Below are 217,468 nucleotides of genomic sequence, written 5' to 3' on the forward strand. Positions count from 1 at the left end.
CATTTCTAAATAAAAAGAAAATAATACTGAGCTGTTTTAATTTTGTTCACAAATCTACTGTGAACCAGCAGCAAAGTGATCTACAACACTGGTTCTCAACCTTTTTGGCTGAAAGCAATGCCTCCTTGTAAACAAACTTAACTTTGATCCCCAAGGGATGATTTATGTTTTTACTATTTGTCGGTTTTACTTTAAGGGATGGTTTGGATTATTTCAAGTGGGGTTGTGTGAGGTACTTCTTGATAGTCACCCACAGTCGATGCCTTTTGGCACGCCGCCTGTTTGGAGAAGCAGAGGGGGGGCACCAGCATGGAAGCTCTGTTGTCAGCAACAAAATATATTTTTGTCACTTGAGATCACCACTCTACCTCGCCATCAGAGAGCCTTTTCTGGCAGGAAACTGCTGTTACATAAACTAAAATCCGCTTTCTCCAAACCAGCCAAGCTGCGAAATCAGCAATTTTACCTCACAGGGCACCGGAGTTGCTGGTCTACTGCAGTCTCATACTAGTAGTTTGTTTATTTTACACTGAAGTCATACAATAACACAAACACATTCATTCACTGAGGCAGCGGTGGACCAGCAACCCCTGTGCTCTGTGAGGTAAAATGATGATTGATTGATTGATATGATGATTTCGCCTATGGAGTTTGGGTTAGGGTTTTTTTTTTTAGATGGGTCATTTTTAAGTGGGTAAATTACTTCCTTCCTGCTGACCCTGTCCACTGCAGTATATCCTTTAATACACTATCAATTAGTACCACATACAACCCTGCATCAATTAATCCAAACTGCCCCTTTAATTACTTGAATACATATTGAGGTTACTGGTTCTGTACATCACAAGAAAAAGGAATTTCACACAACAATTACAAACATGACAGCATATTTGTATGTTAGAAATATATTTTTTTCACACATCATTTATTGCAGCTCAGATTGTCTGCAGGTGTCCTGACCCACAGGTTGAGAACCAGTGATCTAGAATAACGTCCTGCATCCTTTTAAAATCACTTTCTCGAGAAGGGTTCTGAAAAAGCTGAAACCGCTTGGCTTTGTTGAGCTGAACACACATGTACTGTGTGGCTGACGCTAGCTGTATGCAATTAGTTTTTTGGCCCTTTGTAGTTTTACGTACCTTAATATACAAACTGTTTCACCTACAGACATGAAGAAAAAAAGTTGTTCTTCCAAATACAAAAAAACCCCCGTCTGTACACGCTGTTTTACAATCGCCTCATTGCACTCACACGCTAAAACAAAAACGCGCATAAGGCCACACATCAACAGGATAATGCAAACACAAATCAATCTGTACATGAATTAAAAACATTCAGTGCTTCAGTGTACCCAATAAAATGTCCTAGCATTCATACTGTCTCTTTTTTTTGACGTTTGGCACATAGGAAACAAAAACAACACGCACACACATGCCTTCGAAAACTGACTCCAACATGACAATCTCTAAAAACACAGAAAGCATTTACATCATTCTTTAACAGTGGCATACATTCCAGTTGTTCATAATATTTGAGTCCTATCATGTCCAGTCCAGAGTAAGTAGGAAAAGCAAGGACAGGAATGCAATGAGAGGAAAAAAACAAACAAACATATAAAAAAAAAGACAAATATGCATTCAATCTAACTGGCATTGCAGGTGCTTGAATCTTCATGGATTTGTACAGTGAAGTGCAAATTGAAATGGTTCCATTTGAAGGGGAGATGGTGAAGTTTAGAGGGGTGTTGAGTTCCATTAGGACTGGGCAGGCACTACTTTTTTAGGGGTGGCTGGCTTCTTGGTTTGCCACAGGTGGTTGTGGATCGTCACTGCGTCCACGTTGGCCGACATTGTCTTGGCTGGTATCCGACTGAACTGCTTCTTGTCCGAGTTGTACTTGTAGAGGCCGTCGATCATCTTGCGCGTGATACTCTTGGGGCCGATGCCTGCCAGCTTGTTGATCTCCTCCGTCTCGGGGCAGTAGGTGTAAAGAGAGCGGAACTGGCAGCCGGCGTCTCGGAACAAAACCAAGAAGTTGTTGGCCTCTGATTTTTCCATTTCCTGTGATGATCAGGGGAGAAAAGCTCATTAGGTTTGAATACTTAAAATGTTTTTTCTTCCTTTTCTTCCCTTCTTATTTATAGTTTATATTATTACAATTTTCATTTTAATTTATACATAATTTATTATTCTTTGATTAGCTATTCTTATGAAAAAACAAACCTTTATTTGGACACAGTTCCATTGGTGGAACAAATTATTAGAAATTAAATTGTACAGCCCTCAAACTGAAATTCTAAAATACTTTACTTCATTTACCTCAATGACAGATAATGTGGCCTGGCCACTTTATAATGACATTAATAATGATTACCAGATGCTTTGTAAATGTTTAAGAAATCACATAGAAAGTTGGACCATTAAGTTTGTTGATGATTAATAATCAGTTTGGAAACCATCTATAAACATTACTTGCATGGCCGTTTTAGAGTTGCAGCTGCGATCCATTTTTACCTGTTGTCTTGATAAATTCAGTATGATTTCTAAATCACTAATTTCATCAGTATAATAACAAAAAGTCCTATCATACTCACCACTCTGCAGTGTTTTTACATTTAATTTGAATACTGTTTCCATTCACAAATTAATTCCGGCCATTCTTTGCTGTTTTTCACAATTAATGCTCACGGTAAATGCTACAGTAAATGTTATTTCCTGCACAAGTTTTACATTGAATGTCCCGTAGTCTTCACTTCACTGGTGGGCTTTTATTCCGAAATAATGTCACTATTACTTGAATACCAGCTGTATGCTTTTTGGAACGCATCTGCCTTTATTTTATATCAGTAAAAACATAAAGTATAAAGGAGAAAGGACACAGTTCCTGTGTCAGAATTTAACCCACAATGTTTAAGGTACATGGTGTGCATCATCATTAGAGCCACCAGGACACTCTGGACCTGTGCATGTATATAAAACAGTATGTTAAAAGCTCTGTGCTGTTACCTCCAGGATCTTGTTCTTCTGCCCCTCATTAACCTTCCCTGCGAGGCAGCAGTGGGCCAGAGCGTTCTGTATGATGTGCTTGTTAGATTTGGCGCTGGGCTCCTTGTATAGCTTTGGTCCTGAATGAGAACAGAGGGGAGAACGTCAGGATGAGACTGTTGTCATGGCAACTCCTCCAGTTATGTCAAAGAAAAGACTTCCCTCCCTATTTTTACTCTCTTGTGATAAATCTTGTATGAAGATTTCTACTGGTAGCATATTCATGTGTTAGTGGCTGGACTGACAAAGGAATCTGAACTGTGTATGCAGCATTTAGATTACAACTTAATTTAGGACAATTACGATATCAAACACCCTATTTACACCTGGCATTAAAATTTGCATCTGTATTCAAACATGTTATCCAGAAAGTGAGCAAGCAAAAGGCTGGAAAAGACACACTTCTAATTACTGATTAGCTGTCTGTTCTGAATCATGAAAGGACCAAAAGGAAAGATTGGATCATTGATTATCTAGATAACTTATTCAGATACAGATCCCATTTTAATACAGGCGTAAATGGGGTGAGAAAGATTAAAAAACACAGTCCTTCCGTATCGGAGAACAAGCTGCACTAGATACAAAAATTACTAATGTTTTTCCATAAAATTAGCTCCTGTTACCATTATGATAGTAAACCGTAAAGTTAGTTTATTCTCCAAACTATTTAGGCTAAATTTAAACTGAAGAAATTGACAGTTTAAGTACCGGTGTACTCTGTGTTAGACGTAACAGAGGAGGTTGTTGATCCGTTTTCCCAGTCCTTCTCTCCATTCCTGCTGCTGGAGCGGCTCGGGGACAGGAAGCCATCTGCAGAGTCTGGCCTAGAACACACACACACACACACACACACACACACGAATATTGGATCACCTTTCTGCATGGGTGCTGATCCTGAACACTCAGCAGATTACACTGTAGGCAGGGCAGGAAAACTAATGTAGAACTGTGCAAGCCAACAAGATATTCTGAAATAAATGCCACCTCAAAAAACCGAATCCTTCCATCCTAACGAAGCAGCAGTTGTTAGACCGGTGTCATTTTCCCACCCAGTCTACATCACATTTGTACAGATTAATCTTTCACCGTGGAGGAAACTGTGCACTATTTCAGCACACAGTTTGAGTGTCTGTTGTACATCCTGACATGAACTGGTGAGGCAGCAAAGCTTGCAGGCACAGGCAGTGAGCGCAGTGAGGTGAAGCAGTCTGGCGCATTTAAGGTCAATAAAAGAGGTCAATCAATTACAGTGCAGCACTTGGTTTTTACTTGCTCTTTTTCTGGACTGCAGCTGCATTATGTGTCCGCTCTGTACAAGTCATTTCTATCTATATTCCACTGGGATTATAATGCATTTATAAAATACACTATTCTGCTGCTTCTTCTATGAGGTAATCAGTAAGCACAGTAAAAGCAACTAAAGCCAAACTTGCTTGCAGTGCTTTTTCTGTGAACTTCCACATTAACAAGTCATTTTGGCAACGGGATAATGAACTTTGGATGAAATATATCTTCACATTTTTCAAGAATACCGGGTATTAAATGACTATCTTGTGTTTCAAAATCACAATATAGGGTTAAATGACTTGATAAGATGGGTGTTTTATGCAGGGTGTGCTCTGATAACAAACAGTTTACTTTTTTCAGGTGCGAAAAAGCCAGAGCAGGAGTGCAAATTGGTGAGGAAGGGAAGCGGAGAGAGAGAAGTGATTGTTTTGTGGTGGCGGAGCTACTAGAAGCATAGCGTCAGGCTACTGCTTTGAAGTTAATCATAAGGATTACTTTAAGTGCTCGATCGATTGCTAATAAAACCCAGTGTGGGAACAGGGTTTCAGTGCAGGATGGGGCGCAGGACATTGCGAAGCACCTTAACTAACCTTCTCCTTCTCAGTTTAGGAGATCCCAGAAAGTAGAAGAGACTGCCAGAGGCTAGACTAGCACTTCTGACATGTGTGAAACAGCAGGAAAGAAAAGTATAAGAAGGAAGATAGATAAATGCAGGAGAAATGTTAGACCTGAAGACTGGGGTTAGTCTGGAGAAATTGGCTTAAAAAAAAAAACAAAAACAAAGAAAGGTCAGAAACTGAAAATCAGAATTACTGCACAGGAAGATTTAAGAAGTTCAGAATAGATATTACAATATAAGTATTACAATAGTTTCTTTTCAGTTTTAATTTAGTTTTAGTTTACTATAATAACCTTGGATGGCACTACCGGTTCTCAAAGTGCCCCAAAAATGCAGTGTCTCTTTTGAGAAATCAAACTTGGTAACTCAAGATAATCCAGAGACCTGCACAATTATTTGAAACATTATTGAAACCATAATATGGCCAATATATGATAAAGGAAAATCTAAGAAAGGATTTAAGATCTAAGAAAACGTATTTATTTGGTGCAGACTACAACAAATCATCGTCCTGATTTTAATAGTTTTTTAAAGTGATAAAGCACAACATCTGTCAAAACAATCACAATATCATTTTTCATGCAGCCATAATCAAAGCTGTCAGATATTTTCAGGTTTCACAAGAAATGTTTTGACATTGTTATAACAGTACATGTCAGATCAATTCAAGTCTGGTAACACCCAGAGCAGTTATGTCACAGACGGTGCTTGTCATTAGCTGCTTAGGCAAAACACCTGCGTTTACATCTCTGTGATCTGTGTTTTTCCAGAATTCAACCTTAAGAGTATCGCAGCACTAATTTTCTGCCCCGGTATGCATTTGCTCTATATATTATGCATGGACTTAATGCTCATTTACAGTGGCTTAGCAACTGAAAGTCTTGAAGGAAGTGAATCACATTAAAATTATGAATTATTCCTAATGTCAGCAGGGTGCTAAGACTGTAGGGTTTTTTTAGGACACAATTTTCAGATTTTTTGACTCCTATCTTTGATCATACAGCTAACACCAAATTGGCACAAATGCACAAGTTTTCACCCTTATCATGTTTTACTAAAACTATCACTGCCATACTCCTGGATAATTCAGTGTTTTGTACCTGAAAGTATTAAATCTTTTGAAAAATCTGCTTAAAACATTAAAATATCACCTTTTTATGTTATTTTACATGTAAAACAGGCAGTTATAAATAGACTTGTAAAAGCGTCTCACCTTGGCGACCTCTTCTCGGAGTGAACACTGTCACTGTCTCCCAGGTTGAGGGAAGCGAGGGACAAGCTGGAGACTGAAAAGACACGTTGGCGTGAACCTGGATGTGAGATGAGATGTGGCACAGCACGACACAGTTACACCAACACGATGAATAACAACACCACCAGGCTGCCCACTGTGTTTTGTGCCAACTCTGTCACAGAGCAATGCAGCCTAAAATTAACTCTCGCATGCAGAAGTAAAATCCATATGGACACACCCTATAATACATGCACAAATATCTATAAACACATATAATATAATGCTTAATTTAACTGACATATAAAAACATACACTAATAAACATGAGTACTGTATTGCTCCTTCAGTTCTACATTAGCTCTGCTATTACTTTGGGATTGCTAGACATTAGATGCAAGACAAATATGCTTCTTATTTCCAGATATAATATAGATGAGAGTATGAATATATAAACTTAAATGACTTAATATCAATGTCACTAATAATACAAACATCACAATTTACCAAGCTGGCACAAAATAAAGTGGCAGCAGCACACAGATTCGACAGATGGGATGACCTTGACCTCTCTGAGTGAGGGTCGTCTCCATGGTTACCTGTGGCAGCTCTGACAGGGGTTTTTGGGGAGTCCATGCTGTCGCGGTGGATGGACTTGGGCCGGCCCCGCCTCTGTTTGGCCCCGCCTGCTGGGCGAGGTTTAATGACAGTGTCCATGTCCTCCATCAGTTTCAGCTGCTTCCTCCTAAGATACTCCTGCTTGATGAACTCCCTCCTCGCCTTGTCTTCCTCCTTCCTGATGCGCTCCTCCTCTGCTTTCAGTCTGAACAGATGCAACAGTGGGATGAGGTTTCTGTGTATGTGATTATACACTGCTACAGCTGTGCTGAAAAGTTTGAAGCTTCACTCATAATGTTGACATTCAAATGCTGTGCAGCTATTTTTTGCATGTCTGTTCATTCTGTTTAAACACAGTGATATTATTAGTATTATACGGTTGGAGGATTAGATTCCAGTGGTGGGTGCCTAACATTTTGTCTCTTTTCTGTGATGCAAACATTTCAAATAACATTGGCATTTCACTGAGGTCAAAAAACTGTTTGCTCTCCCACGTGCTGTACACAAACGGAGGCAGGCACCTGTATTAACACGGCGATTGTAGCAGCAATCTAACTGCACCATAAATAATATTTATGTTGACAAGACTACTGCAAGGAACTTTCATATTTTGTACATTTTGGAGGCCCCTGTGGTAGTGCTTTCACCATAATAACCACAAAATTTCAAAACTAAAACTATCTAAATGAAAGTCTCATAACCTGTTAAAAGCTCCTTGTAGTAGTGTTAAAAAGAACCAACTCATTTAATCAGATGAATACATTCAATGAAAATGAGCATTCTGTTTGAGGATTTTAATTTGTTTTCCTTAGAATGACGACATAAAATATGACGACACATTTAAGCAGCTTCAAATGTAAAGAAATGCAAAAAATAAATAAATAAACCGTGACACTGTGGTCACACTATTTACTTTCTGATGCAAATTAATATGCTAATGATTTTCTGGATATGTCTTATTACAGAATTTGAAACAACAAAAAGAAAGAAAGAAAGAATGAAAGAAAACACAACAAAGACAGACAACAAAACATGGACACATGGAGCTCCATAAACTACTACTAAAAATAACAGCCAGCTTAAATAAATTAACTTTGGCCAGACATAAGAAAAGAGCACAATGGGGAATGTATGACAACTTATTTTCCAGATGTGTCAACATACCGAGCTTCCTCCTTCTTCTGCTCCAACTCAGCCTCCAGCTGCATCTTCTTCTGCTGACTCTCCTTCTCCCTCCTCATCCTCTTCTCCAACAGTGCAGCCCTCTTCTGAGCCATGTTCTCCTCGGCCGCCCCCTCCGCCTGAAGCACAGAGGAAACAAAGTCAGTCACCTCACACTGTTCGCAGTTAAGTGTGCTCAAAGCAGGATGGAAATCCACTAACATTTAGTGAATATTATTTATTAGTGATTTGTAGCTGCTGTTCATTGAAGAAAGCTGACCTTCAGAGTCAAATGTTGTTGTGTGAATCTCCTTAAATCTTTCTATTCATCTAATCTGATATAATGAATGAGATCATTCAAAACCTGGGCTGTTATTCTGAAAGGTCAACTCTGGTTTGTGTAATTAAGTGAAAGTAAAATGGCTCATATACAGAACAATGTAGAGCATTTTTTACTGGAACAGAAAATTAACATTCTTAGGTCTTCTTTCTGGATAAACTTTAATATGCAATTTTATGTTACTATTTTGTTTTTATCCATATTCTTTGTATTATGGGACTACAAGGAACCTCACAAAATCATAATTTCATGTATATTTGGCCACATCTCACTGAAATGTTGACAAGAGCAAGACAGTCACAGCTTATGCACACTCTGAATGTATTGTCAATATAAAGTCATGCATTTACAACACCACAACAGTAACAATTTTAATTCAAAGTGAAGTTATTTCTATCATAGGAGGCTACTAATTTCAGTACAAATTGGCTTCATTTTATTTCATGTGAACATCCTTTGCTCTTCTGTCAGCACCCACCCTCACAATCCACTCAACCCTTCTCCAACCCCACATTTTCACAGCTGTGCCTGAATTATTCACAACAGTCCCAGTTTTATGACCTACATCGAAGCCCAGACTGCAGCTAGCAACGCTATCTTACAAGCCATAAATGGGAAGATGATGCTGTTCTCAGCCGGCATGCTTCCTGTACCATTCATCATCTCATGTTAGGAACAAACATGGCTGCCCCAGGTTCAAACGTAACTGCCCTTTTTTTCAAGAACAATTTGAGGCTTCCAGTGGTGCTACGTGGCTGACTCTGCATTGTATGTGCTTTATGATTTATGATGCTGTTTTTTTTGGCTCTGATGCTTTCTTATGATCGATGATGTTATTGCCTGTGTTGTTTAGTTGTTGACTCCACACTTCAGTTCCAGTGGAGAGTCCGAAACAAATTTGCCAGTGGGGACAAAAAAACTACAATATCTTATCAGAGCTACACAGTTATGGCTATGATGTGATAATCACAATTATTTTGATCACAATAGAGATTATTAATTGATTTTCGGGACAAAATATTTTTTTTGCACTTTCACATTTTAAAAAACGCAGCACCGCTTTCACTTCCATGTTGTGTTACATCCCTGCTAATGTGCAAATCTATGCATCAAAATCACACCGGTCCTTACAAAAACGTTTTTTACAGATAACAAACTCACATAGCACTGAGCTACTTTTTCTTTGCTGTTGTGCTGCATTGATACAATGACATGCTGTACAGTGTCCCCATTTGGATGTGTTGATGCTGGACAAGAACAGGGATTCAGTGGGGTAAAATTAGCAACGCTATTCTTTTTGGCCTTCAAGTATTCATTGTACTGCAGTTTTTGGTGTTTACTCAGGTGGTTGAACAAATTACATGTGTTGCTTTGCAGCACAGCCACAAGTGCCATGCATTCTTTGCATATGATTTGTTCTTGTTTAACATCACTTGCTCTAAATCCAAAATACTTCCAAACGATGGAGTTTATCTATTTTAAGGGAGTGGCTCCATCTGCTCAAGACATGTGATTTTCATTTGGCCCGTCTGCTCTCTGTTATACCTCATCTACTCTGAATTACAGCTGCAATATCCAGGAAATTTTGCGCAGGCTGCCACCACAGGGTGGCTGGCTGTTTGTTTAGGAAGTGCTTGATTTGATATGATATGCAGCAGTGTTTTCTATGAGTGGAGCACGCATTTTAAATATCACCATTGATCATTTTCTTCTGACTGTGGGAAGCAAAAATCCTGATTGAGATGAATACTTGATTAATTGTGCATCTTTAATCTACATTTTCTTATCTAAAGAAACATGGACTGAAACATTTTCATTAAATTCTCTTGATTATGACAAGACAAAGTGCTCAAAAGTACACACAATAAGTTCTAGTTCAACTTAGTTCAAGTTCTTGGAATCAACAACCTACCTTGAAGAAGAAACCACGACAAATCTTCTGTTCATAATCCGATCCCTCCACAGCCGTAGCTTGCTCCACCTCCACATCATCATCAAGCGTCAGATTTTCCAGCGGCTTCACAACTGACAGAGGAACCTCAATCAAGCTGCTCTTACTTTGACCTGGGGCTTCTGGCTGAGGAGGAATCTCTGTTGGTGTCACTGTAAAGGTTTCGACCACAGGGTGGGCCAGAACCTCAGGAAATGATGACTCTATGGTTGGTTTGAGATCCGAAACTGACTTGTGATCTTTCTGCTCATCTGTTTCCATATCAGTGATCTTGGATTGGCTGTGAGTGTCTGTTTCCTGGGTTTGGGATTCAGATTTTTGCTGCCTTTTGTCCTGCAGGTTGGGGGAGGAGGGGGGTGAGTTGGCTACACATATACTGGCAAGCTCCTTTTCTGGGGAAAGGAGTGACTCCATCTCCTTGGTTTTATCTCCATCTGAGGCTACTGTCGTTGGATTGGCGGGTGCTGGGTTCTCTCCCATGTAAACAAAGGAACTTTCCAAGGGCTGGCAGGGAGAAAATCTCCGTAGCCTGGGGATGCTATCGACAGATTGTGGAGCAGTTAGCACTCGATTGTAAGGAGCCAGCTTTAGCTCGCTGGGGCGAGCGGTGCGAGGATTACGTGAGTGGAAGGAGGCAGATTTGCGTTTGATGCTGGTTGGAGAGCGGTGGGTGGAGCGAGGAGAGTCGGCAGGAGAAGAGGGTCCTGAGGATCGAGCAACAGCTCCGGCTCGACTGTGTTTTTGTGGTGATGGGTTTGTATGTGGGGGAGGAATGACCCATGCCTGCTGATGCTGCTGCTCCCTCATGGCCATGATCACTTCCTGCTGCTGAGCCAGTCGCTGCATCTCCGTCTGGAGGAAGGCTAACGAGTGGTTCAGTTTCTCAATCGAACGTGTATACTCAGTGAGATCTACCTCAGTTAGCTGAGCGTGACTTTGTCCACCTTCCTCTCCTGCAGCAGGTGACTTTGTCCAGCAGGAGCCTGTGCTGCTTTGCTCCGCCCCATCAGGTGTGTCTGCCTTGCTCCTCCCAAATTTAAAGGTAGGACTTGTGCTTGCTGCCTTGCCTTCTCCCTCAGTTTTTCCTCCTTCTTCTCCACTCGCAGCACCGTCTCCTTTCCTCTTCACCACATTGAGAAACGCTGAGTGACCCATCTTCTGTCGATGCCTTGTAAAAGCAGCCTCCACTTTCTTCTTCTGTGCTTCAATGGCTTTACGTTTCTCCTCCAGCCTCATCCTCAGCTGCACCATTTCCGTAGCCATGACCTGAGCAGGGTCATTGGGTGGAAGCTGTACAGGTGTGGGCGATGCTTGAGCAGTGAGGGTCGGTGTGGTTTGCTGATGGATGGGGCTGTGTTCAGGGGTCGGGGCCCATGAGACAGATAATGGGAGGCCGAACTCAGAGCCCTCAGGAGTGGTCTTGAGGGAGCTGCTGCTGCACCTCCCTGAGTCTGGCGCTGGTGGGTTGTGCTTCCTCATCTTCTGTTCGGCAAAGCTGGTCATCTTCACTCCTGACGGGGATTTGCTCTGGTTGCTTGGGCAGGGGCTTGGTGTGTCCATATCCAGGTCCATGTTCACAGAGCAGTCTTTCAGAGAGGAGTCCTCATCCAGCATGTCTTCTGTTCGCAGATGGATGCCAGTGTCTACCTCAGTGGTGTCCGTGGTGCTCAGAGGCCCTTTGGAGTCCAATTCTGACACTGGCTCCAAGCCACCAACACCAGCCCCGTGGCCCTGACTGTGCAGAAAGAAGCCGTTGTTGATCCCCTCCAGTGGGGGCCTACTCGGGCTGTGGATAATCTGGAGGGCTTCCTCCATGGATGGAGTTGTTGCCATGACACCTCCATGTCCGTTGGGGTATGCTCGCCTGTCAGGGTCCGTGCCAGCCAGGCTGTCGGGGCAGCCCTCCTCCTCAATGCCAACACTCTGGCCGTTCACTGGCTGGAAGGACAGGTTACGTTTCATTCCTCGAGGCATGTGTTGGACCTTAAAGCCAGAACCGTCATCAGTGCTGACAGACCTCACCATGCCTCGTGTGGAGGAGAGAGGGCCGGGAGCAGAGTCCTCTTTGTCAAAGGGGATGTCAAAAGACACGCCATAAGGCCCAGACCTTCACAGAAAAACAAAGAGACTACAATTAAATCTTCAGATACTTTTTTATATTTCTAAGTTATTTGAGGAAAGAGTCTGGTTTGGCAAGATCACAATATGCCTTTCTTAATCCCCATGGAATAATTCATTCTCTTGGGGATTGGATAGTTTATCCTTTAACATGTGTTGGCCTTCTGGGTAGTTTTTATTGTTTACTGTTGTTTTGTTGCTTTTATTATTATCTGCCCTGCAATGTTTGCACTGTACAGCACCTTGTAAGTGTAGTTTTGAAAGGTGCTTTACTAATAAAAAGTACTTACTTACTTATGTACCTCAAATGAGCAGCACATGAACAGTACAGCAATCACACTAACCTTTTCTCTTTGGGCCAAGTGCCGAGGTTGCCGTCGACAAAGGACATTGAGGTTGACCTCTTGATCTCCCCTTGATGACACAAGTTAGAAAAGTAAGAATCAAAACAGAAGTTGTTGTCAACAACTTTGGTACAACTCTGATTTCAACAAAGTTGCAGCTCTGTGTAAAGTGTAAATAAAAACAGAATGCATCATATTCAGAATGAGTGTTTTTACAAGTCTTGTCTTTGCACTGTATATAATTAAATATAGGTTTAAAAGGATTTGCAAATTATTGCATTCTGTTTATATTTATGGTTTACACAGGGTCCCAACCCTTTTTAAATCAGCGTTGCAATAAATAAATAAAGTAATAAAAAAAATTACCTGAGTTTCGAGGTTGTGGTCGGAGGGGCAAACTAGGGAATGAGGGAGAGAAAAAATGACATGTTAAATATTTTCATTGTCAAAGAGCTCCTCCATTCAACTGGAAGTGAAATGCCTTACTCTTGCACTTTTAGAAGTACATGTATCACATGACACTCACATTTCATATTGAACACCATCTTTTAGCTCACCTGGGTCTTTCAGGACTAGGGGGTCTTTCCATGAAGCTCCTCTTGGTTGCCTTGGAGATGGGAATGGCTGGCATACTCTTCAACAAGGATGAGGTTTCTGAGGTGACACGAAAGAGACAAATTATCTGCTTTTACGATGGTTAGCAACATGATGCTGTACTTCAATTTCCCCATAATTATTTTGTGTATGTTTCAATTAAAATCTACTTATAGATACCTCTACAACTGTCATTACTTCTAGCACTTACCACCACTTACACTTTCTATACATGATACTGCAGTTGCTTTTCCTACTATGACTTGCCTGTGGATTGGTTGTCCAGCAATCTTGGTTTCACAAAGGACGGCTTGACCACCTCAAACCACCAAAAGAGCTCTGCCATAAACACCAGGTAGTTGTTCTGTGGAAAAACAAACAAACAAGAAGATTGAAAACACAGGATTGGGTAACATACTAATTCATTAAAGTTATACTTCAAAGAGACAAAAGTCTGTTACAGTGAGCACATTCTGTCTGTGTCCTGTTGTCACCTCATCCACAATACCACTTGCCATTCACTTGCATTGCATGTATTTCTCCAGCAGGTGTCTCTGTCCCTCACACAGAACCTGGGGTGAGGAGTGTTACTCCTATCTTCCAGTCTGCACATAAATAATTCACCAATCTTGCTCCATTTCAGATCATCCTCTCAAGAGAAAGCTCCTTCGTAGTTCAACCTACGAGCAAGTAATTTACAAGGGGATCTACATTCATCATCCTTTTCAGATGGGAATTTTCCATAAGTGAGTGACATTTCATTAAAATAAAAAAGATGGCTTTCCTGACTTTTTAAGAGTCAGACTTTTCACACTGTAAGAACTTATGTTAGTTAAGCTAATGTAACCAACATCATGGCCTTTCACATGCTGGATAAGCTAATCTTCCACTTACATAATGATGTCAACAGTACCTGTGTGTAAAGAGAAGCGATTAAGGAATTAACCTAATTTGCAAAATAGAGGGCAGCTATTTTTTTTTCCGTTCCCAATCACCAACATGCAATCCACCACTCAACTCAGATTGGGTGAGAAATGTTGGAGGGATCTTTGTTAGCCACTGCTGTGCCCGGCCACGTCCACGTCTAAATCAGGTCAGCATACAGTGGGAGGTCAAACTGCTTGAGGACACTGCACTGCAATATCCAAAAATAAAAATATCCATTGTACGATTTCATTTTCCTCTGCATGGAATTTTCCAAGATCCACTGTTGTTTCTTTCCATCTAAGAAAAGAAAAATATACACTAAAAAAGACTATTACGCTTTCCCTTAGAGAGCAAATGCATCTGTTAGAGCTCCTCTATATAACAACAAGTAAAACGTGTAGCTTTCCACAGACATTACTCAAAATACCACCAACCAGATTCAACCAGTATGTCTGACACTGTATAAAAATCCATGCAGGCTCACGTTCAGTCCAAACGCTGCATTTTAATCAGTCAACACTTGTGCCATCATGACTGAAAAAAAAACTTTTTAAAAGACATTTTAAATTAGTATGATGAAGCAAAGAATAAGTCCTCCAATCAAAAACATGTTATTTTTCATTTAGAGCTGCAATGATTAGTTGATTAATTCATTAGATATCAACTAGCAAAATTAATCACCAATTACTTTGATAATGAATGAATTGTTCTGAATAATTTTTCAAGAAAGAAAAATCTAAATCCTTTGATTTCTACTTCTCAAATGTGAATAATTTCTGCTTTCTGTAGTCCTCTATGACAGTAAACTGAATATCTTCATGTTGTGGACAAAACAAGACATTTGAGGACGTCACCTTGGTCCTTGGGAAAGGCTGATCAATATTTTTCACCTTTTTCTGACATTTTGTAGACCAAACAACTTATCGATTAATTGAAAAAACAATCAACAAACTAAGTGATAATGAAATCAATCATTAGGTGCAGCCCTTGTTCCTGAAATCCATTCAGTCTCATATTCAGCTCAAAGACTGCACTTTTAATGAGTCAAGATTTGTGCCATCATGAGTGAAAAAAATTAAATAAAGAAATAAAGAATTAAAGAAAAGAAAAGAATAAGTCAAATTCCTCCAATCAAAAACAAGTTATTTTGCACTATAAACTGAATCAGGCTTTGGTAGATTTTTTCCACTTTCACATACTTCAAGAATTAATATTTAATCAGTTATCGTGCCCAATTGGCTGGTTTTTTTGTAGTGGACATACCAGCATGCACTTAAAAATGCATATGTGCACATACACACATATGCAAAATGAGTGCAGTGAAGCAGGGACGACCTTGAGGAAACACGCCCCCTCCCCGCCCTCAGTCCGTGGTCTCCAGACAAAGACAATGCTGCATGGCTCAGCTCTAAAGATACCTGATTCACCTCATCAGCAAAATTGTGCTCTGCCAAGCACACACCACCAAACACACGCACATCATACACACACCCTTAAGCTCCCCCCAACTACAGCCTAAAAGCACACCAGGAGGGGCAGAGGCAATTAACACCAGTAGCAGTGGTTTCTCCTGGGTGTTACTGCAGCATTTTACTTTTTTTTTTTTTTTTTTGGACTCCTTTTTGTTTTACCTCACATGGTAGCACGCAGAGCTGCAAATGTGTGAAAAGGTGTGCACATGGTTACCAAAGTCATTAAAGTAAAGCAGACAAATATTGGATTATCATCTTCACAACTGCTTATTACAGCTAGAGGTTTTCATCAGTCATTTAATTATAAAATAATCTTTTTCTGCCTATATTTTGAGTTACATTTGCCCTTCCTGCAACTCTGGGATTAAATAGCTCTTTACTTATAAATAGCTAGTTAAATACTAAAGTGCTAGTTACCTTTAGGTGCGTTCAGCATTCCTCAATGGGTAAAGGCGACCAGAGGAAGAAGAAAGAGCCAAAAGGAAAAAAAAAGAAGGAAACAGAAAGAGACAATGATCTCCTAACGTCCGCCCAGCCGAGATTGGTGGCAGAAAGCCCAACCTGACTTCTCTCGTCCCATCTGTCCTTCTGACTACTACTGACACACCAGGTGTGAGTGTTATCGCTTAATACCACCAGTCAGCAGTCACACACACTCACACAGATCCCCAAATAACCAGCCGCTGCACCACCACCATTCTGCCTCTCTCCCCTCTGACTGGTACTACTCCCTCTGCCAGCAGGTCTGCAGGGCTGCCAGATCGGTTTGTTTGGAGATTTGAGTGTCAGAGTGTGTGTCACTCTCAGGATGAAAACAGGGACCTGATTGGTGATTACTAAGAAGAGAGCTCAGGGTTGAAGGAGGGGGGGTGGTCAGAGCTAATCCATTCCACAGGGATGGGCACAAATAGCCCACCCTGCATCTACTATACATGCACACACGAACAAGAGAAAATTTAAATGCAATGGCAATGTGTCAGATTTGCAAGCATGAAAATGCACAGAGCAGGTTACACAAAAACACCCCACACATTACATTATCCAACTCAGCAAGACTCTACGCCCAGACATGCACTGAGCATTCACTGAGCATTGATGTCAACAATCATCGGGCCAAAGGCTTGATTAAAGGATCTAGGTCCTGCAGCCAGACAGACTGACAGACTCACTCCAATCAGGAAAACCCACTCTCTTGATTTGCTGCCAAGTTTATCGGGCTGCCCTGAGTTACCCACAGAAAACCCTGGGCTTGCATCACAAAGCCTAAAGAAGAATTAACTTCCATGCTCAGATCATGTGGCCACACACACTTCAGATGAAGAACGTCAGTGCAAAATTCTTCCTGAAAGGATATTATGACACTGAAAAGAACAATCATTACTTGACCCTCACATTATCTTTGCACACAGGGCTGCATGATAAATGATCTTACAATATCATTAGCACCTTTCATATGAACTCCTCTCTCGAACATGGTTAAGACGATGAATTGTTTACATTCAGTATCTCCGAAATGGCCAAGCTCCACATTGATGATGCATCATCAAACACTCCATATTTTGATTAATTCACCAGGTTGAACCATAATTCCTAGACCACCAATTAGACACCCACTGCAAGTCACCCAATTTATTGACTCAAATGAAATGTAATTCAGTATACCTAAATCAAACAGAGAACCTAGTCTGTGTTTAATATAATCTAGTTTAAAAACATATATCCTTCATTGCTGATATAAAATGATGAAACATGATCAACAGTTTTAAAGCTGAGCTGGAGAGGCAGCTTATGACTTAAGTGTGTTAATTGCCTTCCTCAGGGTAAACTCAGCTTCTCTGCTACAAACCTCCCGGTAAAAAACAGAAGCAAACGCTGGCTAAAGCCCAAAGCTGGTGAATTTCATTTCTCCTTCTTTGGATCCACAGATGGTAATTTAGATGTGTGCTGTAAATTAATTAAATGAAGAGCCGGTAAATGGGAGTGGGTTGACGTGATTTACTAGCCTGGTGTCCATTAGGAATGAATGGCCGTAAGTAATGTGTGTATTCTATGGCTTTGGGGGTTGGGTAGTGAAGGCTGGTCTATTGTCTCTTATAGAGATCTACTGAACATAATGTGGACTGATTCTGTCGTCACCAAACATACTAAATGTTGTGTTTTATGTCGACTTTCTCCCTGAGTCTTCTGGCACCTTTAGAAGGAAGGAAACAGACCCTTAACTCTGGTGGTTTTATGTGCAGTGCTCTACATATTCTGCCACATGGAATCTGACATGGGGATGTCACACAGACTAGTGTGTGTGTGTGTGTGTGTGTGTGTGTGTGTGTGTGTGTGAGCATGAAGACACTCATTTAGCTGTCAAATGTTCAGGCTGCGAGGCTTCATGCTCAATTTCAATTTTCTGCACATATTGACCGATTTCTTTGGATGACTGATAACAGCAGCTACACTCTACAGTCCCTCCAAAACCAAAAAACTTACTTACCATATCTGAGAGGCTAAAAACAGCATTTTTGTATGAAAAAAACAACTTCTTGATTATGTGATTATCAAAATAGCTGTGAATATTTTTCTGTCCATCAACTCATTGATTAGTCAACTACGTAGTTGTTGCAGCTCTAGTCTTTGTGTCCTCCATGTTAATGATGCTGAGCCAAACAGTCAAATTTAATTCCTTTATCTCACATTTACTTTAACAGCTTATCTATTAACATTGGAGTTGAAACAGTCTGTTTTTTATTGACTGATCAACACAAATTGATTAATTGATCAACTTCTGTTTGTCGGTCCAAAACCAAAAGCTATTCAGTTCAATATAATATAAAACAGAGAAATTTATCTGTTTCTGTTATCTGAAATCTGTTGCTTTTCCTTGTTTTATGTGTGTTTTAGACTCTTAGATGGACAAAACAAGACATTTGAATGTTATCTTCAGCTCTGAGAAATCAGCAGATTAATCAATAATGATATTAATCATTAGGTGCAGCCGTAATCAACATTCAAGAGTACATTTTGGTTGATTATTGTGCATTCACTCTGGAAATCCTCTTTATATTTTCTGCTGCTTTGTTGTAAATGGAAAATCTACATCACACCTGATGGAGGGATTAGAACAGGAACACGTTCAGATAACTGTGATATTTATCATGCTGTGTGTGCCTCTGTGTTTGCTTCAGTGTTGGGCATGTTTAAAAACATCAAGGTCCAAAAGATGCTGTCCCTCTATCTTTCTCTTTCCCCCCTCAGTCTCCTCCATCCCCCCATAACCGTTTCAGACTCTCTTGGTGGAAGTGTTATCGCTCCTCCTCCTTTTCTCTCCTCTCCTCTTTCCATTTTCTTCCATATCAACACCTCTCTCGCTTCCCGTCCCTGTTAAATGTCTCAGCTCAATCTCTATAATAAGGTCTCCATTAGTATGGCAGGCCACAACGTACAGCTACTGAGGGTGTGACTGCCTGTAAACTGGGTCAAGGTTACTGAATCTAACTGGTTCTGTGTGTAGTTCTGGCTGCACTGCTGCTCTCAGGCAATAAGTCTACCCGCCTGGGATTTTATTTTGTTTTATCCCTCATGAAATTAGCGTCAGCAAAATATTACTGGCTGGTTCACATGACTCAATTATTTCTTTTTTGATGGCGTCTGTTTAGTGGATGTGTGTGTGAGCTCTGGGGCTGCTTGGAGTGTGAGAGGAATAATGTGAAAACAAGCGCTTCGCTCCTGATGTTTTATAGCTATCACTATACGATTAGTACAATCTCAATACTGAACACCAGCATTGCTCTATTTTCGCATCTAGGCTTCATAACTCCAGAGGGCATATTACAGAAATGTACTATCCTAAGCTAAAAGAGGAAGAGTCTGAGAAAGGATTTTTCACATTTTAGCATTGCAGAAGCAAATCCTAGCTAATTTTTTAGGAATCTTATTTCATAATATGCTATCTCAGATTAGGAATTCTTAAATACTCAATCTAACCTCGCTTATCAGCTTTTATGACTGTTATCTAGCAACCAAGGCAATTTTACACATCTCACCAAGCTAACCTGCTAAATATCTTTGAAATCATTGTTTTTTTTTATCATTGAATCATGTTGAAAGATGGCTTGTAACTTCAAGACAGATAAGTTAGACGTCTTGATAACATCTGCAGATAAATCAAAAGATGTTCTTTAGGTAAATTTCCAACAATGCAAACTTGGGAGATAAAAGATATAGCAGACACAGTCTCTGTCATATCCAGCATCCATTGTGTTGAAGCAATAAAAGAGCAGCCATATGGATTAAACAAGTTAGCTAACATTACGTACTGTTAGCTAAAAAAAACAATCGGCTACTGTTGGCAAACACTACAGTTAGCTACTGTTAGCTAACAGTACCATTAGCTACCCTTCGCTAGATAGTAAGTTAGTTACAGGTGGAGAAGTGAAAATTAGGACATCTCAACAACTAAAATTAAAGGTAGGGTGTGTTATTATAATCCAAAACACACTGCACAGGACAATGAGAGGGGGAGGGGGAGCAAAATGGATGGAAAATCTTCCAGCACTGAAGGAGGATTTGTTTGGTCCCTGAGTTCAAATACACACAAACTTTCTCCAGAATTGGACACTCCATCTTTAAGAGCATTTATTAATGATTTTGAGAATTTCAGATACTTGTGTTATGCAGTTTTCAGGTCCTGAGTTGAGGTAGGATCTGCAAGTTAGGAGGTTTCTGTAATATGGCCCCCTGGTCTCAGTTTAATAACTGAATGAAGTCAAATTCTTCTATTTTTTCATCCATCTTTTACTTTCAGATGGAAGCATGAAATATGATTTGTGATAGCAAATACACTGAAAGATTATTTCCAAGTCTTTTATCAGAGTTTACTCTAGAAAGTCCATGTAATCAATTTAACTTGGCCGAGGTTGGTGTGAGTAAAATGCTCTCTACAGCAGGATGGAAACGCTGCAGCTGCACTGTAAACTGCATGTTTTTTTTTTTTAGTTTAAGGTGGTTTGAAAGCTTGTTCAGTCCGTTTAGAGACAGTCTACTGATGTTTGTCCTTTCAGCGACCTCAGTTCAGTCTCTGCTGAGGACAACAGTTCTCCGTCAGAGGACATGCTGAGGCAGAGTCAATGTCAATGAGAAACATCAATCATTCATTTTTTTTTTTTTACTGCTTATGCAGCTCTCAGGCAAAACAAACTGAGATGGACACATCAGGGACAAACACCAAACACACAGTGAGGACGGAAAGTTACACAAAACCACAAGACAAATAGTAGTATGCTTTTCTTTTTGGTAGACGTTTAGCCGTGCCTTTTGTGTGGCAGAATAGTGGGAGCTGCTATTTTGGGATGTTGTGGGAAGTGTGGACTCCAGTAGCCATAGTGGATATTTAATGAAAAGGTTTTCTGCACAGACAAAAATACACAACTAGAAAGCACAACTAGAACAAAATGTGTTTATACCGAAATAAAATATTAGTCATGCCCTCCCTCGAAACGCCTAAATGTAGCATGTGTTTCTCAAACTTTCCCAAAAATCCGGTTGCATTTTTACCAAGAAGGGGAATAAAAGGATAAGGACAAGAATAAGAGCTGTTACAAACCCACAGTAGCCTTGACCTAAATGAATAAATAAATAAAATGAAGCAGAAACAACAAAGAAGTAGTATACAGGAAACAGAGGAGATATGATTGAGGTCTACAAGCTTGTTCACAGAATATATGGCATCACAGCTGAGCCTGTCATTCATTCGGTTTGATATTATTTATGTTTGTCTTATGTCTGCAACTGTGTTATCTGTGCCAGGACATTCTTGAAAAAGAGATTCTTGATCTTTTAATCCTGGTTAAACAAAGATTAAATAAATTAATACAATTTTAAATGAGTATATCATGATATTTTTTTGTCATATGTTTTGCTGGTATGCTTTCTTTTGAGTTGTAGAGTCTGGTGAGGGGGGTTTATATCCTGTACTGGAAAACTCTCAATAAATATTAATAAATAAACAACATGAAGAGTAGAACTGGAAAAAAGTCGTAACAACACTCCCTTCCTGTTTTGAGCCACATAGCATTCCAGCACTGTGTCATCTCTGCCTGTTATACTGAAATATTTGGTTGATCTCAGGTGACCTTTACTCCAGACCTGTGCACCTGTATGTGTTTTTATTGAGGGAGAAAGAAAAGTAGGGTAAGGAGTGAGTTTACTTTTTCCAAGCTGACTCTCTGACAGATGCACTCAACAGCATCACACATTCAAAAACCAAGAAATTACAATCAGTAATCTCACATCAGACACAGCTGACAACCTTGATATTGCTCACACACACACACGGGACTGGAAGAAATATAAACTGAGCTGTGAGCATGAGAGAAAAGGAGTGAGTTAAATGACTGAATGAGAAATTTCAGCAAACAGATAAAATGAGAATAATAACAACACAAAAAGGAATTAAGAGAAAGAAAGACAGGAAGAGCAAGTGAGAGAAGGGAAGGATTAACAAAGACAAACAAAGAAAGAGTGTATGAGGACAGAAAGAAGGAAAAAAAACATCTGCAGACATGTTGGGAGAGCAGGGTGAGTGCAGCTCTCCAGGCTTGTGGTTGATGAAGACAGATAGTTTGGACTGAATGGTTTTTCCACAGCATGACTCACCACACTGGCTTACACAGCCACTCGTTTCTCCTGTTTCATCTAGCCTTTCTCACTGGACACCACACCATATGGCTTTCTAATCTGTTTTGTCCAAAAACTCATGAATGGATTAACAGGATTTGTATCCATTTATGGAAACGATCATTAAATTGCGTGTAACTCAACATTTTGATTTGTCATTACTCCTAGGTTTTTTTTTGAAAAAGCAGAACGATTTCCTTGGAGTTTTACGTTAACAGCCATTTCGTAAAAAGAAACATTTTTTCAGATGGCGCCTTTTCTACTGTTGGCATTTATTCTTTTTTGCTGGCACAAATTGGGTACATTTTTGACAAGTCAGTATTTCAGCAGTTTATATTCTGACAGATGTTTCTCCAAGACTGCAATGACTATTACACACCAACTGCAAAAGCAATTTCAGAGTGGAGAATCGATTTGCAAAGAGAAGCTGTGGACACCAACCAGACGGGCTCGGTATCACAATACAAGCATCAAGTAACTCCAGAGATTTCTGTTCTGTGACGCGCAGCATGTTTCAGACTAGAAAGAGCTGAAAATTTACAGCAAGCAGTTCAAATAGCGAGTTGGAGCCGTAGACGGTACATTACATAGGTTGAAATCCTATTTATTATACAATCCAGACTCGAGGAAGCTCAGGCAGGCTGCAGGAACTGACAGGAGAGCTAATGAGCTGTAAACTGATCACCTATTTCTTACTGTTCAGCAGTTTATATTCTGAAAGATATTTCTCCAAGACTATAACAACAATTACACACCAACTGTGAAAGTCATTTCAGAGCGGACAATCGATTTGCAGAGAGAAGCCGTGGACACCAACCAAACAGGCTCAATATCACAACACAGTCACTCCAGAGGTTTCTATTGTGTGACATGTGGCATATTTTAGAGTGGAAATTACTATGACTAGTACTAGACCAATTCATAAAAACCACCCGGCTTCGCAAAACACAAACTCGCAGTCTGACTGAGAAGGCAGTCAAAGATTCGTACACACAAACAGGCAACATCATCTGATTGGAGGTATAGATCAGAACCAAACAAGCAAAAAAACTCTTTGATTACCATGGCAATAACTAAATCAAGAAAGATGCAGTGGCCATGGTGAGTTTGGGGAAATGCATAGCGGACGGGTTACACACAATTGTTGGTAAACAGCTGTTGACATACACTTTAATGCCTGCCTGGACTGTGATGCCATTTATGATGGCTGCTACTATTAGACCATTGCAGCTTTTGTCTGATGTGCTTTCAGTGTGTCTTTATGTTTTGTGCTGTACCGCAAATTGCCTCTCGGAGGACAGTGAAGTGTTTTTTTAAAGTCTCTGTCTAAAGCTTTTTACTGGGCAGTTTTTATGGGCTCAGTTTCAGCAAGTCAGTAGTTCAGCAGTTTGTGTTCTGACATGATATTTCTCCAAGACTGTAACAACTTTTACACTAACTGCATATACAATTTCAGAGTTTCAGAGAGGAGCATGAGAGAGAGAGAAGCGCTGGACACCAACCAAACAGGATCAGTATCACAACAACAACAGCAACAACAACAATTCCACCATGTAGCATATTTTAGACTAGATAGAACTGATAATTTAACTGAAACTTTAAAATGATCATTGAGATCAATTTACTAAAGCATTTTATAAAAAAATCAACTAGCTTCTCAAAACATTGCAAACTTGCAAACATACACTTACAAAACTAAGAACCTCCAGTCTGTACAGCTTGTATCATTTTGTTAGTCATAGACTTAAAGTTACTGACAAAACTTTACAAGCACCATATAGATACAGAAGTGAGGGTCAAATTATTTCACTTGTAAAAGCAAATGTCTCATTTTGTGTTTGAATGCAGCCAGGTCGGAGCAGTACCTTGATGGTGGAGGAGGCGTAGAGCATGTCCTCCAGGCTGAAGTGGCAGCAGCTGTTCAGGTTGTCTTTGCAGAAGTCCTGTATGAGCTGCAGGTTGTAGAGACGATCAGCCAGCGTCATGTTCTCCTTCAGACACACATCTGGGAGGGAAGAGGGAGCCATGAGGATCAGAGTGACGTCAGTATGAAGCTGGTGATTGAAGAGGCTCTGGTTAAAGCACACAATTCAGTGGTTTTCAGTGTGCTGATGGTTTTCGATTGTGTGTTGAGGATCTTTTAGGGAGGAAGTGCTGAGGTGTTTATAAAGCACAGTGGTTTGTGAATGACTGACCAATCATTACAGTGGGTTACAGCCACCAAGCTGTGGGTGGGGCTGTGTGTTAATACATTTAAGGAGCAAACAGTGTCAAGTGATTGATCTTTTGTCCCTGTGATGTTTTCAGTTTAACTGAATGCCTGTGTGTATGGATATGTATTACACAATGTGTGTGTGTGTGTGTGTGTGTGTGTGTGTGTTAGATGAGCCCATTATCAGCAGTGTGATGTCATTATGTTACATCTTTTGTTGGTGGCTGATCTTTGATTGATTTAGTGAATGAGCCATTTAGGAACAGGACAAAAAGACACATCTATCAACAAACTCTGTAACTAAATGTTTTTAGAAATAAAATTTTTCACTTTTATTTCCTGTGCTGAGGAATAAAAACACACCATTTATGTTAAAAAAAAGAAAATCACTGTCCTCAGAGCTCAGTTATTTGCTTTGTTATATGAAAAATATTTTTTTTAGCATGTGAGCTGTTTGAAATGTGCTCTGAAAACAGATGTTTACCATTGCAGTTCCATTAGAGTTTAGAAACAGTTTAAGCCAGAAATATTTTAAAAGTTTGAAAAATTCAACATGTTAAGCATATTTTTGGCCTATTTGTTTTGTTACTGGAGCTCTTAAACTGTTGAAGAATCTTGGCTACTTTGTGCATGGTGCAAGACCTGCAGAAGTTTTGTTTTAGGCTTTCAGGCTTTTATTTCCTCAGTCCAAGGTAGGCAGTGAGGAGTGAGAGGGAGGGGACAACATGCAGCAAAGGGCCGTAGGGGCAGAATGAAACCAGGGTCACTGTAGAGGACTCAGCTTCAGCTGCAATCCTAACCAAAACATACAACTCTTACTTCAACCCACGCTCACTCTAAACTGCTTACCATCCAACTGTAGCAGCTGAGGGCAGTAGAAGTGCAGCAGAGCACCCAGCGCAGAGCCGTCCGTGCTGTCTTTCAGTAGGTTGTCCACTGGGGGGATCCAGGGAACCGGCTGGGTCGAAGCCTGCTCCTTCCTGTAGCGAGCCTGTCGAACATAAAATACACACCTATAAAACAGAGTGCATTGTGCAACATTACCCTTCCAACATCTGCAGTACCTATCGGACCAGACCTGTCCTATTGTTTCTTTTTTAAATAATTAATTTCAGCTGCATAATTAGTCATGTGTAATGGCGCAGGCACCACAACAGCCGTGTCTTTATTGTCTCTTTAAAGAACACATCAAGGCTTCATTAGTTTTACTCTTGTATGAAGGTAATTGAATGTTTCTGGAGCCTTACAGCGTTTGTAGTAAAATGTTTTAGCTGCTGAAAGGAAACAGTCACAGTACCACTGAGAGGCAACAAAGCCCATTATAGTAAATATTGATCTTGTACAAATACAACTGAAGCAACTTGCATATTATTTTTCCAGATGTTGTATTCTTTGTTAGTCCTAGTGGCATAATACACAGCATTTCCAATTCAACTTGAATAGTGAGTATTTATAAACAGCATAATACATGATAAACTGTCACGCTTGCCATTGTTTTATCTACAGTAACTGTGAGTGCAGCCCAGTGGCATGAATATATAAATGACTTTCTGTTAAAACACATCTGAGGTGAAATGAGTCAATATTACAGGAGGGACTACTGGCTCTTGGACTTCGAAACAATTTCATGCCAAATGCTCCCAGACGTCCCATCTCGGAAATGAAATTCTAATAAAATTAATGTTGTTTTCCTTTTTTTTTTTTTGGCTAATCCCTTAGGACCTCTTCAGTGATTCCCCAAGGATGTCTCGTTCCAATGACAAGGGCTTTCATATTAGCAAATAGAATGAAGCACGTTTGAGAGTATGGATTTCAATAAATGTAACCTCCATGTAACTAAATAGAGACAGTAGAGAATAAAAGAAAACAAATTTATAATGCAGTTCATGCTCTACTGTTTCATTTTAAGGGAAAATAATTTCATACATTTTCATACTTTCTTGTCATGTTTTTGCTGTACAGTAAATCACATGGACACAGCACAAGGAAACACTTAATCAGAACAGAGGAGGAGAGGAAACAAAAGCTGTGTTTATGTAACAGTGAAGTCACAGGTTGATGCACACGTGTGATAAAATGATGGCAATCAGCGGTGGGTGGGAGAGGAGGCGGTCACTATGGATACATAGATGAAAGAGCGTAGCAGTGATTAGTTGACTTACAGGCACAAGCTTCATGTACCACTTGGTTGGAGACTGCAGCAGCACAGCAATAGAAAAAAGACAACAACAACAACAACAAAGACATACCTGTTAGTGAGATTAGTTAGTAATGCGATTAGTAATAAAAGGAAAGACATGACAGCTGTGAGATCAAACGAGGAGAACCTGTTTGTTATTGAGAAAGCAAGAAAAGCAGCCCACACGACCCAAATAACCCTGAAATTGTGTGTAGTGTAATGTGGCGTTCAGCTCTGACTGTGTATTTTGTTGCTCAGACGTCTACAGAATAAGAGTTTAGTTATGGACAGACCAAATATAAGCTACTTTGGCGAGGGCGGTGGTAAAATTCAGCACTTTTCAATCTCTTTTCAGGCACCTAAACCAAAAGTCTGAGATTCTTGAAGCCTTTATCCTCACATCTAGCTTAAATTATTACTGCAAAATTCAATAGCAAATCCGTTTATACCTTCAGCAGACAATGTATATTATTACTTTGCTTATTTTACCAGCTGATTATAGGTTATTAACTTTTACTGTGTGTTTTGATCATGATTATTTAAAGTCCCTTCTAGAGCAGAGGTTTTGCTCCAAAAGAAATAGATCTGATCTCAGCAAGGAAAACAAGAACGCACTAAAAATACCAGGTGTAAATGCAAAGGCAAGATCAGATTTTTTATTATCTGGATACAGATCCCATTTTAATACTACCGTCACAGTAAATGGAGTGTTCTGTGTTCAAAGGGTTCCTCAATCCCCAAAGTTCACTGCTGATATGTTGAAACATCTGTTTGAATTGTGCTGAGTTTATGTTAATTAGATGAGATGAATCTTAGAATTAAGGGACATTTTATGGCACCAAAAAAAAAAAAACAAAAAAATCAGGATGGATCTTATTGTTGCTAAAGGAGGATCTGCTAAATTCCCACAGTAGCTAAAAGAAACCAAATATCAATCCCACTGCATAAATGTAACCGAACTGTCAGCTATCCAGTGACAATGTAAGCTGATTCCAAAAGAGGGGAGGCTTGCCTCAGTTAATAGCTAATTCCCACACCACCTAAAGGCATCAAAGCACCAAGTGTGAGTGCCACTCATTGTGGCTGGCAAGTGCTCAACTTCAAAGGCGAGCCACGACTCGGGAGAAAATACAGCCGCTTTGTACTGAAGCCCCCCAAAAAAATAAATAAGAAAGACAGCAAAAGGATGAGAAGATGAGTTGTAGCTTTCTTGGGTTTTCCTGATTTGATTAACGTCACAGCTCTCTGAATGGTAATTTGAGTCACGAGTAAGAGTTTAATGCGATTGGAGAATCACACCTGATGTAATCTAACAAACAACATATTAGTTAATCAGTTCTATCAATTTGCCAGTGGATATATTGTCTTTGAAACTGATGCCAGAGCATGAATGTGACTCTCTTGATGTGCTACATGAAAGAAAAATACCAAAAAATCATCTTAATGAAATAAAATGAGCATCAGATAGTGGACTGCATAAATGGCTTAGGACCAAAAACACTCCGTAATTTGTCTATTCCTCTCAGTACAGCATTTGGATAGTGAATGATAAAAACTGTAATGTATATTTTGAGTGATCCTGTGCATAAAATCTAATATCCACCCTATGTTATGCATTGTATATGCAAACTCCTTTCATTGTAGTGCCATGTATTTTTTGTCACATACATACATAAATTTATCAAACACAAGAAGGCAGGATCCTGGGCATTTGTTGAGTCTTATACTCAAATAGATCTTTTAAAACAAACGAATAAAAATATTCCTAACTTGAATAGGCCATCAGCTGCTGTGCGCTGAAATTCAGTGCTATTATAAAGGTATTTCTAAGCAGACAGGGAGACAGAGAGGGAGACTGCTGTCACGTCACCTCTCCAGGCCAAGTGGCTGAAAAGCTGCTCTCCCCAGTACATGACCACACACGGACTTACAGGCCAAATTGAACATTTGGTTGGCAGGAGGAGAGGATGGCACAAGACCGAGCAGGGGTAGATCAAGCTGTGGGTTATGATCATTTCTCTGGCTGTCATTGAAATTCTGTGTTTATAGATCCAGGATAATCATAAACATACATACCAAAAAAAAGTAGATTTAAACGTTACTACAACAATTACATACACAGCAACAGCATGGTATTTCATTTTCTTTTATGATTTTCTCCTTATCTGTCTCTAGTTACATGACTTGAACTTGAGTCAGAGTCAAGTCACAAATTTGATGACTCTAGACTCGATTTGCCTCAGACATGCTTTAATGAAAGGCAGAGGTGAACAGGAAAGTCTTCAGCCTTGATTTGAAGGAGCTGAGAGCTGCAGCAGACCCGCAGTTTTCTGCGAAATTGTTCAAGATATATGGTGCATAAAAACTGAATGCTGCATTTACCTGTTTGACTTACAATACATTATGTATCCTGTTTTTACCTGTATACAGTGACATAAAATATACTAATGGATACCAATGCAGGACTGACAAAAAGCAAAAAAGTTTCAGTAAAAGAAAAACATTTAGGATTCAAGCTTGACACATACCTATAGAACACTTTGTTGCCATCCTGTTATTTTCCAAATAGGGATGCACGATACTGGATTTTGATTATTATATGCTGATATTTTCTAACTCATTTTGGCTGATTGGCGATGCTGATGCAGATAAAAATACAGATACCAACATGAACATATTCTTTTCCACCTACTTGCAGAGAACATTGAGCCTGTTCTATTGTAGGAGTAAGATTATCATCATTATGCCTCTTGTTGTGATTGGCCACTTGCAGATGCAGAAAAAAAATTAAATGCTTTTCAAAATGTGCACACCCACTTGGCAAAATAGGAAAACTGTTGCTTGCTTTTTGGGTTTTTTTTTTCTCTCTGGTACCTGTTTGTTCATCACAAATTCATCTTCATAATCAGAATGATGACTCTTAAGAAGGGCAGTTAAGTGTTGAAGGATCCTCATGTTGCCTGTGAATAATAAAAGCATCTTCTTATCAGCCTGCCATATTGGAAGAAATGTTTCATTTTGGGGCCAATACAGTGTTTCATTTTATAGCTCTTATCCACCGATACCAATGACGTGCTGATATTATCATGCATCCCTGTTTCCAAACTGTATATTTATTACAGCTGTTTCTGCTTATTAATGATCTTCGAACATTGTCTGTTTATTATCAGAGATGGTAACAATGAGTGAGCAGGAAGTGAGTTTGGGGTTTTGATAAAAGCTGTTTGGACGATTCAAAGTGCCCACAAATTACCCATAAATCCCCTATTAAGGGGTTAAACTGACCTTTTAATGACAGGTCATTCAGAATACACAACTCAAGCCCCCGCTGTCCCAGTTTGAGAATGAGACAGAGGAGATGAAAACTGTCTGCAGTGATGATCTCGGACTAGAGGCTAAGCAGGGTCAAACAGAGTCTAAAATCACCAATCAAACCCCTGGGGAGAGGTAAGGCCCTCATCCATCATCTCCTCAAAGAGCAGCACACACACGCACATGCACCCCACCCATGTCCACTTCAATCACCCTGCGACTCTCTCTCTCTTCCCATCAAAGTTCATCCTCTGAAGCCAGACATGTCCGGTTGAGCTGCAGCTCAGCTTTTGCAACTTAAAAGGATTAGTCCTCTCTTCTATGTCCTGACGTTGCCTTTGCAGCGCCCCCTCCGCCTCCTCCTACCCTCACCCTGGGGTACAGCACAGCAGGTGAAAATAAAAACACACAGTTGCCCTGGTGAGCTCTCCAGTGTTGTCCTAGGAGGGTATGTGTCTCTCTGAGACACAGGCTGCCTGCGTGACTCACACTGCAGTCATACCGCAAAGACAGAAAGGGGGAGGTCTGGGAGAGTGGGGAGTGATGGAGGGATAAAAGGAGGAAAGATGGAGCTGCTAGACATCAGCAAAAAAAAGTAGTGCACTATTTTTTGCATATTAATGTAGTTTGACTTAGTTTTCTTCTGTTCTTTTTTTCACTGTGTAAAAATGTTGCCCCCCGCTAATGCAAGTGCTAATTACTGACAAATTCCTCATCTTGTTCAGACTGATTGTTGTGACTGAGACCCCCATTTCTTCGCCTCTTTTAGGGCCAGTCAGCGTTATCGTGAGGATGGTGCTAATGAAGTGTTTTAAAGCAGACAAAGGCACAATTTGGACAATAAAGCTGAGGCTTTGTTTGGTCTGAATGGAAAAAGGAAATAACTGTGATTTTCTCTGACACAGAGGAATCATAAGGAATACAGAACACCAACATTTGTTTCTCAGAAAATACTGACGCTATTTGCAGGGGCAGAAGAGGAACAGTCATAGAACAATCTAGTGGTTTTATGACATCCTGGTAGAAATGACGCATTTAATAGCCATTTTATAAGTGATACATGTGTAGAAATTACATGAACTGAAGCACTGGAAGGCAGAAGACAAAAAAACAAAACAAAAAAACATTAGAATTAAGGCAAAGGGCAAGCCAACAGGCTATTAAATTCAAATAACCAATATGCTGACTCTGCCTTCGTCTGCCAACACAGCAAGCAGTTGTTATGCAATGTCTCTTGTCTGAGGCAGCAAGACCTTGAAGTCAGACACAAACAAAAGTTCAAAAACTGTCCTGACTAAACAACAAGAAATACAAGTTAAGAAATCTGCACAAAATTTGCAGCCCTAGTTCTTTCTAATATCTGTAATATTTAAACTTCAAGGTGAGAAAAACACAGACAGAAGCAGATCTATTACCAGCAGCTGCAGGCAGACATATAGACAGATTGAAATGTACTTTAATTAATTTCATAAAACTGCATCATGTAATGACTGGAACAATGTCAGCCATAAGCAAGAGAGAGATGGTCACCATTTGGGACACGCAAACACTCCCACACAACGCACACACACCAATCCACGTGAGCTGCTCTGAGCGAAAGGATGATGTTTCTGAAGGGCCAACTCTCAGGCTCGGAGGCCAAACAAGCGGATGTATTAACACTCACATCATGAGCAAGCGTGGCTCCACATGTGACAGACACTCAGTCAGTGACAGGTAGACTACAGTCAAAAAGACTCTGTTGTGTCTCAAGAGTTTTCCTTGTTCAACAAGCATCACAATTGAATGATGAAATTATGAAATGATGTGATGTCATTTATGTTTGATGCGGTTAAAAGTGTGTGTTCATGAGAGATAGCTGAGGCATGCAGTGCTGTGTCTGCACACTGACTGGTCAGATCAGCTTCAAACAGTCAGTGGAAGTCTGCACAGCCCTGGGACCTGGATGACACACACACACACACACACACACACACACACACACACACACACACACTGCAGTGCTCCATTTCAAGTCTCCGCGGGCTAAAACACATGGGGCAGGGTTGCAATATTTTCCCTGAGGTAAACTGTCCAACTCTTTAAACATTTCTACAAAGCAGCATCGCTGACGGTGTTGAGTCATAATGTGTCGCCTGATGTAACCTGTGACAGAAAAGAGCCAGAGAGGAGTCACGACCCAGGAGGAAGGATGAGGACAGGTCCAGATGGATGGAGAGTCTACACTCTTAAAAATAAGAGTTCAAAAAGGTTTCTTCTACCCAGAACTATTTGCTTCTGAAAACCTTTTTGACAAAAGGGTTTGTCAAGGGTTCTTTTAAAAACTCTGTGTTCCAGAAAGAACGGTTTTCATTTTCTTTCTGTAAGAAAAAGTTCTTCAGTGATTGTTGAAACCCTTGAAGAACACTTCCGCTGAGGGTTCTTTGAACCTTAATATAAAAAGGATCTTGGTTCTAGTTAAAACTATCTGAATATAAAAGGGTTCTCAGATGAGCCTCCTTTGTGAGTTCAAGATAAAACGCTTAGAATATAAAAACGTTCTCAGTAAAATCCCATGGGTGCATTCTAGATAAAACTCTTGAAATATAAAAAGGTTCTCTGTTGAACTCCCAGTGGGTTCTATACAAAACCCTTGGAATATAAAAACACTCTTGGTAGAAGCCCGTGAGTGTGTTCTGGATAAAAATCTTGGAATACAAGAAGGTTCTGTGTAGACCTCCTTAAATGTGTTCTTGATAGAACCCTTGGAATGTAAAAAAGTTTTCAGTAGGACCCCCTGAGTAGGTTCTATATGAAACTTTGTACTTGATAGAACACCCTGGGTGGGTAATAGACGAAAGTCTTGGACTATAAAAAGGTTCCTGGTAGAACCCACTTGGTGGATTCTTGGTGGAACCATTACACCATAAAAGGGTTCTCAGTAGAACCTCTCATAGGCAGTTCTAAGTGAAAACTTTCACAGATGGTTCTAGGTATAACGTATATGGTTCTACGTAGAAATCTCTGAAAGGGTTCCAGGTGCTTCTACCAAGAACCAAAAAGGATTCTCCTATGGGGACAAACTGAAGAACCATTCATGGTTCCAGTTAGCACCTTAATTTCCATGAGTGTAGAGAGGAGGAGTGGAGTAGAGGATGAGGGGCAGGACAACATTAAAATGCAGAAAAAAGAAATTAATGAGAGGAAAGAGCGAGGAGGCTGAACCGCTGCTGATGAATGTGAGCTGAATGTCTCATGGTTATCTAACATGTGTTGGGGGGATTCATGACTTTCAGGGTCGCTGAAACTTGTTAAAGACCCGCTGCATTGTTCAAAAACCACACAGAGGTCACTTTCCTTCCCGATAAACGGCTGGTGGTGAATAATAAACGATACGGAGATGAGGAATCAGAGCATGACGGATGAGGGTGGAGGTGGAGACATGAGCCTGACATCATCCACCTGCTCCCCTGACATCATCACTCAGCTGTGTCAGGGAGATGAGTAGTGGTTGCCATGCCAACTCTGACCCTCACTGCCAGATTGTAATACCAAATGTAGCTTGACTGGTGGCTCACAATAGAGTCATACAGACACTCAAACACGCCACGATGGCAAAATGCATTACATTTTTTATCACTATTGTAAGACGTAAGCGTCTCCTGTCCCCTCTTCTGTACTCTCTTTACAACACAATACTTAATACACAGTACAAGGGTCCATGTATGATGTTTCATACTGATTCTTTGACAAACAAACTAAAGCTTCAACTAAAACTGACAGCTTTAGATTTAGACAAATCTTTATCAAGCAGAAAGCTGGTATTTCAACATGTGCATGAGTTGTATGTGCAGCTGATTCACAGTGAAAACCATCCAGCCACTACAAAGCTAATAAATGCATCAGAATTGTTTGAATTAGCCTGGAATGCTAACATGAAGCTTGATAAAAAAAAAAAGCTGGTCTAAATCATTTAGACCTTATTTTTTTTATCTTTTTATGTAAATAACAGCACAAGAAAACAGCATCATTGCCAGACACCATGATATTTATTGTGACCAGCAAATCTTCATGCAGCTCTGCATCATTTTCGTATTATTATCCATTATGGGTAAATTTTACAACAAAAAGTTGAAAGTGGCAACCTCCGGGGCTTCCTTGAATGGCCACTTGAGACTGTCTCAAAAAGTGAGTCAGTTCCCATAGATCAAATAATGACATTAAACTGGCCAACTTTACAGCAGAAATAAACACGTTTACAGCCTGGTACGAAAAACGTTTTAGGTCTCCTATTGCTTATTTCCCTGTTTATGACAACTGAATGTGGGAATTTTTGTGTAACTCACCTCTGCAACTTATATTAAGGCTTAAGGTTATGCATATTTAAGGGCATGCCCACTTTGAGTGACAGGTGGGTACCGTCTCAGGTGAAGCCACCTCACTATGAACTTCAGAATGGCTCTTCAGAAACCCATGGGAATTATTATAACGTCTATGAATTGTTATACTGTCTATACTGTTTATTATTCTAACAAATATATTATCCAGTTCCTACATCTTGAGATGTGTAAATCCTTTTTCAGTCTTAGTGGTAAAGTCACCTTTTCCATGTCTAAATCTGCATTTATAACTACATTGGTGTCAAAATGAAATATTTCTGAATGCATTTTGAATGTAGCCTGAAATGAAAGAAAATAGATGTGCTTGACTAGTTTATTCCATGTAGCTATACATTTATTTTAATTATGCTCAGTTATTTGTAGCCATTAATTGAAAAAATATTCTGTGTGTGAAAATGAACAGAAAAAGACAGTCTATCTGCATGGTCTGTATCAGCAGGATTTTATGTCATATTACTATTAAAATATCCATAACATGTATCACAGTGGAAGATTTTTGCTCAGTATTGCACTATGCACAGACACACAAATGTGGATCTGAGCGTGAAATTCATAAGTGGCGATAAATAGCTTTAAAGTGGTATTTTGTGAGATTTAAATTGATTTATTTCCACCACAGAGTGAATACATTATTCAGTGGATCAGCAAACGATTTATTGCAAACGCAGCATCAAACTACAGAATCCAACCACAGATTACTCCAGTTACTCAAATACATAATGCATACACAGATAAACAGACAGACAGACACACACACACACCATTAGTGTGTCTTGTGGCATTAGAAACGACTGCTGATACTAGAGTCTGTTATATAACAGATCTGGATCGCAGGCAGCACCCTAAACATGGGTGACCTCACACTAAATGACTGCTGCTCTAATTAGACCGGAGAGTACTGATCTGCTGCTAGTTATGGCGCAAATGAAGTGAGTGAAGCTTGTTACAGTCGTCAGGGTAGATCGACTCGTTATGATGTTAATGATGCAGCCTGGCATTCTCATTCTCTCTCATTTCATAAATACAGACTAAAGCTCAGACACATGTGAGTGAGATTTTCTTCTATGACAGTTCGGGTTTTAAGGGCTTAAGATCTGTCGAGGAAACCGGACACGGATATTAAAATGACACCAGAAGTCTCAGACAAATATCTGTCCATCAAAAGGAGATTGTTGTGGTAAATCCATTAAATGGAGCCAAGGATTTACACTTAGCTTGTTCGAAACTGTCCGTCACACTGGTGACATGTTTGTGTGCAGTTAGTGAAGTGTCAGAGCTGGGAGAGGAAAGGAATGAAAAAAAAAAAACACCCACCCGAGGACTCCCAGCAGGGTCGCTGCTCTGCGTCTCCCTCTTCCTCTGCTCCTGAGTCACAACGTCTTTCAGATACTCATTTACCTGAACGAGAGAGGGAGAGAGGACAAACTGGATTAAAATTCACTCAGCCGCCAGCAGCATCAATGAGATGAAATTCAATATAAGGAACAGATTATGACTAATACTTCATCTTCAGCTCATATTGCTCTCATATAAAGATTAACAGCCTCACATTTACAATCAGATTTGTTTAGTTGCTTAAAGTAAGGCTCCACAGTTCATTGCGTAAAAGCTAATATTGGGAGTTTCACAGAGGAACGTTATGGACAATAAAGTAACATATAATTTAATTTGGTTATAAATTATATATTAATTATCACTGTATTGTGACCACACAATCCTTTATTATCATTACGTTAACATGGTTTGTTGTGGTTTAAAGAATAAAACTATTTTATAGTGCTTTTGTCTCTTCCGTAAAAGACCATGATAGATAGTCTGTGTTTAAAGCAGAGGTTCTCAATTTTTTCTCAGCCCCTTACAAAATAGAAAATAAACCAGGATCCTGCTCATTTATGTCCCTTAGAATACTTAGTTATGTAAAAGAACAATGCAAGAGTATGCATTATTAGAAGTGTATTAAAAATATTTTTATCATGTGAATTAGGGGTGTCACAAATTTCAATATTAAACCAAAAAATGGTTGAAATGAGCTTTAAATTTCAATAATCAAAAGAATAGGCAGAATCAGCAACTCTACCAGTATTTATGTTACATCGCACTTGATAGCATATAAACTTGTTAAAGAATCGTTTGAAAATGTAAATGACCGTTATCAGCACATAAAACCATTGATCTGCCGTTCTTTACAAATCAAGACTCAATAATCAAACAATGGCAGAGCCATCAGTGCAAAAACAAAAAGATGTTTAAATAGAAAAATTAAATCGAATTGAATTGAATTTAATTTAGGATTTGGGGAATCGTGACCTTAAAAACATAAGTCAAATCAAAGCATGGATTTGGAGAATGTGACAACCCCAATGTCAACACAAAATTCCCAAGAGAGTGTGTATCAGTGTTAGTGAATACATAAAATAAAATAAAGATTCTGATGGTTATAAAAAAGAAAAAACAATAAAAGTAATATAAAATATATATAAAATCTAAATAATAGAAAATATAAAATGCATCAAAGGACAATGGTAGGCCTATCTTAGGACTTGAATATGAAAGAAAGCAGGTTTCGGCCATTCATGGGTGACATGTGGATGATTCATTCTTGAATCGCAGGAGGAAGATCTATATGTATACATATATAAATATAGCCTATTTATTAAAAGTCATAGATTAGATATAGATAGACCGGAATTTATGAACTATTTTAGATTTAAAAATGAAAATATTTTTCATTAAACTATTAGGCCTTATCAATTTACATTAATAATCTGAAAACTTTTCACGGACCCCCCTGGCAGAGTGCCATGGACCCCCGGGGGCCTCGGAGTCCTATTTGAGAGCCAGTGGTTTAAAGGAGCTTACGGATTTTATGAATCATTTGAAATTTGAATTTAATCGTCCTGAATTTGAGGGGAAGTTGAACTGAATTTAGTCAAATCTAATCTCACTCAATCCTGCACTTTGGACGACTTACAGTGAGTAAGTCCCCTCAGGTCCATATGGATCAACTTAAAGCAGGATTCAGCGGGTAAGCGCGTGAATTTTAGACCTTTGGAACACAAAGGGACTCCAACAGAGGGCCATATGTCGGACCAGTAGGACTCCATGACCACACCTGTTAGCTATTGTAAGTGTGTGTGTGTGTGTGTCTTTGTGTGAAGCTCAGAGCTGGCAGCAGCCCAGTGTTCCTAGAAGAAGAATGTAAACAGACTGGGTCCTGTAGCACTGTATGGAAGAGCCAGAGCCATCTGTACATGGAGGCCATGCAACAAACCACTTATACTTGGTAATGTCAAAAGGCTGTTTTACACAGTGCATGAAGGTTAAATGGATGCTAGGCCACATTTTCTGATGTGTAATATTAAGTATAGTAATGTGCTCTCATTTGTTTCTTTGTAGCTCCTACTTGGATTAAATCCAAATATTAAAGATCCACTGTGTAGTGACGGCGAGGATCCTGCTCCATGGAGGCCGCCATGTTGTCATTTTTCTACTGTAGCCCAGAAACTAAACACTGGCTCTACATATTTACGTATTTTGTGGTTTTTGCAAGTTTTGCAGCCACTGTAGATTCTCCTACACACTTAGAAGGAGAGTGTGAGACAAGGTGATTGCAGTCTGCAAGACTGAAGCTAGATGCCAATATATTCTGCACACTGGCCTTTTAAATATTAATTTGTGTACACAAGAAAGTGCTTGAAAGACCACCCAAATAATGTTCACCACCTGTAGGCTTGAAGAATGGCTGTAAAACTTTGTTTAATTTTGTCAGCATATGGCTGCATTCACTGGTGCACACTTTCTTTGGATCGCACAATTGAGCTCTGATGACAAGCTGATAAAAGCTTCAGACGCTTCAGTGAAAACATGACAAATAATATAGTGAGCATGCAGATATGACAGTTGACAGGTTGATTGGGATGCAAGATTGTTTTGAAAAGCTTTTATGGACATTTCTGAAATGTTTTCAACTTTGGAATCTATTTAGGCCGACTGATTTAAAGCTGACCACAGCTAGAATAGTTTGATTAGTCTGTTTCACTGAACATTTTTCTTTTGTTTGCCTTTGGCCTTATACATAATAATTCTCTAACTAGTTAAAATAACTCTAACTGCTATGAAAATGTATAAAATAGAATAAACACAAAATACTGCTTAAATACACAGATTGAAACAGTACCCAAAGACATAGTTTGTTGACATTGTGAATTACAGTGGAATCATGGGGGTTGTTGTCTTCACTGTGAAGCAACCACCATTGCCCATGAAAATCTGATGTGAGAAATCATATTTGCAGACACTGTAACATATTAAACTTTTATTCACGTTAGTGACAGATATGTGATGTCAATGATTGACTGACTGTCCAGACTTACTGACGTATCCCCTGTTTCTTTGGAAGTTAACGCAACATGTGACTAACTAAAATGCACCTTAAATAAAATTAGGGATTTGTCTGTGTTTGAGGATGTCTGGACACATTTGGGATACACATTACAATTCAATATCTACGGATCTGGTTGTTCTGAGACATTTTAATGTGGAAAAGTTACATATAATATGCACAAGAGTACTAGCATTTAATGCCCTTGTTGGGTGAAACATAAATGTGTGTTTAACTGCAGAATTCAGAGGGGAGGGCCAGAAGCCATGAGGAGCTGACATTTAATGCCTTGTGTCATAGCTAATGAGAACAGCCACCTCTTGTGATGTGAAACTCCGCTGCATGTAAGATGTGGATAATATTAAATTCTGTCAACATGAAAAGAAAGAAGCACATTTGACCTCACCTTGATCTCATCTTTCTTGTTTGCTGCATTTCTCTTGCACATACAGTGCTCTGTTAACAGGTTTGAAAAGCAGCGAAAGCAAAAAAAAAAAAAAAAAAAAAAAAAAAAGGAAAATCCCACCTTTATTACACCCGGGAGGATGTTTTCTCGTGTGCTGTGAGTTCACCTGTGCACGTCATATGGTACAACCTCAGGGCATGAGGACAAAGTGGTGTAATTCGATGGTATTTAGGTCAGTGTTTTCGAGTGGAATATCTTGTAACCCCACTGTGTACTGTGGAATTTCAGAGTGTAAGCTCCATGAGCCCAGCATTGGTGAAGTGCCCCTGAGCCAGGGTATCTGCAGTAACTTGTGTACAGTATGAGCACCAGCTTGCTTCTTGGCCAGATACTGAACAAGGTGACCTACTTCATGTTTATCATATGGTACAAACCCAATGACCAGCAGTGTACAATCTGTCCTTGTAGTCAGAATCATTTATCTGCATCTGTATTTACATCTGTCAATTTAAAAGATATTTGGAGATATACGTAAATAATAATAAATACTGTACAGAACTGCATATATTGTACCAGGATACAAAGGCTAGTAGAACACAGCCTCATTGAAACTGGGACAGGACATCAGCAGTCAATAGCGTTTTGTGAAAAAAAACAATGTCCCCTGACACACATGTTCACATATCCCATTACACACCTTGTTGATCCAGGTGGTCACTGCGTCCTCTGTGTCGTAAGGTGTTTCCACCTCAGGGTCGCAGGATGCATACTGACGAACGCAGGCCATCACCTTCTCCGCACTCACAGTCTCCACTGTGTACGCCATCATCAGAGTGTCGATCATCGCCAGGTGGGCGCTCTGCGAAAGGAAACAAGACAGAGAAAGATTTAGAAGGTGAAAAGCTTTGAGGTAGATGGGAAAAGTATACATAATCTTTACTCAAGCAGAAGTACAGTCACCTTCTTTACTTGGATGAAAGTCAAAAGGTACAGGCTCTGAAATGTACTCAAAGTATAAAAGGAAAAAGTCGTCCTCTGACTTAAATTTCTACCAGCTGGTTCTGAGCTAAACTACCTGAACCTCACCTTTTCTTCACCCTCAAGTCTCCCTCGCTATCTGTTTCATTGCACATTGTGATGTGCTGTGATGGACCCATCAATGAATCATCTTGTCTATGTGTTTGTGTCCCATCCATTTAGGTTGAAATCAGTCTTGATGTGGGAAGGCGGCACACAATGAAGCAAAATAAAAATAATCAATATATGAGTAATAAGTTATAAGCCTGTTTTGAAAATGTAAGGACTAGAAAGTACAGATATTTGTCTAGAAATGTAAAATGAAAAAGACAGTATTATAATTAATTACTTCCTATCTCTGGTCGTTTCCTGCAGACTGAATATTTGAAGGATTTTAGCCAGCATTCTCAGTCATTGCTGCTTAAGAGCCCACAGCCCTCTATCACCAGCTTCAAAGGTCAAACCCAACAGCAATGGTCAACACCTTGGCCAAGTGTAAAATGGTGCATGATAAGAGACTGATAGATGAGAAAATAAACTCAGGTTGTTTCCTTGGCACTGCATCTACAGAGAAAGATCTGACCACTTTTCTCTGAGTAGAACTGGACCATGACAGCGTTTTAATCTCAGTAATGGATTGAGATGTCAGACTACAAGAGAATCTGATACTCTAATAGAATTAAGATAAGACATACGCATAAAAAACAGCATTTTCTGCATGTTATTGATTGCACACTAGGCCAAAGATCTGTTAGGGCCAGTGAGACAGAACGAGACATGAAGCCAATAAGAAGAGTGTGAGCTGGGCTGAAAAATATGCATCTGAAAAATGCCAGTGGAGTTGTACCAGTTTGTACCAATTCGTACAAAAACTAAACTGAAAGTTAAATGTGAAGTAAAGAAGAGCCACTGCATTAGCATGATACTGTAGGTGAATGGAGAGCGAGGCGTTCAAAGGGCAGTGATTTATAGGATTGGACCAGGACTCCAGATCCTCCACTGTGCTGTACATCTGAAACTCTGTCTTCAGTTGAACGCTCCCTTGTGGCTGTTGCCCTGGAAACAAGTGAATTCATCCCTGGTTACAAGACCCAGTTTGCTCACAGCGACTGCTAGCCTTTAAGAAGCCAGAATAAGACATCTTCCTGACAACAGTCCAATTAATAGAATTGGCATCCTTTATAAGCTGCTCTGCTCATTATTATCACTGACTGGAGGGTTTTATTTTGAAAAACTATAAATATAAAGGACACATAATCATGAACATGAACAACAGTGTGTAGCTGTGAACATTTTTAACCAACTTACGTGTCCTACTTTTCATTGGGTAAGACAGTGGTTGGTTCAGTTCTATGTCATCAATCAGTTAGAGGAAGTTTATCAGTTAATCTAAGACTCGGACTCAGACAGTTATATTTGCTGTTTGTTGAATGACTACTCCTGGACTTTGGCTCTGCTCCCAAAAGGAAATATTTACAAATATTATGTTTCAGTTTCTTGTCTGACATTTTCCATGGAAGGGAACAAGTAAAGGTGTGGTTACCAGTTTTATGCTGCAATATGCAAACATCTTTATGCAACCAGTTTCACTATTTAGTATGCAAAGCTGATATAGCAGAAAATGTATGAGGACTTGTGCTATACCTCTCTTTCAAATGGTGGATACCTGTTTTGGGGTTGGAAGTCACTCACATATTCCTTAATCCTTATCCACAATGTTGTTGTGTTTCTCGTCATGACAACACATTCTCTCCAATCATTACAAGTCATGTCATTGGTTTGGTTTCCAACAAAAATAAGGACTACTTCTAATCATTTCAAGACTACTCATTTATTAACTATGTTGTCTTCACAGGCCAACAAGTGAGACAAAGCTAATTCTGATTTGAAAACATTTTTTCTCCATATCCTTACATAGAAAAATATTACATTTTTGTAATGATGCAAACTATACATAAATAAAAAGAATGAGATGCAAAGGAAAGATGCACAGATAGTATATTAATTGTCAGCTAATATTTACACAGTATCAACAATGTAAAGCTACTTGAATGAATTATGAGTGTTACAGGTAATGAGAAAAGTCAGACGTGTTAGTGTGTTTGCCTCAGAGTGTAATAATAATGTATGTGGAGTCACGATTTACTTCCACGGCATCACTCTGTTTACATGGAGTTAATAATGAGGCACAGAGGTAAACTGTGAAACAAATAAGTTAAACAAAAATACATGCAAGACATTTACAAACAATTAAAATATGAGCATAATTATGTCTGCCAGACGTAAGCCTCGAGGGGATCATGCGCATGTCCATGTGTGGAACTGTCCGCAGAGCATCTTGCATTCTACTGAGTCCATCAACCTAATGTATTTTTTTAGCACATTTATGACTGAATAGTTAAGAACATCTCATGGTTGCAGTAATTTACAGTTCAAAAAAAAATCCATTTATTGACTGCTCTGTTTTACCACCATCAACTGCTGACTCCTCGCTCCTCTTAATTGGCAAGTAGGGTCTGCAAGTGATCAAAAACTGCATCAGTCTGGAATCTTGTTTCCGCTACGGACAACATACATGGTGGTCACGTAAGTGGATTCTTTTGTTGGCATTTTCAAGATAATGTAATCTGCATATTGTCTTTCCTTCATTCCACTACTCATGCATACACACTGGACACTGCAGTCCACTGCATGCTACACCTGGTGGAGATCTGTATTTTAAGTTTATTCTTGGTTACACTGAAGAATAAACCCATATAGTGTTTGTGGATCAGTTTGTATATTTATTCCAGGATCTCAGAGCCAATTAGTTTTAATAGAAAGTTCCACTCTAAATTTAGAGATTTGTGTATTATTACCAATAACTGCAGACTATCCTCAAGAAGAAGCATTGGTGGCTTTGCTGAAAACAACTGATGTGTAAATTCAATGCAAAAGTAAGAAAAGTTGCCAAGTTCTTATACTGAAGCAAAAGGAGGAGGTTGCTGTTTTGGATGAGTGTACAAAGTATGACTCTGACACGTGACACAGATGTTCACTCCTAGTCCTCCTTTGCTTTCTTTCACTATGGCCGATCTTTTGTGATCTTCCCTCAAACTTAACTTCCCCATTCACCACCACAGTCTGTGTTCTACAACCATAATTAGACTTTCTCAGTAGTTGGACAGGTCCCCATTCTACCAGTGTCAAATACAACTGATGAGCCTTTGCTTTGTCCCCTTCTGTTGCTTGCAGATATTAATTTATATATTTAGTTTGCAAGTTTATTTTTGAAGACTGATGCCCAATTAGCCCATGCTAACTAGCTATGTTGCATCATGAAACAGATGCTGTGTTATGAAAGGCAAGTTCAAAGCAGCACAGAATAGAATTTGCATAAAAAACATTATTTCTCTACATCATAACAGACCAGCACAGAAGTACAGAGCCTCTAAATTTAAATCTTACTCATACATATTTACATACTGAGCGTATGTGAGACAAGACACAGTACTAACATGTAACTGATCATTTAGGTAGTGATGTAAGCTACTAAATGTGGAAAATCCAACAATATAACATTGTCTTTGCTGCAGCGTGGTGATATGATTAAGGCCTGTGCACTCTTAGAAATAAGGGTTCCAACAGGGTTCCTCTGAAATGGTTTGCCAAGCGTTCTCTGTAAGACATGGGTTCCATTAAGAACCCTTTTCAACTAAAGAACCCCTTCTAGAAGAAAAAGTTCTTCAAGAATTTCAACAATTCTTTGGCCTAGAGTTTGTCAAGGGTTCTTTGTAACATAATAAAAAAGGGTTCTCGTTTCAACCCCCTGAGTGGGTTCCAGATAAAACCCTTGGAATACAAAAAAGTTCTCCGTAGAAGCCCTGAGTGGATTCTAGATTAACTTGGAATATAAAAGGGTTGGCAGTAGAACCCCCTGGGTGGGTTCTAGATAAAACTCTAGGAATGTAAAAAGCTTCTTGGTAGAACATCTGGTTGCATTCTAGATAAAATCGGGATACAAAAAAGGTTCTCGGTAGAAATCCAGGATGGGTTCTTGCTAGCACCTTTAGGCGGAAAAAGGGTGTGGCTACAAACCCCAGAGAAGGTTCTAGGTGGAACCATTACACCATATAGGGGTTTACTGTAGAAAGTCTCGCAGGGGCTTCTAGGTGAAACCTTTTACAGATACTTCAAGGTATAATCCTTTTCATTCGGTTCTAGGTAGAATCCTCTGAAAGGGTTCCAGATGTGATGTGATGAAATTTCTACCAGGAACCAAAAAGGGTTCTCCTGTGGGGAGAAGTAGAAGAACTTGAATGTTTCTATGTGGCACCTTCATTGCTAAGAGTGTGCAAACCCAGAGATCTGTGTGTTTTAGCTCTTGGCTGTGACCTTTGTAAGTCTATACTGTCTTTGTGTATTCACCGCACACTACCCAAGAATCAAACCACCAAATATTTATACTTGGGCGGCAGCTTTTCCATGAGCTAACCCAATTAATCAAAGTTAAAGTGGCCTCTTGAAGATCTACAGTGATGCAGTGCATCAGACTCAGAGAACAAAGCATTACAAACATCACTTGAAGGTTTTATGATGAAAGTGAAGAGCTATGTTGTTCACTCACTCAAATTGCTCATTTTAAGTGTTTTTACAGTTCTGAAATGAATTTGCTGCGTGACACTACATTAGCTTAATGCTTAATTTCCACTATCTCTGATGTGGCAACCCAGCAACAAACCAATCCCATTTAATAATATGCTGCCAAGATGTTTCCTATTGGCCTTCATTTAGCCTGTCCAAACATTGTAAAACATTATCTCAGAGGCGCACAAACAACCAAATTTGCAGGGCACAGTTACAAATCTGCTGTGTATCCTCATAACAAACGATCAACTCAAGGCAAGACAAATTTTCAAAAGGCCAAAGGACCAGCGTCATTCCTCAAAGGCCTCTTTTCCCTCCAGTTTCCTTCCTCTCTGCTCAGCAATTTGAGGATATTGATTTGGTTCTGCTGTGGTCTGATGAGATACAATGACAACAAGGAGAAGTAATCTTGTTTACTTGACCACAGGCCCACAGTATCTAATCATATTGAATGACACCAGGCTATTGTGTGGGAGGAAGGGGCTGGCGTACGATCACTGCTCATTCTAAGGTTGTGGTGTTTTTGTCACTACGGTCATGGATGTTTTATAAAGTGAGAAAGTAACTTCTTTCAGCACGTTAAAGTCAGGGACGTAAGCAGTTAGTGATAGTTTGAATAAATTGTTTAACCTTTTTTGACATAATACTTAAAATGCGAAACCTACAGTTTCATTCCCTCTGTGTAAAGTCAGCCAGGTTAAAAATGAAATTAAATGGATAAGAAGAGCAGAAGAGAAGAAGCAAACATGATGAATGGTGATGCAGATGATATGGTGTCATACCATTGTTCTGATGGCCCATTATTCCGAAACTTCAATAGTCTGAAAAAAATGTCCCATTGGACCGAAAGTCTATTTGTCTAGCAGCCCATTGTCCTGAAAAACAAACGCCCCCTGTACCGATGACCCCGACTTACTTACCTACATAACTTAACTGATGTAACCAGAAACTTATTGTAATTCAAACCATATTCTTTTCGTAAACGTAACCAAGTAGTTTTGTTGCCCGAACCTAATCAAACTGTGATAGTTTCTCAACATGAACCACGTGTTTATTATTGTTACCTTGACAAAGAAGGTCACCTGGCCATGATGGTGACCTGACATTTGTATGTCAAAATACACTAAGACATTATGGGTAAAAATACTCAAGGGAGAGTGTGTATTTTTGGGACAGTGGACAGTGAATTCAAAGCAGTGGGCCTTTGTTTTATTGATTACAGGCTGTTGAACAAATGGGCTGCAGGAACAATAGGGTGCTGACAAACAGAGGCAGTTTACAGTGTAATGTCTAATTATGTTTAATTACATGTAATTGCTCGAAATTCTGAAACAAAGAACAATTAAAGCATCATGTATGACAGCAACGTAAGTATTGCTAGTGTTCTTTGGAATTTCTTTTGAGCTTTTTCAGAGTTTAAAGCTTTTACTACCGGGAACTGTTTGAAATAATAGGGAAAAGAATTTGACACAACATTTTCCTCATGCAGATTTCAAAAACATTAAAACATTGATTGAGACAAAAACTCAACATTTCAGTTGTGATATTTAAACACCAATTCAGCTGTTTGCAGTCACACAGAAGCCTAATGATTTTGAACAACTAAAAAGACATCTATGGATCACACTAAAGGGCCTGAGATCAGAAAGGTGAAGTGTTGACTTTTACTTCAAAGTGACGACTTGTTGCAACACAACAGTTTCTGAAGGCCATGATTTATGCATGTCATGTTTTATATGCCAAATTTACAAAACCTGATTCTGCATTTCAACCTCAGATTTTATGGCAGGAGAGAAATAACAGTGTAGGATAACAGTGGTGCTATAAATCTATCATATCACTATCAGCACTAATTGGCTGATAACAAAAAATAAGCTAACCCTATAATAGAGCTTCTATGTTTCCTTGTTGCGTCAAAATAGATTTAACTGTCTCATTATACTTGGATAGATGTGGAAAATGCCTCTTTAAATGTCCTCTACACTAAAAAAAACATATAAAAAGCAGATAATATGCTGCATTAGTTGTGAGTAAGAACTGCTGTACTGTGTAACGCTCACAGAAATGAACAGTGAGTGAAGGGTCAGCTGACCATGTGTAAATGCCAGATGAAAGCTAGAAGGAAGAACTCAGTAACTGGATGGATGCAGAGTAGTCATTAGATGGAGAAAAGAAGTGGAGGAAGCAGGGAGGGAGGAATAATGGGAAGCAGGAAAGATGTAGATCCTTCACTGCCCAAAGAAAGGTTTAGCCTTTCTCATTATTAGAGCAGACCTGCCTGTCGTTGGTTTGTTCGTTTCCTCTGTGATATCTCATGACGTCATGTTTTCTAACCTTTAGGTTCGGCTGAGCACATATGCCTTGCTTCAACATTGCTTTACTTCAAATTTATATAGCCACACATCCATACCTTGGAGCCGCCCAGTGCAACCTCAGTCTTCCATCGTTGGCCAGTGAGCAGCTCCACTGGAGCGTTCAGGGATCAAATGCCTTGCTTGGGGCTATCTAGATGGCTGTAAGAAGGAAAAATGTTGCTAATTCACTCCATCTGATTACTTTCCCTGGACGCAAAATGGTGACCCTCTGATTATAACACTCATACTCTAACCTTTTATTCCTGCTTCCCCCAAGATGCTGCCTTTATCATATGCTGACTATGAAAACTATACTGTTAGCTATTTTAATCACACTTTGATGAATGAATTTCACACAGTCATCCACTCATGAAGCATTCTGTACACTTTTAAAAACAAAGGTGCTAACTAGATCTATAAAGGGTTATTTGGCTTGTCCCCAGAGGAGAACCCTGTTTGGTTCCAGGTAGAATGCAACATAAAGAGTTATACCTAGAACCATCTGTGAAGGCTTCTATCCAGAAACTTTTCGTATTCTAAAGGTTAATTCGTGGTTAATGTGGTCACGGCAGGGTCATTCTCCAGTCCATGTATGACAGTCATCAGCTGTCAGTTTGTCACTTTGTGCAAGCAGAATACTTCTATAGTAACCAACTAACATACCAACCACTAGCCAATCATAGACTTGGAACTGACGGCATCATTTATGGAGGCCTCTGCAGAGTTTTGTATTTTGACCGGAGTGTGGTGCTCTGAGTCGACCGTCTGCAGACCCTCAGCAGAACTCTGCACTCGCTGCACAGCCCGTCCAAACCATGAACACTGGAAACACTGTAGGATCCATAAACTACACTTTAGGGTGCCAAAAAGAACCCAACCAAGGGGTTCTACCGAGAACCTTTTTATATACCAAGAATTTAATCTAAAATTTATCCAGTGGGTTAAACTTTTTATTCCAAGGATAAAATCTAGAATCCATCCGGGGGGTTCTAAAAAGAACCTTTTTATATTCCAAAAGTTCTTCCAAAGCAAATGGTTCTGGCTAGAACCTCAGCCCTTCATGAAGAACCCTTTTGGAACCTTTATTTCTAAGTGTGAAAAGACAATCATACACACACACACACACACACACACACACACAAGCTTTTTTTGTGCTCTCTCATCTAAGCTGATTACATCAATAAATCTTGTTTTGATTTCTCATGAGGTAACAAGATGCTCCTTCACGGCCAATATCCTCTTTTTATTATGCCGCTACATTGCTGGGTCTCTGTATTTCCACCCGGGGAGATAGTAGGCCAACGCTGTTCATTTTTAATACAGCTTCTTGTTGAAAGAGGAGAGATGAAAATCCACCGTAGAAGCCTGATTTAACATCGCACAAAAGGAAGTGCAAAAACAAACCGCAGCGACCCACAAAAAGATGATGTGTGATGTATTTTACCTCAGCTTTGTGCATCTGTTGTAAATACACTAAAATCTCTGTTGTCAGAGCTCTGAGCTGCTTGTTGTGGCCTGAACCAGGTAGCAGAGGATGCACAATACTTCACTCACTCACCATAAAGGATGTCTGAAAAACTGTTTCTGTGAAATCATTAGAATTAATCACGGCACTGGCTTTAATCCACTGCAAAATGACCTGAATTGAGGTAATGACTAGAGCAATGGCTTTACCACATCTTACAGGAAAAAGCTTTAAAGGTCTTCAACGGTCATGGCTAATGATCATCCTGTGCCTGTTTTTATTTGAGTGCAAGGCTTCATTGATTATTTATGACGATCCTTAAAGTTTCTAAAGAAACTTCTATTTGAAAAAATGGGAGCAGAAAATGACCATGAACTGATCTTAAATCACCAAACGTCTGCACTGCAGTCTCCTGGACCTCCTCAGGACTCAGGAAACTCACATACACACACCCACAGAGTGATTCAACATTAACTCAGGGGTGATGTAATATTGAAATGCAGTCTGCTTTTAGTATTACAGCTCTCCTGTCCAGTCCCAGAGGCTCCACGCTGGGGCATATGTCTAAAAATTGAATCTGTGTTGCTTCAGGTAACTTCACGCCAACTCAACTGGACATGGAAAAGCTCTCAGCTGTACCTCTTTCTGGTCTCTTTTGAAGGTCATAACAAGTACTATAAAGTTAAAGGAAAAGGCAGTACCAGTGAAAGATCTTCTAGCTTTTTCATAGGAATATATATTATTTACATTAGTGAAAAAGAAAGAGACTGCAAGATACAACAAAGTTGTATTGTGTTTGCCAGATGGATTTGATACATGGCAACATAACAAGGAATTCAGATAATCACATTAAGAACACTGTTCTGTGGCAACTTACTTTAAGAATAAATATAATTATTTCTTAATTGAACCTTTATTTTACCAAGAGAGTCCCTACAGATTTATGTAACACTCTCTCTCAAGAAAAGATGCAGCTATTAATCGGCCAGTGACAAAAACGGACCAGCTGATCAGTGTGAAATACGTCTGATTCTGTGCTTGTCAAGTTTACATGCATGCACTGCACAGTGGTTCATGTAGAGATGCACAATCCACTTTTTTCAGTTCTGGTCTGATTTCAATATCTGAATTTGGATATCTACCACTACTGATACTACACCACTCTCTTTTTGACCATCATCATCATCATCATTATTATTATTATTTTTGTTGTTGTTGATGACATTATTTGGGGCTTTGGGAAACACTGATTTACATTTTTCCACAATTTTGTGATACGTTATAGACCAAACAACTAATCACTGGATCAAGAAAATAATCAACAGATTAGTCAATAATTAAAATTATCATGAGTTGCAGCTTTACTCCCAACTTTGCTACAAGGTGGCATGTCAGAAAATCCTGAAATTACAACTAAAGTGATGTGAAAGTTTGAAGAAATACCCTAGAGGTGACATACAAAACGAACTGAACTGAACCATTTAATTAACCGATTTGTTTCCAGTAAATGGGGTTAATCAATCACCAATCACACAGGCAGCACACTGCATTTCTCCTTAATCGTTTCAGTGACCCAGAACTGCATGTTAACTTTGGACAAGTTCTCCCACTATTATCAAAACTTTTTTGGAAACATAAAACATTCCCCTTTTCTGACTTTTTCTCTGCAGTCTTTCCTTTTTAAATGGAGACATGGCATAACTCTTTTAACAGCTTGCCCAATTGAGAGCAGAAATAAAAAATGCTCTCACAAACACAATTACACACATGCCCATGCCCACTTTTGGATGCACAAAATACCAACTGTGAGGTCTGGCATCGGTTGTGGGAATGGAGCTTTTAAGCAGCATACCTTCCCCCTCCATATGCTCTCAAAGCCAACCTAGCAATTATATGGAAACCTCAAAGCTAACCTTAGAACACTATCTGGGGACAGGATCATGGCTACCAGCCAGTGTTGACCTACCCTGCAGATATGCCTGCACTCCAAATCTCTCCATCATGTTTGAAAAGGCCCACTGTTCTGAAACTGTTTCATGTGTAGATAGTGATTAAATAATATTTGATATAATTTAAAGGTAAAAGTCACTCCTTTTACATAAACGTGACAGGCATTTACCTGGCGTTAAGACTGAACCCCTGTGAGAATGCAGATAGGATTTTGATGGAAATTTGCTGTCACTTAAATCTGGTACAATGCATCATTCCCCACTGTTTCTAAACAGTTATGTATTCTCATACACTGTCTCTGTCCAAAAAAATTACTTTCCTATTTTTGTCTTTCACACTAAGTGAGATCTCATTGCAAGCACCCTAAAATTGGGTCTTCAACAAAGCAGAGCACTGTGAAAGATTATTAACTTTGCAGATTATCTGCAGAGCATTGCCAGATTTAACCAGTTACCAGTTCAGGATCATGGCTCTTTGTCTGGCTGCACAACTGACTGTGCAAAATATCTACTTATGTGCAGAGAAAGAGAGAAAACTGTGTTACATACAGATCTTTTATACAGCAGCCATATTAATATGAGAGCTGAGGATAAACACAAGTGTCATCAGTGATACTAATTACTAATCAACAGTCCCTCCAGGAAGTTGTGATCACAACAATGTCAGATTTGACCAATCCCAGTGAACTTTGCGTTTGTCTGATCATCGCACCTTTTACGCAAATTTGATCAATCATCATTGCTTCCTGGGAGTTCAACTAATCAGAGCAGTCCCCTGTGCAAACCTCATACATCGTCATACAACGTCTTTTTGGGAATGAGAACACTCAGAACAGAGTTCAAGTTTCAATGAAACAGGCAAAAAAAAAATGCAATTTTCACTTGCTACAGCAATTTTATTGCAAAAATGACCTAAAAACACTGGTACATGCATCATGATTTTTCAGAAGAGTTGCCATGAAAACAGGCGCATTATGCCACAACAATCCCCAAAAAAGCCGGCAATAGCAGCACCCTGACTCTGTTTGCCCTAAATGGAAAGGATATTAGATTGATAACACCTGTATTTACCCTACGATTTCATGTGAGGCTGCTGTGAAAAAGGTCTAAAATTGTTGGTTTTGTTGTTGTTTCTATGTACCATTTTATACAACATTAAAAGGTAAAGCAGTGAATGTATTGTTCCCTGATGGAAGTTCATTCACTTAAATTCTAAACACATTATTGCTATATAATTGTGTTGTACTCGAGATTTGACATGTTGACGGTATTTCTAAACTGAAACACATTCTATGAATAATAATGCCTGTTTTTTATTTAATCTCAGAAAATGGGATTTCTGTAAAAAGCTCTGCTCATGGCAAAATCTGCAGCAGCATAAATTCATTACAGATTAAGTGCTATTACTGCCTCACCAATCCTTACATTTGTAATGTCAGTAATAAGGGAAAACCAGGTAAATATTTTAAGACCTGTACAGTGAGGATGATTTTTCATAAAATCCCCTGCTCTACATTCAAGAGAAAATTATTCAGCTTTTCTCTATTAGTATAATAAGCTTACTGGGCCATTACACTAGATCAGAACAAAAGATGTAGAATTTCATAATAGCACAGTTACAAATCTGCACATTCACGAGAGAAATTTTTACTTTCTTTTTTACATATGCCGACTGAAAACTTCTCACACTGTAGAAAGCAGTAATACAGAAAAATCTTTTTCAAATAAGTGTGAACATTTGTGTGTATTTTCAGCACTAAACTGAGAACTAGATGTTGTGTCTTGTGCATTGAACTTTAGTATGTGAAAAAAAATCTGTCAATGGACAGGTTACTCCTTCAGGCTGAGCCACCAGGCACTCATCTGTGATCTCCTTTCTGAGGCCCGGCCCCAGAGGAGACCAAACACACCAATACATACAGGAAATGTCTTTGATTCTCAGTCTGGACCCTCACCTGGGGTCAATTTGCCATGGGTAACCCTACCAGGAGCTGTTTCCTTTGAAAACAAAGCTCTCAGGGGCGCACAAGCTCCTTCACATTTAATTCATTTTGAAAAATATGTGGGCATACTATAAACGAATGATCTTTTAAGATGAAACACCCCTAACCCTAACAACCACTGGTACTGACCTGTGTTGTATCAGCTGATGTGGAACATTAACTTAATCATGTTTTCCTCTTTTCACTGCTCAAAGGCCTCTAGACAAACATGCTCCTGTGTTCAGGGTTGATAACCATCCCTATATGATGTCTGATACATCATCATGTGCACTCAGCATTACTGGTTTCCTTCGCAGATACAAAAACCCTATATATTGAATTAAAAACACAAACAAACAACAGCCTAAAACAGAATCTAACAACAGTGCAGAAAGATGCTCAGGACATCACATGGCATCACATAATGTGCTCGCTGCCCACCCATCCATACTGTACTGCCTGAGAGTCGCCGCTGGCATTGAGCATAACATACTGGCTGTGACTTCGCTGAAGCTGAAGAGGACAGAAAGTACTTGGATGGGCTTCCCTTCCACCCTGCTGCTTCAGCTCGTCTTTGTTCGTAAGATCAAGGACAGAATAAGGACAGAGGAAGCTAGTCTGATGTTGAGAAGTATCATTTCTGCCTGGCACTCGGCTCGGCTCTCTGTACTTCACCTTATGTCTGTGTGCACGTGCGTCTTTGTGTTTGACGCCGTCCGCCTGCTCGTGAATCCAGCATCTCAGTATTCTCTGCCTCTGAAGGTTGTGGCGGTGGTCTCGCAGCACATAGCTGCACATGCGAGCACACAGTGTGCATACGACATATGCGAGCAGAATCACCCCCACTCTCGCACCCACCTACACACACGCATAACACCCAGCCTACTGGAGTGTAACCATGGAAACGGGGCGCCTGCCCAATAGGGGTTGTGATGGAGGCAGCAGAAGAGAGGAGGAAGTGTATTCACCTCTATTCATCCAGGCTGTACATGAGATGATGAATCAATCTGTCATACAGCAAACTGAACAAACACAATTTTATGAATATAGAATGTTAATATAATAATCTTCATATATTCAAATGTAGTGATCCAACACAGAATATTAAAAATATTTGATGAATATAAACTACTGCTTATATTTATCCCAAAACTGCAGGCTGTAGCACAATGGTTTTGTTACATTCTTGATAAAATGTAAAAGCCTAATCACTACTTCCTACAGCCAAATAATATGTTATTATATGTTATATATGTTATTATTTCATATAGCTTACATCTGTATGTAGGATATTTATCTGAGATCATTTTAAAATATTTTAATGTATTATTGTCTTTGAACTCAAATGCTTTGGGATCAATGTACTTCTGATTTCGCTGCATACTACTTGAATTGTTAAATGTTTTGAAATGCTTGGATTGTTGGATATTAACCACGCCTGCATCACAGAGCCCATCAGCCCATTAGCTAATGTTCATATATGGGTGTTGTAATCATCTTTTTCATAGTTTAATGACTAGTACCCAACTGGGATGAAAATGTCCATCTGAGCAAATTTTCATCCCGGTATTTTGGCAGAATATTCCATTAAGAAACTTCTACTGGCATAACATTGTTCCATGGTTCCATGTTGTATTTAGAGATACTAAAAGAACAGGGTGTAAAATTTACATCTATCACACCTTATACCAGGTGTCCTTAAAGTGCAGCCAGGGGGCCAACTCAGAAACATTTTGCATGGCCACATGACAAGAAATGCATGTATTATATTTTAATCATTACATTTCAGTAACCTTCACTTTCGATAGCCCACATGTAATACAGCAAAATCTAAGACTAACCCCTTGGCTGCATAGAAACTGCAACCTCCTCAGAAGCATCTGTCAGGTTACAAATGACAACTTGTAGAAAGCTGCAGGTTACGTGCCAACTAGTGGCACCTCGAGTCTCACAGGAATTATGTTCTGTCATCACTGCCAGTGCTTTAGACTGGTAGAGATTAATGTGGACGAGATCTGGAAAGGCCACCACAGATAAAATGCTGTATGGTTGAGGAGAAAAGGAGGTTTCAGGAAAAAACTGATCAACTTTTACTTTGAAATAAAATTATGAAAGCAACCACACATCCTATGATAAGTTCATGGTTTTTCCTCTGTGGCCCTGAATCATATGCTGGCTCCCTGTTCAGCACTCAGTCATCAAACCTTCATGAATCCCTGGTTTATACTTATTTGAGGGAACAGCTCGTATTGACGATGGTGTGTCATCATTTATTTCACATCTACTGTAGCTAAGACAATCAGTCGTACAACATACAACACTTAATAAGTCTGAAAGCACTGTGATTAATTTGCCAAAAGGCTAACAATACATGCAAAACATCCTTACATTGACAATAAATCAATTCTTGTAAGTGTTTTCTCTCTGAAGCAGCATGGATTCAACAAGAATTGTAGAATAACTCTGTTCATGTACACATTAGAGGTGCTTTTGCCATCGAGGTTGGGCTTAAAAGCATTCTCTAACATAGGTGACTATAAACCTGTCTGTTTTATGGCTTTTCTGACATACAGACACAGCACCCATATAGTCAATAAAGAAACTCAGACACCATATAAGGTGATCTGCCTCCTATTCCCAGGATCCACACCAAGCGGCTCACAGCATTCAGCCATCACAGAGTCTGATTTATACAGTACATTAAAGACTTTGTCAGCAACATGGCCTATTTTCTACAGCTTTATTAATTATTAAAGCTATGACATTCAAGGTTCGGCAGCTGAGAAGAACATCGATCCTCAACACAGCAAGGTCAATGAAGTAAAGAGTTTAGAGATTAGTCTTCTAGGACATTTGTATTTTTAGCATCATGCTATCCTGTGGATGATTCTCAGGCTTTTCCCAAGAAAATGATTTATTAGCTTCAGATTTCGACACATTTCATCACGTGATCAGTTCATGTAGCAGCCTGAACAATATCTACATTTCTTTCATTATTAGTATTTGTTGGGTAAAATCATGCCTCTGTTCTTTCTTTTTGAATAGTGATGCTTTATTTCAGAAAATAACAGATTTTTTCCATTTTATATGGCATTACCAGATGTGCTCTTTAGTCCAAGTGAGGTTGCCCAACACTGCAGCACACCACTGTGTGCAATCCTACTCTGAATTACCAGGAAAAGGATGGATTTCCTCTCGTGTACTTACAGTACAGGATATGGACAAAATGTCATCAACACCTATACCATCTACTGAAGTACAAAACAACTATCCTGCATCTTTTGGAAGTTAATTTAAACACAGGGAAGGCAAGCAATGCTTGTCCCATTCTCATTATCACTGCTGAGGTGCCCTTGAGTAGGGCAATTAACCATCAGTGCTCCAGCGGGGCTGTTCTGTATCCAGCAGATTGTATGAATGTGGAGAACAGCATTGATACTGTTGATTGAAAATAAAATACAGTGTTAACCACTTAAAATGATCACATTTACAGTGATCAATAACTCATATAGATCAAAAAGCTTGGGACAGAATCATTCCTATACAAATGCTGCTTAAATAATTCACATACAGTAATAAAGTAGTCCGCTTCCAGTGTTCCTGTTCACACATGACAACACATGGAGAGCAAAGCCCTGATCACATTCACACAGTCACACATTCACACCTGGAAGCTGCCAAGTACAACCACGGTGTGATCTGCCAGCCCCTGAGCTGGGTTGGGGTTAAGGAGTCTTCCTTCAAAGGCACATCAGTGGAGGTAATTAGGCAGAGGAAAGTTTGCTGTAGTCTACTCCACTCCACCGTGTGCTGCGGTCCTTGGATATCACTCAGGGCGCACTTTAAACCCACTAACACATATGCACAACCGTGGACACACATACAGACACAGAAAATGTATTTTCATTCATCATCTAACCTAAATTCCTTGGCTCTTTTTGCATCTTGACATCATTCTCATCCCACTCAGTGAAACGTCTCCGTAGCAACAGGGTTAGACTTGTCGATTCATCAAGCAAAGATATTGGTGTTTAATTCAATAATGTTTATTGTGCCCGCCTTTGATATTACATTTTCTCCCTGACCACAGCTGCACAGAAACAAACTGAAGACACGCAATTCATGTTCTGGGGAGACTTTACTGTTCGCGTTTATTTGACCAATCCTTTCTGTGTTTTGGAAATGAATTCTCGGGTCACCCAGAGTTTCTGCTCAATCACCATGAACAAAGCTGATCACACACAGCACCAACACTTTGAAAAGAGCACAATTGAGAAACTTGGCAATTAAAGCCTTCTGATAATGAGTTTTAGCTATTATCATGCTAGCAGCGGTGCTTCACGTGGGCAGCTGTAATGTGTATTGCTAGAATAATATTTTCAGATCCTGAGCCCGCCTCCACATCTCTCCCTCATTCTCTGCAAGCACTACAGGTGGAGGAGAGTGTCAGCGATACAGAATGTGTGGAGGCGACTGCGTGGGCGGCAGCTGAGATTCGGATCCCTCGTCTTCACATGTGGGAATCCGTCACATGGCTGAAGACAGAAGGATGAGTGGGCAGAATAGTGACAGAAAGAGAGAACGTCAGCTTGGCAACCTCGTGAAAATGTCAGTACATGTGCTTAGTTATGACGTGTGTCAGAGAAAACATCAGCAGCATTGCACTCTGCTGCTGACTGACCTACTAAAACTCCCTCAAACATCCCTGAGAGTTGCTTATTCGTAAAATTCTTATACCTTATGCAAACTGCTGAGTTAAAAAAGCTTAAAATGCCATGAAGCAGCAGTTAATGACATTGCTTATCTGGAGCAGCTTGCCGTTAGAACTGCAGGTAGGTACTCAGTCTCTTGCTCTTTAACAGTAAAACCAGTGATGTTTTCCTTTAAATGCAGATTATGAAGCCATTAAACAACCACCTCTAACTCCACTAGAAGAAATTTCTGCTCTTGCTGCAGTCTCTCCACACCCACACAGAGCTCAGCCTGGACAGCTTCTGCTCACCTTGTCAACCCTCAGTTAGATGTTAGAGCAGAGTCTAAATAATAGATGATCGTCCACCTGAGCTGTCACTCTAATGTGCAGCAGGCCATCCACATAAACTGTCTCAAGTGTGTCATGTCCTCAGAGCAAACAATAAATGTACTGTTGCATCGTTGTTTTCTTGACGCTCATTAAAGTTGGTTTAACAAATCCATCTTATTGTTTTGGCACTGGTCACAAAGCACATTTGGTGCAGTTTTAGTAATGCGAGGCATCTTTGTCCAGGAGTTTCCTGAATGCCTCTTGTTGGAAGAACTTCAACGCAGAGTGGAAAAGCACCCAAACACATTCGTGTTTTTTTTCCACCACAGGGAAACAAGCTTTCTTTGGTGGTGACAAAGTTTGCTAATGCTTGGAAATAACAATAATGAAGGACAAATTACTGGTAACTGCTGCTCTGCTGACAGCATACTGTCTCTGGATTTTATCCAGTTTCTAGTAAAGACAGTTAATTTCCAAAAATGTCACATTTTTTTTCATGGGGCTGGGTGACACTGACATACTGATTACTCAGCTACCTCTTTTCCCCGCTCCAAACTATCAGTTAAAAATCCACTATCAATCAACCTCCGGATTCAGCAGTTACCAGTAAGATGTGCGCAATATCTTCAGTGGCACTGACAGCAACAGACAGAGTTGTGTGGGGAGCAGAGAGAGAAAAGAAAAGGGAAAAATGAAGGCAAGATGGTAGGATGATCAAGGAGGAATGCACAATGGAAGGAAAGTTGAAGAGCAAATGTCAGAGGGAGTGATGGATAATAGAAGCACAAAAAATAATGGATAAGACAAAGAGGAATGAGTAATGATGGAGGGAAGCTGCAGTGAGAAGAGTACAAGGAGGGAGGCAGGATATAAGGATGAAAGATGGAACAATGGAGGGAAGAAAGACAGTGAAATGGCAGAAGGTAGTTTCACACTCCTCTAGCAGCTCATTTTCACATTCATAACAACCTACTCGGTCACACACAAACACACACACACACACGGCTGTTTCCTGGCAAACCAATTGTGCCGGGTTGGAATAAAGTATAAAAGCCTTTATTCAGTTCTAGACTAGAAAATAAACTATAAAACACTGAGAAAGTAAGTCATTGGTAATCCTGCATACACTAATACAATCCCTCAGACTCATGGCGCAATCTGCGGGTACACCTATAGTACATCACATTCCACTTAATTTAGCTTTAAATTACTTAATTTAAATGTCATTTTGTGAGGTAAGCTTGTACTAAAACACATGTTGTGTCGAAATGTAGCCTAAACACCAACAAAACTTAAATAACTTTTGAATTTGCATAGAAGGGAAATTAAAAGCAGCAAGACTCTACAAACAGACTGCAGGCAAACTGTGTGCTAATTGTATCTCAATTGCAATTCAGTGAAGCATTAAACCCTCCTATTGAGATTCTGCCCCCAAATAATGAGGATCCCTCATTCTCACTCAACAGGATGCCAGCAAAGTCATCTCTGTAGTGAGCTCCAACACATAAGGGATAGACAGATGAGCTATAAAGACAGTGAGAGATGGCACAGAGCAGTGGATGCCTTCAGGTCTAACTCAGGTTGTACTGTTTTGTTTGTTTGAATTCGTATGGGAGAAGTTGTTGTCTGTTGTTGCTGTGTTGGTTCGATGTCCCTGTTAATTAGTTTGCAGTGGTTTTGCATTATCTTTTTAATAAAATATCTATTACATGTATAAAAAATGTCATTACTATCTGTGCCATTAAGGGCCATTAAGAGACAATTCCATCTCAAACATTATTAAAGCGATTTTTTCACAGACTGCTGTCTGGCAAAAGCAAAGGGAATGGGAACCTAAATTCAGCAAGTTTGAAGAAGTTGTTTCCAACAGGAACCTGCCATTATTTACACCAAATATTACCCTCTTGCAACCAGACAGCTTTAGCAAAAAGTTTTGTTTGTGTTATTGAGTGACCCCTGTGAATGCACTAACCCTTTAAAAAACCAAAGTCACACAATAACACAAACAAACTAATGATCAAGGCAGTGGTAGACCAGCAGCTCCTGTGTTCTGCAAAACAAAACACTGTTTCTGCCAAAGGAGTCTGGTGGCTTTGGAAAGAGCGGTATTTGTTTTATATAATCCCATCGGAAAGGGCTTTCTGATGGCAAAATAAAGTAGTGAAAATATTATTAATATAGTATAAAGTTAGACTGATGTTGACTTTTTCAGGTGGACCCTTTTTGGTGGCTGATATTTTGCTGATGAGTCTGTCCACAGCAGTATATTGCTTAGTTTCCTATACTGGTATACTATACTGGAGAAAACTGATTCTCCCAACTGGGGGCATGCTGACCGCTATGAAGGTAATAAATTGATTATGGATAAGTACCTCGCACACCCCACTTCAAAAAACCCGAACTATCGTTTTAAGGATTCTTACATTTAATATCTGTTACATTTATTCCGCTCTTTATAAATGCCTGTGCTGTGAAAAATAAAATCCATCCAATGCAGCTCACCAGTATGTTCACCATAGAATCAGAGCATTTCACCTAGTTTAGATGCAGCAACATAGGATCAGCTAACTTGTAAAACTTGAACAGCAAACAAAAATATGTGAAGCCGCAAATCACTTCCTGCTCTTCTACTTTGCTACTCCAGTATGTCATTACTCCTGGTTAAATGAAGTTTAAATTATGCTGGAAAGATGGAATGAGGAAAGAGATTATGTGCATGAAATATGCCTCAGGGAGGAAAAGGAAAGTATCACTGAATGGTACAGGACTGGTGTCCAATCCTAGTGCGGGGAATACTCAAAATAGAGAGCTGGAAAAGCTCCTGGATGTGATGGCCACTATGACATAATAATAATAACTTCATATCCACAAGGCAGGAAGTTGGGAGTTTTTGTATACAATTATTATGGTGTATCCCAACCACAATTTTGTCAGCGTCCTTGAAATTCAACAATCTCTCTTACCATTTGCAGAGGCCTCTTTCGAAGGTCCCTCTCAGTGACCAGTCTCTCCTGGTCTGTGATGTAGAGTCCACGCTGAGCCAATGCCTGAATGACAGCGTCGTGGCCCAGCAGGGGTTTGGCGGCGTCGCTCTTCAGAATGAGGCTGCCGGCCCTGCAGTAGAGGTCTGCGGACAGCAGGAGGCTGGTCACAGGAGGCTTCAGGTGCTCCTGCTCATACTGGTCTGTGTAGAAGGGGTCCTTCAAGTCTGCTGGGATGCTGTCTGTATGATGGACAGGAGAAAATGGGATTTTGAGGAAGGGAAACTTAAGATAAAGAGACTGCACTTTAAATGCTGACATGATGGCAACCAAAACCACCACAATAGCATGTTTCTTTGTTTCTGGAAGGCCTATATGCAACATTCTCCTAAACAGCAATGTGCAGACTCTTGGAAACATAATCCCTTTCAATCATCTGTTATGACTAGATGGCTAGAAGTGTGTGGTGGTGCCGAAATCTGCAGAGACCCTGCACTCTGCCTGCATTTCTCATTATTTTGATGTACTTGGGGACGCTTCACCAACCCAAAACATTGGTATTTGATGTCCTGGGAATGAATAAACTTCTTTCTAGTGCATTTATGAACAGCTCAGACAAATTCTACTGATTCTACCTTTAATCTCCTGCTCTCACTGAGAAGTGTATGATGAAGACAATAAAGGGGCAGGATTACTGTAAATCAACATTTCCCAAAATTCATCACAGACCAACATTTTCTGAGTCACCAATTAGCAAAGTAAACAGTAACAGGCAGTCATCATGAAAAGTTTACATGCAAGTCAAAAAATAAAGGCAAGACAGTAGTATGACAGTATGAATATATGGAAAACAGATCAACTTTCCCATGCTTTTCACACATTTCTCACAAGGAATGACTGAAAACTCTGCACCAAAAGTATGGAATAAAAAAAGTGAAAAAAAAAAAAAAATCAGGTAAACTTGAGAGGAGCTACTGCTGTACACCGATGGCACCTTTATTTCAAATCTTGAGTTTTACTGAAGAGTTTTCCACTTAGTGCACATATTCTCTGCCACTACTTTTCTCTGACAAGTCTGCTTCTTTTTTTATTGCCAAGCTTTGACAATATCTTGACATGAACATGTGTGGATAGACCTCAGCGTTGCTATAGCAACTGCAGGAGGAGTGGAACCCGATCGATTCATCTAGTCTGTATCTCCGCAGCTTCCAGCTCCCTGGGAACACCCCTCTCACTGCCTGTCTCATCAAAGACAGAGAGAGATAGTGTGTGTGTGTGTGTGTGTGTGTGTGTGTGTGTGTGTGTGTGTGTGTGTGCATCACCTCAAGCTAGTCCACTGCAAAGGGATAGTCTATGAATAATTGGAAAACATTGTGCTTTTTATTGCTTTTGTCTCCTACCTTTCTTGCCAGTGTTTGCTGAGCTGGGAAGCATTTTTTATAATCCTTTTCTTGAAAAGAGAAAGTGGCTATTGTACAGAAAATATCAGCGAGAGACAGGCCAATGCAAGTCCTTCTTTGTCCACAACTGATTAAACAACAAAATCATGATTAATTGGTTTCAAATGAGATGCAGCTGCTGTGTGGAAGCATTAAAATACATCTGCACACACTCCAGATGCAGAGCTCATCACTGTGTCTGCAGCGGGAGAATAGATGTAAATTTTGATAACCACCTGAGTGTATGCAGGAAAACATGTGGTGACAGCTTTACACTCACAGACACCACTGCCCATCCTCCAACACACTCACAAAACAGTCAATGAATCATCTGCTTAGACTGACCGTTATCAACAAGGTCATCTACAGATGGACTCTGGGTTATTATGGAGCAGAAAAGCAGACAGCAGCAGTAGCAGCTATCTATGTTATGTGTTTTTCCTTTAAGTACTATGTTCATATTCTTCTTCCCAACAAAGAAATGTATCTTTTCTGGAGCCCTCCCCCTACATTAACCACATAAAGGTCAGAAGTCAAGCTGAGCGGAGCAACACCCTGAAGCTCTTATCAGCATTTTCCTCAGGTAATTTACAGATTACATTTCATCTATTACGTCTGCACAATTAATCAAAATATGATCGAAATCACAATATAACCAAGTGCAGCATCCATGTCAGAGACTGCAATTTTTTGATAAAGGAAAAATGTGACAAAACATTATAATGAAGTGTTGTAGCGCTTCAGAGATGCCCTGGCTTACAAATCATGTTCTCCAGATGTAAGAAAACATGTTTGATTGCTACAGAACCTAACAAATGTCACATCATTTTGATTTTACCATTTCTTTCAGTAAAAAAATGAAATTGTGATGAAAAATGATCATTCCTTCTAAATCATAATAGTAATATCTGTCAAAATAATCGTAATATGATAGTTTTACCAAATTACACAGTCCTTATATTTACCTTATTTCATCTGTAAATAATAGAGCTACAATGATTAATCAGTTAGTTGTCAGCTGTTGGGCCTAAATTACACCTCAAATACTTTGTTAATTGATTAAACATTCTGAGTCAGTCTGAATTCTTTAAGAAGAAATATCCAATTCTCTGATTTCAGCTTGTCAAATGTGAATATTTTCTGGGTTCTTTAATTCTCTATGACAGTAAACTGAGTATCTTTGGGGTGTGGACAAAATAAGACATTTGAGGATGTCAGCTTGGGCTTTAGGAAACAAAGATAAATATTTTTCCCCATTTTCTATGGGGAAAATGTTGATAATTATGGACAAAACTACAATGTTGTAATCAATAAATCAACAAAAATGACCGTGAGATTAATCGATAATGAAGGTAATCATTAGATGCAGGCCTTGTGAAAAACTAAAAGAATAATGTCCACATTAATCCATAAATATCACTGCAGATAGAAAATTGACTGTGCAATCATTCAGACTCATTTGATAAAACACGATATAGAAATTTTACTCAAGTTATCATTTATCGTCCTATATTTAACTATATTTAGAGTATTTTAACCTTTATTTACAGAGGGACATCTGTGAAAGCTTGCTTCACATTCATAATATTCCAGTATTGAACTGTTGGCAGCAGAGCAGAGGAGCTGCTGTTTGAATAAGGGCATCTGTTGTGTACTAGATAATACTCGTGAAAGTGGAGAGAATTACTCCAACAGGACAGCTTCTGGTCACGACGAATCTTCTCTGAGCTCCGCTGATGAACGAGAATTGTACGGTACATTAAACGCTGGTATCCGTTTGTGCCGTCTGATAGTATTTGATAGGATTTTCTAACAGCAGATGATCTGCTGCATAGGCTACATCTTGCATCTACTAGACTGCGTATTCTTGATGCTCTCCTGCATTGGTGTAATGAGGCAGATGCATGTGAAGTATTCGGAGCAGCATAGGCAAGGATCTGGAGATGAGCCCACTCTCTCTCCCCCTCTCCCTCTCTCTCTCTATCTCTCTCTGGAGGGCTGTATTTTTGGAATCAGCCCACTTCTATCAGTCCTGATTGAAAATACACAGAGGATCTGCGAGGAATCTCATGTTTGCTGGGCTATTACAACACAGAGCAAGGAATAATGTGCTATGCTGTGTGGCTACAGCAGCAGAATACTATTATCTCTGCACTGTTCAGACAAATGGAGCGAAATGGTGATTTTCTTGAACACAGTGATGCGTTTAAGCCCATATGGACATTCAGCAAATAGTACTATGACAACTGCAATAATAGGGATTAGGGGTGCTGCAATATTTACAATAACTGCAATATTTAAATAAATTTATATTATTAGAATATTAATGTTACACATGAAAATATTGCGTACATAATGCAGTGCCTGATAAACATACTGTATGCTCTTGAATCATGTCTGTTTCTCTCTGTTCTTGCTGTGTCTCCCTCCCCCAACGCCCCCGTCGCAAAGACCTTTTCACTATCCATTAAGTGTAATTGCATTTTCCGTATGCTTTTGCACAGTTCTGGTTACAGACTCTTTCTCCATCTCCCTGCACTCTATGTTGTAAGTGTAATTCATTTACAAGAAGCAAAATTCAATGTTGAAGTGATAGTTTTTTCAACTTTTAAATAGATGTCACAATAATATCATTATCATGAATTCTTTTGACCATAATAATCATAAAATCTGATAATGTGACAGGGATCAAAATGATAAATATTGAATGGCAAAAAACAGGTGTGCTCTCTGTTTGCACAAATGCAATGCAAATGCAATCAAACCGAAAAACCAAGTCTCTCTGTTGTTTATTTAACTTCATGCAGCAACTCCCTGATATTAATATTATTTGGGTGGCCCAGATAAATAGATGTTTTTGTGCTGTTGTTTGTCTTTTATCTGCATTTTCTTCCTCTCAAGGGTCTGGTTGGAAGGGCAAGTCATATAGAGCGCAATCATAAACCTTAGATTAGAAAAGTGACTTCCTGGATCAGAAGTCAGCACACACTACTACACATAAGGTGTTCACCACAGGGGCCAGGCATCTCAAACATATTCTCCCTAACTGTGGACATGTTTTTCACTGAAGTAATTGTTTTTCCAGTGAGTCTGGGCTAATAAAAAAAATCTGATATCAAAAGCTGAATAAGGTGTAGATGATTCAGGTTCAAATACACACTGAATAACCAAGTGTTTAACTGAAACTTGGTTAATAATTGCTCTTGCACACTGACTGCATTGCATTTCTGAGGCCTCTCACACAGTAATCTGCCTCCGCAAGAAACACCTGAGGTGAGATTTTCTAAAACCCAGCTTTAGACCAAAATAGTTTTCACAATGGTATAAGTGAATGGATCAAGTAATCCATACTGCAGGCTGTTATTTAGGCCAAAAACTGCTGCTACTTTTCCATTATTTTACTAGATCATATTTATTTCTTTTATATTAAGCCAAATCATAACTCTGATTCAGGTAAATGACAAATATTTACTGTAATTATTCTGAAATAAGTTATTTCATATACAGTAGTGTGATCCACATGCCTCCGGATCTGATATGTGTCACATGGGAAATAAAAGCTAAACTGGGACACGAGCTGTGTTAGAAAACTTAGCCATACACGGCGGCAGTCACCTCACTGTGACACACATAGATTTTCTCTTTGAGCCAATTCATGTAAGACGCACAAAATCACCTGTTTGATTAATTTAGCTCGGTGTTGGGACCCCCTGCCCTGCATGTTTCAAATGTTTTCCTGCTCCAACACACCTGATTCAAATGAACAGCTCATTATCAGGGTTCTGCAGAGGCGTGAAGACAAGCTGATCGCATGAATCCTGTGTGACGGAGCAAGGCAACATTTAAAACATGCAGGGGTCACTGTGTCCCCAGGAACAGGGCTGAAAAACACTGATTTAGCAATTGATTGATGATTGATTTGCGAGAATTGTGGAGAGCATTTTTTTCCCTTTTGGCCTGTAGCCACACATTACAGCTTTAATTATAGCTCTAGGGCTGCTCATTGTAGAAGCATGATGCCAATCATGCCAATCAAGTTTTTCCTCTATTAATGATCCGCAGAAAAGGCGATCTCGTCCTGCTTCTCTGTTCACTGATCTCTCTTTATAAACCCTGCCTCTGTCACCTAACACGTGCATAGCATAAGCATAAGATTTTCTAGAGACTGTTCTTTTAAAGAACCGTGCACTGCTGGAACATCAAAACACCTCAACCTCCAACACTTTTACACTGTGAGGGCACATTCTTGAGCAGCATTACGTCTGATGGTGACATATTGAATTGTTTTGAATCCCTGATGGTTGTGTTGTGAAAATGTGACTTCAACATGTGCAACATTAACATACCACCATAGCACAAAGTCACAGGGATATGAGAGGTGGTGTGACAGAGATGTTAGTGAAAGGAGATGAGTTTCTGTTCCTGTAAAATCCATATTGTTGTAATTCCTATTGATGGACAACAGAGGGTGATAGAAGTTATTTATTACACAAAACACCTTCCAGCAGGTGTAGCCTTTAATCTTCCAAAAGCATCAATAAAAGCATAATTTTTTATAATTCACAATGTAACAAATGTGAGTGTTTTTTCAGCAGAAGCAGGCCTTTGTGGTACAGTCTGATAAAAACTACATGTGGTGACAAGAACGAGATAATTAAGCTCAGGTACAGCACAACCACAGCACGAACCCGGGGATGATCCGCCGTGTTACAACCCTCCCATTTGCTTATTTATCATCCATACAGGCCACATAATCTTGAACACTACTTGGACATGTGGGAGGTGATTCAGAGGTACAGAACCAGACTACATCCATACATTGCATTAACATCCCTTCCCTCTCTAAGGTGAAAGTTTTTCTCTTTTAATTTTAAAATGATTAAACATTATTAACTAAATAAGTGTCCACTGTATTAGTGCATCTTTAAGACATCTGAAATTCATTAATTTGTAGTGCGAAACCACTTCTGACTACTTTTTTCAATGCAAACAAGGTTTTAGCCTTTGACGTGTATGAATCCAGAATAACACGTCATATATAAGAATCAAGAAAGTGACATCAAATGAGGCAAGAAAAATATGACAAAAGTCTCCAAACAAGGGCTGTTAATGAATCCTCATCAAATAGGCCTAACCAGCATTAACAATTTTACTGATTAAAATTTATTCTCAATGATAATTAATCTATAGTCCAGAAATGTTAGTAACTGTGCCTCATTTGACATTGCTTCATCTTGCAGAGTGATTTGTTGAATTAAAAAAAAACCCCTTTAACTTAAAAGAAAAGCAAATAAAAATATAATACAAATGAAAAGGAGGAAAAGGAGAAAAAGCATGACTTTGGTATTTTATAATTAATTATTAATGAACAGTTAATTGTTAGCATTTCCAACTATCACTTAAGGAAAATACACAGAATTTATAACCCTACTACAAACTAGAGATGCAATAATTAATCAATTAGCTGTCACCTACTAAATTAGGCCTGATCACAAGCTATTTTGATAATCAATTAATTGACCAGAGTAGTTTTTTAAGGAAAAAACTCCATTCTGATTCCAGCTTCTTAAATGTGAATATTACATACCGTTAGCAAGAACACTCTTTATGTTCTATATACCCTGCTGACAATGTATAAAAAAAACCTCACATGTGATGCTGCTCTTTCTAAATTTGGATCCAGCACCCTGAAGGTGACATCATTTGGGACACCTTCATACCTCCGTGTTTTTACACTGAATACTCCCCTTTCCATTCAGTTGGCTAACATATGTATTGATCACTGGGATGCAGCACAGGGAACTGATTTTATCTGCTCTCTCGGGATCAGATTTATTGTCTCTCCAATAGGCAATTCATGTAAGATGCTCCGCAATGGGCAACAGCAACAGTGGTGTACGTGAACAAAATACTCTGATGGAAAATCACTGGAAATAAGCAGAAAATCCTGCCTCAGGTAATCAATGATGAGCCCATAGTGAACATCTACAGTTTATGATGATTCGTATTTGTTTTTAAAATGTTATTATACATTTATTTCATCATTTTCTGCGGTGATTAGTCAAAATGCTGACAAACATTCATGCAGACTAATATATTCATGCAGCGTGCAGGTAACTATAACGAGGTACAGTAATGCACCTACCTGTCCCGTATGCTTTGGACACCAGCCATGTGAGGCTGCAACAGATTTTGGCTCGGGAGAAGTCATAGTGCTCAAAAGACTTTATTGCTGGAGCAACGAAGCTCTTCTTAACATCCCTGACGTCCTGAACTTCACCCATATTTCTCCCTGAATTGTATTATTGAACCCTATGAAGCAGCAACACAACGCCAAAGCATCCCACTACTGGAATTTCGTGGAAAACAAAACACGGCTGTGAAATGAGGAGATGCGGTGTCTTTCTGGAGACTATTCACGGGTTCTTTCAGTCATGAAATGCCAGGCTGGCTGCGGTTTTTCGTCTTATTCAGCTTCGTTGACACAATGACCAGTCGCTACTCCTGCTTGTGTTTTTCATCCATTCTGCTGTCTACCAGTTGAAATGGGCTTCGTCGGACCAGACTGGGAAGGTTTCCTTTGATTTCAGAGGGAAAACTGCTCTTCAGCTGGAATGAAAACAGAAAAATTTCCATTCTTTTGGTTCTCTGGAAGCAGACGGCTTCTCCCTTTCATGTCCACGTATTCTTGTATGGATAACCTATGTATTTAGCATTCCCTCTTCTGTTCAATGTCTCGGTGCCGTGGTGCGGTTTTCCTGCCGCACTGTGGCTCTCGTAGCCCTGCACCTTTGTTGCGCAGTGAGCATGCGCGAAGGATGCCTTCAGATGCAGTCGGGAATGTTAATACTTTTGTGTGAGGGGTATGTTGCTTTCGTCATGTGTTGTATTTTCATGCTCTATGTTTAAAGCGATACACTGTTTAGGACTGCAACATAACTCTATGACATATTTACCACACGGCAGCTAATTAAAACATAATCTTTCAATAGCCTTACACCACATGATGCACAGCTTAGCTTTTATTTCACGAGTTTTCGATGAGCATTTGAATGCATGAAAATGAGCCTGTATGCAATTAGCCTGAAAACAAAACGGTTACGGGTTTTAATTACACACAATATATCCATTTATTCTCAATTTGACTGACCGACCACGTACTTAGACCAGCAGTTTAATTAATTATCTGAAAGACGACTGAGTTCAATTCTCCAGCCACACCCCACACCCAGAATTTAAACATGACCCCCAGATAAAAGACTTATAAAGCGAAAATGCTGTGCTCTAAAACCGAAACTTCTATAAATTAATTTTTTAAGCAGATTTCGTCAAAAACACATCAATAACGTCTGTTAAAGAAGTTTAATGACCTTAGGGAGCAACAAAAAAGCGCTGTTCTATTCTAGGGACCACATTTCCCGGCATGCAAAAGAACATTACGTCATTAGTCTGCGTCGGCGATTGTTTTGAATCGTTGGAAGATGAATCGTGGAGGTATGTGTATTGTGTAATGCTGCTCATTTATATGAAATATTCAGCATTTATTACTCAGTTATGGCCGAACTGTTGTTTGACGAGTGCTGTTTCAAAATACATAAAAATGTAAATTATGTTCACTTGCTGGCACTAGTAGTTAGGGGTTAACGTTATATTTGTCTATTTGAACCTGTAATTTCGTTGCTGTATGAAAATGTCGATTTACAAAAGAAATCTATGATTAATATTTACTTCTGGGACACTACCCTTACCTAGTAACAGTTGTTAGAGGTTGATATTCTTAATAAAATATGTCATCTGTGAAAAAACGTTATGCTGAACAAGCCCAAGAACAAATTGTTGTTACCATTTAAACGATGACATCTAAATTCTTGATGTTAACTTAATCTGTTTTTGTGGTGTTCACAGATTAATAATCCATAGAAATGTTTATGCCAAGAGCTTTGAAAGTGAAGAGACCTGTCCAGGGCTCAAGCCAAGTTTTGAATAAGAAAAGTAGGATAGATGGGGAGGAGAGAAAAGATGAAGGAAGCTCAGCGACACCTGTTCAGAGGGAGGAAGCAGGTGAAGACGCCAAAACACAGGATGGAACAGTTCAAGCAGGTGAAGACACCAAAACACAAGATGAGACAATACAAGCAGTTGAAGACTCTGCAGGTTTGGCAGAGTCTTCAGTGAGTGAAGACAGACATAAATCTGCTCCAAGTGATTCTGAGGAGGAGGAGGAGGAACCTGTTAAATCATTCAAAAAGAACCAGAGATGGCCAGAGCCAGGAGAGCCCGTCTGTGTGATGTGTGGTCGCTATGGGGAATACATCTGTGACAGCACCGACAACGATGTTTGCAGTCTTGAGTGCAAAGCCAAACATTTGGCCCAAATGGGAATGGGGACTGGGGCAGATGTGTTTCACCGTGAGGACAAAAATGTGAATGAAAGGACTCAGCCTCAGCAGTCAGCAGTTGACACCAGTGGAGTGGGTGAAAGTGAGGCAGACTATTCCTACAGGGATGATCGGTTCATATCAGGCCTAACGGATGAGCAGGTGCAGCGGATTAAACAGGAGCTGGGCATTGAAACCCAAGGGAGCGATGTCAGGAGACCCGTCATTGAGTTTGAACACTGTGGCTTCCCTGCCTCGCTGGGTAGCAACCTGAAAAAGGCCGGATACGAGGCACCCACACCGATCCAGATGCAGATGGTGCCTGTTGGTCTCAGTGGCAGGGATGTGATTGCCAGTGCTGACACGGGCTCAGGGAAGACTGTAGCCTTCCTGCTGCCAGTGGTAATGAGGGCACTGGAGGTACAGTAATGCATCGAATTCACTCTAAACTGATGTAAACTTTTGAAAATGTGTCAGAGCAGTTGCACTAGCTAATCTAGGGAGCTGTGTTGTAACCATTGTTGTTAGAATGTCATGCAAAGTTCTAGCAAAATCTTGCATCAAGAGTCAATCTTGTCTGCTTGTCTTTTCTTTTGGCTGGTTTGTTCTCTTTCTTAAGAAGAATTTCCCCAAGCTTCTTAATTACCAATATTACAAGTGACCATGAGTAAAAAAAAATGCACAGCTCAGTTTTTTTGGTGGTGGCAAAATTAAAAGTAACTTAACATTTCAAGTGTATAAAATGAAGAGATTTGAGTGAGACTGCTTTTGCAGTGCACCAAAGAATGTAGCAAGTCAAAAGAATAAATTTGTTCTCAAGGGAAACAACTTAATATCACAAAAATACATTGTCAGTGTTTAACTGTTCAGAAAATATCTGTATGTGGCATCTAGACTTGGACTGTGGACATTATTTACTTCATCTAATGACTGTTATGCTTGCATATTTAATGAGATGCCGTATGTTTTCTTCGTGTAGAAACCAGCATGCAGTGTGAGCAGCCCTGTGGCTCTCATCCTGACCCCCACCAGGGAGCTGGCCATTCAGATTGAGAGACAGGCCAAGGAGCTGATGATAGGGCTCCCCAACATGAGAACCGCGCTGCTTGTGGGTGGCATGCCGCTTCCCCCACAACTCCACCGCCTCAAAAGAAGCATCAAAGTACAGTCTCTGTTTTTCCAGCAACTTCCTCCTCCCCCAATCAAAACACTTTTTGGGTCTTCAACTTGTCACATCATCATATTCTTCTTCTCCTAATCCCCATTAGATTATCATAGCCACCCCTGGGCGACTCCTTGAGATCTTGAAGCAGAAGGCAGTACAACTGGACAAAGTGAAGGTCGTGGTGGTTGACGAGGTATGGCAAACAGTGCAATTCGGTTTTGCTGAAAATTTAGCACTTAAGGGGTTTCCGGCATTGAAAAACCTTGGAATTCTGTGATTTTGAGAACAAAAGATCCCGAAAGTTTATATTAATTAATTCCACTAAAAGTACCTGTACTTTAATACTTTGATCAAATGAAAATTAAATGAAAACCATCATTTGAGGTGATTCAGCAAATGTTGTGAAATGATTCACCACAGGTTAAATTTGTCAAAATAATTAGAAGGGCTGCAACTAAGTGTAATTTTCCTTATCGATGAATCTGCTGATTATTTTCATTATTAAAAAAATTATGAAAAATGCTCACCACAGTTTCCTAGAGTCCTAAGTGACGATTGCAAATTGCTTCTTTTGTCCAACCAACAGTCCAAAACTCAAATACTTTGCATTTACTCTCATATATACAACAAGAAAATAAATACAAGAAGAAATACAGCAAATCCTTGTATTTAAGAAGCTGGACATTGACATTTTTGCTTTAAAAAAAGACTGAAATGGTTAATTATCAAAATGGTTGGAGATCAATTTTCTTTCAGTCAGGTAATCGATTAATTGACAAATTGTTGCAGCTCTAATGAGGATTATGACATGATGGTGGAGTTATGTAATATCCTAAAACAGGCTGTAAAAATTAGGATTTTACCAATTGCTGTGAAAAATCCTTTAACTTTACTGCCGTAAACGGGGTCAAGTATGCATTTAAGTGCTGTTAAGCGTGTCGAAATGATACAAGTCCATATGTATTCAGGGTTTCTGCAGATCTTTAAAAAGTCTAAAATTCAATAATCTAAATTTTAGGCCTTAAAAATTCTAAAATGCGATTTTGACAGGTCTTACAAATAGATTATGAAGTTAATTATTTTTATGAAGTTGCATTTACTTAAGTCTCACTTTTAAATGTGTTTTTGGGAATATTTGTATGATCATGCTGTAAAAACTACAAAATGAAACCGACATCGACCCAGTAACCACTACTGGGAATTGTGCATGCATTTTTTTTTCCCATAGTAGACATGAAATAGGTCTTAAATTGTATTCATAACAGTTTTAAAAAGGTCTGTGGTGTATCCTGCAGGTTGACACAATGTTGAAGATGGGCTTCCAGCAGCAGGTGCTGGAGGTTTTGGATCAAGTCCCTGAAGAACGCCAGACTCTGCTCGCTTCGGCCACCATCCCCACAGGGACGGAGGAGCTGGCTGCCCGACTGGTTCGTGACCCCGTCCGTATTGCTATTGGAGAGAAGAACCAGCCCTGTGCCAACGTGAGGCAGATCCTCCTGTGGGTAGAGGAACCCTCGAAGAAGAAGAAGCTGTTTGAGATACTCAATGTAAGTTATAGACGTGAGGTTTAGGTTATATAACAGTGAGAAGGAGAGGTATGTTTAAATAGCATAGTCTCCTTTTTGTCAGCAAGTCTGGTGGTTCTCACTTAAAGTCTTAAAAGATAGATTTTGGGTGGAGTATCACTTTAAACTCACTCCCACTGCCAGCATAGGTTTTCTTTAAGAGGTCAGCAGTTTTCTTTTTTATGTAAGACCAAGTCTAATTATTCTCTGAAGAACCAGAAAGTGCTCTGGTAGGGGCAAACATAGAAAGTAGGTTATTATCTCAATTTCATTTTATAGTCGATTTATCACTCAGTCATGATACGCACTGGTACCAGCTTGGTATTTTATTAACTGGCTGTCTAAAGCAAGACCAGTCTCCCCACTACACCATATTTAGACAGCCATTTCTGCAGCCCTGGCCCCCGTCTGGAGGAAGTGGGTGGGCCCTGAGCCATGGCCCCACTCCAGGAATCCCAGCAATGGCTTGCACCATTTATACTGGGCAGGACAGGAAGAATCTGCTTTAGTTAAACTGGTGAAGAAGTGTTGTTAGACCATTGTGTAAGTAAAAGGAGCTACTTCTCTGAGGATGGTTGTGATGGTAATTGTTTTTAAGACAAGTTATTCATGACTGTTGTTATTTAATGGAGCTCACAGTATAAGGCTACTGTCTCTGAAGAGGGAACAGTAGTGTGTCTTGCAGAAGTACTGTGGAATTGTAGGGGTATTAGAACAGGACTTTCCCAAAAAACCAAACCTTTGGAGAAATCAGAAATCATCTGAAATGGCCATTTCGTATTCCTGCAGCTCTTGAAGCATGGTATATGAAAAGGAGCTCAAGCTAAAGTCAGAAAGGCGAAGCATGTTCTCACAAGTTGGAGCCAGAACAATAGACCAAGAGCTGCGAGAAGCCCCGGCATTATCACTTCTTTTTTATAAGTCAGTGTGGGAAATAAGTATTTGAATTTGAGAGTAAAAACGTCTGTCTAGGCTGCAAGAAATAAATTGGGATCGGATAATAGGGGAAGTTTTCACACTCCTGTTACAGTACATATGGCCATGCTTAAGCTTACATCTGCTAATAAACACCTTTTATTTGCAGAAAACCTGAAATATAGCTAAACACATGAATGTAATCTTTTTTAGGCATGCCAGACACCCTGTTATATACTTTTTTCTTGGGAAGTGTGTGTTGCCGGTTTGAGAGCCATGACTGCCATCTGCTGGAGGATTTTCACCTTTTTAATCTGTCTAAATGATTGGGAATCAGCCTCTAGTGTCCAGTGACTTACACTAAACCAAGCCAGTTTATTTTATTCTTTAACTTTATGTTAGGGCTGCATCATTGGGCAAAAAAAAATCATATTGTGATTATTTTGACTTATATTGTGATTGTGAAATGATTTAAGATTAGTGGGAATGATCTTTTTTTTGTTTTCTTACATCTGAAGAACAACATTTGTAGGTTAGGATATCTCTCCAGCACTACTGTATTTCATTATAATACTTTTTTGCCAAAAAAAATGCAGTTTCTGCAATTTGGATATTGTGATTTCAATTATACTAAGATTAACTGTACAGTTCTACTATCCTTCCGGCTTGATGGTAAAGTAGTAGCTTAGTCTGTATATAGAGTTGCTGAAATATCTGTATGGAGAAATATAGACATGTTGTAAAATGAAATGGACAAAAAAATAAGTCACCTTGTTCCTTTGTTTTTCCTTGTACATTTTCAGGATAGTAAGCTGTACCAGGCTCCAGTGGTGGTGTTTGTCGACTGTAAACTCGGGGCTGATCTGCTGTGCGAGGCGGTCGCCAAGGTGACAGGCCTCAATACTGTGGCAATCCACTCTGACAAGAGCCAATGGGAACGCAACCGTATCCTCAGGGTGAGACCAGGGGCAGCCAGAACATGCACAGTGAAGTGGATAAATAAACAGTGTGTTTGGAGTCCGAGAGTGTGTATCTGGAATAGCCGAGATTGAACAGACTTAACTCTGTTTATCAGTATATTGAATGCAATTAGAGAAAGCTCAAAGTGATCCAGATTTAATTTGGATAATGTTCAACAGTGGATCAACTTTCCTGTTGCAGCCTATTAACCTCTTAATGCTCTATTTTCCTCTTAAATCTCCAATTAGGTTTCCTGAAGAAGAAAAAAATGTTCATAATTCCATGTTCTGTCTCTTTTGCATTATTTTATACACATTTTGCTGTGATTGAATGTATATTTGACATCTTTGGAAACTTCAGAGCCTACACTTTTATGCAAAATAAATTTCTTGGGTTTGATTATTTGTGTAGATGGAGAGTTTATCTTTCAAATTTGTTAAAATCCTGCAGCATAAATATTTTTTTCTCCCATATTTAAGTCCTGACTTAAAACTTTACTGCATCTTTTCTCAAAAATTGTGATGCATGTTGTGATTTTTCTAGACAAGTGAAAATTGCAACAACAAAAAAAGTTGTGCATGATGTACATGTATGACATTTTCACAGCTATGATTGGTGGAACTCCTGAGCAGCTATGATGATTTGTCAGATTTGTGAAAGAGCTGCAGTGATTGGACAAAGTTGCAAGGTTGTGCAGAATTCACAAGGACTGGTTGAATTTGCATTAATATTTGCAATCAAATAGCGTCCTGGGGGTACCGATATTTCTCACATTTACCACAAAACCAAATTGCATATTGGTGAAAATTAGCTGAATATGTCTGTCCGTGTAACATTTGCTCTTTTTCGGTCCTCAGGGTCTTCTGGATGGAGACTTTGAAGTGGTTATCAGTACAGGTGTGCTGGGCAGAGGACTGGACCTCGTCAACGTCAGATTGGTGGTCAACTTTGACATGCCAAACACAATGGATGAATATGTCCATCAGGTTAGTAACACAGAGCAGAACACTGACAAAGTGGTAAAGTTCAACTTCATTTACACTACTTTGACTTTTCAATAATAAAGCTTCATTAACTAATTAGTAAATTATTAATGAGTATTGAATCCCATTTTGCATCCTTAAGTAAATATCTAATACTTTGTCAGTGACAACTAAATTAGAGAATTCACTGTATACAGGTAGATGGTTTTGAAGAAGGGAAATAACTTTATTTTTCTGTTCAGGTGGGGAGGGCAGGTCGGCTGGGACACAGAGGAACAGCCATCACTTTTCTCAACAACAATAACAAGCGGCTGTTCCTGGAGGTGGTGAACAGGGTCAAGCCCACGGGGTCCATCCTGCCCCCTCAGCTCCTCAACTCACCCCACCTCCATGAGCAGCAGAGGCGAGAGAAACAGAGAACCAAGCAGGGGCCTGATGATGTGCTGGTCACTAAGAACAATCTGTTAGATATCATACGGAAACATGATCGTCGCAAAAAGTAGCAAGTTCTTCTGAATGTGCCTGCACTGGTGCTGTTTGTTTAGTAAATACAAAATATTTTGTTTATATATTGTTTTATTGAATAAATTGAATTTTGATGTATTCTGAATTTTCTTGTGTTCTAGTGTTTCTTGTATTCTTGTGTGTTTTAGGAGAGGAAAGTCAAGTCAAGGAGAGGAGAGGAGGGGAAAGGAAAGTCAATTTTATTTGTGTAGCACTAAATCATAACAGAAGTTATCACAGGGCACCTAATATAGAGCAGGTGTACCCTTTATAAAATTATTAACAGAAATATTATTTAAAGACCTCAACTGATTGGTTCTAGGTCAAGCCAAATGTTGTTACTTTAAAAGTGCCCGTAAGCAAGGCACTTAATCTGTCCTACCTCAGAGTGATCTCTTGTTGATCATGATCTTTGGGGTCCATGATCAGCTTTGCCACTCAGGGCCAAGAGAAAACAAAACTTAAAAAAATGTTTTAAGGGTTTATTAATAATATTATTTAAACAAACAAAAAATACCATCCATATGACTTTTAGAAAGGTGCTGGAAAAACATTTTCCTCAGAAAAAAAAAAATCATTTTTGAAATTTTAACCAGATACTGTACGAAGTCCACTCAGTCTGTGATGCCACTTTTTTTGCCCAACACGAAACTGACATTGAGTGCGAGAGTTCTGGGTTTTTTTTCAAACTCAAGGTCCATTTTATATCCTTATCTGGAGCTTTTTCAACCATAATGCATTAAGCTTTGTTTAAAATATGGCAGGCTATTTAATTGATGGCACATGAGCTGAATATGATAATATGAAAAAAGTAATTGTAATTTTATTTATATAACCTACTAACATTCTAAGTTTATGGGTGCTTATTTTAAAATCACCATTTTAATAGTAGGCTAAATAATCCAGTCATTGGTTATGTCTATTGTTAAGCACAGAGACACTTATTGTTTTTTTTTTTAAGTTTTAAAAATAAAAATAAACTTTTCTTGTAACTTTTTAAGGTCTGTTTTTTCAAAATTCAACGGTGAACATTGATAAAATGGAGAAAAACAACGTGAAAGGTGCATTGTTTCACACATTTAAAAGTCCAGCACAGCCTCAACTATGGAGTTTACGTCACTTTTTGTAACGGTTAAGTGCTAATTTTAGAATGGAAAATATGAGTAACACAACTTCTCTACTGGGATACAACCATGTAACCGCTTACAGGATGACAGTTTATTCTGTGTATGTAAGACTACAGACCATAATACCCTTGCTTATGCTGCCACGTAGCGACAGTTTCAGGTACCTGCATGTCTCGTCCATGACGGGTCGAAGGGAACCCTTAACTGGAGAAACTCTCGCGATATTTTTAGGTGTTTTTTCTGTGTACATCACCTTGTTCAAATTAATTATGTTTTATAATGTAATATCGCTGTGTTTTAAAAACTTGACTGTTTAGAGCTTGGAAAAACTTAAATAGAGTTAAGGAAAGCTCATGATTTAGATTAAAATTTCTACTCTCCCGAGATCTTTCGCGGCTCTGTGGTTCCCTTCTAGACATGATCTCCATGCCTTGACGTAACGATTTCCGAGAATTCAGCCAATCAGCTGGCACTAGCAGAGTCAGTTTGAAAATTGAAGCGGGCGATGGCGGAAGCGATGAGGGGACAACAATAATAAACAAAAGCCGCTCTGTTCGCTCGGACACGACTCAAGATCACTCGAATGGATTTATATTCACTTTTAAATAACGTATCGAGTAGTTCTTGTGTCCGTCTTGATGTTATATATGTTCGATGCCGTGTATCGTAAGAAAAGTAACCTGAGAGGAGTTGCCGTTAGCTAGCCAGCTCATTTTAACGTGTTGATTTTTAGCAGTCGACTACCATGTCGTTATTTAGCGTACAATCGAGGAAGCATACAGCTTATTATGACCATCTAATGTCAACATCAACATCCAGGACACCGGGCAGAGAGCGCCTGCTGACCGAGCGAAAAGCGTCAAGTGAGATAACATCTGGAGACTCTGCGTGTGAGGACAGCAGCAGGTTATCAGATAAAAGCCGACAGGTGAACAGGACTTATGTCATCTCTGCATTGTCTAAAAACACCAGCGGGCAGCAGACTCCTTACCGTGCCCGACTCACTCTGCAGAGGAGGTCAAGGAGGAAGACCGGGGCTGAGACAGCGGACACGACGACCATGGTGGAAAGCAGCCAGAACACCACACCAGCTCCAGAGAAGAGACTGACCCTGCAGCGCAGGACCAGGACTCCCTCAATGGATAAAAGCGCTCATGGGCAGCGTGTGGTGAGCGGCACACGTGTGCAGCAAACACCTAAAGTTCTCAGCGAACCAAACGGCAGGACACCGGGTTTATTCAGGTCTACGAGTTTAAGAGAATCTGCACGTAAGAGCAGAGGAAGAGAAACTCCTGCAACCAGCAAGACGCCTGTCACAAGTAGGCAGCTAGAAGACCAGGCCCAAACATTTAAAACCCCAACGAAAAAGACCCCGTTTGAGAAAATCGCCGCCAGGAGAGACGTGTTCGAGAGACTGGCGGAGAAAGAAGCTCCCAAACTAGTGGCAGTCAAATCTGCAAGTCTAGAGAGGCCCAAGTCCAGAGTGCAGCAAGCGCAAGACGTAAAACAACCGGTCCCTGCACCTCGGGTTAGCAAGGCGTCTGCAAGTGCGCACAATCCACGGGTGAAGACCTCCAACTCGAGCCAAAAGGGAGACGTGACCCACGCCAGGACCTCCTGCCCTGATTCAGCTCCAGCACCCACTGAACAGTCCCTGTCCAGACCTGCTGAGGCCCTGAAGCAGCAGGATTCATTTAAGATGGAAAACAGTGCCGTGACTGTTGCAGTGCGTGTGCGACCTTTCAATGCCAGGTTTGCATTTTTGATTAATGGGTAAAGTGTGGAGGATTACAAGTCTGTCAGCATTAGGGCTGACACTAATTATTATTTTCTATAGTCTATAAAATGTGACAAACAACAACAAAAAGCTCATCACATTTCCCAAAGACCAAAGTGATGTCTTCAGATTTCTTCTTTAGTCCAGTCACTCCTTTTGATTTTACTATCATAAATGACAACGAAAAGCAGGTGATCTTCACATTTAGAAAGTAAAAACCATCAAATCTTTGATAGTTTTGCTTGAAAAAATTAGTGAAACAATATCAAATTATTGATTATTAAAATAGATGGCAAGCGGCAACAGATTTTCTTTCGATCACTTAACTGACTGATGCAGGTAACTTGATTATTTCAGAAGTTTTAGGGTTAGAGTCGACACATGAAATACCTTACAGGAATGAACCGATGCATTTTACAATATATGAAATATAGTCTGCATGAAATAGAAAGTAGTCTGTTTACCCCAGAGTTAAAGCTGCTAGTCAATTAATCAATTTCTTGAGTGACAGAAAAATATCAACAGCAACTATGTTGATTATTGATTAATTATTGAAGTAATTTTTCAAGCAAAAAAAGACAAAACATTTTTCAGATTCAGCTTCTCAGTCATGAGGATTTGCTGCTTTTATTTGTCTTATGTGACAGTAAAGTTAATATCTTTTAGGTTTTGGAGTTTTGGTTAGACACCAAGCAATCTGATACACTTTGGGCTTAAGGACATTGTGTCAGGCATGTTTCACAATTTTCTAACATTTCTGAAATACAGTTTGTAAATAATTCTACTCTCTTTTAGGGAGAAGGCAGAGAAGGCAATGCAGGTCATCTTCATGAAGGGTCAGGAGACTGTTGTCCAGCATCCAGACTCCAAACAGAGCTACTCCTTCACCTACGACTTCTCTTTCTGCTCGGTGGATGAGTGTGACCCCACCTTTGCCAGCCAGCAGACAGTGTATGAAACGCTGGCCAAACCTCTGCTGCTGAGGGCCTTTGAAGGATTCAACACCTGCCTGTTTGCTTATGGACAGACGGGCTCTGGGAAGTCGTACACGTGAGTAGTGCTGATTTAGATCATTACAGTCGACCACGCTCCACTGAAACTCTTCCTCTGTGCTCTCTATTTTCTTTTTTGCACGTTAAAACATACCTTGTAAAGTGTGTGTACTATTTTGGTATTTCTATTATAAATGGTATCAGTTACATTTGTTTGAAATAATTGTTTAGGATGATGGGTTTTGGAGAAGAGGAAGGTGTAATCCCACGATTCTGCCATGAGCTCTTTTCTCGATTGGCCTCCATGGAAAATGAAGAGGTAAATTTTCTCTTACAAGGGTTTAGAACTAAATAAATGCTGATTTTATGTGCGTTCACATTTCTTTTTAGTTATATAATAGTTAAAAATGTCTGAAGACTGCAGTTTTTCTCTAAAAACACAAAAAACAAAGATTAAAAGATTTGATTGTGAGCATGAACAATCTATTTTTTATCTTGTTACCTAATGCATCAAGTGATCTCGATGGGTTGTTATATTTTAGGTCAAATGTCATGTAGAGATGAGCTACTTTGAAGTGTACAATGAGAAGATCCATGACCTGCTTGTGACCAGAGATGAACCAAACCAGAGGAGAATGCCCGTAAGTACTTTGCAGCTGACTGAATGCATTTCAGAACTTTTTTTTTTACTTAAAGAGAAATGTAGCTTGCTTTTAGTGAAACTGGCTGCTGCATTTCCTGATAAACCAGCTGCTTCAACATCTCCAGATAATTGGAAATGTTACAGATGGCATGGGGACATTTTATGCCGTTGTCATTGGTAGGGCTGAATAACTCCAGATTAGGTGCAGTCAAGATGAAGCCCTGTTGATTTGTGATTTCAGCTGAGGGTGAGGGAACATCCAGTCCATGGTCCCTATGTTGCTGACCTCTCTGCGTAAGAGACCTTTTCATTTCTTTTGTTGTGTTACTCTTCAGTAAACGCCGAAGAAACATCCTTGAATGGTGATTTTCAGAATTGCTCACTTTGTCTTTTCTTCACAGGAATATTGTGAGCTCTTACAATGATGTTCAGGTATGTTGAAACTGCTGTCAATATTATTTTTTCTATTAGATCCTCTGCCTTTAGCTGATGCTCTTCAGAGCAACTTTGAATGAGTGAGCAAGTCAAGGGTCAATGTCAGGCAGACTGAGAGGCCACAATGAAATGCAGACACTGACGTTTGACTATATATTAATGTCTTGAAAGCGCAGTGCAGACATGTAATAGAGATAAGAGCTGAGCATCAAGGGTATATCCAAAGAGTAGCATAGAAAACAATAATGCTGCTGATAACAAGATATTTCACACTGAGAGACATGAGTCACGATTCGTGTTGTCCTTCTTTAGGGTTGGCTGAAGCTGGGCAACAAACAGAGAGCCACAGCGGCTACGGGGATGAATGACAAGAGCTCCAGATCTCACTCCGTCTTCACCCTGGTTATGACCCAGACTCAGGTATGGCCTCTCAGCATTACTGTATGTCACACATCAATCCCACCCAAACTAACACAAAATGAATGTTGCATAATAAATTCTTAAATATTACAAACTGTACCACTTAATATGGCACCACGTTAACTCTGCATCAAATCGGTGTTGCTTTTTCTGTACAGACTGAGTTTGTGGAGGGTGAAGAACACGAGCACAGCATCACCAGCAGGATCAACCTGGTGGATCTGGCAGGCAGTGAGCGGTCTAACTCTGCTCAGACAAGTGGAGACCGACTCAGGGTACATACGTCTACACTCTTCTTTGTTTATTGCTGCTCAAATTTGAAAATTAGGTTTTTTCCCTTTCATACCATCGTTGATTGAATAGTTTTGTTTTTTCCCCCTTTTTGCTTAGATAGTATAAAATGCCATATGAATAAAGGATGTTTGCTCATAAGGTATTTGTCATGATACGACTTCACTGAAATTTATGATGGCCATTTTTCATTTTGACATTTTGAAGCATAAACAATAACTTTAAAAATGGGCTACATGAATCAATAACAATCAATTAATCATTAGTTGTATCTTCAGTTGATTTCCAAATTGACATTTCAGAAAGGTCTGATTAAATTCAGACCAATTTGTTGATTATGTGCTCTTCTGTTTATCCGGTTGAGGGTCCAAAATTAATGTTTTTGTCCATCAGCCAGATGGCTCATGAATGTTCAAATTTTACCAGCCACTTAACAGATTACCATTGTTGGATTTGCTTCACTCACCAGCCAAAAAACAACCACACGTCTATTTTACCAGTATTTGGCTGGTGGCTGTTGCTAATTTTGTGCCCTGAAACAGCATGTACTTATTTAACAAGAAAAGCCATTTTACTGTGTCATTGCAGGAGGGTGCGAGCATCAACAAATCCTTGCTTACCCTTGGAAAGGTCATCTCTGCCCTGTCAGAACAGGCACTGACCAGAAAGAAGGTCTTCATACCGTACAGAGAGTCTGTCCTGACATGGTGAGACATCAGAATGCTTGCACTCTACAGCTTAGACAAGAAGTGTTTATTTTTGTAAGCTCTCTAATGGTTTATTTTTACTAAACTTCAACAAAACTGCTTTCTGCTGGATTCTCACAGGGCTGTTTTCTTAAACGAATAACATTATAGAATATTATACATTTTATTTAGCATGTTAAGTAATCTATGATATACCAACTGATTGTGAAAAGGTACACTGAGAAAAGAATAAATGAAATATGTAGCTAAATAAACATGAGTACTGTTCAGTACCAGTCAACTGCTAAATATTTTAATACTGTCAGTCGATCAGGGACAGGTTATAAAACAAGAAGTGCTGCTTCTTAGTATTTACACCTGCTAGGGAGCTTGTCTTGCCTTCAGTAATGTTCCCCATTGTGCAATAATAATATAATAATATAAATTCGTATTGCTAAACATTTACAGATATATCTTCTATAGGCCTATATCGGATTCAAATTTTTATCTAACAATTATGGAGCAGATCTCATTTCCAGTTAGAAGGATGATCCTAATTCCTGACCAAGTTCCTTTTTTTTCTTCTGCAGGCTGTTGAAAGAAAGCCTTGGTGGTAATTCTAAGACGGCTATGATTGCCACCTTGAGCCCAGCGGGCAGCAACGTGGAGGAGAGCCTGAGCACTCTGCGCTACGCTCAGCAAGCCCGCACGATCATTAACGTGGCAAAAGTCAATGAAGACACCAGTGCCAAGCTCATCAGAGGTCAGACACTTCAAACCACATTCACTCATTTTGAACTAATCGAAAGCGATGGAGGAAGACCTTAAGACTTTTTTTTAAAAGTTAGAATATGCTTTGTAGACCTGTTTGTTTATCTAAACCTAAATAGATGGCATACATAGGAATACCCCAATTGCAATATTAAATTGAAAATTGACTTAAATGAGCAAAAGAATTGCGATTCCACCAGTATTTTTTTCTCCACCCCAGTCTGATGGTAGTCAGGACAAAGAACCAATAATGTGTTGATCTTTACAAATCAAGACTCTATAAAGTCATATCAGTAAAGTAAGCAGATCATTATGTTATGCTTTATCAGTATGTTTGTCCATCTTAACATAGAGTTTTCAGTGATTTTTGGCATAAACACTTACTGTGGATTTTGCCAGTTGTGAGGCAGATGTGGCTGAGGTGAGTCCTTGGCCACCATTGACTGTTTAAAAAAAAAAAGATTTTGCTTCTGTGACATCAACTGAAGGAAAGGCGGAGCGCAAGTAACAAAACACCTTGTTGCCTTGAGAAAATAATTCAGATTTTGTTTCATTGTGCTTATTCATATAGAATAGAACATTCTGTTCTCTGGCAGTTCTTTGCAGACATGAACATCTGCCCTTCTATATAAACAGCACCACACCTGTATGTCTTTATTCACCTGGAAAAGCAAAGGCAGATTTTCTATTCTGTATATTTCAGTGTTGTCAACATAGTCCCGGCCTGAATAGTATGTGTGCAGTGGAAAACCCTCACCGCACAAAATCATGTTTTGAGGGAACATATTTCTTAATAATTCCTTTAACCTTGATAGGTTAAACACGCCAACACATTCAAACTGTTGTCTTTCTTTCCATTAGCCTTCATCTTCTTTTTGTTTCTGTCTTGCTGTCTGTCTGTATGTTTCTCTTTTTACATATTTTAATGTCCGTCTTTCTATTTGTGTCTTGCTCTTGATCTCCTTCACTCTCCGTCTCTCCCACGTACCCTCCTGTCTGTCCATCTATCCATCACCAGCTTATTCACTACCCGGTTCAATTAAGGCCTGGCCCTAACCTTGCCTCCAGGCCATATTTATGCACTGTCAGCTGCACAGAGCGGCTAACTGTCATGCAAGTATTATTTTTCATGAGATGATTGTGCTGCTGTTTGATGTTTTTAGCAGTAAGGGGAGCTCTTGCTGTGGATTTCTCTCACATCACCTGTCAGTGTTTGATTCTCAAACTTAATATGACTCAAATATTACAAATCAGGTCGGTGTTGCTCAGTAAATTGTCTTCAGTGAGTGACAGTTAATAAGTTCACTGACAAAAATCCGAATATGTCTGTAGCATATGTTAAAATCAAGTCTTAAAACACCCTTTTGGGACTTTTATGTAACTCCTTGTAATTTCTTTCTTTCTTTTGTAAACTCATTTAAGGGTATATCACTTAAATTACTTTATATATTTTAAATTTACAAAGCATTTTGGACAAACTTTTTGTGTTTTCAGAGTTGAAGGCTGAGGTGGAGAAGCTGCGAGCAGCCCAGATGAGCTCCCAGGGCATCGAACCAGAGAGAGTCAGGCTTTTCCAGCAGGAGATCTCCGCCCTGAGGAACAAACTCTGTCAGCAAGAGAGAGAAATGGCAGAGGCCAACCGGTCAGTATTACTGCAATCATAAGAACTTCTTTTATTTTATTTATGCGATGGAACGGCCACAGATCAGTCTCCTTTTTGAGGGGGCCGGAGTGAAAGCAGCAGGAGATTTCAAGAGTTTAGAGAACCCTGTGTCACAGTAATAATATTTTTGTAACAATCTGCGTATGTTTGCATTGTTTGTATTTGCTTTGTTTTTTCATCTTGGAAATGCATTGCAATATTTAAGCATGAACTAGTATATAAAATGTGAATGTGACAATGGAATGGAAATGTAAATATTAAATTCTTATTTTGTAAAGGAGAAACAAAGCATTATATTTAAATATTTTCCTTTTTTTTTTAAAGAAAAAGGACAACAAAAAAGGAAAACAAATACTTACGATAAGTCACGGTTGATATTTTCCTTTTATAAACTTAAGTCAGTGGGAAGGTGTCTAAGTGATTGAGTAGGGGATATTGAGGAGGGTCACTGCAGAATTTGATCTAATGTGATTAAATTTTTTGTCATATTTTATCTTCTTTTCTCTCAGGGCATGGAGAGAGAAACTGGAGCAAGCTGAAATCCGCAAACGTGAAGAGACCAAAGAACTGCAGGTAATTTTTCTTAGATTTATTTCCATTCTAATTTTTATTTTTTTTACCTTTCTGCATACATTACTTTCAATTTTATGTGTCTCTTGAGGCTCTCCTCCACTGTGTCCAATGTTCACGGTGTGTATGTGTATAATAATCTCTTCACCATGATGATCCTAAAAGGTCAAATCAACAAACCCTGAAACAAGCTGTGATTAAATATTCTTCTGTCCACGTGTAAACGAAGTGTTTGGAAACTTTGTGTGTTTTCAGAAAGCAGGTGTGACGTTCAAAGTGGACAATCGTCTTCCTAACCTGGTGAACCTGAATGAGGATCCTCAGCTGTCTGAGATGCTTCTCTATATGATCAAAGAGGGTCGAACCACAGTTGGCAAACTCAAGTCTGAGTCCAGTCATGACATCCAGCTGACAGGAGCCCTCATCGCTGACCAGCACTGGTAAAAATAAGTGGCAGAAATGATTAAATTTTTATATAAATGGAATTAAATTTTTATAAAAGAAGTATATCGCCAGTTTGCACTCTTGTATGTCATTTCAATACTTATCTTTTTAGCAGCAGTCATTCAACATAAAAATGATATTGTGTGTATGTATTTGTTTGTTTGTTTTAGTGTTATAACTAACCTTCAAGATACAGTCAGCATCACTCCAATGGAAAAGGCCAAAACCTTTGTTAATGGAAATCTCATATCTGAATCCACTGTCCTTCACCATGTAAGTATCAGAAAAAAATCTGAAGTTTAGCACACAGTGATTTACAGTAAGATCTGTGCAGTGCCTGTCTTTGTGCTTATTTGTAATGTAACCTGACCAACAGGTTTATCCATCTTGTTTACGAATTTGACTGTTCTCAACTTTGTGGTAATTGTTTTTAGGGGGACAGGGTGATTCTTGGTGGGGACCACTACTTCCGCTTCAACCATCCAGCAGAAGTGCAGTCTGGGAAGCGGGTGTCATGCTGGACAGGTGCAGGCGATGGCCACAAAGACTTTGAATTCGCCAAAAATGAGCTGCTCGCAGCTCAAAGAGCTCAGTAAGTGCAAAAGACCAAGAAAAAAATACCATAGACCATACCAAATACCAAAGACCATAAAAAAATCTGATCACTATAGCAGCCATTTTTGTCAGGACATCATCTATTTGCAACCAACCAGTGATTAAAGTCACAACTCCCTCAAGCCATCTTTGTGTGTCCCAGGCTGGAGGCAGAAATTGAAGAAGCCCATTTGAAGGCAAAAGAGGAGATGATGCAGGGGATCCAAATGGCAAAAGAGGTGGCCCAGAAGGAGCTGTCAGACCAGAAGGAGCTTTATGAGAACAGGATCCGAGCCCTGGAGACACAGCTGGTACACAGAACTTCCACTTTTTATTCTTTTAATGAAAAGATGAAACGTTGTATTTTCTCTTGAAGGTCTGATAACCTGGCATTTCTCTTCCATTTGTAATCATTTTTGGAGATCATGGGTGTCGTTCTGATCAAATGGGGGTGTGCTGACATTCATTTTTTGTAGTTCTGCTTTTGCAATTAATGAAAGTCAAATTTCATAAAGGTGTGACCAAACTGATAAAACTATATTCACAAATAGCATATTATATTTTCTTAAACCTTAAACCATCTATGTTGCACTATTACAGAACTATGAAATAATTCTAGTCATGTATAATCTATTGTATATCTTTACACCGATCAATTTGTGCAACCAATACCAAGTGATGTCAAAATATAATTGATTCAGAACGGGGAGACTGAATGGAAGCGTCAACAGGAGTTGGACCAGCAGAGGGTGGCCAGTCAGATGGCAGAGCTGCAAATGGCAAAGAAGGAGCTGGAGCAGGAAGTGGACACCCACAAGACACGCCTCCGTCTACACATGGAGGCCCAGGTCAGAACCCAGAACAACACCTGGGAATGTTTAACTTCCTTCTAACTCCAACAATTTGTTGGATATTTTAGATTACTTGCGACGGGTTTTGTTCTGTCTGAAAGAAAAATTACTGCCACACACACACAGCACTGTCTACTCTGCTTTATCCTGCTGTTGAGGTCCTTCCAAAATATTTGAATAATAACAATTTTACAGGTCTCATTTCTTGCCATCATGCTGGTGAACTAATCCTCCTTTTTCCCCGGAAGAGACAGAACAGTGAGACGACTTGGTCTGCCAGTGATGCAGAGTAGTGAGTGGCTGAGTGGCATTATCTAAGAGAGGATCTTAAACAGGTCTTATTTCACTCAGCTTTTGGCATTTTTCCATTTTTTGACCCTCAATAGTCAGTTTATAGGAAATCTGGTTAAATCCTGTAACCATTAATGATACAATCTCCTGCTCATTCTCATGATCTCTGATCTAACATGAGCTTGAGAAGCTTAGGAAAATATGCTGACACTGGGTTTTCTGTTTAACTCATGGTCCATTTGAGATGTGTTTTGAGTCGTGGTGGAGTTTGGCAAGGGGCATAATGTTTGGGCCGGGTGGTTTTTAATATTGTGTACCTTACGATGATTCACTGACAGGCGATGGAGGAACACCGCGTGCGTCAAGTGAAGATTGTTGAGGCCCTGGAGGCGGAAAAGAAAAAGATCGGCAGGGAGCTTGAGGAGATGCAGAAGAAAAGAGCTTTACGGGAAAATCACACTCCACAAAACGGTAAGAGCTTTCAAGTCGCCACTGAGCACATATTGGAGTTACGAACCACAATGACATTTCACACCATATAAGTGGAGTTCCAGATGGGTGGAGTTCGTACTTTTGAGCCAGACACATTAGAGTAGAGAGAGTGCTAAGACAGGATATAAACATTGGACTTGGACACAATGTGAGCTGAGACAGAAGCGGAGAGGTCATAGAACATATCTCATTTAGTCATTTATCTTGAAGTAGTTTACAGCCCTCATGTGGATGGTGATTATTTTGCAGTATACAATGTATAGAATGAATTGAAATCTAACTTGTTTGTATAGTTATACAATTGAATAGAAATATCATAATGGCACCAAACAGTACTTTTGTATTGGTTTCGTACATGTCTTCTCCTCTGTATAAACATGTCCCTATTTTATCTTAAATATGTGTCATTCACTGAGGCCACAGACAGCAGAGGAGTCAAGGATTTTTTTTTTTATTACTCCGCAGCCACATTTATAGATCCTTTTTGTTGCAGAGTCTGTCTATAATGTTATCCTCTGTATCCATTTCATTTAGTGTTGTATAAAGGGAGCTAGACATCCTCTCGCCTCATGAGCAGCATATTCACAGTGAAGTCAGGAGTGATCTGTATGCTAGAAGCCCATTTATCTTCACAAAATGAGCACAGAAAACCGTTTCTGACCGATATGTCCTTGAAAAACAAAAACTTACTGTGAGATATGTTACCCAGTACCAAAAGTAATACTGTCACTGTATTTATGCAGTTCATGTAGGCTGAATCCCTTCTGCCTTGTCCTATCAATTGAGGCTGAAATAAAGACCACCAAAGCTACATGCACTCTGACTCCGGGCTGCTGGCTGTGGTGAAGTTAATGTATTCCATCTTTGTATTGCAGTCTTGCCACAGTGGGATGCCATGAAGTTGTCCCTGATGATTGAAGAAGCCAATAAGATCAGCGCTAAACTAAGGAAACACACAGTCTTCAGCAGGTATGAAATAACAAGGTCAGGCCACAGTTTACATATGATCTGATCTATTAGATGGGTTACAAACCTACCAAGAATCTATAAACCTACTGAGGTTTCACATTAATGCTAATAGGCCGTGTTGGAAGCAGCAGATATTATGTTCCTTAAGCTAAGTCAAAAATCCTTTGACTCTCCTCTGCTGTAGACACGAAAGCTGTGATGATGAGAGCCAGGCACAGGGTGGTCCCCTGCAGGTGCGGGTTCAGAACACGAAGCTGGGGATCTCGACCTTCTGGAGCCTGGACAAGTTCCAAAACAACATCGCTGCCATGAGGGAACTCGAGCAGGTCTGCCTGAAATCAGTTCTGCCTTTTCAAGTCATAACTTTTTTTTTAGTTGATAATTGTTTTAATGTCTTAATATTCATTAAGAAGTGCAGGTCTTGTTGATATAGGTGAAACATGATTAAGATTTTACTTGAGAATGAGAGTAAACCAGGGCTGAGTCCTTGTATGGAAACAGCCTGGACGATTTAATGATGAGTTATGAATAAATAAACATCCACAGGGTGCTACAGATGCTCAGTGGTGAGAACCCTCACCAGACAGAAATGGTCAGATGAACTGGAAATTCCAAATTGCAGACTGCAGGCAAATCAGATTTGTCTCTTAAATCAAATCTGCCTTCAGACTGACCGCACTGTTATTTACAAATGATCAGATCAGATTTGTGCGTCCAGACATCTGAATGGATTGCTGTGGTATTGATGTAGAGATCGGTATGCTGGTGATGCAGCTTTCAATCGCTGGAGCATTAGAAATGGAGATCCATCATCTCTCTTTTCTAACAATCGTGCTGCCAGATCACAGAGCAGAGTTCCTCAGCTGCACCAGTATGTTGTCCTCCACGCTGCTCCGTATCAGCATGGATTCTGCACAGCTGCTCTAATGCACCACGTCACTCTGGATTTGATGTTGTCACTGTGTGTAGCTTTGCAAGTGAGACAAAAGACATTTTGAAATCTGATTTTAGTGACCAGAATGTCTGTACTGAGATGCTCTATCTGTACGAATCTGATTGGAATTGCTTTTTAAACCACCTCCAAGTGTGGCTTGGATCACAAAAATCACATTTCATGTGGGTTTTTCTTATTATTTTTTTGCTGTTCAGACTAAATTCAATCTGGATACAATCTGTATGTGTCAAAAAACAGATTTGGGTTGGCAGTCTGAACAAAGCCATAGTCTTTCAGCCAATTTTCATATTGTCACAAGCTACATCTGGTCTTTATTTAGAATAAGGAATGTAGAGAAAATATGACTGGATTAACTTTCTTTATTGGACAGTATTTTTGGACATTCTATATGGAATTATTATGATTATAGATATAATGAAATCAAAAACCCATTTATACCCATAAGGAACTAATAACGATGAAGAATTGGCAACGAGGAGACACATGATCAAACTACCGACAAAATACTGACAAAATTCATAGGGAGTTTGTACAAACTTTCTACTTTAATTTGATCGGTGCTCTAGTAAGCTGATGTATGATGCCTGTTGAGTGAAGTATATTCAACCAGCCAGCCTGTCTGTTCCTCATTTTGCATGTTCAGAGTCTGACATCACCTCAAGTGCAATTGCCAATTTCCCAGGCGTTTGACCTTATTTACAGTCCAGAATGGGTTGTTTTATGCCTGACAGAGGGATGCTGCTTCACTTTGGCATGCTTTTCTCATTAAGTTGAGTAAATGAGACTGGGCATGTCAGCTGTATTTTACTCTCCGCAGGGGGATTCCACCTCTAAAGATGACGATGTGTTTTATGACCCTGATGATGAGTGGGAGCAAGATATATCGGCCTCCTCTTCTTCAACCTCCTCCTTCTCACGCCGAAGGTAATTATCCAGCTCTTCCTCTCTCCTCCTATCCATCAATCCCTCCTTCCAGCAGCTGACATTTACATTAGATTTCAGGGACCTAATTGGTATTCTTGTCCAATTACTTGAAATGTGTAAGTAGGTGAGTATTCACAAACACCCACAGCGAGCTCCTAAGGGAAGTGCAGGACAGTCTCTGAAAGAGTCCACCTTACCGTTGTTTGCAGTGCCAGGGTTTGGATGGACCGTATTTTTACTTTTCAGTGTGTGTCTTCAAACCACAGCCCTCATGCTCAACTGAACTCAAATCCTCTTGCACTCTTTTAATGTGAGCAATGTGTCAGGCAAATGGATGTATATGGAAAGTTGAAAAGTATGCGTATGGAACACGGAAAATCATTTTTGTCAAACTGTTTGGAAGATTTTGGTTATTTTCACAAAGTCCTCCTACTTTCCACCAATGTGATTTACAACCTGGCACATATTTTTGACATTCAACACATCCTTCTTTCTCTCAAGAAAAGTTGATGTGAAGTTGCTGCGCTCAGAATATTTCCCTCTTTATTCTTTTTCCTCTGTTTATTAATTTCATGTGCACTGAGACTAGGCCAAGGGTTTTAGAAAAGGAAGGGACACCAAGTTTCTCACTCTACAAACCACAACCCAAACACACAAACACAGCACCTATGGCACATGCCGAACCCCCAACATTTTCCCCTCACATTGTTGTTATTCTTGTCACGCATGTTTATGGTGCCTCTGGTGGTGCCTGAACTACCAGCAGGCCAGGCCAAATGAAACATGGCACAGGCTCTGTGGTTCCTTCATCCCTTCTCCCTCCATTAAGCCCATGTCCAAGCCTTATGGCCACAGTCATTGCTGTTTACTGTCCTCCTCTCCTGCAACTTGTTCGTAATCATGAAAATCTTTTCTCCTGCTGAACTCATTTAACCCTTTTACACATGAGTTTAATGTGTAAAATAATACCAAACCCATGTTTAAATGTGCCCATTACACGCTTAAGATTACCATGATGATGTCCAGAGATATTTCGAGGAGCACTGCCCACATTAATAAGGGGTAAATGTAGTCTGTCTCCAAACCCCTCATAACAATTTCAGCAAATAAAGTACAGCAGTCAAATCCAGTAAGGAAATCCACCCAAATTAAAAACATAACAGGCAGTATGGAGAGTAACAGCCTTCAACAGTAGTTCAATTAAAAAAGTACTGGGACAGAAAAACAGACCTTGAGCTGCAATGAGTATTATAGTTTTTGCTAAATGTTGTAATGAACAGCCTTTAAGACACTAAATTAATTCAGTGGACAGCGGAGCACTAAATCATTCAGAATGAGAGCATCATCATGCTTAAACATTATAAATATAGGGCACTTGGATAGCTTGGTTTGTAGACCGTGCGCCCCATATACGGAGGCTGTGAGTCCTCTGCAGCGGCCGTGGGTTCGACTCCCGCCCATGGCCGTTTGCTGTGTGTCATTCCCCCACTCTCTCTCCCCATTTCCTGTCGCATCTTCAGCTGTCCTGTCATTAAAGGCATAAAATGCCCCCCAAAAATATATTAAATATATATATATATATATATAAATATAGTAATAAATGTTGGTTTTAGAAAATATAATTCTGTATAATGTTTGGCATCAGGAGCAGGAGCTTGTTGAAGAGCAGGAGAATCTCAGGACGTCTCTATGAAATCCGGGTCCATCCGATTCAAAGCCTCCACAACGGTTCCTCACAGTCTGCTGGTAAGATGCTAAATAAAATTACTTTATTTGCAGCTTTCTGATTGGCACCATATAAGTGAAACACAGTAAATAGTGGGGCTGATAATGGGAAATATCTTACATGATTTATGATTGCTATAATGCAGTCATAGCCAATATTGACAATAATAATAAATGATTTGACAGATTATGTCAAAGTATTTAATTTGAATTCTAAGGCAAAATGCTCTATAAAAGCTCTATAAAAGCTCAAGTATATTTGATGTACTTGAAAAAATAAATGAACATTTGAAGAGTCAGAACTCTTCTTTGTTTTTGTTGTAATAGTGATGGCAGTTGGTTTGTTCTAATGGGATATATGGATAATTAAGTCATCCGTCTTTGTTCACAACATCTTAGCCATCCTTCCCTTCAGGTGTGCATGAACTGCAGCTTGTATAAACTTATTTTTAAAATACAAAAATTTAAATTATTGGTTATCTTACTGGTAACGACCATGAAAAGCAGGTAATTATCAATATTGGCTGAAAAAAATCCATATTGTGCATCCCTAGACCATATTTAACTATTGTCACATACGACAGATTGTTTTGTTTGGATCTAAATTCATACTGTATTGGGGAATCTGAGGTGGGAATAGTGGTAAATATTCATTGCTTGCCATGTAGTATTTCCCGGTATCTGATGTAACTGTACTTTTTGCTGTAAGAAGAGAGTTGTAAGAATGAGATCATCTGTGCACACTCCAACACTTCCCCGTGTCTGTCTGTACCAGGGTTGATGGGTAAACCGCCCTCCACCAGCTCCATCAACACAGATACTGCCATGCCTGGTATCTGCAAGGAGCTGATTGGCCAGTCACTGGCCCATCTGCGTGGTTGTAGCAGGACAGAAGAAAGCCTGGCAGACAGGCTGGCCACTGATCTGCACCTTGTGTATGTGGCGGTCCAGACCATATCTGACCTGTACGACAGCCTGGATGATGACAGCCAGGAGAATGGTGAGCTTCCACCTAAAATTCAACCCTTTATGGCTGAGGAGAGGAGCAAGCTAATGGGGATCCAAATACATAAGCACTGGTACTTCTGTTTCAGTGTTAGTAATCAAAGTTCATCATTTCCTATATGTGTGTAACAACTAGAAAAAAAACATGTTGCGTTTTTTTTTATGTAATTGTCTGACAAGTCAAGTCAACTTTATTTATAAAGCACATTTCATATGACAAGCTCAATGTGCTACAAGATACATCGTACATGACAAACATGAAACAGCATATAAGATAATAAAGTATTACATATATTAAAACAAGTACAAGATAAAAACATTGTACAAAAAAAATGATTCATGGTTTTGGGATGTGATGCAAAATCTTTCATTTATTCAGCTTCAAAGAATGTCAACATTTTTATAGAAACAGTCCAACTAATTTATAGACTACTCTAAAAGGGCCAGGTTTACCTTCTTTTGTTGTTTTTGCTTTACTGTGTAGTTGAACCAAACCTGTGTCTTTTTCTCCTGCAGTGTTTGCGTGTAATTTGGGGGCCCAGACCCAGCTGATCAAGGCCACCACAGCCATAGAGAGCGCAGTGTTTGTTACCATGCAGTGGCTGACCGGAGTAAAACCCTCCTCCGGCCTGCTCTACACCATCGCTGAGGAGCTCAAGAGCCAAGTCAAGAAGATGGGAGGATTCTTCCAGCTGCTCATTCAGGTAAACACAAATAATTTACCACAATGCCTTAAAGGCCACAACTTTATATTGTGCTTTTTATGGCATTTGCAGTATATAAGTTGGTTGAAAAGAGCGCAAAATCCGAGCTGAAAAATGATTTTCAATTTAGTGTAGTTTTGACAGAGAGTGGCTAATCAAAATGCACAGCATTAATTGACGTGTCTTGGCTCTGAGCTGTTTGAGCTCTGTCTATGGAAATGACCAAGCAGAGGGAATTCTCAACCTTGAGCCCCAAACAGAACATGAATATATGGAAAATAAATCTAAATTCCTTACCAGCCTCAGCACCTAAACACACAATTTTCCTCTCCCACTCCTGATTTTTCACATTCTCTAGCATTTTAATTTATTTACTGACCCTTCAGACTATGTCGACCGTTTTGTTGGCTTGCTTGCATTGATTTACTGTTAAATCAATTTTAATTCCGTCTGTGTGTTTGTGCTGACTTGATGTTGACTGAAAATGAAATTTCTTCTCCCCATCCAGGGTTGTGAATCTGAGATCACATCAATGGTAACGGAGGCACGGAGGAAGAGCAGTCAGTGCCTGGATGCTGCATTACGTGCACTTGGCCACCTGGCGGCAATGACAGGCATGCAGCTGAATGCTGTGGAGCTGGGTGCCCAGGCCACAGGCAAGGTAACACCACCATTAATACCGCAGCAGCTACTATCCATGTAAAAGCTCTGGGGTGCACTGTAATCAAGCCCCCACTCCACAATACTGGAGAATGGAATATTAGCTATGTGGATCTCCGAGTAAGGAACACATTAGGGGATGGGGAATTATTGAACGGAATAAGGATACAGCATGTTTGATTTGTTGGTTTGCAAGTGCAGTAGTATCTCATTATGCTGTGTAAGCAGAGGGGAATGTAAGGAAATGTTTAGAATTGTAAGTCTTTTAAAGGTGTATAACATTTAATGCAAGGGGTGTGGTAAAGAACATAAGATTCTATTATATTGTCTTCAGTATAGTTTTATTCAATAGATGTGTATATTACCCGGTGTTTCAGATAGAGGTAATGCAAGTGGCGAGTTTGCTATGTTACACATGTTACTTTCTTATACCTATTTTCCTTCTAAAACAGAAAAATACATCCATACACCGTCTTAATTTATGTTAATATCTTTTACTGAACTAAGATGAGCCTCTTAACTCATCGTTAAGTCCACTTCATTCAAATTCGACAGATACAAAATTATATTAAAACTCACTAAAACTGTCTTGGTTAGTCTTTACACTGTTCCACTAATCACCAACTCTGCTTTGGTTGAAATAAATCCGTAATTTACTGAGTTAGATGAGAAAATATTCTGGCTCTATACTGTTTCCCTCTCGCTCGTTGTTCAGCTCAGTGCTTGTTTACTATGCTGCTGAATGAAAGTCTGTCGCTATCTCACCGTAACTCTCATAGCTCTGATACTTTTAATAGTATTTTAACTTCTACCCTTCTTTTCAAAAAGCAATCAAAACAACATGGTATATCACAAGCAGTGACAACGAGCACAGCTGGACCAAACAAAGTAAAACGTACCGCTAAATATGCATCTCGGTCACAATGCTTGAAAAAATAAAATTCTAAGGAATCAGTATCAAAAATTCGTTATTATTATCAAAGCTCTTAAATATTGTTCTAAACCATCTGGATTATATTGTGTATTATATGTTGTAGCTTTTAGTGCATGAATGGGCAAATGTGATTAAAATTATGATTTATGGTACTATATGTCTCCATCTTTTCAGCAATCCGTTGTCCTGTGTCTGCTAAAGGGGACCGTTAAGGGTGTCCGCTCTCTTTTAGAGGAGTCCCTCACCATCACCAGAGAAATGCTGAGAGAGGCTCAGCTGGCCTACCCCAGGAACCCAGTAAGAGAATTTAATCTAATCGTGTCATTTGTTCTCACAGTCACACAAGTTGTCATGGTTATACAACTAGATGTTGTCTTGATAATTTCCTTCCCATAAAGGTGAAAGTTAATATTCTTCAAATTAGCTGTCATCACTGATAATCCATCTCTTCTTACAGGTCCTGCAGAGCCTAAAATCCAAGGCACTTGATTTAGCCCGTGCTCTGCAGAACTACATGCATTGCCATATTGAAGTAAGTTTCAGCTGCACAACATACTACAAACTAGGAGTTATGGTACAATTGTAAAATACTTGTAATTTCTGCACATCTTTATAAAAGTTTTGTTTTTCTTGCTGTTACATGGGTGATGATTATGTTGCCCCCTACATGTGTCACCAATAAATCCTCGGCTCCTCCCTCTGCCTTCTTTATTTCCTGGTGCCAAACACATTCTGAACAATCATAAATTGCAAAATGTAAGTTAAAATATTGACCGCTGCTCCACATTCCTTGGTGATAAACCACAATGGGTTCTCAAAAATCACCATTCAGTAATAGCACAGAACTGAACACTAACATTAAGTGCAACAACTAATATTCATGTTTGATGTTTACATTGCATTTCTACTCCCATTCCATGAGCTGTTTCAAATAGACATGCATTTTATATTTTTCATATTCAAATACATATACTAATGCCTCTATTCAGTTAATGAACTTAATGTTGAAAAAAAAATCCACATTCCTGAGTGACAAACCACTTTTTGAGAACAACTAACATTCATGTATACAGTGCTTTTCTACTCCTATTCCATGGCAGGTTTCAAATAAGCATGCACTTTATATACTTTTCATAAACCTCACCCACTGGTGGATCAGTAAAGTTCTGTCTTAATGCGATACTTGTGGCCTCTCACGCTGTCGTACAATAGACTCAATGTCAATGTTTGTGCATCCAATCTGCATGAGCTGGAACAGAGTTTCATCTGTTGGCCTGCTTCTGTCTTTTGACTTGATGTGCTTCATTGTTGAGAAGCTGCTCTCGCAAATCTAAGTGCTCCCAAACATGCTGGCCATTAAGGCCGCAGTTCGAGCTGGAACTCTGGGGGTTGCTCGCTGATTGCAGCAGAGAGGGGGTCTGTGAATAACGCTATTCATGGCTGCATGGCGTGGAAGTCCTGGAAGCGGTCCTTTAACTGCTGCTGCAGTGTTTTGATGTTGGCTCTCTACTTAACAAATGTTTTCTCGCATTCGGGGACATCTTTTCGCATTTCTTCACAGGCAGGGAAATTTGTCAAATTTGAACGCCCAGATGAAAAGTTTTCTTTGAATAGGGCTAATTTATGCTGAAATGTGTTCATATGTGCGTAAAGATCCGACACAATTTGGCCTCTCCTCTGCAACTGCACGTTCAGGTGATCAAGATGTGAGGTCAGTAAGGAAGACAGTCTCAAAGTTTTTAGCCATGTTATCGTCTGCAAAAGCTTTAGCCATCTCTACGGCACATCGCTTCACCATTTCTCCATCTGACATGGGTTTCTTTGCTTTAGCAATGTCGAGTGAAACAGCATAGGACACCTTGAGAGAGGACTCCTGTGTGGTTGGGGCTCTGTTAAAAGGGTTCTGTTGTCGGTCATACTTGTCTTTGTGCATGGTGTTGTAGTGGCGACTCAAGTTGAAATCCTTCATGGCTGATTTTGTTTCCAGGCACACTAAACACATAGATTATCTTGTCACAGAATTCAAAGACGAACCTGTTTCCCCATCTTGTCTGAAAGGCACGGTTCTCTTGCTCCAGGTTTCTTCTTTGGCCGCTCATTTGTCTCGTCCTCGCTGGCTGTTGTGGAGAAGGCCGTTGGGAGGTTTGGCGGGAGCGCCCTCTCTCAGTGGGGAGTGTCATTACAGTTGGCATCTGGTTCGGATGTAGTCAAACAGCCTGCTTACTGTCAATGTCTGTGCAACCAACAATGTTTTGATATTTGGAAATGGACTTGAGGGCCACAGTGAATGAGGACAGGGCCGCATGTGGGCCGCGGGCCACCAGTTGCTCACGTCTGTTCTTGATTTCTCTAAAAAAAATCAATAGCAATAAAAATGATCCAAATTAAAGAATTTGATTAATGTCATTAGCTTTTGTTTATCTACAGCTTCTTAACAAAAACTACATGTATTTGTTTGTGTAAACTGTGGCTCAAAGGCAGAATACATGCTCAGCAAAGCTTCCCTGGATATGTGAAGGTTAAAACCAATCTTCCATCTTGACACAGGCTTAAATGTTACAGATTAATACCCACACCCACAGCAGCCCCGTTAAAGATGCCACTCAGCCTTTATTGCTCCTGTAAAGCTCAATGCTCTGTAGGCTTATCTCTCCGCAGTCGTCCCTTGACGATCGTTCAGGTAATGAATGTGTTGAATGAAGTGGCATCAGTCACAGCTAACAGGCTTGTTTGCCGTTATCTTAGCCACACAAACTAGCTGTTTTTTTTGTTAAAACTAATCATTGACACATATAGGCACAGGGGCATTTTGCTGCCCGCAGTGTTATTGTAGTCAAATAAACCTGAGTTATAGCCTGAGGTATCTACTTTCATGTAACCAAGGACTGCACATGTGCATAATGCTGGATGTAAATGCATCTATAAATGTGTACTGCAGCAGACATTATCATTTATTGGTTGAACCAAAATATGTTGTGCTTTTATAGTTTGCAGCTCTTTAGAAAAGGTGTTTCTAATGTTGGTGTAAATAGAGAAAAAATGGTTATGGATTTGTCATTACTGGTCAACATGTTGTGTTATTTTGTATGAGCAAAATGTACGGACAAAAACTACTTGAGTACAATAACTGATAATTAAACACAAATGGTCATTTTAGGTTAAAATAGCCTGTTTACAGAACTGTGCACTGGAGTCAACAGAATTGCGCAACAACATTTTTTGCTGTACTTCAGTGAACTGGGAGGGAGGCCAGCAGGTTTATGTCATAGAAAAGGACACATCACCATGGAGCCCCATTTGTTCAATGACATCATTGGAAGTGTGTGTGTGTGTGTGTGTGTGTGTGTGTGTGTGTGTGTGTGTGTGTGTGTGTGTGTGTGTGTGTGTGTGTGTGTGTGTGTGTGTGTGTGTGTGTGTGTGTGTGTGTGCGTGTGTGTGTGTGTGTGTGTCTGCATGCAGCTGTATGATTCTTGAAGTGGCTTTAGGCTACTTACAGAATTGGAACTGACAACTAACAGATCCTTGGTTAAAATATCAAGACCAGTTGAGGCAAATGTAACTGGTGAAAATTAGAATTAGATTATTTGTTAAGTAACACTCCCTCAAGCAAAGTGCCACTAAGAGCTGCTTAACAAGTGGTTAACAACTGACTTTTTTCAATAGCGTCCAATTGTATGATCTTGTATGTTTATGGTTGTGTGTGTAATTCTTGATTGCGTTACATTTAATAGTGTTTGTTTGCTCTGTCTTGAATTTGTTTTTTGGGTGTGTTCCTGTTTTCAAGCAGGAGAGGGAGACTGACCCAGAGGAGTTGGAGGAAGAGGCGGAGGAGGCTTCCCATCTGCAGAGACTGAGGATTACAGTGACCAAGCTGTTCCAGCTGAACCAGGCCATCAGACAGCTGCATTCCTGTCTGTCTACCGCCCTGCGAGGTGAAGCTTCTGACAAACACACAGCCTGGATGTTCAGCCAAAAGTCTTATCCAGTGTATCTTACATTGTACAGCATAGGAATGCAACTGTTGCCAGAGAACAGTAGAAGAAACCATTTACTTCACTATTTTCAATATGCAGCTTTTAAAAACAGGAAAAATTCAACACTTATGCCATATCAGGATAAAATGACATCCAGAATCCAAGATGATATCAAGGCACATATCATGATCTCAGTGTGATCTCGATATATTGCCTAGCCTTCTGTGAATGGTGTGTGTGTGTATAGCACATATTGTTTTTTTTTTTTTACAGCTGTGCCTGAGGCTCAGTCAATCAAAGCTTATTCAGTTTTACAATATGTCATAAAATTCTTATTCTTGAGCGTTAAACTATATATTGTTTCATTATCATTGCTATAATACCCTTTCTTTTCAAGAAAGGCTTAATATTTTGCATAGAGCACTTCTGGTGTTTGGCTATTAAGTGGATTGGTTGGTCATGAAGCAGATTTTTGTCCTACATATCACTTTTTCTATCTGACTGTCATCTCCTTTCCAGGAAAAGATAGAGTCTCCGACCTCAGCAGCTGCAGAGAGCTGATTGCCTCCTCTGCCAAGGCTGTCGACGATCTGATCACTGGTCTGTCCAAGGAGGGAGCGCTGACGCCGGCCCTGCAGCTTCCCTGTCTTCAGAGTGTCATGGCCGCACGAGATGAGCTCCACTCTGCCCTGCAGTCCCTGTGGTCCTCCTGGAACCAGCAGGAGGCAGGAGAGAGCGGAAGCTCTGCCGCTTCCGATAAGATCACAGAAAATGAAATTTTAACTAAGGAGAGCACTGCCACTCACAGCACTGTTAGAAATCGAGTTGTAAGTAAGATAGTATACTCTCTCCCTCCAGGCGTGTTGTCCAGAGGCAGCCCACACTGGGTGTGATGTGCCTTTAGACTTTGTCGTTCTTTTTGATGTGCTCACATCATGTACGATTTACTGTAAAATTGAACTGCTGATATTGAGAAAACTTTGAAATGTGGGCAAACATGAATACAAATATGTGGAAGCTTCGAAAATACAGAAATAACTTATCGTGTTGGTTCTGATGCGGTGCAAAAAGCACTGCTGTCAAGGTTTCTGTAGGTTCTTTCTTAAAGCTACTACAAGGAACTTTAATTGTTTTGTTGATTTCTGAGGCCCTGAACAAAAGCAGTAGTGTTTCCACAGTAATGATTACAAAATATAAAAATCTAACATGATGTTATAAAATATAACATAAAAAATATCATTATATAATTAAAAATCTCCTCTTGCTTCCTTTTAACTGGCTAATGTACAACTCACTCTAAATTTGTCTGGGAAAATGTTTGGCAGGGGTTTGAGTTGGTTTCATAACCAGTTAAAAGCTACTTGTGCTTGCTTTAAGTCAAGTAATTTGCAATTAAGAGCATTAAAAGACCAGTGTGTAGGCATTGTGTAGGATTTAGTGGCAGCTAGAGGTGAGATTGCAGATTGCAAACACCTTACCTCATCCTTCCCGTCCAAGCATGTAAGAAAACCCACGGTGGCTGCGTAATGTGCAAAATGGTAACGCATATCTAGAGCCAGTATTTGTTTTGTCTGTTCTGGGCTACTGTAGAGACATGGCACAGCAACATGACAGACTCCTTGGACAAGGACCTGCGCCTTCTTTAGATATAAACAGCTCATTCTTAGGTACTTAATGAATATTATATTCCATTTCTGCCACGTTCTGCTAATAAATCCCCATAAATTTTACACACTGGACCTTTCAGTCACTCTTGATGGATAAACACATTTAGGAACACTAACTGGCTGTAAGGAGAATATTAACTTATGCTGTACCAGGCCTTCTCTGTTGTACTATTTTTCAGAGGCCACTAAATTATTCGTTACTGCATTTTTTATAAATTCAAACATGCAGAATTTCAATATGCAGCAGCTCAGGTGGTGTTTTGTAAAATAATGAAAGTTTTTCTCCCTATTCTCTGCTGTATATGATATCTTTCTTGTATGAAGATATATTTTGTTCTCATATTTGCATAAAGGTTTGCTTTTTTGTATTATATGCTGCAACAATTTGCACTCAGGAGACTTGGCTACTCAGTGTTTCCTCTTAATACATGTACTTTCACAAAGCAGTGTTTTTTTGTCCTTTTTTAATGTTTTGTATTACTTGGTAAAAAATTCACATGTCAAAACAATATAGCAACTTTGTACTATTGCATTAAATTCATGTGGCTTGATTTGACAAACCTTTCATATTACAGGTTACTATATTCAGTAAAGCATGAACTCCTGATGAAGACTGCACAATAATGTCAAGATATGTATTGGTTATGAATTGGCACTGGAAGACTTTGGCGAATTAAGTCAAAATATTGAAAAAAGGTTGAACTTTTGGTATCTGTGCCAGGCATGAGGAAAAGTTTCACTGAGAGCAATGCTCTCTTTTTCAGGATCACCCTGATCACATTCACACCTGGAAGCTGCCTATAACCACAGTCTTATCTGCTGGCTTCTGATCAGCTCTGCTAGAGTGGTTGGGCTTGCTCAAGGGCACCTCAGTGCTGGTAGTAAGGGAGGCACGAGGGCTGTTCTTTCACTTTCCCCAACCAGATTTATCCTGGTTGCAGGACTGAACTGGCAACCTACCATTAGGTTAACTTTAACTTTTTTGCATTATTATTGACATACTACATCAATTTTGACTTTATACTTAACATTTTATAAGAAGAATGATCGTCCACTAGTGAAATGATTTGATAAGAGTCCTCGTATTTACACATACATGTTAATCTGTATAATAAATTCTTGGAAATCACAGCCGACACAATGTTATTTTTTCAGTCTGTTGTAGCTGGGCAGTGAAACCTATAAATGAAACATTTATAGATTAAAGACTATTTGAAGTTAAATTGTGGCTTCACTATTGCATTACTAGTATTGTTGGGGGGAACCCCTGGTAGTTCCTGTAGCTTAGTTTGGGAACTACTGCCATACGTGCCATCGCTCCTGTTTTTCATTGCCCTCTCTCTATTTCCTCCTGGGATCCCAATTGTCTCCTATTTCTCCTGATTTCTGACAAATGTTCACACATTCCCCCCCCCTTTTCATTGTCACAACCTGTTTCTGATACTGCGTAACATATTTAAGTCCTATACAACTCTAAAAGTCTACTGTTCCCTGCAGGACAATAATACAGCTACGCCAAACCAGACTTCCGATGAGGAACTCCTGATTTGTAAGGAAAGTTTTAAAAGAAAGGGACATGCATTTTGCAAAATTGGCCTCGTCAATTTTCTTTTAGGGGTGGGTGAAAAATGAAATGAATGAAAGCAAACTGCTGAATATTAATTTATTAATTTATGCAACTTCATCCTAGATGTATTTTGTTTGACTTATTTTGTTGTTTTCATTCTTTAAAAGTCACCAGATGACAAGGAACAGTCTCAAATGTTTTTTGTTTGAAAATCCTCCCTATTTGAGGTCTCAGACTAAAAATGAACCAGTTTACTATGATGAGCTTCTAGTTACATCCATCAAGGTTATTCCCATTTTTTTCTGTATTACGTCACTGTGCAAGCCTCTAACTTGACTAGACCCCGCATGCCACTCAAGGGTCCCTGGAGGTCCTTGAACCCTACTTTTGGTAACCCTCTATGCTGCTCCCTGCAGGTTACACCCACTCCTCCGCCTCTGTGCAGCTTCCCCTGCATCCTCCCGTCCTGCCCTCTGGATTCAGCTGCCATCAGGGTTCCCTCTGTACTTCAGTGACGGAGTGAGAAGAAAACCTACGTTGTTGAGTAACTTCACACTTGTGGAATTACCATTCTCACTTTCAGGAGTGGTTGTATGCTGCGTTCACAGACACGACGCGATTGGAATGAGAAGACGCGCAAAAAAGTTTTTAACAGGACGAATAATTCAGGTAAAAGCACAGACTAGTTTTGCTTTTCTTATGCTTGAGAAAGCATCGTACGATTAAATTCAACTTCACTCTCAGCTAATATGTTTTTTTTTCTTCCAGGATGTACTGGTTACTATTCCCCAATTTAGGCTTTCTTGTAAGTACTTGAACTCTGTATTAACGTTTTCTCTTCTCTATTTTAGACAAGAACATGTCGACTTTTAACCAGGCAGTTTTTCAGAGTCGTGTAAAACTCCCAGATCCTAATAGATATAGGAGTAAACCATAACATGTTATAATCCTATTAGTTTATCTTGTTCATGGTCTGATAGTTGTTTTCTGGCTTTGTGTATTTGGGGATTTCATATCGCCGGATTGCACGTTTTCTGTATGATTTTATTCCTAGACAACATGTTAGATATAGATTTGTTGCTAGTTTAAATGCTCGCTTTTGATTGGCTAGAAAGTCAATCAAGATTTTTTTTTTCTTCCATGACTTCAACTTTCTAAATTAATCAGCCATGTAAAATTGAAGGGAACTAATTTAACTTTTATGCTGTTGAAATGAATTATGGATTAAATTTATCAGAGTTAAATCTTGATAACCATTTGAATTTGGAACATCTTTTTTTTTCTACATTTGATGTCGAAGCACAAAAAAATGTAGTGAAGGTGTTATGTTTGAAGACAACGAGCTTGGCGGAGGAAATGCAGGTGTTCTTCGCCTCTATGTCATTATTTTCCATTAATAAGGTCAGCTGTTGTACATTGGCTTTATCTTATTAGTAAGGAAGAAATTGTTTGTTGCTTTATACCATCGTCAATGAAATAAACTTAATCTTTTGTTTCAGGTTTGTTTTCACAGCTACATATCAGGTGAGTCACTTTATGTTTCTCTTTTCAGTTAAATACCATTTTTATTCAAGACATTAAGACCAGTGTGACAGATAGCTAGCTTAGCTAGTCTGCTTGACCTAGCAAACAACCCTAACCTGAACCACTAACTAGTAAAATAGAGGTTTCACTGAGCCTAAGAGAATAACTAGCATTAAAGGTGCAATGTGTCAGAATTAGCAGGAAGTGCTGGAGCATGGAATGGGCACCAGAGCTGGGTGTGCGGGCAACAGAATTGGGCTCACAGTGAGTATGACTGGACTTGAATTCAGCCTCCAAGACTGCAGACCTGTTAGACATCAAGGAATATAGTAATGCTATTGAGCTGATTTATAGGCTCCAAGCAGGACTCTTGACTCCAGGGACAATAAAAACAAGGCAGTTGGTGACAGTAAGTTAGTAGTTGTAGCTATTCTCCTCTTGCACAATTTAATGTGACATATATCAGCTTTATGGATTGTTGGTCACTGAGCTTCCAGTGTCAAGTTTGCATTATATGTTCATGCGTGTTTGTTAATCCGCAAGTTACCTAAAAAACTTAACTTTTTTGCAGTTTGATTTTTGTGTTAGTGTTTAGTTAGTATTTTTGGTCATTTTAATTTAAAGCTAAGCTGACAAGCTAACACTAGGCTGCTACGGCTCTTTTTTTTTTTTTTTTTTTTTTTTTTCTACACCCAGTGCCTGAGAGAGCTGCCCAGTGTGAAAGGGACCAACCTACACTGTATTGTGAAAGCAAGTGCTGCTGTATGTGTTAAGTTACAAACTTATTTCACACATTTGTCTGCTGTTTTAAGCTGGGAGAAGGAGGGAGACGAGTGGACAGTTTTTGCAGCGCTGACACAGCATTGTGTGCACTACGCAAAATCCTCCCCATATCATCACACAAGGCAATCTTTTTAACTTATCTGTAGCAGAGACAGCGACATCCCGTTTATCCAGGAACACATAAAAACCTCTCTGTCATAAATCCATGAGGTTATCTGGACTGTGTGTGCGATTATAAACGAGTAGACAGGCAGAATCCCTGGGTGACCGGTGTGCTGCTTTGTTATGCCACGGGACATTGTTATACCAGTGCTTCATGGTCAGTGTACAACACAAAGCTGGCTTAAAGGCAAGCCTTCATTGGAGTGATACTGCAGGATCTCTTATTACAAAGGGCTTCTATGGAGCTGACTACTCTCCTCATAAACTTCACTGTGGTTTTCTTCATGTTAGCAGCCAGCTAGGCTAGCTCACTGGCTAACCTTGGTATTTAGAAACACCTGTGTGATTATCAAAATGATCAAAAATACTAACTAAACACTCAGACACACAATATACAGAGCAAATGGTAAAATATTAACAATATGTACAAATAAAATTTAAAACATGAAGTATTTTAATAACTTGGGGATGAAAAAGCACTCAGGTGACCATAAATGTATACTACAGGTTTGACCCTGGGTGCCAAGTGGCCAACCGTCCATAGAGTGGATATCTGTCACACTACATTGTGCAAATGGAGAATACTATCAGACTGTCTCCTCTTGAGGTACAAAGTGGTATAACAAGATTAACGAGCCGCAGCTAGCTGGTTTTAATGTGAACTTTAGGAGATACATATGCAATTCAATACACAGACGTCATAATATCAAAACTTTTTCACACTCTGTGGAAAAACTCCTCTGTTGGTATTTTTCTTTTAATTTTAATTTTTGAATGTTTTAAATAGAAATTCTTACATATTGTATTTTGAATGCTTCACTTCTTTGAAGCATTGTCATCCAAATTACTCATTTTCTTACAGACATGTCTGAATTAACTAAATCTGAATTTTAAAAGGATCAAAATAAACTCCAAGAAAAAAAAAATCAAAGTTAATTTATTTGCAGCCCATAAAATGCACACCCAAACAAACAACAACAAAAAAGTCCCAGATATGAGCTGTTAGTCAGGGTTAGCCATTTTAGTCTGAATTTTACCAATGCTATTTGGTATCTCGACTTAATTCTTCTTTTCCCTTTGTTGCACAGCTTTTACATTGGAAACCAGAACCCTGACATTCGATGATTTGTACTATGAGTATGTGCCTGATCGCCTGCAGTGGAGCCGTGCAGAGGAACTGTGCAACCAGCGCTCAGGGGCCTTAGCCACTGTCTCCAACCCAGTAGAGAACGAAGAGCTAACCAGCTTTTTAAAATCCTTGAACATCTTTCAGCCTGTGTGGATTGCCAGGAAAGTCATGACACATGTGACAAGTATGTTCAGTCTGACACTTTTTTATTAGGTATTAGCATGGCTTTTTCTTTTTTAATACTAGGCTCGCTATTTTCTCACTTACTGACAGAATGTAAAGTGGGACTGACGATGCTGCTCTACAACACTCAAAAAAGTGTTTACAGTGGGAATAGGACCACTAAGTGCAATTTTATGATTAGGTTTGATCTTTTCCGAGAGGTATGCCAGGATTTTTCCTTCATAGTAATGTCTTTTTCTTCTCTCTGTTTGGGGTGAAACCAAAGGTTCCTCCCAGACCCTGAGTCTGGAGTTCACCGGGCGCTCGGACAGGAAGTATGCTCGTCTCCTACACAAGTTCACTTCTATGGGTGCAGTGACCGTTTGCACCCGTCTCCGCTTTGACCCAAACTGCTCTGGAATTTCCACCATCTTCTCCTATTCCATCCAGTCATATATTAATGAGTTCCAGCTCCGTGCAGAACTGATCCTGGGCAAACCTGTTCAGCTGGCTTTGCTGGTCCATGGTATTCATGGACCTTACCGAGAAGCCTTCGACCATGACGGCTCCTGGCACTCAGTGTGTGTTTCTTGGAGCCAGGATGGTGGACGATGGGCACTATTTACTCATGGCCTTGTGGTCTCTAGAGGTGCTGGCCTAAATAGTTCTGACAGCATTGGCCGTGACGGCCTTTTCATTATCGGGCAGGAGCAGGACACCTTTGGGGGCTCTTTTAAGAAGGATGAGTCATTCTCAGGGAGCATCACAGAGCTGCACATATGGGATCGGGTACTGAACACCAGCGAAATCTACACCATGGAAAAGCAGTGTTCACCCATTTCCTCTGGGCTGGTGTTCAAGTGGAGTGGAGCAGCCATGGAAATAGAGCCCTCCCTCATGAAGCTGTGGAGAAACAACCCATGTCAAGGTACATTTGTTAAGATACAGGGAAGTACAGGAACACTTTTCACCATGAAATACAGAAGAGACTCCAATCTATACACAAGGTCCAGGGGTATAGTTAAGCATTACTTTCAAATTCTGTTTACAGTTTAGGTAGTTTGGCACAGGGGCTGGGTGGGGTTGCTATGCAGAAAAAAACAAAAAACAATCACATAGAGACCATTTGACAGTCATTTTGGACTACTCACTTTTCAGCAACATGCCAAGATCTGAGCTGGCCTGGTGTAGATAACTCCACCCATCTGGCATTCCAGATACAACCAGACCCAAATCTGCTCTGTCTCTGTTTCATCTTCTTTTACATCCACAGTGCTTTAATCTAACTGTTAATTAGGCCCAGTCATGGTGTGGCAGCTTGACAAATCAGTCTGCACTTTAACTGTAATACCAAGCATTGAATTAAAACCAAAGAAAAACAAAAGAGCAATCATTCTGTTCACTATGATAAATGACCTATTAAGTTTATCATATATGCAAGCAGCAGCTTCTATGTAAATTGAGTGACATTATTAGGCCAAACTACACTGGTTATTGTGCACCACACAGCTGTGTTATGTAGGAAAATATAAATATCACTTTCTGGTTTGGTATTGGCAGGTATTCATTACTAAATGACTCACATTGGGATCAGCAAAAAAGCTTGATCAGGATATCCCTAATCCTTCTTTGGCAAACCTACATATGTGCAGTAAAGAATCACAGACACACTCACACTTTCTGGCACTTAAAACTGCTGGAAGTTTAATGAGATTGAAGGAAAGAGGAGATTTTTGTCTCTTGCTCTCTCTTTCTTCCACTCTCCAGTGAATAGGGGAGACGGTGACCAAGTTGTAATTGGAAGAGGTTCCTAATGGTTCTTGTAAATGTTTTGTGACTCACGTCACTCTGAATCCCACCCTTCAAAACAAACTTCTCCCGTTCTGACATCATGCTCCCCAGTGAGCGATGAGAGTCCAGAGCCTTGTCTCCCCCTCCTGGAACTGAACATGCAGCAAGGATAGTGAGCTTGCATTTCTTCAGTGATTTTCAGTTGCTTTGGAGAAATAAATTTGTTGATCTGTTAAAGATCAACTTACAAACAGAGTAAGGGTTTGTGTATAGTAGCTGCTGAAAGACTGACTGTTGCCAAGATTGATCCTTCAGTCTTTCAGTAACATGATGTTAACCAACATGGAGGTACCTAGTACCTGTTCCTGTAACAAAAGTGCCATATTCAGTCATTGCGACAGCATCCATTTCTACCAAAGTATCTTAGTTGTACACTAGCATAGGGACAGCAGGTCAGAAAACACTTATCATCATTTTATACGCACTGACAACTTGCTCAGTAAAACTTCTTGGCTGAGGGAGTGTTGGCTTAACACAAGAGATAATGTTTTGGGAAAAAGTGATGTTGGGAAATTCTTTATGTTATAATGCTTTTTAGTTTTCATTTTGACATATTGTCATGTGACATCTTATGTTGATGATGGTTCTCAGTCATTTACAGCTGACAAATGCACCTCCTTCCTCTCATTCTTCCAAACCAAAATAGATGACAAAAAAAATGGACTCAGCCCTGACATCCCCAATAACTTTAGGCCAATCTCCAACCTACCCTTCCTGTCAAAAGTACTGGAACGTGCTGTTGCCTCCCAACTGAAAGACCACCTCTCTGCCAATAACATGTATGAAACATTTCAATCCGGATTCCGATCAAACCACAGTACTGAAACTGCTCTCCTCAAAATTACCAACGACCTCCTTCTAACCTCAACATCCTCATCCTCCTCGACCTCGGTGCTGCCTTCGACACCATCAACCATTCCATCCTTCTCACCCGGCTTCAAACAGTCTTCAACATCACCAGCATTGCCCTAAACTGGTTCAAGTCATATCTTTCTAACAGACTTCAATTCATCTCCATCAACAACTGCAAATCCCCCACTGCTCCCCTCCCCCAAGGTGTCCCCCAAAGTTCAGTTTTCAGCCCCCTCCTCTTGATTCTGTATTTGTTCCGTCTTGGTCACATTATCCGCCGTCATGGGTCTCCAGTTCCACTGCTTCGCTGATGATATCCAGCTCCTCATCTCCACCAAGACAATCTCCACTGCCACCCACTCTACCCTGACTAACTGCATCACTGAAATAAAATCCTGGCTTCAAATCAATTTGCTCAAACTAAACTGCGACAAATCTGAAATAATCATCATTGGTCCAAAAGCACTCACCACCGCACCCATGACCACATCACCCCCATCCGGCTGCCCATCCCCCAGAGAATTCATTTCAAAATCCTCCTAATCACATACAAAATCCTAAATAACCTGCCCCCCCCCATCTGTCTGAACTTCTTCACCGACACACTCCGCTCTGCTGATGCTAATCTCCTGTCCCCACTCATCCGGACTAAGTACAAATCCTGGGGGGACAGAGCCTTCTCCATCACTGCTCCCACCCTCTGGAACTCACTCCCCAAAGCCATCAGATATTCGCCCTCTCTCCCCATATTCAAAAAATTGCTCAAGACTCACCTGTTCAACACTGCTTTCAACCACTGACAGTTTCTTCTCCTCATCCCTTGTTTGTTTTTTTCTTTTTTTGTTGTTTGCTATATTGTTGTATGCTGTTTCTTCCTTTCTCTTTTCTTTTTTGTCCAGTGTCTGAGTATTTTGAAAAGCGCTATATAAGTATAAGGAATTATTATTAATTATGGTGTTGTGCCCGATTGAATTACATCTTGACAAGCTTTTTAATTTTTAAGCCTTTTGAAGTGTGGTATTATCCACATTACTGTCACTGGACATGGTATTCAGTCTTGATGTGTCTGTTTCATTTTCAAAAACTTAATATTAAGAATAACCTTCACCATTTCCTTCACTAGGAAACATCACTGTCTTAACAAATTCGTTCTTGGATTCCCTCCGGGACGGCAAGCCTTTGCAAAACCAAACACTGACCTTTGAGGTGATCCACAGATCTCAGTCTGATGAGGATTGTGGCGTCTTTGACCCTGTTATTGGGAACTTGGACTCAGCCAAGTGTGACTCATTCAGAGGGGCTGTCTGCCAGTTTAAGAAAGGTACCAATAATGATGTAAATTAATTTTAATGTATTATATTTTAGATGTAACATGATGGTTTGCTGCTGATCTGCAGTATCTAACCTTGAGAGACCATTACAAAATAACATTACCTGGACTTTCAATCCAATATGATAGTGTTGTAATGAATATAACCATTTCCTAATTTATAGCAATAAGTTGGGATGTCATGTAAAACGTAAATAAAAACAGAATGCAATGATTTCCAAAAACCTTTTGACCTATATTCAATCGAATACAGTACAAATACAAGATATTTAATGTTCAAACTAATTAATTTTATTGGTTTTTGTAAATATATACTCATTCTGAATTTGCCTGCAACATGTTCCAAAAAAGTCAGGACAGGGGCATGTTTACTGTTGTGATATGTCATCTTCTCTTTTAACCACGTTCAGTAAGCACTGAAGTTTTGAAAGGGAAATTCTTTCTGACTCTTTATGACTTATGGTGCTCAACAGTCCAGAGTCTCTGTTGTTGTATTTTTTGCATTATTTTTTTATAAAGTGCTCCAGAGCCCATGTACTATCCTTTAAACAATTATGTGGGTTTTTAATGCAGTTTTTAATGCAGTGCCGCCTGAGAGCTCAGCGATTACAGGAATTATGTGCAGAGATTTCTTTGGATTTTCTGAGTCTTTTAATGATACTGTAGATTGCAGATGTGAAATCCCTAAATTTCTTTATTCTCAGTTTGGTGTTGAGAAACATTGGTCTTAAATTGTTGGACTGTTTTCCCATGCAGTTTTTCATAAAGTGAAAATTAATAGCCAATCACGATATTGTCACATCTTACTCATTAACCCGTTTACTTTTTGGATGTTCTGAAAATATGTTTTTTGAGCATTCCACACCTTTTCCAGTATATTATGGCCCGTATCTCAACTTTAAAAAAAATGTGTTACAGGCATCCAATTCAGAATGTATATATATTTACAAAAAATAAAGTTTATCAATGGAACATTAAATATTTAATATACTGAATTTTGTTTTTATTCATGTTTTACACAATGTCCCAACTTTTTTGTAATGGAGGTTGTCTGATAAGATTTTTTAGGTTGTTAACACTGTGTCATCATAGCAGAGTGTTGAATCTATGGAAATGGCTGTAGTGTGTTGTGTTTTTCTGTAATGTATTTCATGTATTATGTTTGTGTCTGTTTCTGTCTGCAGATGGGCTGGATGTTATCACTTTACCAAAGACACCATTATTCAGTAGATTGAGCAAGGATCCTCGGACCAAACCTGTGAGTTGGGCAGTTTGCATGTCAAATATTTTCACTTAAGTGGTCCAGTGTGATAAACTAATAAGAACTAACCTTGGTGATATTAGTGCAGAGGCAGTTCAATACAAAGAAGACATGTACATTTATGTGGTAAAAAGATAAAATAATTTCCCAATTTTGCAGCCACACAGATATTATGAACATAAATTTCGTCTGTGGTATTGAGGAAATGTTGACCATGTATAATGTAGAATCTGTGTCTTTCAAAGAAGCTCAGTATTATGTGTCTGATACCAGACATGCAAATACTGGAAAGTCATAAATGTAAAGTACTGTCTTAATTCAAAAATTCATCTTATAGTAATCTTAGGAGCATAATAAGTTTCTGATTAACTTTCTCAGTACTGTCAGGACTAACTTACATGGAATTAGCCACAGTACAGTGTAACCCTCTTTCTCCAGGTAATAAAATTGAAAATATTTATCTATCCTTCTTTTACTCAGGTAATGGATGAGCTGAGTGATAATATGTCTTGGGACAGAGATGTAACCTTGCTGCAGCAGCTGACTCAGGCTGTTCTGCATATGTTGGAGGCCGGTGGGCCAAACCTCCTCACCCCCAGTGATGTCCTCTACCTCACCCAGATGATTGAGATGGACCTGACTGCACTGGCTAGCACTCACTCTGCTGGAGTTGATGCAGCAGAGGTCATGGTGTCCATAGCTACCAATTATGTAAAAATGGCGAGTTTGATGCTGGAGCCCCACATGGCTACACAGTGGATGAGCCAGACTGAGGATGGGGTGAGGGTTTTGTTTCTCCCCAAAAATTTCTCTAAGGGTTAATTTATCTGCAGTGTGCTGTTACGATCAGATTCATTTTTGTCCCCCAGTAATGCCCTAAAATAACAGCTTAAGTGCACCATGGGAAGTACAGTTAGCATTGGATTGTCACCAAGCAAACTGTGGAAATTCTGTCTAACCAGGCAGAAAAAATAAACCAAAGATATTTCTGGGTTTTATGGAAGAATTTTATTTGTAACTTGGATTCAGTTCAACAGTTGCTTTTAACTTAATGCCTCCCACTATGTTTATATTGCATAATTAGTTCCATTTCAAGGGTAAAATAAATTTCTCAACTTTATTAATCCTGGAAAGTTGTCCTTTCTCTTTCACTATCTCAGTCTGACTTTTTGTTGTTTGGTTTTTATTTGTTGTACAGGTCAGCGTGGGGCCATTTACTATTGTCAAGAGCATTGACAGTCTCACTGAAACACTTGCAGACATGTTATCTGCTGAGGGAAGAGGCTTCACTCTTTCTACCAAAAACATAGGTAATAAAAATCTATTCAAAGATAATATTGATTATCCATCTGTGTTATGCTGAAAATCCAGGAGGCACAGTTTCAGTGGTGATAGAAGTTGATGGAGAAACTTAAGAAAGATGAAAAACAAGATTTCAAAGGAGAACATTTTATTCACAAAACTTACTTAGACATTTCACTTGAAGAAAAACGTCAGCACTCTTGTGTCGTGGAGGTTGAAACAATATTGTAATATCTATTCTTTTTTAGTTTATGACTTTATAAGTTTTATTGCACTCATTCAGCTCCTTGTTTTTGTAATGGTTACATGTTCAGAATCCAGGGAATATTTTTTAATACACTGTCTTCAAGTCTACCATATAGACTGGCTCAAACCATTGGTAGCTCTTGGCTTGAATAGATAAATAAAAAAGATTCTTACATTTCTACTCATTTTTACTATTATTCTTAATCTGTCTTCATTGTATTGGGTTCCTCTACCGTCTTTGTTGCCAGATGTGTACATGAAGTGGCAGAGGCTGTCTGAAGAGAGCTGTTGTCAAGTCTTCAAGCCATCTGTGGTCGGCTCTCACACCATCAGCAGCAGTGGTCAGGATGAGTTGCTTATCCCTGACACTGAGCTCCAGAGACTACACACACTGGGTAGGAAACACACACACACAGAGACACGAAAATGCACTTGTCATAGAGGCTAACCCAAATGAGAATGAAAAACATATTTGTCCATATGCTCAAATTTTAATTGCCATTTTTGCCACTGTCTTATGGCTAAAGGATCGACTTAAAAATACATCCTTCAAGCAGATGTAATGTAATGTGACCACACAAGGATTCTGTCTAGTCACATTTAAATGGTATTTAATGCTTATGTATACGTGATTACATAAAATAAAGATATTAACTGAATGAACTCGTACTCAAGTAGACACATTCTTTGCTGTAGAACTTTTTTTTGCTAGGACATTTTGGAAACTTCAAGGATAAATGTAACTCCTTGTAACTGAAGGATGTGTTTGAATCAGGCAGTTATCGGAATGAATGTGTGAAAGGAAAAAAATAAATCTGCTTTTCTCCTTCTCTCTCTCTCTAACCAGGATATAAAGAATTGATGTTTATTCATACCCACTACAGCCATCTGAGTGAGGTCGTGTCTGGAGCAGAGGAGCCTCCACTGAGTCACGAAGAGAAAGTAGAAAGGTAGTTTGGCTGTTATTTTCTTTTATGTTCTTTAAATGTTGCAAGAAACAAACACGCTAAGCGTCACAGCATATTATATTTGCAATATAAATAAAAACAATAGCTCAGCACTTCTAGAAAGCAATTATTACAAACATCTAATCAGCAGAAATCACAGCATTTGGCATCAGATACAGTAAAAGCACAAATACTTTCGTCATTAAAAATGGCACATATGCTCAAATTTAAGCTCATACCAAATTTAAGTTAAGGCAATGGAATTGTCACTGCCTCTGATCATTTATAATCAAAATATGCAACACTGTGAACACATTTAGTGTACTCCTAAATTTGGGCAGGCTTGCAAATCAAACTTGAACCAAAATAAAAAATGAAACCAAACAAAAAATGTTAATCAAAAAATTAACTTGTCTGCCCTGGTCTCAACCAAGTAAGGTGTGCTTGCTTTTTTTTTTTTTTTTTTGAAAGAGTAGGGATCATTCGCATAGTTGATACCAGTAGTTTGAATTTGAAGTGTAACTTGCAGGTTGGAGCCTCCAGTGAATTGATATCATATGAAATGATGTAGAAACTTTATTTAAAAAAAAGAAGAAGAAGAAGAAAAAGAAAACATATATGCAGACTACAGTGACTTCTGGAGCAGTTTTTGTGAGAGAATTTTACTTCCACATCTAAAAATGACAAACTGGAAATGATGTAGATTAAGGCAGACATTACCTTGACATTAACATGAATAAATAACAATGTCAATGCTAGCTTTGTCTCTGAAAAGGTTGAAAATGTATATTCATATGAATATGATGGACCACAACCTTATGATTTTGAGCCTACTAGGTGTCAAATAGACCAGGAACAGAACAAGGTTAGGACATAATGGTCACAGGAGAGAAACTGATTTGTGGTGTGAGGAGAATCAGCAGAGAACCGGCCAGGTGTCTTGGTGAGTGAATGGTGTTGGCTAACAGTTAGTCCTGTGTTCAGCTCATGTTCGAGTATCAGCTTTTATCAGTCCTATCTCACATTGCCTTCTGTAAATTGACACACAGCGCTATAGTGGTGAGAAAGAGAGGGTGAGGGAGAGAGTGACATAGGGACGGAGACTGAGACAGAGAGGGAGAGGGGAGAGAGATGGAGAGGGATGGACACTGAGAGAGAAGGGAGAGAGGGGAGGAGATGAATGACAGTTCCCTGATAAATTTTTTGTTTGTTAGGTGCTTGTGTGGTCACTCTTCACCTGCACAAAATACACCCGGCATGGGAGCCTTTGCCCGTTCTTCTCCTGTCAGGAAAACAGTGGTCTCAATGTCCTGACAGGGAGGAGTTTGTGCACCTGTAGCATAAACAATGATTTGTGATGTGAAATGCACTGTAAAACTAGCTAAACAATACCAGCTCAGTGAAAGACAATCGCTCAAATTCAATAATACCTACTTTTGCACATTGGTCAGTGGCAGACTCAGACACAGCAACTTCCTCTTAATACATAATATGACACATTTGGAAAAAAAAGGTGTTTTTAAGAGCCTTGCTCAAACAGACCACGGTTTCCTCTGAATTTTTTGTCCTTATGTCTAAAGAATCTTAAATTAAGTTTTAAACTTGCCATTTTACAAAAAGTTACATATAAATTTCATTAAGGAATTTAACCTGTGAGTTACACTTACATAAGCTTTTCATGTATTTATGACCTTTAAGTTGTGAGACAGATGAAGTGTTAATCATTGTCTACTTTCCCAGAATCCTCCCCGGTCACCTGGCTTCTGCTGTCATATCAGCCACCGTCCGTGATGCCTCCAAGGCCCAAACCATCCCTGTGGCCGTCGAGTACACCCTTTCCTCATTACATGTGGTATAGTCCATTGTACAGCGGGGTGAATATTAAGCCCATGATATCAATTATACATTTGGACATGATGACTGATTGGACAAGGAATCCATTTTAGTCTGGAACAGACAGACTGCGTGTTGATAGTTGAGTAAAAAAAATCGTGTGTGAGGTTTAAGGATGCTAAATTGGATGGACTGATGGATTTTTCAGGGTACAATTTGTTCTTTTGAAATTTCTCAAAACATTTACTTACAGGTTGAAACAGAAATCCATGCTGATATCAGATATTATATAAAAAGCAGCAAATGCAATATGAAACTACACAGAATTTTTCATTTCCCAGCAAGCAGCACATGGGTTTCATCCATGTCGCTTTTGTTGGTTAGAGTCCAAGGTAATTTATTAAGGGTGAAATAGTCAGAGAAGGAAAACAAGTGCAAACACGTGTTTCTGTTTCTAGGTGGAGTATTCACAGCGTGTTACTCCTGTCTGTGCCTTTTGGAATTTCAGCTTGATGTAAGTTACCGACAACACAATTACATAAACAGCCCTGATGAAGTATTATTGCGATAGTGATTGAAGCTGTTGGGTCAGTCATGAAGAGGTGGTGTGTTACTGTGCCATGTAAAATTTTGTATATGTACTTATGTTGTGCTTCATTCCAAATAGTTCATATATGTGTATGCGTGTGTGCGCGTGTTAAATTGACCATATTTAATACTGAAAATGTGTCTTCTTTCTGAGACAAATTAAGTGTGTGTTTGTGTGTCTGTGCTTGTGTTTTGTGCTGTACAGGCATAATCATACCAATAGCTGGTCCAGTGATGGTTGCAGGATGACCTCTGCCAGCTCTGGTGTGACTTCCTGTCTGTGTAATCACACCACCAACTTTGCAGTGCTGATGAATTACCTGGAGTCGAAGGTAACTAATGAAATATGTTGAAATGCAGTGAGTGAAATCCCACATACTGAATTAGAGGTTGCAAGATAGAAAATGGAAAGTAGACCTTGAATTAAAAAAGTGGTTAAGGTTATGAGTATTGTGGTGAAATTTTAGAACTTGTAATTTTAATGATTATGTGCTATGAGCGTGACAACTTACATATTGAGCCCTAATGCTCCTGATGTGAAATCTATATCTGGCTCGTAATTTTTTACCTCTAAAATTGTGGCTAGGATTTGGAGCACATATTAACCAGCACGTGTTGTAGAATGCTTTAGTAGAAATGTTCCTTTTTGTCTATCCAAAGTTAATAGAAGGTAGCAAAAAACACCAAAAGCAAAACCAGCTGCAGCACTTTGATAATTTTAAATTGTACTTTTTTAGCTTTTCACAAATTCAGCTATGAGGCAGGGAATCAGTGTCTTTAAGAAGGCGCCGGATGGCTCAAACCTATGATATTGTGATGACATTTTCCCCTCTTTCTCTTTTCTCTTTTTATCGCTGTCTCACACACCTACTTCTCCCCTCTGCCCTAGTGGAGTCCTGAGGAAGAGCTTATTTTGACCAAGCTGACGTTCATTGGCTGTGGTGCATCTCTCTGTGCACTGGTGGTGACTTTAATGCTGTTCACTGTGCTGGAGTGAGTATTTAATTTTCGTGTCTGTCCTACCTAGGATGCCAGCCCCTTTTTCTTTGCAGAAAACATTGAGCTACACTAGCTTGGCTATATATTTATCAGCGTGGCTACAGTTCCGTAAAATGTTGTAAATTCACATTTACCAGTAGAAGTATTAAATAGTCTAAAATTCTGGTAGGGAAGGTCTTAAATGTTTTTGTTTATTAAATGCTATAATGGTGGTCTGCACCACTACAAGTGCCTGTTGACTGTATCTATTGTCCTGTTACAGTCTCATTTTGTCTTACTTGTAATTTTGAACTGACAATATGTATTTATTCAGAAGACTGTTTGTCAAACTTTGCAATTTGTTTATTTACTTGTGAAATTTGGATCTTAGTTGATCCACCAATCTAATTGTATCATTAAAATGTAAATGCATTTAAATGCAAATTAGTTATTGCTGCACATCATACATTTTATTTTGTGTGTTTGGACTAACAGGGAAACCACTTGTAAAGTTTATGGTATTTTGTAAACATAGATATGCTGAAATTAATCTTGCCATCCACCTTGTATATACGCCACCATCAGATCTCCTCATGGGGCATGTAATACTGTCTCCCATAGCCTAAAATGAGAGACATAACTTATTGACACTGTATTATCTGTGCTGTGTTCCTAAGGCTGCTATGAGTATTGACTAGTGCTAATCCAGTAATTACTGTGGTCTACATGTGAGTCCACTCTGAAGGTTTATGGTGACATCCTGCAGCTGTTAATTAACATTAGGGTCACTGAGGGATCACAGTCAGCTGGAGAGAAGCCACCCTGACGATTTACAACCATCCCAAAATCAGAATGCAGCCATGCATGTCGCACACATGCTGGTGTATGATGTACATGCATTTGTGTACTTAAATATACACACATCACACACACAACACATACCCACACACAGCCAAAAGTGAAGGTACACAGGCCCATAGATGTATGCATAATCAGACCATGAAATTATGGTGGTCAGGAGCAATGATGCAGATAGGAAATTAGTCTAAATAGACTGAACCCATCAGGAGGTAATGAGAAGCTCTTCAGCTCCTTTATTTTTTAGTCTAGATTCAGCTGTCTGTTTCTTTTTATATGTTACAACCAGAAATCTTGAACTCAAATGGAAATATGTAACTCACTGATGCCATCTAAAGACAGTATACTGTATTTGTTTGTCTCCAGAGATGGTGTAATGCAATATATCTATATATATCAATCAAAATGGTGAAAAGTGTAGAACAAATAGAATCCATAAATTGATTCAAAATTGATCAAAGTCATGTCATTTTGTAGCATGGGATATTGCTGAATTTCATCCCTCTAGTGATGGAAATATTGATCTTATCAGCCCAACACTGTGGTACAGAATCAAATATCTTGACAACTATTGGATGGCTTGCTGTTTGGAACAGACAGGCGTAGCTGTAGAGGATGAATCCCAACACTACCACTCAGCTCAAGGCTTAGCTGAGAATAAATACAGCTCAGATAAACTAAGTGTAAAATGTTTTAAATGGTTAAAATGGTTTTGAATTAATTGACCGTGTCAATGAAAGTCCCCCCTTATTAGATAAAATTATGGTCTTTACTTATAATTGGCCACTTGCATGAACTTCTTGTTAGGTTAGTAACCAAATGTATGTAATGTGCTTGAAAATGTACCATTTTTTTTAACTAACATGCTATCATGAGTGTTGATATCATGAGTTCTTTCTTCTTCCATAGCATCCCCAAATCTGACAGGACGTCCATCCATAAGAACCTGTTCATCTCACTGATCTGTGCCCAAGTAATTCTTCTTTGCAGCGGCTCAGCCATTCACAATAAGGTATAGAAAGACTAAAACTTTTGTTTTATTTAACAATAATGATTTAATTTTCTTATACCAAGCAGTAAACTGAGGACAAATGAAACTGAATGAATGAACAGTAAGACAGCGCCCATTTACTGATCACTTACAGATATGCTTTGCATGAAAAATCATCAGTCAGATGATGAATGTGAGAGGAAATTAACAAAAGATAGTTTTTTTTTTTCTTTTTTTTTGCACAAGTTTAAATATTGGAATTTTATGTTCTCCAAACTTATTTTCACAATCAAATTAACTCAATATCAATCAAAATCTCACAAATGTCTTTTAATATTGTAATCCTTTCAATACCCATTTCTTTACTACTGATTGCAAATGCAGTACAAGCTTTCATTAGCTAGATTGTGAAATTTGAACACCCACCTGTACATTTAAATGTTAACCCACAGCACTATGTTTTAAATAGCTACGTTAATGAGACTTGAAATCCAAATCCATACAGGGCTTCTTAGTGAAGCAAACTGTTGGATGTTGGATGTTACATAAGTGGCCATTAATGTCATACCTATCAGCGAGAACACATGGTTCAGTCTCTCAATGGTCACCCAATGGCCTGTAGTTGGTTTGACCCCTGGTCCTTTGACCTCAGGTCATGTCAGGGTGGGCTTTATCCCTGGGGGCAGCTGGCCGCTTGTTGGAAATTCATCAGATGCTTTCATATGTGTATATATAAGCTGACTGACCATTTTTCAGATTTTAACAAGGTTTTTACCATATGGTTTGGTGACACTTCAGAGCTTTTTACAGTGAATTACTCTGAGGGGTGTTTTGCTGGGATTTAATCTGCAATGTAATAAGTATTTTATGGTCTTTACTTGTTGTTAATATTACCATTATTTGTATATAAATTCTTTACATTCTCCTTTTTATCATCCGCCAAATTTCATGTTTTATTATTATTTTTTAAATTATTTTATTTCATCTAATGTTGTCAAATAAGAATAAACACAATTTATTTACAACTCAATCTTTAGTTTATGTCCTCTGTCAAATCTGTTACATTATTAAAAAGAAAGGACATTTTCTTAAGATAGAGTACTTTTTGAATAAGCATGCATCAACAATAATTTGGGATTGTAAATGGTATAAATGGGATATTGGTGACCACTGGCACCTCATTCATCACCTATGATCATTAGCTGCCCTCAACCAATCTGTCAACAACAAATAGTTCTTTAACCTCTGACAGTTTGTGTGTGTGTGTGTGTGTGTGTGTGTGTGTGTGTGTGTGTGTGTGTGTGTGTGTGTGTGTGTGTGTGTGTTTCAGTTTGCAAGCCACTGGTATCTTTTATTGACAGCTGAAAAGTGAAATACTTCATATCTGCTCTGCTCTAAATTCTTCTTCTACAGTTGATTCTTGTTTGTTTGGCAGTCATGCACTTGTATTTCTGAATACCAAATTGTTAAGTTTTAATTTTCAAAATATAGCCTTTTTGTAAAATTTACAAAACATGCATGTATAGATCCCTGATGAAAACCTGACATTTTTTACTTTTTTTGTTTCATTTTTTGGTGGCAGACAGTTTCATCCCCAGATTATGCCCCTTGCTGCCCCCACATATACCCTACCAAAAAGACAAGTTGCTTGGTATGTTTGTCAGGAGCCTAACCTTAATGCTTGGAATATGAAATGTAAAACCCGTATCTGTCTGTATGCCTGTGCTGTTGTGTCTCTAGGTGGCATGTACTCTTGTGGCAGCGCTGCTCCATCTCTTTTTCATGGCAGCATTTAGCTGGATGCTGGTGGAGGGTCTGCTGCTCTGGAGCAAGGTGGTTGCAGTCAACCTAAGTGAGGACAGACACATGAAGTATTACTATCTCATCGGCTGGGGTACGACGGCTTAGCTACGGCTAAAAAAATGTGCTAGAACTTTGTTCTAAAGGATATTGTAATCTAATGACAAAGACAATGACAAAAATCATGGATTTAAATCCAACATAGAGTCAGATTCCCTTAGTTTTTTATTAAATCCTCTTTTTGATTGAAACAAACCTGATATAAATTTATTTTATACACCTTAGTTGTAGGAAGCAGGAAATAATACTTTTATGTAATTAAAACAGATTTTTACTTTGATGCTTGTGACCATTTTTATTACAGTGGTCTCTTAGTATATCTTCTGTCTCTTCCTCTTTCTGATTGTCTATTTTTTCTCTCCTTTATTCTTGTCCTTGTCTGTTTTTTTCTTATTTCCACCCCCTCCCTCCCTCCCTCTAGGTCTGCCAGTGCTGATAGTCACCATCACGCTGGCATCAGCCTCAGGCAAATATTCGGCCGATGGCTACTGTTGGCTCAGTGTCCAGAACGGTGTTATCTGGGGCTTCGCTGGGCCTGTCATCTTCATCATCATGGTCAGCAAATTAAATCCTAATCATATCTCGTAGTCTGTTCGGGCTGAAATTGTTAAAATACAAATATAATGTGTGTTCAGCCATTTTTGTACCACAGTTTTTAGACAGCAGTAATGTACAATTGTTTATACTTCTGTAATCCTTCTTCCTTTTGTCTCCCACAATCTCATGTCAACTTGAATATCTCCACTCTTTGTAGTACTTTTGTCTTTTTTTCTTTACCCTCTCATCTCAGTGCACCTCTTTTGTGCTCATCTCTCTGTCATTTTCAACCTCTCATTTCTTTATGTTCCCCTTATTTCAGGTGAATATCATGGTACTGACCAGAGTAGTGGTCATCACCATCTCCACAGCCAAGAGAAGGTCCATCATGTTGGCCATGGGCACCAGTCCTGCTGAACAAGCCTATGAGCAAATGAGGTACAAACCACAAGGAGGCGCCATTTATCCTCTTTTTTAAGATAATTCACCTGGGCCACAGGCCTTGGAGCAGATGAGCTGTAGTCACTGGGCATCAAATAAAAAGCAGCTGGAAGATTTTATGTTGGATTTGTCATTTTAAAACAGTGACCCTCATTTATCAAACAAGATAGGAATACAATTTGAATGGATTGCATTTGTATTTTTCAAAAAAGGCTCCAAGCTTCTACCATTTGTTAGTGTTTCAGTATCTTTTAGTGTTGAGAAGATACAGGAATTATTCAGATATGAATTTGATACGTTGGGCCAGTATTGGCTTATTTAAATTTAAAAACATTTGACATGTCATACTTTGTAGTTCCAGTGTATTGACAGTGTTTTTTCTGAAATATTAAAGAAATATAATTGAATTTATCAAATCAGTCTGTTTATCAGAGGGTCTTATCCTTATACTGTTTATCTTGATGTAGCTGGATTGTTTTCTATTACAGATGGTAATAGAAGCTGGGACAGTATCAGTTGTAATTGTGTTTTTAATATTAGTTTTAGGAAGATTATAAATACACTTTTGAGGAAAAAAAGAGAGAGAATGTGTTTAAGACATTTAATATCAGTGTAAAATATCATCTCTTAGCAACTGCAGCCTGAAATTAGCAGCATTTTGCACTAATGTCCTTCAAGACAATCTTATTGATCAAACTCTAATTCACATATTGATATTCCAAAATGATCGCTAAAATATTTGGATGGAAGAATTTCTTATCCCTTGCAATGGTGCGATTCAAGAATATCTCAATTTTTTTCTTTTATCAATGATCTAATACTTGTTGCGGCTTTAGACTGAATGATAATGGAAAGAAATAACAATTTAAAACTGCAATAAATTTAGGCTTTTGAAAAATACAATGAAATTGCATTTTTAAAAAGGTATATATTGGAACTTCCATAACTCCATATATTATAATTATAAATCCACACAATACATTTGTTTGCTTGTTTTATTGTTGTATGTCTGTCTTTTGAATGATTGAGAAGGGTTATTTCTTCCCTCAGGCTATGAGACTGCTTAATTCATCTGCAGCACTCCACTATGTAAAATAGTTTGCTTTATTTTTGTCTCTTCAACTAATCTACTGTATATGATTTCAGTGTTGTTTTTTGTGAATAGCAAAGAGGGAACTACATCTAAATGTTGCTATACAACACTGTTGTATAAGCATAAATAAATCAATCTTGTATCTTGATTGTAGTTGGTTATTTGAGGTGCGGGCAAAGTAATAAAAATCTAATTCAGTCAGCCCAAATAATACTTGTTATTTATCAGATAGACTAGACTAGTTATCTTTAAGTCTTAATAGGATAATATCTATTAATATTGCTCTGTGATGTCCATACAGAAACAATATTCAATCACTGCTGTCTTTGCTTTTGTCTTTCGCTTCCATTTTTTGGCACTGGTGTTCGCTCATCAGAGTGCAGGTCAGCTGTGTGTGATCCAGTAGATTTCCCCCAGCAGGCTTGTATATGATCCTATCAGTGAAAATCATGTTGAAGTGTATATGTTTTTCACTACCTCAGCCCACCAGGGCTCACAGTAGGTGCTTTATGAAGGTTTTCAAAGCAGGCCTTGAACCATTTGGCACCCCTGGGTGGCAGCCGTCGCGGAAACTCAAACACATTCCTCCGCTGAGTAAACTAGGGCTCGCCGCCTGCCATGTCACACACACACGAACACACACACACACACACACACAGCTGGTGCGGTTTGGCGGTCACCTGAGCAGGAAGATAATTCCACTCTAAACAGAATTAAGGCGGATTTAAGGTGGGAAGTTGTCACCCCATGAGCTTTCCCAGCCGCACAGTGTTGTATATGGAACAAGCAGCCTGCCAAAGCCGCTCAGTTTTGTCCAAAAAGAACTGAAAAGTTTTGTAACCCAGAACTGAGTTCAGGACCATCAGGGAGGGAGGAGAACTTTTAGGGAATACTTTAATTAATTTTATCTGATGTGGTGCAAGTGCAGTTCAGTCAACCAGTCAGCCAGTTCAGAGTTTATATCATATGAGCTTGATTATAATTTTATGTATGTGTGTTTGTATGTATGCCAGTATGTATGTGTGTATCCATTTTTTGTTGTGAACTGTTTCAGGGCTGCAGTGAAAGCAGTGTTGGTGTTGCTGCCCATTCTTGGATTGACCTGGCTGTGTGGCGTCTTGGTCCCTTTCTCCATTGTCATGGCCTACATCTTCATCCTTCTCAACTCCCTGCAGGTACACACACACACACACACACACACACACACACACTCACACGCACAGGTGTTGCCATCGCTGAGTGTAAATCTTGAAATACCAGCAATAGTCACATTTAAAAAAAAACAGATTAATTATATTTTATGTGATTGTATTGGAGTTAGAGATCTGTGTCCCTTACAAAAAAAAAAAGTATAATGGTTATATATATTTATATATATGTACAAATAAAAAATACAAAAAAATGCAAGCATCTATTTCAGGGCACAGTCTGTGATCCAAATGTGAATGTTAATTTTAGAGTGGCCCTTGTAGTAAAAAAGTAAATTATTTATTTGTTTTTGTTTTGTTACTATACTTATGTCAATATTTTATTAAAAATTACTAATTGGGGTTTTAAATACATAAATCCAAGCATGGTGTAGTAGTATTGGAAACAGAAACACAACTTGAATTTGGCTTTCTAAACATTCTTGAAAACAGCCATCCATCTGTTGTAATAAAGTAAAAAAAAAATGTAAGACAAAATAATTCCACAGCGAGAACTTAAACTTAAAACTTCCACAGTTTATAGACTTTAAACAGCCTTTTTTTTGTCTTCAATGAGAAACAGAAAGGTTTTCCATTATACATTGTAATTCTGCCCTTCTCCCGTGGTTAGGGCACACAGACTGTCAAGGTTTTTATTTGTCAGTGACAAGGCTGAGGCAGAAAGGGGAAAAAAAGAGCCTTGGTCTGGCTTGTGTTAAGCAGGTGCTTCATTTTAACAAGGAAAGTCGATTTGTATTGTTTGTTTGATTATTTCTGCTTTATGCATTCAGAGGTCAGCATTATTTTAGTTGTTTGTGGCTTAACAGCATTGATTTTATGTTTTTAATGCTGAGCTTCAGCAGCCGTTTTGTCACAAGTAGTACACCTGTGGGTCACAGCTCCATTTAAAAATGGTCACAACTTCAATAAATAGTAGTTTTAACGTGGAAAAAGAGAAATACCGGTGTAACCTCATTTTCTGCTGCACTGCAGTGATGAGGGAGAAGATGTCGGGGAAATCATGTAATTCTCTGACTGCAGCAGGCGGCCCCATGTTACCCATCTTCCCCAGCATGTCCAGATCTGCCGCTGTGATTTGTAGTTGTCTTTTAATCAGCTGTATCTTTAATTGAGCTGTATATTTAACTAGAAAATCAATAGAGGTTTTAGCTGCAGTCTGATCATTAAGCAAGGCCCTTCAGTTGCCATAAATAGTTTCGGTTTCCCCCCTCATATCCAATTATATTTTTTCCATGTCGACAGTAATTAATACAGAAGTTTTTTTTACAACTCCACAGCTTCACATGTTAACACAACATATCGATTTGTATTCTGCTTCATGCAGCTGTGTGTCTGTGTTTGTTAGCTGTCCCCCCATCTGTCAGGAGTCTTCCTGATTGTTGTTCTTCCTATCTACCTCTTGTGGTCTTTTACCTGTCTGTTCATCTGTCTTTCTGCCAATTAGTTCTATTAAATTTAATAGAAGCTATTGTGGTCATCATTCTGCTACATCACATATTGCAAATAAAAGTATATTTTACAAAAAAAACAAACCAAGCAGCACTTTTTGCCAACAAGTTACAAATTTGTGGTAATGTGTGCAACTGTTCCTGTTCAAACATCTCTTCTCAGCACAATATCAACAACCCAATTTTAAAAAAATGCCCACATGTTGCCTTGTGCTACTTCTTTTGCATGCAACCTTCACTGCTTATTCCGTCCTTTGGTTGTGCATGCTGTACAAGGAAAGAAAACGCCAACAGATTCCTCAAATAATTAAGATGAACCACATCATTTAACATGTGTTGTGTATGTGTGCTGATGGAGCTTCTGAGTAGCTGTTTGAGGCCCCTGGCAATAACCAGCCGCTCTGGCATAATAGAGCTATGTAGCATGTCTTTGATAGGCCTCAACAGGTCAAAACACAACAGGAACCCTACCAGGCTCCAAGCTGCTCCAATGACACACTCTGTTGACCCCACTGCTCTCTAGTCTGCATGGGGTGTACTGACATTAAAATGAGTAATCCTCAAAATCCTGTGTTTTTTGAGAAAATTTACATACATCTTGACATAAAATACTTATTGCTGTGCTGTGACTTTGTTTCCATTTACTTACTCAGATAGTGTGGGTATGGCTTTAACTTTTCCTCTAATTTTGTGTAGCTCTGATATTTCTGTAGGTTGCATTCTTTTTTTTTTTTTTTTTTTTCAATTAATCTTTTTACTTGGAATACAAAATAAGTATAAATTAGAAAATAATTATATATCTAGTAATTGTAGTGACATTATTATTATTTTCCTGTTCAGCCATGATACCAACAGGATAGCCACTCATTACCCTAATCTTATCTACAGAAGATCCTTTTCTAGCTTCTGCCAAACAAAACTGACGTGTAAAACACAAATTCACTGTGTTTCCTATGAAAAGATCTACTAGACACCATGTCAAATAGATGGAAAAATATATAATCAAAATAAGTTTGAATATATACTTTTGCTGTAACAGGTAATTTTTATTTAACAGAAGTGCTCAAACACCTGTGCTGCTCATCTTTGCTTTTAAATTCTCTGCATAGATAAGACTTTAACAGAAAAGGAGTCTGGACATAAGTCATGCTATAGCGGCATGGATCTGAGGATGGCAATGTCAATCTGTCTCCTAGTCAGTCAGTTGGTCGTCCACTTTGGTCAAGTCTAAAAATAAGACTAAAATATCTTGACAACCACTGACTGAACTGTCATTACATTTTGTATAGAAACCAGTGGTCTTAAGAGGATGATGCCGTCTGATCTTTGACTTTTCCTCTACTGCTCTTGTGGTTCAGAGTGGAATATCTTGACAACTATTTGATTGATTGCCATGAGATGCTAGTTACAGATGAATTTGGTGATCATCTGATGTTTCTTAAAACACCAGCAGCAGGTCAAAATAACAATAATATCATTTTTTTTCAATCAGTGAAACATCTCCTGGATGCATCGGCACCAAATTTTGTACAGATATTCATGGTTCTCAGTAGTGCATTCTAATGACTTTGGCGATTCCCTCACTTTTGCTTTAGCACCACTTGCAGGTTGCAAGTGAAATGTTTAAACAACTGTTGGAGGGATTGCAGCAAAATTTGATGCAGAAATTCATGGTCCCCAGAGGATGAATTGTAAAAAACTTGGATCTTCTCGCCTTCCATCTCCAGGTGAAACTCCCTCAAAACATGAAAGGCCATATCTAGAGCCAGTGTTTGGCTTGTCGGTTCTGGGCTATGGTAGAAACATGGTGGTAAAATATTGCAACCTCTGTGGAAGATGACCCACGCCCTCTGTAGATATAAATAAAAACACAATAATTGTTTTCAGGTGATTATACACTAATGGAAATATTCTTATGAATATTCTCTTTCATTTCTGCCATATTCTGCCAATATATACGAGTAAATCTTATACACTAGACCTTCAGTTAGGCTTGGCATTATCAATGATATCCTTCAGAAGACACCATTGATGCCATTTCAATGCCGTTGATGTCATTTGAGAGGGCGGGCACAGCTGTACATAGTCCCACTATAATGGTTACTCATAAAGATGATGAAATGTGTGAAACTTTAACTATAATGCATGCAAAACCCGAGCTGGTAGGCAGGAGATAAAAAGTTAAATAAATAAATAAATAAAAACGCTCAAGTTTTTTAGGAAATCGTTTTTTATTTGCAGTTGTTGTATTTTCAATGGAGCCAGCCAAAGCAACATAAAGCTTAAGCGGCAAGCTTTTACTGTTAAATCAATAAAACAGATAATGTTGACAAGCCTTTTTCATTGCACTCCCTCTTGCCTTCCCTGCTTCTCCTCTTTCCCCTACATCCTGACAACACCATCTGAAGTGTCTCTATGTTGCTGTTTCACTCAATAGAGACCCGAGCAGACCATTTTGAGCAAACATGTTGTGGACATAGCATAAATGCATGTCTGCTGCACTAGTCTCAGCAACCAGGGCTTTTGAGTTTTCCTGTTGTTTCATTAATTGATGGCAGATGATGCTCCATTTGAGTGCAAGTAGAACTCAGGATATATCTGTAACTGTCACCCCTGAACACCACTTGATCACTGATTTGTAGAAGTTGTTTAAGTTGTTTGAATTTTGGCTTTGACAGAACAAAAAGCAAAGGACCATGTTAACTTTTTTATTGAATGGTGAGTCCATCCCTATTATTTTCTGGGTCTTTCAAATGGAAACTCCCCAATAACCGTTAACAAAAGTGGTTCCTTAATCTGGGGGTTTAATATTGGTGGTATAAATTTGCAAACCTCTTGCACACTTTTGATTCACCATATAGTTCAGGAAGTCAGGTGACAGTCAGGGTAAAGAGTCCACATACGCAGGAGGTTGTGGTGGATGAACAGGTCAAAGACAGGCCTCTCATCCAGGAGACTGGGGTTTTGTTGGATTTAGGCAACGAAACTATGTGGTTAGGTTTAGGAAAAGATCATGGTTTTGGTTTAAATAATAATTAAAGTTTACTAGGGTTACACATAGGACACAAGTTCTCAGGCAGAAAGCCCTGAAGGCAAACTTCTTCTGCACGCAAACCACTTCAAAATATGACAGAACAGCACACATGAGTCTTGCAAGAATTTCACAAGTCTACAGTTACCATCTAGACACAACCATTTGTATGTAGGGACATCATCATACACATCATCACATCATGTGGGAAAATATTTTTAGAGAGGATTGTGAAAATTAATATTTTGACACTAACACTTGACTGTTTGGATTTGAATACACAAGGAACACCATTGGGAAGCTATAGAATGATATAGAAACCTCAAAAATGGGCCGGTCCTTTAACTAGTCTAGGGGTCATTCTGAAGAACCTTATTTGCATTTGCCGTTAATGCAGCTTTAGTTAATACAGAATTGTGTTGTTGTGCTATTTTGACGTCAAACAGCACTGTGTTTATAAGGAAGGGAAGAAAAAATAATTTCACTGATTTTGTTGACAAATTTATGTAGTTTTTTAAGAGTTAAGAGTGTAGGTTTTTTTTTTTAAGATACTCTAAAAGCCCAATAGTTGAAAAAGCAAACTACAACAATGTCATGTCATGTTTTATTTCAACCATGAACAACCAAAACACAAAATTATATTTCCATGGGACAGCATCAATGAGGTGCATACGGAGATTTGAGTGGATATGCTGTTCCTCCAAGTCGATTCTAACTTCCTACTCTGAGCCAGTAGTTTTTATGAACATCTTCACCATAAATACAGGCATGCCTCATCTGCTTCCTTATCAAGCTAGAGATAAATAGCATGGTGTGTGTGTGTGTGTGTGTGTGTGTGTGTGTGTGTGTGTGCGCGCGTGTGTGTGTGTGTGTGCGCGCGTGTGTGGGTGTGTGTGTGTGTGTGTGTGTGAGAGAGAGAGAGAGAAGGGGGACGTGGGGCTCTTTGGGTAGCCCATAAATCGCTCCACCCTTCGTCATCCAATCTCTGGGCAATGTCATTCAAAACCCGGCACTATCCATTACCTGGGAATAATAGGCTCCTGGCCATGCAGTGTCCATCTTATTATTAGCCCATAACTTTAAACTATCAATAACTTTGAGCTGCACCGGGAGGCAGCGGGGGAAAGAGAAAGGAGGAGAGGAAGAAAACAAAGTAGAGAGGTGAAGGAAGTTAGGGAGTCGGAAAGAAAATGTTAGGGTAACGATCGTCTACCGCAAGTTGTTTGAGAATACAAGTGAGTCCCTGTGGTTTGTTTTGGTTACTTTAGCAGGCAAGATATTTGTCGGGGATGTATACTTTTAGTTCTGTTATGTCGGTATGCTGCCTGCGGAGGGCAACCCTGTGCCTTGTCATTACAGTGGGGAAATATAGAGAAATCAATGAGAGAATTTATCTGAGCCGTTTCATTCATATCCCATTATGGTCTTTTATATCACAGGAACTGATGACGACCATGTTTTCACCTTTCTTATGAAATGAACAGACTGACAAGTGATAATGAGATTTTACAGGCATTCAGTAAAGCTTTAGAAGTGAAATTTATCATTTCACTCGAGGTTAAATGTGACTTTAGAAAAGAAACCGTATGTGTCAATGAATAATGCAGTAATTGTATATTAGTTTAGTAGTGCATAATTTCAAAAGAAAACAGTATGCAGTGTTGATCTGACATCCATCTATGGTGTCACCAGCTTGAAGTGGTAACAAATTTTAATAAAGTTGATGAAAGAACAGTTCCCTTTCATGACATTTTCAGATAAACAAATAAATTTTGTCAGTCAGCGTAATTATTTTACACTCTGTCTGAATGTTACACCTCTTAAAAGTTACAAACTTCCTTTCATTTGATGAAAGCATTACTGTTTTCTGCATCTGCATCAGTGCATTCTTTTCATTTCCGTGATGTTATCTGTAGGCACAAGTAGAATGTGGAGATTATCAACACAGCCAAAGCTTCATTAGACACCTAGTATTGCAAACAACACTTGACTGGGACATTAACTGTATACCTGAGGCAGAGTTTTAATTCAAAATGAATATTGTTTCCATTGAAACCAATGCAGCACCACCTTACTTCCCTTAACACACACTCACATACTTGGCTAGTGGAGCATGACATCAGGGTGTATCCAAGATATAGATATGATCAATAGAGTGTTGCTCTGCTTATTGATTTTTGCCATATGGGAGATTTGTTGTGTGAGTAAGCAATGCTTTTACTGCATCTGAAGTGATTGTTTGAGAAAAGGCAATTTTTATTTTTTGTCTGTCCTATAGCTCAGTTACTACAAAATTGTATTTGTACCACTGGAGTCAATGGTTCTATTCCCAGTTTGGCTTAGAGCACAAAGCACGGCATTATCACTGGCAGACAGGGGTAAGCTCAGGCTGATGTACTACCTGGAGTTTATCAGCCTTTTATTCAATATTACATTTCAGCCAGTTATGTCAGCTAAATCTGGAAAAACTGTCAGTAAAATCAGAGATAAAATTTTATCTTGTTACATTTAGTTTGTCATTTAATTTCACTGACTGTTTTTATTGGAATTTGGCGATCATGCACTATTATTGTTGACTTGTATTATGATTATATAGTGATATTGTTTTACTCCTCAAAGTTATTGATTTGGAGCACATTGCAATTAAAAACTAATTAAATATCTTTCTGAAGTTTGATGTGGTAGGTAGGGCTGCAACTAATGATTGTATTCATGATCTATTAATCTGCTGGTTATTTTATAAAATGTCAGGAAATGTGAAAAATGTTCATCACAGTGTCCTACAAACTATAGCCATATCTCGAAATTGGCCAACAGTCCAAAACCCAAGGACTTTTCATTTACTGTCATAAATGACAAAGGAAAGCAGCAAATCTTTAAATTTAAAGAAGCTAGAACCAGCAAATGTTTGAAAAAGGACTGAAGTGATTTATTAATTATCAAAATAGTTGGCAACTAATTTTCTTTCAAATGACTAATTGATTAATTGACCAATCATTGCAGATCTGCTTTAAAGAGCTCCTGACCAACCTAAACTACACAGTCAGCTCTTCAGTCACTTGATAAATTGTTGAACTTGCTTTTTCAGCTTCTTTATAATAAATATTAGTGTGTGGAAATGTCCATTATAATATGGTTAAACCATTCAGTATCACACTTCTGTGACCCTTAACCATTCACACTTTGGAGATGTGGTGAAAGGTTAAAAGTCTCCACACAACAACGTATATGCATTTCATGTACACATTATGGAAGTCTGTCTTAATATTTTCCAGTGTAAAATAGTGTGATAACCACAAAATGTAAAAAAAAAAAAAGAAAAAAAGAAAGAAATAGAGGTAGTATTTTCAACATTTCGCTCTATAGTTTTGCTCTCCTTATGTTTTGTCAGTGTATTAGAAATTAAAGCTCAGTGTGGGGCTGTCATGATATTAGATTTTCACAACATGATTATCATGGCCAAAAGAACTCACACACAACACAATCATGATGTCTATAAAAAAAATTGCTATCAGTCACATTCTTTTTTAACTTTGTTTATTGTGTGTTTGGTCTCTATGTATCAAATACACTTGATGTTAGACCACACTCAGTTGTCCATTAATTGTTCTGCCCCTGCAGAGATAAAACAGCACATTATATATAATGTTCTGATGTTTAGTTTCCACATAGTTAGTTTTAATATACCTCTAATTGCTGCACTGAAATCAGAGTTTGTAACTGTTTTCTTATGCTAATGATACATTCTCATATGCCTCAATTTTTAGGATCAGTCTTGATTCCATTTGTGCAAGAACGAGTCAGTGATCTGTAAATGTTTCGAGAATCAGATGTAGGATTTTATTTTCTTCTGTTACTTGGTTTTTGCAAACAGAATAAAAATAACAAAACATCTGTGAATGACGGCAGAGGATTTTTACGAGGAGCTCTCATTTAGGTATTTAGGCCTTAACAGGTGGCAGGCAGGAATGAAAACTTTCCTGTATACCATAAGTGGGAGAAAGTGTGCTTTTAATATTACCTTGAGTCAACCTGCAGATTTGAGGCTCTCATAAAAGCTGAAGTCAAGCCATCTCCATAGTTGTTGTTGAACTGGAAAACGAAATAAATCACGTGTAAGTGGATCCATATTGGGGTCTCTGTTTTGCCTAACACTGTCACTTATTAATCAGGCGTGATTTGCTGTTACTGCTGTCTTGTAGCCGTGTGGTTCATGCAGCCTAAAAAGCTGGTGCATCAAAAATATTTCCCCTACAAATTATAATTTCAACCTTTACTTTAACTCTAACCCCACACTGTCCAATATAGAATTAGAGAGCATTCACCATTAAATTGGCCAGGTAAGAATGACCTGCCAAAAATCCGGAGAGCAAAAGCAGAGAATAAACCAGGGGATAAAAAGAGTTTTTGGCTGGCTTGTGCTGAGCGTAAGCCAAACGCCTGAAAGAGGTGATGGTGGAGTGTGTGTGTGTCCGTGTGTGAGCCTGTACTTCCAATCTTGTGCAGACCAGCTTGAATTTTTTATGTAATGCCCCCAAAAGTATTGTAAATGCTTGTGTGCACGCATAGTGTGTGTAACCACTTGTCACCATTACCCACAACCCCCACCTGACCAAAGAGTTATTTTAATTTCTCATTTGGCAGAAGAAACAAAAACAGCAGATCTTGGATCCAGTTTCCCAGTCAGTCATCTCCAGTCCACTCATCTGGACCTGGACAACCGGCCCATTCAAAGCCAGATTTTTTCTTTTCCCGCTTCCCCGCCCTGTTTCTTTTTTCCTGCTGTACCATGTTGCAACTGAGGTTCACATAATTTTTGAGGACTGATAATAATACTTATGTAAATGAGCTGCAGAAGCTGATATTTAGCCAATATTTATTTATTTTTTTTTATCTGATCTATTTCATGCTCAGAAATGACAAGGATTTCTCCACAATGTGTTTGTTGAAAGGGTGGAAAAGCATTTAAAACAGCATTTAGACCATAATGGACATGAAAACAGTTCTTTTATTTCCATTTTTTATTAATATTTTAGGGTAAGCAGCTGTTACAAACAAGGTAACGTAACTATTAAATGGCAGGGGGGATACACTGCTTTCAGTAACAAAGAGATTTAAAAATATATATAATGCAACAATAAAATGAAATACATATGCAAAATAGAACATGACTTGCAGGTTTTGTTGACTTGTTGACACCTAATATTAAAATCAAGAGCAAATCAGATTAGTGTGAAAATCTGAATTATTAATAAATGTTCACACGTATAAGAAATAGAAATTTTGTTTGAAAAACCACTGCAATTGTGCACACTAGAATTTTGGGTGTGCTCTCTCTTAAACTGGTAATTGGAATATACTAAGCTAACCACTCGAGGAGAACGGGTTATTTTTCAGTATAACCTTGGTTATAGCCCAGTCCTTGCTGCCTTCTCACACACTGTACATGCATACATACACATAGAGCGACACATGCAGGAGCATACACATGCACACATGGCAGCAGACCTCTCACCGGCCAGATTATGGAGGGAAATGTTTTTCATTTTGGATTGTTTGAGAAAGCAGGAACGATATTCCCTTGACCTTCTTATTCAGAGCCGGCTGCATCTCGCATCACACACGATTTAAAACAACGGCCATCTCTCTCAGAGAAGTGGAGTTTACTGAATGTACTGGGACAATCAGTGATTCTGGATAATCTGCTCTTGTTTGAGAGATATCTTTATCAAAAAAAAGACATATTTTGGCTGTTTCCAACCCTGAATGCCCAAAGGTAAAAATGTAGCACAAACACAGATCTTCAGAGTTGACTTTACAATTTCAACACTTTATTTTGGCCACAACAACATTTTAGCTGTTTTCAGTTATAAAACTCATACTGTCAAAGATGACTACTACTCTAACAAACTCATTAATGATGCATAGTAAGAATTGCAATATTTGGCTTAAATACTATGTTTATATATTAAATAAATACTCCATATACTCACATACTATATATGGATACTGTATACAATAATAATGACTTTGGATCAGTTTTATTTCAAAATTCAGCACTTGTTCTAAATGAATTTATAATAATAATCTTTCTCATACTACAAATATTATTTCACATTAATTGTAGCCTTTAGTTATAGACCAAATAATTATATATTTAAAAATACACAGTTTAATAAGATTATTACAAATAATGTTTAAAGACAACAAAAAGATTTTCAAGTACTTGCGTAAGGAATTTAAAAAACCCCTCTGTGTGAGGGTGATGAAAACTTTTAAGTTAATGTAGTCATAGGTAAAATCATGGAGATTTATTTATAAATCCATATTTTAATTAGTGTCTTGGATAATTATGAGGTGGGGTTGAAAAACAAACAAATAAATGCACAACATGATTGTTTGCATTCCCATTGCCTGGGAAAATAACTTTCCCTTTGAAAAGGAGTCCACTGTTTGCGTTGCATCCTCAATTACCAGCCGCGGCATTAAAACAATATTCAAACGGGATACCAAGGTCAGCACTGACTCCCACCACGCTTCCCTGAGATGGCACTTATAATGAGGATGTAGCACAGCTTTTTTAAAGTAGTGTATTTATAGTGTGTTTTGTCTCAACTTGTACATATTTTTCCCTTTTGTCTTTTCATCTTTTTCTGTATTTTTATGTTTGTTTTATTACTATTTTTTTTAGTTTGCAGAGCATCAACATTAGTGCAACAACATTTCATAATGCTGTATGTTTCCCTACTTAGAAGGAGGATTTCTTACAGACAGAGACTTAATTCAAGATATTAGCATCAAGGTTTTTCTATGGAAAAGGCCTCACAAAGATGGTCACCTGAGTACCCTTGAAATTAAAAAAAAAAATTAACCTATATTCTCTTCTACCATCTACCGTCTGGGAGTGAAGAGACAGACACCCGAAAATGAGCAAAGATCGGCGGTAATTCCGATGAGGAAGGACTGATTTTTCTGGGGTGGGTGAAATACTATCAGAGAGATCAGTTTTTAAAAACTGGCCTGGGAAAATAAAGTGGTGAGAATAATAGGCTTCCTGTCAAAAGAGGCAAGAGAATTCCTGTCATTGCTCACACCAGCACCCCTAAGACCTCTCGTGTTAAACCCGCTGGCATTTATTTGCCTTAGAATTACCTGCCAGCTCAATTTAGTAATAGCTTGTGTCATAAGAAAGCAAACCATCCCCTTTGGCCCTGCCCTACCATACCTGTATGTCTGCACTTGTGTGTGTGTACGTGTATGAGAGAAAGACAGGCAGACAGGGAGAGAGAGTACTCTTGAGTTTGTATTTTCATCCGTGCTTTGATGCATTTACTGAAAGGGATAAAACCACGGGTTAACAATACTTGCCCACTTGCTCGGGGCAAGTAAAATACTAAGTCAGGCTACTTCCTGACTGGGAAAGTGGTTTAAAAAAATAAAAAATTAAAAACTATTAAACTATACTCATGAAATAATGGTTAAAGTCATTTTTAATACAGTAATGGCCGAATCATCTGAATATCTTTGGGTTTTTGACTGACAAAACAAGATATTTGAAGACAAGACTTTGAGACACTGGGATGAAACAGTTTTTCACTGTTTTCTATCATTTTGTTGACATTGCAACTCTATATTAAACATGGCAATTAGCTCTGTGTTTGCTGTTATTTAATAACTGCTAATTAATCCAACAGTTTGTATAGGGACAAGTAAAAATTGGCTTTGGGCAAGTAGATTTCTGACCCACTTGCTTGACCTGGCAAGTGAAGACAAACGAAAAAGTTGAACCCTGGAAATGATAATCTCTGTTATGATAAACCATGATAAAATGCCTGATGATTAGTATTACCATTTCAAGTATAAATTATTGTAGTAATCAGATTTGATGACCACGCTTGAGCTAATACTGTCCAGCATCAACCAAAGTTACATTACAGCAACGTGGGCTTGTTTTGTGACAATTAAAATATTGACGTTGCCATGGACATGGTGACATTTCAAATTGTTGAGAGGTTTTCAATATAAAACTTGGTCAAATTATTTCAGTGTGTGTATATCAGACCTTTTTGAACATTTTCAGCACATTTTAACAAAACCGTGATCATACTGGGAAACTTTAGTGATATGTATGTGTTCGTGGTTTTAGGTTTGATTGTGTGTGTGTATGCATGTCAACAGGCGTGTTATCCCATCAACTTCATGACCTCACTCCTCCACATCCCCTTCTCCTCCTCCCCCATCCGACCCACTCAGCAGACAGTGTCAGGAACAACTCCGACACCCAAAATTACCCACGTCGAAACAATGACTGTTCTATTTATAAGTTCACCGCCTTGCCTTTTGTATTGGCTGACACCACGTCACCTGCGCGCACGCGCGCACACACACACACACACACACACACACACACACACACACATACATACATATATTAGTGATGGCTGGTGGTGACTAGGTTAGGGATAGTCCTGGTTTCCCTTACCCTGCCATATTGCAGCAGATCTGTAGATTTGCCCGGCTTTGATGTATACTTTGCGGGTAATTAGCGAGAACTGGGTCAGCACAGGGCAAGAAAGCAAAACCCTGTTGTTCTTCTAGTGGGTGGGTGGCTGGTTGGATGGTTGGAGGAGGGGGTGCGAGGGTGTCGGGAGGTTAAAAGGCTGTCAAATATCAGTTCCAGTTTATATGTGAGCCATTTTCTTTTTGCTGCATTAAGGTTAAAGCAAATAAACACTGCTGTCTCTCTTCAATAGATGGAAAATGCCTCTGCTGCTTTTTTTTTTTTTTTTTTTTTTTTTTTTTTTAATCGAGTTAGGACATTAATAGTTAATTGTCTTAAAAACTGGTTTGTAAAATTAGAGAGGCAGCACAGTTTAATTAAACACATGCTTGCCATGGGCCAGCCTAAGACAAATAAAAGCAGCTGAATTGATACCCATTAAGTGAAGGTCTACTATTCATGTTACTCTGGTTTTATGATTTTTATTGTCAGATTTGATTGTGTCAGAGATTAAATTAGTATTAGATGTTTTATAGCAAGTATACCCGAGACAAACTGCTATTCAATGAATTTAAAATTTTAAGATTTAATTTTGACTTAATTTAGACTTTGTCAGCTGGCTACTGTGATCAGTTGTCTTTACAACAATGATGCAGTTTTGACTGAAAGAGAGATGAGGGCTATAATACTACATTTTATATTTATAGCGCTTTAAAAGGTGATCAAAGGCACTTTACATGGTAGAAAGAAATAAAGACAATGTAAACAGTAAAGTAATATTGGTATAAAAAACCAAACTACAAACAGCAGAAAGCAATAACAGTATAAAAATTACCACTAAATAGTACTTAAGATGTCTATAAGTGTTTCTGTACATCGAGAAATGTGTAATGCACATCTATAAGTTATTGTGCACATCTAGAAATGTATATCTGGTGCTGTCAAGGACTATCGCACAATTTGATTTGATATAATACTTTGCATCTTGTTAAAAAAAAAGCTAGCAAAATAAGTCAGATAATTTTGTTGTGTTAATTACTAAACAAAAAAAAGTTGATTTTTGATTTTTGTTTTTTACTTAAATGACATAAATGCCTGTTTAATAAATGAAATGGTAGAACACTGGCGAGATAAGTGGGACAAGATGTGAAATATCACAAAATATCTGTTCATCATATCAGATTGGCCAAAAGAACGATAATGATATTATCTAAATCTATTGGAATAAAAAAAAAAAAAAAAGCTTTCAGTCAAATCATATTTAACTTTGTTAACTGTATATTTTGTCTGTTTTTTAGCAAAAAGATTGCACTCAATCTACAAGTGTAAGGCACACACACACACACACACACACACACACACACACACACACACACACACACACACACACACACACACACACACACTCACTCACCACACATAATATTCACTGTATTAAAGTCTGATTGAGAATATCATGACCAAAACCAATCCTGATGTGAGTGTTAACTTCTCAAACACACACAACTGAATGTTTGTCTTTGTAAATTAATGCCTGTTTTGAAAACGTACCACATTGTAATTTGGCTGGTCAAACAAAATGAATTTGTAACAGTAAATCTAATTAAACATCGCAAGGGGCCCTTTAAAACTTTGATTTACGGCACTTGTGTTAACCATAATCAAGACAACTACCTGTAAACATGTACAGGTCATTAAGAGACCATTTAGCACAATGTAAATCCCATGCACAGATGATTTATGGGCAGTGTGTGGAGGTGTCTGGGGAGCAGGGCGACTACCTGTGTACTTCACTACCATTACAGCATTGTGTGAAAGTAAACAAAAAAACGGCGATGTGAGCTGGAGAACAACAGCTCTGGCAGCAGGACACTGATTGGGATGTTGACGTTGATCGTCCCCACTGGCCTTTTGCCCTTCCTGCTGTGGCCCCTGGCTCGTCCCCGACAGATACCCCGGGTCATTTCCTATGCGCGTCAATGCACGCAGATATACACTCTTCCCGCTGAGTGTTTACAGCCACATGCTGATTCCTATTAATCTGCTTCTTGTCGGGACAGGGTGAAGGGAGGGTCCTGGTGGGTTTGTGTTGGACTGGGAGGCCGCTGAAGGTGGGTAAAACATTCACACACGCAACCTGAAAGCCCCGTCTGACAGATTGCACCAGGCCTGGACTTCTTTTTACACTGAGCAGATGTGGTCTCCCACTTGTTTTCCTTAGTAATTATCCCTCATTAAGTGAAAGCATGTGCCAATCAAACAGCTTGAGAGCGAGAGCAGGGCCTGGGCCAGGGCAGAGAGAGGAGGAGGGAGGGAGGTAAAGAGACCTATAGCCTCATCTCCACAGTTTTTTTTAAAGCAGTGTCATTTCTGAGTCATTACTAGATTAAAGGCAAGCCTTAGCATGGCGCGAGAGAGCTGCAGCAGCTGCAGCACTGGCATTATTATGGTTCATTTGACTTTCTAGTGGTTACAAATTTGATGATTATCACATTTAACACTTGCCATGTTCAATTACAGCCTAATGCCATGTAGACCTTTCAATCTTAAAAGGTTTTTTCTGTCATTTGCTGCATTACTATCATGACATTTCATATTTGAGAAATTGTGAGGTTACTTAGAAATAGTAATATTTTCACATAAATTTTCTTATCAGTAGTATTACACTTGCATTGTTTTTGATTTTTTTTTTTGTCTTGTTGAATGTTTAAAGCTTAATTAAGTAGTGATAAACCAATAATTTGCCAGATCAACTGGCAGTTTGAGATAATCGGCATCGGCTGATGCCAGTTTTCGCAAGGCCAATGAACAAAAAATGTCTGCAAACACATCTGCAAGCAGCCTTGTCAGTGTGGCTGCTGTGAAACGATGTTAGCACTCCCTACATGTTTGCTTAAATGTCCTCAGTCATAATTATCTTTTCTAAATGTTAACACTTTTCTCCCATCCTAGATGACAGCAAATCAAATCTTAAACTACTGGTGTTAATATATACTATGTTAGATTGTATAGAATAAAGCAGTTAAATGACATCACTTTGGACGTACTGGACCTCACTCTCCTTTAAACTCCAGTCATGTTCTGTAATCTACAGCTTAACCCAATGTAATCCACAATATTCCATTTTAAACAACATATTACTGACTAAAGATAATGTGCACTTAATAATGGAATTACACATCTTTTCTCTGTTTTCTCTGCTCTCTAAATAATATTGCCATTGAAAAACCCATATCTTATATATTTCTCATATAAACATACACATCTAATCAAAGGATTCTCTGTAATGTGAATGTGTTGCTATATTGGTCTCAGTCTCAGTCAGCAGTCTTCAGCCACTTTATGCTTACTGTTTATCATTCCATCTGCCTGTTATTTTAGTAGTTTTGGTTCACTGGTTTTCACACCTTGTTATTTAAAATTATAGGTAGCCACTTTTTGCCCACAAACTCACAAAAGGCATTTGTACATTGATATGGAGAAATCCAACATAGAGTGATACAGATATTTTTCTTGTGCATTTGAAAAAAGAAAATGAATAAAAAACAAACAAACCACTGGACTTAAGTCTGACAGGTGGTCATAAATAAAATTGCACTGTAATGCCTGTGTTGCTCTCTTTTTCTCACTCTAAATTGTAGATAGTAAATTCTTTGCCAAAATATCAAAAGAAGTTGATAAGGTGATATTGTGTCATGAATCGTTGCTGAGCTTTGTGCCCTTTAGGGTCCACATAAAGCCTAATGTAACTTCAAATCCAACATAACTTCCACCGTACACACTATCTCCTGTGTAAATGTGATTGTACATGTGAACTGTGATTGGAAATGTGGGAAAACAAACTTCAATTCTTGAAAAGTTTTTTTTTATTCACACTGTCAGATTTTTATGAAAAAAAAAGAATTTTATTCATTTTACATTTATTTATAGAAAATGATAATTGGAACATTTTTCTTTTTTTGAAAATCCACTTGTCCCACCATGCATTTCAGACAATGACAAAAACACAAGTGATCCTCACAACAAAAGGGGGCTGGGAGAAAAGAGACAAGTCTCCTCCAAAAAATAAAAGAGAGAGAAAAAGCAAAAAAACGAAGATATATGAAGTCTTCATGTCGATGAACTACCATTCATTTTCACTTTGAAGTCCTGCGAACCGTAGTGAAGTGTGATTGCATGTGACAGTTGCCGAGTCTGCCGGTTTATCATGATGGATACACCCTGCCACCACGGTGGTGCTGTAGCACGCGCACACTCATGTACGCACACACAAATACATGAACACAGAGACACACAGAGGTGGATTTCTGCAGACACGTAAACACGAACACAGACACAGAAACAGCACATACGACCCAAATATCACATTCACATATGCTCGCAGACAGAGGTAAGGTTATACCAGATCCTCTTTTGAATTGTACATTTCCACATATTTTAGGGCTTCATTTATCATTTAGTGCAATTTTCTGAGAAACCGACCCTTTACATTTTAGTTAAAAACTCTTCTGATTTCTTCAAATGCATTTATTCTAGAAGCCCCTTTGTTTTACTTGTAACTTATTTTGGGACAAAAAGAAAACAAAAAAACTGTATTGGACATGTTGAAATTTACCTCAAGAAGATTTGAAGTTAAATATGTGTTTGGGGCATTATTTTGACTTTTAAAAGCTGCAAAACAGAAGCAAGTAGGGACTACTAAAGGCGTGTGGGCCTACTGCTTCATTGTGAAGTTTTCTGCTAGAAGAAACTGTGATAAATATACATAATTGGTTAAAAAAATAATATTGCTGCTCATATTTAGAAGAATTTGTATCCATGTAAAGTGCATAATTTCTTCATATTCAGAAAATGTATTTCTTGTTGCTTACATTCCTAGCAAATACATGGTCACAGATACAGCACAATAATGCATCACAAGACTCAGCCTTTGACAATTTGCACCACTAAATAAGTGAAAGATACTCTCTCTCTCTCTCTCTCTCTGTCTGTCTCAAGCATGCCTTCATGGTCCCACATCTCACACACATACACATCCCTACACACTTCTTGATCTTGACACATGCCATTAACCTCAGCTCGGCTCACCTCAGCTGGGAAACATGAGAGCAAATGCATCCCATAATGGTACCTGGAGCAATCTTTTTCCTGTTTTGTACCCAAAAGCAACTTGTTCAGACTTTGCATATTGAATCCATTTGTCATTGTTAGTCAAGGGCACTGCAACAGTCTTGTCAGCGGTGCAATTTTAGATATTCTGTTCCAGTGTTACTGTGTATGCATAAGGAGTGTTTGTGTGTGCACATGCATCTGTCAGGTTATTTTAAATTTGTTTTCATGCCTACGAATGTATGCATATGAATAAGTGGACACATTGCACATCAGAAAGAAAAGGGACCAAGGGAAAGCATTCCATTGTTCCCTGAGCAAAGTGTATACTTATACAAAAGACATTGTTCCAAATATTTGTTTCCACAGGTTAGGCACACTTGCATAGAAAAACCGTGCACCTAGGCTTTGTTGGTGTACATGTAGTGCTCAGGCAAATTTGTTACCCACCGCCACATAAATCTGAGTTTGATTTCTGTAAACTGGACCTTTGGTCCAGTTGTGTGTTCTTAAGAAAGAAATAAGTTTTTGCAGATGGGATGTTAGTGATGGCACCTGTGCTAGGGTTAATATCTAGGGGACATAGTCTGTGTTATGCCTTCACAGGGAAGCTCCTTACTGCAAGGTGAAAAAACATGGTTGGTAATACCATGTGTCACAAAGGTGGCACACGTCTGTCTATGGCCTCCAATCAGAGTGTTAGTGGCAGGAGAACAGCTGTTTGTTAATGTGGAAATCCCTTAATGTTGGAAACATTATTGCCTTAATTTCATTTGTCCCTCAACCCTTTCTCTCTTACAGTTTTGATGCTATATTGGACAGAGTTTCAGGACAGTTTTGTTATGCTTTGCTAACAATCTGCTGTGCATGCCACTGTGTACTGCAGGGCAAAATGTAAACAATGACAGTTTTCATAAATTATGTAATTTGTGAACACTGTTAATTGAGGGGGAAAATCACCAGTTGCATGATGCATAATATAAAAACATAGTAGGAAATGTAAGTTTGCATGTGGTATATTTCAGAGGCTCTTTCTTTCTTTTTAATGATTTTGGCACCTTTTTGCCTTTATTAGACAGCGTAAGGTTTGACAGAACAGCAGGTAGAGAAGGTGAGGGTCACATGCAGTAAAGGACCGCAGGTTAGAATCGATCCAGGCACATGTGGTTATCACTCTACCAGTTGAGCTAATGGGGCATCTCTCATAGCTTCAATATTAATAATATATTAATATAATAATTAATACCCTAAAAAAACTCTAAAAAATTGAATTGTGATCTTAAAATTAAAAGTCAAATCGTATTGTGGATTTAGAGAATTTTGACACCCCTAATGTCTTGCATATTTTGATGGATACATGCAAGTCCATAAATTTGTGTATGCAGTTGTTGTTTTATGTATGTGCTGTGTGTTTTTTTTGTATGAATGCATGCCAGTGTGTGCATCTCTGTAAAATATGGCTCATCACATATGTATGTATGAGACCTATGCAATAAAACTGTATGTCTGCACAAGCGTATTTTTTAGGTTTATCAACATGTCTTTGTTTTTAGGTGAAAGGGAGGGTGCAAGCCTGCTTGTTTATGTGTGTGTGTTTCTGTCATGAGAACAAATAAAACACTTTTACACCAGTTGATGTGTGCAAATTACCATTAAGTGTGCAGTGTAAGTGTGTGACAGACTGGAAGTGTCTGTGGACGGATTTATCTTCACATGAATGTTGTACTGTATTTGTATACACATGTATGTGTATACAATGATATGGCACTATGTGTATGTACAGTGCATGTGTCAGTGTCAGTAACTCGAGCGCCTTATGTACAGTGCAACAGAGTGTGTGCACATATATGAAAGTGTGAGAACACGTGTGTGTCCATGTGTACAGTATAAACCAAACCCAGTCCCCAGCTGCTGTTTCTCAGGACTTGTTCTGTGCCAACATTTTTTCCTCGCTGTCAGTGGAAAACTATGCAATTAGAAAACACCCTGTGAGATTGACAGCGGGATCACATACAATTTGACAAGGGGGCGCCACAGAAAGGCCCGTTGGATACCTAAGTATTTTTAATTAAACAGCTCTCTGCACTGGCAGCGTGCTTTCCCTCACCAGTTCAAAGACTCCTGCTTTGACCCATGTGTTAAAAGTTTGTATCAGTTTTCCATGGCTTTGTTTTGCTTGGCGCCTAAGACACGCAACCCTAAATTGTCTTGTTTAAAAGCTAGTTTGTTTACAGTTCACTCTCTTTTCTCGTGCTCTCTTTACCACCCCCCTCAATACATTACCACATGTGCGCAGTGTGATCAGGTTCAGGGTGTAGTTACACACTCCCAACAGGCCCGGTTTGTGTAAATGCCTTGCTGTTGAGTTAATTTTAATGAAGAAAAAAATTGAAAAATCATGTATTAGCGAATGGAAAGATCTGCTACACAAGTCTATCACCTCCTCACCCCCCACCATTCTAGTGTATTTAAACGTTAAAACAAGTAAAATAGAGTGCTCATCTGTTACTTGGGCGCTTCATCAATAACATTTGTCCGTCTGATGTAAAATCGATATGACATACACTGACACAATACCAGAGCAATGGCAAAAGTGCTGTCATTTGTCATCGACTGGCAATAAAGATATGTCAGAATTGATTTTAGCCCATTCTCCCCTCCCTCTCTGTCTCTTCTCCCTCCCCCCTCTGTTCCTTACTCTTTTGCAGTAGCAGTAATAGAAAAAAAAAAAAAGAATGTTATTATGACTGAGGCATGGTCAGCCTTGCCAAACTCAATTAATATTGGAGCAAGGGGCTGTAATGATTTGAGGGCCTGCGTGTTATGTTTTCACTGAAATGCCCTGCCAGAGATGTTATAAAAGAACAGAAGAGGAATAGATGGATGGATGGGCAGTTGGGTGGGTCTATTCTCTGGTGGGAAATGTTTTGTTTTGGCCTCCGCACAATATGGTGTTTTTAACAGACTTACAAACTCTTCCCTAATTCATTTTTTTTTTCTTTTCCTCTTAATTCCATTTCTGGGTTAGCTGCCAGAGTGTTTTGTGCTCCACCATGAAAAAAAACTCCTCGCTAACCTTGGATTGGTAGAGTTTATGGATCCTTAAATTGTGTTTAAACTGGAGAGAAATGCCCAGTATGTGTCTTTGACATGGGGTGGATGTGAATGTCTTATGTTTAACCTTTATATAGTTTTATTGGAAAAAATATATATTTTTTAAATTATTCACTTTTTATTGTGCATGTTTAATCTGTACAAATACAGCACTGGTGGCCAGTTTTGTGCAACCTTGGTCAAATCAACAATGCAGATAGAAATTCTCTTTATGAGGGTTTTTAGTGATAATTACATTTGTTATTTATTAAAAAAAATAGCGGATGTATTAGTATGTTTTAATATTTTAAAAAAGCGAAAACTGGATTAAAACATCAATAATACAAGAAGCAGGATGAAAGTCAGATTATGAAAATGCCAGTTGTAATGAAAATACTGGAAACAGCACCAAGAGTGAGCTTTACAGATCATTATTTGTGTGCATCATGTCTAACTTCTGTGTGTAAGTATATTTCTAGTGTGCATTGTCTCCCTTGTACTTGCAGTTAGTGTACAGTTTCATGTGGCTCTCCAGCATGTGTGTGTGAGTGTGTGTATATATGTGTGTGCTGCACTCCGTGTTCACTCTGTGTATGTTTGTGTGTCAGATTTGCCATCGCGGTTTGTTGCCGCTGGGTTGTGTGTACCCAAGTTGCGCCAGTGGTAGCGAGCAACATCTGTTTCGGGGTTGTTGTTCCTCTTGGCTGCTTTTCAATTGGATTTCCTCAAGCAGGGCCAAAAGCTGTCACCTCTGCCAGGCTCTGTTAGCAATCACCGCCGGCCCCTATATTAAGTAGGTGGTTCAGGGCTAAGCTAATAACTCTCCCTCCTCTCCTGAGCCATCACACACCGGTACTGGTGTTGCTGTCGGCCTCAGTGTGCGCCTGTTTGTGTGTGTGCGTGTGTGTGTGTGTACACACTCAGTTTTCCTCTGTAGCTGTACACCCTGTAGAGGCAGGCTGGCTTGGGGGTCCCCTCCTCAACGTGACAGCCCAACTGACTGTGTGTGTGGGAAAGAAAGAGGGAGAGTCCTAATAGCTCTTTTCAAAGACTGACTGATCCACTTCCCCTAATAATGCACAACAGGATGGAAACAGGAAGAAAACTTTGACCCTGACCACACCCTCATACACAGACTATATACTGTAATGCATCGTTATGAACTCAACTGAATGAAGAGTTTAATGATACTGGATGGACATTATGGCCTGTGCATTGTAGAACACTTGCTGCCGATTCCAGTTTGTCAGGATTGTTGTATTTGCTTGCAATTTTACCAGCAATGTAAACTAGTGAATGTACAAACATTGTGATTCAAATTAGACATAAATCAAAGATGAAATTTGACTAGAAATTACTCTTTGAAGATTTTTAACATGCCTAGTTGGCAGACTACACAAGTTGAATGTGGTGATCCATTTTTAAACTTCACTGGCCATGTACAGTATACCAGGGCAGTTTCACTGTTCCTGACTTTGCAGAACTAATGAACAAAGCACAGGCTTTTGTTTATTTGTTTGTTTGTTTGTTTTATTACACTTAAGAATTATTATTCATGTTGATATTTATTTGACCAACATTGACTTGCTTCAGTTGTAGCAAAAAATATAGCATTTTTTTCTTTTTCAAATATTTATATGGTCAATCACAACTTCAGTGACATCGATGTCATCTGGGTTTCTAAAACCTGTTAACGCTCAGTTATGCTAAACATTAGATTTGCATGCGGATATGTGTGGAGCTTTCTGCTTTCTGTCTGTACTCTGCATTTATTATATCTGAATTGGAGCACGTTTTCAGAAAGCTTAGGGATACTGATGAAACAGAGCAGTACCACTGGAAGTGGGGGAAGTGTAGCTAATAGTTCAAGCAAGAACACAGGACACAAGAAGTTTACAAAAGAATTCACAAGTATCGGAAATGATAAGGAATTCACTGTGTTCGTGTTGCCTCATGGGCCACTGCCATCCACAACGGTTTTTACCTTTTTCTCAAGAGGCACATTATTACAACTTCTTGTTGTCAGTTTGTTATCAGAAACTTTTGACTTTTCTTTGCATTGTTTGGGGTAACTTTCGACTATGAGTGGCATCTTCTAGTGGATGCATTGCTCAATGTCCCTGCGACTGTAAAGGAGGGATCGAAGTATTTGTGCAGTGATGGTTACATCATTTGAAACAGACAAATCTATTTTTGTACATAAAGGGGGCATAAATGAGCCTCTAGACAACATAAAAGTTGCATCAAGTTCTTCTATGTTTGGTTTGCCTTTTTTACACTGAAAACATAATGCTGTCTTGCCTTTTGCTTGAGTACAGCGAAATTTAGCTGGGTGTTAAAGCTTTTATTGGGAGGTGTTTACCTCATCAAACTGACAGAGTGGCAGGCTGCCTGTCTACCCGCCTGTCTGTCTGTCTGCCTTCATGTCTTATTGCCAGCTTTTCTGGCCAGCTGGAGCAGTTACACAGAGCTGGATTTGAACTGAGGACCTGCAAAGTATCAACTCCCTGTTTCACAGCTTTGACAGACACTTTGATTTGACATGCCATGAGCAGTTAAAGTGAAAGTTATGTATACATGTTAATTAAACTGTTTATGCGTGGAGGGGTCAGAGACATTAGCAAGCCCCAGCGCAGAAGTGTGAATTTCTTGTCTTTTTCCCCCATCACAGCGTTTTAACCTCTTCTGTCTCTCATTTCCGTAATGATTACCAGGTGCGAGGGCAGAATTTTTCCTCCCCTTTTTTGCCAAGTGGGGATGCAGATAGCTCTATTTGTGAAAAGTGTCTCTGTGTGTTTGAATTTAGGCTGAGATATTTGACGTCGGGTCCAACTTGTTCGAATAGCTCTCATTTTTGGCATTGGGTGACACCGATGCCTTGAATTTGCTAAAAGGATGTGGAGGTTGCGGTCTTCAGCTACTTAAGAGAAAGCTGCCGGTCCGATTGAAAGACGGCATTTGTGAAAATATATCTATTTTGATTTTTGATGTAGGGTTACAGAAGTATAAATCATTTTTGACATTGTGCGATGTCAGTGCCTTAAGTTCTCCCTAAAAACTATGTGGAACATGTGGTTTACAATTACTCTAATGAAAGTAACCAAATACAGCTCTCTCATTTGTTAAAGTATTCTGTATGTTTTTTTTATTATGGATATGAAACTCTGAGATTGAGTGTAACTTGCTCAAGCAGGCATAACTTTTTACTTTGTGCCATACCAATGGAGGAAATTCTTTTGAATCATGGATTTTAGTTTTAGTGCTTGCCCAAGAGCAACTTCATTTATGCAGTGTTGACATGATAGACTTGCCTAAATGACTCATTTCTGACATTGTATGTTTATAGAGGCTGAATTTATTTCCCCTAAGAGACAATGTAAAGCTTGAGGTTTTAAAAAGACCACGCCTGTGTTTTTGAGTGTTTCACATTACTGCAAGACCATATTGTACTGCTAACCAAATCATACCGAGGATGAGCAGATGATTAGATTTAAGTCACGCAGACTCTCACAGCAAAAGGCACACGTTAAGTCATATTTGTAGCCCGCCTGCAATGCCGAACAGTCACATTTTCAACATAATGTAAATATTAACTTGTTTTGAGATCCTTATGTGGAAATAAATACTACTGGCAGAAGCAGCATGGATACATCACAGAACAGGCCGTGGGCACATGGTTCAAGGGGTGAGGTGGCCACTAGGCCTGAGCTCCAGCGTAAAGAGGCTTTAGTAACATTCTCTGGAGAGTCAAAGGGCTCAAGTTCTGAGAAAATTTGAAAAATAGCCTTCAGTTACTATCTTGTGATACTGAATTGAATGTCTGAATTGCATATATATATATATATATATACATATCATTGAATGTGACCATAGCTGACTAGTGTAACATTTCCTTTGGTTGATGGAGCTGATGAGATTATTACATAATGTTAGTCAGGGGACAGACTGCCAATATAGACTTAAAGGATAATTTCAGTATATTGCAACCCGGAAAGTTTTCCATTAATGTGACTATTCTATGAATTGTGCTATACATGGCTGTTGCAGTGGCGAGATTTACTCTGTGGTTATATAGGTTGGCTCAGCAGCGTGATATTCAGTATTTGTACAACTCTTTTGTTTTTGCAGAACACTTCCTTTATGATAAATGAACCAAACATAAAGTAACACTAAGTGTAGCATTATCTGTCCCTAAATATTACAACACCAGTCCACCCCAGCCTGTGTTAGTAGCAACATAGCTGCACAGCAGATGAACACAAAGTTCAAAAGGTTAGCCTACGAAATAAACAATAAAACAACATAAAACATGGCAAAACTTGGACCTTCCAAGTTAGAAGCGGGGTAACAGACAGCCAACATTGCTTGAGCTTGAACTGGTACTGACCCTCGCATTTCTTGCAGAATTTTCTGAGGCATTTATTTAACACACATTGAAGTGTAAAGCAAGAAGGACTTAGCAGCATGAAACGGCCTTAATGGCGAACTGCATTAGGAGCTACATCCCGGTCAGCTTGTTGGCTGACCTAATTACTAGGGGTGTAACGATTTACTCGTGCATCCTATGCATTGGACTTAAATGCGTAAGATATGAATGCATCAATTAAGATAGCCTCTATCGGTTAAAAGCTATACATGAATCGGAAACAAATTGATACAGCAGTAGTGTATCGATACATCTCATTAGGACACGTGTATGTTTCATTTTTGGCATCAAGGAGCTGCCACTGTAACTTTCCTCTGGTTTCTCTCTCCTCCTGCCTCTGCCTGCACTGCTCTCGCTGGACGTCTTCTGCTGCGCTCACACAAAACGAACGCTCCATGCTCCCTCTCCTGTCTCTCCTCTTCATTTCTTCAAAACATACTGCACTGAAAACAGCGACAGAAGTGACATTGTACCGCATCACGCCACCAAACTTTCATAACACACAAGTGTAGAATAAGTTTTGGACTTTATAAGAAAGATGAGAAACACTGCTGCAAATCATTTATGCAAAACACGTCGGACAGAGCTAGTAACACTTAGCATCACTGTTCCCCCATGCTGATCGAAAGCACAGCACTCTTCATATGAAAGAGATCCACACATTGTATTGTCTTGTATTACGTCGTATCATATCGTGACAGGGCTAAATCATATTTAACCAAATCAATCACTATTTAAAAATTTCTAAGATGTATCATATCATGGAACAAGTATCGAGATATATATCAAATCGGTCTCAGTCAGTGAGGTACACACCCCTACTAATGACCTATTTATCCCTGCATTGAGGACAATCTTGAGTCATTTCACATTAATGATGTATTTATTTAAACTGGACTACACAGATGAGTAGCTAAAACAATGGGAGAGGAAGACAAAGAATGGGACAGAGGCTGAAAAGCAACAAGACTGTCCTGAAAGACAACACACCTCCAGAAAACTGCAGAGCTCAACATTAAAGATTTCCCGGTTGTCCAGGGCAAATAAAATACCACTTTGGGCTAGTAAATCTAGCAACTCACTTGACCGATCAGGCAAGTGATAAAAAAGAATTAAACACATTCTTTTTTCAGAGTTGATGATGGAACCAATAGCCAGCAGTTGCCAGTTTTGATGCTGAGTGTGTTTTACAAAGATGGCTGTCTGTAGGGCAGAGAGCAGTTATTTGTTATCAGCTAGTAAAGAAAACAAATGTATAGGGGCAAGTAATAATTTACTTTGGGCAAGCAGATATCTGACCAATTGCCCAAGAGAAAAAAAAACAATAATATTGAACCCTGAACTGTTGGTGTTCCTAAATGAACTCCTCTCCAAAATTTTTGCAGCAGGGAGTGGGACTAGCCAGATAGAAAATAGATGTGTCAACGGATAAGTAACCCCAGCTGTGAAACTACAGCAAGTGAATTTGCAGCACCTATCAAACTGGCTGTCCTGCAGATTTTGTGTCCCTTCACCCAAAGGAAGAAACCAAATGGTTATCTTTCCATATGATAAGAAAAAGCATGTAGAACATGTAAAATGCTATGTGAGCGATTACAATATGTAACTCACCAGCACTAAGTATTAGCATCTGGTTAAACATTTACAAGGACCCGTGATCCAAACTTACAATAGTAGCTAAGAGAAAAGTTTATCACCCTAGGTTGAAAAGAAAAAAAGCAAAAATAAAAAGAATGTGACGTGTTTTGGTCAACTTGCAGAGCAATTAGTCATAACTGGAGTCTCGGTTGACTAGCCACAGTAGCATTAGTTGATGAAAGTTGCATGGCGTGTATCTTGTCAAATTATTTTTGCAATTTGAAAACTTGCAGGCACTTCTTTGCTATGTGTACTACTCTAGTATGGACATATGCTACACAGTACACAACACATTTCCTCTAATCTCTCTAAAAAAGCAGTTTTACACAAAGGTCATTATGTCTCTTATCGTTGTAACCTCATGTTACCTTTTCATCCCTCCTCATACAAAAAGGAGCGCTAAGCTGACAGCGGCAATATATTCCAGCAGGAAAGAGAAAGCTGCCCTGCCAGTCGTTCTCTCCTTGCCAAGATACTGCCCTCCCTCCTTAATCATAGTTTTCATATCTTTACATTGAAAATTTGCTTCCCAAGGACAATGTCATCAACTTGCTGTTTTCTGAGATTTTTACCTGCCAGTACTGTGCTGTGCTCCCTGACTTTATACATTTGGGAGGTTGATGGAGATGGTGAAATAAGGGTACTGAAAGGTAAGGGAGGGGGGTAAATACAGGGGCATTGTTCACTGTGAATTTGTAATCGTTTGTAAAAGTACTGTAGATGTTCATTTGTTTGAGTTGGCACTGCAGTAGAGTGTCAAGGAGGAGGGCAGGTGCACTCCACAAGTAAAAGCAAACTTTATTTCTACTTATTGTCACCAAATAATATGGAGATAAGTATTTTTACATAGTGCTGCTGCAGTGTGCTCACTGTCAAAATGAGATTTAAACTATAGTATGTTGTGGAAGCTTGGTGCTGCTGTATATGTTTAACAAAGATTTATCAATGTTCACAGCCAAGCTGTTGTGGAGGTTTGAGTGACAGCTGGACTTAAGCAAGGATCAAGTCTGTTAACCCTGACACTCTTTTCTGCCGGAGTATCAGAGGAAGAAAACCAAAAATTGGGGGATTTAGCCATCAAGATTTTTTGAGTAACAGTTCTGTTTTTCTGTCTCTTTATTTGTCTCTCTCTAACTTAGGACTGCAACTAACAGTTATTTTGATTATAGATTAAGTTCCTGATTGTTTTCATGATTAATTGATTAATCATTTACTATAAAATGTCAAAACATTCTGAAAAATGCTCATCATAATTTCCCAGAGCCCAAAGTGACATCTTCAAATTGCTTCTCTTCATTTACTTCCATAAATGACAAAGAAAAGCAGAAAGGATGAATATTTAGGAAGCTGTAGCCATGACTAAAATGATCAATAGATTATTATCTCAATGGTTAGTTACAGTTAGTTAGTTATTTCTGTTGAAATTTGTTAAAATTACCATTTCCACTACAGTTTTACAGTACAGCAATACTTAAAAATGTGTGTTTTGAAAGATTACACATAACCATCATTATAACAGGGATGTTGAAATCATGCAATCTTGAAAATGAAATGGTAGAAGTTGTGTATACACTGCAAGTTACAGCAGACTTGACTGGTCAGTCATTGTGGATTAAATCTGTATCCTTTAGATTTTTTATAGTTTATTAAAATAACCTTCAGTGTTCTGTAGCTTTTATGAAAAGCACATTGCATTTTTTAATATATAAAATCAGCTTAAAAATAATGCATAACCATAGATCTGTGATAAATACAAAGTATTATAAGCTGTCATTTATTGGTTGGTTCTTTCCTGCCACTGACATACTTAAAGATAAGAACTGTAAAGACTGAAAGGTCATGGGCTCAATCCTGGCAGCTACAAGTACATCCATCAGCAGCCTTGTATTCTGTGCAAAGTATCCTTCAGCTAAACACTGAGCTCCTACACGCTCATTCACTTGTCTAAATAAGTGAAAGGCCTCCAATCAGTTCAGTTCTCTGGCAATTGATGCAGTTAGTTGAAAATGGAAATGCAAACTGGATTTTACTTAATACAAGAGCTGTTGGTCAAAATAGACAGGATATTATTTGGATTTTATTTTGGCATTTGTGGAAAATTCACTTTTTTAAAATAATTTTTATATTTTCACATACATTGAAGCTAATAAGTAGACACACTTACACAAACACTCGAAGAAAGCTTTTATTACTTGTATTATCAGTGGTTGATGGCTCACCTTAAACATTTAATGCACTTAGTTGATGCTTTTAGGAAGAATGAGTTACAAGGACAGCAGAGGTAGAACGTGGTAAATTGCGGTAAATTTCCAAAAGGTTTTCAAACTGCCAGAAGTAAACAGTACAAGGATTAGAACCACAGTATCCTGGTTTAATCGAATTGACTTAGAGTTCTCGTAAGTAAATCGATCTCTGACTTTGATTTGCTCCTTCTGCTTTCTCAGACAACGCTCTCCGTATCTGATAAGAAAGAACACCCTTGTTAATTTGAACAAATGCTATTTTCTGTCTTGCATTGCACCATAGTACATCTCTCTTGGGTGATAATGTTTTTGGTCAAACACAGTGTTTGTTGGCTTTAACTTTTTAAACATACAATTGTTCCCTAATTAGCTGGATGCTAATTAATTTATGCTCCCCTGTTTGATGTACAGTATAGCAATACTTTGAAAGCAACTGCGTTCATTTTTTGCATAAATTTGTAGCATTTGCCGCTGAGTTCAAAAGAAACAGGACTGGGTTTAGAAAAGCACACATGCATTTAAATAATGCGCCCCATTTTTTTTTTTTTGTCTCTGTTTGTTTTTAGTGGGAATATTAATGAATTAACATTTTAAACAATCTATCATTATTGTTGTGCTGCCACTTATTTTTAACTCAATTATATTTTAATAGATCACTTTTCCTAATGTGCACAGTATGTTCTCCCCACTTTGTTCACTACACAACAAAAGATTAATTACAAATAAGAGGAATGATCAAAAACATGATAATCAAATTGCAACAGTAAGTTAGAAATTGCAATTCTAATGCAATACAATAGGGTATGTGTTGCAAATTAACCACCCACTGTCTTGTTATTGATGTGTGTGCTTGTGTACATGTGTGCTTTTTTGTGTGTGTGCATATGTGTGAAGAGTATATGACAGTTCAGTGTGTTTCTATATGCAATAATTTGCTTGTGCTTGTACATAACTGTCAACAAACATCATAAGCTGAGATTGTAAATACATTAATTTTAAAAAATGAAAGTCATATTTTACCGAACAATAGCTTAACCTCATTGTTTAAAACCTGTTTATTAAAGGGACAGTTCACCCCAAAATCAAATCATTTGGTCTGAGTCACCAAGTTTTGCAGATATAAGTTGCAAAAATGTCTGCCTTCTCTCAACTAGAAGGCATTGGCTTGTGATGCTCACGGTGCCATAGAATACATTTTAAAAGCAATGTGCCTGTCAAAAAATCAGAACCCGGTTACTTAAGATAATACACAGACATTGCTGTGAGCAGTTTTATGTACAGTACAAACTACTTTATCTCCAGGGTATAAATACAGTGTTCTAATTACAGTCTTATATGTCACTCAGTTAGTTTGTCTGTTATGTGACACATCTGTTGTTTAAAAGTTAATTGAAGGTGCAGCAATCGATTCTGTTCTGTTGAATCTTATTCACAGGTCATCAAATTACTGACAGTTTGGATTGATGGCTCGAAGATGGTTGATTGTTGAGTTTCATTCCCATGTTTTGAAATACTGACATTTAGGGAATGAGACTCAACAGTCAATTATCGTACTGACCCGTGATTAGCCAAAGATTTTCTAAAGCCTGAAAGCAGAGCCAAGAGGAGGACCAGAAGTCTAATTTTCTCTCAGACCACATGAATTAAATTATGCTTAAATGTTACTATGGAACTTTTGGCCAAAGAGTTCAGCAGTAAACCTGACAGCTCCACCTTTAACTATGGCAGAGCAAAGCAGATTAGTAAAATGGGGAATTAAATAATATATGGGCCTTATTAGCTTGTAGGAATTTATGAAAAAAGTTCAGAACTTGTCATGTTATTGACACGCTGTTGTTGTCAGGTGTCAGCTTTTCAGTCTTACAGTCTCTTTGAGCCACAGAGGCCTGTAGCTGACCCAACAATCATATCGCATTTTAACAATGTAAGAATAAGTTAACAGTAGTGAATTGGAGCAAAAATGATAACGTGCCAGTAAAAAGATATGTCACTTTGCCTATACTTGAATACCACTACTATACTTGAATATCACAGTTTAGTCATTGAAATTTTGGCTCAAGAAAAGGGCTTTGTAGCCTTTGCAGCCAAAAAAAAAGTGCTATATTGTTATTATTCTTTTGTGGTAGCATCCTCTGTTATTTAGAAGTGTGAATAGATATGTGATGGGCTGAGTGGACATGCTGAGTGTTATGTGACATGCAGAGTTTAGTATGAATCAGAGTTTTTAAAGTCTGAAATCTCAGCTCTAGTTGTACATCTGCAGTTGCTGGTAATAATACGTAACCTTGTCAGTCCTCTTATGGTCAAATGTTTATTTTCTCTTTAAGGGACAGTTCACCCCAAAATCCTCTTATCTGTACTGCTTTTTATCCATCTAGTCCAGGGTCTGCAACCTGTGGCTCTGCGGCTTCACAAAAAAACTATATGGAAATGAATAACAATACTTTTTTAAACATTTTAGTTTTCATTTGCCATTGTTTTAGGCCTAAAATTAAAACAGAGTAAGTAAATCAGAATTTAATTTTTGCAGCTCGAGGCAGATTTTGTCTTTCTTTGGTTAAAAATGTCTATTGAGAGTAGAGGTTGCAGACCCATGATCTAGACTGTTTTGGTGTTGTAGAGATTTGGAGGTATCTGTCATTGAGATGTCTGCCTTTTCTTGAATATAATGGAACTATATGACAATCATTTCAGTTTGATTTAGGAACTGTTTTTTTCTACTAAACTTCACCCCCCACTGTGTCACTGCGCGGAAGCAAGCGTGCATTTACTCATGGATGAGAGGCTTGTGCTTGTGATAGCGTGGAATGTAAACATGGTGTTCTTTTCAGCTGAGCTTTCCATGAGTAACAACAAGTTCTGGGGATTATCTTGAGTAACCAGGTCATGATTTCTGAAAAGAGACATCGCTTTCCTCTGCCACTCATATTAAAACCATCCAGATGGATAAATAGCATTAAGTAAGAGGATAAATAGGTATTTAACTGTCCCTTTTAAATTAAGCACCTCTTGTGCTGTATTAGGTTGTAGCCAACATTACGTGCATTTGAAAGCAAGATGTGTATGAAATAAAATCGCCGGTCTGAGATTCCTTGTTATGCCTGTTGTCTTCTGCATGTCAGAGACCAGCAGAAGTGTCAGTTTAAAGAGGATAAATGTTCTAAGGTGTCACCTGACAGGCCGACAGGGCAATTCAGTCCCCGGAGGACAGGACAGAGCAGCCAATAGGAGGTGAATGGGCAGTAGCTTGGGCTAGAGGTCGTCATTGTCGGCCATTGTCGTCGGCCTGTCACTCTGAATGGGCCCCCAAATCATGTTGTCAATGGTGATGCATTGAGATCTCCCTCTGGCAAAAATTGGATGCTCCAAACTCAGCTTGATTGATGCATTGACCAGGTTGTGCCTGCCTGTCCTCAGGATGTGTCCTTACCTTCATTTAAAGATGAAGCAACACATGCACTCTTAAGCAGTGAAAGGGGAGAGATGTACTTTTAAAAGTTTTTTTTTGTGTTCGCTAGAGCCACATCGACATACTGTAGGCTCATCAAAGAATCTACTGTATCTATTAGCCTTGAAATTTATAGGATTTTACCTGCCTTTCATTTTTCTCGTTACATGTTTTTGTGGCACAATTCAATCAGTGCTCTGAGAATGTTGTTCTCACTGTTTCCTTTGAGGCAACAGTATTACATTATGGCCCGAAGGCGAATGCACAGCTTGTACATTCAATGGATGCCACAATGGATTGGAATGAAAAATATCTGTTTTTCTGTGACCAAAAGTGTGGCCTTTATGCATCCAAGGGCATGGCATTCTTGGGCCCTGGGTACTAGCCGTGGAGTTTTGTGAACATGAAATATCTTCTTTTATGTGTCGTTTTTTTCATTATGCTCCCTCTGTCTCTCTCTTTCTCCGCTTTCCTCCAATGGTTTTCCTTGATAGTCTCGTCTGGCCTGAGTTGCTCTCTTTATGTGCGTATATGTGTGTGTGTATGTGTGTATGTATGTGTGTCTTTTAATATGTGTTTGGGTTCATATTGCCTTTGTTTCCTCATAATATATGGCTGTATGTGTCTGTTCCATATATTTGTAAATGCATAGAATTTGTGTCTTTCTATTCATGTGCAAGCTTGAATTCTGTGTGCTATGTGTGTTTATTGGAACTTAATCATATATATGCATGTTTCTGTGTCAAAGCACACAGACTGAACACAGGCACTTGAGATTTTCTATTTCGATAAAGCTGTGTGGAACCTTGGGTTTGAGCCTTTGATGACTTAGTGGGGGCTGGAATGAGCAGCGCGAGCATTGTAGACGAAACAAATGCAAGCTGAGCCTTACGGAGGTGGCCCAGTTTGGAGAAGTTGCACTCTTTCAAGTCCTGCTTCTTTTCTCATTACTTTTCACTTCATTCTACTTCAGCTCTGCCTTGTTGGGATAGAGTACGAATCAAGATAAGCCATTTGTGTCTCTTCACTTATTACTTTTGATCTTTTGTTTTTTACTAGAGGTTAAGAGAGAAAACAACTGTAACAACTTTGTCCTCCTCTTCCTCTTTCTTTCTCTCTCCCTCTCTTTCTTTGTCTGTGTTTGCAGGGCCTGTTCATCTTCCTGATATATGGGGTGTACAACACAGAGGTAAGTCTGCATTGTGTCTCAAGGCTGTCGGAGTGAATGAGAGAAATGACAAGTTTCTGATGGGCTTCCTGCTTAAAAGCTGTGTGGGTGGGGTATGAGTGTGTGTGTGTGTGTGTGTGTGTGTGTGTGTGTGTGTGTGTGTGTGTGTGTGTGTGTGTGTGTGTGTGTGTGTGTGTGTGCGCAAGCGTGCGTCTGTGGGATGGGAGGAGGGATGGGGAAGGAGGGGAGGGGACATCGTTTCCACGCGAGCGTCCCACTGCCCTTCATGCTTGGACTAACTTATATGCATCCGAGTCCGACCATTAAACACTGACACGCCGCGGTTCTCAGCCACTCATTCCTCACCCACATTGGCTAATATTTCACTGCCTCTTTAAGTTTTTAAACTCACGGCCCTCCATTTAGCATCCTGACAAAGCCGGTGGCCAGGGCTTCGTGGGGACCCGAGCAGTAACTGTGGTAGGACAAAAAAAGAAAAACAATATGCAACCAACAATATGCAATGAAGGAGTGAGGATATCGTATTGAGATGCTGCTTTATTACCATTTAGATACGCCGTAGCTGTGTGGGGGTGGAGGGTGGGTAACTGCAGAGAGACCGAGAGATGCGATTTAATGGATGAGACGTAAGTCGTGAAAATCACTCTTGGTCAAATGTGGCTGTTAGTCTATGTAAATAGGGTTAACCTTAGACATGAATAAGTAATATTGCAACTGAGCCTTCTTAAAATTTGGTGCTTTTTTCTGAACTTGTGATCTATTTCTCATTTTCAGACACTTGTACAGTAATAACATTTAGAGCCCAATCAATACTGGATATCTGGGGCTAAAAAAATATTCTAATGTTGATATTTCAGCCGATGTTGTTTGATGTGGTCATCAAACACAAGTGAAATTAATGGGGGCGGCATGTTTGACAGTTTAACAACAAACTTTCCCTGAAATAATAAACTTGCACTGATATTTTTAATGATTATTAATAATTATAAAATAACAAATATAAAATATATATTAAATTGAGATTAATAAAAAGAAAACATCAAAAGCTAGCTATAAAACAAAAAATAAAACAAAAAGTAAAACCAGTCTGCATTATTCTTTAAAAAAAAGTCATATCAGCAGATACCAGACAGTATGTACGCTAGAGTTGCAACGATTAATCTATTAATCAGTTATTAAATTAATTGCCAACTATTTTAATAATCATTCGTTTTAAATCATTTTTTAGAAAAAAAATGTCTGACATCAGCTTTTTGAATCTTTTTTTTCTAGTCCACTGTGACAGTAAACTGAATATCTTGGGTTGTGTACAAAACATTTGAGGATGTCATCTTGGCCTTTGGGAAACAATGGCCAACATTTTTCTCCATTTTATGGATCAACAACTAATTAATCAAGAAAATAATCAACTGATTAATCGATAATGAAAATAATGATTAGTTGCAGCCCAAATTTATGCTGATACCAAAAAAGATTTAGCTGTGATAGGCCAAGAACAGTCAACTGATATATCTGTCTGGCTATAATACCATTGCAAAAGTCTGTTTTCAGAGTAGACTTCGAGCAAACTATCTATGTTCAGGTTGCTGGAATATTATAATAAATTGGAAAAGACTGACTGTTAATGCGGCAGCAAAATTTCAAAAGAAAAGTAAAGTGTGTAAATAACAGTACACCGAAGTTAATCTAACAATCTGTCTGGTAGAATGAACCATGGTTCAACCACATCTTCACTTCTGATAAATATAAACATACCTCTTCTATTCATTTGCCTCTTGTTGCTGTGACTGAAGGTCACTGTATAAAAGCAGTTTTTTTTTTTTTTTTTTTTTAAAAAACTGGGTAACTTGTATATCTGTTTTTCTCTGAACTCCTTTATTTTAACCTTTTGTCATCATCGCCTCTGTGCATCTGACCATCCAAGAGACGTCTCTCACGTAACAATTGCATTTCCTGGCCTTTTTTATTTCCCATTCTCTCTTTCCTTTCTTCATCCTTGTCTTCTCCAGAGCATGAAGAGCTGTCCCTGAGTCATAGGCGATGCACTGACAATGCAGGGCCAGGGAGGGCTGACCCCTTACTCTGTGAAATAAATCAACATTGCATTCTTGTTTAAGTGGCTTTTTTAGTGCTTAGGAATTCATTTTCTTATACTCAAGTTGTCCTTGACACTAGGGTCTTCACAATTTGTGAGCAGCTCATGTACATGTTCCAGTTTTCAAAAGGACTGCACTTCTTTGTTAAAGCTTGAAAAAAACTGTGATCTTGCCATTATTCACATCTAAACATTTTTCTTTCTTCCTCTGAACCATCACCACCTTTCCTGGGGTCTCCTTTTGTTCTCCCACCGTAACTAAGAGTAAATATCTGATTCATAGGGAAATCACAGTAGCATTGAATGGGAATGCTAAAAACTTTTTGTTTGTTTGTTTGTTTGTTTCTTCCCTATAATCAGAGTGGTAGAGAGAGGCCAGACTAAGACAGGGGGTTCCTGCTCTGTCTGAGGGGTAACCAGCCTTGATGGCAGGGGATGATAACCCCTCCTTTGATTGCATTATCACACATATGAGGCTGCTCTGTTTAACAAAGAGTGAAGAGTGAGGAAAAAAAACTTTGCAAAGTTGCTGTTAGTTGTTAACCTGGTAGAACAAATTAATTGTTACCCATCTTAATGTGAAGAATTTTTACTTTGATATGCTAAAGAAACATGTTGTCTCAAAGTCAGAAAATGCTCCATTCATGAGGCTGGTTTACACGCTCAGTAATTACAAATATGGCATGGAAGACAGACTGTGTCTTCTGCTATTACACTCAAAATGCAGCGTTTTAATTGCTAATTACCTGACAATAGCTTTCCATTATTCATTGCAATTAGCTTTTCCTTGGTGGTCACCTTGTAATCCCACGCTTTGATGACCTTTTATTTCCATCAGCTCCAAGGATGTCGGCAGGTGTTGTCGGGCGCACTGCTTTCATATGGTAATCGCTTAGCGCCCATTTACATGGGGAACCACGCTTTGCATCATTGCGAAACCTTGAGTGTGCGCAAAATCCCTTAAACACATAACGATCATCTAAAACAATGCCCTTCCCCTCATTGTCAAATGATTAATTAAGTTGTGTCATGTAATTGCCTCAGCACGCCGTCTGCTTTTGATATCAATGAAATCCCCAGGACTTACTTTCCCCATTAAACTGCGTTAAGACGGTGTCTCTCCAACATCTGCACCGTGTCGAAGGCCTTCTGCGCATCTTGTCAGAAATAATAGCAGGGTTTTGGAAACATGATGCTGTTGATTCTGCCGTGTCACAAGGCTCGGGCTCTCTTCATTATGTGGCCCTTCAACGTTGGTATGTATGCAAAACATCCTCCGTATACACACGCTGTCTCTGAGACTGTGTGTGTGTGTGTTCAGTGTGGTGTCATAATTTATAACACACTGCGACTTAATGAAGCCATAAGCCATAATGCATATTCACTAACGTGGTGGGCTGGGCTGGGATGGGCTGTAGTGATGAGTGCCCAGCCGCTACAAATTTACAGTGAGCGCTGACATTGTGCACAAACACATGCACGTGCACACACAGACACAAACCTCATAAATGCCAGAGGCTTTCCATAGAAGACTTCGCCCTGTTTAACTGAACACACTCAGTGCCTCCTGCTGTTTTGTTTTTTTTATTTAGTTTTTTTTTTTTTTTTTAATTAAACAGATAATTATCCTGCTCTTGTTTACAGGAACTAATTGCTCATCAGCAAAATAGTAGAGATGTTCCAATATCAAATTAATAATGCTAAAATTATTTTTAAATAAAAATAATGACTCCCATGTTTTCATTCCTCCTCTGGCCTTCCTTCAGAATATGTAGGAACGCTTTTAGATTAAATCATAAGTTTTTAATGTTATTTTTCAATAAAGATATATTTAATAACATATTGTACTAAACTATACATATTATGAACCTATAATTGAGTAACAAGTAAGACTTTTGTGAGCATCATTTAAAGTTTGTTTTTTAAAATGTAAAAATGTTTTTATTTTGTAAATATTTTTTTTTCATAGGTTAATGAATGAGTTTTTTTTAGGTAGACTAAGGACAAGTACTAAATTGCTGATTTGCTGACTGTATCATGTTGCCTTAATTAAATCATTATTTACTTGACATTTGTTTGTTATTATTATTATTATTATTATTATTATTATTATTATTATTATTATTACTCATCAGTCATAAATACTGAGATGGATGCAGTTATACAGTTGATTAAATTCACCAGTTAAATATAAGCAAAGCTCATCCAAATTGTCACTGGTCTCTATGGTTTTGGGATTAAAATTTTCATCAGCTTTTCATTTTAAAAAGAAAAAGAAAAATTATTTTTATTTTTTATTTTATAAGAGATTCAGTTAAAAAAAGCTGTTAAATTACAAATCAGTTTGGAGGTTAGTAAAAATTACAGCAATATGGTAAAATTGTATGTATGTGAACTATATATCTCTAAAGTCTATGAAATACTTGTCTGGTATTGTGTGTGTTAAATGACGGTGTGCCGTACACTGTTTCATCCGGAGTGTAAAAATGTAATCTGTTCTGCTAGGGCGGTCCCTTCTCCTCCAATAGCTCCATTTGTTGGTCCCGGCGCTCTATGCTGACAGATGATAGCTTGAAGTCGTCTCCTTAGTTTGCCAGCTCTATGTGTCACTTTCAAGTCCCATTAGCCACTGGGACATACTGGAACACACGTACATGCACAAACACGCACACACATATGCACTCACACTTCCCCAACTACTGTCAGTGTCCTCAAACTAACGCTTAAGATTTGATATTTTGTATCCATATTTTATTCTCTTTCCTCCTTTTTACATTTTTGGTGCTTGCAGGAGTTTGCAGGAGTGAAAGATTTTTTGTTTTGATTCATTGTAAGTGTGTTTCATTGAGTGCTGTGTCAGATACACTTATCTCTTTCTCTCCCATTCTCTCTCCCTCTCTTTCAGGTTCGGAGCACGGTCAACAGGATCAAGGAGAGGAGAAAAGCGCTTAATTTTTCAGTATGTAGTCCTCTATTTTCCTGTGAACAAGTGTGTGCGTGCATATGTCTTTGTGTGCGTGTGTGTGTGTGTGTGTGTGTGTGTGTGTGTGTCTCTGAAACACACACTGGTGCGACAGACTCAATTTACCTTACAGCTTTTGCTTCTCGTGATAAAAAAAAAAACCCACTCCAGCAATGCCAATGAAAGCTGGCCACAAAGCAACATTGTACATCTGCTGGCCTCTCACTAGTAGACAGTCCATGTTAGATGCCCTTATACATCAAACATAGACCCTCTGTAATAGCCCCCCCCCCCCTTCCTCACCCTGTCCATTGCAGCACCTTCATCCCAGCAATGTCAAGCTCCGTGGTGGGTTACAAGTTTCTAATCCAGGACAAGCAGTCCCCTGACATTAAAGTGTCAGGCCAGTATTTATACCTTGTTGGACGGTGCTGTTTGGCTGAAGTGGTGGGATGCTGCGTGTGTGTGGGTGCAAATGTGTGTGTGTGCCTGTTGATGTGTGTGTGTGTGTGTGTGTGTGTGTGTGGATAATCATAGCCTACGCAAAACACTTTAAAAGTACTTAATAGTCTCTAGCACACACAAATAGGCATATACCACACACACAAACAGACAATTATAGACTGTAGCGCCTTGACAAACACCCACTTTCATCAATCCACACTCCTTTGCCTGTGCCATCTCATACACACGCAACATGCATCTTGTCCCTTATGAGTGATCACATTTACTCCACTCCTCTTTGGCCTGTAAGTCTTCGTCCTGCCCCTCCCACTGCATCCTGACCCACACATATGTACCCCCAAATATTCCCCACCCTCACGCACTTCAGGTCATTGAAGAAGGGATGAAACCAGTTTTGACGGTAGATTGATTTTTAAAATATCAGGCTGCCTCTACTTCCTTGTGACCCCCCACCTCAGAGATGGACACTGTATGGATGGAAAGAAATGAAATAAATAAATAGACAGATTTAATGTGTCTGTGTGTTGGGTGTTAGGGGGGGGCCCTGGGGGCCCCTCGCCACCAGGTGCAGTCTGATATATTGGATGCTCATGTTATCAGTGAGCCCCCCCCACCATCTACCATCATTTTTACTGCTTCCTCTCCCCTCTGGTGGTGGCAATTTTCCAATCTTGCCGGGTTCCGCTACCAGAATGCGTTTTTTAGCCATCACTGCCGCCTGACGGTTTTTAGCTAATGCTATTTTGTGCCATAAATCCTGCTTGAAATACTGTATCTACCTGTCCTTTGGTTAGATAGGAGACATTTGGCTCTAGATGACCGCACATGCCCCTATATATCCCCTTGTTGTAAAACATAGGATTGGGTATCGTGCCTTGGCAGCTGAGGGATAAAGAGGCTTTGGCGGTGTTACTGCATATGGGGTCATTTGAAGACGAATGGCACTTGTCGGAGATAGAGGGGTTTATATGTTGTATTATTTGTAACGATTGAAGGGTTGACCCAATGGGATAATTCACTGCAACTTCAATTTAAGGATTTAAAGTGGTTATTTACATTAAAAAAAGATCATTCGAAACTTTCATTGTGAATTTTATTCCTTGATTATCAACTTTACAAGCAGCCAATCCTAAGCCTCGCTAAGGTCAAAGCCACTCCGTCAGATATTTTAGCATCTCTTGAATGGTTGGCATGGTATAGACTTTTAGGGAGGGTCAAACCCCAGGCTGATACAGTAACAGTCTTTTGCTGTATCTACAGTGCACATGACACCAGAATGACTGTATTGTATGTCACCTAGCACAAAACATGAAAATAATTTAAATATATTCTGTCAACAATTTAACTATATATTGCTCTTTGTACAGTGATATGAACCACCTCTGACCTTGACAACCTCTCATATAAAGTCCTCTAAACCTAATCACACACTCTCCCCTCTTAAATTGCACACACCTGCTGACCTCTTTAGGCCCCTTCCTTGTAGTAACCCTTTACATGTGCGTGGGTCGTACACACAGCTTTTTTAGCCCTGGGGGTGGGGGTTTTATACCCACACACACACGCAAACACGCACTTTGACCAGTGTAGCCTGCCTGTTTGATACCAAGTACCTCCTGACCCACCCTGACCTCCTTCATGTACACACACAGCCAGATTGCTTTGTGAAATAAAGCTGTCAGTTGCAGGACCCAAATAAAAAACAACCCCCCCTCAATACTCCATGCCCCTGACACCACTGAAATATAGATATAAATTGGAAGCGGATTAGTTTTTTTGATCTTAATTCAAGTTTTCACAACGTATAGGAAGCAGGGAGCTGGTTAGAATCTGTCTCGGCACTAGAAAAAAAAAATATTTGAATAGAATTTAATTTTCACAAGTGGACAGTCAAGAGATGATGTTTCTGTTTTGTCTTTTGTGCCACAAAAATAGCTGTTGAATAGCTGCATGTTGTTAGGCTTCTTGGATGCCTACTGGGACCCCTGGTTGGAATGACTTACAATGACATGTAGGAGTGCATTTATCTCTGTGCACGTGGGTCATATGCACTGAAGCTGGACATCAGCAGTACACAAAAGCAGCCAGAATGGCAGGCCCCGACTGTTTGCAATGTGAGGCATTCCTGCACGATAGAAGTACAGTATGAAATATAAGAGGCCTGTTAAAGCCCCACAGTCTGTTTGAGAGCTGTGCAAACAAATGGGTTTTCTGTGATTGCCGTTTATTTTGGTCTGGCTGGAAGATTCGTGTCCATCTGTGAAACAAGGAGGTCTCTGAGTCAAACTCACAGAGTGGCTGCTCAGGTTTGGTGCTGGAATTGTGTGGAGGTCAATACAGTAATCTACAATAGCCCATGACATATTTTTATGTTCATTAGGTTATATTAATTGTGGCAGCTTAATGAGCAGCATAGTATTACAAAGAAGACAAAACACCTTTTCAATTCAAAACCTACCATTAATCTATCTGATAAGGATTTAGGCAGTGCACAACGATTCCCCTATGCAATACATAATGACTACAAGATCATCATGCCAGAAGGAGCAATGCAAACAATATAAACAAAACAGACATTGATGTGGTGCAGCGACTTGCTATAGTAATGCTGCGTTGCGCTGCTCTACGTTGAGCTGTGTTGTGTTGGGTTGTGTTACTTTATAGACTTGTTTCTCTCATTGGCCATTGTGGTTCCACTCAGAAAGTATAATAAGACATAATCGTCCAGATTTTTACTACTAAATATCAAACATTTTTGATATTATCGGGATGACCCAGCTGAGTCTGTGAACTATTTGAGATTGATGATATTGAGACTAGATCTGTAAACCCACCAAATTACAATACTGACCAAGGTCCCAGACCACATTTCTCCTCCTATTTTCTAGAGAGGTGAATCTGGGATAGACTGGTCCAGAACTGTAGTCTGAGCCTGGTTTAATTTGCATTACCAATGATCATATTGGAAAGTATTGCTGTGCTAGATGCTGTTCCTATCAGTGAACAGGGAAATTGACTAGTCACTGTGCTTCTTTAAGTGGTATAAAACCTGACAGTGAACTATCTCATTTCTTACAGAACTGTGCCAGTTCCCGACCATCTAGCTCAGTCACCAGCTCTCGTCCAGTTAGTTTCCCACTAGGAACTACCCCAAGCCAGGAGGAGGAGACCACCCCTACCTACACTTGCAGCACCACCCCAGCCCTGGGGAAGGAAGAAGAGAAGACCAAAGGTGAGTAGTTGGACCAGTAACATACAACCACAGGTAGACAGCCAGGCTCTTGGCATCTTTACTTCTTCAGTCGAGTCAAGATAGTCTCTGGTTTTCTGTTTTCAGTCACTGACAATCAACAGGTAATAAAATCTAACTTTATATAATATATTACAGACAACTTGCAATGTGCATTGAAACAGTGACACCCCTTGGTTGACAGTAGTACTGTTGACCTTTCAGACAATGAACATTTTGTCTCATAAAACACAGGTAATAAGTCAACGTGTGCAGTGCTTGTTTGCGCTCTTGTATGGCTTAGTGGCAAACTGAAATGAAACAGAATCATTATGAATGTTGTAAGTTACACCTCTGCTTTTCCTACTTTGACAAGTATATTTACTGAGGAAAAGATAATAGTAAGACCTAGAAATGTCTTTCTCATTTTTAAAGTTAAAGCAACTGAAACAATAAAACAGTAATGCTAGACCTATAAACATTATATAGAGCCCTCATGTTTGCTGAAATCAGATTCACCTCCTCTCTGCCTCACTGTTAACATCCTCCAGCTCAGGTTTCAACACTCACAAAAAGGCACATACACATTGGTAGATACCTGTGCACCTGATATTGTCAGAGTTTTACCCTGGTGGTTCAGTATAGAATTTAATTTAGATGTGTTCTGGGCCAGAATACCAGGAAAACATTGTGAGCAGCAGTTACAGGAATGAAATGAGTGCCATCTTGAAACACCATATCCTATGCAGTATACACAATACATCCGTCCATCAATTTTAACAGTGAGTGATAAAGATAATTCAATGTAGCTACCACTGGAAATAAGCAATTACTACTTATAGACAGACTAACTTTTGGTTACAGTTGGATTGGTGCTGTAACTATATTAGTACTATCTCTCATTCACTTTTCACTCACAGTTATTTCTAGTTGATCAGAGGATTTGAACTAGCTCTGGAACTGAACATAATAGCAAGTCACAGGATTGCTTGCTAATTTGATTTCTCTGCTGGCCTTGCTTCTCAAAAAGCACAACCAACCCACTGTCACTTAAAAAGAACAAGGAAGGCCAACCATCTAGTGATATTTTTTTAAATTAGACTGAAAGATGAAATCTGAATGTATAAGAATAAATGAAATATTTTGTGGGTTGTGTACCTTTTTTTCTTAATGTACCCTCTCTTTTGAAGAGGGCAGCACCTGTAGCCTTGCCTTTTGAAAATTTTAGGTTTATAAGTGGTAATTTGCCTGTGAAGGATTTTAATTTTCACTGCACAGTTTAGTACCTCAAATACACCTAAACCTTTTCACTGATTAATTCAATAGCATTAACAAATGTTGTTGAACTCGAGTGTTGTGTGTGCATGTGTACAATATGTGGGTGGCACATTAAGTAGACTGCCCCAAATTCATCCAAACATTTACTGTATGATCGAATGTGCCCACTCAATGACTTAAGTCCCAATGCCACCCAGCTCTCACATTTTTTGAGGTAATTTGTTTCCATTAACACATATTTTTTATGTCATTTGCACACATTCCTTTTTTTCTCTGCATAAACGTTTTAGATGCACTCAAATCCAGCTTATTAAGTACATCCAGCTAAAGCGAATGCAGTCTAATACAATAGCCCAACAACAAATAGTGTTTTCATTAAGGTTACTTTGTTGAAAATCTTTTCGAGAGGTGTTGATTCCACTTAATTGTCATTTTAGGGGCTATATTGAGCTTGTGGAACTGTCAGTTGTATTGTACTAGTCTACCTTTATTGATATGTAGTAAATCTGTGGTCAAAATATTAGAAAAGAGGAATGAAGTTGCATAAGCCATGTATATATGTGTATATTCCCCCACTGTTCCCCCACTGGTGTATCTGCAAGGCATTACTGAAAAGCACTCTGAAAGAAAGAGTAGCGGCTGGCCTGTTGAGTGAAATCAGACATCAGAAATCTCCTGTTAAATTTCAACACTAACCAGACACCCTGGCTTCAATCTAGCTGCCTGACCCATGCTGCACTCAGTAGAGTTAAGAGTCATTTGGTTGTGGAAAAGATTGGAGTCACCGGTTTCAAAGCAGGGAAAGAAAGAGGGAGAGGTTTATCCCTGGTTTCATTCTGTAATTTAAAGCCGGTCTTAGTGTCACTCGTTCAGTTGCGCTAGTTGATGCAGCGTGTAGAATGTTTATTTTTAACTTTAAATTATTGTATTAGCAATATTGCTAATTGCTATCACTTTCAATAAAAACAGAGAAGATAAAGACTGAACAAAACTATACAGAGAGGTTTATGTTAAAAGCTCCTATGTTCTGTCTCAGGGATGCAAAGTCATCAGTAAGGATGCACCTGCATTCAAATGCATTATTCAGGAAAGCACAAATATTGTGATGGAAACAGATATTTCTTCTCTCCATTGTTGGTCATTATTATTCGGAAGAAGTCAGCTCCACGATTACCTCAGCACAGTTAAAAAGGCATGATTATCTCACTGATTTAATGCACCCATTTGATTTAAGATTTTCCCTTCAACTGATTGATATTTTACATACTTGTATACCTTAACTTTAGATGCTATGTAGAGAGAAACAGAATCTGTAGACATGTTGTTATTTTTCATTTTTAGATTTTTCATTATGCCTCTGTTAACAGGGTAGTGGTGATGGGCTTCAGAAAATTCATAAAATTTTAAACATTTAGCTAAAACTAAAGAAACTTCTGGTCTTCTATCTGAATGCACAGAGATGGATAATTTTGTTGGTTGAACATACACAAATAGTGACATCTCTGTGCACCTGTAGACACTAGAATGCATGAGAGAAAAACATAAAGAAATAGACACTTTTTAATACTTTTAAGAACATAGTTCTTGTCTTGTTTTTTTTTTATTGTAGTTACATAATGCTTTATTTTTACTGACTGTAGAGCAATTGAATATAACTTAATCCACAGTATCTTCATCTGGTAAATACTGTGTGGATCATGGTTTATGACTTGTGCAATAATGATATTCACATTTGAATAGTACATGTGCTGTGTGTTATTGCTCCATGTTGCAGCTCTGTGCACCTCTCAGACGGTGATTTACAGCGTTTCCTTTGCAGGTGATTTGCATGGTCCCTGACACTATTACTGTGTCTTTCATTCACTCAGCACGCAGTTGTTAAATCAGTCCCTATGTCACATTTACATGACTGAACCCCCAACGTAACCCGACAAATCAAACCTGGCAGCACTAATGTAACACAATTGCAGAAATAATTGATTGTCAGAAGATATTATTCAGCCCATTTGCTGCCCCTCCAATCTGCCCCCGACTCAATGCTACAAGATGCAAATGCGATCAGCTCCGTGTGATTGAGTGCTGGGACTGAATTGGCAGTGGCCGAGGGCTTGTACACTACAAAATAATGCTACTGTACACATATTATCATGCAGCATGGCACAAACACACTCAATACACTGTAACTAATTATCTTGATGAATCCACCATGGGACTGCAATTTCATACTAAGTGAGAGGTGACTCAATCTTTTAGGTGGTAAAGAAGTTTGCAAGTTTCTATGGAGCAAACGGACAGTTTGTCATAATCTACGTTTACATTCAAAAATAAGTCATTTGTTATTTGAAAATACAAAAATACATTCTACATATACTGATATTGTCCCATTTTATGTCGCCTTAACCCCCATACATTGAAAAGATGAACTCAGCTGATTTCCCGCATCATAGATTTGAAGTAATCAATCAGGATTTCTTGGAGGTGGCAGGCCGTGAACTTAGGTGTACATGCTAGGTGGATTCAGTCCGTCCTCACCAGAAAAAACAACATCAAAGGTCAGCGACCTCTAGTGGCAATAGCAGTTATTACAGTTGCAGTATAAAGAGCAAGAAAGTCCACAAAGGGAGAGACACAAACAAAAAAAAAAGACAAAAATGAAAGTGTGTTGCTGGATCCGACAGGACATGAAGTTTTTTTTCTACAGTTTAAACCTGGGTTTAAAAATGTGTTTGTGTGTTTGAGAATAAAAGGAAATATTCAGTAATATCTTTCAAGTGTTTCAAGTACACAAATGCAAGCTTTTAAAATATTTTGTTATAAATTACATCATTCCTTTTCTGCCCATCAAAATACATATTACACAATACTCAATGGTAATTAAATGCATATTTTAAATACATTTAATTATTATACTGCCCATCTCTGCCTGACAGTTACCATAAAGCATTTCTACAATTTTGTAAAAAACAAAACAAAATGAAGTCTAACCATGCCAGGACCTCTTTTTGTGAAGTGTTGGCTCTGTAATGTTGATGCCTTTAATTCAACTGTACGCTCCACATATGGTACAATATGTCTTCTCAGCATTAAGTACAAACAAAAAATAAACAGATGGGCCCCATTTTTCCAAACAATAACCACAGCATCTCCTAAGTGATAGTGGTAGCTTGCATACAAGGTCATCCCCTTCTTGGTAGGGCTGCATGTGTAGGGGTAAGTGTGTATAAGTGTTCTGCTTTTGATACCCTTGTGCCTTTTCCATCTTTCTGTTTACTCAAGTTGGTTGGCACAAATGTCCAAGGCAGACAGTGGGTTATGTCGAAGGTACACGGTGAAAAAGGTGAACAAAGTAAAGCACATATTTGCTGTGAACATAAGAGAAGGACAAGTGCATAATGAAGGAATAAAAGAGGAACAGGGGGTGAAGTGTGGGGGGCTTTGAATTGAAAGGGGAAGGGTTGTGTGGGTGTTTGTGTGTGTGCATGAGTGTTGCATTCCTGATGAGACGGTCTCACACAATGGCTGAGTTGAAGGTTGCGAGCCCTTTTAAGCGGGAATAATATGCTGGGTCACCAGTGTTACCGCACGTCATGTTCTTGCTTTGTTAAAGCCTCCTTCTCAATGAGCAAAGATGGCCAGGCAGTTATCTTTCTTTAATGGTTCATATTTGAATTCAAAAGGTCATTTAGTTTTCCTGTGGGGTAAATTTTGCTTCAAAATATTTTTGACTGGATGGATTGCTGTTTCATGCCCAATTCTTGTCAATATTTGATGGTGCAAAAATGATGGCTTCTTAATATCATAGTGTAGTGTAGTGTAGTCTACATTTGCCTGAGGGCCAAATTTTTGTCTAAGCTGACACTGTGAAGGCAGGGCTTTCAGATAAAAGAAATTAAATGTATTCAGGCCTAATTTTCCTCTTATTATTTAATATTTTTACTTTCTTACAAAATTATTGCTATTTGTATCAGCCTATATTAGTGTTAACAGACTTCTAAAAATATAAGAAATGTATAATGATAAGTAGATGCTTAAACTAGAAAATGTTCTCAGAGCTCTGCCAAGGAGACAGTTCACTGAGGGGTTATCATTAACGGAAATTAAATTTGACAGTTTTGGCCTTTTATGCAGTTGCATCGTTATTGAAGATATAACACATCTAGTTTCTGGTGATAACAGCCACAGACTTTAATAGTAGAGTTGTGTGTTGGCAAATTGTATAAAAAAAACATGCATATGGTGATATGCATAAGTTCTGAGTTAAAAGTTAACTTTTTTTATGCAGCCAGATCACTGAAGGTGGACAACAACACTGCTGTGTAGCAGTCATGAGGTTTAAACGACACAAAATGACCCACTGCCATGAATCTTTGCATATATCACAATATGAATCAATGAATCATGAATCAATACAGTATAACGGAACATAATTTTGCAAACAATATATCAATATTTTCTTGCACCCCTATGTAATAATACAGGACACAGAATTCTGGGAGCAGGGAAACACACTATTATCGCTTTAATAAAGATTTTTTTATGCTGCATATGGCACGAATCTGAGAAGAGCAAGGCACCGTGAAAGGAGTTTGTTACCTTGTTGAAGTTGGAGGTGTGCAGCCTGTTGCCAGGAGCTCTTCATCTAACAGCTTACTGTGGCTGCTCCTTCTTGTTCCATTACTCCCTGCAATATTTCAAACGGATCCACTGCAAAAAACTGCTGAAAATGACCACTTATAGATGATTTTTTAAATAAATGATAGCAGTAAATCTAAGCTCACTCAACACATTGATTTCCTGTGACTACTTCATTAATAAAACTCAACTTGTGCCGGTGAAATACTTTTAATATGAAGCTACAGCAGTATGAAATCTTTGGTTTGCAATAGCAGTAACTTCATATAACATTTTTCCAGGAATCAGCTTGCCTAGACTCAGTCTGTAATACTGCAAATATATAAATATTGCAAAATTTTGATCAGTGGCCATTCTGCTGGCCAGATGGGAAGCTTTGGCAGGCCAGATGTGGGCCGTGAGCTGTCAGTTCACTTACAATCACTGCCATACTGTTTCTTAAAGTAAGATCACAATCATTTTGAGATTTTAGTCAGGATTTTATGTAGTGTGATTTAAAATTTTAAGTACCTACAGGTTCAGAAATAGACAGAGCAATTGATCAGTTGTTTTATCGTCTGTCCTTCCATTTTGTTAACCTGTTTACCAGGTCACTAAAATTAAGAAAATGCACAGTATTTCTCAGTATTGTACAGTATCATGAGGTCCTCACAAGTTCATCGTAGAAAACCTGATTTCTAGTGTCATTTCCAGTTTACGTAACCCAGCTTGTAGGAACCATATGCCTGCACATTGCTGACATCTGACACCCCCCTTCCCCTTCCTCTTTTGCTAACATGTGTTCCTCAGCATCCCTCGCAATTAGGGGCCTTGTAGATAAAGTAGTGTGGCGGTCTATTGCATGCATCTTCTGCAGATTACAGACAGATCCTTCGCTGACACCACCATGGGGTTGACTCCCCCCTTTACCTCCCTCCACCCACACACTATCACTTGTCATGCATATTTAGCCCAGTTCATTGACAAGCAGCAGGATCCCCTGCTCCAAAAATACAAAAAAAGAAATATTCCCTTGTGTAATGACAGCATGTTTGCAGCAGTTTCATCTGGGTGCTTGTTCACTTCTGTGGCCCATGCGCTATGAATAAAGCTGAGCAATACTGACAAAATCAAATGTCACAATATTTTCAATAAATTACCTCAACATCGCTATATATTAAGGGAAAGTGATAGTGTTTTAAAATAAAATTATTACTGTTCTGTCAGAAGATGTTTACACACAAAATTGATGATTGAATGCAGTATTCATATAATTTTTCACTTATCTATATGCATTTACCAGCAGGACAATACAAGTCTTAAAAATCCCAGTAGTAGTATACGTCTTTTCTTTTCAAAGAAAAGTACAGTGCAAATTCTAAAACTATAGGAATAATCTGTACTACTGCTTGAAAGCCAAAGTCATTTGCTGTGAAGTGTGAATTATGTTCAACTTAAACACAGAGGTTAAAATTGAGATGCTGGCTAATTGTGGACAAAGTAACAGGTTTTTTTTTCCTACTTTGGCGCTGCTATAAGGGCACAGTTACATGTGTGAATTCACATCTTTGTTTCACATAGGGTTCTACTTTGGTCAACTTTTACCAGCAAAGTACCAGCCACAACCAATAGCAAAGAAGTGTGTCTGATTAACCGTGTGTGTTCACCTCAGCAGGTAACAGTCCCATGCCTAAAACTGATTGTGTTTTATAGTAGTTTAAATTGGTGTAACAGGCCACTGGTATTTGGAGACCAACCAAGAATAAGATGAAGACTTTGTTTCTGTGGGGATTGACATCACATTGATAATTACCACAACAGAATCACAGACACTAGGGGTGAGGTGTGCCTGTATGTGTGTGTGACGGAGAGGTATTTGGCCTCTGAGCAGCAGCTTGTGTTCAATGTCTCTCTGATTCAAAGTGATGTGTACTAATTCTACATCTGCTCAAACCAAACAAGACTTGAAAGTTCAGCCAAGTCGCCCTAAAAAAATCACTTGCTCACAACTTATCTTCCGCTACTCTTCTCTCTGTCCGCAAATTAAATTTGATGCATTTTCCCTGCATCCTTTTTGCATCTTGAAGTGATGGACAAATAAGTGGATATGACTTTGATTTTGGGGTTTTGTGTGTGGATTGAAATTTGGTTTGTTGGCTTGGCTGTTCAGAGGATATGTGGCCATGAAATAGGCTCTTGTCATGTGGGCTGAAGCTTTGAGGACTTGATTGTAGTCCCACAGTGTAAATACCCAAACAAACAGGCAGCGGTCGGTGTGCTGTCGGTTTGCCATATATTTACATTCCTCTTCCTCTCTCCCCACTCAGTTGCTCTCACTCTCTCTTTCACTGTTTTCCTCGGGCATCTGATTTGTTAATTTGTATTTACTTGCTAGCTTTGCTTTCTTCTTTCTTCTGCTCCCTCTTTTCCTCTGACACATTCATTCCCTTTATTCCCTCAGTTTGTGAATGATTTTTGTACTATTTGTGGTTTCTGTCTCATGGATAAATTAGAAAAGGCACTTTGTGACAGGAATTAAGATTTAAATTGTCAGTTAAAGCACTTCTACCATTTCTCACTGTTGTGTGAAAAATCTCAGAACTGTTCTTAGATCATTTGAATCACTTAAACATCAGCATTTTCTGCACTCGTACTACTTTCTGGCATTTCATATTCATCACACCCGATGAAACAAATCTAGAGATGAAATATTGAGCCCATTTGGTTGTTCTTAAGTGGCTTTAAGCGCAACTGTTTATGCATATTCACCCAGCCGCTACAAAGCGTACCAAGCTCCTCAAATTTGTTTTCTGCGGCTGTTCTGCATAACAACGCCACGCTATCACGCACAAGCGAAAGTCTGGTGAAGGGAATCTATTCATAATTCAAAGAAACAACAAGGCACGAGCTGTGGCGTTGTCAGATATAACAAATTGAGGAGGAAAAGAGTTGAATTTGTATCTGCTTACAGAGGTTGACTGCATTATACATACTGCAGGTGCCGCTGAGTGCGTGGTAATAGGATATATGATGGATGGCCAAGCCACATGGGCTCCCATTCCTCTGGGTTATTCATCTATTTATTTGCTTATTTATTTATTCCTTCACCCAGAAAGACCCTCACAAACTCTGGATTTGCCTAAGGTGCACTAGTTCCTAAAAGATGCTGGGCAGTATGGAAATGAGGACAAACTCTTCCGAGGTCTGGAAGTCCTCTGTCGTGCATGTGTCAGGTGCACTGATGTCTGTGCTGATGTTCATTGGTGGTGTTGGTGGTTTCAGGGGGCCTGCAGTTTGTTGAATCTTGATAGTTCCTCTGTCGACTAAACCAGAGAACAAATCCATGACACATTTTGTCCGTAAGAGCTTCTTAGAAACCACAAAAGAAAGTCATATCACACAGAAGAGTAGTGTATTTGAACAAGCAAGCAAATTTGTCCTGATGAATTTCAACACATTAGAGCCCAGCTTTTGTTTCTTGAAGGATTGTTGTTGGTGCTGTATGTATCTGGGATGGTGCTGTGGTTAAGACTCATCTTGAGGGCTGAATCCCACCAAAACAGCTATCATCGTGTCTGTTTTATTTTGCTCCCCTCAGCCATCCTATTCTCTAAATAAACACAAGTAGTCCAAAATTTCAGAAAACTTAAGATGTATCCCCTGAAATGAAAGACAACATTGTCATGAACAGGGGCATCCCTGTGGTTTGGTTGGTGGAGCATGCACCCCGTGTGTTGAGGCAAGTTCAGTTCTTATCTGCGGCACTTTGCTGTCTGTTATCCCTCCTCTCTACTCCCTTTCCTGTCTATTCTTATGCTGTCCCTACCAATGAAGGCAAAAAAGCCCTAAAAAGAATGAGCCACAAAAAAAATACAGAGAAAGAAACATAGTCATGAATGGGAATGCAAACTTGTTACTTTTCAAAGAAACTCACCATTTCAAAACCAAAATAGGTCACCTAAATGATTTGTGTAGATCTGTTGAGATCTGCAGAAAGTAACTTCCATAAAGACAGATGCTTGTGCATTGACTGTTAACAAAAGGCAGCAAGCACCTACAATCAATTCCAGAGTCACAGTACAGCATGGGCCCAGATCACTGGTCTGTAACCTGCATTGTGGAAAAAGCCAAAACAAACTTGCCACAGGTAGCCTGAGGAAAGAGAGCAAATTGAAGGAAACATCAATTGTTAGCAAGTTGGCTCATTTATGGAAAACAGTGTCAGTAACCTGGATGTAATCTAGCAATTTGCAATCTCTCACATCTTGCAGAAGTTGATAAATATGTTTTGTGTACACAACATGTATTGCATGTATAACATACACATAGGATGGATATGTAACCTGTAATGTATGTATGAGTCAGCTCTTATCAAAAGTGCAAGAAAAAGGGCAAAACTGAGGGTTTTTTTGCTGCTAGTTTTCACATTAACTAGTCTGTCCTATATTCAGTGTGGTGAATATGATAGAAAACAACAGACCAGATAAATTAACGAGACAGCATTTGAGTGATCTCTTATATTGATCACTACTTGGTGGGTAATGACACTGGTCCTATTTCAGAAATAAAATGGAGCTTTTGCCCTGAGATTATGCTGATACGTTGTTATTAATTATACTGCAGGGGACAACATTGTAAGATGAACACTTTTTACATTTTAAAACAATCAAAGCCAGAAAAATACAAATTTTGATCAAATGACATGTTAATCATCTTGTCTATGCTTTGCTATTGTCCTTAAAACTCAGTTTTGTCCTGTTTTCTTCTGCTTGTATTATATATATATATATATATATATATATATATATATATACATATTTATATATATATATATATATATATATATATATATATATATATATATATATATATATATATATATATATATATATATATATATAGATATATATGTATAGATATATAGATATATATATAGATATATATATAGATATATATAGATATATATATATGTATATATATCTGGGTTAGCAAACACCCAGACCCCTTTAGCAGGTCTGTGTATGTTTCTGCTCACGCATCCTTTTCCACTGCTGACCAGTTTGAATGCCTGTCTGAAACTAAAACCAAACAAAATGAAATCAGTTTGTGTCACTGTTTTAAAAATGTGTGATAATGTATTGAAGAATATTTGATTGATACAATTTAATTGTCACAATCAACAACCCAACATGAGACCAAACCTTTATGGATTCCTGTGACACAGAAGCAGCAACTATTATACTTTTGATCACACACAACCATCCACTAACTGCCTTTCATGTTTAACCCTGTCACTGCTCCCCTATCAAGGGTGTCACTCAAGGACCTGCATGTGCCCCGGGGCAGGTCAGCTCCCCTGGGCCGAATGGTCTCACAGTTTATCTCCCCCCCCATGTCATCACCCCCCTCTCCACCAAAGAGTGGGAACTACACTTTATCTTAATAAATATGCATTGTGTAAAACTGCATTGACAATATTTTTTATAAAAAAATACATCACCAAATTTTATTTGTTCTTCTGGTTCCGTATGTGTTCAGGGCACATTTTTATACACACACACACACACACACACACACACACACACACACACACACACACACACACACACACACACACCGTTTTTCTGCAAATATCTTAACACAGTACTAAAGCATTCACCACTACTACCATCGTGCAGCTGCCAACAGCACCTCTAAACCAATATCAGCACCTCCATCACCCTCCCCCCCAGAACATTTTTCCATCGTCCTCATCTCAACAGCCCATGGCAACGACATAGCCGGCAGCTTACGACGAAGCAAAGTGGGGAAGAGGAAGGGGGTAAGGGGGGAAGTCGGGCCGTAGATCAGGGCAGGGAGGATGGCGGCGCGACCAGGAGGTGACAGGGGAATAACATCCCTTTCTCCTCAATCGACAGGGACCATAACTCCTGCCTCTCCAGGGACAGATTGAGAAAGGCAATAGCCCAAGGGGCTGTGAAGCACGGATGCTTAGGAGAATTGAAAGTTAAAAGAAAAACGCAGTTTGCCGAGCCACTGCCACTGCTTCAGCCGACAGCACTGCTCTCTGCCTCTGGAATTTTCTTATTTCTTTTTCTTCTTTTTCTTTTAATGCAGCAGTAGAAATGCCCAAGTGGCACATTGTCCATATAGATTATCAAACAATAAATCTCCAGTGGTTGTTGTGTAGCATGTTTCCCACTTTGGAGAGTTTTCTGCACTTTCTGAAGTTGGTGAGAGAATGTGCACATCCTTCTCCTTGATCGTGTTCTGAGGTGTTGTCCTCTAATGGCCTACAGTCATTTTTTTTTGGTGGCAAAGGCTAGATCACAGTAACTTTTTCTATTGACTTGGTTGCCATTAGTTGGTGATATCCTGGCAAAACTGGCCAATAATAGTACGGTAACAGTAGTGGTGAGCTTGCAGATTGCAAACACTGTGTTACTTTACTGTTTCAAGCATGTAGGAGAACCTACAGTGGTCATGAAGCATGCACAAAATGCAAAAAGAGCCTGTGTTTGATTTGTCCCTTCTAGGAGGCTGTAGAAACATGCCGGTGCAAAACGGCATCCTCTGTGGAAGAGGACCTGTGCCCTCTCTAGATATGATTCTAAGGTGATAGCGTGGTCACAACAAACTGGTGATATGCAGATGTTTGCATAGAGCCTAGAGCGTACTCAGTCTGAAGACAAAATTTATGTTACACAGACCCATAGAGGACATGTCAGGCCAGGATAATATTCTTATCTTGGGTGCTAATTCAATGCAGCAGCATTGTTGCTATACTGCATAAAAAGTAGTAAATAAAATACTTTTGAAGTAAACAGATAGATTATCAGTTTCTGCTCAGCAGCTAGTGCCATAAGAAAATCATAAGGTTAGGTCGAAATGAATGAAGTCCCTGAAAACAGCACATATCATAAATGTGAGCATTTAAATTGATATCCTACACAAAGGAAATTTAACTTAAAAACTGCCCTTTCAAAACCTTGGACTTACATACTTTGTGAAGTAAAGTGCCACATCAAGATGTTCCCGCTCATCAAGGAGTGAACAATAAATAAAATAGAAATGTGCTGCCCTCAATGTCACTAACTCCATAGGGAATTTCGACTTTGAGTTCTGGCCCTTTGAGATTGCAGTAGGTAGTCAATGTTGTTTCCACAGAGCACAGGAAGTATAAGCACACATGTCGTTTTATGTTAAGCATATGAAGTGAAATGGATCACAAGGTAAAAGTTAATTAAATTAAATTAAGTTAAAGAATCATGCTACATAAGAGAATCAACAAGCAGCTTCTAGTGGTAGAAGCAAAAAAAAAAAAAAAAAAAACATTTCTGATATGTCAGAGCTGTAAGGTTGTAAGAGTATTTTAACTGAGTCTGAAGTCTTGGTGATAAAACCTCCAGGGAGCCCTCTTACCCAAAATGCAGGTGTATTTCTATGGTACTGGTGTAATGTAAAATAGTTTTTTTTTTCTGTTTGGTTTACCTTATAACTAAAATAATGATACCAACTGTAAAAAGAGGAGAGTAAATAGGTTGTTCTAAATTACTCTACTGTGTATTGTGAAGTGTGTAATGCAGAGTTAGAGACTGGTAACTTTCAGTATATTCAATGGTTTAATAGTTATTTTACACTGTAAATTATGCTGTTTAACTGCTCTGTGATCATACAATGAGTGCTGCGTCAGCAACAAAATCACAACTCCTCTTGCTCTGTTTTATCTTGTTTGTTTCAAACTCTTCATCACTCTCTCCTCACTGTCTGTCTCACTTCTCACTCCGTAAACATTCCCTCCTCTCTCAGCTTCAATTCATCTCTTCTTTCTCTGTCTCCCCTTTTCATTCTCTCTCTTTTTTGTCTCTTTCTAAACTCTGTCACTCCCTCTATGCCTTGGCAGCCACATTCCCCTGTTCAGAGTAGGTGGGAGGGGTGGAGAGCAGGCGGGTAGCAGCTTTTATAGCCTGATCAATTTTACAGTGGCTTATTGAATAGCTTTTAATGCCCTTCTTTATTTTCAGTTGTAACCCACAGTGTGTCCGCCGCTCCAGGGCTGATGTGATGGCTCGCTAGAGAGAGAGAGACAATAAATTTTAATACATCGTCTCTGGAAAATTACACATGTTTAATCATTGATTTTTATTGGCTCATCATGATAACATTATCCCAGTGGGTGAGGGTGGGCAAAAGAGCGCCTCATAAAAGAAAAGAGGTTGGATTAGTTATGGCATTTTAAAGAGTGAAGTTGACACAATGAAATGTTGGCATAACCAACTTACATTGTCTAATATACAGTATATTGATTGGCACTGTAACTATTATATACATGGACTGTTTAATGCAGTAACCATTTAAACAAGTGAAACCTTTTTTTTCTCTTCCTGTTGCCAAAGTGTGTCTGTATGTTGAGATCAAAGACAAGATTAAATATCAACTATGACTGTATGATCACCAAGGAATTTCAAAAATTGTGCACAAACCAAATTATGTTATGTGTGCAATTTATTATAGGGTTGCATGGTAAGAAAGTACCTCTGTCGTTTTCCTCAAGGATTTTCAGTCATAGTTTTCTCTATGAAGGTCAGATATCTGGAGATATCTAAAGCCATCATCTATTAACCGTATGTACTTTCGTGAAGTAAAATAAAATAACTTTACGTTGGTGCATTCTCCAGCCACATGAGATCATTGAAATGACATTCAGTACAGCAAAGACGGGGAAGTTGATTAGAAAGTTTCTTAGGAAGCCCTTCTCTTTGATATTAGCTTTTCCAAGACCATAAACAATGTTCCAACTTAAAATATGTTACACATTTCCATTTTCATTTCATTTCGTCCTTTCCCCCTTCCTATTTCTGCCATATTGTGGCAATAAATCCTTGTAAATATTACACACTGGACCTTTTAGATTACAAAAATAATTCTACAGAATTTCACAATTGGCTTAAATCTAAACAAAATTGAAATACAGTTTGAGTAAATTAAGGGAATGCATCTTACTTGTATTTGTTTTCATTATACAACACTTTATAAACACTATAATTAGCAAGAAACTGCTAGCACAATTAAAGCACTAGTGTGTCTTTAGTTTTGCCCACTTTGTTCTCTGTCAGATCCACTGTGATTTCACCTCAACAACTGGAGTGCAAGAAAGGTGAAATTTGAATGTGTGCATGCCAAGATTTATCATCTGCATGTAAAAAAATATCAGGATCATTAAGTCCAACTCTACTGCCATCAAGCTGATGAAAGCTGGCAAACACACAGACTTCATAATGCCTGGTGTGTGTGCCAGTATGTGTGTGTGTGTGTATAAGGGATGTGATAAGGTAGATTGACTTCTAATATAAACGGTCGAGGTGTCTACTGACATCCGTATAGCAGTGCCCTTTGTGTCCCTGCCTGGCAACCTCATTCTCTCCTAGTGTGTGTGTGTGTGTGTGTGTGTGTCAGAGAGGGTTTGAGAGAAGGGGGAGATTGTTGTACCATGTGTGTCTTTGAGTGCAAGGTTACAATGCTGCGTGTTCTTATTTTTAGTTTCTGTGATCTTTTATGTTTGCAAATACTGTATTAAAGCTTGTGTTTGTGAAGGTCTGTGAGTGTAAGACAATGAGCTTGGGTAAGTGAGGGGCCATTTTCATGGATCTGCGTACATGTGTGAATACACAAATTTCTCCCTCCTCCTCTCTCCCTTACACACACGCCACATAGAACACACACACAAACACACACTGGGGCAGGTTAGCCCTCCTCCACACCGGCACCTGCTCCGCTGAAGGTGAAAGAAGTGCTCACTTGAGCTCATTGAAAAGTAGATGTGACAGTAAATTTTTCAGGCCCTTGTGAGATGGGAGATCTTGTTATAGCAGTCAGGATGGGGGTCAGGGCAGTGGCTGCTTGATGATTGAGGAAAAGAGAAGTAAATTCATTCTGCTTCGGGCACTTTGTCAAGTGCCAGTAGCTTACTGTTGAGAGCCACTCACCCATCACCGTGTTACGGCCCCAGAGGTCACCTCCAGCACCATAAATCTGCCTCGCCTGCTAAACCTACTGCCTTCCCCCGGCTGAGCATGAGCAGGGAGAGAGGCTGCAGCTGCTGCTGCTGCTCCTCATAGTCACTCAAATGAAAAAAAAGGCAGAGGGGAGAATATAGATTCTCCTTTTGATGCTGCTGATGGTGTAAGAGCAGGACACAGGGTGTGCTGTGCCACAGCGGGGATGTGTACGTTTGGACTAATGATTGTGTTGTGTGTGAGGGTGTGTGAAAGGATGGCTGGATTATGAATATATATTTGGAATTGTGTGTGTGTTACAATAAGGGCTTGCATGTGTTTGCATTTACATGTTGTAGAGTCAGTGTGTTTGTGTGTGTTTGGAGGAGGATTTTTGCAGCTTATCTATGTAAATTCAGTGCAGTGCCCCAAGTGTTTTTAGCCCACCAATTGCAAATTGGTGCTATTTGGCACCAGTAATACTAGTCAGTTAAATTAATTATTAATATTTATTCATGTGCAACGGCAGTTAACTGTTGCCTCTACAATATAACACAGCCGCCTGCCACTAGTCAGGACTACAGCACCAGCAGACAGTAGCCCCCCTCTCCCTGTGCTAATGCCTGGATGTAAACCAGCAAGGTGGAAAGTAGAAAGTGGGGCAAAGATAACGTATCCTAAAAGCAGTGTGGTTTGGCAGTATTTTGATCTAGAAAATTAAAATAAAGCTGTATGTAGGCTGTGTCTGAATAAACTAACATAACTACTCAACTGGAGGAATAAGTACCCACATTTAGCACAGGCATGTGGATGTTAACTTGCAAGGAGAGCAGGATGCTGGTGCTACCACTGCTAATGTGGCAGCTAACATTACAATGTCATATATGAAATTGTTTACCCACAGATATGACTATGATCCTGCTAGATCTGAAAAAATAATTAATTTAATGACTTGTTTTGCAGGATAATGTGCAGTGTTCATAGCGCATGGCACATAGTGATGCACATTTCAGCTGCGTTTAGAATACAACTAGATTATTGAATAATATGAGTAATGGCTTCTAATGGCTCTTAATACATAATACACAATATTTTTTAGAAAATATTTATTTTACTTTTTAATAATTTGTGCAAAATTTGACTGTTTTCCGAATGTTTTCTTACTTTTAGACAAGTCAGCTAGATTTAAATTTCCATTTAATCAACAGGGAAATTAGTTACCTTGAACATCCTGAGTAAAAACTGTTTTGATTTAAGACCAGACAATTACGAACATTAGTAAAACAAGGTTAGCATTACAAACTCAACACTTGCTGTAGTTTCTTTTCACAAGTTTTTGCAGACAGAGAAATAACCAAAACAAATAATAATTTATCATAGTAAATTCCCACATCGCCTCAGTCTTCCCCTGCAGAACATGCTCAGCCTGCATAAACCAAAACTCCATTGCACAGCGAAAAGGTGAAAAAAAGAGGTATTGCAGAAGATAGAAGGTGACCAGGGAGATGATAGTAATAGACAGGAAGAAAGCAAGGCAGGTGATGTGTAAATGAAAATAAGTATTCTAGTGAATAAAGTAAAGGAATATAGAAAACTTAAGCAGTACAGGCATGTTTCTACAAAACTTTCACTTCCACCAACCAAGACCACCTCCTGTGGATAGAAAAGGGCACAGTCCCTCCTCTTAACACCATTGCTCATTACCTCTAATATTTTATTTGCTTAAGTACTACACATAAAAGCTACTATCCTGCACCATAAAGTTACAGCTAAGTGAATGACCGCCTTGAAGCAATCTAAATACAACTGTCTGCATGAGTCGGTTTTGAAATATTAGTGTAAGCATGTCTCTAACATGTTGCATGCTGCAGACGTACTGATGTACGTAGTCACTGTTAGTATTTTTTTTTTTAATTCATGAATGCTAAATGGTGAGTGTTTGTGTCTGCAAAGCCATGCGTGAGAGAAAAAAAAACATGTTCTTTGCTTAAATACACATGGAATGGTAGACCACATTTTTAAATGGTGCTGATTCATTTTGGGCTGCAGTCGACCAATGCCGGTTGAGCCATTTTTTCTGATGAAATGTAAGATTGGTGGTTGGATGATCCCCTCAGCTGTTTTTTGTTTTGTTTTGTTTTGTTTTAGCACTGCCAGCATATTTTTTAGTCTCCATCAGAAGCTGTTCCAACATACAAAGGAAGTACAGTTAAATTTTTTATACATAATGAGGACCAAAAAACAAAGAAAAAAAAATACGTAGTAGTAATCAATATAGTAATATACAGTAAATATTTTTGAAACAACAGTGCTCCTGAAACGGTTATAGAAAGTTCTCCCTTCTCCATTATAGAAAGTTCTCTTTTTTTTCTCTTGTGGGTAGAACTTCAGTTACTGTGCTTATCCTTATATTCTTTCATAGGGTCACTATAAAACAGACACAAACCTGTAGAGGATCCTGTTCTGTCTTTTCCTAAATTGATAATTGGTATATCATGAAATTATTGATATCTTTTTCCATATGCTAACATTTTTCTAGGCTGGTGGTAGAAAGACTAAAGTCAGAGGAAGGAAAAATGATCTGGATCCTGTGTGGCTGTCTGTGTGTTTTTATGTGTGTGTGAGCATGTTGTGTTTCGTTCATGTACAGAATGTGAGTGATATGCTTCTTTTTAAAGTGTGTCATCACACACCATAATTGCACCTGCCCTGACTGTGTGTGCGTGTGTATGCGCATATGTATTCAACTACCCATGTGTAAATGTGCGTATGTGTGTGCACAGGTCTTTCAAGCTTGTAGGGTATGAGCACCAGCCTGCTTTCAATATAGCCTCTTATTAGGTGGTGATTATCCTGCCTGCATCTGGCTTCTTTCAGCCTTTGACTGAAAGTTGGAGAGGCCAGGGGCACCCTGGGAAGAAAGGAGTGAAAACTTCCTGAACCCAGCGTTCACCCCCCCACCCTTCAACCCTAGCGTACCCCTCAACCCCTTATATTCACACTGGTGTTTTTTTTTCTATAAACAATAGGAGAAAAATTCTCAGTCAGGCAGAGATGTGACGGTGGTGCTGTTTGCATACAAGGGTGCCCATTGTAGACCAGTAAAGGAATGGTAGAAGTTGTACCTGTTCCACATTGCACTCAAAGCCCTTAAATTTGGGATGCGCAAAATATCAATATTATATTGATTGTGTGATATGAGACTACTTATGGATATTGTTATGTTCTGATATGGCTTCTATTTAGCCACATAGACATCATATCCACAGTACTGATTATTATTTATCAAAAAATCTCATTGTTTTAATATTTTGTGAAAGCACGAATAGCCGTCCCTACAATATTGTCACAATATTGATTTTAAAGTATTTGCTCAAAATATATTGATGATTTTGTCCACACCACCCAGCACTAAAGGTATGTTATTATAGAGAAACTGTGTGTAGCAAGATATATATTTGAAATCACAGAATAGTCTAAAAATATTGAGATATTAACACTTGTGAATTCCCAGTTCACAGCTATCTAACTATACTACCAGAAATGTTCTAATGTTAACAACAAATTTGACCCCTAAATTAAAAATACATATTTTCCTCTGACCTGTAGTGCTATTTATTCATCTAGATTGTTTTTCTGTGAGTTGCAGAGTTTTGGAGTTATAGAATATAAAGGAACTAGATCACACTCTTGTGTTGCTCAAAGTGCAAAAAAAATACTAACAGCTATGTCTCTTTACAGATATTGTGACCCAGTCACTCAAGATAATCCACAGACCTTGTGAGTTTCATGTAGGAACTACTTTCTTTTCTCTACACAGAAAGTAATTCCAGTAGATTCTACTGCAGAGGGAAAGTAGTTCCTACATGAAACACAGATTATCTGGAATAACAGGGTCATGATTTCTGGTAAGAGATACTGGTGTTAATGTATTTTTTCAGTGTTTTGAGCACACGAACCAAGAACCAACCAGCCCTGTTATATTTTAGGGAAAGCAGACATCTGTACAGCAACTCAAACCAAAACAATCTAGATGGATGAATAGTGGTAAGAGGAAAAATATGAATTTCTGATTTGGGGGTGTTTTGTCTTGCTTGTTTACAGTTTACAGATTCTTTGTATCTTCTCATGCTGTAGAATTATATTTCTTTTAAAGTAGAGCTGCAAAGCTAAGTTAATTGATCAATTCTAGATCAAAAGAAAATTAATTTCCAACTATTTTGATAATTAATCGTTTTGGTAAAATGCTACTTAAATGTGAGAATTTCCTGCTTTTCTTTGTCACTTATGATGGTAAATGAAGAGTCTTGGGGCTTTGGACTCTTGATTGGACAATAGAAGGAATTTGATGAGCATTTTTCACAATTTTACATACATACATACATACATACAGTAGTATTTTGCATCTTACACATTGGTTTCATTTTTGTGGGGGTCATGACATTAAATAGTCACAAGGTCAACCACAAACTATGAGGACGTTTATTAATATTCCTTTCTTTTAATGCTGAAATATATGACTGTATTAAGCTAAAGGTAAACACAAAACTAACAAATGTAAGTCTTTTTGTCCAACCTTAGCCTAACCAAAAGCACAGTTGATAAGCACTCCCTTTGATGCTTGTCCTTATCCTGCTCTTTTAACACAGACACACACATATGCACACAATTTCCTGTTCCTTCACTCTTATTACCTATAATAAACTGACAGAGCACCCCTGGAAGATGCAGACTGCAGCACCATGGTCTAAAAAAATACTCTGTGAAGCAGAAAAGGGACAAGGAAAATAATAAGACAAAACGGAAGCAAAAGAAGAAGAAATAGATAGTAGATGGGGAGAAAACGGTGTGGCAGGATCCCGAGGGCCTGGCTGGGGACTTTGTAGGAGCCCATACATCAGCTGTCACCCGATGGGCTTCCAAAGAGCCACAACAGAGAAACACAATAGACTGGACAGATGGTCCCAAACAAACTGCAGCGGGTTTGATGCTATTAAAAGCTGTTTACCTCATGCCAGACGCCAGCAAGTATGGTGGATGCATTGTATGATCATTTCGGAATGACTGAACGTGTGTGCATGTGTGTGTGACTACCAGCTTCTGGTGTTTCAATAAACCCTCTGGTGTGTTTTTAGCCACCAAATGACCATTCGTAGCTTGAGTAAGGCGTGTGTGAGTGTGTGTAGTTTTCTCATAATTAAGATACAATCAAAGACAACACGTGATGGTGAAACACAAACAGTATGATGATTGATTTGCACACAGTGGACGCCAGCCAACTCTGCAGGCCATGACGAACTTTTGGCTGATAACCAATAACCACACAACTATAAAACGGACCCCCCCCCCCCTTCTCTTTTTCTGTTACTCCCTCCTTCCCATCCTCTCCTCCTTCCTCTTCCCTTCATCTGCTCTCCTAAAGAGCGACTGTGACACCTCAGAATGATGAACTCCTTCAATGCGCTGACCTTTCTCCTTCGGACTAGTCACCCGCCCTGCTGCCCTCGTACATGTAGATGAGACAGAGACAGATGAAGATATTTTGCAATGTGTGTGCTCGTGTGGGTGTCAGTGGGGTTGGTGGGCGGGGGTGTCACGCGGTGACACAGTGAAATTAGTTTTGGTGTTGGTGGATGGCGGCCGACCCACCTTCAGATCAGCAGTCAACCAGAGAGATTAATCCAGACACAGGGGGGCTGCTGGAGAGCAGTCATGACAGGCCCTGAACGAGAGGAGAGAGACAGGCAGGTAGACAGACAGATGGGGCGGATGGGTTCATGACAATGATATACCTACTGAGATTGTGTCCATATATCTATGTATGTATGTAATGTTACGGTTTAACATACAGATTGTTTGACTGCTGGGGACACAAATGATGTAAAGACCAAGTTTCTTCAACATGAAATGTAAAAAATAGTCTAAATTTAGCGTAACTCTTAAATGTTGTTTTATTAGATGATTTCACTGGTTGGAAAAACAACCAACCAAATCATACAGTTTACACACTTTAATCTGTTCTAAGTTATCGTTCATAAAAAAACTGCATATAATAAATGTGTATATGCATATTTTTCTTCACAATGTCACAAGGATTTTAAAGCTAAATACATGCTTCTCGTGAGGTAAACCCGGATAAGGTTATCAAACACACTGCTACGTTAATGCTTTTCAATACCACATCAAATACTAACATTTGATTGTATCAAAAGTACCAAAGCTTATAAACAAGACTGGTTAGACAGGTTAATTTATAAAGAAGAAATTATCATATTTTGTGTGCCTTGGACTTTTTTGTCACAATATTGAAAGTGATGCAACATATTGTTTTCTTGTGTAGTACAATTGCCTCAAAGTTTAAAATTTTGGTATCATGACAACCCTTCTCTAGAAACATGAGAAACTACCTGATATAGGATGGGAGGACTTTGATGAAATTTATTAGTTAGATTGCAAATGTTACTCGGTGAGCTAATCAGAATTTTAATCTCGGTTTAATTGATAATACACTAGCTAGCAAAGCAGGAATAGTGTTAATACACTTTGAACTTTACAGATACAATTTGCATCAAAATTTGCTCCCTGTATCTCCACGTCTATTGTGAGTAAACTTACAAAAATCAGCTAAATATGTATAACTACTTAACTATAGCTAGTGTGTCACATTTTCATGCCTCCGACTGTGCCAGGGTCCTGGCAGCATGGACAGCATGTTTCTCGCTGGAAACTGGAAATTCAGAGGAATCATACATGTCAATATAGTGATGAAAAATACACATAATACCTTTTATTAAATTCCTTCAAAGTCTTCACTACATATATTAAACAGACATGAATGTAAAGTGACTGGTTGGTGGAGGCATACAACCGTGAGGCGGAATATCATCCATTTATGATTGTTTGTGTGCCAATAGTTATTTAAATGTATATTGTTGGACAGAAACATGAGATGCTGCAAATATATTAGAAAAAATGTTTTCCATAGTCCATCTGATAGCAAGGTGGCATTATAATTAGGGATATGTCCCATTGGATCTATGCAGTAATCCTGGTGTCCATCAGTGTTCATCTGGCCTTTTGAAGTGTCCTTGAACAACCCTTACAGTACCTGCTCAGTCATTGTAAGACAGTCCAGATGAGCTGCTAAGTGCCTGAAATGTAAAATGAGTGTCAGAAGTTGATGAATATGGTATCATTAGCCACGCTTGTCTTGCCCTCTTCGTTTTCTGCTTTAATTGGCTCCAATTTATAATCCTCCACCTTTGGGCCATCCTTTGTAATTCTGTCTTGTTTCCTTCTATAATTGGTTCAGATCAGTGCATCTTACAGGTCACATACAGGGGAGAAATCCTTGGATCATTTTTATTATATTTAACTTGATGGTTCACATGTACACTAAAATACTTTTGTTAGTTATTTAAAGAGCTTTTTGATTTGTGCAGTTTGGACTAACTGGAACCTACACACAAGCTATTTAATTGTTGATGTTTGTTTTACTTAAGAAGGGACAATGCACATGAATTAAATAATAATCTGCAGTCCCTAGCAGGTTGATGGCATATAACAAACATTAAAGAAAACATACAAAAACATATAGGCACAGACAAAGAGTGAAACAATGCTTAAACAATTGAAAGATTATCTTAATGTTATCCCATTTGTCAAGATGAATCCTGAATAAACATGTTGAAAGTCTTAATTTTTACTAAATGCTTGAATGACAGTTGATAAACTGTATAAGAAGAACAGGAGAAGAATGACACTAAGTGGTTCAAAAATAGCCCTTCCTTTGCCCACTTCCTGGACATTGTGGTGATATGTTACATTCCGTTTCTAGGTCATGATTCTGAAATTAGAAAAATTAATATTAGCAATTTATGCTCTTATCCAACAGCAAGTGTGTTTGTGGGGGCATATAGCACATGCACATGAATCAGTAAGACCACATTCAGCCTCTGTTGAATGTTGCTCTTGGATGGCGCCGGTATAATTATTCAGAACAAATGTAAAATAGAAAAATCACACCCACAATGTTGTCTTAGGATTTTTCAGGGTAATATTTGGGTTATAAAATATGAATGAAATTCTGTCATATCTTATTAACTTCAAATATGTAAATTATGGTCTTTTGTATGTTATTATTCATTGCAAAATTTAAGATACTTTAAGATACCCCTTCTACCTTACTTGCTCCAAGCACGTGTCCTTGTGTGTGTGCATGTGTGTATTTGGTTACTTTTCAGCAGAGCTGAACACTATTGGCAGTCCTAACACACACTCTCTCTCTCTCTCTCTCTCTCTCTCTCTCTCTCTCTCTCTCTCTCTCTCTCTCTCTCTCTCTCTCTGTGTGTGTGTGTGTGTCTGCCTGTCTGTCTGTCTGTCTTCAGGTCAGCTGTCCATTCCTTGTGTTCCAGAGAGACTAGACAATCCCTCGAGCCAAACCTCCAAAGGCGCTCATCTGCATAGAAAGGTAACTGACTCCTTACACTCACGCACACAGAGCAGGGTGTATCCGTCACTACAGTTTGACTTTGAGCTTTGGGTAACGGGGCAGTTCAGGGGGTCAAACAGTGGCATTTGATCTTTGACCTCAGGACAAAAACAGACTGAAGTCAGGGGCTGACTGACTACTGTGTTGGTTAACACGTTCAACAGCAGCAGGTCTGTTAGTACACTTAAGTTTGTCTGTTCAGTCTGATTGAGCTTCGTTTCCAGAAGTTAGAATAAATACTTGTAATTCTCCCTGTTAACGATACAGTAAATAAATAAATAAAAACATGATAAACCTTTGTACAGTTAAAACTAGAAAGTTTAACCTAGCCTTTTAAAAATGTATTCTGTAAAGGATAATTAATTAAAAATATGTAACCATACACTTCTATACTTCATTATTAAGTACAGTAAAATAAAATATTGTATGAGTTTTAGCCCTGGATTTCCTGCTACTCAATGATGACATGATATGAACAGGCGTTGAAACTCATTGCTTTTTAAGATTTGCTTTTCAATGACTACACAGTCAACACCAGGTAACTTTATTTTCTTTTTCTTTTTTTTTTCATATCAGTGAAACTACTTACAGGACTTAACAGAGGTCCCTTTCCCTCTCCCGCTCACTCTGTCTCTCACACACACTTGCACCATGCTTGACTAACTGCCTCTCCACTGAAATAAATCGAAGCCTCAACTCTGTGCATGTCCCCGTCCCCCTGGTGGCCAGCATTAGAATCACATCACACATCACCTCATAACTCTTTTAACAAGTTACTTTAATTCATGCTAAATCTACAGTCTTTTGTATCCCAGATTTGTAGAAAATCTGATATCTGGAGTTACATAATGTTAACAATGCTTAAACCTTATGATTTATATGCTGCTGAAATAACTAAATTATAAAGAGCACACTGTGTGAATTACACATGCTTGGTGTCTTTACCTTTGTTTATTCAGACAAAATTGTACTGAATGTCTTTTGTGCTTCAGATTCATACACCAAGAGGTTAAGTATCCAGATCAAGGCACATGAGTGGTTATTATTAATGGAGGGCAGAGTGTCAATCACTTTACCTTCTGAGTTTTTTTTCCAGTTGATTTAGTGATTCAAAGCCAGCCATAACCCAGTCCAGTGGTTTTGAATCCTGTTTTTATGTGACAAAGAATAAAGTTATTCTGTTGCACAGAGTAGTTAAATTAAGATGGACACCTGTAGTAAATGTTTGTATTGCATTGATTTTTTAATAATAACAGTAATGAGAATATATTTTATTTGTGTAGAACTTTAAAAGGTACTCAGGCATTTTTACATGGCAGAAAATTAGTTACAAAATATAGAAACAGTAAAGGCAATATCAGCATAAAAGCAGCAACAAATAGAACAGTAATAAGTGATATCAGTGTAAAAACAATCTAAAAAAAACAAATAACAAAGAAGAAGGGAGGGTACGGATCACAAATTAAAAGCAGAAATGCTAGAATCCATGTTCATAGAGGGGATATCCAACTTCTTATTCAGGAACGTTTTAGAAATGTATTTCTATCCCTAAGTAAGCAAAACTGAACTCTGAATTATAAGTGAAAGTGGGGTCTAAAATAGAAAACAGCAGTGCTCAGAGTGGAAGATTAAAAAAGCACTGCTCATGTGTACCTCCACTCCTTGATAACACCAGAAATTGTCCCAGAACTAGCAACTTTTCAGCCATATTAAGAAACAGAAATTACAAAAAACTGACTTAAAAATAAATAATTACATTAAACAAAACAGCAGATTTTTCATTGAGATAAATGCTGTTAAAGACCTACTTCAGGATTAAGTGATATTTTCAGCACTCCACTTTTCTCTGTCTCTTTCACCCTTAGCGAACTGCTACCACACAACTTCCAACTGTCCTACCTCCGAGTTGATCGAAGCTGACTTTGCTTTCCACCCAGCTTTGTTTTTCTTCGCAGCCGTTGGGTGGTCTGTGTCTCTCGCTCCCTCTCCCTCTCTTTCACTCTCTCTCTCTCTCTCTCTCTCCCTCTCTCTCTCCCTCTCGCGCTCTCTCTCACTCATTGTCAAGTTCACAGCGTCTGTTTCTCTTTGAGTGCTACGAGACCCAGGCACGGTCCGAAACTCAACACCAGAGTATACACAATTAAGTTCACACTAGAGGTTATTGGGTGGAAGTGTGGTCTCATTCCACAAAATGTGAGACTCAGTCACAGGATAGGAGGGTGTGAGTGTTTATGTGTGGTTGGTTAGTTGGTCAAGGTTAACTAAATGATAGGAGGTGGAGATGGTGTGCATGCATGTGTGTGTGAGTGTGTGTGTGTTGTCGAGGCGGTCCAGCACAGCCCAGTCACAATCAAAGATACGTTTTTAGTGAGTGTGGCGATTGTTTTCAGCTGTTTTTGAAAAAAAATTGTGATTCATGTAAGTAGAGTGTTGTAAATGGATTTTGTGACGTATGCAAAGTTGATGTACATTTTCTTTTTGCCAGCTGCGATGTTGGGAAAGTTATGAAAAGTTTTTGTCATTGTATCAGAATACAAGAGTAACACTTTTTTGGCCACCTGAGTGGCTCGCTTATCCACGAGCAATGCAGCAGCATTACTTGAATTTTTTAAAAATATAATATATATGGCTTATATCCTGATACGAAAAGTAATGACAAGAAAACCAAGCATTATGGATGACATTTCTCAGGAGCTTTTCACACCCAAAAGTCTGAACCAAGGTGCAAATTAAGGTTCACATTTTTGTTACATTGTTGTTCTGTCATTTAAAACATTTGCTCTCCTCCTTTCCCCTTGTGCTACTGCAGAATATTTTGTTTTGTTATGTTCCTTTCTCCAGTTCTGAATATAGCCTGCCAGAACTTACTGTACTCGGAATGTCTGAACCCTGAAGTGTTTTCAGACTAGAAACACACCAAACCATGGTTCAGTCTGATCTTTCAGTAGGACCAAAGTTCCACTTATGATCAGGACCATGGTCTGCAGCAGGTTTCATGCCTGTAATTTTGCATTAGTCTTCAGTATTGTTGTTTGTTTATACTATGCATAGACTGTTATATGTATTGTATACATGTTATTATATTTTTACGCGTCTTATTTTCTTATTTTGAATTTTTTCTATATATTGTTGTATAATACACACATTTTAACTTATTCTTATTTTTACATACATATTACTTTCATGCCTATTTTCCTATATTTTCAATATGCTTATATATACTTACATTCTTGGATTGGTGCAACTGTAACACAACCAGTTTTCCCCCAAGGGATCAATAAATAGTATTCCCGATTCTGAAAAGTCTCAAAGTCTGGACCAGACGAGATGTCTTCCAGTACTTTTGACCCCAATTAAATAATGATTATATTTTTTCAATCCTTGCGATAATCATTACACTTTTTTTCAGTTCAAATTATTTTATTATTTTAAATGAACCACCATTTTGAAATAATCCAAAGGCCCTTTAGGTCTGTTGCATTAAACATAAAAACAGTATTCCTGGTTTTGCCCTGTTGAACCTCACCCCAGTCGACCTTTTCCAGCCTGTTGAGTGCTTCAGTGTTGGACCAGTTAGCCATTGCTCCCTCTGAGTACCATTCACACGCAACTGGGAGTCCCATGACGGGCCAGCTGGAACCTTGCCCCCCCCCCCCAACACACATACAGACAGAAATCCTCCATGGAACCCACACTGGCCAGCCAGTCTGTCAGTCATTCAGTGGGAGGGTTATGAACGTGTGTATGTGTGTGTGTTGTGGAGTGTTGTTGGGGCTTCCTGTTTTGGCCTGTGTGCTTCAGTCCTTCCTGGCCGGGGAACTGCTCGTGTCATGTCTGTCAGCTGTGGGACTAGCAAGACACAAAATATACACTAGGGTTTTTGCAGCTGATATCTGATACCTTTAATGATTTTTTTAATGTCAGAAATGTCTTTTATTCCTCTATGTTCTTGCCAGTATGGAAAGTTTTCTAGAACAGCATTTAGACCAGGGTTTGGGACTCAGCAGCTCTTCTTGAGGATGAGACTGTTGATTGGAAGAATACACACCAACACTCTGTAGGTCACATTACATTAACCCAAACGTTCATTTTCACCAAAAAAAAAAAAAAAGAAAAAAATATAATGTTGTGGTCTGTACCAAACAAGCATGATTTCTTACATCTGGCAAACAAGAATTTAAGGCCAGGGAATTTCTGCAGAACTACAGTACTTCATTATTGTGCTGTTTTGTCGCACATTTTACCTCTGTCTGGGATTTGGATTTTGCACTTGGTCATCCTGCAGTTTTGATAATATTGTGATTAGTTGTGCAGCCCTAATTGTAGGGATGACAGTTGGTGCTTTCACAAAATATTAACACTGTGAGATTTTTGATAAATCATCATCAGAAATGTGAATTTAATGAAAGTGGATAAAAGCAATTGATTGGACCACTAGAACAGCCTGGTATATTTAAAAAAATATATCACTTTCACACATCACACAGTTTTGGACAGAGGACAGAGAGGATCACCTTATCAGTTTCTTTGAGCAGTAGTCCATGAAACAACCCTTGAAATTTTAATTTACTCCTTAACTGACAGTTTCACTGCTTTTGCTCTGCTCGCATTCACCATCACGCATCCACTCCACGTCTCTGTCTCATTCCATGCAGCCACACACATGCCAATTCATCAATGCCAGAAATGCAACTGTAGCAAGAAATTCACTATGCTCATTTATATTTTAATACACTACAAATTATGTTCAGCTACCATAGTGTAAACTGGCAGGTTTTCAGAAGGTTGCAGACTGGTGCCTTGCAAGTACAAGTTTAAAGCTTTAGATTGAACTGAGCTTTAAAGGCATGCATTCACACAAATGCAATTCCAGCAAGTCTGCTTTAATTTCAGCAGATGTTTGATGAAGTGTTAAACATTTCCCTGTGAGGGAAAACATGCTCTTCACTTCCATAAGTGCCAAAGATATTTGGTGATATTTATGGTAAAATGCCACACAGAAACTATATATGTGTCAGTGAAAGAGTCTTGAAAATATTTACTTTTGTTGCTTTTATGTAGTTTTAATCAAAAGTCATTTTTCTTTCACACAGTAGGGGTAAGGCAGGGCTATTTGCACTCCTGCGCTCTCACATACAAATGCAAATAAACATATGCACAATGTTTATAACTGACAAGCACACATACACAAACACACACACACACTCAGAGAGGTGGGTATGTCTTCAGGGGAGAACCAGTCATGTTCCATTAATCCGAAGCAACCAGTGGTGATTGATCAATTAGCCCTGCTTAAAGCTGGAGCTCAGCCTGATCAATAGCACTGATCACCAGCCAAAGGTTTTTCATTAAGACCTGCTGCTCTGCATGAGTAGACTCCATTAGCATAGATAAAATGGGCAGTGAGGAATGCAAATGCTGGAGTGAAAACACACACACACACACAGGCCACGTAGCTTTGCCCTATATCTAGTGTTTATGTATTGATATATATAATTATGATTTGTGTCACACATTTCTGTGATCTTTTTAAGCGATATGCATCCAATTATAGAAATCTATAATGTAGAAAATGCTGTTTTATTGGGCTGGATTATATTGTAAGGTAATCAAATGTAAACCTATCTGATTTGGCAAACTGGATTCTCAAAAAATATCAAGAAAAACAGAATCGACATCTCTCTGACATGGCCTCACCAGAAATTGCTCATTACAATCAATTATGTAACATATCCTGCAGGGCTACATTACTAAATTTGGTCCGATCATTGTATCCACCCTCTTTATATTGTAAAAATAATGAGAGTTTTATTTAATTGATTAAATGTAGTGTAGTGGTCTCTCTTTCGATAAAGTTTGACAACACTGGAGTTGTCAGGAATTTTGAAATGATCATTTAATGGTGAAATCATCAATGATTTAACTATCATACCCCTTTTCTATTACTGAGAAAATATTTGTGACTGCCTGATTTGTACTGTTCAACATAAATTCTAGCAATAATGAACATAAACATGTTCAGTTTTCAATAAAGCTTGATCTCATTACAACAATAATGTAAGAAAACAAACCTACCAGTTAAATTTAAAAGTTATGACTTTCTTTTTGCACATGACACCATACTGCATCCAGTTCCATGTCTCATGTAAAACAGTTTCTGATTGATTGTAGACAGCACCGAACCCTTTGTGTGGACATTAGACAAAAGACATGCATAAATCAGATTTTTAACATGGAGATAATGGGAAATTGTGGCATCACTAGTTTAAGTATTTTTCAATGCTTTCCCACACATGGATTTGTTAAGACTTTTGAAATGCTCTGAATGTTTATGACACTAGAACAGTTAGAAGAATTTCTGTTGTGCTGTCATGTTGTGTAATGCCTGTGCTAATAATGCCACAGACAAATTGATTCTTTCTCAAAGACACTTGAGCAAACTCGTCCTTCATACTTTCAAATTAATTGTAGGATGTTCTTGATAAGAATGACAGGAAAAATAATGTTGCAAATATAAACATATATGAATCATACTGCCTCCAAATAGTCTTTATGAGCCATAAGTGAGCGTGTCTGGTAGTATTTTCCTTTTATCCCACTCATTGTTAGATTTTTTTGTTAGTTACCTGAAAAACAGCGGATGTCACTGCACCACAGCGATATTTCTGATGCACGACCCCATCAAACCCACGGGATCATCCGTGGCTTAAAATACAAAAACAGCGGCCAGCTACCACTGACAAACTCACCTTTCTCACCCTTTCCTAACCCTCAGTGGGGCGCAGGACCATTGTTTCACTTAAACAATCCTCATTGAATTAAACGCTGGCTGCATGCTTTGTTCAGTGAGGCTGATGCATACTGCTGTCATGGGTCCTATCGTTAATGTGCCATCACTGCACCTCACATCCTTAGCAGACACAGGCAGCACTGAGCTTATTTCCTCCATCTGTAGGTGAATGAGTGCACACATATGCATCTGTGTGTGTGTGTGTGTGTGTGTGTGTGTGTGTGTGTGTGTGTGTGTGTGGCTAACAGTGTACAAGTGTGTTGTTAGATGGGGTGAATGAGTAAGAGAGGAGGTTGGAGGGTGGGTCATTGTGTGTGTGTGATAGCCTTAAATCGCTCAACAGAGAAGAAGAGAAGAGAGCAGATAAGCACTGTGGCATGAGTTGCTTTTGGCCAGTGGTGGAAACGCCACAGAGAGCTGGTGACATACACACACCCACACAAAAAGTCATTTCTGTGTACAGAACAAGGCTAGCTAAACTCTATGTCTAATCTAATCTATGACAGACTGTGACAACAAGTTTAAGTCAGACATGATGCTAAGGACGATGATAGATATCACTTGATTCCTTCTTTTGTAGTCAAACATCTCAGTAAACATAATTTTAGTTTTTGGCCTATGAAATGGTTTCAAGTCAAGCCCTATCCTTTTGAATGTTAATTACTATTCTTGTTAAATATCTGTATGATACAATCTGATTTTAGGTGTCAGCATGGCCTAGTTATTTGAAAGAGTTAGAGCTGCACAATTAATTGAAATATTATTAAATTGCAAAAACTGCATTTTTTTAATAAAGGAAAAATGTGTAGGAAAAAAAATTATATTGAAATGCTGTAGAGCTGTACAGATGCCCTGGAATATAAATCTCCAGATGTAAAAATTAAATGTGTTTGTTTGGTACAGACCCCCACAAGTGTCACATCCTGATTTTAATTGTATTTTCAGTTAAAATAAAAATCATTACGATTTCATGCAGTCCTAGAATGTGAGGTCAGTCTCCTCATCACCAGGACTGTCTGGCTAGATGTCCTCTTTAAATATCCCTGACCATGATACCGATAACCCTAGCTGATCGCTTTTTGGAAAGCTACACAGTCAATCAGACCATTAACTACATTGTCGTGTGTTCATTTAACAAGTTAGTGATTGATTGTTTAAGAAGATTGTTCGTATTTATATGGACACCTCTGTATGACAGGACATGAGAACAGTGGAACTTCCATGAATGAGCTGTTTATCCATAATCTCTGAGTGTGGAGCCTCCTGGTACCACAGATGAGCAAAGTATGGACATGCCAGATTTACTTTAACAAATGACTTACAGGGTAGAGTGAAAATAACAAGAGAGATACAAGCACAAGATCACTGCAACAAATAACAATACTACCTTTTTAAAGCCTATGATATTCAGTTTTTGTCAATACTTTTTTTTTGAGGTATTAAATAGGCCTTGTTTATATTGAACTTTTGTTCATTTAATTCCTGGAAAAAAAAACAGATACAACATTTAGGGTTAGACCAAGGATCAGTTTCAAGTAAGGGTTAGAGATCAAGAATGTCTTCAGGACAAGATGCCCGTGGTAACACAATTGTGTGTGTGTGTGTGTGTGAGTGCATGTGTGAGTGTGTGTGTGTGTGTGTGTGCGCATGTGTGAGTGCATGTGTGAGTGTGTGTGTGTATCTGTGTGTTTTAGCGGAAAGGAAGGGAGTTGGTTGAAGAGATACTGAGGCAGACAGGAAGAGATCATCCTGGTGTTACCATGACTGGGGTTGAGCTTTCTGGCTCCCCGGGCCCACACACAGTACACACACAGGTTACTGATACGCTCACACAGTCAAATGGATGGGGATGCCAGTGCACACAAAGTTACAAAGATGAATGTAATGTCTCCTCCCCCCTGGCCTTTCACCCCTTAACTTTTTACCTTCTCAGTATTTGTTGTTGCAATTTTAATAGTCAAAAGTGTGTAGCATTCACAATAACTTATCATATGTTTACAAAAGCCTATGATGTAAAATGTTTTCACACGTGTCCACTCCGCCCGCCCAGTTATTTACATACACATGCACACACGCACACTTTGTGACCATTTGCGCCAATGTCCGAAGGGTTTGATGGATTTTTTTTTTTTTGCAGGGATTGCATGGCAGCAGAATGATATTTCCGTGAGCTGTGTGTGGGTGGGGGTGGGTGGGATGGATGGACGGATGACACCCGTATCCATCCCCACTGGGGAGAGGAAGTCCCTATCAGAACACAACAGGAAAGAGACAGCGCAAAAACAAGCGCATGTCTTTTTGGACATTAAATCACTTCCTGTTGGGCTGCCTCCCCCACCATCCTCAGCCCCCAGCTCCCTCAGCCCAGTTCAACCACCCTTTTGGCAGACAGAGAAATTGATCAAGCCTCTTCATCTGTGTGTAAAAAGTGTGCATGCTCCTGTGGGTGCGTCTCTCGTGTATCGCAGTGATGAGTCAAATAACTCATCAATAACGGAGAGAAGAGGCTTGAGACCCCATCAGAACAACTGTGGTTTTATCTTTTAACAATACAAAACACCTCTGCTTCAAAACTTGAATCTGTTGCCTCATGTTCACAGCGTATGTACTGTATATGTAACGCTGTGCAGCTTGCCAATCTGATTTATCGCTGTGGCTTGCAGATGTGATGAGTATCGTAGGATGTAAGTGCCATATAAATCCCTGCACCCTGACAGATCACAAGCCCAGAGTCTGGACCTGATGCTTTGATCTTCATCCAAGAACAAAAACAAAGAAACAAAAAGGTTTATCTGTTGCTGGTGCAGGAAAAGGCCTTTTTGATGGTGACAGGAAAAAGGCAATGGCCGCAGTTTTGCTTCTAAACACAAACACTAGCCTCACTCTGCCCGGCTTGTCATTTTTTTATGTTGTGTTTGATTCTGAATGGCTCATAGTAGATATCACAGATCTCGAGTATATCTCGTATGTATTTATAAAATGTAGCTCTTGCACAGTGCCGTCCGCGTCCAGGGCACAGCTGTAAAAAATATGACTTCCTTCCTGTAGGCAATTTCCTGTTTATGTCTGAATTCAGGTCAATAGAGGGGTATAGTGGTCGCTACCTCATCCACCATCATCCTTCCCTAGAGGTGACCCCAGTCTTGATGATGCAGGATCCTACAGAGCCCAGTGTCATTATTTTGAACAAAATACAGGTCTTTTTTTTTAATTTCTCACTTCCTCTTTCTGTCACTAAACAAAATAACCACAAAAGCAGCTCATCTTCCTTTGCCTCTGAGATATAGCCACAAACTGTTTTTGTACTTCTTCTTTTTTGTACTTCTTCCAACATGCTCAAATGGGTAACTGTAAAGCAGCCTCTTATCCACAAAACACAGCAAAGCAGATATGACATTATTTGCATTTGTGCTCTCCACAAGACTTAAGAGACCCCACCAGTCTCCCCAAAAAAATGTCTCAATTGCACACACATGGATCTTCCTGAGGCGCCCTGTTTGTTTCATTTTCTGCTGATTTGCCTAAAACAGGCAGCGGCCGCTGCTGTGAATGTTTAATTTAAGAGCTCATGTTCCCCTCTGTACGATATGTGGTGGTTGGGAGCATGGACAGGCTTGACGAGGGGGGTCCTGTGGAGGGGTTGTGGGAAATGGTGTTGGGGGGGTGTCTGATGGAGACCCCTAGGTCTCCGGGCGCAGTCATTAAGATGGCTTCTCGGTTTGGAGATGAGAAAGCGTGCTCGGCACTCTGGGCTCATTGAAGATGCTCCCCTGCCTACTTGGAGCATCCATTATTTATGAGTTTTTACAAATTTCATCTGACATTTTTATCAGTTGTGGATGTCGGTTTCTGATTTGGCTACACTGGGTGTGTCTGTCCTTCCCCATCAAGATGAAAATATTGGTCAAATACAGCTGCTTGATATTGCAAAGGAAGACTTTTACTGTTGGGTGCAGATTTCTTATTACTTTTACATGTATGTATGCTTTTTGGCAATGTTTGTAGAATGGATAGGAAATGAGTAAAAGCTTATATTTCAAGTGAGGACACAAAGAATAGGTCATTAATCACCCCTGCTTTAAAAGTAATACACTTGATAAAGGCCTCACAATGTGATTTGAGCTGTGCTCACCGAGCTGTGTGAGCTATCTAAGCCATGCGCAAGCCATTGAAAATAATAATAATACACAAGCCATTGAAAATAATGGGTTTCAGAGCACAGCTGTGCTGCTGTCAGATTGTCTCTGAAAGCCGCTTGACACCTAAATCCACTATTTTTTGGAAAATAAAATGGTTGCTCCTATTACCAGGTCCACTACAAAGTAAGAGCCAAAGACTAATTTATGATTCTGCATAGACTCTATGCAGAACTTACAGTGTAGTCTACACAAGTGGCCTACATGGTTGAACATTTATACTTGTGCGCTTGTGTGTCTGTGTTGCTCTGCAATTACACTCCCAAAACACTAGTTGGGAGTAGTTGGGGTTTCTGTGCCATTTGTGTTGAGTTTTTTATGTTCTTCGAACACTGGCAGGGGAACCATCAATGTATAAACTAAGCTCAACTCTACACCTCTATGCAACTTTAAGTTTTTCATCTGGCATGTAGACTACACCAAAACTGTTAACAAATCAAATGTTGCATTTTAGCTCTCCAGCTAATAAATATACTTCAGAATAACTTAATTGATTATATGTTGCCATTTTTAATGTAAAAAACTGAAGGAAAGCGAGAAAATGCATGATAAAGGCAGAATGCAGAAATGACTACCCTCATTGTTATGAATAAATGTGGGCGTGTGTACATGAATAACCAGCCCAGGTCTATCAGGAAGCTCCGTCTCTCTGCAGCCTACCACCCCGACCTCGTTCGTCTGTGGCTGAGCCAGTATTGATCCGACGGCTGCCCTGTGCTTTGGTGTTCAGCCTCAGGCTTCACACAGCCTCACCTCACCTTACATCACTCACCTCACATTAGACTCTGGGCTTGATATGCACTGTTAGGCTCTGGTACACTCCCAGAGAGAGAACTTGTCAAATGCCAGTTAACGTGAGCGCTACCAAAATGCCGCCCACTTGCTGTCAATCTTGCATCGGGTGCTGGAGGTCGACTCAACAATGGTGTGCCATCTATTATACATTTTTATTTTTTACAGAGTTGTGTTTGAAAATCCGTAAATTGTTGTTATTGTCAGCAGAACCTTGATTAGACACAGGAAATTCATATTCTTTGTTTTCGCTGTTGTATTTTTCACCACTTCTGATCTTGTGGGAAAATTGTTACAGAATGGGCAAAGTATCTTTTGTTTCACCCACTTATTGTATAGCTGGTAGAAATGTAGTGTGCATGGGTGACAAATATACTCCCTGGCAGGTGGTGGCTTTTTGCCAGACACAAATAAACATCAGCAAAAGCACCCATGCTAACAGCAACATTTTAGGTGAAAATGAAAGACTGAAAATTGTTTAAACCATCCAGATACAAGAAAGAAGTCATTCATGTATTTATTCTGTTATATAGGGGTGGGTGATGGGCAAAAAGATCATATCATGATTTTTTTGATGGCAGGATCACAATCACTGTTTCATCATGATTCTTTTTCATATTGGTTTTAAGATTAACTGAACAGTAACCAATCAATCTCATTTATCTTTTTAAAAAGAACAGTCCTAAAAGAAAAAAAAGCATAACAGACTATTTTGGCCCAAGTCCCCTTTTGAACAGATTTCAAACGGTGTGTGCAATCTGTGTGAATTGGGTATGCTTATAATTAGCCATAACTAAAGCAGCAACTGTAAAATGTTGTTTACAACAATGAAGTCACTATATTAATCTATCATATGGGATCAAATCTAAAATTTAGTTAAAAAAAAGTCGGATGCACCGCACTACTTTCCTGCATTTAAAAAAAAAATCATATTCCTGACATCAAAACACTGAGTGAAGTTTATAAACAATTAAAGAACACAGGCATTATTCAGTATCTTCATCCTGTCCTCTGTCCTCCTCCCTCTGATGCTGAGGTGATGCACTGCCTGCAGGTCTCTCGCTTTGGCTTGTTTCAGTATGGTATTAGCCGAGGCAGCATGGAGCGCTTGTGTAAAACAGTGGTGGTGCATGAGAGACACGGGCAGAGCAGATTAAAATATTGCTCTCCATATGTTACATGTTAATACTCATTGAACAGGTGTATTGATGAAGCACTGGCTTTATAATGGCAAGGGTTTTATTGCACTTATTAACAATAATGAGTGTAGATATGATCAAGTAACCTTCCAGTTATTTCTCTTCTTAAATTTCACTCTCTCCTCCTGCGATGACTCCGCTCTGCCTTACACTGAACTTGCTCTCTCTCTGTGTGTGTGTGTGTGTGTGTGTGTGTGTGTGTGTGTGCGCATGTGGAAGGGCTTGACACAGACAGAGAAGTGGACAAGTTGCAGTGCTGCCACGTTGTTATAAATTGCGCCAAACTTAAAAAAACAAACAAACAAACAAACAAAATTATAATGTTGGAGCTTATCAATGCTACTATCTATATTAATTCAGCCCGGGGACCTGTTTTAGGATAGTGGACACATTCTAATCCTTCACGATCTAATATCGTCATATTGCACACCCCTATTAACATATATTACTTTAGGACATCTCTAAGAATACAGTGTTGACCATACATGTATTAAACCTCCGGGAAAAAAAACAAACAAAAAAAAATCTAAATTATCCAATAGGCTGTCAGCTAACTGCCCACCTTTGTCCCACACACAGATGTCCCAAGATGAGTACTGTGGTGAGGCAGAAAAATTGAGCACCCTTTTTAGCTTGTGGAAGTGCCCTGCCTTAAAAATGTTTCCTTTTAAGAGCACCGCCAAAATGAGGGAAAACCACTCTGCCATTGTAACACCAGATGCTGTGCCATATGCTGTAGTATGAAAGGGGTGGAGAGTTTAAGATGGCAGCGTTAAATGGAACTGGAATGCCAGTCAGTGACCAGGAAATTTAGGCCGTGTTTCCACTACATGGTGCAGCTTGACTCTACTCGTTTTTGGTACCAGTTACTTTTATCTACTTTGTTTCCACTGCAGATAGTACCCTCTCAACATGTGTAAAGTGTGACATTGCCTGACATCATCTTTAACATGGGTTAAAGTTTTCCAGAAATTTTCCTCTGGCAGAGAAGCAGCAGCCTTTACTCACTGACAAAGTGTAGCTTACACTGTAGATTTACTGCTAAACTGTCAATTTCAATGCTAACATTTACTCTGCACCAGTCACATTCACCATGACTCTTTGCTGCTCGCTTTCTCTCACCATCCATCTTTTCATATGCAGACAAAAAGGAGCTACACTACTCTTATAATAGAGGATATTGATGTGATGGTGTTGCTGATACATCTGCACTTCATCAGTTGACCATGGCATGGTTTTTTAAATCCACTTTTTAAAAGATGGGTCGAGTGAATTAAAAAATTGTGGATGTTATTGATGGTAGCTTGGATATTTAAAAATACTGGGTGATATTTATTAGCAGTTATCACAACAAAATATCATAATAACAAAAACTAAAGTTAATTGTTGTGGCAAACTGCAACATCTATAAAATGTCAGAAGATCCTGAAAAATGTCTGTCCCAGTTTTTTAAAGTCTAAGTTGATGTCTTTAAATGTAATGTAATTTGCATGAAAAAACACTTTTAACGATTAATCAATTATCAAATAGTTTAATAGTTTAATTCTATTTTACCATTTGCCTAGTCAAGCCAGATTTACTGGCCCAAGAAGACATTTTACTTGCCCCAAGCAAGGTAGCAATCCTTATTGTCGAGCCCTGGGTTCTATTCACAATGGAAAAACAAAAAAGAGCGAGTCGAGTCTACCCGAGCTGTGCTATGCAGTGGAAAAACAGCTTTAGTTGGACTGCAACAGTGACCTGGTTGGTCTGAAAAACATAGAGCATACACTGCCAAGTAGGGCTGGGCCACGATCTTGTTGTGTGGGTTGCAGCTGCCTCAGCAACTGGCACCAGGTATTATAATGATATCCAACAGATTTCCAGCTAACACAAAGCCTGTACACCCAGACTTTCTCTCTGTTAGTCCCTCCAACCAGAAAGCACAGAATTGTGATGATCAAGTGCTTATACAGTTAACAGTTTAATACAGGTGAAAGGAAAAAATTGTGATTCAGTGGAGTGGATCCAGGCCTTGTCAGGTCGAACTTGATCAACACCGGCTTGACAAACCCAGAACTCCGGGTGATGAGAGGCAGCCTTTTCCTTGTTACACTTAACTCCTGGCCTCTCTAAAACAGAGCCACAGCTCTGAACAGATGCTAAGGGGATGTTCCCCTACGATCTTCCCTGGGGCCCATACTCTCCGTTTTCATAGACATGTTAAAGTCTGTGATGCTCATTTATAGGAGCCTCTATTACAGTGTTATTGCTGCCTCTGGCAAAGGACCCAGCCTCCTCAGAGTCCTCAGTAGCTTACAGAAACTGTTGCTGTCCCAAAGGAGGGACAGCAGACTAAATAATCAGTTTCCCATCACAAGTGACAATGTGAGAGCAGCTGTTTGCATCTGAAGGCCTGCCAGCGATTGTCCGTGACGTTCTGAAACAGAGAAGGAAAGAAAGGAGGCATAGAGGGAAGGGAAGATGAAAGGAAAGTTTCTTTCTGCTTGATTCAGTCCTCTTCAGGGTTTTCATATTGATCTCACCAACAGACCTGCAGATGAATGTGCAGAGACACATGCACAAATACGTTCGTCTGTAGACGCACATGTACACATTAGTAGAGACACACACTGATGCTCATTAATTTGAAGTTGAATCTTTTGTTTTTGTCATAGGTATGGAATACAGTAAACTCAAGGATGTACATTATTTGATTTATGATTTATATGCATTATTTTTGTTTGTTTTGCAACATTTATGTGGCGCTTCACAATAGGAAACAAAAAAGGTTGACTCCAAACAAACACCAATGTTAAAGGCAGTCAAAGAGTAAAGACAGTTGAATGAAAACTCTTACATTAAGGCCAGAATGTTAAGAGTGTGTTTTCAAATGCTGTACATCACCTGCTCAGGCTTGTGGTTGGAATTGCACAGGACCTTGATGGAAAGCATTCAGTCTTTAGTAAAAGCAGTGCTAGCCAAACCATTTGCTGCCTTTGTTTGACACCGAGCGTGCCTCTCAGCTCAGTGATGTAAGTGTTATGTTTCACACAAAAGGCATCATTAAGTGTGTGTCTTTGTTTGTTCACTTTAATGTATTTCTGTTAATAAATACTTGCATAGATCCTTACACGTGAGCATAGTACTTGTTACATTCTGTGTGATTGGTGATGGTCCTATTCTGTGTTGGTCTTCACAGCTGATCACAGCTCAAGGCTACCAGTGGGCTTGTGAGATTAAAAATGTTCTGGTTTTATGTGCTGGGATCTGAGGTCACCACTCTGCCCCAGTTAATGTTGTTGGATATTCATTTTACTGCATGTCCATCAGTGTTAGTATGAATGAACACACATGTATCACAAAAAGTATTACGGCCTTCTCAGTTTTTCACATTTTTCTGTGTTGAAGAGTAATAGTAGGTTATTTTATTTTAGTGTTGCGTGAAGTATGTGATGCGACAAAATCTTGAGAAAGTGAACGTGTTTGAATATATTCTGAAACTAGCGTGTATGTGTGTTTGTGTGCATCTACTCTACATATTAATCACACTGCTTGGACACAAATCTGTTCACATGGTAACATGTAGGGTTTTATCTGACACCTTGGGACACAAATTTGGTCTCCACAGCCATTTTTTAAGCTTAACTTGAGACGTATTCTTTTTGTTTCTAATATTTTTTGTGTGCAAATTGTATTCTTTTCTCTTTCAGATGAAAAAGCTGTCTTTGATTTTTGACTTTGATATCACCTTGCTTATTGTATTATAATTAATTCAGTTGTAACCCCTGTATCATGATATGTATCATATCACCAGATTCTTGTCAATGCACAGCCCTAGTTAACGCTTCGTTTTAGCTGTAGGACTGGAATTAAGATTACGTTGGGATTAGTGTTGTGATTAGACATGTAGCAGCCTCCCGTAATAAACAGCAATACAGTGTTGTCATGTCGTAGTAGTTCAAGTTGTGTGTGTGTTTGTGAGCCCACTTCTATGTGCTTGTCAGTCTGATTCAGTCTCTTCTCAGATCATAAACCGCCTTACTTTTGTTGTTCTAAACACTTTGTGTAAGGTCGCACGCAGAAACTTTCTGAGAAGTAAATAAATAAGCAAGTAATGACAGTGTGTGGGTGTGCTGATTTCCTATAGCATGATTGTGTCTTCGTCAAAGCACCTGTCACAAACACCTTTACTTTTGAGTGCAGGGTAGTTTAATACTATGCTGTTGTCTACTAGTCTGTGGTCTTTTCCAGGAAAAGGTGATGAACTTGTTTTCTGCAGTAATAAGAGCATTTTTTTTTTTTTTTTTTTTTAGAAATGAACAGAGGCAGAACTGCGTAATTAGTAACTTAGTATGAGCATGAGCAAAACTACAAGCTCAAAATGATTGATAGTTCGAAAATAGTCACTTATCTTGGCAATTGTGTGGTGGCGGTTTTCCTGGCCACTGTTCAAGTGTTTAAGTTAAAGTATAAGCCACTATCCATGGGCTCTTAAATTATTAATTTATTAAAGCTGGGGTTGGCAGTTTAGTTTGTCATCATTGGACAAACGTTTCATGATAACGTTAGTATAATGTAATTCTAATGGTCTTAGAGAAAACAAGACTTCTGCTTCTTCTTCTTGGGTCTTTTTTCAGGCTTTAGAAAATTTGTCCTGTGACCGGAGACTTTGGCTAATCAAGTCGATAAGGTAGTTGATTATTGCATACACGCTACAATAACCTGTCATAATTTCCTCTGAAACATCACCTCACAAAACTACCAAATTTTATATCCTCATCTTGGTTTAATGGAATTGTTTGAAAGTTGTTTTTTTTTTTTTAATTATTGTCTCTCCTTCCAGAAATGCTTTGAGGTCAGTCCAAAAATGTAATTAATTTTTGGGATATAGTCATAATAAAACATTCTCTTTGCTGAGGATTCTGCAGCTGATGAACAGTTTTGTGACGTTCAGGTCGCTATGTTACTACTGATGCCACAGACCTCTTTCTCTGACGTCCCTGTCTTTTTGACACTGCTGAAGCAAAGGTCAAGATTCCACGTGCTGTCGAGCATTCACCTTCGCCACTTGGCTGAGGTCTGGCAAGATTAATTCTTTGTATCTTGCTGTCTCTCTATGTGCCAGGTTCATCTTTCTTACAATGGAGCCAAGCAAACACAGGAGAAAAAGTGTGCCTGAAAGTGTGTGTGTTTGTGTGTGTGTTTTTAAAAGACATTGGTGCAACCGTTTTAACAGGGCGACTCTGTTTGAATTAGATGTTCTAACCCCCCGCTTGCTAAATGGATTTCTGAAGTGGCTGTAGTTGGAGGCTTTCAATCGGATGCAACCTTGAGTCCTTTTTTATGTGAGCTCTGTAGGATTTAAGTGCCGGTATAACATGAGCACGACTGAATGCATGCTCCTCATTTTTTGAAATTGAAAAATCTCCAAAGGCTCTCCCCATTGTGCAGGCAATTAATGGAATGCTGGCAGCGAGGTTCAGGTGCTTAAAAGTTGTATTTTTTCTCTCTCTCTCGCTCTCTTTTTAATGACTAATAAAGGATAATCATCGTGGAAAAAAACATCATAATGCTGTAGGCTTCCTCTTTATGCACAATGATGTATAATGCATGCTTTGAAATGAAACGGCAGCGGCCTTCGAACCATTCCATCTCCAAACCTTAGTGTATTTGTTTTGCATGCCACAGTGAGGCTTTTGCATAACAATAGTGAGTGTTCCCATTAACAATGCTTGCCTATTAATTTGATCTTTACATTTTTAAAGTTTGTCCATCAGGCCGCCAAACAATGGGTCCCCCAGTCGCTGTTTGGTATAAGTGATTAGAAAGTTGCCTAATTGCCTCTCTGAAGAGTTGTGCTGTTTCTCTTTAGCCTTCTTGTTCTTCATCTGTAACGCTGGCCCCACACTAGAGGATAACTGGGAGAGTATGGGTCCGACTCACCCCTCCAATTGGGGATGGTCTTGATTTGCGGCAGGTCTGCCCAAATTATCCTGTGGTGTGAGAGGCCGTGTTTCCATCAACATATTTTTATGGAAGTATTGTGTTAGAAAAAATGATGGAAATGACAAAATAAAAAAAAAAGCTAATTTCACAAAAAGTTTTTATGCTTGCTTGAGGTAGGTTTTGCCTTTTTCAGAAACCAGTTGATGCACTTAATAGGAGAAGAAAACACAGTTCTGATGTAGCATACATTTAAATTACATGACTAATAGGCTGTTTTTTTTTCTGAGAGAACAAGAAGAAGCTGGTTCCATTTTGGCTGACTGCCTCGTAAAAGAATAATTACAACTTGCCCTACTGACAAAAAAATGTCCTCTCTCTATTTTTCTGTCAAAGATGGCCAGTGTGAGTCACTGGTTTTGTTTCTTTTCTTCTTTGAGGTTTTTTGGCAGTTTGCAAAGAACTCATTTTATTTCTGGTTCACGACCTCTACTTCTTCTACTGCTTATTAATGTAGCCTAACCTGTCAGGTTACAACAAAATTACAGTTTGCATTGCCATGTTCGTTTGCTCCAAACCAGCTAATAGAAATATGCCTAATTCCCAGTTTCTTTTTATGTTGTTTTTTGTTATATTAAGTTCACTTCAGTTTCGCTTGACAATTCAGGTATAAGGAAACACGGATAATGTTTATGATTGGATCAGAGTCTCCCCAAATTCTAATCCTAAATATCAAACATGATTTGAAATCCTGAAGTATGAAAGGAACAGCAATTGAGTACTGGGCAGAAAACCACATTAGCCAATGAGAGCAAACTGACCAGGAAGTGTCACTAGTGTGACTAGATTGCCAGCAGCATAAATACGGCTTTTGTGTTTGTTTTGTTTTGGGGGTTTTTTTGTGTGCAAAGCATAGCACTCACAAGTGCAGCCAACTGACGAGGTTTGAAGTAATCTGTGATCACACAGGTTTCTGTGAGTTCCTGTGTACCTGTAATCATCACTCTGAAATTGTTTAGCATAAATGTCAAGTATGTGGTCCTGCCTCCTGACTGAATCATGTGTGCATTTTTACAATGAAAATATTTAAAAAATCTGATGAAACTATAATTATGTCTGTGGTTTCCCATGTTTATAAAATCAGCTAAGATTTGAAATACTTTAGTACAGTGATTTCCAAAATGTAGGCCGGGGCTAGGAGTTTCAATTTTATAATTCTGAAATTAATATAAAATATTCAGGATCGGTTTTTAAAAAAGCATTCACAGCTAATAAATCAAAACCATTGGATTTAAAGTATGTGTTATTTTTCCATTTATCTGACCTAGTTGTTGCACTGTATTTGGTGAATACATCAATCTGGGAACATATATTTCAAACTGGGCCATGGCATTCTTAAACTTGGAAAATGTTGCTCTAGTATGCTCCAGGCACAAGCCACTACTAGTTTTAACACTCAAAAATGACGAATAAACCACTTTATTTCTCAATATAATGCAATGAAATGTTTTTTCTATCAGTTTTGGAGATTCTGTCCCAATGATTTTAACAACCCCTAGTGAGTATATTCATTGTATTGTAAAGTAAAATATAAATAAAACACATAAATAAAATACACACAGGTATGCAGAATCCAAAACTTTGTTTATTTAAAGCTTTTAAAATAAAGGCAAATAAACATTTAAAACAAAGGTTTCATATGGTGTATGTTAAAATAGTATAATCTATTATCAAGTCACCGATGGGTGTGTTATAGGTTATCCTTAGTGATGAATCCACCAAAGATGAGTTTTGCCACCATGTGGCGCTGAGCAGGTGTGCATTTTGTTCAGACTGGCTGTGCTTTTCTCAGGCCTCTTGGGCCTGCGGTCCTGCTTCAAACTGGACTGAATACCAAACTGGCTTATTCCAGTGTTCAGTTGCACCTTTTCTTGCAATCTTGGAACATTTCCAACAGCTTTTGTTTTTTCTTGTGCCCTCAATCTCTTTCTCTTTGACTGCGCTTTGACAATGCAGGGAAACATACAAGCGCATCTCAGTAAACACGAGTGATGTGGTTCCAGAGTTTAAAAGCTTCACATAACACTGGCAGACACAACTTGGGGCTGTTTGTGTGATGGAAAGGAAAACTTGTTTAGAAACTGACAGCTCTGTGTGTGTGTGTGTGTGTGTGTGTGCGTGTGTGTTAGAGACAGAGCGAAACTGCGTGTATGTGTGTTTATGTTGCTTTTGGCAAGTTATTCATTTGTGCTTTTTTTCTTTTTTTCTTGCTCTCTGTGTGGTTATCTTTTGAGTTGGTCGGTTTGGAGCTGATGTCCACCTTCGGGGATGCGCATAGCATGCATTTCTGAGTATTTTCACCTGAGGCTGCACTTGTTAGAGTCTGTGGATAAATGTATATACATTATTTATACAAATTCAGGGCGAGTGAAAGCAGGTTTAACACATTTACAGACAGGAGGCCAGGCACTGCAAGCCAAGCTCCAAGTGAGGATTGCAATGCTGCGCGCCAGGGATTGAGCTGGCCTCTTGCCCGACTGTGACCAGCATCCTTAATGCTGCACGAGAACACAGGCGCTAACATTATCATCAACACCTCAGCAGTCGAATGATCCCTCACATCTTTGAAAAAAGAATAGATTGTCAAAACTTTGGTTTGCTATTACAAGAGACGTTTGGAAACCTGTTGGCTATTGTTGCTGGAGTTTGGTTTCCTAAATATCCTGAAAACATAGAGAAGTTGTAAAGCCTGCTGTATATATTTGATTACAGAAACAATGTCAGCAGTTTTTGCTGCATTGTGATTCTTTCAGGTTGACTTTGCAGAGACTCCTGCAATCCTAGTATTATTACACTAATAAAATACATAACCTTTTAACGACTTATGTATTACAGAAGGGCAAAATGTATATTTTATCCTGTATGTACTGGGTATAAAACAAAACTTAAAAAGAAATGAACATACCTGAGAGAGAGAGGGAGAGGGAAAGGCATGTTCTGTGTTACAGGTAGTTGCAGGTAGTTGTGTATGTGCTGCTGAAGTTAGAAATCGGGTCAGTCAGTCTAGTCTGATGTCACGTATTGTGTACTATAAAGTACAAGAAAATGATGAAAATGATTCTTCATTACTTAGCTAATGATTTAATGTATTTTTCACAAAACTGTCCCTGGTAACTTTAGATAATTCATTGACATAATGACAAAAACTACTTTGCAATAGCAAAAGTGTGTTTCAATAAATAAAAAGTGTAATTTATATTAAAACCAACATTCGTGCTGTTGAAGGTTGTTGATGAGTGGAGTCAAAAGTTGAGACAGTGTAAACAGAGCTGCACTTTAAATTTTAATTGCTTTTGAGTTGTTTTCTATATTAGGCTTGAAGACATTTTATATAATTTTTGGAAATGTTTTGATCAATTCACGATTTAAAAAGACTTGCTGCATATATTATAATTTAGGTACTTTGATAGCAAGAGTGAAACGAAAGATAAAAATGCAGAAGAAAACTGCAAAAATCTGAGTTGCGGGCAGTAAAGGTCAATGTCATATACAGTAAGACAGACATTACTCTACTGAAGCATTGATGGAATTTTAAAAAATCTAATCAAATCATGAAGGAAATGTAAAAAAAAAAAAGGTAATATGAAAAACAGAACATTTAAGTGTCATTATGAATTAAAAGGTAGTTTGTTTGTTTTTTTAAAGAGGAAGGGTTTGTTTAATTGATGTGTGAATCAATGTCAGTGACAAAAATGCTTCAATAAAACATAGAAAAACACAATAATTACACATTTTATATTCTGTAATTGATCTTTTTCCTAATTTTAAATAGGAAATGTCCCATCATCTGCATATACCAGTGTATTTTAGGACCTCAGTGAAGCTGCAGTGATTAGTCAATTAATTGATTAGTTGTCATCTTTTGAATTAATCAGCAACTATTTTGGTAATCAATTAATCATTTTGAGAGAAAAAATTCAAATTCTCTTTTATCAGCTTTTCAAATGTGAATAATTATATCTGGTTTCTTTACTCCTCTGTGACAATAAACTGAAAATCTTTGGGTTGTGGACAAAACAGGACATTTGAGGACGTCACCTTAGACTTTCGGAAAGAGTGATCAACATTTTTCGGCATTTTATGGACCAAAGAACTTAGTGATCAATTGAGAAAATCGAAAATAATTTATCGTTGCTGCCCTAGACCTCAGTCGTGTGTAGTAAATATTGTCTTCTTAGTTTGACTTGACACTCTCCACTTACCCATCTCCTTCTCCCATGCAGGAGGAGCCTCCTCCCTCAGAGGTGGACGCTTTGCCGGCTGGTTGTAGTCTTCACGTTCCCATGGAGCTGGAGTTTGCAGCTCCCTGTTTTCCTCGCAGCCCTGCACCTCAGAAAAGCTACGGCCTCGTGTACGTTGACTGACTGGGCTGATGACAATTATTGTAGTTTTATATTGTGATTCTTTTTTTTTTTTTTTTTTAATCAGAGTCGGTGAAATGTTTTATCATTCTCTTCAACACTTTAATCTTCAGTCACCTATGATCATTGTAGAGATGCAGGAATATTTGGTACATCTGTGTCCAAATGTGGTGTTGCTTACCTTAATAGTAGTATTTTTAATGATCTATGACTCATTCTGCTTTTAACTGCTTTTATTTTAAGATGCAGCACATAATAATACAAGCTAAATCCCTCAAATTTCAATCTAAACCTCAATTTCATGTTTTCAATAAGCTAACCAAGTTCTTTGTATCTGGTATATTTGTGTTTTTCATGGTGTATTCTCATGGCTTCACTTGCTGTACATTTGCTTGCGAAAACGTAACTGTATATTGCCCAGTTAAAGCGTGGGGTAATGCTGCAGTGTGAGTAATGGGGCCTACTCAGGACCCAATCGTGTGAGATACAGCTCATGTGACTGTGATGTTCCTGGTTTGATTCAGGAGGACACTTTTATCACACGCCATCCCCTTTCTCTCTCTTCCTGATACTGTCACACTATCACATAAAGGTGAGAATGACTTGGAAGAAAATAAGATGAAGCAGAACGGCTGAGTGATAATGTGCAGCATCTTTCCTGATTCTGCAGAAGGCGTATACTCACAGACAAAACAAAAACGCAATTAAGCAGCTTTTCTTAACTTTCACTGTTGCTGTCACTCTACTATCAACTGTCAAATAAAGGCCAGAATGGCATTTAAAAAATAATAATAAGAAGAAGAACAGTGAAGTCATATTTTTTTCTGCTCATTTGATACTAACTTATAAAACAGAAAAAAACATATCTGCTCAATGAAACTTATTTTTGTGACATCAAGACAAAATGTTCCAACAAAACAGTGCTCCAAAGACCCAATAAATTAAGTACCTATTCTTTAAATTTTCTTTCAGCAACAAATATTAGGAGCAATTACAAATCTCATTTCATGTGTTTTTCCCTCTACGTGCCAACATCAGCAGGGACTGAGATGTTTTCTCTATAGAATAATATGTTTCTAAATCTGCATATCACCGGGGAATTCATCTCTTATTCCTACATGTTATTGTACCGTAATGTTATTCAGCGGGTGTTGGAATAACTATTTATTTTTCCAGCAGAAAAAACACATGTAATGGAACTGAACAGTGTTGTTGTGCGTAGGAAGCGAGAATCTGGTGTTATAAGCATAATAATTATTTATTGAAATATGAAGAAAAATT

The 217,468-nt window shown here is 38.9% G+C and overlaps 4 protein-coding genes across 6 annotated transcripts; 3 read left to right on the forward strand and 1 right to left on the reverse strand.

Moving 5' to 3' along the window:
* Positions 1 to 331: 331 nt before the first annotated feature.
* Positions 332 to 68,837, reverse strand: camsap2a (calmodulin regulated spectrin-associated protein family, member 2a). 2 transcript variants are annotated; one of them, XM_084723228.1, is made up of 19 exons: positions 68,222 to 68,837; positions 60,620 to 60,879; positions 39,938 to 40,099; positions 35,768 to 35,851; positions 26,746 to 26,778; positions 25,433 to 25,574; positions 24,237 to 24,376; positions 13,574 to 13,670; positions 13,270 to 13,366; positions 13,079 to 13,110; positions 12,713 to 12,782; positions 10,212 to 12,357; positions 7,963 to 8,099; positions 6,780 to 7,003; positions 6,164 to 6,260; positions 4,922 to 4,987; positions 3,753 to 3,868; positions 3,006 to 3,124; positions 332 to 2,060 (listed from the first exon to the last, which is right to left on the reverse strand). In XM_084723228.1, exons 1-19 carry the CDS (start codon positions 68,358 to 68,360, stop codon positions 1,755 to 1,757), a joined length of 4,467 nt encoding a protein of 1,488 aa, XP_084579354.1. In that variant the 5' UTR covers positions 68,361 to 68,837; the 3' UTR covers positions 332 to 1,754. The 2 variants fall into 2 exon arrangements, with proteins under 2 accessions (XP_084579354.1, XP_084579355.1); XM_084723229.1 differs by lacking the exon at positions 4,922 to 4,987 and having other exon boundaries at positions 68,222 to 68,835.
* Position 68,838: 1 nt separating this feature from the next.
* On the forward strand, positions 68,839 to 76,645 carry ddx59 (DEAD (Asp-Glu-Ala-Asp) box polypeptide 59). Of its 2 annotated transcripts, none has more exons than XM_084723227.1 (8): positions 68,839 to 68,939; positions 69,982 to 70,874; positions 71,434 to 71,616; positions 71,723 to 71,812; positions 72,915 to 73,166; positions 74,903 to 75,055; positions 75,917 to 76,045; positions 76,285 to 76,645. In XM_084723227.1, exons 2-8 carry the CDS (start codon positions 69,999 to 70,001, stop codon positions 76,543 to 76,545), a joined length of 1,944 nt encoding a protein of 647 aa, XP_084579353.1. In that variant the 5' UTR covers positions 68,839 to 68,939; positions 69,982 to 69,998; the 3' UTR covers positions 76,546 to 76,645. The 2 variants fall into 2 exon arrangements, with proteins under 2 accessions (XP_084579353.1, XP_084579352.1); XM_084723226.1 differs by lacking the exon at positions 68,839 to 68,939 and adding an exon at positions 69,431 to 69,570.
* Positions 76,646 to 78,140: 1,495 nt separating this feature from the next.
* Positions 78,141 to 101,425, forward strand: kif14 (kinesin family member 14). Its single transcript, XM_084723231.1, has 29 exons — positions 78,141 to 79,425; positions 80,246 to 80,500; positions 80,674 to 80,761; positions 80,985 to 81,083; positions 81,327 to 81,379; positions 81,487 to 81,517; positions 81,833 to 81,940; positions 82,099 to 82,215; positions 82,820 to 82,938; positions 83,508 to 83,680; positions 85,183 to 85,330; positions 85,861 to 85,924; positions 86,177 to 86,361; positions 86,536 to 86,638; positions 86,800 to 86,957; positions 87,123 to 87,270; positions 87,661 to 87,807; positions 88,440 to 88,572; positions 89,469 to 89,562; positions 89,747 to 89,888; positions 91,335 to 91,441; positions 93,087 to 93,187; positions 93,942 to 94,166; positions 94,688 to 94,875; positions 95,384 to 95,536; positions 96,644 to 96,766; positions 96,927 to 97,001; positions 100,257 to 100,401; positions 100,963 to 101,425. The coding sequence occupies exons 1-29, from the start codon at positions 78,419 to 78,421 to the stop codon at positions 101,334 to 101,336; spliced, it is 4,863 nt and encodes a 1,620-aa protein (XP_084579357.1). The 5' UTR covers positions 78,141 to 78,418; the 3' UTR covers positions 101,337 to 101,425.
* A 3,021-nt stretch (positions 101,426 to 104,446) lies between these two features.
* On the forward strand, positions 104,447 to 216,239 carry LOC146324021 (adhesion G protein-coupled receptor D2). The gene is made up of 24 exons (XM_084722238.1): positions 104,447 to 104,482; positions 105,177 to 105,201; positions 107,235 to 107,468; positions 107,724 to 108,365; positions 111,264 to 111,461; positions 112,655 to 112,728; positions 113,212 to 113,511; positions 113,930 to 114,041; positions 114,528 to 114,674; positions 115,127 to 115,229; positions 116,967 to 117,078; positions 117,518 to 117,573; positions 117,853 to 117,979; positions 118,537 to 118,640; positions 120,393 to 120,495; positions 122,215 to 122,368; positions 122,756 to 122,889; positions 123,194 to 123,309; positions 125,460 to 125,580; positions 159,697 to 159,738; positions 164,739 to 164,792; positions 168,339 to 168,492; positions 192,761 to 192,843; positions 216,050 to 216,239. Exons 1-24 carry the CDS (start codon positions 104,447 to 104,449, stop codon positions 216,188 to 216,190), a joined length of 3,372 nt encoding a protein of 1,123 aa, XP_084578364.1. The 3' UTR covers positions 216,191 to 216,239.
* The last annotated feature ends 1,229 nt before the right edge of the window (positions 216,240 to 217,468 follow it).

The sequence above is a fragment of the Lutjanus erythropterus genome, chromosome 7 (genome assembly GCF_056507025.1).
Source record: "Lutjanus erythropterus isolate fLutEry1 chromosome 7, fLutEry1.hap2, whole genome shotgun sequence".
Taxonomy (NCBI): Eukaryota; Metazoa; Chordata; class Actinopteri; order Lutjaniformes; family Lutjanidae; genus Lutjanus; species Lutjanus erythropterus.

Excerpts from the sequence above, each read along its gene's own strand:
- camsap2a (XM_084723228.1), bottom strand. The coding sequence starts at position 68,360 with ATGGGTGAAGTTCAGGACGTCAGGGATGTTAAGAAGAGCTTCGTTGCT. Across the intron at positions 6,261-6,779 it reads CCCTGTCAGAGCTGCCACAG|GTTCACGCCAACGTGTCTTT; the intron begins GTAACCATGGAG and ends TCTCACATCCAG. Across the intron at positions 3,125-3,752 it reads GTCTAACACAGAGTACACCG|GACCAAAGCTATACAAGGAG; the intron begins GTACTTAAACTG and ends GTTCTCATTCAG.
- ddx59 (XM_084723227.1), top strand. The coding sequence starts at position 69,999 with ATGTTTATGCCAAGAGCTTTGAAAGTGAAGAGACCTGTCCAGGGCTCA. Across the intron at positions 71,813-72,914 it reads AGGTCGTGGTGGTTGACGAG|GTTGACACAATGTTGAAGAT; the intron begins GTATGGCAAACA and ends TGTATCCTGCAG. Across the intron at positions 76,046-76,284 it reads TGGATGAATATGTCCATCAG|GTGGGGAGGGCAGGTCGGCT; the intron begins GTTAGTAACACA and ends TTTTCTGTTCAG.
- kif14 (XM_084723231.1), top strand. The coding sequence starts at position 78,419 with ATGTCGTTATTTAGCGTACAATCGAGGAAGCATACAGCTTATTATGAC. Across the intron at positions 82,939-83,507 it reads AGAGAGTCTGTCCTGACATG|GCTGTTGAAAGAAAGCCTTG; the intron begins GTGAGACATCAG and ends TTTCTTCTGCAG. Across the intron at positions 95,537-96,643 it reads GTGCCCAGGCCACAGGCAAG|CAATCCGTTGTCCTGTGTCT; the intron begins GTAACACCACCA and ends CCATCTTTTCAG.
- LOC146324021 (XM_084722238.1), top strand. The coding sequence starts at position 104,447 with ATGTACTGGTTACTATTCCCCAATTTAGGCTTTCTT. Across the intron at positions 108,366-111,263 it reads GAGAAACAACCCATGTCAAG|GAAACATCACTGTCTTAACA; the intron begins GTACATTTGTTA and ends TTCCTTCACTAG. Across the intron at positions 117,574-117,852 it reads TTTTGGAATTTCAGCTTGAT|GCATAATCATACCAATAGCT; the intron begins GTAAGTTACCGA and ends TGTGCTGTACAG.